This window comes from Medicago sativa, chromosome 1 (genome assembly GCF_051527215.1).
Source record: "Medicago sativa cultivar Bolivia chromosome 1, Bolivia_mono, whole genome shotgun sequence".
Lineage (NCBI taxonomy): Eukaryota > Viridiplantae > Streptophyta > Magnoliopsida > Fabales > Fabaceae > Medicago > Medicago sativa.
In genome coordinates this window covers 93,028,553-93,265,416 of record NC_140749.1, presented here as the reverse complement: position 1 = coordinate 93,265,416, position 236,864 = coordinate 93,028,553, and the positions used below count along the sequence as shown (strand labels likewise).

The 236,864-nt window shown below is 34.0% G+C and overlaps 25 protein-coding genes, 4 long non-coding RNA genes and 2 pseudogenes across 87 annotated transcripts; 11 read left to right on the top strand and 20 right to left on the bottom strand.

Annotated features, from left to right (window-relative positions):
* Positions 1-4,139: 4,139 nt before the first annotated feature.
* Positions 4,140-8,582, top strand: LOC146959291 (uncharacterized). 5 transcript variants are annotated; one of them, XR_015024893.1, is made up of 6 exons: positions 4,140-4,431; positions 4,860-4,958; positions 5,640-5,671; positions 6,784-6,937; positions 8,056-8,158; positions 8,273-8,582. It is a non-coding gene; the product is annotated as an uncharacterized LOC146959291 (long non-coding RNA). The 5 variants fall into 5 exon arrangements; XR_015024890.1 differs by lacking the exon at positions 4,860-4,958; XR_015024892.1 differs by having other exon boundaries at positions 4,860-5,671.
* A 5,188-nt stretch (positions 8,583-13,770) lies between these two features.
* LOC146959290 (putative xyloglucan endotransglucosylase/hydrolase protein 30) lies at positions 13,771-15,919 on the bottom strand. Its single transcript, XM_085753390.1, has 4 exons — positions 15,736-15,919; positions 15,533-15,633; positions 14,567-14,775; positions 13,771-14,474 (listed from the first exon to the last, which is right to left on the bottom strand). Exons 1-4 carry the CDS (start codon positions 15,917-15,919, stop codon positions 13,964-13,966), a joined length of 1,005 nt encoding a protein of 334 aa, XP_085609516.1. The 3' UTR covers positions 13,771-13,963.
* A 3,602-nt stretch (positions 15,920-19,521) lies between these two features.
* LOC146959289 (putative GEM-like protein 8) lies at positions 19,522-21,881 on the bottom strand. The gene is made up of 4 exons (XM_085740855.1): positions 20,867-21,881; positions 20,712-20,783; positions 20,276-20,550; positions 19,522-20,174 (listed from the first exon to the last, which is right to left on the bottom strand). Exons 1-4 carry the CDS (start codon positions 21,000-21,002, stop codon positions 20,001-20,003), a joined length of 657 nt encoding a protein of 218 aa, XP_085596981.1. The 5' UTR covers positions 21,003-21,881; the 3' UTR covers positions 19,522-20,000.
* Positions 21,882-22,823: 942 nt separating this feature from the next.
* LOC146959288 (putative GEM-like protein 8) lies at positions 22,824-24,125 on the top strand (annotated as a pseudogene). Its single transcript, XR_015024889.1, has 4 exons — positions 22,824-23,106; positions 23,203-23,283; positions 23,454-23,728; positions 23,816-24,125. The product of XR_015024889.1 is annotated as a putative GEM-like protein 8 (transcript).
* An 835-nt stretch (positions 24,126-24,960) lies between these two features.
* LOC146959287 (ribonuclease-like storage protein) lies at positions 24,961-25,899 on the bottom strand. The gene is made up of 3 exons (XM_085753376.1): positions 25,858-25,899; positions 25,604-25,750; positions 24,961-25,383 (listed from the first exon to the last, which is right to left on the bottom strand). The coding sequence occupies exons 1-3, from the start codon at positions 25,897-25,899 to the stop codon at positions 24,961-24,963; spliced, it is 612 nt and encodes a 203-aa protein (XP_085609502.1).
* Positions 25,900-34,068: 8,169 nt separating this feature from the next.
* LOC146959286 (putative GEM-like protein 8) lies at positions 34,069-35,179 on the top strand. Its single transcript, XM_085740854.1, has 3 exons — positions 34,069-34,272; positions 34,361-34,441; positions 34,593-35,179. Exons 1-3 carry the CDS (start codon positions 34,155-34,157, stop codon positions 35,054-35,056), a joined length of 663 nt encoding a protein of 220 aa, XP_085596980.1. The 5' UTR covers positions 34,069-34,154; the 3' UTR covers positions 35,057-35,179.
* Positions 35,180-43,897: 8,718 nt separating this feature from the next.
* On the top strand, positions 43,898-45,266 carry LOC146959285 (putative GEM-like protein 8). The gene is made up of 4 exons (XM_085740853.1): positions 43,898-44,138; positions 44,237-44,317; positions 44,547-44,821; positions 44,949-45,266. The coding sequence occupies exons 1-4, from the start codon at positions 44,003-44,005 to the stop codon at positions 45,126-45,128; spliced, it is 672 nt and encodes a 223-aa protein (XP_085596979.1). The 5' UTR covers positions 43,898-44,002; the 3' UTR covers positions 45,129-45,266.
* A 4,169-nt stretch (positions 45,267-49,435) lies between these two features.
* On the bottom strand, positions 49,436-50,751 carry LOC146959284 (E3 ubiquitin-protein ligase CIP8-like). The gene has a single exon (XM_085740852.1). The coding sequence runs from the start codon at positions 50,685-50,687 to the stop codon at positions 49,686-49,688; it is 1,002 nt and encodes a 333-aa protein (XP_085596978.1). The 5' UTR covers positions 50,688-50,751; the 3' UTR covers positions 49,436-49,685.
* Positions 50,752-52,519: 1,768 nt separating this feature from the next.
* Positions 52,520-54,832, bottom strand: LOC146959283 (RNI-like superfamily protein). Its single transcript, XM_085740851.1, has 2 exons — positions 54,413-54,832; positions 52,520-53,693 (listed from the first exon to the last, which is right to left on the bottom strand). The coding sequence occupies exons 1-2, from the start codon at positions 54,768-54,770 to the stop codon at positions 52,801-52,803; spliced, it is 1,251 nt and encodes a 416-aa protein (XP_085596977.1). The 5' UTR covers positions 54,771-54,832; the 3' UTR covers positions 52,520-52,800.
* Positions 54,833-56,332: 1,500 nt separating this feature from the next.
* LOC146959282 (alpha/beta-Hydrolases superfamily protein) lies at positions 56,333-59,128 on the bottom strand. Its single transcript, XM_085740848.1, has 4 exons — positions 58,283-59,128; positions 58,068-58,173; positions 57,197-57,402; positions 56,333-56,796 (listed from the first exon to the last, which is right to left on the bottom strand). Exons 1-4 carry the CDS (start codon positions 59,008-59,010, stop codon positions 56,529-56,531), a joined length of 1,308 nt encoding a protein of 435 aa, XP_085596974.1. The 5' UTR covers positions 59,011-59,128; the 3' UTR covers positions 56,333-56,528.
* Positions 59,129-62,603: 3,475 nt separating this feature from the next.
* LOC146959281 (cyclic pyranopterin monophosphate synthase-like) lies at positions 62,604-65,830 on the bottom strand. Of its 2 annotated transcripts, none has more exons than XM_085740850.1 (2): positions 65,152-65,830; positions 62,604-65,080 (listed from the first exon to the last, which is right to left on the bottom strand). In XM_085740850.1, exon 2 carries the CDS (start codon positions 63,369-63,371, stop codon positions 62,787-62,789), a length of 585 nt encoding a protein of 194 aa, XP_085596976.1. In that variant the 5' UTR covers positions 63,372-65,080; positions 65,152-65,830; the 3' UTR covers positions 62,604-62,786. The 2 variants fall into 2 exon arrangements, with proteins under 2 accessions (XP_085596976.1, XP_085596975.1); XM_085740849.1 differs by having other exon boundaries at positions 62,604-63,374; positions 65,561-65,827.
* A 1,628-nt stretch (positions 65,831-67,458) lies between these two features.
* Positions 67,459-70,415, bottom strand: LOC146959280 (FAD synthetase 1, chloroplastic-like). Its single transcript, XM_085740839.1, has 5 exons — positions 70,123-70,415; positions 69,997-70,049; positions 69,781-69,916; positions 68,289-68,464; positions 67,459-68,105 (listed from the first exon to the last, which is right to left on the bottom strand). The coding sequence occupies exons 1-5, from the start codon at positions 70,371-70,373 to the stop codon at positions 67,591-67,593; spliced, it is 1,131 nt and encodes a 376-aa protein (XP_085596965.1). The 5' UTR covers positions 70,374-70,415; the 3' UTR covers positions 67,459-67,590.
* Positions 70,416-72,543: 2,128 nt separating this feature from the next.
* ATM1 (myosin 1) lies at positions 72,544-84,282 on the bottom strand. Of its 3 annotated transcripts, none has more exons than XM_085740845.1 (25): positions 83,938-83,989; positions 83,646-83,710; positions 82,785-83,181; positions 81,967-82,068; positions 81,740-81,883; positions 81,503-81,653; positions 81,310-81,337; positions 80,405-80,570; positions 80,221-80,284; positions 80,075-80,088; positions 79,903-79,987; positions 79,594-79,697; positions 79,324-79,462; positions 78,720-78,838; positions 78,262-78,414; positions 78,071-78,160; positions 77,625-77,702; positions 76,947-77,105; positions 76,387-76,593; positions 75,098-75,303; positions 74,837-74,972; positions 74,033-74,162; positions 73,792-73,938; positions 73,522-73,589; positions 72,544-73,412 (listed from the first exon to the last, which is right to left on the bottom strand). In XM_085740845.1, exons 3-25 carry the CDS (start codon positions 83,163-83,165, stop codon positions 72,753-72,755), a joined length of 3,531 nt encoding a protein of 1,176 aa, XP_085596971.1. In that variant the 5' UTR covers positions 83,166-83,181; positions 83,646-83,710; positions 83,938-83,989; the 3' UTR covers positions 72,544-72,752. The 3 variants fall into 3 exon arrangements, with proteins under 3 accessions (XP_085596971.1, XP_085596972.1, XP_085596970.1); XM_085740846.1 differs by having other exon boundaries at positions 83,646-83,702; positions 83,938-83,955; XM_085740844.1 differs by lacking the exon at positions 83,646-83,710 and having other exon boundaries at positions 83,938-84,282.
* A 3,434-nt stretch (positions 84,283-87,716) lies between these two features.
* LOC146959278 (pyrimidine d) lies at positions 87,717-94,332 on the bottom strand. The gene is made up of 11 exons (XM_085740843.1): positions 93,916-94,332; positions 92,936-93,018; positions 92,323-92,646; positions 91,920-92,175; positions 89,432-89,512; positions 89,235-89,342; positions 89,130-89,159; positions 88,883-89,020; positions 88,491-88,528; positions 88,220-88,319; positions 87,717-88,117 (listed from the first exon to the last, which is right to left on the bottom strand). Exons 1-11 carry the CDS (start codon positions 94,048-94,050, stop codon positions 88,043-88,045), a joined length of 1,368 nt encoding a protein of 455 aa, XP_085596969.1. The 5' UTR covers positions 94,051-94,332; the 3' UTR covers positions 87,717-88,042.
* A 7,443-nt stretch (positions 94,333-101,775) lies between these two features.
* LOC146959277 (anthranilate synthase alpha subunit 2, chloroplastic-like) lies at positions 101,776-113,201 on the top strand. The gene is made up of 10 exons (XM_085740842.1): positions 101,776-102,244; positions 102,493-102,682; positions 103,722-103,873; positions 104,280-104,395; positions 104,512-104,758; positions 104,851-104,907; positions 110,251-110,403; positions 111,672-111,752; positions 112,015-112,101; positions 112,341-113,201. The coding sequence occupies exons 1-10, from the start codon at positions 101,945-101,947 to the stop codon at positions 112,662-112,664; spliced, it is 1,707 nt and encodes a 568-aa protein (XP_085596968.1). The 5' UTR covers positions 101,776-101,944; the 3' UTR covers positions 112,665-113,201.
* A 3,030-nt stretch (positions 113,202-116,231) lies between these two features.
* PFD5 (prefoldin 5) lies at positions 116,232-117,432 on the bottom strand. The gene is made up of 3 exons (XM_085740841.1): positions 117,005-117,432; positions 116,814-116,891; positions 116,232-116,500 (listed from the first exon to the last, which is right to left on the bottom strand). Exons 1-3 carry the CDS (start codon positions 117,299-117,301, stop codon positions 116,417-116,419), a joined length of 459 nt encoding a protein of 152 aa, XP_085596967.1. The 5' UTR covers positions 117,302-117,432; the 3' UTR covers positions 116,232-116,416.
* A 2,539-nt stretch (positions 117,433-119,971) lies between these two features.
* Positions 119,972-128,937, bottom strand: LOC146959275 (putative pre-mRNA-splicing factor ATP-dependent RNA helicase DEAH5). Of its 22 annotated transcripts, XR_015024883.1 has the most exons (6): positions 125,523-128,937; positions 122,273-122,732; positions 121,428-121,495; positions 121,266-121,284; positions 121,114-121,192; positions 120,827-120,867 (listed from the first exon to the last, which is right to left on the bottom strand). XR_015024883.1 is itself a non-coding variant. In XM_085740840.1 (2 exons), exons 1-2 carry the CDS (start codon positions 128,741-128,743, stop codon positions 122,339-122,341), a joined length of 3,615 nt encoding a protein of 1,204 aa, XP_085596966.1. In that variant the 5' UTR covers positions 128,744-128,937; the 3' UTR covers positions 122,125-122,338. The 22 variants fall into 22 exon arrangements, 1 of the variants encoding a protein (XP_085596966.1); XR_015024881.1 differs by lacking the exon at positions 120,827-120,867 and adding an exon at positions 119,972-120,486 and having other exon boundaries at positions 121,266-121,510; XR_015024876.1 differs by having other exon boundaries at positions 119,972-120,867; positions 121,114-121,284; positions 121,428-121,510.
* A 5,818-nt stretch (positions 128,938-134,755) lies between these two features.
* On the bottom strand, positions 134,756-137,641 carry LOC146959274 (uncharacterized). The gene is made up of 2 exons (XR_015022983.1): positions 136,241-137,641; positions 134,756-136,147 (listed from the first exon to the last, which is right to left on the bottom strand). It is a non-coding gene; the product is annotated as an uncharacterized LOC146959274 (long non-coding RNA).
* Positions 137,642-143,121: 5,480 nt separating this feature from the next.
* Positions 143,122-145,082, bottom strand: LOC146959273 (transcription factor TCP7-like). Its single transcript, XM_085740795.1, has one exon. It carries the CDS (start codon positions 144,953-144,955, stop codon positions 144,176-144,178), a length of 780 nt encoding a protein of 259 aa, XP_085596921.1. The 5' UTR covers positions 144,956-145,082; the 3' UTR covers positions 143,122-144,175.
* Positions 145,083-151,717: 6,635 nt separating this feature from the next.
* On the bottom strand, positions 151,718-156,629 carry LOC146959272 (E2F-associated phosphoprotein). The gene is made up of 4 exons (XM_085740838.1): positions 156,395-156,629; positions 154,326-156,055; positions 153,269-153,431; positions 151,718-152,197 (listed from the first exon to the last, which is right to left on the bottom strand). The coding sequence occupies exons 2-4, from the start codon at positions 154,369-154,371 to the stop codon at positions 151,933-151,935; spliced, it is 474 nt and encodes a 157-aa protein (XP_085596964.1). The 5' UTR covers positions 154,372-156,055; positions 156,395-156,629; the 3' UTR covers positions 151,718-151,932.
* Positions 156,630-158,756: 2,127 nt separating this feature from the next.
* On the bottom strand, positions 158,757-159,697 carry LOC146959271 (uncharacterized). Its single transcript, XR_015024867.1, has 2 exons — positions 159,570-159,697; positions 158,757-159,305 (listed from the first exon to the last, which is right to left on the bottom strand). It is a non-coding gene; the product is annotated as an uncharacterized LOC146959271 (long non-coding RNA).
* A 1,097-nt stretch (positions 159,698-160,794) lies between these two features.
* Positions 160,795-165,843, bottom strand: LOC146959270 (E3 ubiquitin-protein ligase RING1-like). Of its 5 annotated transcripts, XR_015024866.1 has the most exons (4): positions 164,799-165,843; positions 162,899-163,134; positions 162,569-162,703; positions 160,795-161,813 (listed from the first exon to the last, which is right to left on the bottom strand). XR_015024866.1 is itself a non-coding variant. In XM_085740835.1 (2 exons), the coding sequence occupies exon 1, from the start codon at positions 165,789-165,791 to the stop codon at positions 164,820-164,822; it is 972 nt and encodes a 323-aa protein (XP_085596961.1). In that variant the 5' UTR covers positions 165,792-165,843; the 3' UTR covers positions 162,569-162,703; positions 164,799-164,819. The 5 variants fall into 5 exon arrangements, 4 of the variants coding, with proteins under 4 accessions (XP_085596961.1, XP_085596962.1, XP_085596959.1 ...); XM_085740835.1 differs by lacking the exons at positions 160,795-161,813; positions 162,899-163,134; XM_085740836.1 differs by lacking the exons at positions 160,795-161,813; positions 162,569-162,703 and having other exon boundaries at positions 162,941-163,134; positions 164,815-165,843.
* A 157-nt stretch (positions 165,844-166,000) lies between these two features.
* LOC146959269 (Tetratricopeptide repeat (TPR)-like superfamily protein) lies at positions 166,001-175,785 on the top strand. The gene is made up of 7 exons (XM_085740831.1): positions 166,001-166,142; positions 166,239-166,539; positions 167,347-167,637; positions 168,138-168,386; positions 169,015-169,139; positions 174,668-174,766; positions 175,093-175,785. The coding sequence occupies exons 1-7, from the start codon at positions 166,069-166,071 to the stop codon at positions 175,622-175,624; spliced, it is 1,671 nt and encodes a 556-aa protein (XP_085596957.1). The 5' UTR covers positions 166,001-166,068; the 3' UTR covers positions 175,625-175,785.
* A 396-nt stretch (positions 175,786-176,181) lies between these two features.
* Positions 176,182-178,495, top strand: THX (thioredoxin X). Its single transcript, XM_085740837.1, has 2 exons — positions 176,182-176,541; positions 178,051-178,495. The coding sequence occupies exons 1-2, from the start codon at positions 176,203-176,205 to the stop codon at positions 178,255-178,257; spliced, it is 546 nt and encodes a 181-aa protein (XP_085596963.1). The 5' UTR covers positions 176,182-176,202; the 3' UTR covers positions 178,258-178,495.
* An 811-nt stretch (positions 178,496-179,306) lies between these two features.
* On the top strand, positions 179,307-181,061 carry LOC146959267 (pentatricopeptide repeat-containing protein At2g02980, chloroplastic-like; annotated as a pseudogene). The gene has a single exon (XR_015024865.1). The product of XR_015024865.1 is annotated as a pentatricopeptide repeat-containing protein At2g02980, chloroplastic-like (transcript).
* A 5,172-nt stretch (positions 181,062-186,233) lies between these two features.
* On the top strand, positions 186,234-190,884 carry LOC146959266 (protein unc-13 homolog). Of its 3 annotated transcripts, none has more exons than XM_085740827.1 (6): positions 186,234-186,301; positions 186,543-186,972; positions 187,703-188,566; positions 188,767-189,222; positions 189,444-189,633; positions 189,728-190,884. In XM_085740827.1, exons 2-6 carry the CDS (start codon positions 186,550-186,552, stop codon positions 190,654-190,656), a joined length of 2,862 nt encoding a protein of 953 aa, XP_085596953.1. In that variant the 5' UTR covers positions 186,234-186,301; positions 186,543-186,549; the 3' UTR covers positions 190,657-190,884. The 3 variants fall into 3 exon arrangements, with proteins under 3 accessions (XP_085596953.1, XP_085596954.1, XP_085596955.1); XM_085740828.1 differs by having other exon boundaries at positions 186,234-186,377; XM_085740829.1 differs by lacking the exon at positions 186,234-186,301 and having other exon boundaries at positions 186,541-186,972; positions 187,678-188,566.
* A 1,919-nt stretch (positions 190,885-192,803) lies between these two features.
* On the bottom strand, positions 192,804-206,486 carry STT3A (staurosporin and temperature sensitive 3-like A). Its single transcript, XM_085740830.1, has 23 exons — positions 206,277-206,486; positions 205,672-205,734; positions 205,439-205,494; positions 205,250-205,321; positions 205,018-205,123; positions 204,882-204,932; positions 204,484-204,579; positions 204,046-204,105; positions 203,852-203,965; positions 203,379-203,465; positions 202,551-202,654; positions 202,357-202,452; positions 201,674-201,794; positions 201,500-201,580; positions 201,279-201,410; positions 200,953-201,180; positions 200,425-200,568; positions 194,292-194,478; positions 194,120-194,217; positions 193,900-193,979; positions 193,726-193,813; positions 193,173-193,262; positions 192,804-193,071 (listed from the first exon to the last, which is right to left on the bottom strand). Exons 1-23 carry the CDS (start codon positions 206,385-206,387, stop codon positions 193,015-193,017), a joined length of 2,322 nt encoding a protein of 773 aa, XP_085596956.1. The 5' UTR covers positions 206,388-206,486; the 3' UTR covers positions 192,804-193,014.
* Positions 206,487-211,956: 5,470 nt separating this feature from the next.
* Positions 211,957-219,034, bottom strand: LOC146959264 (E3 ubiquitin ligase BIG BROTHER-related-like). Of its 2 annotated transcripts, none has more exons than XM_085740825.1 (7): positions 218,675-219,034; positions 217,761-218,115; positions 217,623-217,681; positions 214,378-214,419; positions 214,177-214,298; positions 213,986-214,094; positions 211,957-212,223 (listed from the first exon to the last, which is right to left on the bottom strand). In XM_085740825.1, the coding sequence occupies exons 1-7, from the start codon at positions 218,954-218,956 to the stop codon at positions 212,173-212,175; spliced, it is 1,020 nt and encodes a 339-aa protein (XP_085596951.1). In that variant the 5' UTR covers positions 218,957-219,034; the 3' UTR covers positions 211,957-212,172. The 2 variants fall into 2 exon arrangements, with proteins under 2 accessions (XP_085596951.1, XP_085596952.1); XM_085740826.1 differs by having other exon boundaries at positions 217,623-217,663.
* A 2,717-nt stretch (positions 219,035-221,751) lies between these two features.
* Positions 221,752-223,312, top strand: LOC146959263 (uncharacterized). The gene is made up of 2 exons (XR_015022965.1): positions 221,752-222,274; positions 223,098-223,312. It is a non-coding gene; the product is annotated as an uncharacterized LOC146959263 (long non-coding RNA).
* A 3,571-nt stretch (positions 223,313-226,883) lies between these two features.
* LOC146959262 (Pentatricopeptide repeat (PPR) superfamily protein) lies at positions 226,884-232,663 on the top strand. Of its 22 annotated transcripts, none has more exons than XR_015024859.1 (6): positions 226,884-227,226; positions 227,710-228,971; positions 229,086-229,502; positions 230,452-230,572; positions 231,908-232,154; positions 232,273-232,663. XR_015024859.1 is itself a non-coding variant. In XM_085740820.1 (3 exons), exons 2-3 carry the CDS (start codon positions 227,780-227,782, stop codon positions 229,427-229,429), a joined length of 1,536 nt encoding a protein of 511 aa, XP_085596946.1. In that variant the 5' UTR covers positions 226,884-227,226; positions 227,710-227,779; the 3' UTR covers positions 229,430-229,641. The 22 variants fall into 22 exon arrangements, 4 of the variants coding, with proteins under 4 accessions (XP_085596946.1, XP_085596948.1, XP_085596947.1 ...); XR_015024857.1 differs by having other exon boundaries at positions 231,827-232,154; XR_015024864.1 differs by lacking the exon at positions 232,273-232,663 and having other exon boundaries at positions 227,710-227,849; positions 227,986-228,971; positions 231,827-231,963.
* On the bottom strand, positions 230,614-233,300 carry LOC146959261 (WAT1-related protein At3g30340-like). The gene is made up of 6 exons (XM_085740824.1): positions 233,061-233,300; positions 232,449-232,505; positions 232,239-232,355; positions 231,729-232,131; positions 231,234-231,385; positions 230,614-231,136 (listed from the first exon to the last, which is right to left on the bottom strand). Exons 1-6 carry the CDS (start codon positions 233,249-233,251, stop codon positions 231,016-231,018), a joined length of 1,041 nt encoding a protein of 346 aa, XP_085596950.1. The 5' UTR covers positions 233,252-233,300; the 3' UTR covers positions 230,614-231,015.
* Positions 233,301-236,864: the final 3,564 nt, after the last annotated feature.

The following is a 236,864-nucleotide window of genomic DNA, read 5'->3' as shown; positions in this document are numbered from 1 at the left end:
CTTAAACAATCATGGATGTTCAATCAATCTCTATAGAAGATTGAAGAGTGAATCAAAACATCTTTCATTCATACGATCGATTGCATATAAGTAAGTGATCTGATGGAAGGTTCATACTTGATATGTTATGCATTGTACAACGGCGGTTATTTGATGGTGGCATTAAATGTTAATTTATATTGTTGAGGTTAACTTAAATTCAGTTTAAGTAGGTTCGTGTAAACTTAGTTTAAATAACCTATTTAAACTGAGTTTACATGTACATACTTAAAATAATATACAAAGAATCATTAAACAAGGTTGAAGAGGTTAAAGCAAAATTTAACTTTTAGTATGTACACTTAAACTCAGTTTACATAACCTACTTAAACTAAGTTTACATGACCTACTTAAAATGAGTTTAAGCATGTACACTCAAACTCAGATTACATGACCTATTTAAAGTAAGTTTACATGACCTACTTAAACTGAGTTTAAGTATGTATACTTAAACTCAGTTTACATGACCTATTTAAATTGAGTTTTGGAAAAGGAAAGAAGGAAGATGCGTAGTTTTTTAGATGAATGGGTGAATTTGAAAATTAAATTTTATTTAAGGATAATTTTGTCATTTTAAGGTGTGACCAGAAATATATAAGGTGTAATTAGAAAAATTCCGATAAATATTGAATGAGATAAAGAAGAAGAACAGTATATGACAAAACAAAACTATAAGAGAGATAAAGCAATGATCGATATTTTTTATGTCGGTTAATAAAAATGGTATTTTGTTGTTTTGTATACTTTGTATTATGGAAAAAAGTCGTATCTTGGTTTAGTGAGGCAAAAAGTTATTCAATCTCCATTTTTTTTTAGCAAATCGTATACACCTAGAATGGAGATCAAAATAAAAATTGCCTTACTGCATTTTTTTTTTTTTTACAAAATCTATATTGCATGGATAAAAACATAATTTAGTGTTTTTATAATTAAAAACTCATTTGATCCCACAATTTTTATCTCACAATAAAAATACCTGATTTAGTCACGTGGCAAGTTAAATTGATGACAAGTTAGTTAATTAACCCCTACTAATTTGTAGTTTTATTATTGGGTGTGAATTTGAAAAGAAAAGAATACTCGCGCAAAAATCGAATTGAAATTTAGCAAATCTAAGAGTATAACAGATAAGAGAGAGAAATTGTTATATATGTTATTACAACAAACTCATAATTCGGAGGTTATTGATTTTTTAACGATGGCATAACATCGCTACGATACCGTGCCGATTATTATGCAGAGATACCTGAATATTCATGGTTACATTTTAGTCAACCAGCCACACGCTTGGGATTCTGTTGTTCTCACTGATGAGCAAATCACGACGGCAACCGCCAGTCCTTTCGTTGTTTCTGTTATCACTGAAAATGTGATTCGGGTAACAATCAATTTATTGTTTTTTGTTATGTTTCTCGTTTTCTGTGTGCATTTTCTTTTTAATGTTTTTTTTGTTGTTGTGTTTTTTAACCTCCAAAATAGAAACTTTACCATGTACACATCTACTTCCACAACTACAAACATTTAAAATACCAATTTTACCCTTTTCACTCTTTCTAAAATTTCCAAATTTAATATAGTTCGCCACTACATTACTTTTCCCAATGTGATGAATATGTGTGTTTTAAAATTTCCAGATTTCAAAACAAATTGGTGAAAGTTGATGGGTTTGCTTAAATTTTTATTGGGTCCATTAAGAAATGTTCCCTTGATTTCCTTCTAACCCATACACCACCCCGCATGGCTAGGATCGAATAACTAATTTGGAATTTAATTTGTTTATTATTTTTTAAAAAGATAATAACTTATATAATATTTGCCATATTGTTAGTGTGATTGAAAAAGATAAGTATAGTTTGTCACTTTAGTAAAAAAGAAAATAGTTTATTACAATATAAAAATGCAAGATATCTATTTCTATAATTTTAATCAAATTGAAAATAATTTTAATCAAAACCAAAATTTCATAAAACTATGTTCGTAATGTGTACGTATTAGCACAATAAATAGATATGACAATCAAGCACATATTTCTCGTCTACACGTTAGTATTATATAAATGTAATAGAGTTAGAATTTACAATTATTTTGTATTTCAAACTTCTTTTGGAGGAATATTTTAAACATATATAATAGTCATGATCATATGACATATATGACTCTAAGAGTCATATTTAATACATGACAACTTAGGGAAAATAGATTCAACTAGAGTCATGTAGATGGTTGGCGGTGTTATTGGTGATTGGTTGTTGGGGTTCCTTGGTGATTGATATACATTGTTTCAAAAGACATATTTAATATGTGAAAATGAAGGGAAAATGCATTGCGTATGATTTTTCTAATCATAAAAATTTTATTTTTTAATGATATTTGGTTTCTATTATTTAATTATTAAATTTGGCTTGTTCAAAAAATATATATTTAATTATTAAAATTTGTAATATTAAATTCATATCGTAAAAGTAAAATTCTCAATTTTAGATTAAGTTTAAATTTAAATTTTAGACAAAAGTATCAAAATTTGATATCTAAAATACCGTATGATTAATTTGATATCTTATTATGTAAAAGAATTAAAAAAAAGTGTTGTTCAGGGAACAAAATTAAACAAAGGTGTAATAACAAAAAATTAAAACCATTCAAACATAATAACAAAAAGGCTTACATGTACGTTTGACCCCCTAACTTTTTTAATCTTGCGATTTTGGCCCCTATGAAAAAAATGACCAATTTAGTCCCTATGAATTAGCCGTTTTGCAATATTCATCCCTTTCACCAATTTTGACCTTTTCAACGCCTATATGTCACTTCATTAAACAAGCTGGCACGCCACGTGTGTAAATAACCATTTAAAGAAAAACAAAAAGGCCACGCATATAAAGACACAAATTAAAAAAATGAAAAAAGAAAATGGAATGGAACGTGAGGGATCTCCAACGGTAAGAAATTAGGGTTTAAAAATCCCCAATTCTTCCCCAATCTCTACCTTCTTCCTTATTTTCTTCATCGATTCATAATCAATTCTTCATTCAAAAATCGATTCTCCATGAACCTCTTATATTCTTCCCCGATTCTTCTTCTACTTATTCTTCTTCTCACTCAATTTTGAGCTTTTTCCTCCATTGTTCTTATTGGATTCCTCGTCATCTTCTTACTGGGTTTGCAGGAAAAAAAATGGGTGATAAAAGCACACAACACTCCCTCACTAATTCTTTCTCACAAATCGACAACCTCCTTTGCCACCTCCAAGCACTACCTCCCTCTCCCAACCTAACAAAAACATATCTGACCTAGTTGCCATTTTGCTAAAAGAAAGGTAAAAAAGACGACTGTATCTACTACCGTCCCCCACCTCCCTTCGTAAGTGATCATTTAACCAACTATCATTCCCCCTCATAACGCTAAGAAAATTTCTCCACCACAATGATGATATTATCCCCTCATCGCCAATGGTCCCACCGTCTTCACCATACCTTGCCGCTAAAACTCTATACCACAAACAACTTTTTTGATCCCTCGACCTCCAACACCATTTTCCAATTTAAGACAAATTAAATTCCCAAGCTTTTCTCATCCCTAAACCTTCGTCCTCTTGTTTACGTCAAAAAATAATGTCCCAGTTTATCCAAGATACCCCCCCCCCCCCAAAAAAAAAAAAAAGATCCAAAGGAAGTAATGATATATGTAGGAGCCTTGAAGAAGGAAATGAAGTGGACCGGGAGAGAGGAAAAACATGTTATTAGAAGAACCAACTGGACACCCAAATATAAATTACGACTTTTCCACCCAGATAGTCTAGAGGTAACTCGTTCTATCAAAGGTTTCCACATAACGTCCTCCGTTTCATTTACCAATTTCAAGTGCCATGGCCTTTTCGTCTTTTTCATAATCCCTTACCATCCTTTATATCTAATCCTAGCAAACATGCTAACCCTAAGTGCCAAACCCTAATCCTAACATTTTGGCTCCAAATTATTTCAACCGTTAGATGAATCTATTTTGATTAATGTCGATTTTAAATTTAGTGGCGCCAGGCATTTCAAATTGTAAATATTGGGCTTCTCACTGACAATTAATGTTGGTATATTTTCCATGTAAACACAACACACGCGTTCCTCTTCCCAAAACAAGCTCACGCGTTTTCTTCTTCCTCTTATCATCATCACCACCGCCAACCATCTCTCCCCATCCATCGGTGGCGACCACCAAAACCTCTCCCTCAATCCACCGATGTTCTCCCCCTTCTGTTCCATGTCTTTCCCACTTTCACCGTCGTAATTCTCCTCTCATACCTCGCCGTCGTCGACTCCACCGCCACTTTCTCTCCATCGCCACGGGAATAATGAGATTAAGCGCGAAAGTGATCGACCTAAACTTATTCCCTTTCTCCAGGTACTCAATCTGTTAACTTTTTTAGGTTAATTAAGTGTAATTTCTTTGTTTTATTTTTAATTTGTATGCTTTTTTTTTAATTTTACAATAAAAAAAAATCTGGGTTTGGATCAGTTTCATTGACATTTATGTTTAAATAGTTATTTATATCTCCAAAAGATGATTTTATTGAAGAAATTGGGGTTTGTTCAGGACATTAACAAGTCTGAGTTTGGCTATGTTTCATTTACATCAACGGAAATTACTATTTTTTATGGGTAAAAGATGATGATGATGTTAAAAGGTCTTGGTTTTGTTTCAGTTTTTTTTATTTTTTTTGTAATTATAAATTGTTGTGTGGTAAATATATTGAGGGCTTTGCAAGGATTGTGAATGATAAATGGTAGTATAGAATTAGCTTGATGTAGTAAACTTGCTGGTTGGAACAGGGTGATGCTCATGGATGATGGCTAACTGTAACCTTTGGATGTGTACACTCAGGCACCAAAGTTGTTTTCAGTCTGCTAACACCCAACCCCTCTTTCTCTGTAGTGTTTTTATTTCCTTTTAAGTTTTATTTTAAGTTCTTGCTCTTATAATAGATTATTTTGTGAATAATTCCACTAAGTTTTTTCATGTGCTGAATGCTAATTGCCCAATCTTTCTATATGGCAGTTGCAAGGATGATTGTGTAACCTTTTGTCTTTACATCAACTCCATTTTTCACATGTTAATTACATAATTTTTCTCAATTTCATCTAAATGAATGATTTGTTTCAACGTTTATCTTTGTTTTGAACTTTAAAAGCAATACAAGCACCTAATGTATTTCAGAATTGTGAATTTCCTAAAAGAACAATGGATATATACCTTTTTATGAACAATAAGGTTGTTTTTAAGATTGGGATAAAATATCTTATACTCAACGAAAAACAAGATGCACTCGAAATATTTCCAAATGGTTCTAACTTGAAAAGGATTTACGTGCTCTAATTGTTGTGATACAGTGTAAGTCATTTTACTTTATCTCTCAGGACCAGTTTTAACTCATTCACTGTGTAAATCTTTTTACTTTTTACTTTCCAATTGCAAATGATAGCTTCATATAAAAAAGAAGTTTGGTTCCACATTGTTTTAAGTTTTGTAGTTTTTGTTTTAACATTGTTCTTTTTAAAATGAATCTTTTTATTGGTAAGAAGAACATTCTAATTGTTTTTTGATCAATCTAGGGATTTTCATATTGGTGATTTCACAAATGAAGGTATTTTGTTTTTCATTTAACGCTGCCCAATTTCATGACATCGTCTGTCTAATTTATTTTAAGAAAAGGATAATATTTTACTCTAATTTATTTTAACCATTAATGTTTTAATTGTTGAACACTAATGCATCGACCACTTTGCTCTTTTTATAGATTAGATAAGCTCTTATAGTAAGCATCATGAATTCTTAATACATTCCCTTAAAAAAAATGAATTCTTCATATAAAGTGATGTGACCATATATTCCCAGAGATTTTAATTTTGTTTGTTCCTTTTCTCTGTTTGTTAGCATGTTGACCCTACATACTTGCACTTTTCATGTTTTTTTAGCACCATTGACACCTTTGGCATGAACATAATGGTACCATGACATTTACCTCTTTTGTTACTATACAAGCTTCACACTTCCTTGGTGATGCAAGCTTTCTTTTTATTTTAATTTTCTAACATTCTGTATTTTATCTTTACTCTCAGCACATGTTTCTCAAGCATTCAGCAGTATGTGCTTAATATGTCCTGTTACTGCATATGTTCTATCATCACCTTTTTTTTTTTGAGGAAATGTTCTATCATTACTATTGCTTAACATCAGAGGTTTGGTGACAGCCTGTAAATAAAATCGAGGAACTTCTTTTGCAAACAAGCCGTTAAAAAAATATAGAAAATAAACATAGGTATTGGATGTAATCTTCTAGCCATTTGTCATAACTATGTGAACATATTTGAAGGTAGTAATTGTTGAATCTGTGTTATTAAGGGTGTTCTTGAATCAATTATTAATGCAGGTAAACTCTTCTTACTTGGCTTTATTTTATATTTAACTCTAATGATTATTGTCTATGATGAAGTCTTAAGACAGAGTCTTAGTTTCCAATTAATCATGTATCAATGGAGAATTTCCTTAAAGCAAGGCAATAAAGAAAAATCATTTAAGATTTTACTTTTATCCATCAAAATAAGCATTGCAAGAAGCTTAGGCCATTTCTTATTTAAGAGTTATACTGCCTGCTACAAGTTTGAGAACTGTACTGCCTGATGTCCGTTTCTTATTTTATCCATTTTAATATAAGTCATTCCTGGTGGACTCATTTTCTGTTCTGATTCAAAACAGGTAAGCTTAGGCCAACTCTAGGAGCAGAAATGTTGGCCTTCAATTCTTTTTTAGCAATATCAACCGGTTTCTTAAGGCCAACAAATAAGTTAAGGCCGTCAGTGATGGTGCTCCTATTTACCTTTTAATCGTCTTTAAGTATCTTGCCGCTAAGGTAATCGTCGGTCTCCGTTCACATTCATCTGCAATTCATTTGCCTACCATTCACATATTTGACATGTATGTGTACCATTCTTTGATTATTTAGCTTCACTTCATAGTCAATTTTTCACATGCTAATTAAAAAGATCGAGGTCTGTACATTATTATTTTTTTGTTTATAGTTGCATTAACATGATATATGTAATGGGCTCTATACTGAGTTCATTTTCGTTAATGCATTTGTAGCAGAAGATAGATCTAAACTTATGTGGATTGTAAAAGTACAATTATTTAACTTAGTCCAATAAATGTTCTTCGTATATGATTGAATGGTAGTAGTTAATAATTTGTGCAAGGACAAACCATTGCATACCACTGCTATGACATCATAGTTTCAGTTTCAGTTAGGTTCTTTATCTTATTTTTCATTTCAATTTGGTCATAATGTGGTCTCTCTTTACATTCAGTATAGAAGTGATTGTTACACAAATTATAGCTAACAAACAGGTACGTAGAGTTCTTCAATTTGGCTAGGTGCATGCTTATTTCTACCTCTAATTCTTTTATTATTTTAAAGCTATTTTACTATTATATATCATATGATCATTTTCAAGTAACAATATATTGCAATATTTAATTAATCCCTTTTTCACGCAGGTTTGATTTGTAGTTTCTAGAATACATCAATATAAGTGTTATTGCAATTTTTGTATTAGGTTTTGTTAGGATGGTACTATGGCAAGAATAATCCTAAGTTTTTAAAGTTTCATTTGAAGTTTTAATTCTGCTTGAATATTGCATGTCTTAACACTTGAAAAATAGGCATAGGTGTACCTTGATTGCTTAAACTTTTGTAAACAAATTCTTTGGAAAAGTCGATTGAATGGAAAGTTAAGATTCGAAAAGATTTGCACATCCTATCAATGATGTGAACTCTGTCGTTACAATTGGCAGGGATGAAACTCTTCGGCAGGCCATCGATTTAATACATGACAATTCCCGTTCTTAAAGTGAAATTGGATTCTACTCATATCTGAGTTTTATGTGCATGTAGTCTTGGTTTTAACATTGATGTCTTGACTTTTACAATTTAGAAATTTATGCAATCTTTTGGATTATGTTATGGTACAGGCCATGTACGCTTCATAGAAAAACCAGGTGGCATTGCAGAAACGTTGATGATGTTTTAATCCTGCTAGATTGTTAGGTAACTTGAAAGGAATAATGTTTATAGGTATGTTCTTATTATGCATATTTCATCAACCTGCCATTTGACATCTTTATTTATACAAGTTAACAGAAACAACATTGATACTAAAACTGTCTGTTATTTTGAATATGAAAACAGGTTAACAGGGAACTAAGTCAGCAGTTTTGATAAGTTGTTTCAGCGCCCATCCTTGAGTTAATTTGAAATTCCAAGTCTATTGACTCAACATTGTTAATGCAAAGTATTCTACATAATGCAATAGGGCACATGTTTAGCGTTTTGAATTGCGTATTGAGTTATTATATTTTCTAAAGATATTTTATTTAAATATATTTTCTAAAGATACTTTATTTAAAAGTTGTGTATCCAATACCGTTGTGTCGTGAGTGTACTTTTATTAAACTCATATTAACTTAATCGTGTTCGGTTATCAAATAACTTTTACGGTGCCTTATATTTCGTCAAGTTATGTGTTTTACTATATATGACCCGTGCGGCAGCACGGGTAGACGATCTAGTTGCACATTATATGTTCCTGCCTAGAAAACAAATCTAGGATGTAACACCTTATTAGAAACTAATAACCTAGTATTTTGAGAAATGTGTGACAAGTCTACCGTTGTCTCTAACACAATAACCTTTTTACAGCGCCGCCTTCCTGGGGTATTGGAGGTGTTGGCCCCCTTCCTCCCTGTTAGGCAATCTCGGGTGTAGCCCCCACTTAATATTTCTTCATTTGTTGACAATGATTAGATGACATACAAAATGATAACATTTGGTGGCTACATATAGGAGAACTCTACTGTTGTAGGGACTCCTCAGATGCTCTTGGTCAGTAACCTCCAGCTTTTTGGCTACTCCAAGTCCTGATCGGCCATATCCACCCCTCCGGCTGCTGAGACTTTTTTAATGTTGCTAATAAGTCGCATCTTGCTCCTTTGATTGAGTCCCTCGGGTACTTAGCACAAAGTACCGAACAAAATTCCCAAGCATCAAGCCTAAAAGGAGAAGACACTCTAACAGACCACATGTTCCAAATATATTGTTAGACTTCAGATCGGGAACCAAAATTGAATGTGGCAGTTTCTATTTTGTCAAGTAGTTATTTTAGGACAGTTATGTTTTATCTTTATGTCAGTTATGTTTTATTAATTAATTATTAATAGAGTCTGTTATATGTTTTAAGGATAAATAAGAGAAGGGTCAGACATAATTAAGGGGATTGTCTGGAAGTTATTGAGTGGTTATTGAGAGAGACTCAACTCTGGAACATTTGGGAAGGGGAGAGGTCAAGCTCTTGAATCTTGGTGTCTCTATGTTATGTTATTTCATATAAGTATTGTACTGTGTGTCTATAATATTCTGGTAGTGAATCATTTACTAGAATTTCTATCAATAAATTGTTAGTATTGTGTAATTTGTTTCTGTTCAGAACCGGTTTCTATCACGAAGGTGCTATAACTACCGAAGCCCCCGAGCGTGGACCACAACACAATCCACTTTACAGCTTTGTCTAGTACCAACTAACAAACTAACCTTCGCATAACACAACCTTGGTGGAACAGTCTGAGGTGATTCTCGAGGTCCATGATGGAGGCCTGGTGGTAATCTCACACACTCTTGTTTATAAAATGTATTTTAAAAAATAAATTATGGACTTGAGGATTTGAACCCATGACCAATAAGTTATGCAAATTCTAAAATCTGTTTGCCAAATTATATATTTATAACCAAATTAATTTTTTTAAGATGTTATTTCAATCTAGAATTTTGAGGACTAAAGCCCTTGCCTGGGAAGCTTGACCCCTGGGCCAGCCCTGACCGTTGTACCATCATGAAGCCTTCACGTCACCACTCTGTCATCATCACCATTGTGAGTTTTCCTCCTTTATTTCACTTTTGTATCTTATGATTAGTTTAAGGATTAGGGATTTATGTTTCTTTTAACTAGGCTAGTAACTTCAACAGAGAAAACCATAGAAAGGTAGAAAGATGGTGTTTGAATTGTTAAATTAACAAAGTTAAGAGACTAATTCCCAATTATTTTACCTAAGGTATTCATATATGGATCCTCCATGTTAAGTTATTTAAACTAAATAATTGAAAAAGATTCACATTTGAAAAATTATAGACAAATTTCATTGAAGATTTGGATGGTCTGAATACAATTTGAAAGTTCCTTAAAACTTGCACTTAATAAATCCACCAAGTAATTGAACTTAAACTTAAACTTGCACCTAATAGTTTTATTCATTCTTCCTATCTACATTTCCCTCCATCTTGGTTTCTACCATAAAAAAAATCTCCCTTCATCCACAACTTTATCAACAATATGTTGACAGCCATGTCTGCATCCAAGATGATATGAATGAAATGAATCATGTGGTATCTTAATGTTTCAAGCCTCAACTATCTACGTTATTATTCTCTAATCGTGAACTTGTGAAATTGCCTGCTCGAGATATTTGAAAGTTTTTTGATATTTTAAGACACCCATAAGCCAAAAATCGATGTTATCCACTGTAACTATATTTATGTACTAGGTGAAGAGGAATGCTCTGAGCTTCTAGAGGAAGTTATGTTTGCTTGGTTTGATCAATCCTTTTGTGGTTTAAGGAGGTAGTATTTAAAAGGATGAAAAGTAGGAAGTGAATCTTGAGCCTTTTGTGGGATGACTCAACCATGATCTTGGTTTATGTAATAAAGACACTACCCACATGGCAACTTGAAGGGCTTTTAATTGAAGATAATATTTTGACATCATGGATTGTTTGGTTGCTTTTAGAAAAAAGATGGTACAGAAAGATATAAGTTAATTCCGTCAGTTGGAGCTTTCTTGAGTATATGATGAGGAGATTAGGTTTTAGTGCCAGGTGGTGTAGGTGGATTCGTGCCTGTGTTTGTTGTGGAAACCTGTTGGTGTTGGTGAATGGGAGTCCGACAGAGGAGGTTAACATCCAAAGGGGTCTGAAGCAAGGGGATCCGTTGGCTCCGTTCCTTTTCTTGTTGGTGGTTGAGGGCCTGAGTGGCTTGGTCCGGTCGGCCGAATCTCGTGGCTTGTATCAGGGGTTTAAAGTAGGAAACTCAGGTCTATCTATCTCTCATCTCCAGTATGTGCATGATACCTTATTCCTGTGGGAAGCTTCTATGGCTAACCTGTGGTCCCTAAAAACCATTCTTCGTTGTTTTGAGCTTGCTTCGAGGCTTAAGGTTAATTTCTCTAAAAGCTCTGTCATGGCGGTGAATGTAGGGAACGAGTTCCTTGGTTTGGCTGAGAGTTTCCTTTATTGTAGAGTTGGTTCTGTTCCCTTCACCTACCTCGGGCTTCCGGTTGGTGCTAACCTCTACCTCCAAAAGACTTGGCAATCGCTCCTTCAATTGCTTGCCAGCAGGCTAGGCTTCTGGGGGAATAAGTACGTGAGTCTGGGGGTAGAGTTGTCCTCCTGAACTCCATCCTGAACACCATCCCTATCTTCTACATGTCAGTCATGAAGATGCCTCTCTCGGTGTGGAAGAAGGTTGTTCGTCTTCAAAGGGAGTTCCTTTGGGGAGGGGTGAAGAGGAGTAGGAGTATCCCTTGGGTCTAGTGGGAGGTTGTTTTTAAGCCTAAGCGGGAGCGGGGTCTGGGTGTGAGGGATCTCTGTCATGTTAATCTGGCCCTTTTAGCCAAGTGGCGGTGGCGCTATCTGTTAGGGGATGATGGTCTGTGGTGCGATATTCTTACCTCCCGGTATGGGATTTGTTATCCATCCCCTCATCTTGGTGGTAGGCCTTCGGGCCTCCGAGGTGTGTCCTCTTGGTGGTCCAACATTTCCCTTTTGGGTAGTGATAGGGATGCAACTGGGGATTGGTTCTCCAATGGGGTTACTAGGGTGGTTGGGGATGGTCTATCGACTCAGCTTTGGCATGATCCGTGGTGTGGGCCAACTATCCTTAGAGTTAGGTTTAGGAGGCTTTATAACCTCTCCCTTCAGGTGGACATGAAAGTTAGGGAGGTAGGTCACAAGGATAGGGGGTCTGGGTCTGGGACTTCAGTTGGAGGAGAGCTTTGTTCGTCTGGGAAGTAGATCTGTTTTTCGATCTTCTTTCGGTCTTCACTGAGCCTAAGGCGGTTGTGAAGGATGATGTGTGGTCTTGGACCAATAGCTCTGATGGTAGGTACTCGGTGAAGTCTGCGTACTTGACCCATATTAAGGGTCTGCCGGCTCAGGTTCCCCTGAGGGGGAGGTGTTGCAGGTCGTTGCTAAAGTTTGGAAATCATGGGCTCCGTCTAAGGTTATTGTTTTTTCGTGGCAGCTCCTTCTTGATAGGATCCCTACGCGGAGTAATCTAGTTAGGCGTGGTGTTCCGCTTCCGGTGGGTGGGGTGGGTTGTGCCTTCTGCGATTCCCGTCTGAGTCGTCGGTGCACCTGTTCCTTTCCTGTACCCATTTCTTTCCGGTGTGGTATCAGGTGTCTAGGTGGTTAGGTTGGGAGTTTGTCATGCCTCAGGGGCTAGCTAGGCAGTTTCAGGTCTTTACAGGTTTAGGAGTGGGGAAGAGAGTTAGGTTAGGGTTACTTTTGGTTTGACATGCTGTTGTTTGGACCATTTGGGCATCCCGGAACGACCTTATCTTTGCTGGTGGCTTACCCCAGGAGGAGTCTGTGGTGGACAGAGTGAAACTCTTAGCTTGGAAGTGGTTTTGGGCTAAGTGTCCTGCCAGTTCCTGTTCTCTCTTTGAGTGGGAGATGCAGCCCGTCCTGTGTTGGAATCAGTAGGGCTTTGTGGTGGTTTGTTTTCCTGGGGTTGCTTGCGGGGCTGGGTGGGGTGTATCTCCTCCCATCCCGGGGTGGCTTTTTGGCTTTCCTGTTGTTTTCTTTTTGCCTGCAGGTGTTTGTTGTGCTTGCGGTCGCTTGTGACCCCAGCTTTTGGTGTTGTTTTCTTTTTTCTGCTGTTTGTATTCCTTTTGGGTAGGTGTGGGTGTTCCCTTGGCCTCGTGTGTGGGGCCTCGGGTGATCCTATTGTGGTGGTTTCCTTGGGCGTTGCTTGACGGCTCTACTGGTGTATTTGTACCTCTATTTTTTTTCCTATTTGTTAAGATATATATATTTTGCCAATCAAAAAAAAATAATATAAGCTAACTTTTTCAAAAGTTTTAAAAATAAATCCTTGAATAGGTTTTGTTTTTAGAGGCTTAGAGAAAGGTTAATTTATTTATCTTGAGGGGCAAGATTCCATGGTGTCTATGAGTCATGACATGTTGTTGGCCAACCCTTTGTAGAATTGCACTGTTTTTGAAATTTGGTTTAAGGAAATTAATCCAAAAAAGGTAAAGGATGAAATAATTGTGTGAAGATGCATCAACAGAGCTTTATGAGTTGGCATTTTAACTTTATGATGATGCTACACTTGGCTTTAAGTATGGTACAGTCTAACTCTATGAATCAAATCAATCTATATAGAATTTAACAAAATTTGAGTAACTTTCAATTACGAATAGAAATATTATGAATAAAATTTTAAATTCGCTTGACTATCCATATTTACACGTTGTATTAATGAGATTAATTGGTCAATGATAGGACCCTGTTTTGTGACCTAGTACAATACAATGCCTGAACTTAACCATCATCAATTTTTTTTCTCTTAGGGTTGATTTGGTTGAGACACTTGATTCATGATATAATGTGAGATCTTTGTTCACTTTCATGCACAATGACTGTAGCAGTATGAGATGGAGTAATTGAGAAGAGTTCTAGATTCCGCCAAAGAAATAATTTACATAATAATTTATATTGTTTCAAGGTAAATAAAAAAAATCGACATTAATCTATTATTCTAATCAAATAATCATATACCACCAATCGGAGTTGAAGTACGACCTCTCCGCCTAGAATTTCGACGGTGGCTCTCAACAAATTTTAACTCTCCATGTTTGTTAAACATTTGTTTCTCGTCCGAAGTAATATTACACTCAGGTAGTGGAATGTTGTACTTATTTGTATTATAGCAATATGAGTAGTGCATATAACGTCTACGAAACCTTCTCATTTCGAGGCGTCCCATGGGGGTCAAGGCAGCGTAGTCTTGCGCTTCCAGATCATAAGAGCAAGAATCGTCGTTTGAGACGTCTTGAATCGAATCAACAGAGCAACCCTTGACGACTAGGTCCTTATATTGAGCTACAAAGGGAGCATATTCATATTTCACCGGGTAATGACCACCACCTTTGGCACCACCTGTGGCCCAAGGTGATGCATCCCATATAGTAGCATACACTGACATTGGCTTTGATGGATACTCACTTCCCATTTCCTCATTCCGCAACACCTCTCGAATCGGAATTTCATCAATGTAAAATCTACAATAATTCATCAAAGCATGTGATAAGTATTATAACTATTAATTAGTTATATAGCATGAATGTAGTAAGAAATATGGATACACACTTACATGACATTTTGCCGGGTCCAGAGAATACTGTATCTGTGGTATTCTTGAGTTGGGTCGAACCAAAGACCGTAGCGCTCTTCACGGCCACGGTCAGTACTTCCATTTCCATACAAGTTGGTTTGAAGTTTCCATTGTTTTCCGGCTATGTTACCCAAGAACTCAAAATCAAGTTCATCGTGCGTTTTCCCGAACACTTGCTGGTTTGTTGTCTGTAACACCAACGAAAATTTCAAAAATAAATGAATGCTAAGATTGCTAACGCATGCAATTAATTCATTTCGTTTTTTTTTCCGTAGACTTATTCCCTTTAGAAAAATTTGATATATAAATTGGAGTTTCAATCACGATACTGAATCTATCGATTATTGACTTTGCAACTAGTTTCGAAAATCATTCACCAAACTAAAAGAAAGTTTAAATGGTATTATGTGTTTTTTTACTGATCACATGAAATAAAATAAAAGTAAGAAAAGCAACGTGTGAAATATGTATATTAATAAGTAGAGAATCCCTTAATAACTAAAGCTGAAAATAAGCACCAAACACAATTTTGAAGAAGTTAAATTAGCCCACCCAAATTAAACTCGGGGAGAATCCAACCTGAGACCTTGAAGAGGAGCACACTCCCAAGACTCAAGTCAATACCACCAGACTAACTCAAGTGGGTTCCAAACACAATTTTTTTATTTCATTGCATCTCCAATACAATGTTGTTGGATTAAGCCATAAATTGAAAAGTGGATACGAAAGGGAAAATCAAAGAGCAAAAACCAAGATAATTATACTAATCATTCAAAATCGTATTCTCTTTCTATCACATTATCAACATATCACATGCATATACAATACTACTCTCTTTTACCTCAATCTGTCTTACACGTTTGGGATGTCTAAGAAACATTTTTCATAAAATTATACGTGTAGATTGTGTGTGCCTTTAGAATCAAGTAGGATTTGTGTACTTACATAAAACGTCACGCAAACACCAGCAGTATAATTCGATGGTAACTTGATCTTTGCGCTAAAAAGTCCGTATTTGTACCTATTAGAGGTATTGAAACCAGACCCTATAATATATTCATCATAAAAAAATCCGTCAATTCAAAAACAATACCAGAAAATATAAAAAATTTATGTTATGAAAAATAAAATAAAAGCTTATAATTTACCAGTGTTTTTATTGAGGGAGATTTGGACAGAGTTACCATCGAATGATGGAACAACGTTGCCAAAGACATGAGAAAAACCATCATTGTATGGTATAGTGGCTAACTCATCGAAAGCAGCATTGACATTGTAACGGAAGAGAATAAGAAACACAGAAAAAGAGAGCACAAAATTATTATTATCCATACTTGTTTTCTTTTCTTCTTTCTTCCTGGGAGTAGTATATATTTTTTTTGATCAAATAGGATATATAGAGCAAGGATTATTATATTAAAAAAAAAAAACTGGTTCATTTCTTTTCATAGAAAAAAAGGTGTACACGTTCATTTAAAAAGGTATAGTATTTAATTGCCCATAAAAATATTCCATATCTTATTCAATATCTTAATTTGGCGATCAATGTATTCTTTTTTTTTTTTTATCAAAGCAATGAAAATAAATTGCAAACAATGTATTCATTGCATTGTTAAAACTAATAATCATGATTGCTTCAAAACCGACTTCATATTAATTTTGTTCACAATCTTTGCTTTATTGTTCGTTTCTACAATTTTTTCTTCAAAACACTTCTGCAAACCTGAAAAAGTAAAATTCCTTGATTTTTAAATGGTTATTATCAATAATTTTAAGATATATATCAAACAATATATGACAATACATCCTCTCAAAACAATACACCTTTCAGTCAATATTATAAACAAAAATTTACATTTTATATTCATTTAATTAATGATGTATATGATCTTTATTATAGACCATACACATCATTTAATAAATGAATCTAAAATATTATATTAATTTTTGCTTATATTAGGGACCGGATGTGCATATGGCAATATGTCCTTAAAAAAACAATATGACAGTATTTCGAAAATAAATCATATTAAATATGACATCATATTTGTACACTTATACCTATTTTGGCATTTTTTAAAATCAAACCTCATACATATCTCTTGTTAAAAAGGGTGGAAAAGCTATGTCTTTTTTTGGTAGAATGACAATGAAAAAGTATAAAAAGTAAAGAAATAAAAAAACATAAAAAAAAACTTAGGTTTAGTGTAGAGCGTAGACCATCAGACCTTAACACTGTCTCTAACTCCGACGTAAAACTTCTCAAAAGGTCATATGGTTAGAAGACCTACGTAATATGAAAGAAATTTTTTATAGTTTTTTTTTACAGTATTTTTTTTTAGGTTGTCCTCAAAATTTTATTTGTTTCTTTCTTCTTAAGTAAATTTTGATTATATATTTTTCTTTTAAAGTGAGATTTGATTCTATTTATATATGGATGTTTTGTCTTGAGGCAATTATATATGGAAATTACTATTTATTTTTTCTTTTAAGAAAGGAAATTATTAATTATTAAACGTGTATTTTTTTTTACAGAATTCAAAACGTGTATTAAAATTGGCAATAAATCACTCGTGCAACTTTTTTTTATTGCAAATTTGTCCCTGAACTTACTAATTTTTTTTTACTATAATAACAATTTATTATGGAAATTAATTAAGTGTGTATTAAATTTTTTATAATTGGCATTCAATAATAAAAAATTGAAGAAAAAAAGTGACCCTGTAATTTTATTTTTTTAGGTTTTTGACAAAAAAAGCCTAAAAAAAATAAATTAAATTGACCATGTAATATACGCAATGTTTGAAAAATGTCTCTCTAAATTAAAAGACATGTATTCTAATTCGATTCTTCTTATTTTAGATCTTATAATATACACGTAGTCCGAAAAACTAACCTAGATGTTGAATTTGTTCATGATTTTTTTTAAGCATGTTTAGAATTTTTTTTTTTTAAGAGGCATGTTTAGAACGTTAAATTATGAATTTCTTAAGCAATTCATAATTGATTCGTGTACCGTTTAAAATTTTCAATTACATGTTCAATTTTCAATATTTAGAGATTAGATTTTGCACTTTGCGCGTCGTGGATACTATGACTAAGAGGAATCTATGGTTGTTTTTCTTCCTTTTAGATACATGAAGTATAAAGGGAAATGATATCATCCTCACTAAAAACATATCGGTTCTGATCATGTGTCCCATCCAAAGACTGCTCATCATCAGGTGCTAAATGATCACCCCGTAAAATTTTCAGAATTTCAACACTTTTTAAAGCATTGTTGGTTGGAGTTGACAAGATTGCAGGAGAAAAGCTAACTGGCGGCTTGCCAGGACCCAGTGCTACTAGAGTGGTTGTGATCGGCACAACTAGAGACAAATCAGAAGAGTCTTGAGAAGCAATCACATTCATATATGAGTCCCTAGCCATGCTTGAAGATGAAGAGTTGCAATTGGGGGAGTAACAACCTCCCAACATCAACAACCTGCTCCTAAGTGGGAGAATTAATTTTATATGCCTACAAGAAACCAAGTGGATTTAAGTTGGAGGGTGAGAAGGTGAAATACTTAGATAGTTCAGGATTTAAGTTTTGGTACACTTATAAGTTAGATTGATAAACGGGATAGGTATTATTGTTGATAAGGAGTGGAAGAAATATATTGTTGATGTAAAAAGAATAAAAGATCGAATCATAACCCTAAAACAAGTCACCATTAATGTTATTAGTGTTTGCACATCTCAAGTAGGGTTAGAAGACCTTAAAGTAACGTTTTGGGAGGATTTCGAATGTTTAATTCAGGATATACCATTAGGAGAAAAAATCTTTCTATGAGGGAATCTAAGTAGGCATATAGGGAGTCGTTCAAGTATTTTTGTAGGCTTCTATGAGGGGTATGGCTTTAGGGAGATAAATATAGAGAGTAAATCCAACCTAGATTTTTCATTTGCTTTTGATCATACTACAACTAATACGTGATTTAGGAGAAAAAAAGAGCATCTTATGACATATTCTCAAATATAATTCTTTCTTAGTAAAAACCAAACATAAAAATTTGTTTGGAATGTATAGTTATATCTAAAGAGCACTTGACAACCCAACATAAAGTATTGGTTATAGATGTAAGAGTTGAGAGGAGAGAGAAGAGAATAAGCGCGGCTCCGAGGATCAAGTGATGGCAAGGGGAAACAAAGGTCTTTATCAACACAAGATTTTAGAGGGAGGTTTCGAGAAGCTACAAGGAAGTGCAAATGATATGTGGGACAAGATTACATGTGAGATCAGACAAGTAGCAAAAAAGACAATAAGAGAATCAATAGGTTTTGGATATATAGGGGTAAAGAATCTTAATTAGTGGTGCAAAATTTTATCGGACATTGGTAAGACTGGCAATGTTGTATGGAACAGAGTGTTGGAGGGTGAAGAACCAACGCGTGAATAAAATAAAAGTAGCGAAGATGAGGATGTGACATTGAATTTGTGATAAGACTAGATGAGATAAGATTAGAAATGATCATATTAGAATGAGAGTTGGGGAAGCTTTCACATGACCAATCTGTATCACCACCATTGTTTCTCTTTGTATTGTATCTTATGATTAATGATTAATTTAAGGAGGCAAATATTTTTGGTTGGGTTTAAAACCAGAAAGGAAAAAAAAAGTACAAATATGGTGTTAGAATTGTTAGATTGACTCAGCCACAATTTCAAAAGAGCTATGTTATATCTCTAGAAAAATAACATCAAAGAATTAAGAATAAAGAGCTGTGTCTTGAAAAAATTCTTGATGCTATTTTTCTAGAGAAATAGCATTTTCCATTTCAAAATTACTTTACCTATTGTATGCCCCGTTTTATTGCAACACATAATGAGAGTATACAATCCAATTATTTATGTAATCTATGTTAATTATTTAAACCAACTAATTGAAAAAAAATTGAATGAATAATTATAAACAGATTATATTGAAGATTTGAATGGTCTGAATACAATTCAAAAGTTCCTGAACACTTGCACATAGTAAATCCGTTAAGTAATTGAACTTGAAACTTAACTTCTAATAGTTTTCTTCATACTTTCTATTTACTTCTCCTTCCATCTTGTTTTCTACCATAAAAATAAACTCCTTTCATGTAACAAAGCATGCGTCAAATGATCTCGTTATCCACAATTTAATCAACAATATGTTGATAGGCATATGTCTGCATCCGAGCTGAAATGAAACATGTGCTCCAATGATCAAGACTGTCCATGAAGTCCTTCTTATCAAAGACAGTGCCCAATATCTGCAACTATAACTATAATGTTTATCATCTCATTTAAGTTCTGTATTATAATGTTTGCCCTCGCAACGTCAAGCTTCATTCCAGCCTCAACTATTTATATTATGCACATGTGGCGGACTTTGATATTCATCTAAGCTTGAGAAATTGCCTGCTCAAGATATTTGAAAGTTTTATGATATTTGAAGACACCCATAAGCCAGAAATCAAAGTTGTCCACTGTAACTATATTTATGTACTTCTGCGTTGGCTTCGCAACATTTTGACTTTCATTCACACACTTGATATTCTTTAGTGGAATGGCAACCTGTGCATGAGAGATATACATACCATTAAGAATTTTAAAAATCTTGATTTAGAAAAACCGCGAGATATGAATAGGTTTGTGTATATTAATCTGGGACTTACCTTATAGCGGATCCTACGCATTTGACCTTTCTGATTAAAGACTTTTATTGATCTGTCACTGCAAAAGGCAACCTTCTCGTTCGAGATGAAGAGGAAACCAGCTAGAGGGCCAGATGTGGTGGATAGATAACACTGTGAAATTTTCAACAGGTTCTCGTCCTCACTCACACTAAAATACCGCATAAACATTTTCTCCACTCCACCCACTTGAAGAATTTGAGCCCCTAAGCTCAATTTTCTCTTTATTGTTTCAGAAATGTTTGCTCTCAGTCTTACTGAAATTTAAAAATTATATATAATAGGATTAGACACGATCAAGTAAATGACTATACGAGGAGTTCATAAACTGATAAAGATACTGCAAACAAAAGGCATGGAATTCACAAACGATGCAATAACAATTGGAAACACATCTGAGTCTTACAAGGTTACTCACCATGTTCTTGAACTTTTTGTGAGAGACTATCAGCCTTCCTAGCAAGCCTTTTCTTGTTCGAATTTGTTAAACCTGAAACGATAAAGCACTCAATATTGGTAAAACCATCAATACAGATGTTCATGATTCGTCTGTAAAGGAAATGGAAGTCTTACTTTTGCTTTGATGTTTGGATGGATATTGACATTGATGAGAGTTAGAATCAAGTAAGTATTTGTTAACCGAATTTTGAATCTGATGGTATATGATTGGAGTTCCAACAACTAGCTCATGAAGAAGTGAGGTCTGCATGTTGAATGATTACTAAGATTTGTGCTTTGTTGAAAAGACTAGCAGTAGAAGTTGAAGAGGAATGTTCTGAGCTACAAGAGGAAGTTATGCTTTCTTGGTTTGATCAGTCCCTTTGTATTCTAAGGAGGTAGTATTTATAGGAATGAAAAGTAGGAAGTGAATCTTGATACTGTTGTGGGGTGACTCAACCATGATCTTGGTTGATGTAATAAAGATATTACTGTCATGGCAACTTGAAGAACTTTTATTGAAGATAATATTTTGACATCATGGATTGTTTGGTTGCTTTTAGAAAAAGATGGTAAAGAAAGATATAAGGTGACTTTTTCAAAAGTTTCAAAAAGAAAGAAATCCTTGAATAGGTTTGTTTTAGAGGCTTAGACTAGAGAAAGGTTAATTTATATTTCTTCATAAGCAAGATTCCAAGGTGTATGTGACATGTCGGCCAACCCTTTGGAGAACTGTCCTGTTTTGGAAAATTGCTTTAAGGAAATTAAACCAAAAAAGTAAATGTATACCAAACCAAAATATGTAATTGTGTGAGGATGCATCAGCAGAGCTTTATGAGTTGGCATATTAACTTTATGATGCTACACTTGGTCTAAATTCTCTTGCAGTAAGGTAGGTATATTATATACAAGTAATATGATGGCTAAGTTTGTTCTCTGTGACCACTTACACAAAGTTTCATGTTTGATTCTCTACGGTGTTAATTTGGGTGCGTTAATTTAACTTCTTCAAAAAAAAAGTTGTCAACAACACTATAGAACTATGTTCTTTGATTTTCAGAAAAGGGTAGATGATATGTACCTTAGAGTATCATTGTTAACTTCTTATACCTGTAAGTAACCCATCTGTTGTTATATTATTCCATTTTCTAACTTAGCAAAATTCCATGTTCCATGGTCATATATTATTCTTTTGAATATTAAGTTTACCATTCCTTCCTTATCCTTTAACCATATCATAGCCCTGTCAGCAAACTCACTTTATATAGCTTGACCTTAACCCAACTAACAGTTCAGCTGGTGGTTTTTTTCTTTTGTTGAGAGATAAAATACAATTGATGCACATCTTAACTTGAATAAAAAATAAATAAATTTGGTCAATGTTAGGATTAGAGATGCAAGACTCATCTTTGAATGACGTGGATCCACATGGAAATGATGTGGTGATTCCCTTTTTCAGAAACATGTGCACCATCTCTTAATTTTTTGCTATATATTTCCTTTTCCACAAACCATTGATTGATATATGTCTTCCCCCCCCCCCCCCCCCCCCCCCCATCATCCTCAAATATTGATTGTTTCCTTTTTCATTTACCAATTTCAGGTGCCATGGCATGGCCCTGTCTGTATTCTTTTTCTTTAGCCCTTAACAACTACTTTACTTAATTATACAACACATGTTTTGTCATCATACACGTGACATTGTCCAATGAAACCAAACCATCAGTTGCTAGTTCCCATTTTCAAAAGGATGACTTTTTCTAATGATCAAAAAATTGTCCTGATAAATGCATCAACATATATTCTATATAAATAAATCAATTGAAGTCCAACCACCCATGTGCCAAGTTTATAACATACCATGGAAGACTTTAAACATAAAAAGTTGCCTTACTTAAACAAATACTCATATCTTGTAGGATCAAAGACTATATATTTCATTTTTTTTTCTTCTTCTTTAGACATCTAAACATGCAATCTTCAACTTTTGAATTACTTAATCCATTAAGCCTTCATGATGATCCCTTGCTGACTCATCCCACAAAAAGTCAACAGTGACATTGTTTCCTCTTAAGTCATTTATATATACACACACACCCATTTAGATTACAAGGACTCATCAACCAAAATTACAAGAGCTCCTCAATACTTTTCACAAGCTAGTCCTTTGCACAACAACATCCTCAAAGATTTTAACACCAGTTACACAAGGAAGCCTTCTTGAAGATAACAAACAGAAATGAAGACGTCATTCCTTCATGAGCTACTTAATGGAATTTCTATCACCTCAACTCATTCAGTTGGGAAGTCATCAAAGAGATACTTGGCTGATTCTTCTGGCATATACAACAAATCCATTACAAAATCAAAGCAAGGTATGCACAAACCTACATTAACAAAACTGTATTTCATAAATACTTCATTCCAATTTAATATAATTTAATTCATCATGGTCATTTTTATATTTTCAGGTAAATTTAATTCAGTTCTGACTAAGATGAACATGTTTGGGAGAAAGGGTGATGGTTTTGTGCATGCAGTCCGAGAGCATGGTATGTAATCAGTAATCTTTAAACACCAACCTTCAATTTTTCATTGATTCCAAGAGCATTGTATAGTAGTTTCCAAACTGCTATGATGTATAATTTGAACTTTGGCGTGATTGGAAAATCGAATGAAGTTTTAACTGATAATGGCTTAAAACTGTTACTGTAACCTGCAGTGAGACTTGGACCAAAGATAACAGATACAGTAAAAGGGAAATTAAGGTTGGGAGCCAGAATTATTCAAGTTGGAGGAATAGAGAAAGTGTTTATGCAACTTTTCAGCGTACAAGACGGGGAGAAGCTGTTGAAAGCGTCACAATGTTACTTATCAACCACATTAGGTCCTATAGCTGGCCTCCTCTTCATATCCACTCACAAAGTTGCTTTCTGGAGTGACAAATCCATCAAGATCTCGTCACCAAAAGGAGAATTGATTAGAGTTCTCTATAAGGTGATTTTCTTACTTTTTTATAATGTCCATGTAAATGCTCTCATTCCTTTTATCTTTTCTTCACACTTAATTTGTTTACTATTTCAGGTCTCTATTCCACATGAAAAGATACAGCATGTCAACCAAAGTCAAAATGTGAAGAAGCCTTCAGAAAAGTACATAGAAATAGTCAGCGTAGATGGTTTCGACTTCTGGTTTTTGGGTTTCTTTAATTATAAGAAAACTTATATCTTCAGCAGGCTATTACCCTAGCTCATAGGGGAAAATTCTAGAAATAGAAATGAAATTGTCCATCTTCTCTGCTTCATCAATTATTCTTTGAAGTTGCAGAGGTTTTTCTAAAAGTGTACAAATATGATACATAGTTATTTTCTAAAAAAACTAGTTGTTTCTTGAACTTTTGTTTCCGTGAGTTGTTCCTTGAAGTGTGAAAGTCAAACTTGACAAAATTAAACACGGGGCACATTTCAGTTACAATCTGATTACTATTCATTTATGAAACATTTCTCCACACATTTCTTGTTTTTTCCAGCAGCCAAAATTAGAGTATAGTAATGTCACGAATGATAAGAAAGCTTCAGAAAAGTACATAGAAATGGTTACTGTGGATGGTTTCGACTTCTGGTTTATGGGTTTCTTGAATTATAAGAAATTTTTAAGATCACGCACGCACGCAGACACACGCACGCAGACTACATCAAAACAATGCATTAAATAACTGAGACAAGCACACTCGCACGCAGTCATGCACGCGTGGGCAAACATAATCATTCACACAAAATAGGGCACCAAATCTATTATTATCTTCTATTAAGAAAATATACTCTCTGTGTCACGTTGACAACTAAAAATATACTCTATGTGCCACCTAAAATTATAGCTATGTGCTAAGTATATTTTATTTTAGGTGGCAAAAATTAAGTGAGATGTCAATTAAGTGAACATTTTGATTGACAACATACTTAGTTTTTGCCACCTAAAAGAAATTCTGATGTGTCATGTTTGTGAGCATTGTTGCTATTTTTGAGTGACGTTCCACCACATCCCCATTTGAAATCGTTACTTTTGAATTAGTTTTAAGATATTTTATTGATTTTTAATTAATTTAAGATATTTATTGATTATCTTTTCTTCACACCGAATTTGTTTACTATTTCAGGTCTGATAAAGGAGTATTACAACTTGCTTAGCTGCATAATTATTTTATTTAGAGGCATAAATTGTCTCCGTAATTATTTAAATATCACTTTGGCATCTGGACAAACTGAGAAAAGAGTATTGCAACTTTTGTATTTAGGATCTTTGCTCACAGTCAAGCAAAACCTTATTTCAAGTAAATAATAATCATTCTCAATCCGAAGATATTGAATTTGTGGCTTGAAAAGAATATGCTTCTCTATGGCATTGACAATAGCCTGTTTATCTACAGCCTTGTCACTGGGTACAATCCCCTTAGCTTGAAGGTAATTCATTACCTTGCCATAGATTTTCAAAGCCACAGCAAAGTATTCGCCTGCATCGAATGTCTCTGACGAGTATTTTCCATGCCTGGCCCATTGTTCATTCCAGAAGAGCGAATTGTCAGAACTTTCACCATACTTCTTTTTTAACGATGGCCAGTTTTGAGCCAATTTTTTTCCGGAATTTTTCAAAATCTGAATAAATACACAAACAAAAATGAATAATAATAATAATAATAATAATAATAATAATAATAATAATAATAATAATATTATTATTATTAATAAATAAATAAGAGTCAAATTAAAATATTTCTTACAACTTTCCATTGTTCTGTTGTGATTCCTTCGCAATTTTTTACCTCCGAGTTTTTCTTGTTAGGTCACATCGCATGATTTTGAACACCTTTGGCACCTGATCAATACATATATTATTATCAACCTTGCAAAACGTTGGAGGCCATGATAGAGCGAGCATAAATAAATCAAAGGATGGCACATAAGGAGGAAATGGTGGTAGTGGTGATGGTGGTGGACGCCTTTTTCTATTTCTTCCAAGAGGCTGTTTTGAATAAACAGGGTCAGGTAGCTAGCTTATTGGCATCGAATTTGTGGCTTGAAAAGAATATGTTTCTCTATGGCATTGACAATAGCTTGTTTATCTCAAACCTTGTCACTGGGTACAATCCCCTCACCTTTAAGGTAATTCATTACCTTAAATTTATCTTAGATGTCCAATGCCACAGAAAAGCATTCATTTGGATCAAACAGCTCTAATGAGCATGTTCCATGCTTTGCCCATTCATTATTCCAGAAGAGCCATTTTTCAGTAGATGCACCATAATTTTTTTTAGCAAAGCAGATGCACCATACTTGTTTTTTAATGATGACCAGTTTTGATTAAGTCTTTTTCCTGAATGTTTCATAATCTGAATAAATACACCAAAACAAAATGTAAATTACAATTTCAATGTCATGTTAAAATAATAATAAAATAAATAAATAAAAGTTAGATCAAAATATTACTTTCATGTTACCATTGTTCTGGTGTGATCGCTTCCCCTTTGCAATCTTTTAGCTCAGTGTATTTCTGATACTTAGTAATCATTACCATGTGTAAGTTTACTATCATGAAAAACAAGAGAAACAAACAAATTAGATTTGCAAACTCAACTTCCAATTTTTTTAATTCTTAAGAGCGTGCCAATGTTCATTTGCACTTTCTCTATTTTAATTGTCTCTTCAACTAAATACAAATTTCTGATACTTAGTCATCATTACCGCTAGTAAGTTCACTGTCATGAAAAACAAGAGCAACAATTTAAAGAGAGAAAACCAATAGACATCAAATTGCCACTTGTGGTAGTGATGCTTTGAACTATTATTGTAATTTGAGTTACAAGTTAGAATTTAGGTAGATGATTGCCCAATATAGACACGCACACTCGCATGCACGCACTCACGCACGCATGCGCAAACATAATCATTCACACAAAATAGGGCACCAAATTCATAATTAGCACATGGCACCCAAAAAGATAATTCTTTCTTTCCTTGTAGTTTCTACTAGCCCATAACAACACAAAAAATATAAGCAGAGAGAAGAAGAAAACATGGTAGAAGAAGGGAAAAAGAAGCGAGTAGCACTGATGGAGCTCTTCCAAAACTCTCTCAGCATAGAAGAATGAGAGATTACAAACCGGAATGAGACAACGGAAGAGAAAAAGACATCATCACCTAAAGTAAGTTATGAAACAATGTAAGAGAAAAATACATCATTGTCTAAAGTAAGTTGTGTTAGGCCCTATTTACTTCAGACATTTTCTGTTTTCTTTTTTACCAAAGACACAAAAACTTAAGAAAATATGTTTGGTTGATTTTATGAAAATATTTTTAAAATCAGATTGCAAATGGAAATGACAATGTGAATAGCCAAAATTAATTTTAACAACTAGTATGTTATAAAAAAAAATTATAATAGAGTCAAGGTGCAGGGTGCGATTGATCATTCCAACAGTTATAGCTGCACATCCACAAAAACCTAACCAGTTTGCTGTAGGGTTCACAGATGGTAGTGTTTATGTGTTTGAGCCTAATCTATTCTATCTATCTATTATATTATATATATGAGAAAACAAATGCCTACCAAAATTATTTAGCTGTCCTTTTCTCTAACTTTTTTTACTTCACATTTTTACAACTTACTAAGGTTAAAATTGGTAATTCAAGTTTCAAGAATGCCTCACAATTCTTTTGTCAATTTGGACTAACAATACCCCTATCACAAACACTAACATTACTAAATCAAAATCAACTTTCTAAGGCTATTTTGGGTATTTCGCAACTAAAATCAACTTTCCCTCTTTTACCTAATTCAACTTTATAGCTTTTGAAGGTTTGAATTTGAATTTCAAATTCAAACTTCACTTACTAAAAATTTCCCTCTCTTCTTTTTCTTTATAATTTCATCTTTCTATAACATTTTATCATTAACTCATTTTCAAAAGTCTCAACTATGCTCTTTCTCATTCATTTCTTTCCTGCATATTTCTTTACCAAAACATCATTCATTTTTATTGTTCAAAACTCATATATGCTAACATCTCTTTTCATGCATATTTCTTTTTGTAGATTTAACAGGTTACAAAAGATCTACAAATATGGTGACATTCTATCTTCAAATAATGGTAGTGTTACTAACTTTATTTCTTTCTTCAATTATGAATAATTTTCAGATTTTGTTTATTTTCCGTAGGAATACATGAGTAAAATTATGAGATAACTCTCCAAGAAAAAATATATTGGTAAGCGTATAAAATTCATCTCATTCTCAGCTATCAACTATGTTACTTTCTTTTTACTTACACAACTCTATTTTGATCAAAAGTGTTTTCTAACATTTCATTGAATTATTTTGCAGAAAACTTGAAAGTTGTTCATTCTTCAATTAAACAAGTAGCTAACATGTACCTCTTCTTTGTTTTTCTTATCTTCATTATTTGAATTTATCTTCAACTACAATTTTTTGCAGAAAAGTATGTTGCTAATATAATTGAAAAATATTATATTTTGCGGGAAAAGATGAATGATGTTCTTATCACTTCAACAATCTACCAAAAAGACATGCTTCAATACAAGATGAAGAAAAGCCAGGAGAGTTTGATTAGTATATTCTTTTGTGTGATTATATATTGTTAAGAAGAAAATAAATACATAAGAAAGAAGTTTAGTTGTGATCTATATACAATTTTTTTTAAGAAAGTGAAATGTATATAAGTGTAATTATCTACTAATTGTATTCAGTGCACAAAGGACACTTAGTTTTTTAGAACACTTCCTAAAAAAATAAAATAAAAATTTAGTAGATGAGGAACACTATATTTAGTTAGCATTATATATTAAATGTCTGGTTCATATGTTTACTATAACAAAATGGCAAATTTTTTGCTTGAAAATAAAATTCTTATATATTCATTGTTTTTAGAATGAAAAAATATTACCTTTTTTTTTGGTGAAAAAAAAATTACTTTGTTATTTAAAGAAATTAATTTTTTGCTTGAAAATAAAAATATTATATATTCATTGTTTTTAGAATAAAAAAATATTACTTTGATACTTAAAGAAATTAATACTTTTCAGAACTAAATAAACAAATGATTTTTCAAACCATACAACATCTCATACAACTTAAAATAAATTCAGAAAGATGCATCGATAAAAATACAAAACTATGCGGCTTAATGGAAAAAAATGGCTTAAATTATAAACAATGTAATTTTACTATATACGTAAGAACACAAAAGAATAAACTGATGAGAGAAGAATCCATCAAACATATCTGAAATTGTAGATTAACTAAATATTGGGAGAAATTTAAACATTTCAAAAAATAAATGATAGATCTACAGTTTCAGATATTTGTGCAACATATTTATTAAGAAAAAAATCTCAAATTCAAACCAGATTTAATATCTATAGTCATTTGTATAGGTGTTTTTGTTGTTGCATGTATAAAGTTGAGAAGAAATTGCACAGATCTGATACTTATCTTTTAATGTCTCTTATGTTGTTTTTGTTGTTCTTGCATGTATAAAATTTGAGAAAAAATTGCACCACATTGAAGTAATAGATGCAGAAGAAGTATTGTGTATATATTTCGAACACTAAAACATCTTCAAACAATTGGGGTTTGTACTCAGTGATGGTGTCAGATGTGGTAAAAATTAACAAGGAAGCAATGAAAGTGGTAGAAAAACAGATATCTCAAAAGTACTAATTTTTCAAGATTACTCCTTTTGTAAATATAAATGGATAGATAGAAAGATAGAGGAGGAAGAGAGCTTCAATAATATGCATTTCGTTTGGAAAAAGGAGACTGATCGAAGCGGTTAGCTGCCGGAAATAGGGTGGTGGCGGCGGCAATGGTTTTTGATGGGGTGGAGAACACTTGAGAGAGAAATAGAAGCTAAAATGAATATTTGGTTTATGATTTTCATTATTTTACTGATTATAATTTGGGTTATTGGCTATTAATGGGCCGAAATTTTAAGAGGCCCATCCTCTTTTCTTTTAACTCATTTAAAATAAAACTTTTTTATATCAATATTTTATTTTAAAATTTCATTTTAAAATTTTGACCAAAAAAAAAGTTCCCTTTCAAATTTATGGTATACGGGAGAAGCCATTAGCTTCTCTTTAAAAATTAATACTACTCAATTAATTTTTTATTGCATATATAATTATTTTTTGGTACAAGTATATATAATTATTTTAAAATATTAAAATTAAACTCTTCATTGTAAAAAATTATGTAAAAATATATTAAAAATAAGCCCTCCAATATATAAAATTATCAAAACTGATATTATTAAAATATCATTTACTAAAATACCCTTATAATTGAAGCCTCATGAACTAAAATGCGCGGGATAAGTGAGCATTGACTAAAATCTTATAAATAAATCAAATACACGAGATATGTTTTCTTTAACTAAACTAACATTGATTTACAAAACAAGTTGTCATTTATAAAAAATTGTTCCTCCTAAAACATTTAAACTATTTAGAATATCTCCACTTCAATTCAATTCTAAAATTATATTCAACACTTATCAACTAAAATGTATGAAATGTATGAAACTATTTTAATTTCTTCAAAAAAAAAAACTAAAATGTATGAAATAAGTGGACATTTACTAAAAAAAAAAATTGTAGATAACTGAAATGCATGGGAGAAGTTGTCGCTGACTAAATTAACTTTAATGCAGCAAATCAGTTGTTATTTATAATAAATTGTTCCTGCTAAAACGTTCCTACTATTTATGATATCACCTCACTTCAATTCTATAATGATATTGAACCCTCATAAACTAAAATGCAGGGGATAAGTGAGCATTAACTAGAATTTTAGAAATAAATCAGACACACGGATAAGTTGTCATTGACTAAACTAACGTTTAGAATATAACATCACTTCAATTCTACAATGATATTGAACCCTTATCAACTAAAATGCATGGGATAAGTGGGAATTAATTGAAATTTTGTAGATAACTAAAATGCATGGGAGAAGTGAGATTGACTAAAATTTTAGAAATTAACTCAAATGTACGGGATAAGTTGTCACTGACTAAACTAACTTTTGACCCTCTAAAATTGAAACCAAACACATGCTTATAAATATATATAAAAAAAAAAAAAAGACATGGGATCAAGATTTATCGATATGGTAAATATAAAAAACACCAGACAAAAGTAATCATTAATAAAATACACAAGAGAAGTTGACATTGATTGAATTAAACTATCATGCACTTGACAAGGTTTCACTAATCAAATTTCATAACTAACTCAAATGTATGTGATAAGTTGTCACTTACAAAACTAAGTTTGATACACGAAACAAGTTATCATTGATAAAAAAAAATTGAACACTAATCTAATGTATACTTAAGAAACTTAGACCGTCAAAGTTATTGTGTTGTCCTAACCTAATACTTTGGTTTGCTTTAATAACTCAGTTTTGAGGATTAATTATGATATTTGCTAATAAGTTGAACTAAGAGTTTATAAAAATACTATATAAAAAAAACTCCATATAAAATTTCCACTACCAAAATCATCCGAAGCGTGTATAATTGATACATGGGACCGAATTTGAACAATAATATATAATGTATACATAAGAAACTTAGACCGTCAGAGTTATTGTGTTGTCCTAACCTAATACTTTGGTTTGCTTTAATAACTAAATTTTTAGGATTAATTATGCTATTTGCTAATAAAATGAACTGAGAGTTTATAAAAATACTTTATAAAAAAAAACTCCATATAAAATTCCCACTACCAAAATCATCCGAAGAGTGTATAATTGATACAAGGGAGCGAATTTGAATACTAATCTAATGTATACATAAGAAACTTAGACCGTCAAAGTTATTGTGCAGTCCTAACCTAATACTTTGGTTTGCTTTAATAACTCGGTTTTGAGGATTAATTCTGATATTTGCTAATAAAATAAACTAAGAGTTTATAAAAATACTATATAAAAAAAAAACTCCATATAAAATTTCCACTACCAAAATTATCCAAAGAATGTATAACTCATACACGGGACCCAATTTGAACACTAATCTAATGTATACATATACATAAAAAACTTAAAGATTGCCAAAGTTACTGTGTTGTCCTAACCTAATACTTTGGTTTGCTTTAATAACTCAATTTTGAGGATTAATTTTGATATTTGCTAATAAGATGAACTAAGAGTTTATAAAAATACTATATAAAAAAAAACTCCGTATAAAATTTCAACTACCAAAATCATCCGAAGAGTGTATAATTGATACACGACACTGAATTTGAACACTAATCTAATGTATACATGTACATAAGAAACGTAACGACTGCAAAAATTATTGTATTGTCTTTGCCTAATATTTTGATTTGCTTTGATAACTCGGTTTTGAAAATTATTTTGATATTTGTAAATAAAATAAATTTAGATTTTATAGAAATACCATATCAAAGTTTTTTTTTTACTACATTTCCGCTACTAAAATTATCCAAAGAAAGTATAATTGATACATGGGACTCAAAATTACTCACCTATTAAATTATAAAAAAAAAAATTAGCATTATTTACTATTATATTTGTTCTCGCCGACACACGTTTCGCCGTGCGGCGCAGCAGCGCTACCCGTGTTCAACACGGGTATCTCGACTAGTGACCCATGTGGTAATTGGAAAGCGAGTCAAGATTGAGAATCAATAAATTGACGTGTCCTAACACTATTTTTTAAATCATATTTATAGATGTAATTGTAAAGACTAATCCTCATAGTTTGTGTTCTGGACCGTCCAAAGAGATTCTTGGCCCATTTACTTAGGCCCAATATCATTCAAAGCCCAAACTTCACGTTTGGCATTATTGCTCACAACGTACCCCCTCGCCTGAAGGGGGGTGCACGAAGCAAAGAGACCGGTTCAAACGAACCCCAACGTCTCTCTTGCACGTTGTGCACGTTCCCGCAATAAAATCTCTGGCGGTTACACTACCCACGATTTCGTAACCGCCAGAGCCAGGTGTGCCTCCTTAACGGTTCTGCAGCCCTCCACCTCTATAAATAGGGGACTCACCGCAGTCCCCAAGGGAGAACTCTATCTCCTTCTAAAATCCTCACTCTCTGATCTCTACTGACTTGAGCGTCGGAGTGCCTGTAGGTACACACCCCCCATCCGCTCCAAGAAGCATCCTGACGCATTCCACCACCGCATTCAAAGCACCGGCAGTCTCCTTCTGATCAGGTACGATCAGTTTGATAGGACCTTTATACTTGGCAAAGTTATTCCTTAACATATTTAACATTTTTGCACTAAATTCGATCCTTAACATATTTAACATTGTTGCACTAAATTCGATATTAGGCATAACCTTTAACTTAGGCTTAATATTTTTTATAAAGTTGTTTTTTTAGGATTTCTTTTGGAAAAATGAACCGTTTTGATATCTTGTTCTTTTGAAAAAACGTGTGTTAAAATGTTGTTACTATCATTTCTCTTGTTACCTTATCAAAAGATAAGTTATTAAGTAAGGGTGACATCACAATTTCACAAAGTTGAGGGGCAACTCAAGCAGCATTGATGACGGATGCCATCCGCACATAAGATAAGCAAGTGGCATTCTTATATAAGCATTACTGCCCAATTGTTGAAAAAAAAGTAATTAGGCTCAATCACTTGTTATGTAAAAGTTTAATTTTCTTCCACGTGGGGGCATGGGGATGACGTGGGAGTTTGCCTCTTTTGCCTAAACACTATTAATAAGTACTGAATTCACAAATTTGATGATAATGTTTATGATATTTTACATATATATGCATGCAGCTATGGAACAATAAATCAGAATCTTAGCACTGCATATTTATTCATTCATTAAGCTTGTAATTCTGGTTGATGTAAGCAAATCAACTTTTTATCTCCTCTCTACTTTATCTATATATGAAAAAGTTAAGAGATCAGGTGTAGCATCAGAAAGGCTTGATTCCAGCTCACAAAGCTTTCATGACTCCCTTTTATTAGCATTTGTTAACAATATAAAGTGTAAAAACCAGTAAAAAAACCGTGTTTTGTCATCAAGCACGTGGCATTGTCCAATCAAACCAAACTATTATTATTTGATTCCTCTCATTTACTAAAGCTAATCAGGTGCTTGTTATTACTAAAAAAATTGAAGTATCCTTTCATTTCAAAACATGCAATCTTCAACTTTTGAATTACTTTTTCTACTTTAATTTTTAAGATGATACCTAGCTGACTCATCCTGCAAGAAGTTACCAGCCACCTGACTTCCTTTAAACTATATATATACCCCTTTAGAATACAAGGATTCATCAACCAAAATTACAAGAGCTCTTCAATACTTTTCACAAGATATTCCTTTGCTCAACTAAGATCCTCAAACAAAAATGAAGACATCATTTCTTCATGAGTTACTTAATGGAATTTATGTTACCTCATCAAAGAGATATCTGCCAGCTGATTCTTCTGGCATATACAGCAAATCCATCACAAAGTCAAAGCAAGGTATGGACTCACCTAACAAAACTGTATTATTTCATGAATACTTTAAAATTTAATGTCATTGATGATCATGGTCATTTCATATTTTCAGGTAAATTAAATTCAGTTATGACTAAGATGAACATGTTTGGAAGAAAGGGTGACAGTTTTGCACATGGAGTCCGAGAGCATGGTATGTAATCTTGGAAGACTTATCTTCAATTTTTCACTTTTGATTTTATTTTTTTCCAAAATATGTATGATGCATCATTTGAAATTTGGAATGATTGGAAAATAGAATGAAGTAGTAATTGATGGCTTGAAACTGTTATTGTAACCTGCAGTGAGACTTGGACCAAAGATAACAGATACAGTAAAAGGGAAACTGAGGTTGGGAGCCAGAATTCTTCAGGTTGGCGGGGTAGAGAAAGTGTTTATGAAACTTTTTAATGTAAACGACAGAGAGAAGCTGTTGAAAGCATCGCAGTGTTACTTATCAACCACGTCAGGTCCTATAGCTGGCCTTCTCTTCATTTCCACTCACAAAGTTGCTTTCTGTAGTGACAAATCCATCAAAATTTCTTCCTCGAATGGAGAATTCATTAGAGTTCACTATAAGGTCTCTATTCCACATGAAAAAATACAACAAGTCAACCAAAGTCAAAATATGATGAAACCATCAGAAAAATACATAGAAATAGTCACTATGGATGGTTTCGACTTCTGGTTTATGGGTTTCTTCAATTACAAGAAAGCTTTAAGATATCTTCAGCAGGCTATCTCTAAATCTCAGAGGGAAAAGGTGTAGATGTTAAATGAAATTGTTAATCTATTTTGCTTCATCAATTATCCTTTGAAGTTGCAGAGGTTCCAAAAATGTACAAATATTTTACATCATTTTGTTAATATTAAAAGGTAGCCGTTTCTTAAACTTTTGGTTCGGTGATCTAACAAACAAATTTGTTCCCTGAAGTTTAAAACTCAACATACACATAATTAAACATGACTAAAATTTCTGTTAAAATCTGCAAGGAAAATCAATATCAGATGAAAGAAACTAATTTCACTATTATTCATTTAATAAAAAATACAGAGTTCCGTTGGTCTCATCTGTTACTTACTTTTCTATTAACCATGTTAAGTGTTGAATGATAAGGACAAAGGTGACTACTAATATGTAATGGTGCTTATTTTAGTTAGCATATGTGTCTGCTGTAAAAAGTTATCAAATTTACTTGTAATCTTGCTCTAACAACTACTGTATATAAGAACGCCTCTATAAATCTGGTGGATGCCGGAAATCTTATTAAGACCTCTTTCTCAAAATCAGCTTATCAAAATCAGCTTATCAAGACCTCGTTTTCAAAATCAGCTTATCAAAAACAGCTTATTAAGACCTCGTTTTCAAAATCAGCTTATCAAAAACAGCTTATATAAGACCTCGTTTTCAAAATCAGCTTATCAAAAACAGCTTATTAAGACCTCGTTTTCAAAATCAGCTTATCAAAAACAGCTTATATAAGACCTCGTTTTCAAAATCAGCTTATCAAAAACAGCTTATTAAGACCTCTTTCTCAAAAACGACTTATTGAAAACAGCTTATTCATCCAAAACAGCTTATTACAATCTCTTTTTCAAAAACAACTTATTCAAAACAGCTTATTTATCCAAAACAACTTATTACGACCTCTTTTCAAAAAACAGCTTATTCATCAAAAACAGCTTATTACAACCTCTTTTCAAAAAACAGCTTATTCAAAATAGCTTATTTATGCAAATCAGCTTTTAACGACCTCTTTTTCAAAATCAGCTTATTCATCAAAAACAGCTTATTACAATCTCTTTTTCAAAAACAACTTATTCAAAACAGCTTATTTATCCACAACAACTTATTACGACCTCTTTTCAAAAAAATAGCTTATTCAAAACAGCATATTTATGCAAAACAGCTTATTACCACGTCTTTTTCAAAAACAGCTTATTCAAAACATCTTATTTATGCAAATCAGCTTTTAACGACCTCTTTTTCAAAATCAGCTTATTCAAAACAACTTATTCATCAAAAACAGCTTATTACGACCTCTTTTTCAAAAACAACTTATTGAAAACAGCTTATTCATCCAAAACAGCTTATTACAATCTCTTTTTCAAAAACAAATTATTCAAAACAGCTTATTTATCCAAAACAACTTATTACGACCTCTTTTCAAAAAACAGCTTATTCATCAAAAACAGCTTATTACAACCTCTTTTCAAAAAATAGCTTATTCAAAACAGCTTATTTATGCAAATCAGCTTTTAACGACCTCTTTTTCAAAATCAGCTTATTCAAAACACCTTATTCATCAGAAACAACTTATTACGACCTCTTTTTCAAAAACAACTTATTGAAAACAACTTATTCATCCAAAACAGCTTATTACAATCTCTTTTTCAAAAACAACTTATTCAAAACAGCTTATTTATCCAAAACACCTTATTACGACCTCTTTTAAAAAAACAGCTTATTCAAAACAGCTTATTTATGCAAAATATCTTATTACCACGTCTTTTTCAAAAACAACTTATTCAAAACAGCTTATTTATGCAAATCAGCTTTTAACGACCTCTTTTTCAAAATCAGCTTATTCAAAACAGCTTATTCATCAAAAACAGCTTATTACAATCTCTTTTTCAAAAACAACTTATTCAAAACAGCTTATTTATCCAAAACACCTTATTACGACCTCTTTTAAAAAAACAGCTTATTCAAAACAGCTTATTTATGCAAAATATCTTATTACCACGTCTTTTTCAAAAACAACTTATTCAAAACAGCTTATTTATGCAAATCAGCTTTTAACGACCTCTTTTTCAAAATCAGCTTATTCAAAACAGCTTATTCATCAAAAACAGCTTATTACGACCTTTTTTTCAAAAACAACTTATTGAAAACAGCTTATTCATCCAAAACAGCTTATTATAATCTCTTTTTCAAAAACAACTTATTCAAAACAGCTTATTTAAACAAAACAGCTTAATACGATCTATTTTTCAAAAACAACTTATTCCAAAAAACTTATTTATGCAAATTAGCTTAATACGATCTCTTTTCAAAAAAATAGCTTATTCAAAACCGCTTATTTATGCAAATCAACTTTTAACGACCTCTTTCAAAATCAGCTTGTTCAAAACAGCTTATTCATCCAAAACAGCTTATGACGACCTCTTTTTCAAAAACAGCTTATTCATCCAAAACAGCTTATTACAATCTCTTTTTCAAAAACAACTTATTCAAAATAACTTATTTATGCAAAGCAGCTTATTAGATGAATAAGTTGTGTTTCAATAAGCTGTTTTTGAAAAAGAGGTCGTATTAAGATGTTTTGTATAAATAAGTTGTTTTGAAGAAATTGTTTTTGAAAAAGAGATCGTAATAAGCTGTTTTGTATAAATAAGTTGTTTTGAATAAGCTGTTTTTTGAAAAGAGGTTGTAATAAACTGATTTTGATAAATAAGCTGTTTTGAATAAGTTGTTTTTGAAAAAGACGTGGTAATAAGCTGTTTTGTATAAATAAGCTGTTTTGAATAAATTGTTTTTGAAAAAGGGATCGTAATAAGCTGTTTTGTATAAATAAGTTGTTTTGAATAAGCTGTTTTTTGAAAAGAGGTTGTAATAAACTGATTTTGATAAATAAGTTGTTTTGAATAAGTTGTTTTTGATAAAGACGTGGTAATAAGTTGTTTTGCATAAATAAGCTGTTTTTTTGAAAAGATGTTGTAATAAGCTGTTTTGTATAAATAAGCTGTTTTGAATAAATTGTTTTTGAAAAAGAGATCGTAATAAGCTGTTTTGCATAAATAAGCTATTTTGAATAAGTTGTTTTTTGATAAGAGGTTGTAATAAACTGTTTTGGATAAATAAGCTGTTTTTGATAAAGACGTGGTAATAAGCTGTTTTGCATAAATAAGCTGTTTTGAATAAGCTGTTTTTTGAAAAGAGGTTGTAGTAAGCTGTTTTGGATAAATAAGCTGTTTTGAATAAGTTGTTTTTGAAAAAGAGATCATACCAAGCATATTTGTATAAATAAGCTGTTTTGAATAAGTTGTTTTTGAAAAACAGATCGTATTAAGCTGATTTGTTTAAATAAGCTGTTTTAAATAAGTTGTTTTTAAAAAAAGAGATCGTAATAACATGTTTTGGATAAATAAGTTGTTTTGAATAATTTGTTTTTGAAAAAGAGGTCGTAATAAGTTGTTTTGCATAAATAAGTTGTTTTGAATAAGTTGTTTATTGAAAAGAGATCGTAATAAGTTGTTTTGGACAAATAAGTTGTTTTTTGAAAAAGATATCATAATAAGTTGTTTTGTATTAATAAGTTGTTTTGAATAAGCTGTTTTTTAAAAAAGAGATCGTAATAAGTTTTTTTTTTTTATAAATAAGCTGTTTTTTAAAAATATATCGTAATAATTTACTTTTTATGAGATAAGTTGCTTGAATAAATTTCAAGATAAATTACAAAGTATAACACAATCTATTGTTTTTTTAAGAGAAAAAAGGGTAAAATAGTAAAATTATAACATAAGCCATCCATTTCCTTTCCTTGTTGGTTTTTTAACTCCCAAACAAGGGGAAGGTTTTCCCTCCTTTCTCCCCTCCCTCCCTTTCCTTCCCTTCCCCTCCTTAGCCTTTCCTATCCTTCCCCTTAAAACTCGCAAACAAAGCCTTAATGTTTGTCATGGCAACATGGAGATTCCTGTTGAGAACTTGTGACAATATTCATCTAAACTTGAGAAATCGCCTGCTTGATATATTTGAAAGTTTTCTGATATTTGAAGACACCCAAAAACCAGAAATCAAAATTTCCACTGTTATTATATGGGTTAATACATTTTTACCCCCCTGTAATATAGGCGAGTTTCGGTTTTCCCCCCTGTAAAAAAGATTCTTTCGATTCCAACCCTGAAATATGAAGATTCCGTCGAAAACACCCCTGGTCAAATCTGGCACACGCCAGGTGCTGATGTGGCGCGCCACGTCACCTTTTTTGATGACGTGGCACGCTGACTGTATAATTTTTTTTATTTTTTTATTTTTTTAATAGGGACACGTGGCATTTCCTATTTTTTAATAAAAAAATATTTTTTTAATAAAAAAAAATATTTTTTTAATAAAAAAAAATATTTTTTTAATAATTAAAAAATTATTTTTTTTAAAATTTTTTTTAAAAAAAATAAAAAAACGAAAAAAATTCTTAACAAATAAAAAAAATGAAAAAAAATTCTGGAAAAAAATTAAAAAAATACCGAATTTTTTTTAAAAAAATTGGAAAAATTAATAAAAATGAAAACAAAAATCTGGAAAATTTTAAAAATAAAAAGTAAAATCTGGAAAAATTAAAAAAATGAAACCATTATGGAAAAAATTAATAAATTTTGAAAAATTCATATTTCCAAATTTTTTCAATACCGGAAAAATGAAAAAAAAATCATATTTTTTTTCGGAAAGTACTTGTCATTCAACCGTATAACATGATTTATATACCGGTGTGAATCAATATACATTGTATCTTGTTATTCGGACATGGTTTTTATAAATATGATTAATCTTCAAATTTTTGAAAATGATGAATCTTGAAATTTTTGAAAAAAGATTAATCATATTTACAAAAACTAAATTTTCGAAAAAAAAAGATAAAAAAATATGAATTTTCGAAAAAAATATTTAAATAGTAGAAGTTCAAATAGTAAAACAAATATAAATTATGTTTGACTCAAATACCATTGAAACTAGTAGACACTAACATAAAAAATGTTTTGAGCAGTTTGTATGTTTTTCGAAAAAAATATGAATTATGTTTGACTCAATTACCATATTTTTTTTTATCTTTTTTTTTCGAAAATTTAGTTTTTGTAAATATGATTAATCTTTTTTCAAAAACCATGTTTGACTCAATGTATATTGATTGACACCGGTATATAAATCATGTTATACGGTTGAATGACAAGTACTTTCCGAAAAAAAATATGATTTTTTTTCATTTTTCCGGTATTGAAAAAATCTGGAAATATGAATTTTTCAAAATTTATTAATTTTTTCCATAATGTTATCATTTTTTTAATTTTTCCAGATTTTACTTTTTATTTTTAAAATTTTCCAGATTTTTGTTTTCATTTTTATTAATTTTTCCAATGTTTTTAAAAAAAATTCGGTATTTTTTTTATTTTTTCCCAGAATTTTTTTTCATTTTTTTTATTTGTTAAGAATTTTTTTCGTTTTTTTTATTTTTTTTAAAAAAAACTTTAAAAAAATATTTTTTTTATTAAAAAATAGGAAATGCCACGTGTCCCTATTAAAAAAATAAAAAATAATTATACAGTCAGCGTGCCACGTCATCAAAAAAGGTGACGTGGCGCGCCACATCAGCACCTGGCGTGTGCCAGATTTGACCAGGGGTGTTTTCGACGGAATCTTCATATTTCAGGGTTGGAATCGAAAGAATCTTTTTTACAGGGGGGAAAACCGGAACTCGCCTATATTACAGGGGGGTAAAAATGTATTAACCCTTATTATATTTATGTACTTTTGTGTTGGCTTCTCAACATTTTGAATTTGATTCACACACTTGATATTCTTCGGTGGAAGGGCAACCTGTACATTGCATTGAACATATAACTTTCAGAATTTTAACGAATCTTGGATTAGGGGAAACAGAGAGATATCATATGAAGAGTTTCCTATGTAGATTACTTCATGACTTAACTTACAGAGGATCCTACACATTTGACCTTTCTGATTAAATACATTTATTGATCTCTCACTGCAAAATGAAACCTTTTCATTCAGGTGAAGATCAGACCAGCTAGAGGGCCAGATGTGGTGGAGAGATAACACTGCGAAACTTTCAACAGCCTCTCATCTTCTCTCACACTAAAATTCTGCATAAACATTATCTCTACTCAACCCACTTGAATAATTCGATCCCCTAAGCTAAACTTCCTATCTATTGTTTCAGATATATTTACCCCTGTTCTCACTGAAATTTCAGAATTATATAAAATAGAATTAGTTAAACTGTCAAAGTCTTTTGGTGAAAACTCAAATTGCTTCTTATATCATCCACCAAAGAAAAAGAATGGTTTACATTAGTACCATATCAGTTGGAAATATATTTATGCATTAAAAGGATACCCACCATGTTCTTGTGGTCCTTTTGATAGACTATTGACTTTCCTTCCGTGCTTGTTCGAATTATTGGTCGAATTCGCTCTACCTGCAACAGTGAAACATTCTATATTGGTAAAACAATCAATGCTTAATGAATTATATTTTTGTGTTTAGTTTTAAAATAAAAATGAAGTTTGACTTTTGCTTTGATATTTGGTCGGATATTGACATGGATGAGTGGCCGAATCAAGTAACTGTTAACTGACTTTTGAAACTGGTCATATAGAAATAATTAGGGTTCCAACAACTATCTCATGAAGAAAGAGACTAGGAGAAAGGTTGATTTATATATCTATTGGTGCAGAGTTTCATGGTGTATTGGCATGCTGTCCCACAAGTGTAAGGAAATTATACCAGCAACAGTAAAGAATGAAATATTGTTGAGCTACACATGCTTTTGTGACTGGAGATGAATCGCCAGAGCTTTATGATCTGGAATTCTAACTTTATGATATGATAAGTTCTCTAAATTATCTTGTGATAGGGTAAGAAAGAAAAAGATAAAATGGTTTCCATGTTTGACCAACTGATATCTGAGATTCCCTAACCTCTTATACCTGTAAAACTTTTTGTTGGCAACATACACCACTAACATGTGAATATGTAATATGCAATAAATAAAAGAAAATATGGTGTAGAAAATTTGACCATTCATTTAAAATTTCAAATTATCACAACATGTGGGGGCATGAGGATGATGTGGTAATGAGTCGGCATCAAAGAACTTACACAAACACCGGATACAATACCTAATAAGTTAAGAAAATAAAAATATTGGTGTCATGCTTGTGTCGAACAACAATATGTATCCAACTATGAACACGCCTTCAATCTAAAGTGTCGGTGCTACATAAGTCAGTTGTCAATGCATAAAGTCAATAGCTGGCCTCAGGCCAGATTTTAATTTCTGATCCATTTCTAGCTTCTGCCAAACACAATTTCACGTTCGATAACTGTATCCTAATTACCATAGCCCTGTCAGAAAGCTAACTTTATGATACATACTTTGTCTGATAGAACAAGAAATGCATGGCCTCCCTCTAAAAATAAGGTCCATTTGGAAAATACAATAGTCAATGTAGAATGATGTGGATGCACATGGAAATGATTTGGTGATTCCCTTTTCCAAGAACATGGGTGCTCCCAATTTCTTCAAATGAAGATCATTTCAAATTAGGGAACATAAAAGCGTTTATATCTAATCTAAACTAGTTTTTACTGTGAAGGTAAACGGCCTATTAATTACTATCAATAAAAATTCTGAAATCTCTCTTTGAACTTTCACACGCATCAGAATTACTGACTTGAGAAATCTCATGAAATTTCCATTGCAGTAAAAATTAAGTTGAGCTGTTTGTTGATTGCAAACAGTGACTGCCATATGGGAATTTAAGTGCTGTATGACTATGTTATGATATGTATGTATATAGTATAATTATACCTCACCATATCTCTTTGCTTTTTGTTACCTTATCAAAAGAGGTGTTAAAGTTTCGCCAAAAAAAGAAAAAGAGAAGTTAAAGAAGGGTGATATCACAAAGCTAAGAATGGCTCCAAGCTCAAATAACTTTGATAAGCAAGCAAGTGGCATTCTTTTATAAGCATTATTGCCCAATTGTTAAAAAAGGTTATAAGGCTCAATTGCTTATTATGTAAAAGTTTAATTTTCCACGTGGTGGCATGGGGATGATGTGGGAGTGATTTGGCTAATTCCTTTTACACAACATGATGTCCATAATCAGCCTCATATATTGAATATTTTCCATTTTTCATTTACCAATTCTTTTTCTCTCTTTGGTGTAATCTACCTCAATTTATATGATATAGTCTTATCTTCCCACCAACTATAGCACATAATATTAATGGATCTGATCAATAAAATTTTAATGGTTCTAAGAACTTTTTCTCTTATTGGAGTGTTGTTAATCTAATTTGCCTAAGCACTATGAAGTACTGAATTCACAAATTTGATGAAGGGGTTTCTTATCTCTTTTACATATGCAGCTATATATGGAACGTAAAATTAGAATATATTCATGTAAGCAAATGAACTTTTTCCCTCAATACTTTTTTATCTAGCTAATACATGAAAAAGTTAAGAGAGGTGTAGCATCAGAAAGGCTTAATTCCAGCTCACAAAGCTTTAATGACTCCCTTTTATTAGTGTCAACCAAAGTATGTTTTGTCATAAACATGTGGCATTGTCCAATCAAACCAACCTATTATTAATTGTTTCCTCCCATTTTCTAAAGCTAATCAGATGTTCATCATTAAAAAACTTATTTTCTGTAGACAACTAAACATGCAATATAATCTTCAACTTTTGAATTGCTTTTATTCATTTAGTCTTCATGATGATCCCAGGCTGACTCATCCTGCAAAAGGTCAACAGGCACCTTGTTTCCTTTTAAACATATATATATATATATATATATCCCTTTAGAGTACAAGGATTCATCAACCAAAATTACAAGAACTCTTCAATATTTTTCACAAGCTAGTAGTTTCACAACAAAATCCTCAGAGACAAGAAGATAGCAAACTGAAATGAATACCTCATTTCTTCAAGAGCTACTAAATGGAATCTCTATCAGCTCAAGTTATCTGGCTGGGAAATCCTCAAAGAGATACTTGCCTGATTCTACTGGCAAATACTGCAAGTCTATCACAAAATCAAAGAAGGGTAGGACACATCACACATCTACATTAATAAATCTATATTTCATCAAATATTCTTTTAAATTTAAATTAATTGATCATGGTCTTTTTTTCTATTTTCAGGTAAATTAAATTCAGTTCTGGCTAAGATGAACATGTTTGGAAGAAAAGACGGTGGTTTAGCACATGGCGTCCGAGAGCATGGTATATAATCTTGGAAGACTTATTTTCAATTTTTCACTTTTGCTTAGTTGCAAGGCATGAAACAAGCACTTAGTGATAGTACTTTATGAAAATCCAAATATTCTGTCATGCTTCCAAAACTACTAGGCTTAGGTCAATTTCCAAAATATGTATAATGCATATTTTGGCATGATAGGAAAATAGAGTGAAGTTGTAACTGATAGCTTGAAACTGTTATTTTAACCTGCAGTGAGACTTGGAACAAAGATAACAGATACAGTAAAAGGGAAATTGAGGCTGGGAGCCAGAATTCTTCAGGTTGGAGGAGTAGAAAAAGTGTTTATCGAACTTTTTAGTGTTAAAGAAGAAGAAAAGCTGTTGAAAGCATCACAGTGTTACTTATCAACCACATCAGGTCCTATAGCTGGCCTCCTCTTCATATCCACTCACAAAGTTGCTTTTTGTAGTGAGAAATCCATCAAGATCTCTTCCCCAAAAGGAGAATTGAGTAGAGTTCGATATAAGGTGATTTTTTTGCTTAAATGTGCATGTTAATGGTCTCTATCACTTTTATTTTCTCAACACTTAATTTGTTTACTATTTCAGCCAGCATGTAATCTTAAACTTAACCTTAATTTTTTTACTATTTCAGGTATCTATTCCACATGAAAAGATTCAGCATGTCAACCAAAGTCAAAATGTGAAGAAACCTTCAGAAAAATACATAGAAATAGTCACTGTGGATGGTTTTGACTTCTGGTTTATGGGTTTCTTTAATTATCGGAAAGCTTTAAGATATCTCCAGCAGGCTATCCTTCAGAAAAGCACATAGAAATAGTCATTCTAGAAGTGAAATACAATTGTTAAACCCCTTCTGCCTCATCAATTATTCTTTGAAGTTGCAGAGGTTACTATAGTGTACAAATATTTTATATCATTTTGTTAATATGAAAAGCTATATGTTTCTTAACTTTTGGTTCCAGTACTTCACAGACAAATTTGTTCCCTGAAGTTTAAACTCAATCTACACAAAATTAAACATGGGGAAAATTTAAGTTAAAATCCACAAAGACGTTTGATATCAAACAAAAGAAAATCAAACATATAGAGCTCCACTTGATCTCATCTGTTACGTTTCTAGGTACCATTTTAAGCTCTTCATCAATTATATGGCGTTAATTTGTTATGATCCAAACATGTGTCACTTGATCCAATAATTAAGGGAATAAAGCTAACAAGAAAATATTCTCTTAGCCTTCTATAAAAGGGGACCAATGATTGGAAGCAAAGGAGGAATGAAAAATGATGAAAGTCTCTCCTCTCTCCCTTTGGTACTCTCTTTGAGAGTAATGGCTTAAGTCTTTGGACTAAGTCTTCTTCTATCTTTTCTTTAATGTTTCTATGTAACTAGAACATCAATTTTAATTGAGTTCTAATCTATCAATTTTACCTTTCATTTAACAGTCAATTCCCAATTATCATTTTATTCCATTATCAATTTTAGAAACCATTACATAATTCTAGTTAACTTTTCTTTTTCTGCTTTATGAAGTTATCAGTTAATTGTAGTTTAGCTCTAAAAGTAAATATAGAAGAGTACCTTGGTATCTCTGTCAATCCATGGATGAAATATAATTCAGCTTATATAACAGTTAAGCTAGCCATGTAACCTGCATTGCAGTGAAAGACTGGAAAGGATTCACGCGCAACATCGTTGTTGTATGGTTACACACATCTTAGTCTTAAGATATTACAACTCCTTGAAAGTGGCTTTCCAACTTCATTTTTAAGCATATGATGTATCAAATAATTCAGATTAACCTTGTTTTATTTAATAAATATAGTGGATTCTTTGTGATGTATAAGGAGGATGATGTAGGAATGATTTGGTATTCAATTTTCCTCAAACTAAAAAGTTTGTCTTACCTATATGGTTCCTTAGCTAACAAGGTAATTGCATAGTAATCAGACAAGAAATTGTTTTTCTACTTGCTTACTTTATATAATTTATTTTGACCTAACTAGTGGCTTTCCCTAAATTTATTTTGTTCTTTTAAATAGATCATCAACATCAATCTTTCTCTCAAGAAAATAGCATATGGATCTTCACATGACAGATGCATTATTGCTTGCTATACTCAATTTTCACTACCTAATTATACCGACTACAAATCTTATCATGAAATAGAAGTCATTTTCTTATCTATTTAGGATTTGATAATGTATCTATATGTTTGTATTTAATTGCAATGGTCTTTATTTTCATTTCATTTCTTATTTTCATCAGAAATGTAAACGTGCCAACTTACAAAGATGGATAACAAACTAAAGAACGTTTAAGAAAAAGTTTGTCTGGATCAGAAAACTAAGCTACCCCCTGCCACTGCCAGCTATAATGCTGAACGACAATTTCTAAAAGTAATGTCATAAATTGTTAAAGAATAACAACCCAAAAGCTATTCCCTATAGCTTTCCCTTCTATTTTTTTTACTAGTTTTGGAAAAAAAATATTTTAAAAACAATCAGTGATGGTTTATTTTATTGAAAGATTGGCTTTTCAAAAACAAAACCAAAAAAAAAGTAATAATGTTAATTTTATATTCGAAGATGACAAGGACCTTTTACGAAATGACTTTTAAAAATAGAGCAACCAAACAAGCCATCTTAAAAATAAATAAATAACCATTGATAGGTTGATTAACATATCTTCCACAAAACCAAAGCAACTTACTGTATCTTCTATTTCAACCAACTTACTGAGGTAGGACACAATTATGGAAAACATGAAGACATTTTTTTTATTAGTTAAAATTATAAAATTGTTCCTTGTATATTTTGAAGATAGATAATTTATTTCCATTATCTTTTTTTAAGAATGACAAATGTTAGTAATTAGTTGTTAGATTAATATTTTTATTCATTCATCCAAGTTTGAACATGTATTTCTTTTAACCCTTTTCTTTTCGTTATTACAAAATCATTCACTTCCGTAAAAAAATGTACTATAGATTTCAATGCAATACACTTCATTGGACAGTCATTAAACATCAGACACATGTGAAGGTCTAAACAATTAGAGGAACTCAGAAGAACAAACATATTTATTTCAAACATTTAAACCTATCTTTAATCATCAAGAGATGTGTCAAAGTGCAGTTCGTAAGCTTGAAATGGAATCAAACGTTTTACTACGATGGAAGGTAAAATATATTGACGCATTGTTTAGAGAGGATGAAATCGTGTGATTGACGATGTCTTTGATTCCTTGCAAAGCATGGTTTGTCATTTGAATTTCGATTCAAGTAGCTCAACTTCTTCTCAGAGTTTGGTACCTTTCAACGTTCCTTTTATTAAGCTTGTAAGAATTTGTTCCTTTTATGCTGAGCTTACACCCCTGATTAAAACTTAAAGTTTGCGGAAAGTATACACGCCATTTAATTTGTACAAGAAATAGTATACACAACATTATATAAATTTCCCTGTTACATTTACAAAAAAGAAATAACAAATATATGAAGATAAATAAAAAATCTCAGACCAGGCTTCCTAAATCATCTCATTTCCATTCATCCCACATTTACTCCCGACAATTGAAGCTAATTGATACCGTGAGATTTAAGTTATTACTATTAGTCAATCAAAATAAATGCAACTTTCATTATTTTCACTTTTTTGCCATAAATATGGAAATGAGGTTGAAATTAATAGAGCTATTATTCACAGCCTTTAAGTTCAAACAGCTTTGAAAATGCAGTCCAAAGGGGAAATTCCCTTTACAATTCAATAAAACACGAACTGGTTTTGGCAAAAGTCAATAAGTGGAGTATAGGAGTGGGCCATCAATATTAGTACTTGTGTTTATATATTCAACGTTGCTTCACCCTCAATCAATCTGATAATTATAACCTGAATACACTTAACCAACCTAGGGGAAGAACTTTATTTCTATGGAACCCTACCTTTTCCACACTATCCGCCATAGATTGACACACAAAAGTGTGTTTAACATTGGAAAATGAACAATCCATGGCTTCCCAAACTCACTCCATGGGAACACCGATGAACCTTAACTATGACTATGGGATAATATGACAAGTATGATTATCCTCGGCTTATCATACATTATGGCACATACATCAGTGGAACTTGTTTAGGCAACAGAATATGAGATAATCTATCCTTGTGTGGCATGGTTACAAAATATACAAACTTGGAAAGGAGGGAAGAGAATGAGAGTTCCAAATGCCTGTCCCTTTCCAAAATGCAGAAGCATTAACTAGAATGTTTATTCAGTGCTCTGCGCGTCCGCAAGACCTCTATTCAGAAAAGATGAACATTAAAATGTTGCCATACCATATTCAAGCCATACTCCCTCATCTTAACACCTTAACTGACACCAGCCCACAATGATATTCTAAAACAAAATGGTACAATCGTTCACAATTTAAATGGTAATGATTCCAGTTTCTTATCATTTCCTCCTTTGGCAAAAAAGCGATGTTTTGTTGTTCTTTCACTTTCCATGCCACTCAAGCACAGAGTACTACAAAATTTCTGGACTGGTCATAAGCGTCCTTAGGTCAAAGGTCTCATCAGGAGGCTGACCTTGGCCTCAAGCTCATTTGAAGCCAAAACGGAGGTCTTACTGAACTACGGCAGTTATAGCTAACGGAAGGGCAGTTATTATGCAGTTACAAGTTGTTATCTGTCAACCGAAGCCTTAACAAGAATGGTTAATATGCTACTATAATGACTCAAGGTCCTAGATAAAGAATGCTACAGCTCTTCTCAAGGCATGTATTCATTCAAAGTTCAAACCGCTCCTTCTAAAGGCATGTAATCAGTCAAACCTCTCACTCACCTTTTTCATGCACACGCTGACTTAAACTTTGAGTGCCTGGTACACCACCATCACTAGCCACCACTGTGGCTACCGTGTATCTTCATTCACAGTTACTATCTTCCTCCAAAGTAATATTGAGGCCTCTCCTGATCACCAGTCTGCAGGATTATACCTGAACAAGATTCTAATTCTAGCTTCTTATTGCCGTGACCTTTATGAAATCAGATGCTTACAAAAATACAAGCATGTCCAGTAATTAAAACACAATGTGCACAACATAGAAAGTGCTAACATGGTGAAAAACAGCAAGTTCCATATAAATAATGTGATCACATTGAACCAAATTCTATATACAAGTATCTCAGCATCTAAGAGCCAAGAAGCGAACTAGTCAAAAGCCTCAAATAAACAACATTGATTGAGCAAGCTTTGATTAAATTACACTAACAACAAAAAAAGTTCAGAAAAAAAGATAGATAGAAAGCATGAAATATATTACAAGGGTTAAAGAGATAGCAGCGGCAGAAGAAGAAGCAGAGAACATACTCAAACGGTGGAAGCTCCACCACCACCGCCACGGCCCGAACCCGAAGCTCTCTCTTCTTCATACTCCTTATCATCAGTTGGAAGCTCAAACCTGCAAATAGGACAAGAGTTTCTAGTACTCAACCATGGAACAATGCAATCTCCATGATATTCATGCCCACACGGCAATCTCTTCGCCATTTCTCCAACACCAAGCATATCCTTACATACAGCACAAGTAACGACCTCACTCCCCGCCGCAATCTTCACTGTCGGCAATGCTTCCACAGCCGTCTTCGACGCCGGTGGAGCTCCTCTCCTCCCATTTCCATCATTCTCCGCCAGCGTCTGCAGCAACGCTTCATACTCCGCCGCGTCAACATAATCCTCTGGGTTTCCGACATACCGGTCCAATTCCGGTGCCTGAAGACGAAACTCAATCGAATTATCTTCAAGTCCCATTAGAATTTCAGCCCAATCCAAGATCCGATTCTGCATGCTTCGGGTTCGGGTCGCCAAATCCCTAATTCGATGACGTAACAGATCGCGTCTCCTTCGTCTCATATCTTCATCCTCTCCGTGTGGATCCTCGATTCCCAATCGATCCTCAAGCTCCTCAGCGACACCTTCGTGATCTTCACCGTCGTTATGAAACTCATCATCTTCGTTGTCTTCATCGTCATGGTCCCAACCACCAAGTTCAATTCTGAGAAAATCATTCTCCGGTGAACGACTTGGTGGAGGTGGAGGAGACGCGTCGTCATCACGCGACGATTGAGCGATTAGGCGAAGAACCTGAAGAAACTGTGAACCGAAATTGGGATCATCGGAGGAGGAAGAAGGTGAACGGGAGCGAGAAGGTGTGGGGATTGATTCAACGAAGCCGTTTTTGCAATCGCCGCAGATGAGGTCGGGGAGATTTGCGACGGTTTCGACGGAGACGCGTTTGTCGCAGTGGTAGCACCAGTATGGAGGTAGGGTTTCGGTGGTGGAAAGTGGTGGCTGCGACGGTGTTTCCGACATGGTGCGGCGGAGAGTGGTGGCTGCGATGATTTGTGGCTTTTGTTATATAAAAAAAAGATAGAACAATATTAGTTTCGATAGTGGTGCTTCATATAATAATATTATCGAATTAGTATTTCATACAAGGAATCTTTCTCATTTTTTTTATTTAATTAGTATTATTTTATTGGGTTTTATTTAATACTCCATCCGGTCACATTTATAAGCAAAAAACAACTTTTTAGGTACATTGAATAACTAATGTATCTAACCACGTTTATAAACTAGATACATTAGTTATTCAATGTACTTAAAAAGTTGTTTTTTGCTTATAAATGTGACCGGATGGAGTATTTCATTTTCATGGATAAATCAATCAATACTCACAATTAGAACAATCATGTCTTTTTTTTCTGTGCGAGAGATTTGTGACAATTACTGTTTGCTCGTTTGAAAAATCAATTTCCTGTAATCCATACTTCTCTTTGATTTATTTTTTCTACCATATTATGTGTTTTTGCTTTCATGCAAGCTACATGTTGTAATTACATAACATCTATCTTATCTTTCTTATTTTAGAATAATACAAGCTCTTTAATGATTTTCATAAAATTAAATTGAAATTGGCTCCTAACTTTACTTCAAAAAATTGTTAAACGGTTATCTTTTACATGCAACTAACAAGAATAATCTCTTGGGTTCAATAGAATCACATTAAACAAAATACATGATTAAAATGAAAGCGATCTGAACCATCTTATCCAAACGAATTGGATTTAAATTAAACTAATTGATTTATCTGCATAATAAAATGCCCAAAAATATGTTTCATAATGAAAATTTAAAATTGATTATAAGAAAAATATGATAATCTCAAGGTTTCTTTTGAAAACTACAAAATTGACATTTACCCTCAGCGAAGAGAGACCCGCTTTTTTTTCTTTCCTAATTCCTTAAAATGAAATAGAAATCAAATTTTTGTAGGGAAATGATAGTATTACCATTAGGGGTGGGAATAGGTCAGGCCGCCCGTCAGGGGCCTATGGCTTGGCCTACTAAAAGTCCGGCTCGGCCTTGCTCGTTTATTAAATGAGTCAAGTTTGAGCTTTTTAAAAAGCCTATTAATTTAATTAGGTCAGGCTTAGGCTTATAAAAAAGCCTATCAAGCCTATCAGGCCGGCCCGTATATGAGTATATTACATTTTTCGTCATTTATTATTAATATTTATATATGTCAAAAAGAATTACAGATCCTTCAAATTCTCATACCACAATTATTATTATTTCAGTTTTTTTTATTTATTATGTATTCGGGATACAACACAACTCTTGATGTTTCCTACTGTTTGGAAGCTTGTTAAGTTATCATTTAAGACTCACATGGTTATTTGATTTATATGAACTGTTAAGGCTTGCTACTGATATGTCTAAGGTCAAGTATGATTATTGGATTAAGTTTGAAATCATTGTTGTTATCAGACATGATTATTCTTGAGTTTCATTCATCTATAAATTTTACAATTGTGTTTTATTAGTTTAATTTGTATCTAATTAATGTTTATCTCTATATTAAGTACGTTGCACAAATTGAAAGAAAAAAAATTGATGAACAGACCCTGTTTGAAAATTGAAACACAAACCAGGCTTTTAAATAGGCTAATAGGTCAGACCAGACTTTTAAAAAGGCTAGGCCAGACTTAAAATAAAGCCTTTGACAGGTAAAAGGCTAAGGCTTAGGCCTTACTTTTTTCAACTAGACCTAGCCTATTTAAGCAAAGCCCGACTCAGCCCGGCTGATTCCCACCCCTAATTACCATGCTTTCCTTCTAAATTAAAGAAATAATCATGCTCACTTACAGGGCAAATCAAGTATCCAATACAAATTTGTGAAGTGACAATTGTACAAAATCCGAACACAAATGTGCTTGCAAAATTTACAACATATCATATTAACAAACAATGATACAATACATCCAACGCCAATCAGCACAGTGATAGACATGATACATGCTACACATGAATACTAACATTACATCACCAGGACTGATAAATTCTCCTCAAATTTATAAAGACATGCCATATCAAGAAAGTTCACTTATGCAGATCTTATCAATCTTACAAAATAATTACAGTATCAAAGAAGAACAGCGGGCTCATTGATGCTACCATTAAAATTAACCTTGCAAAAGTCAGGTAAATGGAAACCAGCCTCATCAAGGCTGGCCTTTGTAATATGTGGGCATGATCTCACATCCAAGTATTCCAGGTAACTGCATTTACCCACAAGAATGCCTATACCAACCACTGTGATCTTTGGACAATTACTAACTTTTAAAATCTTCAAACTCAAATCAGGCTCCTCATTGCTTAAAATGTGAAAAGCAGTATCTGTCACCTCTTCACAGCAACCAATGTCCAGCGCCTCAAGGTTTCTGCATTGACTTAAAATACAGCTCAATGAAGAGTCAGAAATGTTTAGACACCAATCCATCCTCAAGTTTTTAAGGTTGTTTCTACAAGCAATAGCCAGAAACTTTATTGCGTCGTCGGAGACATCCCGGCAACCACCAATGATCAAAGTCTCCAGATTATCACAGAATTTAGCCAACGATAATATGGCTTCATCCCCAACTTTGTTGCAATCTAACAATTTCAATGTCTTGAGAGAAGAAGAACAAGCCTTACAAATACTCGAAACCCCAACGTCAGTGACATTACTGCATTTATTGATGTCTAAATACTTGATCCGTTGGCAACCACTTGCAAGGCTTATCAGCCCATTGTCAGTGATACTTGTGCATCCTTGCGATAACAACTCTTCTAAATTACAACAGTTTTTAGACAGTGCTTCTAGTATACTGTCCGTAACAAATCTGCACCCAGTAAGATGCAATATCCGCAAGTCACAACAGCCTTTGGCAACAGCGGACAATCCCTTATCGGTCAACTTTCTGCAGTAGGACACATCCAAGGACTGTAATAAGGAAAGACCGTCACCAATAGCTTTCATTCCAACATCCGTAATTCCTGTAAATTATTATAAACACACAACAAAATGCCCCATTAAACTCAAATTTGAATTTGTTCCAAATTGAATATTTAAAGCAATAATAAGAGAAAACATTAAATGGTGACCAGACCAGCCTTCATCAGTAATCACACATATTTGATTTTTATTAGAGTTGTCACACATAACATGACAATAAAACGACACAATATCTACATAAGTTTGACAACATTCTTTGTTTTAGTCCTCTCTCCGTATCTAGAAATGCAAACCGAGAGTTATGGGGTGCACGAGCATAAGTCCAAAAGGAGAGTCTATCCCAAAATACTAATTCATTAGGTAGGAGAACCCTCTGGCTTATAAGCCTCACTTCTTAGATGAGACTATCAAATGTGGATCCATAATAATACACCACTACTTGAGAGTAGGAGTCCTCACCAACTTCCACTCACCATCCACCAATAATCTCAATGAAAACAACCAGAGCATAAACTTAACTTAAGGAGAGCTCGTTCCAAAACACTAGTAGTCATTAGTGGGAAAATCCCTGGCTAAGAAGTTTCTCTTCTTAGGTAAAATTAAAAGCCCGTCGGAAACAATTAAACAAAAAGATTTGCAATCTAAATGAACAAACATGAACAAAAAAATTAACACTTAAAAACTAAGTAACATGTACAATCAATCACAATCAGATTTCAGAAAATTGAAATTATAAAAAAAATTCAAACAAATGATATACCTTTACAGTTATGCAAATTGAGGATCCTCAAACATCTAAACCCATTAGCAATAACAGCGAGATCAGAATCAGTAACACCAGGATAGAACGAACGAGAAACAGACTGAGCAAGGTCTAATTCAACCAAGCATGTGAACCTATCCGCCATTTTACGAAGCATGTGAGGTCCGGCACGTGCGGAAAGCTTCTTCCTTTCGGTGCTCTGTAACCGAAGCCATCGCTTGCAAACCAAACCAAACGTTTCCTTGTCTTTTTCGCTATCAACTTTGGCCAGAATCGAACGAAGCTCGTCGTCCGTTAATGCTTCGTTTATGCATAACGCGGATATTGCATCTTCTGAAGTTGAATTGGAAGACATTGAAGGGATGCACAGTAAACCCTAACCCCAACGATTTGGGGCTAATTTTTGCGTTGGGAATTCAGAAATGTGAATTTACGGGTGAGTGAATCATTGTCTACGACCAAGGGTAAAGTACACGAATGTGAATTTACGACTAAATGACCTTTCTTCACAATACATATGACTATAATTTAAGGGGTAATTTCGGTAGAGAGAATGATATATCTATCTACTCCCTCCGTTTCAAAATGAGTGTCGTTTTAGCCAAAAAAATTTGTTTCAAAATGAGTGTCGCTTTCAGTTTCCAATGCAATAATAACTTTTTCTTTTCAATTGTATCCTTCAATTAATATTCTGCACACTACTTCCAAAGTATTGCTTTTAAAGCTAACCAATAGTTAATAAGGATAATTTGGTAAAATAACAATTCTTTTTCTCTTAATCATTGCATTTCTTAATATGTGTAACGACACTCATTTTGAAACGGAGGGAGTATATTTTATTTAATTTATCATGTCAGATATACACGTAAAGTAAACTAATAGAAAAGTGTCTCAAAAGCATAAAGATTATGTTTTAAACTCAAAATTAATCCGTTCAAAATTGACACCAGAGACAATTAAACTAAATTTGACGTTTTAAAGAGGAGCACACTTTCAATTCAAGTGGGTTACAAAATCTGGATTACTAAAATGTCTTTCTTCTAAAAATTGAAGGATTAATAAAAAAAAAAACAATTGAATTTGCTAAACATAGAAAATAACAGTGTGTCTATCTTTCTTTTATATTGCTCTTTTTTATTTTATCTATTATTATTTTTTATATTTTTCTTTCATAAACTATTGTGACTTTTCCAATCGTAAAGTCACTCGATTCAAATGCAAAGGATACATTTGATTATCTGTATTGATTGACAAATGAGATGATCAAATCAATTTTTAATGATCCATATCACTAACCAACGGTAGTTTAGTCTACAAACCAACTAATGGGACCAACATATGAGTTGTTTGAGTGATAAACATATCATGAACAGAATGACACACCTTGGAATCTTATTTCATTTGGTTTAACATGGATTATTTCCCAAAAAAATTGCGCACTTACAAAAATGAGGTGGAAATGGTAAGTATTTTATTTTAAGAATCTGATAATACGTTTTTTTAGAGGAAGTAACTTGAATACTTGATAACATATATTATTGTATTATATATTCTCAATAAACTAAATAATTATATATGACATTGTATACGCAAATAATCAAACTATTATTTTGCCAAAATCATATTTATTTTTGCTGAAATAAATCAAGTCATTTTCATATATTTATACCTCTAAGAATACAACCCTTTTGAGAATCAACTTCTTTGGCAATACTTAAACCTAGCATGCTACAATCGTGGAGGAACAGAAGAAGAATCAATTCATTCATAATACCACTAAGTTATCTTGGTCACATACCTTCAAGTGCTTGAACATAATCCTTATTGATCTTAATACAAAAAGATATCAATAGTCAAATTATTAGTATTTACCATCGACTAACAAAACAATGCACCATCCAATATGAAAGAAACAACTAAGAAAAATCTGCTATATCTTTCATTTGCACTGTATAAGTATCAATGAGTTGAAGATTAAGCTGTCCGTGAACAATTATATGATCCCTTAAAGGGGTTGACTTTTAAAATTTCTAACCACCATCAATTAATGGAATGGCTTCTCTCAAAAATCAAAAAGAATAAACTATATGTTGTATGTGAGCCAAGCAATGAATTAGTGAGATTTACATTGGTCAATAACACACTCCTCTAAAAATTGACTGAGCTGAGAAGTATACAATATCGGATCATTTCGAAAGTGGTCAACATGGGGTGAGGAGACAAAATTGCAAGCCCTCACATCATGTCCAGCCTTACGCTGTGCATTGACGAACGATTCCACTGAATCAGCGGGAATAACTCTGTCTGCAGAGCTATACATGTATAACTGTGGACAACCTGGTTGCTTTGTAGATAACATGCTCAAAACATCAGAGAGCCTCCTGCAGTTGAACAAGATTATTACGGTTAGGACCATATCTATTCATATGAGAAATTTCTACACAATGATTTATTTGTTTTTTATAATTATAATAAAGCAAACTATCCTAAGTCCTAACATATATCACATCATATATGTATTCCTGGTTGGGTTTTATGTACTAAAATTATCAATAATTGGTCATATCATGATTCAAGTAATAACAACACCAAAGAGATCAGTACTTCATAATTCAATAGCTAATGCCGTGGAATATTCTGCTATTCCTGAAAATCACATTACATGCATACATTACCAGATTTCACTAAAATATAACATAGTGTTACAAGTAAGGTTTGAGATGAAATATCATATATTCTTAAAACAGAAATCAGGTAGAAGAATGATTTAAAAGTCGTTACCTATTCACAGCAGGGAGATTCAGAACGACCTCAAAAAACTTCTTTAGTATTAACAACAAAGCAGCTTCGGTTGGTGCAGGTTTGAGTCCTGAGTCTTGATTGCTGCCAATTGATACTTTAATGCCAGACTCATCAGAGGATACACGTCCTTTTGTAGCAACACTATTCTTCTTGAGAAATGCTGCAGAGAAACCTGAGGCCCAGACCTGAATAGATGATAAAATAATGAACACATAATCGAGCATAAAAATTTAACATTTGTCATATAAAACCAGGTTAAGAGAAAAGAATAACAAAGATAATGTATTGGTTCAATCAAAGTTTATTCAAAACTCAACATATAAAAAGAGAAACTTAGGGGCTTCAAAATTAACTAAATTTTGCATAACCTTTTCCTTTTAACTTCACCCCATTCAAGTAAAAAAATGGCCAGAGATCTCAACCAAAGGTTTTGATTCATCAAACTATTGTAAGTCGACAAAGAGATTCATTTAAACGTTTTGATAAGGAGAATGATAGAACAGCCGCAAAATTGAAAAGGTAAGTCTCAAATTTTATACTGGGCCTGACTCATCCTTGCAAAAATTGGCTTGTAAGGTGGGCTGCCCGTGCTTTATACGTATGCCATATCTCTAGGCAATGTTGGACTAAATCCACGCTTTCATACCCAACACAATGAAGGTGTTGGAGGTTATAATGAAAGCAACCCTAATGCCACAATTAGGCGGCTAGGGGGTGGACCTCAATGAAGACACAATTTCCAAAAGTAAGCTAGCATTAACGTCATAAAAAATAGAGAATAAAATAAACAGCATAGGACAAAATATGGAAAACAAATGGCTGTGTTCACCAAGTTTTAAAAGCCCTTTACCTGAGGGTCGGGGTTTGCAACAGGTGCAGAATCTACAATGCAGCCCCTAATCTTTTCCATCAAAGACGGGTCTTGCCTTTGAAAATGCTCCAACATAACACCATACCTGAAACAATGCAATCCAAAACACTCAAGTAACAGAAAAATGACATCAACAAGAGACAAAAACACCAACAACAAAAAAATCATAATTTTGCATTACAAATTTCACTTACGTTAACCATCCAGTGTTGCTGAAAGTATGAAAGACAAGATTCTTTTCATGCTCCTCTTCTAACCAATCCGCCAAGTGGTCCACAAGCATGTGAACATTTTGTTCGGCTTTTCCTCCAGGCTGATAACTCAACACATCAGCCATTGGAAACGTAAATGTAATGACATGAAATCCTTTTGAAGTATACCATTCCGCATACTTCTTTAAATGATTCTGCTTTGCACCTAACCATCCAAGCAAAACCACCACCGTCTTCGAAGACTTCACCGATGAACCACAAAAAGCATTGGGTTCAGGCAAATGCCATTTATACATAACCTCAGATGTCGAATTAGAGACACCATTGGAACAAGTGGATGTCAATGATGATGACCTTGAAAAGCTAGTTAATTCAGCTGAATGATACAAATTCTGAACAAGTGTTGACGAAACAACCGAAGAATAGTACAGATTTGACCCCAAAACCGGCACACGGAATTTGACATTAGGCACAGGAACACGAATTTTGGTTACAAAAGATAGGTTAGCAAGCTTAGAATCAGAAATATGAGAAACTAAGAATGAATGTGATTCCTGCAATGAGTTAGAAGTTGGATAATGTTCGGAATTCGAAGTAGAACAATCACGGGATGATCCAATGAATGGAATTGTATCAGTTGAAAAAGACGCGGCGGCAACGGCGGCAGCAGCCATAAGGGGTCTCTGAATTGCTCCACAGAATGAACTCATTGCAGAAATTTTCTATACTACCAAAAAAAACGCGTTCCTTATCTACAGAATGAAATTGGCAAGACCCAGAATATGAAAAAACAAAATTGATTGAAAAGTTCAAAGCTTTGGGTGAATCAAAAAAAATGAAGGGTTGGTGAGGGTATTAATATCAAAATTAAATTGGAATTAATAAGGAAAAAAAACACGTAAAGAAAACGCGAAAGAAAGAATAATGAGATATAGAAAAAGGTATATTCTGTTTTATGCGAGGGATTATTCTATTGTGTTAGATTAGTACCTTGGATTTGGAATATGAATATGAATATTTGAAATTGAAGGAACTACTAGGCTGTCAACGTCAAGGACACGACAACGTCGTCGTTTTTGACAACGACAACGTCGTCGTATTGGAAAAGCGTTTGAACAAACAAACGAAGCCTGCTTAAAACCCACCCAGAAAAAAGGGTAATTGAAGTTTTTTTTTTTTTTAACGTAAAAAAAGCGAGAATTTAGAGATGATGAATTGATGATGACGATGATAATATTATTCGGTGCAATATATTTTTTTGTGCTAAATAATAATGGGCCACAAAAAAAAAAGATAGAAGGTCCAATTAGTATATGCCACGCGTTATTTGAACCGTCCAACGTGACAAAACTGAAGTCAGTTATTAGGGTCTACCGACCAGTGTGCGGTTCCTATAAATTGGGGGAGGAGGGAAAGAAAACAAACAAAAACCCGTTGGAAAGACGATTTTAACCCCTCAAGAAAACACAAACAAATTCAACCAAAGTCAATTTCCACCTAAAAAAATTACTCAAATTTAAAATTAGGTTAAAATTAAATTATTTAATTTAAGATTTGATCAAATTTGATTTCACTCAAATAATATTTGAACAGATGTCTTCTGCTCCTCAAGAACATTTCAGAGTATAGGTATCACCTTAGGTGTAAGAAACTAGACATAACTCATGTTTGCTTTGCTGATGACTTACTGTTGTTTTCTAAAGGTGACTTGGGATTTGTCACTCAGTTATTTGAAGCTTTTGAACAGTTCTCTATTGTGTCTGGACTCAAAGCTAACCAGGCTAAAAGTTCAATCTACTTTGGTGGAGTAGCACCGAGTGTTCAAGAGGCTATTCTCGCTAAATTTAATCTTGTCAAAGGAGAGCTCCCTTTTAAATATCTTGGGGTACCTTTATCCTCCAAAAAACTAACTGTTATTCAGTGGCAGCCTTTAGTGGAGAAAATAATTAGTAGGATTGAAAATTGGTCCTCAAAGTTGTTATCTTATGCTAGTAGAATGCAACTCATAAAGTCAGTGTTGTTTGGAGTACAAACTTATTGGAGCCAAGTATTTGCTCTTCCTCAAAAAGTACTCAAATTAATTCAAACTGCGTGTAGAGTGTTCCTCTGGACTGGTAGATCAGGTGTTTCCAAAAGAGCTCTTGTTGCTTGGGAGTATATTTGTTTGCCTAAGACAGCTGGTGGGTGGAATGTCATTGATTTGAAATGTTGGAACCAAGCTGCTATTAGTAAACAATTCTGGAACTTGGCTAACAAGAAGGATGTTTTATTGGTAAAATGGGTTCATGAATATTACATAAAAGGGAGGAATGCACTACTTATTGAAGTCCCTCGCCAAGCTTCATGGGTAGTGAAAAAAGTCTTCGAAGCGACAAAAAATTTTGTAAATGCTTGTGGGAATGTTCTTCAACAACCAAAATTTTCTATTAAGAAAATGTATCATGTCTTGAGAGGAGATTTTACAAAAGTTTGTTGGAGGAAAATGATTTGCAATAACCCTGCCCCTCCAAACTGTTTGTTTGGTACTTGGTTAGCTATTCATGCTAGATTGCCAACTTGTGCAGGTTAAACAAAGTTGGTATTCATTGTGACCAATTGTGTATTTTGTGTAAAAAGGAGAATGAAACTCATCCTCACCTTTTCTTCTAGTGTGAATATGCTGAAGCTGATTTGACTAGTATCTTGCAATGGAGTAAGGTAAGCATTAATTCTAGCAACTGGCAGTTAGTGATACAATGTATCCTAAGGCAATACAATGGGAATAGTGGTATGCATCAGTTAAGCAGAATGGTTGTGAGTGTGACTCAGAATTTGATTTGGAAAGAGAGAAATTGCAGAAGATTTCAGAACTTGTATCAGTCGGTGCATGAGCTCCTTTGCCGGATCAAAATGATTGTCTACATTAGAGGATTGCAATTTAAGAAACTAAAGAGTCTAGTGTTAAGTTTGTAAGGTTGTAGGCATTTCTTGCTCTCTTTTTTGTTTGTTCTGTTAGAGCTTAGAATAGAGTTTCTTTGTTTTGGGTTTCTAGTTTCCATGAAGTTTGTAATATCTGTTTTGGTTAATGAAATATATCTCTATTTACCAAAAAAAAAATTTAAGTTAAATTAAATTATTCAATTAGGTAAAGAATTATAAAATTACAAATAGAAGATAAAACTTAAAGGTATCGAAGAATGCCTCTCAAATTACTAGTCCCATAAACATAGCTCATTTATACAAGACCATGAGAATTTTTTTCTTATAAAATTGGAATAGTGACATTAAGACCATGAGAATTCACAACCAAGATGATAGTATCATTCATAGTATATACTCCCTCCGTTTTAAAATGAGTGTCGCTTTAGCCAATTGCACACAGATTAAGGAATGCAATAAAGTAGTCAAATGTCATAGCAATTTTACCAAATTATCCTAATCAACTATTGGTTTGTTTTTCATTAAAGAAAAAATAATACTTTGGAAGTAGTGTAACATAGTATTAATTGAAGGGTACAATTGAAAAGAAAAAGTTGTTATTGCATTGAAAACCGAAAGTGACATTCATTTTGAAACAAATTTTTTTGGCTAAAGCGACACTCATTTTGAAACGGAGGGAGTAGTATATTTAGTTAAGGGTAAAGTTGGAATAATAACATTAAATATAATAATTATTATAAACTTTTGCTTTATATTTAAGATTATAAGATCCTTCAAAAAAAATAATTTAAGATCATAAGAATATTTTTGTTGCTTACATTCAAGATCGGATGAATGAGTATTTTAAACTCAATGATACCATACAACAAAAGGTGATGTTTGCCTGGAATCTAAAATTAAATTATTCAACACTTTTTTTTTTTTACGGTAAAAATTATTCAAGACTTTTTCTATTCTTTTCAATATTGCCTATGTTGCCCTGTCTGACCTTGTAGTCAGGAAAATAAAAAGATATATCGGTCAAACTACAAAGCCAGCTCTCCAACGCGTTCAAAATTGAATTGCATCTCAAGTACAACAACTCCGACTGTGACATTATTTTCTCATTTTACACGAGTTCATATGTTCCTGCCTTCCTGGACCATTACTAAATTGAATTGAATGATGAAATATTTGGATTTGCAAGTTTATAGCTTTAACTTTCCATGTGTTATCATATCCTCTAGGAATTTTGGAGAGCTTTCAATTGGTCCATCCAAAAACATGCTCTCGTTTATTTAAGAACAGTTGATCTTACTTATTCTACTTTAGAAATTCTTCTGAAGGTAAAATGCTTTGTTAAAACTAGGTAGCAATGTAATATGACTATATGAGACAATCAAAATGCAACCATAATTTACCTAAAATTAATTTAAGAAAGTATTGTAGGACAAGTAAAATGTCAGCTATCAAAATATGCTTCATCAAAGCTAGCCCAAATATTGATGCACCCATATTCAAAGACTATATGAGGAGGAAAAGCATTCACAGTGTGTTCTTAGAAATTGGAAGGAATGATTCAAAACCATTATTGTTTCCAGGAGTAATCCCCACTTTTTCCACCAGATTTATGCTTAAGTCTAATATCTGTAATTGATATACCTTTTGAAGCAGCTTTGCACATATCATACACTGTTAAACCAGCAATAGACACTGCTGTCATTGCTTCCATCTCAACCCCGGTTTTTCCGGTTGAAGCAGCTTCCCCTTCTATTGTTACACTGAAGTCCTCATGATTCAATCTCAAATCCACTTGCACGTGTGTAAGGCCTATGTTATGGCACAATGGAATCAGGTTACTCGTTTGTTTTGCTGCAGTTATGCCGGCAATTTTCGCAACCGTAAGCACGTCTCCTTTTTCCATTTGATTGGCTAATACCAAATCAAACACCTTCTTTCCAAGATTTACTTTGCAAACAGCAGTGGCAGTTCTCTTGCTACTTTCTTTTGGAGACACATCTACCATTTGAGCTTCCCCTGAATTTCCAGTATGAGTCAATTCAAAAGAACTTTCACCTATGTTTCGAGATGACACATGAGGTTCATTCGCAGGACTATTGCTTACAGAGCTAAGTAGTCCGTCTGGCGGAAAGTCCCCAAATACAGATTCCATTTCCTGAGACGGAATAAGCAATTTAGCATGGATTATAGTTATTCTACTAAAATTTCTTGATGCAAAGTAGATAGCGAACAACAGAATAGAAATCACACATAAATTTGGCTAGATATTAATCACTTCACCCCCTGCTTAATGCAATATTACTAACATAGTAAGTTTATGTGTGAACCACCTAGGCATGTGAATGGATTTATGATAGATATGCTAGGGCAAGACGATCTAGTAAGTGGATTCAATCTATTTACATTGTGCTAGAGTAGTATTTATTCAGGGATTGTTGGGATTAAGTTATTTGAGTTTATGGTATAAGCACTAGTGAGACTGTTGTGGAGAGCTTATGGAAACACCTTATGACATTTTCATAAGTAGTTTTCAGCTTACTGTTATAAGCTCTCTGGAATAACTTATGAAAAAAACAAGTTTTATATATAAGAAGAACAAACAAGGTTTCGGTTGAGACTAGACATGGTCAAATGAAGATGACACCCAAAAAAAACCCGAAGAATATGGAATCACAGATCAACTAATAGCTTATACAAGAACAATATAACTTCATTTTATCTTTCCGCAAATTCCATTCTCCTCCCTCGAGGTTTGTTAAAATGTCATTCACACCCTCTCCAATTTTTAACCAAACACAACCATCCCCTACTTAATTTTCAACGTGATAAACATCACCCACTGTCTGCACTCTGTTAAAACACAAATTGTTTGATCCACACACAATAAATCGTGACATCCTTCATTTTTGAAACGCCTGGAAACAGCCTCTTGTGTAAAAACAGGGTAAGGCTGTGTACAATACACCGAATAGTGGGATCCCTTCCTGGACCCTGCATATGCGGGAGCTTTAGTGCATTGGGTTGCCCTTTTTTTTTTAATCCTTCATTTTTGAAACGGTTAGTGCTGATTCTTTGCTTTATTCCACCCACTAAGTTCCCTTTTTATTTCTTCTTTTTGCTTTTTTGTATTTAAAATTAATAGATGTACAATCTGAAATTAGTATTTGCACAGATGTCAAGATGCATATTAAATTAAGTTGTTGTCATGACAATGAAACACATGATGGCAAAGCTATTGGAGATGCTCAAAAAATGACAGCACATATACTAATGCTACTCAAAAGAAAATAGTATAATCTTACTCAAATTACCGTCAACTCGTCAAGTTACACAAACTAACAAGAAGAAGAAAATTGTTAACAAAGTGATCAAGAAGATTGTGTTGAAAGGTTTCATTTGGGCCATCTTAGAGGCAAAACAGCTCAAAGAACTTAAAGGCAAATATTAGGAAATCGTTCAAAGAATTTAGGAGAAAAACACAAAAATCTATCCACAGTTCTAAGAACTTTAGAGGCTAAGTGTAGAAGTTAATGTTGTCAAACAATGGCTATAGCATAGCAGAACTTGAACAACCCGCTAATGTTCCGCAATACCCAATTTAGTACACAATGGTGTCAAATAGAGGCTATAGCGGGACGCAATAGCATCTATAGCCTCTGTTAGCGGCACTATAGAACTGTAGCATAGTGGAATTTGAACAAACCACTATTTCTGGCGATCCACAGTTAACAATATTGGTGGACTAACAGCGTTAACAGGTTGATATTATTGTTCAAACGAGGTGACAATGGTCATATAGTCTTGAACATGGCTGCATCAATATTGGGGCTAGCTTGGATGAAGCGTATTTTGATAGCTGACCTTTTACTTGTCCTACAGTCTACACTCTACATTATACTTTGTCAAATTAATTTTAGGTAACTTATGGTTACATTTGATCGTCTCCTATTACATTGTCACCTCGTTTTAGCATAGCAGAACTTGAACAACCCGCTATTGTTCCGCAATACGCTATTTAGTACACAATGGTGTGAAATAGAAGCTATAGCGGCACTATAACACTATAGCATAGCGGAATTTGAAGAAACCATTATATCCCGCGGTCCACAGTTGACAACATTGGTGGAACTGGAAGTGTGTTATTCTCACTAACAGCGTTAACAGGTGTTTGTGTTGTGCTGTGAAACCTCGTGACAGGTTGATTGATGTAATTAATTTTCCGTTTATTTTTGCAGAAATAACTTATGGATAATTGTATATGAGTATTTTGCCCTAAACATAAAAGACGCATCATTTACCTAAGTAGCAGAACAAAGAAAAGATAAGAAGGAAGGAGTTTACCTTATTGAGTTCTTGGATTGAAGTTTCATAGTCATGAATAACAGAAGAAGAGGTGCAGAAGATCCTCTTTGATTGAGGAGATGCAGCAGCAGCAGCAGCAACAGCCACAATTCTTCGAACAAACATGATTTTGCCCTTTCTCTTGTCGTTGTCTATGATGCAATTTGAGTGGGTTTTTTTTTTTCCTTTCTGTTGAATTGAAAATTACTCAACTGGTTAATCAAGCACGCTAAATGATCAAATATGTAAAAACTTCGATTGATGGTCGATTGCATAATTTTTTTTTATAAATGATATTTATAGGACGATTTTCTGACAATTTTTTAAAAAAATTATATTTATAGAACCATTTTACTATTTATGATCTTTAGATAGTGTCCGAGAAACACACTCCTTAACATTTCCTTATTTCTTTATCACTTTTTCTTTGTAAATATACAATTATCTCGTTAGTTTTTTTTATAGGAATTATCTGGTTAGTTGTCAACCAAATGATTGTTTAAAATATCATACCTCTTGCAAATGTTAATAATTACTCCACGCTTACAAATTATAAACAAAAGGGATTCAAAAAAATTGATGTTGTTTTGATCAAATTTTGAATTATATACATAAATTTTGTTTAGCTTACTTACTTTTGTTTATATTTTGTAACTGAATGTTAAATTAATATTTATTACTTCGTTCTTAGTCTGAGATGCTTTGATTTGAATCAAGTATCATCAATTTTGTTAACCTTTAACTCAAAATAGTTTTTTTGATCAGGAACGACGCGTTGGGAACCTCTTTCCCTAGAGCTTAGTTTTTTTTTCTTTTCTTTTTTTTGTCTTTTTTCTTTCCCCTTTAGCTTTGTAACCAAAAAAAAAAACTCAAAATAGTTGAGATACCCAACCTATGTTGATGGTATAATATAACAATATATTGGTTGCATTTTTACTATTATTAATTTTTAAAAATTAATTTTGGGAAGGAAAAAAAACAAAAGTAAATGTGTGGCAAAAATCTCTCAAGATTTAACACTGTATATTTTAAACGAACCCTCATAGATGAATGGTGAAATTTGACCATTCAGATTAGTCTGTCATTAGTTCAGATATCAAGTTTTTTAAAATAAAATAAAAAAACCAAAAAATCAACAATGTTATTGTCAAAACTATATTCGAATTAGCGTCACGAGGTTATAAGACTAAACTCACTTACATCTCAAATGTTTTATCCAATGCATATACTTGTGAATAAAACTTAAAATATGAAAACTAAAAAATTATATAGTTTTAAGTAACACAAAATTTGATTAAATTATAGAATTTCAAATTTATGTTTTTATATATACGTAAAATAAATTAATGAATAAAAAGTCCGTTTATTAAAAAAATATAGTGTTTTTTTTGTGGTGTTCGGGGTTCGAACCTCAGCTTTGCATATATTATGCATTGTCCTTATCAACTGAACTAAGCTCACGGGGAAAAAAAATTAAAGTGTTTAAACAACCTAAATGATTGGTAAAAAAAAAATACAACCTAAATGTTTTTAAACAGTAACATAAATTGATATATTATCCTTCAAAAAAATATATATATTTGATCAATTTTTTAAAATAAAATAAATAGCATTATAAATAAGAAATATTCCTCTCAAGAAACAAATATTTACAAGATAAAAAGTAATACTATATTCCTCAAAAAAAGTAATACTCTTTTGAACGCATTAGTCCCATTTGACAAAATTATATTTGGCCAAGTATGAACTAATTTTTTTTGAAACAAGCCTTACTTTCAAGACCGTCTTGAATCCAATACAATAGAACACAAGTTAATAGATTCAAAAAATTATTGTGGAATAATGATTAGATTTTTCCAAATTTCATGACTTGGTTTGAACTTTGAAGGCATAATGCATTAAGGGGAAAAGGGTATAAACTATACTCACTTATATCAGCTTTAAGACTTAGAATTTTCACCCGGGACATATAAGAATCATCTGTAATTAAGTAGACTAAGAATTTAAATAGAAACATTATCTAAACTGAATCAAGTACTGGAATCACCAAATTCAATATGCAAGTACTGCAAATCGTGAGTACCAAAAATATCACTCAAACCGCCGTAATCTGTTTCTATATGGATAAACTTGCTGTCAATAATTACCCTACATAGCATAACATTTTCTTGACCAAGTAAAAGTGAACACTTCTCATATAAACCTTCTTTTGGTGCTAGATTCAATAAGCATGATTTAGGAGCAGACACCTTATACTGGCTAAAGCTGAATGTTTCTCGATCAGTGGCCATTAATACAAGACGATGTTGTCTACCCAAAAGCTCTGAGACATATTTCATATCTCCTACAGCAAGCGCTTCGCGGACACGTGTTGACGAGACCTGGCCCCTCTCTTTGGAGCCAGTACTGGAATTTTTATTTGTTGAGTATTGGTTCTTGTCCATAACAGATTTTATTATGTAAGCTTCCATTTCATACTCCTCACATAGCTTTTCTAACTCTGATGCATCACCAGCTGCTTTATATCCAAATCGGTAGTTCTCACCTGCAAGAAGTTCCAGTACAGATATCTATTTCCGTTTATATGAGGATAAAGATTGGTAAAAGAATATACCATGCTAATGTTCCTATTCCGGGAAAATGGAAAATATCCAATATATTATGATTATGTGAACGGACTTTGTGTAACTTGACAAAATTAGAATAAATTAAGGTGCTACTTATATACCTGCAACAACTCCACGCACTCTAAGTTCTTTTGATAACTTCTCAACAAATTGTCGCGGACTGAGATGCCGCACGCTTGAAAACTCAATCTCAAACTCTTCTGGGACCATGTTACCACAATAAGGAACCCAAGATGAAAGAACGCGCTTTCGATCACATTTAGCGACTATGGGAGCTCTGTTTGGAAAACATTTGACAAAATACATGTTATTTCCCCTCCAAGATGATAAGAAAATGATGGTGCCGCGATCTTCAGTAACTCAGAATCTAAAAAATGAGTTACGAGTTCATATATTTGCTAGAAGAATGCTAATTCCAAACGTTATTTTATCAACTATAACATAGGCAAATGGTGCATCTTTTATGTATAATCAATCACACAAAAGAACCCAGAAACGATGACTAAACTTCTGGAGAATATTCTCGATACTTGTAATCGTAATGGTCCTCCTTAAAGTGGATTTTAAATACAATATCGTTTGCAGAGTTACTCTGTGTGATGGAAAAATATATATTGCGATACAACAATAAATTCCCAATGACATTTAGGCTTTGTTTGCGAGTTTGGAGGGTAAGGGAGGGGAGGGTTTGGAAAAAAAAGAACGAGTAAGTGGAAGAAATAAATGACATTGGGAGGAGGGGCATTGGGGGGTTTATTTTTCTTTAAAATATAAAACCCTCCTCATTTGGGGGAACTAAAAAATTGTATTGGAGGAGGGTTTTGGGGGGTTTGGGAGGGTTTATATGAATTCTTCAAATTTAATATATGTTGTTATAATATTCTTAAAATTAAAAACATATTAATCATAAGTATTAATTTATCTTTCTAAAAAGTACTCTTCTCTTTCAAAAAATGTGAAAAATTTCTCAATTTTTCCCTATATTTCTCTCCCTCCTAAGACCTTCCTTCCGCTCCCCTCCAAACTCCCAAACAAAGCCTTGGTGACAAGGATCAAATGGTTGTCCAATACATGTTTCATTAACTACCATGAAGAGAAAAGTAAATCTTCTATGAGACACCAACCGCTATCTCATGGCATAAGGCTGGAGAGTTTGTTGTTGTTGCGATGGATCACAATAGCTGGTTCATCTGAGTTTATATTTTATCATTACTTTACTACCATAGATTATTCAAGTAGGGTATAAATGAAGGGTTACTAACGGTATTGTCAAATAGCGACGCTACAACATAGCGGATTTTGATGAATCCACTGTGAAAACCGCGACATTGTCCTAGTTTTGCTATTATTACAATAGCAGACGCTATTCCAGATTATGCTAATTTATGTAGCGACAATAGCTTTAAGCAGTTAGTGAGTATTGCTCCTATATATATATATATTCACCTTAATATGTACACCTTTCAATAATTCAATATATAAGCTATGTTCTGCCTCCATTCGCTTTTTTTATTTATATATAATTAACTTATTTCAATTGTTTTGCGGCTTTTGCAAATTCACTTGATAGAAGAAGTATATAATATGTCATACCTATGTTCCCAACCAAATACCTTAGCCATGCCAACAAATGATAAAAGAAATGGAGGACCAGCCCTTGATGCTTGAATTGCAAGTTCTCGATGACCTATGTGCAGAGCATCAAACTTTCCCAATGCTACAATTCCACCTGGCAATATCATCAGTAATAGTGTTATAACTTATTATAACATACAATGCCAACAACTTCCAAAGAGAAAACAAACAAACCTGTGACTGCAGATATTCCGTCGGAGATGATTTCACGTTCATCTTCTTGTTGACTGCAAAACATTGTATAATTTGTTTTTAATTAGATGAACCAATAAAAAAAATTAAGGACGAATTGATAGATACCTGAAAGAGGAATCAAAAAGGAGGGGAATATCTCCTGCTCCTCCTCCTCCTCCAGAAGAAGACTTAGAAGAATAGCATTTGTTTGATTGGAATCTGCTGTTAACGACGATACTACTATTAGCACCGAAAGAAGGTTTGAGGGGGCGTGGAAAGGAAAGATGAAAAGTGTGAAATCTGAAACCAACACCAAAGTGGAGAAGTTCACAATCTCGAAAATGATGCGAAATACGATTCACACAAAACAACACCATTGCCAATTCCTCCTCCGCATCCTCAAATCTTCTACCACTTTCCACTTCCTCGTTTAAGCTACTACAGGATAATTATGATAATCGGATCCGATGAATGGGTCGGGTCACCAAATAACCCGACTTCATTTCTCACTCACTGCTTCTCTACAGTTTACTCGCAGTTATTTTTTATTTCACCGTCGCCTAGGTAACCATTATTTTAAAATTTACTAGTTTTTTCATTGTTTTTTTTGGAGAAAGGGAAGTAAAATCTCTCTCCAGCCAATTTTAACTTTTTTTAGATGAAAATTTGATGCAAGTAAAATCATTTAGGTTTATATGATACAAATCATCGGAATTAGCCGTAAATGTTGTCGTCTTTGTTAAAGAATGAGCTACATCATTTGTTAATCGTCGAACAAAACTAACACCATAATTTATACAAGAATTAAGAGGGTCTTCTTGGAATTCAAGATAACACTCAATTAACAATTGTTTGACTATTTGTCAACAAAAAAAAACAATTGTTTGACTATCTAACTCAAAAAAGACATTTTGTAGGCCTACTTCTATCACCCACGGAAGAACTATAAAGAGATGTGTAGTTTCGCCTTCAAGAGTAGATAAACAATAAGGGAACCACATTGTTCTTGCTTGAACAATATTATCATAGTAAACACGAATATGCATACCAAAATTAGTTTTAATCAGCTGTTGAAAGAAGTATGCATCAATAGTACATTTATAAAACCACATGGAAGGAGAATGCCACCTGTCCAAATAGTCATTTTGATTTATACCTTCTATGACATCAACGAACTTCAGGCTAAGTAAATTCTAAGTTCTAGAGTTAATTTTCTTTTGTTGAAGCCAAACATAATTTTTATAGATAAGTCACTTCTTTTTTCGCTGCAGACGTGAGTAAGGGAGTTTTTAACGTGCAACCAAACGACCTATAAGAACATTAAAACTCTTAGGGAGAGCTTGCCGCGCCATTTGGGTCCCACAATGCTCGAGGGATTGTTCTCTGTTGTTACGCGCGAAGAATACCCGGTAAAAAAAAAAAAGGCTAAATTGCATTTTTGGTCCCTTAACTATTTAGGTAGTATCACTTTGGTCCCTTAATTAAAATTCGATTTATTTTGATCCCTTAATTTCTCTCTGTTACACATTTTGATCATTTCCGTTAGTTTTAATTCAAAAACGTTAGGTTTTCTTCATTTTCTTCTGAAATTTTTCAGGGATTCTTGTTGTTGAAGGTTGATGGAGATGATATGAAGATGAAGAAGAGGAGAAGAAGAGGAAGAAAACCTAACATTTTTGAATTAAAACTAACGGAAAGGACCAAAATGTGTAACGGAGAGAAGTTAAGGGACCAAAATAAATCGAATTTTAATTAAGGGACTAAAGCGATACTACCTAAATAGTTAAGGGACCAAAAATGCAATTTAGCCAAAAAAAAAACTTGTAAGAACATGTTCTACGGTAAATAGCGTGACTGCTTGAGAGTAACACACGTGTTTAATTAACAAAAGCTATATATCTAAGTAAAAACCATAATTGGAACATACATTAAAATTCTTTGAATTGCATTTAGAATTAAGTGAGGAACAAGCTCTCTAATGCTAAATATAAGATGTGCTTTGATTGGCCTGCTCTTTATTAATGAACCGTAAAATTGTGTTTGAAGTATATCCATTTTATGATAAATCAAGATATATAAAACACACAACTGCGCATACTAATCTCAAAAAAATATTGTTCCATGCAATTGAGACATCTTATGTTCACTCAAACCAACTCATGTTGGTTATGGTAGTGTACCATTATTATTCCCACACAATATATTTAAAGCAACAAAAGTTTACACCTACTTGAAGTATATCAATTGATAATGTAAATTTTTTGTATATAAATCCAATCAGATTTTAATGTAATGAATGACTGTAAAAAAAGTTACATTATTTGTATAGTCTTTAAACTCAAAAGTAACTTCATAAAAAAAAAATATTGTAAAAAGTTTGTTTCTGATCATTGTTTTTAAAATATAATCCTCTTTTATGCCATAAATTGTGAAATTAAATAGACATTTTAGACCAAAATTAGCATGCAATCCACCGAGCGTAAAATTCGAGGTGAAGGTGATAATATACACTAATCACAAGCCCTCTAGCCTCTAACTCCACAAATCTAGCAGAAATTTAAAATTTCTGATAAATAAACATGGCTAGCAGCAGCTAACCTAATTACAATAAATAATTCATTCATCCTTAGACACTTCCTACTGCTATCTCATTTTTCCTGTTGTATTTTCCTCACTTTCAGTATATAGTTGGCAATGCCCTTAATACAGTGCATGGACCAAGGCCAAACCCCAAAAGGAAAAAAAATAAAAATAAATTAACTCATCCTAGTACTGTTCCTTCTTCCCCACCACTTCTTCTTGGCTTTCTCTATGGAACCATCTTCACTTCCAAGTTTATTTAAAATAACCTTTGTTTCACGCAGTCTTGCGGCATAGTCCTTTTTCCAACCTTCAAACATTTGTTTTAACCTTCTAAGTTCTCGGTCTGGGTTCAAACTTGCTTCAATTTGACCAGATTTTACCTCAACCAAGAACTTGGCATCATCGCCAAATACTTGACTTCTTTGCTCAAATTCTTCAGCCAGCCGACTTATAACGCTCAAACCAGCACTCATAGATCTTGTTCCACTGCTTTCTTGGCGCCTGTGATTATTTCCCATATCCCAGCTGTATTCCTTGTCATCGCTTGCATTAACAGAAGCATCTGAATTCCTTTCAGAATCATCCATAGCAAGGCTCTTCTTTGCAATGGAGAGACTAGACTGTAAAGATCTCATTTGTTTCTGCCATACTTCTTCCATGGATTTCATTTTCAGTTCATATTCAGACCATCTGCTCTCATACTGTTGAAGACGTTGATGAAGGATGTCATTTTCCTCATCTTTCTCTCTCAGGCCAGCTTCAGCCTTAAGCACCCTGCGTTGTAATTCAGCTAGGAAAGACGCCTTCACCAGTACTTCATCTGACCCGTTAGTCTGTTTTAGAGTTCTATGTTGTAAGTATCACAAAGATGACATATTCTTACTAGCAATATGTGAAGATTATTGTTTTGAAATATAGTTTCTGAATTAGAAAAGAAAATACCTTCATGCCTCCGGATTTTAAAAATCCTATATCTCCTGAGCATCTTCTGACTAACCATCCACGAATAACTACAAAACGTAGCAAAGCAAATTATGAAAACTTGCGTATGAAAAACTTTTTGTGCAACACCTATGCTAACTCATGTCCAACTTTGATTTGCACATTTATAGGACTTTCATTACATATGTTAGAAAGAGGATGGACAATTTTGTGTGGACGGTATTTATGGAACTAACAGATCTTTGCATTTCGATAATTAAAAGTTCTTACATGACTGTATGACAACTGAAGCATCAATGGTGTCTTTCATTCTTTTACTTTGATATACTGTTTTCACGTGCTTCTGTATAATAACAGCAGCTCTATGTCTCTGAAGCAAAGTTGCAAACTCCTTTCTGCTTTTCTCTCCTCTAATAACTGCATGAATGGGTAAAAAAATAAAGGTTCCAGTCTGTTACTCTTCCCAAGGAATATGACATGTCGAAAGAATTAGGTGGAGTAAAGGAAATACATGACTGAAGAGTAGTGACTCCTCTCCAAAGCTCCTTGCAATGACAACGAGCTTGATAACCCCTAAAGCAACTTTGTACACGTAAAATGCCATGGAGGGTACGATTCCTAGTATCTTCAAGCACTCCAATCTGCAGTCATAATCAACACAGCTTAGTAAAGACACACTGCAAACAAGAGGAGTAAATAAAGTTCAAGGTTGAGCTTGGTGATTGAATTACTTGGACAGTTAAAACACACATTGTGAAAGCATGTTCAACTTCGAAATGACAAGTAAATCCTAGACGGCAATAAGAGGGAAAAGAGAAAATATTGCAAAATATGAATAGTTTCAGTAAACCTAACCAAGTAACCATGACCAGGCTGATGGTTAAAAAAATATACTTAATAGTTCATTACGTTATCTTCATAATGGAATCATGGGATCAAAACAAAACTAGAAAGACTAATTCATTCGAAGTCTAATTCACTCAATCCAGAAATTCCATAACTTTTTAAGTAAAACTAATTCCCAACTATAACCCTAACCACAAATAATTTCAATTTTATCATTCTACTTTAAGCTTCCATTACCATATACTAAGTTTCTTCACTGCACCATATCTATGTAAGCTGAATACAGTGCCTAAAATAAAACTACTAGGAGATAACCAGAGTTTAGATCTAAATAAATTAATTTCATTCACTTTTAAGTTGAAAACTACAGGTACATGAAATCAATACAATCCCATTTATCACCACCACAGCAATTTGAATTAAACGAAATAAATAACTAGTTCAAAACATCGTATAGATTTATTCTTACCTGCCCTGTTCGGAAGAACAATTTTGTGTAGCCAACTTGATACATTTCAGGCAAAATGTTAAACTGATGAAGAATAGCAACAGAAACACTAAGTGGATCCTGAGATGCAACATTTTCAAGGAGAAGAAAACCATATCTGAATTACCATTCCCAAGACAATAAGAGAAAGGTCAGAAACGTGGAAATAAAAATAAAAATGGGACAGGTTTGGGGAAGGGGGGTTGAAAATATGTTAATAACTGTGTTCTTGCTCTGCTATACCTTTTCGCAAACTTTTGGTGAGACATTCTAGTTGGAAATCCTGATCGGGATATTCGAACCACTTCTAGGACCCCACAACATCTCAACTGCTGCAGTACAAGTCCTTGTTCATATGATCCAGGCGACTGGAGGTTATTGGGCTTAATGCAGCGAATAAAATGAGGTGTGGTACTCTCTAAACGTTGCATCAGTTGAAACAATTGTCCCTGGATGCCAACAGAAAGATCAAATCATATGAATTTATTATCGATGTAAAAAAATTCCCTAACTTTAAATTTGGAGTTCATTGGTTTAAATTTAGCCACATTATATCAAATAATATTAATGAACATAATCCACCAAAGGACGGATCGTTCGGGGGAACCCGAGTTCAATTATTGGCCAGGCTTTACTTATCTCCCGGCCGAACTCCGCATTACTAGGTCCCCTTTCCCCTAGGAACCGGAGGGTTAACACCAAAAAAAAAATATATATATCAATGAACAGAAGAGTCTTGACACAATGGTTGGAGTTACTGCTCATCAGTCTCTTGCAAATGCAAGGTAAGACTGTCTGTGATAACCGCACAAACAGGTTCTACTCTTTTCTGGATTCCATCATGGCGTTGAACTTTATATCAAAAGCGCTAAATTAATTTATTCAAATGATTTTCTTCAAAGCTTAAAGAGCTACATTTGAACAATTTATACCTCCTTTAAGATTTTAAATATTGTATTTCATTAATATTTTTCATTTTAAAATACCTTGCAATGCATTGGATACCTTCTAGTTTGTAACAACTAAGTTAAAAGAACTAATAGCTGAAAGGCCATGTCAATTATCATAAGTGTCATTGATATTCAGACGAGGCCATCTTTCTTTCTCGAGCAGAAGTTGCAAAATTTGCATGGCTTGATGTGAGAGAATAATCTACTTAACCCTAATTCATGGATGTATTTCCAGTTAGTGGTAGCTAGTATTTTAACTATTTTTCAGTTAGAACTGAATAGCTAACTCTTAGCTGTCACTTCAGCATATGTAGTGAGGTCATTCATCTACAATGAGTGTTCTCTGACTCTGTAAAGTCACTAACCAGAAAATATATTTTCTCAGAATCAGAGGTTTTCCTTTTTCATTTTCTCTCAGTTTCTCTTTTCAAATACATGATCAAAGATGAATACTGTCAATAGCATACACTATAAAACAAAAACAAACATACATATTGAATGGGAGGACCAAAACATCAGTTATCCAACTACCAGACCATTTCATGATAAATTTTGGAGAAAACCAAAGCTGCGGGTTTGTACCTTGAATTTTGTGGCAACACTTAGCTTTTGGGAATCTGCCCCACCTAATTTGTGTAAGGGACCAACTACAGGTTTCTCAGACTGACTAAGCATATAGGATGCAAATATCTGAGGAAGATGACATTTGCTTGAGGATAGAAGTTGGATGGAATCCACGTGCATTAGGTCTCTGTTTTTTTCTAGGAATGCAGTTGTATCATAGGTCACCTGATCGGAAAAAAATAAATATGAAACTGTCAGGTAAATAGCAGATATAAATCAACAAGAAATAAGTAAACCTTAGATTTTAAGAAAAACAATAGTATCTAGAGTTCAAAAATACCAAGTATTGAAGCACAATCAAAATCACAGTTATTAGCTTATAGTAAAAAACAAAACAAAAAAGGCATGGTTAGTGTGTTAACTAATATGGATCAAATATGAAATAATTTAGGGTTTTATGACCCTTAAAAGTTAGTTCTACCACATTATAAACTGTCCATGTCTTAAGGTAATTTACAAGCATTGTGAATAAACAGAAAGAAAATTACAACATTATATGACCTTGACCAGATTCATACCTCTCCCGCATAATGACGCACAGTAAAGGCTTTTTCTCGTTCTCCTTTGAAGCATGAATTAGAATTCAAATGCTGCTTAAGCTTGTTGGCAAATGTTAAATCCGTACCGTTCGGAAAAGTGGACTCTTCGTCTAACAAGGATAGTAGCCCCAGTGGTTTCTGCACAATTTTCAAAAGTAAAGTCTCTAAGAAAAGAATTTCAAATTTCTTATAGTATGTGGCATTTTCCCACAGCAAAGAAATAGATAGTTCAAAAACAAATCACACAATAATAGGATTGAGGATACAACAATAACAACAACAGCCAAGTCTTATCCTAATATGTGAGGTCGAAAAAAGGAAAGAAATGGCTACAAGGGAAATTTAAACAGGACATCCACAAATATGTAGTTCAATAGCAGAAAGAAACAACTAATGAAAGTATAGTGAGTTATGCGGAAAATTTAGAATACAGATAAATTAAACTTAGTAGAGGTAGCATCCTTATATCTTGGCCATATGAAAGCAAGTGATTGTGTTGCGCATAGTATGACAAGCCATTACAGTGATGTATGTATCAACTCCAAATTCCAAATATTCAATCAAGCATCAGAGTGTGTAGGCTTTCTATTGGGAAAAACTAAAAATCCCACATTGGCTATAGATGAGGACTAGATAAGGGACAGAGGAGCTCTATACCTTTTCAAAAAGATTAAGGCAGTCTTGGTTGTCTTCAAATTCAACTTTAGCCCAATCAATGCCGTCTTGGATGTATTCCTGAAACAAATTTGTAAGCATGAAATGTTTTAAATTTTATATGTAGTGTTAAGCTTTCAGTGGTAATCAAACCCTTTTTATTTAACTTTATATGAAGGCGCTCAATATACTCTCAGTTTTAGTTCTAATACATGGAACAAGCTTTATAAGCCAGAGCACAGAGAAATTTTAGGAGCAGAAAAAAAGTTGTTGAAACAAGATGAGGGGATAATCATGATTCAAGAAAAGTTATGAATTCATAACAAAGAAGTTGTTGGTTTTTTATCCAAATTTTTAACAAAAACTCATTCAAATGAAAAAATATCGTAAGTCTATTAGCATCATCTGTTGTGATTTGTTTAAGCAGTCTGTTTCTATATGGTGCATACCTCCTGTTCCAACTTGAATAAATGACGATTGAAGTGTTGCTGTAATCTTTCATTTGCATAATTTATGCAGAACTGCTCAAAACTGTTCCTCTGTATAAAATGCACAGAATTCAAGGAGAAAATATTTCAAAATTTAAATAGCATAAAAGACGTATATGAATAAAAATGATTTCTGGATTAATATAACGTACATTGAATGACTCAAAGCCATAAATATCTAGAATACTGATAGATCTTCCAGTTTGTCTTTTGCCAACAGCTAGTGATTTGTTTATTTGTTCAACCAGCCAATCAAACAGACATGAGTAAATAGACTTCGCCAAAGCATCTCTTGCATCACTAGCCTGCGTAGTTAAAAAAATTAACATTTAAGACAAACCTAATGCATCACTAGGGTGCATGCAGGTATGATCAATGTTTAGATACTAAATTGGATTTCTTAGAAGGAAAACTTAATGAGGCAATGTTCATCACCAATCAAGTTTTCTTTCTAAATTCCATTATTTTATATAAAAAAAATTAACAGACTGGCATATGGTGATTGAGATTCAATACATATTTATAGTTATATTGCAAAGATCTTCCCTCCTAGGAAGTTGCACTTAGTCCATACATGGTCATGAACAAAGGTAGTTGTGAGTCAATTTACCTGAGATAGCGTCAACTTCTGGACAATAGTATCTTTACCAACTTTCATTTTTCGAGTTGATAAAGTCAACTTCAGATCTTCAATGTCACAGCCAATCAACTTGGCAGTGCTGAACAGCCCTTTAAGAAGTCAGGGAACAAAATTCCTTTTTAATTGAGGTATAAGTTAAATTTTGAAGCATATAAAATACTTATGCAGCGGTAATTCTGTATCATGTGCAACATATGTAAGCAATAGTTATGGTCATCATAAAATGCAAACATGCTCAAGTTATTACATGATTCTTACATCATAACTTTACAAGGGCGGTAAATCAATGATTATCAATCAATAACCATATGAACGAAAAATAAAGAGGAAACCTTAAAAAACTGCAACTTTTTCTCAAAATGTAAAACTCGTTACATTTCCTCTTCACTAATTTACAAGGAAATTTTTTGAAAAATTATAAAATGCTAAAAACTATTCCATCATAGTATGCTAAATGAAGCCAAAATATTAAAAGACATACCAAGCCCAAAGCACTAGACAGAGCTTTTGCATAACAAGTAGTGGAAAAAACTATGCTTTAGATTCCATCAGTAGAGATTCTGGAAATTCTTACCCTCATCCTCAACAGCTTGAACATGATTTTCATTATCGATCACAGTAAACGATATGTTTCCCAACCATAATACTGCAGCAAGCATTGCAAATACATTCTCTTGGTCTCCTTTGCTAATGTGGACAACATCCAGAGCATCCTGGTATTAAAAAGTTCATGTGTATGCCGAGCCATTACACAGAGCAGAAATAATTAAAAAAAAATCATACAATATAAACTATATTGATTCAGATCATCAATAAGCAACAAGTGATGAAAAATAGAGTATACCGTGACTATGCGAAATTCTTCTGCATCATCAACATCATTAATTGAATAACAATTGCTCTGCCTCAGATATTTATAGTCCTCCACACTTCGCAGATTTAGCTTCTCTGAGGGATAAAGAAGCCAGATAGACAAATATAAGGAACTTAAATGTTCCATAAAAAGGGATACTCAGTATGAAAAACTTATATCATTAACATAGAATCACCACTTATTCAAGGAGATCCACAAACAAAATGTTCAATAAAAATACACAATCCATTGTATGTAACAAATACATTAGCAGAGTAGAAAGTAAAAATATCCAATTACCCCTGAGAGATGATGGCGCTCCAGCACATAGCTGATAAAATATATGATATGACCTTTCCCCTTCATTGCATTGGACTACTCTAGACTGTTCATATACCAAGTAAAATTAATATCAATTGATATTGCATGAACATAAATTGGAATGTAACGTTAGCACAGAAGATTAAATTACCTTTTCCAACAAAACTGTTCAAGGTTTGGTCATAAGGAGCATCACATAGATTCCACGCATAGATGCAAACATTTGACATGATTAGTTGGAAAGTTTTAGTGGAAGGAAGTCACGCTGTATGAACTTTAATTAAGTAGTAAACTTACATGTTTGAATATTAGCACCAGATATTTTTCCAGTTTCACTGAAGTGAATCTCAATGAGCTTTCCCTGTAACGTTCAATCAAATTAAGAGAGATTTCAGCATCAAAGATTCAAAAGAGAGTATAATAAAGACCCTCAAGAACAGGCCAAGTAAGAATCAATACATATAGGATTAGGAAATCTTACAAAACGACTTGAGTTGTCATTTCTCAATGTTTTTCCATTACCAAAGGCTTCTAGTATTGGATTAGTCTTTAATATTTCATGCTCTATTCCACTTCCGCCACCAAGGGCAGCCAGGTATTGCATTGCTATTTTTGCTGTCTCGGTCTTCCCTGCTCCACTCTCACCACTATATATGTAGATTATAAGAATAAGAATTATTATAGGTCCCAGTTCAAATACAGCCATGCGGAAAGTACAAAAGTCTAAGGAAAATCAATTTGAGCTTGATATTAATGAGAAGCAACAGGCAGCGTAAAGAAGCTTTATGTCCATCAAGGTTAATCCAAGAGTGCAAAATAAGAACCTCTGCCGTGAATGTTTAGGAAACCAACAGAAAATGAGTATGTGGTAAGAAAACAAATTTAGTTTAGGGGATAAGAACGTTTAAACACTCAAGCGGTAACTTATTCTTTGACCGCTGTTAACCAATCATTCATTCCTGAACTTAAAATACTTTTTCATATTGATTGGTTAACAAATAATTCCCTTTTCATATTTCCCTGCATATTTTATCCTAATCCATCACTTCATTCAAGAAAATTGCAAGAAAGAATCTCAGATTTTGTTAGTATCTCTCATACAATGAGAATGCTTACTAAGGTCTAAAGAAACAAATTATAGTCAAGGATAAAAACAATAAGCACGCCACATTTCAGTTCAAAATCTCAAGTAAGACTTAAATGGACCCTACATGGGAGCCTTGCACACTGGACCTCTTATTAAACAAGGAGTAAGAAAATAAGACCAGTCTTCCGGTAATAATTGCAGAAGTCACAACTGGAACGAAACTTACATGAAAACATCTTATAAAAAGGAAATAGCAGAATAATCAGTAAAACAAAAAGGACTCAACACAAAATACTGACCTTATAATTATTGATTGGTTTACTTCATCTGCAAATGAAGTGCAAGAGTTAGAGTAAGAAGGTATAGCTTAAAACAAATGGAAGTGGCCATAACTTATAAAAATTCATCCGTATATCTAAATAAAAGAAAGGAATAAGTTACCCCGTATTATCTCTGATCCATATATGTAAATATTAGAAAGAAAAAAGTTACCTCGTATCATCTCTCTGATTGCTGAGTCTGTAATTGCATAAACATGAGGGCTTTCAATAGCTTTACGCTTGTAGGCTTCAATATAGTTAGTACCATACAGGGGAACTTTCTTAAAGGGATTTACGGCCACCAAAACTGGCCCTGCTTTTGTCTGAATTACACACAGTTATGTTCATAAATGTTTTGTGATTGGCAAATAAAATTGAAGAAAAAATCTTCAGAGATGAAAAGACTTACATAGATCATATTTTGATTGTATCTATGTTGCAGGTTGTATAAAACTGACGGTTCATTTAAATAACTAAGTTGCATGAGGTCATCCACTCCATCAAGAATATCAGGATTTGCTGGTACCAAATCTTCATCTTTCACCTTTAAAACCTATTATTAAGGGGGGATAAGTACAGTTATCAGACCAAAGGATGCAATCCAATATAGAAAATATAATGTGAAACTTCTCTTACTTTCCCGTCAGGCAGTGAAATAACAGACTCTGTTCCAGAAGTTGATATTATCTTCACCAGTTCCCAATCCCCATTAGAAAGTTGAAGCCAAGACTGAAGCTTCTGAAACAGTAAATAATGAATTTAAAACAGCCTATTATCTATAAACAATGAGAATTTAAACAAACTTACGAAATTAATTTTAAAAAACACATCAGCTTTGAAACTCATCATATCAAAGAAATTGAGAAGGAAATAAATATTTCATTCACTTACTTAAACTCTATTTTTTAAGACCAGTGCCACAGCCAAGTGGAACTTTGAGAATGGCAAGACAAAAAATAATGATGTGAGTTCAGCTAGTTGACCAACACACATATGAAGAGATGGCCAAAGGATACATTGATCAGATGAAAATACTGGAAATTAACTAATAAAAATTTCTTTGGTCTAACTTCTCTATAGCATTTTTAACTAATAACTGCTGCTAATGCTAGTAGTAATGCATCAAATAATACATATTAGTTTCCCACCAGTTCCTTCCAATCCTCAACATTCTACAAATCATCAATCCAGTTTACTATTTAGGAGGCAAAAAACCATATAATAAACATTAGGATAAGGACACTTCAAAATTGCAGATAGTTAGAGAACAATTGCCGTATTGCGGTATTGCCTAAGAAACATGTTGATGCAAGACAAAGAGAAACAGATGAATCATACTCCAATTTTAGTTTGTTGTGATTTTCCTAGCAAGTCATACTAGTCCTAGTAAATTCCAGTTTGTATACTACAACAAGCCCTAGAAAATTAGAATTGCAGTCTGAAGCCTAAATTACCTTCTTTGAAGCATAAGGAGTTGTATCACTCCATCTGCTTTCCCTAGAGGATGTAGAAATAGATGGTTGAGGCAACGAAGCAGATACCGAATCTTCATTAGCATACGACGGCCTGTCTTCAAATGATTCACCATTTCCACCATATGGAGATTCTTCATCAGACACATCCATGCCGCCAGCACGATTGTTAACTTCCTTAGAAACCTCCCTTACTATTGCACCATTTTCACGACCATTTGATCCAATCAGATCAGTGCTTCTCACCTTAGCATTTCCGTGCTTTTCCACAAGACCAGTGTTTCGATTAGTATCAAACTTGAACTCGGGTGGCAACGATTTAATGGACTGGAAAGCAGGCGGGACACCGGTTGTCTTCGACATCTTTCCTTAAATAATTCTGCCACAAGCAAAACTGGTTACAGTTACAAAATAGCAATCGCTAGTTGCAATGGCAAAAAAGTGATACAGATTTTCCTTTTCAAAAAAGTTAACTTTTTAAAACAAATGGGGCTTTCAAACTTTACAACAAGACCCTCAATGAAACATGATAACATAATGGAGGGGAGGGGACCATATATCAAGATACAGATTCAACTGTCTAGTCTAGTGCTCCAATCTTAATGTGGTCATTGAGACGTTGAACATCATCCTAAGCTGTAAAATTAAAAATTCATGAACCTAATAAAGCAACAACCCCACAAAAGCCTTATCTAAGGACCCATATGTAACATAAACCTTTTTAGTTACTCCAATTGGAAAGTTTAAAACTAAAGAAAACTTCCGGATCTAATACATGAATTCCCTTAAATGTTAAAAAAATAAAAAACTTCCATAGTATAGTACTTCCACCTTTCAACTTACACTTAGGTGTTAGCTCGGCTTAGTCTCGTAACCTCAAGGTACAGAGTTCAAATCCTTCTCGGACACTATCGTAAAATGGTCATTAATGTCACTTAATTAATAAAATATTTCTCGTTTTCCCAAAAAAGAAATAAAAAATATATATATGGTTGAACTTTGAAATTTTGAATTTTGAATTTGAATTCGTCTAACACGTTATGAAAACAGGTTAAAAAAAAAAAAGTAGAAATGGGTGATTAAGAAACAGAAAATGAAGATATGAATATGTGTTGAAGCAAATGGATTGACTAACCTGAGAAAAAGAAAGTTAAGCAGAAGAAAGATTAAGCTAAGATCTGGTTGAGAAATGAGTTGGAACACAGAAGAGATGAGAAGAATAATCAGAGTTGAGTAATGATGTGATGGAAATCTTAAATGTGTTTGCGGAACAGCCTAAGCCACGGAGAAGTCTTCTTGTTTGGTTCTTCACCCACGTATGTATGTATGTATGTATGGTTTGAATTGAATTGAATTGAATTGAAGCAGATGCAATTCAAGAACCACCTTTTTTTCCTTTTCTTTTTCAATTTCAAATTTTAATTTTACCTCTTTCCTTCTTAAACTCTTCTTTAACACACAATAATAAAGATTCAAATACAAATCAGAGTGAGGGATAAAAAAAAAAACATAATGGATAAGTCGGTACAGTAAAAGACTATCGAGACATTTGATACGTTGTAATGCAACCTTTAACTTGTCTAAAGTGCATGAGTTTGGCCAATAAATTTGTATCTGACGTCAATTTGATTGATTTTTTACACAGTTAAAAATAATCAGACCATATATTAATTTAAAAGTTATTAGTATAATTTAATTTAAAATAAATGTAAAATGCTTAGGCCTGACCATTTCAATTTTTGTGCGGTTTTCAAACAGATAATCTTAAATTTAAATATAAAAGTGCGCGTTTTTCTTTGCCAACCGATTTTGAAGAGAAAATTCAGCCACAGCAATAAATTTTGTATTGTTCATTTACCAAACTACCCCTCTGTGGTTGGTCGCTTGCTGCCGGCTCAAGCTAGTGGATATCATTAGATGACAATTTGTGAATATTATTTTCACAGGACGAATATTATGTATGATTTGGTCTTTTTCTAATTAAGTTATCAATAATAATCTATTTTGTTTTTGTTACAAGAGCCAATAATTCGTTTGTTGTTCAGTCTCAAATCATTAATCAATATTTTAACTTTAAGGTAGGATTGCAGTCACTACACTACGGTGTTGCTTGGTATCAAAACAACTTTTTCCATGTACCCATCAATTGCAATTACTATCAATTAGATCACCTATGAATCGTGCGATAAATAAAATTATTTAATGATATTAATATTGAATCTACATTTCAAACTTATATATTCATCGGCGTCAAATTGAGGTCTTCATTTCTTTAGCTAAATGGAGATAATCTTAGTTCTAACTTATCAAAAATTAATCAGTATCATCCTGAAAGTATAAATTTGTTTCACATGTGTCTGAGTTTTATTTGGCTGTAGCATGCATCCAATTATATCTTCTTTCTTTTTTTTCATGTTATTACTTATTATAATCATATCATTATTCCTAGAGTTTTTTTTTTTAGGGAAAACATGCTTATAGCATTTCATTGATAATAAGAGTTTCAATACAATTGGGTATGTCAAAATAAATGGCGGGACTAGCTAAAGACATGGCCTCTCTTGCAAGAGCATGAGCAACCACGTTGGCTTGTCGCCTAACAAACTCCACCCTAGAGTTAGAAAAGAAAGTACTGAACAAAGAACGACAAGAGAAAATAATGTAGCCTAATTTAGGCAAGTCGTTCCTGGTAGAAATGAAAGCATCCGCTGTCAATTTAGAGTCTGTTTCAAAATCCACATTGTTAAACTGCATATCGCTCAACCATTGCAAAGCGGAGTGCAGCCCTAAAGCTTCACCCACATCCATCGGAACATTACAAGGGTATGTCATAGTCTTAGCCATAACAAACGTACCTTCTGCGTCGCGAACACAAATGCCAATACCTGTTCGGTTGACTTGCGAAGAGAAGGCGACAGTATGCATGTCTAAAATAAATTACATTAACAAGGCATATTGGTTAACAAACATTTTATGTGTGTTAAAAAAAATATTAAACTCACTTTATTATGTTTGGTGCTTATATCAATTAAATTAAATTAAATTAAATTAAATACAAATAAATCGATTATATTGTTCTATTTATATATTTAATCTTGTTAATAAATATATCAAATTTCAAAGACTTCCTATATAATGCAAATAGAAGAAGAAAAAAATGTGAACTTCCATTTTTTTTTTTAAGGAAAATGTGAACTTTCATAAATTCTAAATCAAATAGTAAATGTCAAAATTGTTAGGTTAAACGTCATGACCTATATTCAAACCCAGCATTTCCCAATTATGTGGATGAATTTTTAAATTGTTATTATCATTTCGTATGTCTGTCAAATGAGAAAGAGGAAAAAAAAATGTATAACGAACATGGGTTATGTGGGTGGTAACTGCTTTTTGCATTAAAAAAACAAAGTAGATAAAAACTATTCGTTAAATTTCATGAAACGCACATATGCACTATTTAGCTTTTTCCTAAATTCCATTACAATTTTTATCTTTTTACTGAATTTAACTAGTTCATATCTAGTGTAATTTTTATTTGACCTAAACCCTTGAATTTATTTATTTTATCAAAATATACAAGGATATGTTCCCGTAAGCTTAGTTCAGTTGGTAAAGACAATGCATAATATATGCAAGATCCATGATTCGAACTCCGACCACCAAAAAAAAATATACGAGGATATATGACGATTGATATACGAAATTTTCACATTTTACAAGTTTAGAGAAAACATGGTTTTTATTTTTATGAGTTAGTCGAGACGAGTTAGTATGGGGCCCGAATATCTATTTTAGGGGTGTGAAAAATGAACATGAGAAGAAGACAATACAAGTGCACTGCACCTTAATACTTGTCTGCCTTTTTTTCTTTTAATAGATAGATTATAACGTTGTGGGGACACAATAGGAAGCAATTAGTCCCACATTTACATCAACTTTTGAAGCTTAGATCTAAATTAGACCGTAAAAACTCACTCTATTACTCCTTTTAAAATTCATACAAATCATACACTTTAAAATGGGCCAACACAATATAATAAGACTGCATTAATTTTCCTAAATAAAAGAGTGAGGTCTTGAGAAATGACAATTAGAGTGAGTTATTAATAGCAGGATTCAAATTCAAAATATCCTTACCCTGATTTGACTCCCTCCACAACCTCAAATATCTTTTTTATTTGTCAAGTCAAATCATTAAACTATTATTGTATGAATACTTTATGCATGTGGGGCATATGATAATACAATAGTAATGATATTTTGACATCCATTTGATGACAACTTTGTTGACAACCTTGTTTTTCTCACTTCTTATTGGTCAAAAACAATGGAGAGAGAAAAAGGAAGAGAGAGGATATCAACATCATGTGAGTATGAGAGAGAAAGTTGTACAAAAGTTGTCAAAAAGTGGTGGTCAAAATATCATTTCTCATACTTATTACCCTTCCATTAACCTTTATCACCACCACCATTATTCTACACATTGCCTTTTCTCCGCATCCCCTTCTTCATCTTTCTCTTCCTATAAAATTGAAACTAATTCATTTCCAGAAAGAAGAAAAAAAATTGAAACTGATTAATCAATCTTTATAGTTTCATTGGAACTTACGATTTAGTTTCTTATAAGTTCCAGGATATTTTTTTAAATAAAAAATCTACCTTGATCTATATCTTTAGTGTCACTAGTCCTGAGAATGCAACACTACTATTGAGAGAATGTTGGCACTCTTGATCCCATCCAACTCAAGGAACAAGTCTCCACAATTACACGGAGGACACCCGGTTTATACCAAAAATACACTCCAATTCATACCAATGACAATAAGAATCATGGTAAATTTAATATTTCAATACACAACCAACATAACATGGTTTCATATTTGAGTATTCACATAAATAAAATTAGAGTACCACTTGACGGCATATTGATGGGTTTATTCTAACTTTATGCCCCATAACTTCGTTTATGGGTTTGTGCTACACAACACAAGTATTTCTCAATGATTTGGCAGTTTATTGCCAAACAATCATCATCACTCTAAAACAAAAATTGACTGAATTGCCTAAAAATAAACCTTCGCTTTTACAATTCAGAACACGTGGCCAAACCCATTTAAATTAAATAACAATATATAACAGAAAAGCAAGCAAAAACTAAAACAAAATAAATGCAAACTTGGCAAAGCCAAAAAAGGAACACTGCTACACCTATAATGATAGTATGCTTCCCGGATAAAAACTCATCTGCAATCTGCACCAACTGCATCAAGGATGGATTTGAAACCATCTCTTTCTAAGCATGCAGCTAATTCAGCCTATAAACCAATTGAATGAAAATGAGAACTATGGTGCATGCATATACACTATTGAAATGTGGAGAAAACTCGCGTGTAACAGTGAAAAGAATGGTAGGATACCTTTATTTGAGGAATGAGTGCAGGTCCCCCATAAGCAAATGCTGTATAGAGCTGAACAAGAGTTGCTCCAGCTCGTACTTTCTGGTATGCCTCCTCCCCACTGAATTTTTACACAAGGCTCGGAATTATTGCATATTTTATTTGCAGTTTTAGATGATAAGAGGGATACTCATATACAGCAACGAATAAGTGAAGGAAATGTAGTTTTTTAGATGATGAGAGGAATACTCATATACAGTAACGAATAAGTGAAGGAAAATGTAGTTTTTACCTGCTAATGCCCCCACAGCCAATCAAAGGAATCCTACCCTGATAGACATGAATTGACAGAGTCATGTTGTTAGGCGTGAATAACATGTATAAGCAAATCAAGACAAAGAAAAACATTATGTGCTGGAATGTGCATACTAAATCTGTAATTAAAAATACTGAAAATAATATACAGTGAAAGGACTCCGCTAAAAGACACTATCAGGTGCTGAGTATTTACTCTAATGGAAATTACAAATCAGTGCTTATGAGTGTATGCATTAGCACCCATGGATACTATACTACTTGCACCATCCAGAGTAGTGGCATGCATTGGAGCGAGAAATTATTAGATGCATTAAACTCTTATTTCAGTAAAGTTTGCAAATTACAATATAATAATAACAAATGTACCCTTGTCAAGATATACATCTCCTTCAAGATATTGGTAGAGAGATTGAAGAGAGGCTTCCCACTCAAGCCACCAGTTTCTGCGGCCAATGGATTGTTTTTGACAGGATCTGGTCTTGAAATAGTTGTATTTGATATAATCTAGAAATAATAAATGAATATATTAAGAGTAAATGAAGTGAAGATTTGCACAATTTGAAGCTTTTTCTTCATGCCACAATTTTAAATTAGTGCTAAAGTGGAGAGATACCAGTCCATCCAAGTGAAGAGCCAATGCAACCTACAAACAGATATAAACTGTTATATGGCATATGTGATGATGAAGATAGCAGAAAAAATACAAGAACATACTTACTGCAGCAATGTCTTCAAGATCTTCTTTTGACAAATCTGGTGCGATTTTTACCAGCAATGGAGGGGGGCCCTCCTCACCCCATTGCATTTCATCACGTGCAGCCTGAACCTTCATAAGAAAAGCATTTTTTTTCTAGAGTCAATACCTTGTATCAACGTGAGATACAAATGATGAAAGTTTCACATCCTAGTTCCTACCTTCTTTACAAGATCCTTCAATTGCTTTCTTCCTTGAAGCATGCGCAAGCCAGGGGTATTGGGTGATGAAACATTAATCACCTAGAAAGCGATAAAAATATTTAGCTGAACAGAATATCAAGCATTCATTTGAAAAATTTGCATTTACCCCCAAGATACTTGACTTTTTCTATAGAAAAAATAGAATCAGTATATATCAGTTGTTTTTAACCAGCTATTTCTATCCAGACAAATAACTCCTTCTCGTTGACTATGGTCCACTTTTGAATAGCACCTAGCTTATTCAAGTTTTTCAATTAAAATATGTAGTTTTTCAATTACAAAATATATATATATATATATATATATATAGAGAGAGAGAGAGAGAGAGAGAGAGAGAGAGAGAGAGATGATATTTGAACAATCATTTTTTGACAACTTTTCTGACAACTTTCTCTCTCATACTCACATTCTCCTTCTACTTTCTCTCTCTATTACTTTGATTTTTGTGCCACTATCTAAATTTCTTTGTATAATTTGGTTGTCCAACAAGTTGTCACAAGAAAGGGTTGTTCAAATAACATTGCTCATATATATATATATATATATATATATATATATATATATATATATATATATATATATATATATAAGCCAGCTTATACATATTAATGGTGAAGTAAAATAAGAGGAATTCTGGAAAGATAACTAAGGAATATTATTTTTTCTGTAGTGCTTCTTGAGAAGTTTATCCAAACTGACTGCCACAAATTCTTCTTAACCTCTCTCATACTTTTGGCATATCATACAACATAATTCTCAGCTTCCTAAACCAGAGAGCATGAGCAATAGAGATGACAACATTCATGAAAGAGCCATCTATTGAAAATCAAAGAGACCCTAAAATGCATATATCAGTTTGGCTGATCATATCACCGACGTCACGTTTTGGATCATGTTAAATAAAATAATTCTCATGGCCAACTTTCCATCCTCAATCTATAATGAACTTTCTTTTTTCAATTGAAAGAAATTGGCTGAACCACTTCTTTTGACTTTTGAGTGGTGCTAGTTTTTAAACAAATAAAAAATGGAGCAATGCCAAAATAGACTTTAGACTTTGACATTTTTAGCATTTTTATTTTTGACCAGCTCTCTCCGATCAAAGTTTCCTATGATTGATTTCTTGTTCCCAAGTCAAATCAGGCCACCATTGGCAGAAAACTAGTATACCACTTCACCAAAATAATGTTATTTGCTTGTGAATTAAAAAATGTTGGAGATATTAACAATAGTCTTCACTAAATTTTCTCATGCAGGACTGAGCTTTTAAGATAGTTTGTCATGTGGCTGGAGTGAGTCTTTGAGTATGCAGCCGTGAGTTAAATAAATGAGTGTTGGGCTGTTGGCACCAATCTTTAACTTTTAAAAAGTATTATTTTAGCTCGCATAATGGGAGCAATGCACTTCATCCACACTACATCTGGGATTTTTATGAGAGGGGGAGTTTCAGAGATATTAATAAAAATTAAAAACTATCAACCAAAGGACAAGGATATTAATGAGATAAGGCAAAGATATTTGACATTTTAGATCATTTTATACTGTTAGACCTCTTTTACTCATTGAACTTTTTTTTTTTTTGCATAGAATCCAGTTTTTATTCCAAATTGTCAATCAAGCTAGTAGTAAGACAGTGAGGTCATTGTTGCGGATATGAGAAAGTTATGATGGTTGAGTGCTCAAAGTCAAACAAAACAAGATAGACCTATAAATGAAACAATTAGAGAGGAGTGTGGGATAATTTCCACTATAGAACAGATGATAGAGTCTTGTCAAAGGTGATATGGGATGTGTTCGAAAGGCTTGTAGAAAAGAGGAAGAATATCACAATAGATAGAGAAGACCAAGGAAAATTGCATGTCGAATTGAGTTTAGGGTTAAGAAATTGGAGGTCATGGGTTCAAACAAATGAGTAAATATTAATCTAACAACAAATTACTAACATTCGCCGTTCAAAAAATAATAATTCAATAGTCTATCATTGGACATGATTCCTGAAAGGAATTATTGTATCTTTTTTACCATTGTAGTCAACTCACCTGATAGAAAAAGGCTTTGGTTGTTGTTATTATTGTTGTAAATGTGTTAAAAGTTCATACTATACATTGTTAAAGTACAATGTTAACTGTAGAGTATATACATGCTTTAGTGACAAAGCATGATTTGCTGTGTAATAAAATGCAAATATTTTTTTATTAAAAATTTATATGAATGCAATTGAAACGCATGCATTTTAAACGCAACAAACAAGGAATGTTTACCAGCTATATTGACCACATATCTAATTTAACTGCATGAAGAAAGTTGCCACACATAAATGTTAGACATGAAAAGGTGTATAATTATCTTTATAGCATGCACTCCATCATACTAGGATAAGTTGTGGCATATTATCATTCCTTTGTTTTTTATAACCGGTATATATATATAATCAAAGAATATTTACCAAATAATCAGCAAATTGGGACAATGTATGTACTCCTTGAACATAGTCTGCTGCAGCATCTTCACTTGTCTTGTTCTTGCCGAGATTGACACCAAGAATGCCAGGGCCAGCTTTTCCACCATGTTTGACTTCATTATTTGAATTTGTTGAAGTGCTTGAAGTTTCATCTAGTTTTCTCTTACCATGCTGAGCACCCAACCGCTTTGCAACAGCAACAATCCCCTCGCTATTAAAGCCACATCTATTTATAACAGCACTGCAAATTTGATTGAATGAGCTTAGGAAGAAGTAGATTAACATAGAAGAACGTTTAAAAAGAACAGCCTATCAAAAGTAACAACCACATTCATTTCATCTCAAAAGCTGTTTCTCTAGTAAAAAGAAACTTAAGACAAATACTTACCCTTCGTTTCGCAACCTGAACATTCGAGGCTTTGGATTTCCATCCTGGGGGACAGGAGTAACAGAGCCAACCTCCACAAAGCCAAAGCCTAAACCAAGTAAGCCATCCACAGCCTCAGCATTTTTATCAAAGCCTGCAGCAAGACCTACTGGGTTGGAGAACTTTCTTCCCCAAACCTCTAAACCTAAAATTGGTGGGTCGGGCCTCTTCTCCCTAGGAACCCAACAACGAGCAGCAGCTGAGACCGCTAGTTTGTGTGCAAACTCGGCGTCCAACAAAGCGAAAAAAGGATTGACGAGTTTTGTTGCTGAGAATAACCATCCGCTGTAAAGAAAGAATATAGCTCAAAATTGGATCATTCATTTTGAAGGTATCGATTTCATCTTCAAAACAAGCATTATAATATTTTTCTAATGTAATCACGAAAAAATTGTAGAGGACTACATAATACACACACACACACACACAACTGACATATAGTGAAAACATCTGAGTACACAATTTTTTTCCCTTGAGATGAAAAAAGAAATCAAATAATATTTAAAAAAAAAAAAAAAACAATTAAAGAAGCAAATCAAAATGCATACAACACTCAAACTCCCAAATGAAGTACCAGAAAGTAGCTTCATCCACGGTACTCACATAAGCTCCACCAGCTATAACTAGGCCTAATGTGGCACCTGTCAACAGTCTTCCCTGGCAATTCAAAGTAAACAGAACAAGAGAAAGTTTAGATGAACTTCTACACAAACATTTGAGGAAAAAAGGAATATCAAAAGAATCTTATAACAGCCTTGAGGTTTTAAACAATATTTTCTTGTATTAGTCAAACTTTAAATAAGCTTTGCACCTCAATTTTTTCAAAAGTTATTTTGTCAAACCCCTTAATGAACACCTATGGGCCACTTGTAAGAATTTTTCCATAATTGAAAAACCATTAATTTATTTTCATTAAAAACTCCTTTGAGCAATAAGCTAGACCAAAGTGGACTCGACCCTGTTTGGATAAACAGCTTAATTGCAGCTTACAGCAGAAGCGCTTATTATGATAAGTGTATGCGTATATGTTATTGACTTATCTCTATAGTAAAAGATAAAATAACGTAAATTGTTTTCGTGTGAGTATCAGATGTTTTCATAAGCTATCTTGGAGAATTTATGAAAATAAGCTGAAAAAAGCTTATGAACAATGTGATAAGTTATTTTTATAAGTTCTTCCAAACAGTCTCAAACACTTATGGTAGCAGTCAATCCAGACAGACCCCCCTCAGAAGTCAAAAACAAGTTCAAATGTACATGTAAGCAACAAACTAGATCACAGAGTACAAACGCTGCATATTATTCTTAAATATGCTTACATTACATATAAGTAAGTTATCTCTAAAATATCTTCGAATTCATTAAGACATAAAATTAATCTCAGCAACATGTACAATGCAGTTGTTAATACCGTAACGCGAAATGAATTGGCATCTTCCAACATCCAGATTAACCTTAAAAATCATTTTTTGATTGAAAATCCCAAAAATAAGTAAAGAAAAGCACATGAACAATACAATGCATGATGTGAGAAAAGAGAATAAAAAAACATACTTTCTTGGAATAATAACCAATCTTAGGAGCATTTTGAGGTGAAGAAGAAAAAGCTCTGACGGTTGGAATCCGATTGAAAGCAGCCCTTTTGAGAAAAACATCTCTAAGCAACTTTCTACTAGACCAAGCGGCCATTCTCCGAACGTAACTTCAACGCAACAAAAGGAATCCGCAAAACACTGAAAAGAGTAATGGATGCTAAGAAATTCGAAAACTTTACAGAAAAAAGTGAAAGGGTTTTAGTGGCAGCGGCGGCAATAGAGGAGAAGTAAGAAGAAGCTTCAAATGGGTTTATGGAGGGTAATCGGAATGCGGTGGTGCCGGCGGGGACAGTCGAAAAAGCCGCCGTAGGTGGAGGCAGGGGTTTAGTAGCAAGCACGAAAAAGGTGTTTTGCTTTGGGTTTATAGAATCGAATCAATCCCCTTTTGTTGTAAGCCAGTGTATTCTAAAGCCTAATTGAAAAAATTAAAAAAAAAATTAAAAAATATATATAAAAAAACATTATTTTTTTAAAGATAAAAAAATAAAAATCAACATTATTACTAGCACAATTGTTTTTCATCGAATCAACCCCTTTTGTTGTAAGCCAGTGTATTCTAAAGCCTAATTGAAAAAATTAAAAAAAAAATAAAAAATATATATAAAAAAACATTATTTTTTTAAAGATAAAAAAATAAAACTCAACATTATTACTAGCATAAACTGAACCAAACTAAACTATATTTATGGTTTGGTTCGGTTTCTAATATCATTTTCAAAAAAAGATACTCCCTCCGGTCACTATTATAAGCAAAAGTTAACTTTTTAGGTTCATTCATTTAATGACGTATTTGGTCAATAATATAGACCAAATACATCATTTAATGAATGAATCTAAAAAGTTGATTTTTGCTTATAATTGTGACCGGAGGGAGTATAGTTCAGTTTGAAACAGGTTTGGAAACTGTTTGAATGATAGCACTTGGGTGACATTGGATTGTCAATGTCTTGTGACAATGGTAAACCATAATATCATAAGTGTACAAAATACAAAAGAAATTTGTGTGATGTAGATAAGAAAGTCGCTTGTGACATTGTGGTTGGCCAATGTCACATGACACTAGTACCCCAATGTCACTCAAGTGTTACATGCTTCAAACCGCTCCTTAGAGCCTCCATGATCACAAACTAATTTTAAAATACAAAAAATGGTCGAACCCCAACCAACAACAAAATGTATGTATGTAAGAGAAATGATATTTTAACATTCATTTAGTGACAACTTTTGCAACAACTTTCTCTCTCATACTCACATTACTTTTTACTTTATCTCTCTATTGTTATGGTTTCCGTGTCAATACCACTTTTATCTTCGTAAAATATGGTTGTTGTAACGCCCTCCTTTTTATTTAATTATTTTTATTAAGTTAGGGTTTATTTATGTTATTTATTTTAAATATGCGATGTGTTGGTATTATATTAGGTGGCTTTATTCTACTATTTATTAGAATATGAGAATTATTAGTGTAAGTAGAATTGGAGGTTAGAATAGAAAAAAAAAAGAATAAGTTATTGGGCCTAAATAGATTTAGGAAGAATGATTAGTATTATAAATAAGGAAGCTTAGGTTAGAAAGAGTTTTTTTACGTTAAACCGCTTTTTGGAGAAAGAGGAGAAAGAGGAGAACTCAGAGAGAGAGCTAGGAATGAAGAACGCTGCTTTTGATTTCAGAAAAACAATCTAAGGTAAGGGTGAGACTATCTTTCACTAATATTAAGTCTGTAGATCATTAGATTGCATCTAACGTGTTTTAGGATGAGTTTTGTAAGATTATGAGAATTAGGGTTGAGTGAGAATTGATGATTAGGTGATGAAAAACCGTGAATTGATTTAAAGGGGGGAGTTTTATTCATCATAAGGGATGTGTATTCATGTGGCTAGTGAAGGATTGTTAATTTTCGTTGTTTTTTTTATATTTCTTTGATGAATCTATGATTAAATTTGTGTTCTTTTATGATGTTGTGATTATATGTTTAATTGTCGTTTTTGAATTGTGATGTTTCATGTTGAATCAGTGGTTGATATTTGGTTAATTCTCTAATTCGTATATGAACCCCGTATTAGAATCGATGCCATTATCTAGGAACCAATGTGAATATGTTTTACGATAATTGCTACTAGAATATATTCTGAGTTAGTTTTTGTTTTGTTCATAAGTTGCGATTCCTTATTCCTTATAGGTTCATGAACTGAAGTTTATATGTACTATTTTTTCTAATTGTTGACATGGCACGTGTTTAATCTCGTCTTATTTGAATTGGAAATGACAAGATCATGTCTAAAGAAATCTATGTATCCAGAATATGTTAAGAGATTGGGATTAATGAAGTAAGGACAATTGATTTTAAAACAATATTCAAATAGAATATGGTACCATGATATTAGCTTCTAGTAAATGTTCACCTTTTGATTTTGTTTTCATATATACCACTTGTACTTATTCTGGTACGCTAGTGGAATTTACAAGAAGTAGTTTTATTTATTTATTTTGAAGTTAGGCATGACACGGTCCAAACACCTATATCCTAATTTATCTATTATCTTTGAACTAGTGTGAATTAATGTATTGTAGTCCCATACATGTCTCTACCGTATGGCCTCTAATGTGAAACAAAGAGATAATAACTTACATGCTTGAAATAATGTGTATTACAAGATGAATTAATTGAAGATGTGTTATATAAAGAAGTGCTATTTGGAAGATGTGTGATTTAAATATGTGTTATTTATGATGCTTATGTTGATGCGATGTTTAAGATGTTGATGTTTATCATTTGATACTGTTAAGTTATGATGCTGATATGATGTGACTTTATAAGTGTTGCATATGTTGTTGTTGATCTTATTTAAGATGTAAATGTCGGTCTAAGTCAAAGAGTTTGTTAAGTCGTCGAGTCGTTATGAAGTCATCAAGTTGTTAAGATGTTATGTTGTCAAGATGTTAAGATGTCATAGATGTTCATGAAGTTTCTAAGACGTAAGATGTTGAGTCCATGCATACTCATTTAAAGACGAGGGCTCATGCCCTGGAGCTTTTGCTCAACCACGACGATGGAGCTTTTGCTCAACCAGAGACGAGGGCTCATGCCCTAGGAGCTTTTGCTCAATAGCGACGAGGGCTTATGCCCTAGGAGTATATTTATGCTCATAAGCGACGAGGGCTTATGCCCTAGATTGGTACCACATGCATTTGCATTTTCATGATGATTGAAGATGGTTTAAGACGTCAAGAGTTGCATAGTCGAGTCTAGATGCATTGTCAAGTCAAGTTGTTAAGTTGTGATGTTTTAACGAATTACTTTGTGATGCCTTTTAGTAAGATGATATGTGACGATGATTGTGACTGCTATATGATGATATATTGCTAAGATGAAATGATGATGTCTATGTATTTGATTATAATTGTTAAATTATAAGATGTTTATGTTGTTAAATGTAATTTATGATTTATGAGCTTAATATTATTGTTTGAGAAATCTCACCCCTTCTGCTTGAAATTGTTGCTCTTCGTATGGGTAACTTACAGGTAATCAAGATTAGCTGCGGCCGTGGGTGACTATCTCTCACTGTGTCCTTAGGTGCTCTGATACGTAACGGGGTGAGAGTTTTGACATTGTTTCTATTCCTTACGTATTGTTTTATGAGATTTTATAATAAAGATGTTGGACTGAACTAGTTATTATGTTTTAGACTATTTATGAGATTTTTATGATGAGGCTTTAGTGCCAAAGACTATTTTTAGATGTTGAATAATTCCGCTGTAAGATATTACGTACTTTGTTGATTGAATTTTGAAGAATAAATTATTATTTATTCTTTTATGATTTTTTTTAAGAAATGTGACATTCCGTTTTGTGAAGAAAAATCTCTGATTTTATTAAGAAATATTTACGTTGGGAAAACGGGGTGTTACAGATGTCAAATAAATTGTCACCAAATTAGTTGTTCAAATAACACTTCTCTGTATGTAAATAACATGCATTTTCAACATGCAATGAGATGACAATGTGTCATGTGAATGGACAACAACCATGAGAATGGAGTATACATAATTTCAACACATATAACACATAGCCAACTCAACAAATGCACGACCCCAACAATATTGACCTATATGCCACTACAAATGATATGAATATCACCTCCCTTTCAAGAAACACACAAAGTTTTTCATATATATTTGTGGGCCTTGACCAATTACGAACGCTGCATTTTTAAAGAACCAATTATGAACACTATTACCATGTCAAAAAAACATAAACAATATAATTCGTTTTTCTTTAATCAAAAAGTGAAGAAGGCGATGTATGTGCTTTGCATGGTATTAGTAGCACACCATAAAACATGCCCTACATGTGGGCTTTTGCCCTCTCTTGTACCAAAATAAATTAAAAAAAATAAAATTATGCATGTTATCAACGCTAAACAAAATATCGTAAATTTGGTTTAGGTTTTACGAGAATTGAACAAAGTACATCCATGATGAAAGCTCGGCTAAAAATTCTTAATGCTCTAGATGAATGACACCCAAGCATTTGTATGTGAGGTAGAACGAGACACCTCTAATTTGACCTTGCTTGTATTGTTAAATAAATATATGGCATGTTAAAAACAGATGAATATTCCTATTAAATGTGTTGAGCAAAACAATAGAAAGGCATGCAGATCTAGATTTTTGTTTTGTCGTGGTCAAAGTTTGAAACCCGAACATTGCATATAATATGCATTGACCATACCAACTGAGCTAAAAAAAGGTGCAGATAGGTCATTTAATTTGTTTAATTGGTACCATATTAGACGTTTCCATCCTTCAGAGGCTAACACATTAACTGTAATGTACGTGACATGTAAGTTAACATCTCATTCTCCTCATTGTATCGATTCCCCTATAAATCAAAATCAAGGTTCATTATAGCATACACATTGGTAGGGTCTTTACCATTTAAGACTCGGTACCTAATAGGTACCCCCAATGTGAAGAAAAAAAATTGGGGGTCTCTTAAGACCCAGGGTCTAACTTAAGACCCCCAATCTTAAGTGGACCCCACACAACTTTTAAATAAAATAATCATTATTTAAATTGCTTTTGTTGTTTTTCATTAATAAACAGTTACTGGTGGGACCCATTTAGACATTTTGATAGAGGATTTCCATTGGAGTGGTTGAGTACCTATGTGTTCATGTGAGATCAGTTTAAGACCTCAAATGTGAGGGTCTCTACTGTGGATGCTCTTAGAACCCATATATCCCCAAATTCATCACCCCATATTAGAAATTTAGCCATATTCTAAGTGAAGTCAAATTTAGAGGTTCCTCACCATCTTCCTTTTTAAAATAGTTGAACAACGATACAGAGGGTGGATCCAACATAAATACACATGGATCCTATACTTAAAAACCATGAACTCACATGAAAAGGTCCAGTGTGATACCAATTAAACAAATTAAAGGAAATATTTGCACATTTTTTTAATAAGGGACCAATAAGAACCTCAAAATAAAGATAAGGGACCAAAAAGGTGTTTAAACCAAATATAAATTAACGAAGGATAGTTTTGTAAAATCGCTCATAATTTCTCTTTTCCAAACAACATTAATAACATTTTTTAATTTTGTGAAATGACAAAAACAACTTATATAATTTGTGATGAACAAAGTATATTTTTCACCTTAATAACAACATCTAGATTACGTTAACAAGTGTCCACTTATCAAGTGACCAAATAAATGAAATTTTGTATTGAAAACAACATTTTATATTTAGAAAAATTGCTTGCACAATTTCTAAAACATTGTTATATTTAGAGTAAATTACACTTCTTTCCTTTCAAAGATGCTTGAATTACACTTCCCCTCCCCTCTTATGTTAAAATATTCACTCCCCTCTTACTCAAAACATATTAGAAATTTTTTCACTCCTCTCCCCTAAAAGAAGCTTGAATTACATTCCCCTCTCCTCTTTTGTTCAAATTTACACTTTACTTCCTCAATTTTTTTTTTATTTCTAATAATTTAGCAAAAAATAATAATCTAACACACTTCGAAAAAAATAGTATTGCGGGTTTATTTGAATATAATCAAAATTTGAATACATATTTTTAGCTATTTTTATTCACAATTTCATTGACATGTAATTTTAACCCTATTATAAAATACGAAACAACCCAAAATAAAATTAAAATATGTGAAAAATTACTAAATATAATAAAGCATGGTTATTTCAAAGTTAATTTTATACTCTAAATTATAAAATCAATAGCAAAATATTTAAATTTAATTATCATTGACATTTAAATTCTAAAGAAATGAATTTATTTTTCTTAAGCGGTGGTTCAAAATTAGTTTTATCATAAAAATATTTATTTATGTTAAAATAGATTAAAGTGTAGTGCATATTTAATTATCAAGGGAATGAGTTGTAATTCAAGCATCTTATAAGGGACGAGAGTATAAATTTTACTTTTCAAGGGAGGGGAGTGTATTAAATTCTAAAGAAATTAATTTATTTTTCTTAAATGGTGGTTTAAAATTAGAATATATCATAAAAATATTTATTTATGTTAAAATAGATTAAAGTGTAGTGAATATTTAATTATCAAAGAAGAGAGTTGTAGTTCAAGCATCTTATAAGGGATGAAAGTATAAATTTTAATTTTCAAGGGGGTGTATATTTTAACATAAGAGGAGATAAGAGTGTAATTCAAGCATCTTTGAGGGGAGAAGAGGGTAATTTGCTCTTTTATTTATGATGAGTTTCATCTACTAAAAAGTAAACGACAAGATATGACAACTTTTGCTGTACAATGTTTGATTGTAAAACTGTTCACTTATGTGTCAGAGACAAGACAAAAACTATAACACTCTTGTCTCTTACACAACTTTTATCTAAAGTACAAATTATCTAAAATACCAAAATAACATTTTATTCATCAAACATTGTTTAAAATAAAAAAATTTGTTTAATATCGTATAAGTTTGTCTTACATTGTTCTTAATTGTCCTATTTTGTCTTGTGTTGTTAGAGCATCCACAACGGTAGTTCCTTAATAGGTACTCCTTAAATGGACCCAACGTTACACATCACTTATTTATAATATTTTAATAAAAGTACTTATTAAGGACTCAATGACTCCAATGGGAGTACACTAATAAGGACTCAAATGAAAAATACTTAAACAGATCACACTAACTTTATATCATCAAACAAAAATAATTTGTTTATTAAATTATAAATTACTTCATAATATTTAATTACAATCCTTAAAAAAAATTAAATTATAAAAAAATTATTCATTCGTATGAACTTAAATTTCTGTCACATTTGCTAATAATTTGAAAATGGAAAAATTAACATTACAAATTGTAACTCCCTTCGTTAAAAAAAAAAAATAATTTGCATGAATTACATTTTATTTAAAATGATGACAAATAGATAAAATAATATTTAAAACAACTATTAATTATTAAAATATACTTCTTTTTGTAAGTGGGACCACATACTAAATATTTTATTACATTTTTTAAACGTGAGACCCGTTAGTTTCCCAGGAGAGAGAGAGTGTTTATATAGCTACTTATACCTTAATGTGGACTCATTTTTTCTTCTTTAAATGAGGTCCTTAACGAGCAGTGGTCCTTGTTAAGTAAAGACCTCCTATTAAAATGCTCTTATGTTCACTAGTTGCTTGTATCAAATCCAACGTGGAATAAGGTCACGTCAACTCTACACATTTTCCTTAAATAAAAGGAAAAAAAATGTGGCGGCTAAATAGCAGCCAGTGGGGGGTTCAAATAACATTACCCAAAAACAAATGGATAGCAACACACACGTGCAGAAGTCCGCGGGTCACCACTCACCATCGTCACTCGTCAACGACTTGCTCTATTGCTTCCACTCCACCATTTTTCTTTTTCAAGAGAAAGATTCAGTTTTCAAATTCGAAGATTCAGTGTGACACCGTAACCGTACTCCTGTGGCGCTGAACGGTGATGATGGAAGCTTTATCAATGGCAAGTGTATCGTTCCCAACCATCTCTGTTTCCAGATCCAGATGGAACTCCAACTACCGTCCGATCAAATGCGCCTCTCAATCTCTTCCTCTAGTTGATAATGCAGATAAATTTCTAGAAGCTTCGAAGAAAGGGAACGTGATTCCTCTGTACCGTTGCATATTTTCCGATCACCTTACTCCGGTTCTTGCTTATCGGTGTCTAGTTAAAGAAGATGAAAGAGATGCTCCTAGCTTTCTCTTTGAATCTGCTGAACCTGGTCTTCACGTTTCTAGCACCGTAAGTTACTTCAATTCTATGAAGCACAAACACCAGACACCACACTGACACATTGACACCGGCAGTAACTTAAGAAAATGAAACAATTGAATGTAATCACGTGTGTTCGTATGGACACGTGTGAGAAGCTTCAATCAGAAGTTTTGGTGCTAACGTCATTGTTTATCCTCTCTGAGGTTTTTTCTGTTCTTTGGTTTTTTTTGATTTGTTGTGAAAATTTGATGTGTTTGGTTGTTGGATTGCGTTAGGGAAGGTATAGTGTGGTGGGAGCGCAACCGTGTATGGAGATTGTGGCAAAAGAGAATATGGTTACTATAATGGACCATGAGGAAGGGCGTAAGACTGAGGAAATTGTGCTGGATCCTTTGGTCATTCCTCGTAGGATTATGGAGAAGTGGACGCCTCAACTCATTGATGATCTTCCTGAAGCTTTTTGTGGTATTTGAATTCTACTTATAATTTATATTTATCTATTGTATTGTATAAGTTTACTATGCTTTGATGTTTCTGTTTGTTGTATATGTGTGATATTTATGTCTTAAATTAAAGTTGGGGGTTTTATGTTGTACCAGTACTTAAAAAGCACCCAAAACTCTAATGATGATCAATGACGCCACTCAAAAGTAGAAGCTCGCAGTCCTTTTGTTTCTTACTGTAGAGGTGCACATAGGGCATGTTTGGATTGACTTATTTGAGCTTATCTATTGGTATAAGTTTTGTTAAACTGTTTGGCAGAACTTATGAAAGCAGCTTATGACACTTTTCAGAAGTTTTTTTCAGCTTAATTTCATAAGTCTCCACGATAGCTTACGAAAACAACTTATAGCATGTACAAAAACAATTTATCTTTATTTTATCTTTTCCCACATTAATAGCTGATGTGAGCTTATATATAAACACTTATCATGATAAGCGCTTGTACTATAAGCTGCAAATAAGTTGTTTATCCAAACAAGGCTTTTCCCTTGCTATTGGCAAACCACGACTTATCAAGTCACCGTCTCAGCCTTGAGAACGGAAAGGACGGTTACCTTCTAATTTTGGAAGGCGACTTCTGTTGTCATTGGAGTTTCGAACGATTTGCAAGTATAGTCCACGGTCAACTACCTATCAAAGTGGTCCTAAGTAGAATTTGCGCTTAAAGTTTTGTTGTGTATGAAAAGCTGAATTCACTGGTCATGTCATCTTCACCTATTCTCTTTCCTTTTTGTGATTTAATGTTGACTGTAATGAGTTGACTGTTCCTTCACAAAGTGAATACTGGTTATTCTTGATTTATTTTTCAACTTACAAGTCTACCTTCATATGCCAAATTAAAAATGAAATGGTCTATATTACTTACTTCCCTCACACGCTAGAGAAGATTTTTTTGTTCACTTCAACTTGTTAGGAGAAAAATGAATATTGCATTGATGGACCTGGACAATTTTGTTATAAATTTCCTGCTGTGTTTTACCGTGTCGTGTTCTTTTCGCAGGTGGTTGGGTGGGTTATTTTTCGTATGATACAATGCGCTATGTAGAAAAGAAGAAACTTCCCTTTGCTAATGCCCCTATAGATGACAGAGGCCTTCCTGATGTTCATCTGGGCCTTTATGATAACGTGATTGTGTTTGATCATGTTGAAAAGGTACATTTATATTTATCCCGCCCAATCCAAATCTAACGAGTTGATTATTTGATTCATATTTAAGCAAACTCTGCTAAAATCTATGACTTGAATGATTCACATTTTTCAAAATATGAATATTTGATGGTAGGTAGACAGTTGAGGCCATGATTCATTCTCCCCCACTGTGTGTGTGTGTGAAATCACCTCAGCTGAAAACAAGACAATTAATTGAAACTTGTTAATTGGTTTAAATTAACGCACGTCAAATGTTGATTATTACGACTTCACTCCTTCTTTGCCATCTACACGTTTAATATGAAATTCACGACTGAACCTAATAAATTGAGAGATATGATCCTGGGCATTTACCATTTTGGTCCTGAAAAATATTTCAATTATTCTTATTTGATTTTGTTCCACCCAGAAAGCATATGTGATTCATTGGGTTCGGTTAGACCGATATTCTTCTGCTGAGAAAGCCCTCAACGATGGATTGGACAAGCTGGAAACTCTTGTATCTAGGGTACATGATATAATTACGTGAGTAAACTGTTTTTTTCTTCTTGGATTAATATGTCAAGTCAAGGGTAAGGATGACTTTAGTTTTGGTTTTTCAGTTTCATTTCTGTATCTTCAATTAAAATTTTCGATTTCAGCCCAAGGCTGCCTGCAGGTTCAATAAAGTTACTCACTCGTCTCTTTGGTCCTAAACTGGAGTTGTCAAACATGACAAAGGAAGAATACAAGAAGGCAGTATTGCAGGCTAAAGAGCACATACTGGCTGGTGATATTTTTCAAATTGTCCTAAGTCAACGGTTTGAGCGCCGAACTTTTGCAGACCCTTTTGAAGTCTACAGAGCTCTGAGAATTGTTAATCCTAGTCCATATATGACTTATTTGCAGGTTTGCCAATTTCACCAATCTCACCTGATAATTTTTTTTAACAAATAATATGCATTCAAAGGTTAACTTGTTAAAATACATACTCGTATCAGGCCAGAGGGAGTATTTTGGTTGCTTCAAGTCCAGAAATTCTTACACGGGTGAAGAAGGTAACCTTGTGCAACAGTTGGCCTTGTTCTCATACGATTATTCTTCTTATGACGCAGTACGGAAGCGTAGGGTTAGCAAACGCTAAACCTAGATAGATGTTGCAAGCGACAAACCTATCAAAATAAGGGTTCCGGAATCCACCAGAATTGAGAGAAAATCTCTAATAATTTTATTGAATCAAAAGTATGCCTCTTAGGCTGCATAAGTTCTGCTTATATAGGGAAAGAAATAACAAACCCGTGGGCCAAAATAAAACAAAACGAAATAATAATAGAAAGTTCTAGAAAATTACTAAGATTTGGTTAAAATAAAATACTACGAAATTACTAAGAAAGCCCTCCTACATCAGTCTCCTCCACCTCTGAAGAACTCGACCCCGAGTTCTCATCTTGATAAAGGACTTCATCTGCATGGTATTCATGAATGTCTGCCACATTGAAAGTGTTGGAAATGTTCATAGAATCTGGAAGTGCTACCACATATGCATTATCATTGATCTTGCGAGTCACTTCGAGTCACTTTGAACGGACCATACTTGCGGGGCTGTAGCTTGCTGTAGGTACCAACGGGAAATCTCTCTTTTCGCAGAAACACCATCACATCATCCCCCACATTGAAAACCTTGACTCTTCGCCGTTTATCTGCAGCAGCTTTATTTTTCAACCCGGTAGCTTCTAACCTGGCCTTGACAGAATCTTTCACAGTCATAATCCCTTCAGCCATCTTTTCAGCAGCTACGCTAACTCCAGGAGCTTTAGGCAACTTAATCAAATCAACCACATGTCTAGGGACAGAAGTGTAAACAAGTGCAAAAGGTGTTTTTCCGGTAGCAGAATGCACGGTGCTGTTATAAGCAAATTCAACCTGAGGTAAAGCCAAGTCCCACTGTTTCGGTTTGTCACCACAAACACAGCGAATCATATTTCCCAAAGTCCTGTTCGTGACCTCAGTTTGTCCATCAGTCTGGGGGTGAGCGGTAGAACTCCTGTTCAGTGATGTTCCAAATAATTTCCACAGAGTAATCCAAAAATGACTGAGGAATTTGGTGTCTCTGTCGGAGGTAATAGATGTAGGAACCCCATGAAGGCGCACAACCTCTCTGAAAAACAATTTGGCTATGTTGGATGCATCCGCAGTCTTCTTGCATGCAATGAAATGGGACATCTTGGAGAATCGGTCCACAACCACAAACACAGAATCCACACCTCGCTGGGTACGAGGCAAACCCAACACGAAATCCATAGATAAATCCTGCCAAATGTCATCAGGAATGGGTAAAGGCATGTAAAGACCAGTGTTTTGCGACAGACCTTTAGAAACTTGGCAAGTGTAGCATTTCCTGACAATGGTTCCAACATCTTTTCTCAAGTGCGGCCAATAAAACCTTTCTTCTAGACTAGCAATGGTCTTATCTCGCCCCATGTGTCCACTAAGACCGCCACTATGTAGGTCCCTAATTAATTTCTCCCTCAAGGATGAGCAAGGAATGCACAGTTGGTCTCCTTTAAAAAGGTATCCTTCTCGAATATGAAAATCTGCACAAGGATGCTCCTTGCAATTGGCCCATAATTCGTTGAACTCAACATCACTCTCATATAATTCTTTTAGGCATTCAAAACCCACAACCTCTTGTGCTAAAGTGACAAGCAAAGAAGCTCTCCTACTTAAAGCATCAGCTACCTTGTTGAGAGCACCAGATTTATGCTGAATAATAAATGGGAATTTTTGCAGAAAACTCACCCACCGAGCGTGCATCTTGTTGATTACTTTCTGACTATGGAGAAATTTCAGAGCTTGATGATCAGTAAACAGAATGAACTCTCTATGAATCAAATAATGCTCCCATTGGCGAAGGGCTCTGAAAACGGCGTAAAATTCTTGGTCAGAAGTACTCCATTTTTGGCGAGCTTCACTCAACTTCTCACTAAAGAAAGCAATTGGCTTCTTCTCTTGAGACAAAACAGCTCCTATTCCAATTCCACTAGCATCACATTCAACTTGGAACACCTTTTCAAAATCAGGAAGAGCTAAGACTGGGGCGGTGCACAACTTCTTTTTTATTAAGGCAAAACTCTGATCTTGCTCGGAACCCCACTTGAATTTTCCTTTCTTCAAACATTCTGTGATTGGTGCAGTGATAGTGCTGAAATCTTTGATAAATCTTCTATAAAAAGTGGCCAGTCCGTGAAAACTACGTATTTCAGTAACTGATGTGGGTGCAGGCCAATCTCTGATAGCCCTCACCTTTTCCTCATCAACCTGGATTCCTTCTTCACCAACTATAAACCCCAAGAAAAGTAACTTGTTGGTACTGAATGTGCACTTTTTCAAATTAATGTACAACTGATTATCTTGTAAAACTTGCAAAACCAGCCTCACATGTTCCAAGTGCTCTTTCTTGGACTTACTATAAATCAAAATATCATCAAAATAAACTACCACAAAGGATCCAATAAAGGGGCGTAGAACCTGATTCATTAATCGCATGAAGGTGCTAGGGGCGTTTGACAATCCGAAAGGCATCACTAGCCATTCATAAAGTCCATCCTTACTCTTGAAAGCTGTCTTCCACTCATCTCCTGGTCTAATTCTGATTTGATGATATCCACTACGCAGATCTATTTTTGAAAACACCTTAGACCCTGACAACTCATCAAGCATGTCTTCTAAACGGGGAATTGGAAACCGATACTTGATAGTTATCTTGTTGATGGCTCTACTGTCGACACACATCCTCCACTGATTTCCTTTCTTTGGTACTAAAAGGACTGGGACAGCACAAGGACTCATGCTCTCACGGATGAATCCCTTTCTTAGTAAATCCTCAATCTGCTCCCTTAAAATCTCGTTCTCTTTAGGACTCATGCGGTAATGAGGAAGGTTTGGTAGGCTAGATCCTGGAATCAAGTCTATCTGATGTTGAATATCTCTCATAGGAGGTAAATCATTTGGAAGCTCATCTGCAATCAGCTCATTGAAATCTTTTAGAATTTCTAAGACTTCACTTGGTATCGGAATCTCTTCTTTCACCACATTCATCAGCCCTTTGATCACAACCGGACAAAAACACTCAGTTTCCTTAACAGCATCATCAAGTTCCTTTTCATTCTGAGTCATCACTAGGAAACTCGTTTTCTTCTCTTTCGGGTTCTTATCAAATTGTAAAACAGGTGTCATAGCAATCTTATGGGCTCCCCAAGTAAACAACATCACATTATCCCGTCCCCGATAAGTAATATCATTATCAAACTGCCAAGGTCTACCAAGTAAAATATGACAAACATCCATATCAAGAACATCACAAAGTACCTCTTCTCTATAATGTTTGCCGATGGATATAGGAACTTTGCAGGACAGCGTCACTCGTACCTGGGATCCCTTGCTGACCCAGCCAAGAGAGTATGGCTTCTCATGAGGCTCCGTGGGTAGCTTGAAATAATCCACCAATTTTTTTGACACCAAGTTCTCCGTGCTTCCATTATCAATTATCAGGTCACATACTTTGTTATTACCGGAACAACGAGTCTTAAATAAATTTTTGCGTTGGCCTTCCTCTTTGGATGCCAGCAACGTTCGCTGAAGCACAAAGTTCACTCTCTCTTCAGAATCTTCCTCAGCAAACTCAACTCCTACATATTCATCTTCCTCGTCAAGTTGCTCATCACCATCATCCAAACCTTCTGCTACTCCAGCAACCCTCTTTGATGGACAAACATTGGACTTGTGACCCTTCCCACCGCAGCGGTAACAATTATCACCACTAGGATACGCATAAGGGTTGTTCTGCTTTTGAACGGGGGCCTTGACTGGAGGTGCACTGCCAGAACTGCTTGCTTTGCTAACACGGTTTGAATCTTTGACTGCTGCACTTTTCTCTTTGTCATCAGCTTGGTTCTGTGGAGAATATCTTCTGAAATTTGAGAAATTTCTAGGGGATTTCTCTATTAATTCCGCCTTTAAAGCTAGGTTGGACGCTTCAGCAACGGTCCAAACAGTCTGTAATCCCATTTTTTCTTGCAATGAACTTTTCAAACCGCTAATATACCGAGCCACCTTCTGATTCTCGGACTCGCCTAATTCATTACGTTCAGAAAAACGCAAAAATTCAGCCGTGTACTCAGTCACTGATCGCTTGCCCTGAACACATTCAATATACATCTTATATAGAATCTGTTCATAATCTTCAGGTAAAAATCTGTCAAGCATCAACTGTTTCATCTTTCTCCAAGTTCGAATAGGGGGTTTATTTTGTCTACGCCTCTGAACAACGAGCTTATCCCACCAAACAGCTGCGGTGCTTTTCAGCCTGATCGCAACCATCTTAACCTGCTTGTCTGTCGGGATGCCCATGACTTCGAAAAATCTATCAACATCGATCTGCCAGTCCAAGAATTCTTCTACTCCCATCGTTCCGTGAAATAGGGGAATATCAGCCTTAACGCGGTAATCTTGGTGATTCCCACGTTCACTCCCATCATCGATCACGACTTCATCCTCATCAAAACTCAAATCATCATCAGAAGGGTTGTTGACATAACGAACCCTAATATCCGGAGTTGGTCCTCCTCCCCTGTTGTTGCGGTTGTTGTTGTTATTTCGGTTGTTGTTGTTGTTTCGGTTGTTGTTTTTGTTGGCGAGGTCGTCCACCCTAGCCGTCAACGTCGTTATTTGAGCCGTCGTTGCCGTTGTTGTTGTGGATATCACTGCAATCTGATCTGCAAGAGCTTTGATGGTTGCAGCTAAACCGTCAAAATCTGCCCTGGTAACTGGTTGATCTCCCATGGCTGATCACGTTAGAAAAAAGAACAGGAGAAACCTGCTCTGATGCCAACTGACGCAGTACGGAAGCGTAGGGTTAGCAAACGCTAAACCTAGATAGAAAAGAACAAGTTTGCAAGCGACAAACTTGTGAAAATAGGGTTGCAAGCGACAAACCTATCAAAATAAGGGTTCCGGAATCCACCAGAATTGAGAGAAAATCTCTAATAATTTTATTGAATCAAAAGTGTGCCTCTTAGGCTGCATAAGTTCTGCTTATATAGGGAAAGAAATAACAAACCCGTGGGCCAAAATAAAACAAAACGAAATAATAATAGAAAGTTCTAGAAAATTACTAAGATTTGGTTAAAATAAAATACTACGAAATTACTAAGAAAGCCCTCCTACATCATCTTACCAGCAATATCAATAATTTTCATATATGATTACAGTTGGCCTTGTTCTTGTTCATTACCCCTTATATTTCTTCCATTTTACTAGACTAGACATCCCTTTAACATTATGAACTTCACTCATTTTAGATCCAACAAATACTAATAGGCATTTCATATCCTCTTTTGCAGAGAAAAATCACCAATCGGCCCCTTGCTGGGACTGTTAGAAGAGGGAAAACACCAAAAGAAGATATCATGTTAGAGAAAGACCTTTTGAATGATGAAAAACAATGTGCAGAACATGTAATGCTGGTCGATTTGGGGAGAAATGATGTTGGAAAGGTAGATTGTTTTCAATTCTAGGCTTACTATCCTTTATTTCATAGAAAATTCTTGCATTATTAAGGTTCACTGCAAACACTTGATCTAAATGCAAAGCAAAATGTTTTGAACAGAGATTAAAAAGAAAGATAGCTTAGCCTCACAGAAATAATAATGGATATTTCTTCTAGAGTCTTAAACCATTCGTAACTGTGATCCGTTGCTGCTCATAAACACTACCCGAAAAAAAGTGCACATGCATTGGAAGCATATTAGGTCAGTGGAGTGTTTTACTGTTTGAGGTGCGAATAGCATTCCTTAACCTGTGGTTCTTACATTACATGGATGGTAAATAAAATTCTTAAATGGTCAGTGGTCACTTGTCCGTGTTCTTATCCTGAGCACGCGTGCAGGATTTAATGATCAAGAGTGATTCTTCTCACTCAAATTATATCACACGTCTCATTTGATTTTTGATATTACCCTATATAAAGTCACCTTTACTGTTTCATATCCATCTTTTCGGCCATCCCATTTTGGCTGCTTAAATTTTTTTATTTTCTTGTCTCGAGTGAGAAGTATGGCCCCTTAAAGCTCCTTAGGGTGGTTATTCTGACATGTTTTTAGTAGCTCTAAGATATATTCACCGTTGATTTTATTGTGGACCCTTTAGGATAATGTTTTTCATCATATTTACACCATTGTTGTGCCACCAAAACTTCATCAACCTCCATGAAATGCCGATGTGAATCATATTGCTTTATAAGATTAATTGATTGACAATAATTTCCTTCTTTTCATTTTCATAAAATGCATCTATCTCTTTTTTTTTTTGAGGGGATAAAATGCATCTCTTATGGAATACATAAATTAAAAATAAATTTTCATAAAATGCATCTATCTCTCTCTCTCTCTTTTTTTTTTTTTGAGGGGATAAAATGCATCTCTTATGTAATACATAAATTAAAAATTATTATATACTTTCAGAATATTTATCTTCAACACTAGATCCTGATTTTACAAATAAATGAATTTCGTCAATAGGCTTTGGGCGAATGTCATTGTTTAATATGTACACAGCCAAATTACAATAGAATCCACCTTTTTGAAGTAGTCAAAATTTCATAATGGTAACTAACATATAATTGTATATATGTTGTGTTGATATGGATTCCATAGCTGCTTCACTGTTTGGTTCCGTATGATCCTAATTGTTTTACACTTTGAGCAGATTGTGTGAAGCTGTATAATGCTATTTTTATGTCAACCATTGTTGTGTTGATATGCAGGTCTCCAAACCCGGTTCTGTTCAAGTTGAAAAACTTATGAATATTGAGCGATATTCCCATGTTATGCACATCAGCTCTACTGTAAGTTCTTTAACGCAAATTATTTTAATAATTTAGACTAAATATATACGTGTATATATACTCTTTCCTTAAAATTCTATATTGCCAACTTTATAATTTTCCTTCACCCATTGGTTTTTTTTCCTTTACCTTGCAATATCCTATTGCATCCAGAAACTAGAATATGTGCAAGCTAGTTAGCTAGAGTGCCTTCTGGTTTTACTAGACTCCATTTAGTTCAAAACCTTATCTTTGGATGATAAAATTGTGCCCATCTTTGCAGGTAACCGGGGAGTTATTAGATGGCTTAACAAGCTGGGATGCATTGCGGGCTGCATTACCTGTTGGTACAGTTAGCGGAGCGCCGAAGGTAAATTATACTCTAGGTTTTTATAGGTTCTTCATGGTATAGTTTCTGGTATGGTCAGCAGCACTTTCCTTCAGTTTTGACATCCATTGGGTTGGATAAATTGGGGATTGTTTAGAAAAAAGTGGTGGGTGGGGATTAACATTTACACTTGTCCCTAAACATTCTGAGAACTGCTAGGTTGAGTCTTTGTTTGGCTTCTTTGTTCCGAAATAGTTCTCATTAGCTGTGCTGTAAAACAGGTAAAAGCCATGGAGTTGATTGATCAGTTAGAAGTGGCAAGACGTGGTCCATATAGTGGCGGATTTGGAGGCATATCTTTTTCCGGTGATATGGACATTGCTCTTGCTCTGAGGACAATGGTTTTCCCTACTAATACTCGCTTTGATACGATGTACTCGTACAAGGATGTCAACAAACGCAGAGAATGGATTGCCCATCTCCAGGCTGGAGCAGGAATTGTGGCTGACAGTGATCCAGCTGATGAGCAAAGAGAATGCGAGAACAAAGCTGCAGCCCTTGCACGTGCCATTGATCTTGCAGAATCTTCATTTGTAGACAAATGAATTTGGGTTTATCCATCATCTGTGATGCACCTTGTAAATTGATGATAATAATTTGCGAGAGGAAATTGGGAGGCAGATTATGGGATTTTTATCAACCTGTCTTGGAAACCATTTTGCGCTATAAAAAAATGAAATGTAATCTTGTCTTGTTACTTTAGGTGCGGCTCAATAATATCATTTAGGGAAGAGGATGTAGTTGAATGAGTCATGGAGAAAAATGAACCAAAGGTTTTGAATTTTTTGAGGGCTAAAGGTTTTTAAATGTCAACATGAATATCGACATATGTTGCTGCACCTGTTGATACATTTGTATGCATAAAGATATACTCCCTCCGGTCCTATTTACAAGAGACAATTAATTTTTTAGATACATTAAATAATTTATGTATTTAGTTTAGATTCTTGACTAGATACATAAATTATTCAATATATCTAAAAAGTCAACTTTCTCTTGTAAATAGGACCGGAGGGAGTATTCTACAATCATGGGTGCTATTGTACACATTAATAGTACAATTCCATTATCATTGGTGCTGATTCTACTGAACTATAGTAATAGTACCATATATCTTTTTTTTTTTGGTCAAGTAGCTGGAGCTCACACATTTTAAATGTGGAGAAGTGGGGTGTCCGGGGGTCGAACCCCAGCCCCTGCATATGTTATGCATTTGTCCCTACCAACTGAGCTAAGCTCACGGGGACAATAGTACTATTTATCTTTTCTTTGTTTATGTGTGAATCATGCGTTCTCTAAGTGTGTAATTATGTTTCTGTCATATACATTGTCTACCGTGAAGTTAGCTTTTACAATTAAATTGTATTTTGGTACCAGCTTTAACACTGGTATCAGAGTGGTAAGATCCTAGGGATTAGATGATTTCAAAGCAAAGCATGGAGGTGCAAAGCAAAGCATGGAGGTGCACATGGGGATTATGTAACGTAGATTTTAGGGGCTGTTATCCAGGAGGGAAAATCTGTAAAAGGGACCTGAACAAGAGAGGTTGAAAGCTAGAAGAAAATTGAATGAGCTAATGGAGACTGTTGCGACAAACTACACTTCGACCTATTCAAAATGACAATTTTGGTGAATAAAACAAGCGTAAAATGGTGTCCAAGGTTCTGCTAATCCACGAAACTTGATGGATATTGGAGGGAAAAAGTGGTTTGCGAAACAACTTGGGAATTGGTTGTAACTATCATGAAACGATTTTCTAATTTAACCTTGAAGGGAAGTGATTTTTTTAGGCAGAGTATTGTTAGTTTTCCTATTAGAGAACAATCTAAGAGAAGAGGGCACAACTTAATTGGGAGTTATGGGCAATTATGTTTTTATTAGGTCTCTTATGTTGTATATTTTTAGGAATAAATAAATAGAGAAAGAAAATGAGAAAACTATTATGAGATAGTTATTGATTGGTTATTGGAGGGAGACCAAAACAATTGAATTTCTTAGATACGAATTGCACTGCAACAATAGATATCCCTTAACTAAGGTTTTATGTGTGAATCACGTTTTCTATAAGTGGGTGTGATTATGTTTGTTTTAAACATATTCTACCATAAATAGAAGTCAATTTCTACAATTAAATTGTACAATTTTGGCACCGGTTTTTAATATAACCATGGTATTATTCCCCATAAATAATGACACTAGTGAAAGCAATAAGATGGTTATTATTATTCAGTAAAAAAAGGGGAAGTTATGGGGAATAATACAAACGCCTTATAATCCACCACTTTCTTTCATTGGTTGACCAAAATTAAAGTTCACAGTGAAGGGATTTCCTATTGTCATGGCGGAAACCCACTAGTAAATATGAAGAGTTTGCTAATATATTACACCCTCCGTTTCAAAATGAGTGTCGCTTTAGCCAAAAAAATTTGTTTCAAAATGAATGTCACTTTACATTTCCAATACAACTTTAATTTTTTCCAACTTTACCCTCAATAAATACTCCCAACTTTTTTCTCACACAATTTTCAATGCAACTTTAATTTTGTCTTTTTCATATAAAACAAGGGCAGTTTAGTAAAAGTGTTATGTCTAATGATTATTTCATTTCATTCTTTAATCTGTGTGCAATTGGCTAAAGCGACACTCATTTTGAAACAGAGGGAGTAATACTTATTTACAATAACACCTGAACGATTGCAGTAGTTCAGTCATCGCATATGAAACCTTTATCAAGTTATCACCACAATGCCGCATAAAAATAATCATCATCATGCAGGGTAGTGGAAAAAAGATGCACACTACTAAATTGCTACCGTGAAAACTGGAACTTTTGTGAAGCAGAAAGGAAAAACTATCGTGAACTACTGCTCAAGCACATCTCATTATACATGCAAAAAGGATGATCTCATGACCTGCTTTCCATTGTTGTAAATTAAAAAAACATGGATCTAAGGTTTAACCAAAAACGCAGTGAATCATGCCTAATGTTCTTGACATTAGGTTTGTCTGAGATCAAACAATGCCCATTACTTGTATTACAATATTACACAACTAATTCTGCCATATATCATTAATATCTTGCTCCATGATTTTTCTCCACAACCCTCTTACCAAATGAGTTATGTGCTTTCTTTGATTCAAATATGTTGTTTTTCGCTCTGTACTTCTAGCCAGCATATAGAAACATATGTCCACTTGTTATCCATGTCGTTCTAAACCACATTATATTTATTTCAATTTTCCTTATTTTACACATGAAACATGTATAATAACACTCTTGGTTCGTAACATTATATATTTAACACTATCATCCTACCACTAATAATCTTCATCTTTGGCTATATGCTTCATTTCTGCCCGTGACCCTTTAGATTTTACATGGCATTAGCACTCCTTGTATCTCTTAACACCCAACCTTAAAACCTCTCTCAAAGAGTCTTCTCTATTCACCCTTCAATAGTCATCATTTTATACTACAATTCCTAAACATGGTTTTAATCCATTTACATTTTTCTCAAACTCACATTTGTAATCAATTTTCTCTATTGGCATGACTTCATAATTAATGCAAGTTTTCTATGCAGTTTTCATATCACAAAAAAACAATTTAGGAGCATGTCACCCTGTTCTCGTGTATTATAAGATGCTCCTCTCCTTTTCAAAAATAACTATAAGCTACAGTAAAATTAAAACAAACAGTTACTATAACAAAATCTAAGACATTTAAACCCTAGGCACTAGCATCCCTTATAACATAACCCCCGTGGACACACTCATACCCTCTTACACTATTCTAATGGATAGATAAAGGAGAGGGGCGATTAAATATCAGGAGTCAGGACACCCCTATCTTCGACTGAGCCTAACATCAAATGAGGAAATGAGAACATGCCTACAATATTATATAGTAAAGGCCAATAAAGAGCACTTTGAGTGTGTAAAAGAGAGAAAATGGTGAGTAAAATTGGTGGTACCCAACAATCACAAGATCCCTCCTAATAAAGAGCATGGAGTGCTCAACAGCCTGCTCTGATTAAGACTTGTGTAATTGAAAGACCAATGCTTATTTCCACATTAACCTTTTAAATCTCGAATGCCATTGGTCAACTAGATTTTCTAAATACAGTTCCAATAGTCCAAACTAATGTTCTGAGGCATCACAACAAAAAAACGAATTCTTTCAATAAAAGGTTTCAACAACATATAGCATAACCAACTCTAACACCAGTGTTATGATTTTCTATGGTACAAATACAACGCCTTGGAAAAAAGTAATTGAATTCTATACCAGCTAACTTTAGGATGAAGATGCTAATTGCTTCAATTTTGCCTGTAAAATAAGCCCAGCTTCATCCGCAACGTTTTTCTTCTTGGACGCAACCTGCATTTGTAATTACATCAAGATTTTTTCTTGAACACGATTTCATTATAGTTGAGCCAAAAATATCAAAGAGAAAATTGGTAAGCTCATTTCCTAGACAAAATATCAAATTAGGGTTTAAACTAAAATAAGTGTTATTTGAATAATCACTCTCCACAACAGAATAACCACATTAGTATAAAACTAACACAATGATCGAGTACAAATGACAATTATTCTAGTATAATCTATATATATCGTGAATAAACAAATTCAGTAGAAATACATATATCAAAATCAAATAGAGTACTTAATTAATAAGAAAATTAATTACCTCAACAAGTTGATCGAAGTTAGATTTGAGTAAGTTGATTTTGCGCTCGCAGTAATCCTTTCCTTCAGGCATGGTTTTCTGTTTTCAACATCAACACAACATTCAAATTAAAATTAATATTCCATAACCCTAAAAAGAAGCATATACGATACAGATCTAAATAAATTAATCGGGGAAAGAGTTGAGCTCACCTCGACGAAATAACCAGTTCCGATATCGACGAGAACGTGATGAGGATCTTGAAGAGTAGCAGGAACATAGAGAGAAGCGGTGAGAGGAACAAGGATTTTACTGCCGAGAGAACGGAGAGAGAGATCGTTGAGAGCGGTGGTGGCGAGTTCAAGACGAGTGGTGGCGGTGCCGATATTGTTGAGACTGTCTTGAAGAAGGTTAACTTCCATATCTGCTTGTTCCTTAACTGCTTTCAACTGTTCAACGCTCATCCTCTCCAGAGTCATCGCTCCGCTTCCGCTCTTCGACGAAGCCATTTTTTGAAGGTTCTCGATTCTCGCTGTTCACTCCCTAAACCCTCCTCCAGCTCCGATTTGATTACAATTACAATAAACAACACTCAAATACACTTCATTTCTTTTTCCACTTTATTATTTTAGTACCTCACCAAAATAAATTATTTTACTTATTAAACTTAGAGCCCGTTTGTTATAGCTTTTTTAAGAAAAAAATCACTTTTTTTAAACAAATAATCACTTTTAAGAGTTTTGCATCCGTTTGTTACAGATTTTTAAAAAAATCAGAATCTAAAAATAATCTAAAAACAGCTTCAAATGAGAAGCTGTTAGGAGCAGCTTAAAATAAAATAGATTTTTTTTAGAGGAGAGAGAAAATATAATTTAAAAGATTGAACTAATTTTGTAACAAAAAAATCCCTTTTATATAGTTGTATCCAAACAAACTAGATTATTTGTTTAAAAAAAGTGATTTTTATTACAGTAAACAAACGCAAAATAGATTCTGATTTTTCATATAATCTCTAAAATATAATCTCTAAATTATTTTATATCAAAATCACTTTTATTTTAATCCGTAACAAACGGGCCCTTAATTGCAATTTTCGTTACTCAATATTTATCATTTTGCAAAATTGATTTTCCTGTTTTAAAATTTGATATGTTTTAAAAGTTTAATTGCATATTTGATCCATTATATTTATTTTAGGTTTTAATAGTTTTAAGTTGATCTCAAACGTGTTGATGTTAATAACGAAAAGGACTAACTCACTATGGAATTGGTAACGATCGAGAACAACTTCAAACTATTAAAATATAGTGGACTAACTTGATCATAAAATAAAAATAAGGAACTTAACATGCAATTAAAATTAAATTTGTTTTAAATAAAGTTTTTGGATTTTTCTTACGATTTCGTCAACGTTGATGTTTTTCCATCATATATCACGTCATTTAAAACGTAACTTATTACTATCTTTTTAGGAACCAACACTACGATATTTTAATTTTAAAATGGGGGGAGCAAATACGCACTCTACTTAAATTTGTTAACAACAACACATGTTAGTGAGGGGAGTATTATGCTACTTAAAAAAATAAATATGATTGTTAGACCATTTACAATGGTTAACCCCATTCAACACCCTTCAACATCCACTTTTTCAATTCCCAACACTCCACATCATTTTCTCTCTCTTAATTCAACACTCATTCAACTTTAACCTCTCCAATGGTTTTTTTCATTCAACACTCTACCCCACCACATTTTATTTCTTATTCTTATTTAATTTTATATTTTTGTTTTTATAATTACATAAAATTACAATTATCGATTATAATTAAATTAAAATAAAGAAACACTTAACAATTTTTTTTTTGTAAAAACAAAACTTATTTAAATAATTTATTTTTATTTTCTTAACTTAAAATGCAATACAACAAACTAAGCACGCAACACACAAATTACCTAAAATGCAAGAAATTTGGTGAAAAACCAAAATTAGGTACGTTTTGATGTATGTTTTGAGGACGTTGGTTGAAAAATTGATTTGGATTTGGATAATTGTTGGGATTTTCGTAGTTAAATGGGTAATTAGAATAATTTTGGGTGTTGAAATGATTATTATTGGGATTCATTTCACTAAAAATAAGATTAAAACTTCACTTAGTTTGCTAATAGAAAGATAATACTCCCTCCGGTCCTATATATAAGAAAAGATTCATTTTTTAGATACATTTAATAATCAATGAATCTAGTCTTCATTGTAAACGAGATACATTAATTATTCGATGTATCTAAAAAATGAATCTTTTCTTATATATAGGACCGGAGGGAGTAATAAGATGAAGATAATGAAAAACTTGATTTTTTTTCTTTGTCCAAATCAAATGAACCAAGTCTCTATTTATAGAGAAAAAAAATCATGAATTTTAGTATTTTTTATTTTTTTAAAAAATTAATTTACAACTAAATAATTGAGGTCCAATTATTAAAAAAAAAAGAATCCGAACAGCCAATCATATCTCGCCACGTGTCCCTATCTATTCATAACCCATTCTCTCTCACCGTCCTTTGCAGCGCCCACGCGCCTTGTCCCCGCGTGTATTGCACGCTCCCTGTTTCAGCCAATAATCGAGTGACGCGTGGCACGGTGCAAGTTTCAATTGTGTTGAATCCTTTCATCATCTCTCTCATCCATCTCACCATTCAAGAGCCTCTAAACACACCATTTGACTGCCTTTGCTTGTTTAATGTCAGGTTCAACACAATCATTGCACATAGTCTTATGCGTAGACTGAGATTTGATTTTAAGTTAATGATTCAATTTATATACAAGTCCTTTTTTCTTTTGGGTACGCTACAATTCCTTTTAGAACATGAGTCAAACGAAGTGAAGTGCAGTTCAGTTTTATATGCAAAAGTCCTTTTAGTGCATAAATAAAAAATGAGGGAGACTCGTGTACAAAATAATATTTTGTAAAGTTATTGTGCCATTTTACTCTTATGGGAAAAAAATAAAAGTATAAATTAGTCTTTTGTAACGGATACTTCAAAGGAAATGTTAACGAGTGCCTCCGAGACACTCTTTAAGCACTTTAAATGGTAAATTTTTAATGAAAAATTGTGTCTGGAATACATTGAAAATTGTAATAGTTGACTTTTTAAAAGAATAATTACTAAATTTGGGATGCTTAAAAAGTGCCTCCAACAGACCCTTACTTCAAAAGGATTTTGCGGACTACGGAAGACATTACAATCATGAATGTCTACGTACTACAGTTGTACAAATCAATTGCTCAATCTTGGAAAGATGAACACAGTATCGACTAATCTTAAAATAATCCAGCTTCAGAACTGCAAGTGACTGCAGTTACTGAATAAAATGGAACCAAGAAAAATAATAATACAACAGAACAGGTACCCTTCATATACACACAGAAACTGGTAGTAAGATGTTCAAGGACACATCCAAACAAAATGTTCATGACACTTACCATGTAGATCATTATATAAACTGTGTCCCACTAATCTGGTTCCATTAGACAACAACTTCAATGATTTCTGCTTCATAATGCATTAGAAATGATGATACATGAAAACCACAAAATTACTTGTATATCAGCTAAGGACCAAGTCACTGTCATTAGATCTTGAGAAGAGACACTAATCAATTATGTAGTATATGATTGTTGTGTAGTTTGACCTGAAAAGTTCTGAAATTGTGATTCACCCCAAAAATAAGTCATGTTATGCAATTTTATAGAAGCTCAATCATTGGGCACTTGGAGACTAACGAGAGTCACAAAGTACAAGGACTGACGGAAGAACCAGCATAAATTATTCCTTTAAATTGTGATCTACAACACACTATCACTAAAGCTTCAGTTCCATCTTCACAAAGAACCATTTCACAATTAACAACAACCATTGGAGTAGATTTTATCCCCTATGACTTCTTTTTAAAGGGTTATCATTAACCATCGCTTCATTTTCCACAGCAAAGATGCAACATAGATAATGGATAAGTGCCTTGTTTGACTAAATTCACAGAACCCATATGTTTATAAACTGTAGCAGACCATCCCTAAATAAATTAACTTAAGAAAATCAAATAGCAAAAAGATGTAAGGATAATATAAAAAAATAAAAAAACTCAATTCTAAACATATCAATTGAAAAATCAAGGACAATGACAGTAGCATATTGCAAAATGAAATCAAGCTCATGCCCAACAACACACACAGACTATAATAAATCACTCCCACTGCAAATATGAGCAGTGAAACAACAATCATTGCCATAAATTTCATTAAAGAAAATAAAACCATACTTTTTTAAGAACAATTTTCTTCTGTGTAATTTTCTGAAGCATCAAAATTCTCCAGGCACTTCTTTAATGGCATCTTCACCTGGCACAGAATAGAAAGGCTAGTTTTCTGAAGCATCAAAATTCTCCAGGCACTTCTTTAATGGCATCTTCACCCGGCACAGAATAGAAAGGCTAGTGCACATATTTGTGAGTATTTCACAAGTCAGAGTAGTTCACGTTTAGGCAGTATGTGTATAAGTTCGACAAAGACTGGTTAGGATTTTGAATGCACAAAGGTTGACCAGAAAATTCGAGAACAGATAATCATAACAAACCTCATCGATAGATGGCAATGAATAATCCAATGGATACAAAGGTGCTAGAGAGTTACTTGGACTAGCCTCTGTGCTGCCAACATCTTACGGTTAGAAAAGTAAGATCATCAACAAAATCAGAAGATTAATGAAGATCTTTTAAATAATTGACTTTGAAAATCATGTAAACCCCATCATCAGTCACAAAACACACTAGTAAGTATAAAGAAAGTTGACAGCAGAAAGTAATATTAGAACATGTCTTGGCTAAACCTAAGCAATTATGCATCAGGAAATGATCAGTTGTGGTCTCTTGAATTTTAGGTTCTACGCTACATTCGAATTTGGTTGCAGCAACAAAGCATACTCACCTTGTACGTCAACTTTTATATGGCAGGAAAGCAACAACTAGTAAAAATTATAACAGTGGAACTGGTAATTTTAAAGATATGCAAGGTACAGGTAAATAGAAATGAAAAAGTAACGGCCATTATAAAATTTAATAAAAAAAAGTTGAATCGCTTAAGGAGACAATATCAAAGGAAGAAAGCCAAAGAAACATGCAGGTGGTATGGCTTTAACTTTAAGGGGAGAGAAAATAAGTCCTCAAAAACAGAGAAAACAAAATGCATATCATTATTTGAGTCAGAGTTGGCAAAATGTAGAAAACTTGTTAACTACTGCTGATACTATAATTGGTAAAATCTAGAAAAGAAGATTTAACTGCTAAAACGATCCTGATCTCCAGCAGAACAGTCATTATGATTCAACTTTATGTATCATAATCTAAGTTTTACAAGCAAAACCAGCAAAAATATGTACAAGATTCCATTGACGTTAACTAATAATGATAGGAGAAAACTTACATTTAAAACTAAATCCAACATAAAATGTATCCAGGACCTTGCTTCAAGAGAAACTGAGAAAGCACATCACGCACGACGTTTACTCAAACGCCATGAATTTGGCTCGTGGTATCTATCATAGAGTGGTTCAACACGTTCTTGACGCTTCCGTTTGCTCATCTTTGTAGGATCTGCCACTTTGAAGAATCTTGGAGCCAATTCAACAAGCCATTTGGGGTCTATGACTGTTACCTCGCGCATATATTCCTTAGTTGTCATTACAAGCTCGTGGTATATGACCCAGTCTGGCTGCCTCTGGAACAAAGCTGAACTTGGATGAATATATACAGGCTGATTCTCAACAAGGGTTCTGTAACCTTCCTGGGGGTCCTTTCTAGCTGCATGAAAAAAGAACCCTGCAGTGATAGCCTTCCTGATCTTGGAGAAGTTTTTTCCAGCACTCACGATATCCAATTTGTACCTGAATATCAATGTTGATGATTTAGAGTACAATTTAATATAAATGATACTTTACATGACTAATGTCATCATAATAACTATAAACCACACAATCACAGTAAAATGTTGGTTGCAATAATTGCAACGGGAAGCCCAAAGTAAAAAATACTACTTGGGTATCGCTTATATAATGGAGAAGAAATATCCCATTTCATTATATATATATATATATATATATGAGCAACTCACTTTAGAGTGTAAAGTGGACAATATCAACCGTTAATTAACAAATTAAAGTAGATATTTGCAGATACATCATAACAAATCATGAGTTTGATACAATAACAACCTTTGATTTTCTCACGTTACACTTAACTCACTTTAGAGGATCCCCATTAAAAATCTAGTGCATCACTAAAATCGTCGAGAGTCTAAAAAAGATTGTGCAAACTAAAATATATAGAACTGAAGTGGAGACTCGACATAGGGCTGAAGTCATTGCTGTGACAAAAAGATCATGGGCTCGAGTTATAAAATTAGAATGTTGGAAATGCTATGCAAATACAAGGCTAATTTTATAACTCGAGCCCATGATCTTTTTGTCACAGCAATAGATTCTAAAAAAATAGATTTTCCTTTGTATTTTTAAAAATAGATTTTTTGGAAATTTATTCAAAATTAGTATAAGTTATTTCAAATTCATTTGTTATAAGTTAAAAAAGATATTTTGACATTCACTAACCTAAATATTTATTGTTCGAGATTTTACATAGTAAAAATCGCATATTTTTTCAAAATGATTCAAAAATGATTTTTATGAAAAGCTATTTGAAATAGCTTTTTTTTTTTTAGAGATTTTTTCAAAATTTTAGTATCCAAAAAAAATTATAACAAAATGATGAAATATCTAGAATCACATTTTAAGATAAACTATTCAAACCGATTTTTTATTTGAAGCTTTCCTGAAAAATTTCTTTGTTAAAAAAACTTTAACAAAAACATGTTACACTACGAAAATCTATTTTAAAAAAAGCTATAACAAACGGGCCCATAATCTCTAAAGCATCGAACACCAGTACCCAAAAAATGGCAGAGTGCGGGTACATACCAAGTGCGGCACGGATACGTGCAGGGTGCAACTTATGGTCGCGCTGATTTTCTTTTTTTTATTCTAGTTGTTGGACAGCAGAAACGGCTAGTTTGGGGCGGGTACGCAAGGGTGAAAACATGTGGGTTAAATTGCAAAAAACAGGTTGGGTCCACAATCTTGAAACAATACTGGGTTCTCTCCTCCGGTAGATCAAAACTGGTGCGAGTCTGTGACCATACGACTATCTCTCAAGTTTCAAATTTTTCAATTCCTTCGGTACGAACACACACACTCTATTTCAGTGTTGGACCTGGTACAGCTGAGCGTAAAACCCCAGGTATAATTACCGTTGAAGTTAGGTTTTAGTTTATTCAGGTACGAGAGAGGAAAAGGGATGCTCAAAATAATAAAATTATATTGATATTGATGTCGAGTGATACGCTGTATGTTATTACAGAAGACAAAGCATTATTTTCAATATACTTTGTATGCTGCTGAATTAGACAAAAAAATGCATAGTTGATTGACTATATCACCTTTGTATCTCTTGCACTACCCCTAGTCTTATACATGTACAGGCACAAATCTAACTATTAAATAGTTACTCTCATCTTATTTAGACACAAAGAAACTAGAGTTACAAACAAGTGTATCAGCATATATCATAAGGTCCCCTTTGGAGGAGCTTATTTGAGTTTATCTACAATAAGACACCCTTGTTAGTTGTAATTTTGACCATGTTTCAATTAACTTATTACAACAAATTTTGAACATGCATTACAATACTTTGGGATTAAGACTCAAGGTGTGTGCTAAATTTAATGATCAAATAAAAACCAAAAGAAAAGGAGCGAGCACGGGAAAATTATGATGTAACATTTGAGATAAATTGGATAATCTACAAATGAATATGTAATTATATTCTAAATTATGTGGAGAACTTAATATGTTATAATGCATGTATGCAGTGAGACCGTAATTCTAAAGGTTCCAACTACACCTAAACTTTAGAGACCTAAAAAAACACAAGGGGAGACATGTGCTCTTCAGACTAGCTACTCTAACAGAAAATATAAATGCATAAATACGTTAAATTATTCCTGAATAACCCCTCTGCCCGGGAAAAAAGGACCAACATTCTCTGTCTTTCAGTTTCAGGTTGAGGCTGGGCACAATTTGAAACGATTGACAATCTAAAAAAATTATCATGCCCACATATCATAGTAGAACTCTAATATTTATTTTATACATTTTAACACAATCCATTCCACCACAGTATAGTACTGAGGTGGTGGCACATCACCTTTACCATCATAAGCTTTTCCTTTCACGAGGCAAATTTCACATGTTTTTATTTTATTATCATGTTATAAAAATTACCTAGGACTATAACTCCTTCACACGGGAATGGATTCTCTCAATTTATTTTCTCTATTCCATCTCACCATTAAATTATTTTACTCTCAATTTTTATATTAATAACCCATCTCGCCTTTTTCCATTCAATGGTGAGATTGAATACACATTAGAGACATGAGTTTTTTTTTTTTTTTTTGAGAGGATCCATTCCCCCTTGCCACATATTTTCCATACTTCGGAATTCTGTTGGACAAGGTTTCCCATTAATTTATTGAACTAAAAAACAAATGAAGAGTACAAAACAAAGAAACCAAAGCAAGCAAATTTTCAGAGGATATATAAATAGATAGATAGAAATCTTACTTATCCATGATGGAGAGAAGTTGTTTCCTAACATCCTGGGCTCTTCTCAACGATCGAGATTGAACAAAGTTCTCAAAACACCAGGGTCCAGAAAAGTTTTTACTTTTCCAGGATTCATAAACAGCAAGTAGTGTAAGATGGTCACCCTCTGCCTGGAAAAACCTAGCCTTCTTCTGATCTGCTTGGGCTTGTTTCTCCCTGGGCCTGTAAAAAATATTGCCAGTCTGGATCATGGCAATTATGGTCAAAATCTCATCACTGCATCCAAGGTCTACACTGGCAAGCAGCATCTTGGACAGTGGTGGATCCATCGGAAATTCAGCCATTTTCCTACCCAATTTGGTTAGAAGACCCTCGTCATCCAATGCTCCAAGACTGTAAAGCTGCTCCATGGCGGAAATTAGTGCTTGGGGTGATGGTGGATCCAAAAAATCAAATGACAGAAGATCATTTATGCCCATAGCTTTCATGCTAAGAGTAGTCATGCCCAGATTTATCCTTTGAATCTCTGGAATTGCAGTAGGGGACATCTCATTCCTATATGCACTCTCAGTATAGAGACGATAACACTTTCCAGGTCCAGTACGCCCTGCACGCCCAGCTCTTTGTTTGGCAGACGCTTGTGATATCGGAGTAATAACCAAGGAATCAAGACCTTGCTTCGGGTTATAAACATTTTGCTTAGCAAACCCCGGATCAATAACATAAAATATCCCATCGATAGTCAAAGAAGCCTCAGCAATGTTTGTAGCCACAACCACTTTCCTTTTCCCAGGAGGAGCAGGATCAAATATCCTAGATTGCATTTCACTAGGAAGGGCACTATAAACAGGTAAAATGATCAGCTCAGGGACATTCTTACCTAATCCCTTCATTCTCTCATGGAGAGACTGGCAAGCAAAATCAATCTCCTCTTGACCAGTTAAGAAGAGAAGAATGTCTCCTTCAGGTTCTGTCAAGTGGATCTGTAGGACAGTGATCAAAGATGCATCCAAGTAATCGCTTTCTGGCTGTTTAGCATAAAGTATCTCCACAGGAAAAGTTCTCCCAGGAATGGTGAAGATGTTACAGTTAAAGAAATATCCTGAAAATTTTTCAGCATCGAGGGTAGCAGACGTGACAATCAATCGCAACTCAGGTCTACGCTTCACCAGCTGCTTCAGCAGTCCGAAAAGAACATCCGTATAAATTGTTCTCTCATGGGCTTCATCAAGCATTATAACAGAATACTGTGACAGATTCTCATCAACCAATATTTCCCTAAGAAGCATACCATCAGTCATGTACTTGATTACGGTATCAGGTCCAGTGCAATCCTCAAACCGAATGGCATAACCAACTTCCTCTCCTAATCTACACCCAAACTCTTCTGCAACTCTCTTTGCAACTGACATTGCAGCCACCCGACGGGGTTGAGTACATCCAATTTTACCTCTGGTGGTGTAACCCACTTCAGCAAGATACTGTGTGACCTGAGTAGTCTTACCCGAACCGGTTTCACCAATCACAACCAATACCTGATTATCATGGACAGCCTGAACCAATTCTTTTTTTAGCTTGTAAATTGGCAAACTCTGCCTCTGTTCCTGAAGAGAAAGCTTTGACCTTTGCCCAAAAGTAATGGTTTTCCCATAGGCCTCCTTCTTCCATTCTGGCATATCATAGGCTGATAAGCCAACACCCCTCAACTCCTGGGCAAGATGCCTTTCACCTGACTCTGGCATAGGGTCTTCCCAAGGACGATTGAGATCCTTTGGAATTGAATCAAGCATGGTACGTTGCTGCTGTTCTCTTACTTCTCTTCGCTCCTTTATAAGCGCAGACTGGAGCGCAGCAGCACGACCCAGAGAACCTTCTGGATTCTTGAAGATCTTAACAGGAGACATATCCATTGAGTATCTGCTCTGCCCTTGCAAGAAGGCGGGTTCATCCTCATTCATCTCAATCTCAAGCTCTTCCTCAGCACCTTCTTCTTGGTACATCACTCCATCTTCCTCGTCATCGTAAGTCGGATACTCCGAAACACTCAAAACCCCCGAAGCAATCAATTGTTGTGCTTCCCATCTCTCAGGAGAACTCATTCTCTTCAACGGCCTGCGCGAAGAAACAGTGTCATCCTCCTCCACAATCCTGATCCCAGAAAGCCCTGTCCTAACCACTGGCCCATCCTTCGAGTCCTGCGGATTCGTCCGAAACGAATCCTCCTCCTCCGAGCTCTTCTTCAAGGGAAGAAGATCCTTCCCGGTATGTTGATCAACATCCCTCATGGAAAGACTCAACTTGGAACCAGAAACAGAAATCACCTTCACATAAACCTGTTGATCCCTTTTAACAACCTCTTTAGCATTAGCAATCTTCCTAGTAGCCATCTGAGAAACATGAACCAAACCCTCCTTTCCTCTAAAATCATCCAACTGAACAAAACACCCAGTATCCATCACCCTAGAAATTCTTCCTTTATAAACCATATACAATTCAGGCTCACCTGAACCACCACCGCGCCTTGAATCTCTTTCTCTACGACCTTTCTCATCACCACCATTCTCTTCCCTTTCATCTTCATACTCATCTCTCCTCCGTCTCTCGTATCGATCCCTATCTCTGTCTCTGCCTCTATCATCTCCCCTTTTATCGTGCCTATCTCTGTCTCTGCCTCTATCATCCCCCCTTTTATCGCGTCTATCTCTGTCTCTATCATTTCCTCTTCTATAATCTCTTTTATCATCTTCTTCATACCTATCTCTGCGTCTATCTCTTCTATCCCTATCTCTATCTCTGTAACCACCATCATCATCTTCATACCTGTCCATTGGTGGTTCCATCTGTTTTTGTTTTTCTCTAGCTTCGATTTCGATCTCTTCACGAAGTTCCTTAGCGCGATCTCTATCATCTGAAATTGCCAAAGCCTTGAACTTAGTATTGGAGGTGGAACTCTTCACGTTCTGATTCTCTTTCTCTTTTTTAGGTTTAGGAGGAAGAATGGCGTGGATAATAGTGAGAAGAGTTCGAACAAAGTAATCCGGCATCTCAGCACCGTTTTCTTTGAGTATAGCGTCGAATTCCTCGACCGAGTCAGAGGAATGACCTAACTCGGTGATGAACTCAGCGAGAACCTTGTCGCCGGTGCCGGTGTGAGATTCTAATTCAGTGCATACCTTAGATACAAGTGAAAGATACTCCAGTTTCTTCAATCCATCTTGTGGAATTTCAGCGGTAGCCATTGAACAAAGCAACAACAAAAAATTTGGGGAAAAATAGAGTAAAACCTCGGTGGTATATATGAATGAATTAAAGGCGGTGCCGGTGAGAGAATGGATTGAGAAGCCCTCTGTACCGCCGCGCTTTCTTAGTAATTCTTTATCCGTGTGGGAATTGCAAAGTGGATCAAACCTATTTAGATTTTTAGATTTTGTATGAGTTTCGGTTTGTAGACACAAGAATTAAGGCTCTGTTTGGATTGATGGAACATAATGGAGCGGAATGGAATGGAACGGAGCGGAATGGAACAGAGAGTTCATTCCATTGTTTGAGTATTTCACGACGGAGCGGAATAAAATTATCATTCCATTGTTTGGAAAGTGAACGGAATGGAATAAATTATAACTTTTTATTCCATTTTTACCCCTATTAATAAAAAATATACTTTACAAGAAAGAAATGTATTTCAAAAATATATTTATTTCATAAAAATGATTTGTTCATATAAATATATATTTATATTGTTTGTTCTTTTATATGTATATGAAACTTTATTTAAAATATTTATTTGCATTTCAAAAAATGCATTATTGTTCAACATGTTTTATATAAAAATAAAATAAACAATTGAAACAAGCATCCGTAAAATTGGAGTAAGAAAAAAGAGCAGCTTTAGAAGACGGTCAATGCATTAGTTTTCAAAGATTAAACAATATTAGTCAAAACAAATTAAAACGAGAAAAAAGATCAAAATGAAAATTGAGGCTGTGGTACTGTGCAAAATTGAAAGCAGAGAGACAAGTTAAAAATATAAATACGAAACAAACTTCACCAAAAAAAAATACATTCGGCTGGGATTTTTCTTTTTTTAAGGAGCTGGGAATCATACAGGCCAAATAAATAGCACGAAGAAGAAAATAGCATGTGGATAAAAAATAAAATGAGGATAAAATAGTAAATAATTTATTATTTAATTAGGTTAATATATCATTCCATCCCATACCCTCCAAATTGGAGGGGAAGCAAAATGAGAGTAAGTGATGGAATAGGGTGGAATGGATACCATCAAGTTCCATCCCATTCCATTCTTTTTTTAAATATCCAAACAATGGAACATAATGCCATTCCATCACATACCACTCCATTCCATCCAATACCACCAATCCAAACAAAGCCTAAATAACAATAATAATGTGTAATAGTATCTGGGTCGACTCTATTAAGAAAATGGAAATGTTAACTTGTGCCCTTGAGGCACGGTGCCGTCTGCGGTGGGAGACCTGAATAGATCACCTACCGTAGGAGACATGATGTTTTTTGTTTTTTTTTTGCAAAATGAATATGAACCATTAGATGAAGGTTAACTAACCATTGGATCAAAACGTTTACTATGCACCTCCAACATCCAATTGCTTTTTTTTTTTATTCTAAATTACTCTTCTCTTTCCTCTCTCACCCATGGGAATTCACATCTCGTCCATCATCTTTTATTCATACCCAAATCCATCTTTCCACATATGTTTTACTAGGTTTTATCAATCGGTTACAATATCCTTCCCTATGAAAATTTTTGGTTCCCAAACTACCATTCTTCAAACCGTCTTCCTTATTGGAAGTAGTTCTTTGTCACCCATAATTTTCAGAGAGCTCACATGCATTGAAAACAAATGAAAAGAGAAAGCCGTGAAGGAAAAACCCCATTGAAGAGTTTGAGTGGAAGTGAAAAAGGAAGAAGAAGTGGTTTGGCAGCCATGATGATGTTTGAAGCTTCTGGACTTAATTTTATGGGGATTTTTTTTCTTCATTAAAATGTATTAATATTATTAATTCTCACTTTAAATTTGAAATTAAATTCTGGAAAAATCGTTATTTTATGATGTTGAATTTAATCTTTAAATGCTCACCCAAAAATGTAGTGATGAGCTTGAATCATGCTGTCTTATTTTTAATTCAATCAAAATAATCAAAGGTTGCTGCAAAATTGGGTGAAAGGTTACTGCAAATCTCAATTGTTTGTGAGAAATAAGGCTCCGTACCAAGAATAAGAGGAGAGGACGGAAAAAGGAATGAAATAAAAAAAATATCAGGTGTTTGTTGGTTTATACTAACTATCATAGAGGTTCATAATCCAACGGCTGACTTCTATTTATTTTGCAAAAAAAAAAAAAAAATTCAAGTCTCCTACGGTAGGAGACCTAAAGAGGTCTCCCACCGTAGCCTTTACCTTGAGGCACACCACAAGTTTAGAAACTTATGTTTTATTTCTTTTTATAGATCCTTAACTTGTAGTTAACATGACCCTTAAGAAAAATATGGGATAAAAGTTATTTTAGTATTGAATGTTTAACCGGCCGTCAAAACTCACATAATTTTTTTATGTATCAAAATTTCTTTTTTTGACAAAATAAAAGATATTCATTCATTCAAATTGAAAGAGTACATCGATATAATGCAAATTCGCTAAAAACAAAAAGGATGAATCTGTGAACTGACTCACAACATCCATGTTAATAACATAAAACGGCAAAGTACAAATGCCTACACATATGACTATATTTAAATCTTCGGAATAACCATGTTTCCGGGTCTGCAACGTAGATGACGCCAAAGTCATCGATTGGATCTGCACTGGATCGAAGCTGATCTGACAATCTGAAACGATCAAATACCTGAGAGAAACAAGAAAAACAAACAATGTCGCACAAAGACGACGAACAACCAATGTCGCACGAAGAAGACGAAATCACAAAATAAAACGAAATAGATGTGAAAATCACTTATTTCAATAAAAGGGAAATATAAAAACGAGTTAGAGGGGTGATTTTGGGTCAAAAATTGACCCTAAATCACCCCTCTTTGATGGATGAAGGAGAAGAAAATAGGGTTTCTGTGACGGCTCAAAGGAGAGAAAGGAAAAAGAGAGAGAGTAATGTATCAAATTTCAAATAGTATTTGATTATGCATTTTATTAATTAATGAGACTTATATCAATAACGAAGTGTCGCTTCTTCCGCACAAGATGTGCTAAAAGATAACAACCATCATTATAATAAATGTTCAATCAACAAGTGGAAAAACAACACAGGGGTAGCTAACCTATACCTAAACAAAGAATAGGACAAGTTAACCAATTATGGACCCCTAACACAAAAACTGCATTAGCTGCCTTCATCCACCAGTACGAATGTATTTGAACCTTTTCGAAGCACCGATGAATGAAAATTTCGGTGTTATTAAACTGTTTATTATTATGTTCAGTCCATAACACCCACACACATAGAAGCCAAATAACTGCAAAAAAAGAACGTCTTGTCGATGCACCACCTAACAAATTAGTGAACTGGAAGAAATGAGTAGACACGTCAATCGGATCAACTCCGGACACCCCAATCCAAGCACGAACCAAATGCAATAACCCACCGAATATAGGACAGGAAAAAATTAATGTTGTGTTGTTTCCACCGACCCACATCCAGCGACGCACAAACGGACATCAGGACCGATCATACCTCGAATCAGTAAATTATCCTTGGTTGGCAACCTATTACGGAGAAGACGCCAAGCAAGGATTGACACCTTCAACGGAACATGTCTGCGCCAAATTAAATCTGAAACCTCAGCTACCATATTACCACCATCTGAAGTGAGCACATCATAAGCCGACTTAACAGAATAGCTTCCTGAAGGGTCGCGTAACCAATCTTCAATGATCTGGTGTGTTATCCTGCAAAACAACATTAGCCAAAAACAACCTACACTCCCCCACTAACACCTCCTCCCAATCCCACAATCTCCTACGCCACTCCCACGCCTCACCACCCTCGCCCCACCCCTTCACAAAAATTTCCTCCACTGTTCGATTTTTGTTGACACTTAAATCAAACAAGCGTCTAAATCGAACCGACAACGCGATACCACCCAACAGCGGATCAGTCCAAAAGAATGTTTTTCGTCCGTTCCCCACCACTTTTGAAACATTATCGCAAAACCAACCATCTCCGACACCCCCACCATTACTGTTGCGCAAATGCACAACCTCTCTCCACCAAAAAGAGGCTCGCCCTCCCCCATCCAACATTTTCCCATGTTCTTCACCATACCTGGCAGCCAAGACTCTATGCCACAAGCCCTCTCTATCTACTAACAACATCCAACACCATTTACCTAAAAGGGCCAGATTAAATTTTCGCATTCTCCTCACCCCAAATTAAAATAGTCTATAGTATTAAAATAATATATGAGGGTTCGCAATAACTCTTTTTATATAAGGATTTAAACGACGATAGGTAAATATTTATAAGGACTGATATGACAATAAGTATATATATTGAAAGACTAACATGACAATATTAATGAAACATTTTTACATTATGAACTATTTTGACTAACAAATTTCATAATCATGGACTATTTTGAAATTTTTATACACTAGGAGACTATTGTCATTACTCACACATTTGAGTTCAGGTATGTTCCATTTACCCAATGCTTAATTTAGTCCAATTAGGGTCTTAGAAGGAAGACATGTGGCAAAAAATTATTTAAGGGCTGAGATTTAAATGAAGTTAAAAATTAATATTTGTTTTTAATAAATCAAAACTTAATATGTTTCCTCTTTCCTCTTACGTACACTCAGTCTCTAATCTTCTGTCATCACTGTCAACCTCCGCCCACCGTCGTCAATCGCCTCCCACTGTTTCGTCCCCCTCCCCCTTCTTCTCACCGTTGTCTTGCTATTGCCGTCACAATCGTTGTTATCCCCTCTTATGTTATCGGGAATCTCCTGGTTTTTTGTCCGATGAAAGCAGCGGTGTTGGGCTATGAAAACTAGATTTGATTTGTATGATTTCGCTGGAATTAGTGATTTGATTTCCAATTTGTATTATTGAAAATCTCATGTTAACTCTCATAATGGATCAGTTCCGAATTCAATATCAAATGTTGATGCTCTTGATCCAATCATTGATGGACTAATTAAATCGAATGGGAATGATTGGAATCACAAAGATGTGCCATAGTTGGAGGTTCACGGCGGCGGACTACGGTAGGAGAGAAAACCTGATTATAAGTGAGAAGATGAACATATTGTTTTTATTTTTCTATTATTAAGACGTTAATTTATCAACTTAAAATCTCAGCCCTCAAAATTGTTTTTGCCAGATGCCTTCCATCTAAGACCCTAAATGGACTAAATTGAGCATTGGATAAATGGAGCATACATGAACTCTACACATTCGAGGACCAAAGTGACTATTATCACGAAAATAAAAGCAAATATATATCTTTTAGTCTTGTAAGTTTCACAAAAATACTGAGTTGGTCCTCTAAGTTTTTTAAACTTTAAATAGATCTTTAAGTTTTAAATAATTTATTTAAGTCTCTCAAAAAATTTTTTTTTATTTAAGTTGTTAATTTAATGCACTTAAAAAACTTAAAGGACAAACCCGATACTTCTGTCAAACTTAAAAGACTGAAAAAGGTATTTGGCAAAAAATATGAGAATTAAGAAAGTTGATTGTTGTATTAATTTTGTTGACAATCATTATTGTTTTATAAGTCCATAATTTACAAGTCTATTATTTTCATATAGTATTTATTACAACATTGCAGAAAAATATGTAACTTAACTAGATGAATAGTTTTTGTCAAAAAAAAAAAAACTAGATGTATAGTTGTAAAAAAATAATTAATACATTTCAAAATTTGAAAGAGGTTTTATAAAATTTAACAAAGAAAAACTCAAAAACGTCTTATAATTAAACGAGTTCAGGTATGCTCCATTTAGCAAATGCTCCATTTAGTCCATTTAGGTCATGGATGAGAGACACTAGATCGACTACCCGTGCTACCGCACGGGTCATATACATTGAAAAAATTACTTAAATGCAATATTATATATTACTCCCTCCGTTTCAAAATACATGTCCAATTTTTGCAATATGTACTATTCACTTGACTTACTTTGACCATACTTTTTAACTAATATATAAATACAAATATTAGCATGTAAGATGTTTGATTTGTCTCGACAAATATTTTCAAAATATTAAATTTTTATAATTTTTGACTTTAGATAATTAAAGATATTAATGGTCAAAATTGTGCATTGACATATGTGAAGTGATTGACTTGGACATGTATTTTGAAACAGAGGGAGGACATGCTATTCTAAAAACTGGAATGTCATAGTAACAAACAAAGATGACTTGATATCATATTTCATATTTAGACATTTCAAACAAAAAATATGATACACTACATTTAAAGTCGTATCAATACAATCACCGATTTCATCAATTAACAAAATTTTCATACCATTTTTTGATGTAATGTAACTCTTGATATTGGAACATATTTCTACCACTTATTAGCTGATGTGACTTGAGATAAAACTTATACACCATATTTAATTTCGACCACTTATTAGCTGATGTCAATACCCTAAGATTAACCTCTCAACTGCTAATGCATGGAAACTGGCAGAACTGATGGTAAATCGAAACATGTGCACAATCTAGTTTACCTACACATAGAAAACAAACAGTCACAATTAATGCTCAACAAATCATCAATTGCACAGAGCAATGATTGAAACTTGTGCATGCACAAACCATTTCAATGACCAAAGTTTAACATCTCATTTGAACTCTGCATTCAGAAGAAAATGAAAAGTCCCTGTTCATGAGATATATAGAGGACTCGTTTAGAGCTTGGCAACTATTAGGTTTTCAAGGTTATAATCATAACAATAGAACAACTGACAACTATTTTCAAGGATAAAGTCATTTAATTAGCACGATTGGTACTCTTTCTTATGGCTAAAGTCACTTGTTCAAATCACAATTATTATGTGGATCTGTTGAAAGAATTAGAAATGAAAGGAGGTTTTATAGGCACAAATAAATAGCTTGGAATGGCTGGATACTATTTTCAAGGTTAATGATAGTTTAGTTTGGAATTAGAACTACTGATACCTTTTTTCATTGCATTTGTTCATGTGTAGAATACACAATCTTGTTTGGCACCAAAGCTTCAAATATCCTTCATGTGTCTTTTAATTGGATCTTTTTCGCATTCATAAATGAACAAAAAAAACATTGAACTTTACTAAAACATAACACATACTTCTCGTTTGAAAGAAAAAAAAAAGATCAATCTATGACCATCTTTGAACGCTAAGGGACTTTCAAGATTCAAATCAAATTAGCATACCACGACACCAACTAATCCAACAAACCCAACAACCAATAGATAGCTTTTACAATGAACAATATAACTTATTTACAAATTAGATGGTCTATCCCTTCAAGTTCTATTTATACGTGACTAATTATGGAGCAATGGGATGATGGTACACATGTGTGGATATGTATTTCCTCCGGTCTCAATTATAGTAGGTAGATAGACATGTCAAGATAAGTTAGCGTCTGCGATGGAGGAAATACAAAAATATTAAATGGTTAGAACATGCACGATAATATTTGTCTGATAAAGATGATAATTTTCAAAATAATGAATACCAGAAAACCTGATTGTACATCATTCTAACTTAACCACTTGATTGAACCGTGTCTGAAGTTCAAGAGATATGTGCATAAGGAACAGAACGAATCCCCATTACAAAGTCTGAAACAACGGAGGAGAATGTTTTGGATACACGATCTCCTCACCATAACGATTCTTCACTTGGATGACGAATCAAGTTGGTTGAACGTTGATCAAAGTTATAGAACCACCATCTCGTAGGTTGTAAACATTATGGAGTTCAAGCCATCCATCACTGAAGCATAATCTTCCGTTTATCTTCTCAATTAGGACATCAAATTGATTGTAGGCAAGATCATTCAAAACATCTCAAGTTCATCCCCAAAGTCTCATCAACAATGTTTGAAGAATTAAATAATTCTGTTACATATGAGAAAGGGATAGAAAATATGAGAATTTATGTATATATGAGAAAGGGATATAAAATATGAAAATTAATGTATGACATCAGTTACAATCAAAATCAATCAGATATATAAAGATACCTCATTTGGATTAATTCAAGAACGAAAGTACGACACTTTAATTGAGCAACTTGAGAAAACTGTCGTTGCTAAGAGTTGATAACTTATCGAAGGCAGCTGCTTACGCTCAAACAAATGACAAACTGAAATTCATAATCCATATATATGTCAAATGGAAACGACTGTCTTCACCACAATATCATATGCCATGGCTGCCTTGTGGAAATGTAAGGATTCCTAACATACGTATAGGGAGACTTATAACAGATAGTTATCAGATGTGGAGAAGATGCAAGGTCATTAGGAGTGGAAATAGTCATAGATATATTCAAACTAAAATTAAAAATAAAGCTAACACTAAACTTATAAAATTAAGATAAAGGAAAAACATGATCTTAGCAAAAACTCGAAATCAAAATTGGCCACTTTAATTTAAAAACAAAAAATTATAAACCCAGTTTTAGGAAATTACATGAAATAGTTTAACAAAAGACGATGCATGAAGTCATGACGTATTATATTGGAAAAATCTGACATATTAAAAATTAAAAGGACTGGAGGAATGAGTGAAAATTACTTCTGATTCAATATGAGAGCAAACTATATCCAATTTATCACACACAAAGTTTAGGAGATTACAATAGCCAGTAGTAATTATTATGAGAATGGGTCTTGAGAATTGGATGGAAGGCAATTAGTTAATGAAATTAATTAAATGCAATTGAACATGTGAGGAAGCACTACGAAAAAAAATTTCATTACCAAAAAAAGAACATGTGAGCAAGGCAGCATTTAAACGTACATATAGATAGCATTAGGAAGCCATATGGTTGTGTGATTGGTTGTATGGGAAACATACCATAATTTAATGAGGTTGGGAAGATAATGGTTAGTGAATACCGATGCACTTTAAAGGAGTAGATATAGGAGAGAAATGTGGAATTTCAATTTCAAAGTGAGGGCGCCATTTTATTAGAATTAGGGTTAAGGAATTAGGGTTAGCATGTTAGCTAGGATTAGATATAAAGATATGGCAAAAAAATATCCAAAGACTGTAATTTAACATTAAAAAAGAATAATATTTTATTTAATAAAAAAACAAAAATCATCATCTTCCTCACGTTCCCTCTTTCCAACTTCTCAAAGACTCAAACCATGGCTGCCCCTCTTTACTCTCATCACGATTTTGCACCTGTCACTAACCATTCATGGTGGCTGCTACTCTTATGTATTAATATCCCAATATCCCAATTTCAATTTCATTTTCTTATTCTGTATGCAATCAGCCATATCAAAAACCTAGAATTTAATATAATAAAATCTCAATTGGAATCATAGTTATTCTTATAACCAATCCCATATTCAATTTTTTGTGCGGATTTGCAAAAACATTACGATGCTTAAGAAAGAAAAATCATTAGTGGGGAGGTCATGAGTCGGAACAGATGAGGAAGAGGCAAACTCGAGGATGATGGTTATTATTATTTTTTAGGTCAAATGCATCTAAAGGTCCTTTAAGTTTGTCGTTTTTTCCAAAGTGATCCTTTAAGTTTCAAAAGTCCCAAACAAGTCCTTTAAGTTTCAAAAGTCCCAAACAAGTCCTTTTAGTTTTTGAATCATTTCAAACAAGTCATTTTAGAGGATGATGGTGATGATTCAGATGATACCAACAAAGAGCATTATCCACCATTTGTCATACCTAAAAAGATGATTAATTTTAAGTGGGTGTTATGAGCCAGATTTGGTACCAAAGATGAGTTCAAGGAAGAAATTATCAACTATGCTATCTACAATATGACTTGTTTTAAACGATTCAAAAACTAAAAGGACTTGTTTGAGACTTTTGAAACTTAAAGGACCACTTTGGGAAAAACGAAAAACTTAAAGGACCTTTAGATGCATTTGACCTATTTTTTATTAAATAAAATATTTGTTTTTAATCTCTACCCTTAGATGTTTTTTTGCCACATGTCTCCTATCCATGACCTAAATGGACTAAATGGAGCATTGACTAAATGAAGCATACCTGAACTCTAATTAAACATAATCATGTCAATAAAGGTAACCAACACAAAATCTCATAATACTCCCTCCGGTCTCATTTATAAGTAAATTTTGACTTTTTAGATTCATTGGATAAATGATGTATGTGGTCTATGATAATGACCATATACATCATGTATTCAATGAACTGAAAAAGTCAAAATTTACTTATAAATGAGACAAGAGAAAGTATGTAGTAGTTTTATTAGATGTGGGTCATCGTGAGTTTAACTCAGTTGATATGAACAATACATAATATATGCAAGGTTCGAGGTTCGAACCCTGACCACAAAAAAAAAGGTGTCCGAAAATGATGTGTTGGAGTCGTGATTCTCCAAGAGTTTTTGGTATCGAATCAAAATGGATGACTAATATACAATTTTGACACCTAATAACTAGATCATAAGCCATAAAATTTTCGAAATGTATTTTAATGTTTGGAAAAAGTTTCAATAGTGATCTACAAGCAACCATAATGTTGCCAAATATAGCAACAAAAAAAAATTGAAAGGTTGTCGAATTTAGTATTGAAGATAGAACCGTCAACATGGTCATCTCCAACTACCTTACAGCCTAGTTCAAATGACATTCTTGATATTTCCATCTTACCAAACCAAATGATTGTTTATCTTAAATCCCAATTCTTCCACTTCCGTTGCTAGGAGGAACACCATCATACCAACTTGTCATTGCTTTAACAAAATGACCATGGGAGTTACAAAGATACATGCAAACTGTGAACATTTGTTGCTCGTTAAAGATTGTCACACATTGTATTTTACCTCTCCATCTAATGATGGTAGCCATCAATTTTTGCTATCAACAACACTTGAGTCTGAACCTGATGTGTTGTGCACACTTTGCCACTGCAATAGTTATAGCACATCCCTTGTTAGTTGCACCGAGACATGTGGTTGGTTCTCGTCATCCTCGCATACCTTTCAATTTCGCCTTTTCCACAGACACCACAACATCATCACAAAGTCGTGCAAAACAAGTTATGGGAGGGTGACGAGAACTATTTAATAACTATTTATGCTAATTAAAACTATTTAATTTTCCCCTAAATTTCAGTATAAAAGTAATATAGCCTCCACATGGAGGATGAACGTGTTATCGTGTCATCTAAAGACTCACCACATCATCAAAATTTTGGATGGCGGATTTAATTTCATAAATTTATAATTTAGGAAGACTAAAATTACGAAATTTAAAATTTGGAGGGAAAAAATTCTATAAAAGATATAGCCTGTGTTTGGGAACACGTTTGCAATTGGAAAAAACGTGGTTTCACGCTTCCCAATGTGAAAAAACGTGAAAAAGCAGAAGCTTGCTTTCCTAGCTTTTGCGGTACCGTGATTTTCCACCGGCGTTTTGGAAAAATAAAGCCATACCAAACACACACATAATAAGTGACCAAAAATGTAATTACATTTGCACCTTTTGTGTCTCAATTTTTCTTTTATGGCATATAGCCTATATTATTTTTATGTTCTACGTATGCCTCTACTTTTCTGGTCCGTAAAAACCCTTGTATTTTTTTTTTGAAGAAGCTAAATTAGCCCACCTAAATTGGAGAACTATTTTTCTTTGGTTTTAAAATGTAAAATGAATAAGAAATATAACAACACTGATATCAAGTGGGTTTAGAACATAAATCAAAATGTGTTTATTAAGTGTTTAAACCCACTTGAGTTCGTCTGATGGTGTTGATTTGAGATCTTGGAGGACTACGTAAGACATTACAGTCATGAAAGTCTTATACCCACTGATTCTAAAGCTGTACAAATCAATTGCTTGGTCTTGCAAAGAGATGGAGCAAAAATGCCATGTCACCCAAGTATATCCGAGCAAAAACTACAACTAAAAGCGGTCAAGGTTGGAACGAACTATGTGCTAGCAATAATTTCAAGGCTTAAGATAGGATGGAGTTCACTTTTAACGGTATTAGATCAAGCAACTTGGTTTCAGTTACTAAATTGTCTTCGAAGACAATATATCATGCTTGATGTACCAATGTTGTGGTGTTTTCATTGTTTTCAATTTCAATCAACTTATTAATGTTTTTCTTTCAAGTAAACTTATATCGTTATTTATTTTCTTAAATTCTATGTTTGGTTTCTACTAATAAGAAAGAAAAAAAAAAGACATGTTTGCTTATTATAATTCCGAATTTATATATTTATTACAAACCAGTTAATCGGAGCGAGTGTACGAGTATTTTGCTAGTTGTTATGATGGTAACTACTTTTAGTGCTTGATAAAAAAAACCTACTTTAAAATGTCTAGGAACAGATTAGTTACAGGAGATTCAAGCAGCCTACGAAAGTTTTAACATGATTATTATAATTGTAAAGCAAAAAAGTTCAAGTAGCTTACTAAAGTTTTAACCTGATTATCATAATTGCACACAAAAAAGAATGGCATCAAACTCACATAAATCCGACGGTAGGACAAACCGATCAAGAGAATTGCTCTTCTCCCTTTAGTTTTAGTTCATTTCTGTCCAACATGAGTTAACTCACGCTTCACATTGAAAATACACCAGCGTGAGTTAACCCACGTTCGACTTTTTTACGGGAACGAGCAATTCTAAATGGGAGAAGTGCAATTCTCACTGATCAAATGCAGATTGGATTGGATGCGGCCCACAATATATTGTTGCAAATTTATGTGGGGAATTGCTCTATGGACAGGTTGCTCAACCACTGAAAAATTACCGATCAGATGATAGCTTTCAATGGGAAAAATCAGATTGGAAAAAAATTAGATTGGAACGTGTATCTTCCAATAGATTTCTGTCATCGGAAAATTAAATACGTTCCGATAAATTAAGGGGATTTTGAACAAACAACGGGGCTAAGAGCAATTTCCAATTACGTAGCTATATCACCCAAATGCAAGGGCCTTGTGAAAAAGTAACGTAGGTCCAGAAACAGTTCCCAAGTAAGTTCAAAACGTCCATCATACGATGATTTAAATACGTTCCTTACATGGAATTTAACACAACTTGTTTCACCACGACATGTAACTCCATGAGGGGACCCAACAATTATTGGTAGCTGACTCTTCTGTTTAGCAATAATTAAGAAAACATGTTGGCATCACTTAATTTGAAAACCCCACAACGATCCTTACACAGAAAAATACAAAAATAAACAAAAATGATGAGTTGGTATACTCAACCTCCTCCAGTTTCCATATCTCAGGCTATCCAGAAATTCTTATCTACTCAGATAGCAACACCAATCCAATTTCAACATATACACATTGCCAGAGCGATGTAACAACCAAATATCAACACACCAATAATTCGTTTTCTCAATAGCTCCCCTACCCAAAAAATTGATTATACTTGCAACTACTTAGCCATGTAGAGTTGAATGCAACAGCAGTAATTTAGGGCAAATAAGTGCATGTTTGAAATTGCCGTGAATTTCACAAAATCACAGTGATACCGTAATTTTTTAAGCTTCAAAGTGTAGCTTTTACAAAATCACATTGGCTCACAATGAATTTAACAAACTGAACGCGTATTCAAACTTTCACTAAAATGTCTAGTTAACAGGATGCCATCAACCTAATCAACCTACCTTCAAGTATGTTGTTTGAATTACTACTATATGCCTCTAATATGCCAGGTGTTTAACAAATGAATTTTAATTTATGGCTTAAAGATACCATCCATTCAATGGACCAATCCCTTTCTCACACCAACTCAGTAGTCACAATAGTGTCTTTGTATGTTTTTTTTTTTTTGTGAGGAAAATGATGAAATGCATGGCATTGGTAAAGCCAGGGAGAAGGTGCACATGGTAGTTCTCAAAGGGTATATGTGTGGCCTTAAAAGTCAAAGCCATAACAACCCGTTTAAATGTGCCATTATTGAGTTGCAATAAACCAGTCAAAATTGAATTTTTGTATCAGTATCAACCACAGACTTACTGCTGAATCAAATGCACCAACATAATATTTGTTTGAAGTTTTAACCCAAGGTGAAAACATCAAAAATAGTAACTATACCATGTACTATGTGTAAGATCTTTATTGTTTTAGTATATTTAAGACTTGAATACAACATGCACCTAACCTTATCTTACCTTAAATACTGAAATAGCTAACCAGAGGACAAGTTCCCAGAGGGAATACCATGGAAATGACAAACTGCCAGAAAACTCAAGATACTCCTCCAACCAAATCAAACACGGTAGTGTGAACGTGGAGGTTGAAAATCAACCAAATGAACCATACTATAGCCAGGTCACAATCACAAAAGATCAATAACTCCCAATAAAAAAAAATACTAGTGGTATTAAAGATAAAGCAAAATGATATAACATGAGATAAAATAAAGAAAGAAACAGATGGGTTTTTATTCACATCACTGGCATCCCAAAACAATCCACTTGCATGCAATGCAAGAAAACATTATTCTCACGCTGATCAATCTATGAAATGACCAAGAATTGAAGATAAATAAAATTCTAAAAACAAAGGTCATAACTTGAACATTTATCTTTGACACACCAATTACCTCCAAAACAACATCTAATAATAAGCCAACAAGGAGCATGAAAGTTGAAAATGGAGAAAGAAAAGAAACAGATCATGACTCACCAGTAGTCACCACTCACCAACAGCAGCTGTGTCAAAATCAAAACATGCATTTGCCAGTTTAAATGGACCCCAATTTCTCTTAATCTCAAACAATGCAGCCAAGACCAAGATATAAGTCTAATGTTTGAAAAATAGGGTACTCCAATCCAATCCAACAAATTGGGAATGACAATTGAACTTGAGATACACAACATTTGAATTGACTTTCTTAGCTCAGAAACAACAAGCTTTCAAGCAGTTAATTACTTCTTCAACTGCAACAATAACTTATCAGTATAACTGAAAACCCCACTAAGAAAGTGAAACAGAAGCCATTAATTCATCATTCCATCACCATCCAAACTTGGAGAGCTTTCAACTCAACAACAATCAAAACAAATTCCCACTGCACTTGTTGCACAATGATCAAGGTTCTGAAAACCTATTCCAGCCTCAATCCAATTTATCACCACTATCACATAAATAAATATCATACTTTTTTCCTCTCCTTCTGCAAAACCCCATAATCTAATTAAAACAAATTTGAACATCTAAAATAAAAAGAACCCTAATGAATCAATCTTCCAGCCCAGAAGGAAGTAAAATCCCTAATTGAATTCCTTTGATCAATGGACTTCTCCATTCAAAATCAAAGGAACAAAAAAACCTAAACCCTAAAATGTTCTACTTTTCACACACATGAAAACAACATCCATAACAACATCAATAATTATACTATATACCAAGAACACACCATCTTCACTGCGACCCAACCACAAAAAAAAACTAACTCACAAACAAACATAATCAATGATGTTCATCATCTCTCCGACCAGAATTTCCATGTCCACCAGACAACGAAGCAAGCAAATTGAGATGACCAGGAAGATAATTCCCAACTCTAGCAGCTGAAGCTTCACCCATAACTTGTTGATGCTGTTGTTGCTGTTGCTGCTGATGATGATGAGCGAAGAAATTAGCTTGAACCTGATGTTGCTGCTGAGACAAAGACTGAACCATCATTTCCGGCGGAGGAGCACCGGCGGCAGCAGCAGCAAAGCTCCAAATTTGACCAAAATCAGGCCGTGCAGGTAAAGCCCAAAGAGCCGCCGGTGTTGAAAGAGAACCAACAGAAAGAGCATCATCTTTAGCAGAAGAAGAAGAAGAATCATCATCAGTGCGAATACGTTTACCGAGAATGAACGGCGTAGGAGAGAGAAGCGGTTTGTGGTCGAGTGAAGTGGAGGAAGGAGAAGGGAGAGAGTTATTGGAGCCACGAAGTGAAACGGAGAGAGAAGAGAAACTCGCCGGAGTTGTGCCGGTACCGGTGGCGGCGATGATGGAGGGTTCAGCTTGACGGAGGAGCCATTCGATGGTTTGACCGTCGGATTTGTGACCTAATTCGCGTGTGAGCTGGAAGACACGTGCGGCGCATATGATTGGCATACGAATACGGCGTCCACGGCCGTCGACTTTACTGTGACGGTCTTTTGCCGGCGGTTTTTTGACGGCTAGTTGTTGTCGGTTTGGGTCAATGATTGAACCGTTCGTGGTGGTTGTTGTTGTGTTTCCGTCGGGGTTAGACATGGTTTTGCTACTAATTTTGATGGAATAGAGAAGAGGGGTGGTTTATTTAGTAGTTTTGAGGGTATGAAGGAATTAAAGTTTGTTCGTTCGGAAGGGTTGGGTTTGAGAGTTGAGTGAGTGAGTGAGTGATAGAGAAAGAGGGAACAGAAGTCTAATGATTGAGCGGCAGGAGCTGGTGGAGACAGGAAGAGGGCACATGGGTGATGGGCTCCACTTTTCTCTACTGTTGTTGTTCTTGTACTAGTACTACTATCTCATTCTCACGCGCTTTCTCATTCTCCTTACTTACTCCTTTACTATTCCATATCCATTTTTTCTTACTCAAAACAAACTACTAAGTGGAGAAGATAAGATAAATTTAGTCTCTTAAATTTATAAAAGTAGTAATTGTTTATGTAAAAAATAATTCTTCAAATCATGTATTAGTTATTTGATTGAAATTGAAGTAAATTTTTTGTCAATTGAATCATAATAATTTGATGCAGAAACAACGATCAACTATCAACTAACATGTGAAAAACGAACATAACTATCAAAGATAGATTTGAAGGTTGTTATCATGGTTAGTTGGTTCAAAGTATTGTTGAATAAGAAACAAATAAAGTATGATATAGAGTTGACCAAGTCAAAATACTTTATAACTACTTTCTGGATATTTGGTATGAAGTGAGAAGTGTTATAGAGGGAGAAATGAAGATAATACCAATATCAATGTTGGTTTATGAAAGAAAAATGTAGATAAACATTCACTTTTTAAAATTAGCGATGTAGATAAACATTCGCAACAATGCAATTTTGGACAATCACTATATCACGAGGTAGTTATATATATATATATATATATATATATATATATATATATATATATATATATATATATATATATATATATATATATATATAGGAGGGATATATTGACTCCGAGAGTAAGCGTGTATAGTTACTTCTAATCTTAACCTTCCATCTTAATATCAATAAATGGTCATAATTAATTATTAATAATTGTTATGGTGTGGTTTATGTACTCCATCATTCTAAACTCTCGGGCATCATCATCTTCTCAATTCTTCTCCTGTCTCGGCAATCTCTCTCTCAACACTTTTGATTGTCAAATTTTGAAATTCAATTATCAATAGCGTTGTCTTCTTCTTTGAATCCAATTGCATTAGTTTTAGGTTTTTTATGAACAAAATTGATCTATTTTTTATTAGGTTTTACAACCGTCTATTTTGCCTTGTTGGATCTTGGTGCCTAATTATCAATCTTCCTTATCCCATCTGTTCTTGATAAATACTATAATAAAAGATAGGAATTTATGATCAAACTACGGTGACTAATTTCTCAAAGCCAATTTCCAAATTGTTCTGCGCTTTGCCTTTCACGTGGATTACTGTGTTTTGCTACAAGTGATTTGATGCAGAGGAAAGAAAGACCTCACCATAACAGCTATTAATAATTAATCATAATCATTCATAAACATTGAAATGGAAGGACAAGATTTGGAGTAACTATAAACACTTACTCTTGGAATCAATATATCCCTCCTTATATATATATTATTAATGTTAGTCATGATCTTGCGCATAAGTTTTTTAGTTAGTATAAATTTATAAATATCATTGTAAAGTTTATTATAAAAATGTTCATTCAAATATATAAAGGGAAATGTTAACAGTGCCCCGGGGCACTGGTTAAGGACCTTAAATAGTAACTTTTTATAAAAGTTTGTGTAATTAGTGCATTGGAAATTGAAAACTTTTAAATTTTGAAAGAATAACTACTTTATTTAGCATGCTTAAATAGTGTCCCCGTGTTGGTATTGAAACTTGCGTGTTTTCTATTAAATATATAATTTTTTAATAAATAATTGTTGTTTTCAATAAATAGTTGTATTTTCTAGTTAGTTTAACATGTGCAATATTGCAGTTGTTATTTTTTTTTTTTAAGTTGTACACAATAGATATAGCTGCAACAAGATTTATGATTAAAATTCCTTAAAAATATTATTTTTGATTAATATAGGCACTTATTGAATCTCACATTGAATAAATAAAAAGTTTGAGATGGATTTTGAGCCGCAAGACTTATGTCTAATGGACTAGTTTTTTTTTTGTTAAGTTCGCTCTTGTCCCGTGAGCATAGCTCAGTTGGTAGAACAATGCATTATTATATGCAGGGTCCGGGGTTTGAACCCCGGACACCCCACTTATTCACCTTATAAGGTGAATTCTAGCCACTAGGCTACCTGACAAAAAAAGAAAAGAAAAGAAAAGGCTATATATAACAAGCTTGACCAAGAGGAAATGACTATATTGCATGACAATGTTGATAAAGTAAATGTTGGAGTGGATGTTGGCTATTAAAGGTTAACTGCGTGTCATGAGTTTCATATTGAGCATTTAGAAAAAACAATGTAATACCTAAGTCATGAGACATTCCCATTAATGTAATACTCGTTCAAACTTGTTTTTTGTTTGATTGGATTATCTTTTACCACGTTTATATTATCTTATTCTAGATTTTAGTTTGATTGGATTATCTTTTCTTTTACCATATTTACATTATCTTATTCTATATTAATTAGTTTGATTCATGTTAACATACAGCATGCAGTAGCACCAACCAGGTTTGAAGTTAGTTGTTTTTGTTTAAGCATGCGAATATTGACGGCATATTTTACTCATGTCATGTGTAAGAAAATCGCTGTTTGAGAACGCTAATCCAAATGTGATGTGGATCTTTGAAGGAGTTAGTTATGCAATTGCACATGAAAAACTCAAAAATATAGCATGCACCAACTGAAAGTGGTACACCAGGTTGTAATAGATGTTGTTGGATGCTTATATTTTTTAAAATCTAATTACTAAGTTTAGGTGCTAGTCAAAACACTAAACAGTTAATCAAATGAAACAACTACTTATTTTTTTTTATTTGAGAGGATTCTACTTAAATATGATGATTAGACTAAAAAAATTCAACAAATAGAAAAGGATATGTTTTCCTTAAAAAAGGATATGTTAAAAAGAATATGCTAGACTTTTTTTGTTTGATTGTACATACCATGAAGACAATAGTTTATTATGCATTGTCATCCTTATTTGTTGTTGTGTGAGAGACAGGAAGTTTCTTGTAATCTCCTGTAAGCTTTGTTATCTCTCACTATCCACTATTATCTTGCCACGTTCGGTTTCTACACTTATCAAAACTATTTTCTGTATTAATTACTAATTCTATAATTAGTAATTAATACAAACTGACTAACGTTGTATTAGTAATTAATACAACGTGGATCATGCATTGTAAAAGGTAGATTACATACATTATGTTTATGCTAGGATCGGCTAATGTGTTGTACAAACAGACTAACAACATAGAGATTAAATGTGTAAAAATAGTGTTTTTGCACGTTTGGATTTTAAACTTTGAGGAAACATGAGGGTTTTGAGAAATGTAGGGTGGGGAGAAACAAATAACTTTCAAGGGCTTGGTGCAGTTGTAGAAATATAGGTCTCAAATATTAGGGAAATGTTAACGAGTGCCCCCGGGCACTCTTTAAGCACTTTAAATGGTAAGTTTTTAATGATAAGTTATGTATTTAATGCATTGGAAATCGTAATAATTGACTTTTTAAAAGAATTATTACTAAATTTAGGTTGCTTAAAAAGTGCCCCGAGGGCACTCGTTAACAAGACCCCAAATATTAAAGTTAGGGGTAATAGTTACTTTGATCCCTGAATATGTAGCAAGTAGTCACAATAGTCCTTCAATGTATCAAAATTTGAAAATAGTCTCTGAATGTCCACTTTGTTAGTCAAAATAGTCTCTAAGCTTAAATAATCTCTTAATACTCACAATAACTCTTTTGATATAGGGACTAAAATGACAATAAGTAAGTACGTATAAGGACTAATATGACAATAAGTAAGTCTATTGAAGAACTAATATGACAATATTAACAAAATATTTTAATATCAATGACTATTTTGACTAACAAAGTGCACAATCAGGAACTATTTTGCAATTTCGATACATTGAGGGACTATTGTGACTACTCGTCACTCATTCAGGGACCAAAGTGACTATTTCCCCATTAAAGTTATAAATTTGAGTCTCACTAGTCGTCTCTTTAGAAAAATGTGAATTCTTTTATAAATTATAAATAATTTTGTGTTAGAAGGTCTTTTTTTATCTTTAGACCGAGCTAACTTTCTAACACTCTAAATTTTGTTCATATGAAAAAGAAAAAAACTTAACATAGGTTTTACAAAACCATACGAGAGTTGTTTATCTTTTTAAACATGTCTTTTATCTTTCTCTTTTTTTCAATTCAAGTTAGCCATTTATATTTAAAAGTCTTGAGCTCCTTATCATTCAAAGAGATAAATTATTCTTCAATTCATCAAGATATATAAATTACATCATAATGATTGTTATAATATTTAATTTATTAAAAATAATATAATTTTTATTTAGCATTTTTTTATCTAAAACTTTTATTAGGACTAAAAGTCGAAGGAAAATTTTAGAAGGACTAAAACGAAAAATTGATGTATTATATAGACCAAAAACATATTTAATTTTTTTATTAAATATAGTATTTTTTAACATTGATTCTTGACTTGTCCAGCTGCCTAGCATTTCTGTTTCCGTGTTTTTAGTACTCTAATTTCCATAAAAGATTTTTGTATGTAAATATTATTTTTTTTATAGACGAATTGACAATCTAAGATTGCCCATACTTCCATCATCCGTTATAGATGTATTATTTTTTACCATATAGATATTTGTTATTCTTTTTCTTTTATTATTAAATAAATACCCAATACATTATTTATACTTAAAAGCTAATTTATTGATTTTAACATATGCATTATGTGTTTCCCAACCACTACGAATTTGTTTATTAGTGAAAGCGAACAAAAGGAGCGATTGATAATTATGCCAAGGATTTGATGCAACTTTTAATGATATGCATACTCTATCTCTATGCTTGAAATGATGCAACATTCCACGTTTGCCCATAAAAATAATATGGATCATGATCCCATTTCTTTTCTTTTCTTTTTCTCTTCTTTTCTTCTTCTTTCAATTTAATAAAAGTAGTTTATTTGCTCAACATATCATACCCCCAACTAAAAAAATGCAAAAATTGTTAGGTCGAACACTGGGACTAAGATTCAAATCCCAACTCCTCCACTTATATATGTAAATTTTCAATTACAATTGTCATTTCTTCTATTTATATATAAAAAATCACTTTCCTTGTTCCCCAAATAAAAGATACACTTTCTGTTAAATTATACTCCCTCCGGTCACTAATATAAGCAAAAATAACTTTTTAGGTTCATTCATTAAATGATGTATTTGATCAATATTATTGACTAGATACATCATTTAATGAAGAGGAATGCTATCAACACTCTCCTTTGAGCACTCTCTCTAGCACTCACTTTTTTATTGGGTGAAATCAATGTATGTCTCACAACTTTATGTGGGTTCCATTTCCAAAGTGTAGGTCCTACTTTGATTTCACCCAATAAAAGAGTGACTGCAAGAGAGTGTTCAAAAGAGAGTGTTGCTAGCACTCCTCTTTAATGGATGAACCTAAAAAGTTGATTTTTGCTTATACTCCCTCCGATCTTAAATGTAAGAAACTTTTCACTTTTTAGATTCATTCAATAAATGATGTATGTGATCTTTATTATAGACCACATACATTATTTATTGAATGAACCAAAAAAGTGAAAAATTTCTTACATTTGAGACCGGAGACCGGAGGGAGTAGTCTGCAGTCACTTATATTCAAAACGGATAAACAAACAATTTATATTTATTAAAAAACTCGACGTAATAAAACTTCAACAACAAAAAATATAAAACACGGTTCAGTAAAAAACATACTAAAAAAACTAAAAAATATTTTTAGAAGTATTTGTGCTGCCTTTAAAAAAGAAGTAACTTTTGTCTGTTTAATTTTTAAGATCCATAGCCGTGTGACCAGCAAAAGCTAATTATAGTCAAAATGAACCACCACTCCCAACTCAAGAGTTATACCTACAAAATGTCCAAAATAATAATTTTATTCCAGTTTGAACTGATTTTCGAATTATGAAATTTACTCAATTAGAATTAATTTATTATCCTTCACTTATGAAAAACATATTATAAGTTTATAGATATCCTATGAAAAAAATAATAATTGAATGAGAAATTTACTGAGATTGAGATACAAAATCTAACCTTAAGCAACAACAAATTATTGTAATAATTCATTACCGCTATAAAATAATTATAATTTTCCTCTATCAATGTTCAGAAGTTTAGCAGTGCTGTAGAGTTATGGGCGTGGTTGATCTACAATGATGCACAAAGACCCTTCTTTTCATGGTGGCCAGATAAAAAAAGCTATCAGTGAGGACCTGGATTCTCTGTAGCTTTGCACACGATGCATAGAGATGGATCATCTCCCTTAACGAAAGAGAGAAATGGAAAATGAGAAAGAGATGGTGATTGAGTGTAAATGGAGAGGATCCTTGTGCCAAACGAAGTAGATTCTCTCCATTTCTCAAAAGAAGCAGAGTTCCATTGCTATAGTTTTTAGTGTAAGTGATATGAAATCACATTTCTAAAAGCAATAATATTTATTGATCCTTCGTTTGTGAAAAACTATAGCAATAGAACTTTATATTTTGAAAAATGAACACTATCCTTACTCGATCGAACCTTTTTAACATTGGCAGGAGAGATATATTGAAGGGTATATGAGTATGACAACCAATATTATGCTTGGATTGGCTTTTTAAGGGAGAAAAAAAAAATTCTAAATGTGGGGGATTGTGTATTCTTTGATCTAAACAAAGAGATACTGGCACCAACTATTTCTGAATTTAAATTTTACAAGGCAGTGAAAATCACATTCCAACAGAATGATTGAGCTACAAAATTTAACCACTGCTTGGCAGATACATTTGAATAAGTCAGGATTCACTAGGGAGAACATTGAAGAAATGATAAACCTCATCTTCATCAATGACACCTACCTCTGTTGAACAAACAGAGCAGCAGACTTGCTTTATTGCATCATTACTAGTTGAAATTGCATCGCTCCCATCAAATCCTTCGGTCCTTCTATTTCTTTTTCTTGATCTTGATTTTGAGCTTCTTTGTATCGGAACTTGTTTATCCTCAATCTTGCAGTTTGAAACAAATATTGCTCTGTACTGGGTCAAATATTTCTCATGCCTGCAAGACAGACATTAATGACGTCACAACTCGGAACCCACAACATAGTTATACCAGTACTAATTCCCATGACCAAAATCAGCATTTATGTGTTTTATTTGAATTTTTGTTTTCTGAGGGGGATAAAAATAAATAACACAGCAAAAAACCCATCATAGACTTCTAAAGTCCTCGTGGAATAAAAATCAACAGAATTTGTTTTTAGGTTTCAACTTTGAACCTCAGATCTATACTTTGGTTAAGAAAACTTAGTATTTTACAAAAAAGGTATAAACACAAGCTTGCTTCCTGAATAATGTTCACGTCTCACATATCTTATGGAGTCAAAGACTAAAACCTAAAGTAATAACCTAGGAATACACTTAAATCTGGAGTATCTCCTTAAATGCACACTATCATGAAGTTTACAACAGAATATGAAGGCTGATGAAGTCGAAATACAATTTTCCGAGAAGACAGCAACCAAAATCTTTTCGGGAGGAGTTTTCGTTGTTTCGAAGATGAAAATGTTTTGTTTCATTAACAATGATCAGACAAAACAAATGGATATATTAAATCAGGAAACTTGAATAACAAGCAGTATTTTACTTTGGTACTCTTTTTTTCATTTGAAACAATAAAAAAATGGAAACGAACAATCTGCTTTGTTTTGTTCTCTTTTTTTCAGTTTGGGTTCTTAAGAGACAAGCTAAGGTACTGTAAGATAACATATCGAGACACTATAAGATATTTTCATACAATCCGATAGCAATCACAAGCAACCTAGGACTGTTCTGATCGAATATAAAATAACTGGATCATGCAGTTTACCAATTTAAATGTGTAATAGGCAATAGACATAACCATGTTTAGTACAATAGTTCTCATAACTCATGAGAACAATTAAATGTGACCGTAAAACCATATATGGATTGTCAAGATTAATTGTCCTTCTGTTTCCAAGTTTGTGATTAATACGACCCACACCCCCCCACGCAAAGTGGCACGGGTAACCAATAATATGTGTACGTATGAATGCACGCGAAAGAGCATAAAATACAGAAGTTTGCATATATAAATATCAGCGTATACCTTTGACATTCTAGGCAGAGTGTGGTGAAGCAAGCAGGGCAGGAAAGCACTGCATCAGATCGTCCATGTTTTTTTTTATGAATCCACTTTTCATCCTTATCATCAAGTTCAGGATCATAAAATTCTGGTTTGGTTGAGTAGTCAATCTCATCGTCATCAGACACTGATATTTATAACAAATAAACAAAAATGAGATGGTTAACACAACACAATACAAGATCAAACATTGCATATGCTGCTAGAATGTAGCAATCTACCAGTTAATCAAAGGATAGCAATCTACCAGTTAAATGACTTTAGAATTCTTTTTTTTTTTTTTTTTTTTTTGTACATTGGGATTATGGAGCTTATAAATGAAGGGATGGACAACACATGCAAATGAAACATCTAGAAAGACCAGGAAATTTAAAGGGGCAAAAGAGAATTAAATTACATCAGTGTATCAATTTGCAAAAATATCTATATGGAGTTCATAGACATTGCATTGCAAATATGTGAATAAAACCTTTATATGGGGAAAAACATACTTTTCTAAACCAAGTCCCTTGAACACAATAGCACCGACATACGACACCAACACTCACACGTCATCGACACACATAATAATTATTAGAAAATGAATTAATTGAATGTAATCACATCTACGGGTAACACACCTTCGATCAGATGTGTCGGTGCTACAAAGGGGTTTGCCGACAAATCAATAGAGCATTTAGCTAAACTACAGGGTAAAGAGTTTCAAACAATTAAGAATTTGTTACCACATAAACTGTTAATTTGACATTTATTAAACTACTACTAAACCCAAACTATTAAGATAAATAAACAGAAACATTATTAAATTAAAAAATAAAAATAAAAAATCTCAACTATCAAGTACAACATTTACATTTTGATTGGCAGATAACTTCAAATTGTGAGAAGCATCGTATTAATAACTATTTTCAAAGTATTTTTCTTCTCTTCAAATTTCAAAACAAAAAAAGTGATTATTGAAGAACTTAAAAAGTGAAGTTTGCAAGTAGCCAAGTAGTATGATGATGATGAAGTTGATTACCTATTTGTTCTGAATTGGCGGGTGATTTGGCATCTCCTTCTTCCATCTTTGACTCTCGTAATTTTCTACGACACAGAGAAACGATTTGAATCTTCACCGAATTTCTGGGTCGGATATGTATACAACTTTTGAAGCCCACCGCGATATGTATAGGAATAGGCAATTACTGTTTACACCTTAAACAAGGTAAAAAAACACCATGAAATGGCAAAATTAACCTCAATTTTCATCGGCAGTTAACTATCTGCCGTCGGTCAATTTTGGTATTTTTGTGGTGTTTCCTAGACTCTTTTGATGTGGAAACATCAATTTTCTATATACAGGTAGGTGTGTTGTCAATACCATCCAAGTTTCATAGATGATTCAAACAAGATTTGATTTTTTTCTAGTCCTTTTTTTAAAGGATTCTTATTTTTATTTGTGGAATATTCACTAATAAGTTTTCATTGTCACTAATTAATGAAGACAAAGTGTTTATCCGAAATGGTTAATAAATTTCAATAAAGAACAAAATATCGAGGAGAGTCAGAATTTAAACAATCTTAACAGAAACGGTTTCAATCAAGACTTTACTTATGTTCCCACCAAAGTGTGAAAGTTAAGACGCAAAAAATAATTGTCGCATACTTGAGAGAGAACCATGTTAATAAAGCTAATTAATACAAAATCTCTAAATGTATGCTCTCTTTGAATATTTTTTTGTGGTTTCAAATAGTTTAGCGAAAAAACCCACATGTACAATATAGAAAAGCTGAAAATTACAAGTTAGATAGAATATATATCCCAACACATCAATTGTGTTTGCCGACTTTCACCATTCAATACTCTATCTATTCAAAGTCAAATAATCCTACGACGATATAAAGTTGATTTGGTGGCTGAATGAGAGTTAAAAAGTCGAGTAATAAGTAGATGATTCTCATTCTTAACACAATATTTTAAAAGTGTTTTACTTTTTGAGAGTTTTATTTAAATCAGAAATTGACTAGTGGCCGACTTTAGGATAAATCACAAATATTATTGGTACTTGGTCTTAGCCTCGACTTTAAACCAACTACTTTAATTTCTTATTGGTAAGTCAACACTTTAATTTCCTACAACTTCCAATTGGATCCAGGTTTGTTTGACATCCAATTTTAGGCAGTATTTTCCCAAAAAAAATACTGTTTGGAATTCAAGAAAGTTCAATAAATGGAACACATCACATTTTCACTTACACATTGCTTGGATATTTGCAGAATTGAGATACATTTTGGGCGATATTAATGCTGATAAAAACATTGAAGAGTATTTAGTGTTTACAAACACTCCTTTCTTCATTATGCTTTCTGTAGATTCATCCTTTTTTAGATGTTTCTTCATTCTCTATGGCATGACTTTGAAAAAGGGCAATTCATGCTGTAAAGTTCCCAACATGATTTTGACCTTTGTTTGCCTTCTATTAGGCTGGAAAATACATGTCACTTTGAATATAACTCATTTGGAAAAGGAATTTGTACTTGTTATGAATGGTGTTATCAATCTTCAATCTGTTTTACTCTCAATCTCAGCTCAATGATAACTCTGACATATATAGGTAACTGAGAGTGTAAAAGCCACCCAAAATGGTACAATCACCGTATAAGGTGTAGCTGATTTGGAACACCTCGAGAATAGGCAGTGCAGAAACTTGATTGCCAGAATGAGGAAGCCATTGAGAATTGTCTGTGGCATTGTGTTGAATGATTTTTCTACATAATCAAACAGAAAGATATAAGCATGCTTGTATTTTGAGTGGGAGATGAAATATATACTCACTCTGTCGCTTTATAAATCCACTTACCAAGTTCATATGTATTAAAAAAAGAAGTTATAACATTAAATTTGTCAAAAAAATAAGTACTCTTACAATTATTGATATCATCATAAAAGAGTAAGAAAAACGTTTTCCAAGTATAAGGTAAATTGATTTTTTTTTGTAAAGAAAAATATTAATTCACGTGAAATTTTGAAAAATGAAGGGATAAAGAAATCTCAAAAGAGGGTTTTTTAACAAGGGAAGGGAGCAGTATTGTACAATGTTTACTCACCAATATTGTCAAAGAGATTGCAATCATTCTCTGCTTTATAATTCCTTGGAGTTTCACAAATGCATGAGCTGAAAATGGCACCTGCAAAAAGCCCTGAAAGGGCATAAAGGCAAACAACTTTGTTCATGTTTAGTTTAATTTTAAGGTCTTTTCCTGTTGACTTTTTTTTTTTTGGGGGGTAGGGGAGGAGGTGACTTTTTACCTTCAACTCACTAAGAAATGCACTCAAGGATTTGTGAAAGCTTCATTGAATTAGTTCATTATATAAGATAAGATTCTCAAAGTCACCAACCTTGTAGAGCACTCTTCTTAAGATTAAGAATGGTTCCTTGATTATTTTACAAGTTTAAAATAAGAGAAAGCCATGTTTAATTATTGTATTTCGGTTGTTTGGCTGTTCTTGCGGGCCACGGTATAATGGACAAGAATAGATTATGCAACACTATGGTATAATGGTCAAGATTATGCAACACTATGGTATAATGGTCAAGAATAGATTATGCAACACTAAGTCAAACAAACCATAGCAATTAGCAAACACGGTTTCGATATTGGCACTGAAGTAAGATGTTCTGTGTTTTGGTATGTCATTTTCTCTCTTGAACTTTTAGGGTATGTTTCATGTTTGAATGGAGGAGAACAAAGACGAAGACATGGTTTTTTTTTTTTTTTTAAAAGAAAAATTAAGGAAGTTATTAAAAATAAATTGAAGGGGGAACTTACTATTAATTGAAGTGACAATAACAGGCAGGTTGTGTAGAAAAATGTCCATGAGAGGATTTGAATTTTGTCATTTGAGATTATATCTTTTCATTGAACCGACATCTCATGAATATGAATAATATTTCTAAAATAAATTAAGTGTGAATGAAAATTTATATAACCGTCTTTCGTGTTATTCTTTTAATTTTCTTAAAATCTTATATATATATATATATATATATATATATATATATATATAGTAAATTTGTATCTCTCCAGAGTTCTTTAAAATCCTCCATCCAAACATGGAAGCCTTATATGGCAATTAAACTCGATTAAAACACATTGATCTTGATCTTCATGAAATGATGAAATTATGTTGGGATTGATGGGGTATTTATTCATATTTTGTATCATTAGGAGTTGAACACGATACTCCATAATTTACAACACTCGCAGGTAATGTTAGTGAAAACAAGAAAACCAAATAGGCTAACCCGTCTTCGTCTTCGCTCCATTTTTAGCCGGGGGTTAGGCAGGTCTGACTAACTAGTAGGGACAGATTCAAAAGCTCAACCCATCATACCAAAAAGGACCGACTAAGCAGGCTAACCCCAAAGATCCAACTTGCCTCACAATCCCCATGTCATGTCATGTGAACCAGCTACTTGTGTTAAACATGATGGTAATGGATACTCAACTAATCATGTCAATAAAGGTAACCAACACAAAATCTCTTATAATATGTTTCGATGAAGATTTTTTTTTTTTTTTGGAGATAATGTTATTTTATAGGATAATTCAAATTCTTCTGTGCAAACTTCATTGTTTGAATGGTAAATTTGGTGAATTTTTAAAACAGAGGAATTTTATGAACTATTTTTTCAAAAATAAACTTAAAGAATTTCAAATACCGCTATAAAAACTAAGAATTTAAAATTCGTTATTTACTCAATGCAACGTGATTCTCAAATTCATCCGTATGATTCTTTCAAATTTTGCAAATTGTTTCATATATTTCAAAAAAATTACACACCGATCTCTATTTATTTTTTAAAATTTTGCAAATCGATCCCTAATAAATTTTGAAAAAAATTTATTTTTTCAAAAAAATTACAAATTATTCTCTAAAGTTATAAATTTTGTGAATTTGTCCTTATTTTTCATACTCTAAAATTGGTCCTGAACTTTTTGAGATTTTAAATTTGACAATTCAAAGTCATTTTAGTCACATAATCCTAGATTATACGCAAATTTCATTTTATCAAACTAATCTATGGTACACAACTGTGCAATTTATACATCGAATCTGGAGCTTATAAAGTTGGGGTACTTTAATTAACTATCTCATTCTGTCCTAAATTGTATCGTTTTGAAAAGAAAAAAATCTCAAATTATAAGTCGTTTTCAATAATGATGAAACATTAATATTTTTTTGTTTATTATATCATTTATTATTTATTACTCTATCTTATTCTAATTCTATTAATTTTTCTTTTCATATCATTAATAAAGGGTATTTTATAGATAACTCATAATTTATCATTTTTATACAATACTAGCTATATTTTATAATTTGTTTGACAACAAATTTTGGGCAGTTCTTTCCAAAAATATTATGCTTGGAACAGCGATCGTGATTCTTAACTAAGCTTTTAAATTCAAGAAAGTTCAATAAATGGGACTCATCTTATTTTCATTTACACATTGCTTGGAATTTGCAGAACTATGACACATTTTTGGAGACACTAGTATTGTTTACAGAATAAAAAAAGAGTGGTATTTACTATTTGTTGTTTACTATCATCTTAACTGGCTGACTGTAAACTCTTCTTCTTCGGATGATTTTTCCATTCTCTATGGCATGATTTTGGAAAAGGCTATGTAAAGTTCCCAACATGATTTTGACCTTCCTTTAATTTCTATTAGGCTGAAAACGAATGCCTCTTTGAAGATAAGTCATTTGGAAAAGGAATTACTTATGTTGAATGCTGTTATCAGGTCTTCAATCTGTTTTACTCTCAATCTCAGCCCAATGATAACTCTGACATATAGGTAACTGAGAGTGTAAAAGCTACCCAAAATGGCACAATCATTGTGTAAGGTGTAGCTGATTTGTAACACCTTGAGAATAGGTAGTGCAGGAACTTGATTGCCAGAATGAGGAGGCCATTGAGAATTGTTTGTGGCACTGTGTTGAATGATTTTTCTACACAATCAAACAGAAAGATATAAGCATGTTTGTACTCTCTAATCTATTAAATATTGTGTCGGTGTATGACTCGAGGTGTCCGACACCGACATATATGATTTACATTCAATTAATTCATTTTTTTAAAATTATTATTGGTTCAACTTATCACTATTGCGTCCGGTGTTTGTGTCTATGTCAATACTTGTTATATTGTAATTAAGTTGTATATATATGTTGAGTAAAAGATGAAATTTGGATATAATACAAGAGTAAACTCACCAATATTGTCAAAGAGATTGCAATCATTCTCTGCATTATAACTCCGTGGAGTTTCACAAATGCATGAGCTGAAAATGGCACCAAGGTTCTAAATAACGGTCGCGGTCGCGATCGCGGTCGCGTTAAGGTTGTCACGATTTCGGCTGTAACGGACGCTGCGATACAAATAACGGTCGTTGCGGTGTGAATTAATCAAAACGTGTCACAAAACTTATTAAAACTATTTATATTATCATATAATATGTATAATAACTTAGATTAATACTTTTTCCCATAATTATAACATGTTTAAAGTAAATATAATAATAAAAACAGACTACATTTAGTAAAGATAGAATGTTTGACAGATTGAAAAGAAATTAACTAATAAATAACTACTTTCATAGCATATAAAAATAGACTACAATTTGAAAAGATAGAATGTTAAGAGTGTCAATTTAAAATTACCTAAAACTTAATAAATAAGAGATGAATGTACACTTTTTTTTTTGAGTTTAATAAATAAATATATGAAAAAACAAATAAACAAAATCAATGGTTTAAAATAACTCTCTTTGAATCTACACAAAATCAACCATCTAAAAGTAATTATTATTAATTTATTATTATTATTATTGAATGAAGAGTGAAGCATACGTGTGTGTATTGGTAACCAAGTAATCACAAACCTTATCCACTGAAACAAAACAAAAACACAACCAACCTGGACACGTATGGAGAAAAAACGGCAAGCAGGAACTAAAGAAATTGCAAACGCACACACGTATGGAGAAGCAAGAAACGACAACACCAGAAGAGTAACAACAAGAGAATGAACAAAGAATCGCCAATAGCAAATCGCAAGCAGGAAGGATCAAAGAATCACACAACACCAGAAGTATTCTTGTGCTTTTTTTTTTAATCTGAGATTCGATTCCTTCTTCTCCTGTTCAAATTTCTGTATGTTCAAGTCTGTAACGGAGTTTCGCGGCCGTAACGGCGTCCGTAACGTCCGCAACGGCGTCCGTAACGTCCGTAACGGCGATTTTGCTGTGATTTTCATTCTCAACGTAAAAACGTCCAAAAACGGTCACGGTGGCTGCCGATACCGATTTGTAACGGCCGCAATCCCGGTACCGGTCCGTTTTTTGAAACCTTGAATGGCACCAGCAAAAAGCCCTGAAATGGCGTAAAGGCAAACAACTTTGTTCATGTCTAGTTTTAAGGCCTTGCCCTTTTCCTGCTGTTTGTTTGTTTTTCTTTTTTCTTGAGGGGGAGGGGAAAATATGTAATTAAAAGAGCAAAACTCACTCACTTCTGCACTCAAGGTTTTGATAGAATTTCATTTAATTAGTTCATTATATATAAGATCCTCAAAGTTACAAACCTTGTACAACACTCTTTTTTGTTTGACTCAGCCTTGAACAGCACTCTTTAAGATTAAGAATGGTTCGTTGATTATTCCAACCAAGTTAAAAAAAAAAAAATGAGAAGGCCCACCTGTCCAATTTTTGTGCAACGAGTCAACTTTGGGTATTGTGGTTTTTGCTTTCTTGCGGAGCACGGTATAACTGACCAGAGTGCTACAATAATAAATACTAATGTTATGCAAAATTTAGTTTACCAAAGGACAGCAAACACAGTTTAAATATTGGCCAAGAAATTCTCAACAACCAAAAAAGTTGGCACAAGAGAAAGATGTTTTGTGTATCGGTTTGTCTTTTTCTCATACCAACATTTTGTATGTTTAGATGAAGGAATTCGAAAGTGATAGTAGGAGGGCATGACCTTTTTTTTCCTTCTAAATTGATGAAAACTATAAATTGTTTCTAAAAATAAATCGTGATTATGTTATATAATCATTTCTCATGTCACTTTCAATTTTTATAATTTTTTTTAGGTATAAAATCTTAAACATATATCAAAATATAGACTTAGTTATTTAAAATCTCCTAAAGCCTTTTTTAGGTGTCATTTTTCTTCACTAGGAGTTTGCTCTCTCCTCTAGAAACCTTTCTCACATCCATATTTGCTCTTGTGCTCATTTGTTTCAACAAATTCACATACACATGTTTAGGATATGGCTCTATTATGACATGTCACTCCTGTTATTTGCAACCATTATGTTGCACAGTCCACAAGCCTTTTTGAATCAATGTGAAAACGCCCTAAGCGTTGCAATATTTCCTCTAATTGTATGCCTTCACATTGCATGTTGTTGCACCTCTTTTAGACATTCACCCGATCTGTCGTCCACCTAAGTCACTGGATAACAAAATTTTACTAATTTGCCATTTGTGTGGTGCTTATCAACATTTGACGACTTTAGAATTAGTACCGAGATTGTTTCAAGTAAACATGAGAAAATAATTCTTCAAAACTTATAAAAATCCTATTGGTATGAAAGGAAAGTATACGCTATGCATAGGATGATTGAACTCGACTAAAGCACGATGATCTTCAAGGTGAATTCAAAATATAACCTGACAACATTAACATATTCAGAGGACCAAATTGCATAAGATGCATTTACTTTTGGCAAAATTACACAATTAGTCCCTTAACTTAATTTTAGGTAACACTTTCGTCCTTTATCTTTTTTTATAAAATATTGTCATTTTATAACAAAAAGGACTAAATCGTTACAAAAAAAAGATAAAGGACGAAAGTGTTACCTAAAATTAAATTAAGGGACTAATTATGTAATTTTGCCTTTTACTTTTCAACTTGTATAAGCCTATTCTTCTTTTTCCAACTCTTTTCAAATTGCCGTGTACACTATTTAAGCTTAAATATTTTTCCAACTTCTATAAAATTTAAATTTTTTATTTAATTCCTAAAAACAAACAATATACAGTTTCGTGATTTGTAATGTGGGTAGGTAGACTAAAAACAAAATTTGAAATGATTACTTGACTAAATATATTTAGCCAGTCATTTGTTTGCTACCATGTTGAGTCTGTCCTTTTAACAAAATTAAAATTGATAAAATCTAGAAAGAATTTTGTCACGACAATTACCAGGGAGAGAAAAATGTCACATGTAGTTCATGGTGGACCGATGTTCAAAGATTGCTCAAAACTTCAACGAAATCAGCATTGCCACCTTAGAGTAAAAAATTAAAGTTCTCCAAGTTTTTGCAGCCAAGGCTGTACCTAATGAAAAATATAAATTGTAAGGACAAGTAATAATACTACGACCTTCAACTAACCACCACTCTAGTTATTGTTTTAATTTTAAATGATTTTTTAATATTAATCTAACGCAGATCACATGAAACACTTCATCACCCAATAAGCCACTTTTTGTCATACCCCCTTGTTAATTTTTATCCAATATAAGTCACCTACCCATAGTCCTGCTATGAAAATGGATGGAGCAATTGGGAGAGGTGGGCTATTCACATTCATGCATTAAAGATGAGAATGGAGCAGCAAATCAGAGACCATAAAACAGCATAGGAACCTAAAACAAAGAAGCATCCTCGTGACCTATGGCTCTTCGGTCTCGTACATAATCGTCCCCATCCTCCATCTACTACAATTCCCATTCTCGTGATTCTTGCTAATTCTCTCTTGATGCAAGCCTGTGGCATACCAATTCATGCCAAACAGAAACCAACAAAGGAGATAAGAAATAATTAGATGAGAAAGAGAGGAGACAAAACATCCACTCATCAGATATCCTACTTAGCATAGCATCTACAACCATCAACAACAATAGTTCTGGCGAGATACCTCTTGAAATTGACCAAGTTTGAAGACACTAATCCAGATCACTTACTTTTCAATTACTAATAAATCCACTGTTAAAATAATCACCCACAATGGACAACCCGATCCATCTTAAACGCAGAAACTAATTACTACTTTTTGTCTAACTACCATTTTCACCACGAAAAAACTCACCATTTGTGTTTCCTAATCAATTAAACTAAATTTACTGGATCACTCATTTATCATCACGGTTGATCGATTTTCAGCAATCATCGATACTACCAATGATTCCAAATTGCAACCTAATACAATGACTAGTTCAACGTTGCAAAAAATAAGAGCAGATAAAGGATGACAATCAACATTGAATGATTGGGGAAGATGATCTGTACACAACAGTGAAAATCTGCTATCAACACCGGACAGCAATACCTAAAATCTCAAAAACTGTACTGTCACAAAATACCATATTCCATCTATCACTAGATTGGAAAAACGACCTTTAATTGGACAAAGTTACTAGCCGAGGATGACAATATATCCTTACAAGAACATCTATAAACATAACAATGCAAGTAAAATATTCACGGACTCCCATGAGCTGCAAAAGATGGTTCCCAGTTTCAAACACCAAATAAGACCTGCAGAAACAATTATTTGAATCTTCAATTAAATTCCTTTTAATTCACTAACTCATGTTTTATTTCTCTTCATTTGCCCTTCATTTGCCTTAAATAAAACAAAGAAAGGAAAACAATTTTACACAAAAGTTCAAGACTCCAGAAATAAAGCAAATACCCAGAACTTGATAACTAAGCATAGAAAGACCGATTCAAATCTCAGATGCACTTCAGCTTATTAACACTTAATATAAAGATAACTACAAAACGAGAATATACATGATAATCTTGAAGACGTATAACAATAATCAACTCAATAATCATGGGAGTAATAGAATGCAAAGTATTGACGCTTCAAAAGAATGCAAAAAATTCAATTTACACTGGGGAGGCGAGTAATAGAACAACCAACAAAAATGATCAAAGAAAACACACCAAGAGAGTCTATAAACGATAAAACAGACTAAACATACATCTGATGTGGTTTACTGAATGTATAAGACTGAATCCAAAGACTTTTTAACAGCACTAAAAAATACGATCAAAACAAATCAAAGTAAACAGACAAATGAATCCGCATAATATTAACAGCACTCAGAAAGAGTAACAAAGCACATCATTGGCAAAAATGAATATAGTTGATTATTTCGTACTTATTACAAAATGCTAAGTTTGCACACCAAACAAACAAAAGATTCAATCCTAATCATTGTTGTGTCGAATTGAAACCATGGTGGATTCAGTGCCATATTATATCAGTCATTTTCCACCATTGCTCAAACACAATATTTATGCCGGCCCCCCATAACCCTACCTACTCCTAAATCCTAATCAAAACATAATGTATCTGAACTGATTATTATAAAATAACAACTAAAATCATCACATAAAACCAACTTAAGAAGGATTAATACCTATCTAGATACTTACAACTTTCAATCCAAATCTTCTTGCCTATTTCCAAATCCCCTTTCACCAGAGTCCTGAGCAGAGTCATCTGAACCAAAAGGATACCGCAGAGATATTCTGAAAGTTCTGTGGACAGGTCTATTTCCTCCTCCACCACCACTGCTACCACCACCACCACCACCACCAACGGTACTGTTACCACCAACAACAGACCTCAACCCATCGCCACCGTTACCATCCCTACCCCGGTTCTCATAATCAGCATCATCAGTAGGCAATTCATGTCGACAAACAGGGCAAGAGTTATGCAATTCAAGCCATGGAAGCAAGCAATCATCATGATAAACATGCTTACAAGGCATTTGCTTCACCTGTGTACCTTTCTCAAACTCATCCTGACAAACAGCACATTGATTCAACTCCGAGTTCAACAACGCATCATCAACGGTCACCGTCGGAAGATTCTTAACAGCCTCTTTCGACGCCGGCGGTGTGCCGTAACGATTCGGATCATTCTCCGCAAGCTGCTGAATCAATTGCTCGAAGCCAGCACCGAGGAAGTAATCGCCAAGGTTAGAGGGAACCCGAAACCCTGGTTCAGATTCAGAAGGATGATTGATCTCGAATTGAATGTTTGCACCGTCGGCGTGAAGGCCGTTGAGATGATTCTGAAGGAAAGCGAAGGGGTCGAAACTATCGGAATCGGGTCGGGTCCTGGAAACGGAAGCAGAATTAAGGAGTAATGGGAGAAGAGCGAAGGGATGGAATGGAAATTCGGAATCTGAATCGGAGGAATGATCGTGATGATGGTTGAAGCGGAAAATCACGTTAGGGTTAGGGTTAGGTTCGGGTTGTTCACATTCTTCGAGAAAACCTTGGAAGCAAATTGGGCAGAAAGGTTCAGAATCATCGTCGGTGCAGGTAACTCTCCGACTGCACACGTGGCAGAAGAAAAGCTTACCTCCACCGCCACCACCGCCATCGCCGCCAGAAGACATGACTCGTAACTCAAATCAACAATTTCACAGTAACGCGGCTAATGCCAGGTTTTTTGGTTTCCAACAGAGCTTCGGTTTTTTAAATATAAATGGGCCCGTTTTATTGGGCCTGTTCCGAAAAGATCGGTCCAGCCCAACATAATTTTTTTAATTTATTTTTTTAAAAAATGGAATAGATAGATATTTTTATAACCAACTAATATTAACATAATCTTCTTCTTCTTCAATTTTGGGACACAACGCAAAAGCAGAAGAACTCAACGCAATATTCTTCGTTATGTGTAGTCTCATTTCAAAGTCACACTGTCACTTAGGGTTGGGGCAGCTCTCTTTGCAACCTCTTCAAACACGGTAAAGTGTAATTGAATTTTGAAGTGTTTTTGTGTGTTAGTTACTTTACTCGTTGGGTGTAGATAGTTATGTGAATTCTTCACTTTGTGTTTGCAGGAAGTTGGAGTATGGAATTGTGAATGTGAAGATGAGTGGGATATTGAAGGTGATGTGTAAGGGTATGTTGACACCAAGAAAGTTCATGCAGAGGAAGAGGAAAATGGTGGTTTTCAAAGATGCTGCTGATGAAGCTGAACAGAAAAATTGGTGGAGACTTATGAAGTTAATAGATGAGACTGGTTCTGCTGTTTCAGTGCTCAATTCGGAGAAGATGAAAAATCAAACTATTCCTAAAGACCTTGTTGTTGGTACTTTGATGAGATTTAAACAACTCAAAAAGTGGAACCTTGTTGCTGAGGTATATTCCAATGCTGTTTTCTTTGTATTTTTTTCTTTTTTATGAATTTGACTCATAATGTTGTGCGTGTGTGATCGTTTGGAGGATAATTTGGTTTTAATTTTAGCTTTTCTAAATGATTCTAGTCTAACATATGAAGAGTGGACACATGTGGAATTAGGCATGTCTCGGTGTCTGAAGCACCTAATTTTTTTTTTTTTTTGAATGCCAAATGTTAACATGTTATGTTAGTTTTTTCTCCTTTCTAGGACTTAAATCCTGAACCTCCAACTCCTTAACCCTTGTCAATGTTCATAGTTTTTGACATTACGTGTCAATATCCGTATGTGTTCATGCCATAGTCTGTGCTTCATAGATTCTAACTGACTAGGATGGCGTGTGATTGTTTCAAGGATAATTTAGTTTTTAATTATGAGTTTAATTAGTATGCTTTGTCAGTGTACAATTATTTTATACATACATCCAACAACGTGTTTCCGCATCAATTAATATATGACAACTCATGTGTTTCATTTTCATTAATTGACGTAGCAACACATTGTTGGATGCATGTGTAAAATAACTATACACTGACAGAACATACTAACTAATTTCTTTAATTATTAGCTCTTTTGAATGACTCTAACCTCTGAAGCATGTACACCTATTGTATTAGGCGTGTCTTGGTGTCCGTCCAACCCACCTTATAATAAATAAACAAATAAATAATTATGTATGGGTGTCATTGTCCTGTGTTTTTTACATCAGCAGTGCTTCATAGATATTTTAACTGCCGGTCGGTTGTTATGTGGTTGTTGTTCTGTTTAGATTCTTGAATGGCTTAGGGCTCAAAACTGGTGGGATTTTGGCAAGATGGATTTCTTTATGCTTATTACGGCTTATGGAAAGCTTGGAGATTTCAATGGTGCTGAGAAGGTGTTGGGCTTGATGAATAAGAATGGTTATGCACCAAATGTAGTGTCTCAAACTGCACTTATGGAAGCATATGGAAAAGGAGGCAGATACAACAATGCTGAAGCAATTTTTCGTAGGATGCAGACATTCGGCCCTGAACCTTCGGCTTTCACTTATCAGATAATACTTAAAACATTTGTTCAGGTAACATACATATCTACCTTTTGCGATTTTGGTTCCCATTTACATTGCACTGATGGGATTACCCTTGGTGCTAGTGGTTATTGTTGTTGTTCTTATAATTCTGTTTACCCATAAGAAACTTTCAGTCGAAGTAAAATGGATAATATTGATCACTTGCATTCTTAACTTTAATTTCTACACTTGGTTAGTGTTGAAACAAACACCTTAAACATATATTCTCATGTGAATTTGAAATTAGAGATATTATGTGCTATATTGAAAGAAGGAAAATGAGAGACCTATGGTGAAACCGTATATTTTCAACAGGCTACAAGATAAAATCATCATGAGTTAACACTAGTCGTGACTGTCCCAAGATAAAATTAACTCCTACTCATCTCCTAATGTTCCTTTGATAATTACGTTGAACTCAGGATATATTTCTGTGAATTTTGATTGCATAGACTGCTATTGAGTGTTGGAATTTCAATTTTGCATTCATATAATTAATTCAACTGCAGGGGAACAAGTTTAAGGAAGCTGAAGAAGTATTTGACAAGCTACTGAATGATGAAAAGTCACCTTTGAGACCAGATCAGAAGATGTTCAATATGATGATTTATATGTATAAGAAGTCTGGAAGTCATGAAAAAGCTCGCCAGACATTTGCACTTATGGCGGAACGGGGAATTGAAAAAACTACAGTAACATATAATAGCTTGATGTCATTCGAAACAAATTACAAGGAAGTTTCAAACATATATGATCAGGTAAAATTTAAATATCGATCTATTTACTTTCACAGAATCCGTGATAGAGTTGGGATTTTTTCATTTCGTCTGTGTTGTAACTTGTATCCTATGCATGCTTACTACAGTAATCATTTTTCCAAAAATTGAATATACAACTTTTAAACATCATATTATTTATTTAATTAGATATGATAAATCAAAATTGTTGTACCGTACATCAATAGCAACAGTTTTTGAGCTCTGGAGTACTTATGTGAAATTTTAATCTGCCTCTTCATGTAGGATATCTTGTAGTTCATAAGTAAAGACTAAATTTTCAACTATTTTGACATTGTCTTTGTATCGTAGAGGTAAAGAACAGTCTTATCAAATTGCCAATTCCCACAAATAAGCAATTTAGGCTTAGAAACCTTTCAACATGCTAATCTGGTCAGCATTTTATTAAAATATCAAATCTCTGAGTTATGAAACTTGGTCCTTATACACAAGAAACAGTGATACTGTCTAGAATTTTCCTGACAGATTATTTATTTAATCTGTGGTATTTTCAAGAGTTTCCATTGGTTTTTGTCCTGTATATATGTTCTCCTTTAATTTATTGTCTATAGTTAATTGATCAGATTTTGAAGTAAATGCCTAATTTTAGATGCAAAGAGCTGATCTCAGACCTGACGTGGTTAGCTATGCCTTACTCATCAATGCTTATGGGAAAGCCAGGAGGGAGGAAGAAGCATTGGCTGTATTTGAGGAAATGCTTGATGCTGGTGTCAGGTATGCCAGAGAATGAGAGAATAAAATTATTAATGCCAAGAGTTATAGAAAACTGAATAGTTTAGCACTGTAAAATTAAGTTTACCATTATTTGTTATTGCATCATCCTTGAAAACTAGTAATTTCAATTACATATTGCAACTCTTATAAGTTTTAGTAGTCATGTATTCAATTTAATGATTTACTATCTTTGGAGGCACAAATTTCAATTGAAATATCGATCCACTGTATTAGAATTATTAGAATATCATTGTCATTATTAGAATATTATTGTTATTATTAGAATATAATTGTCATTAAATAGTCATGATTGTATAGCAAATATACAGAGAAACTGACATTGTATATGTATCATTGAAAATCAATAGAAAGGCAAGGCCTATCATTCCAATATGGTATCAGTAAGCATAGGTACTGATCCTAAACCCTAATTGTGCCGCCGTTCTCCTCACATAACCGGCTGCACAACCTTCTTCTTTCTCTCATCTCACCCACGCTGTTCTGATCAGCTTTCTTTCTCTCATCATGTCTGCTGCACAGTCATCTCCCTCCTCCTCTCCCAAATCTTCCTCCTCCTCTCCCAAAAACTCTGCAACCACGCAGAATACCAATCCTCCCATTCATCCCGCATTCACCATCTCTAACATCACCAATTTTATCAAAATTACCCTAAGTATTGAAAAGGGTCAATACAACACTTGGTCTGAACTCTTCAAAATCCATGCCCGTGTTCATCAAGTCATTGATCATATCATCCCATCTGAAACCACATCATCTCCTAATCTCAAAGACACCGATCCAAATCTTTGGGCACGTCTTGATGCTGTTGTCCTTCAATGGATTTATGGCACCATTTCTGATGACCTTCTTCACACCATCATTGAGCGGGATTCAACCGCGGAAAATGCGTGGAACAGATTGTTCAACATTTTCTATGACAATAAAAATTCGCGGGCTCTCTACCTAGAGCAAGAATTTTCTAATGTCCATATGGAACAATTTCCTGATGCATCCACCTATTGTCAACATCTCAAATCTCTGTCTGATCAACTCTCTAATGTTGGTGCTCCCGTGTCTAACGAAAGGCTTGTTCTTCAACTTATTTCTGGCCTAACAGATGCGTATGCTACGGTGGGTTCACAAATCCGTCATGGAGACACTCTTCCACCTTTTTACAAAGCTCGTTCTATGATTATCCTAGAAGAAACGGCCAAAGCAAAGAAAGCAGCAAATTCCATCAGCAACTCTGCTTTCGTATCATCTCTTGATGATAACGTAGCCTCAGCAACTCCCTCTCAGCAGCGCAACCACCGTAACAACAACAACAGTGGTGCTGGTCGCGGTGGCCGAAACAATGGTCGTGGTGGACGTGGCAGGGGTAGAAACAATGGTCGTGGTGGAGGTCGTTCCCAGCCTCAGCAACATCAGTGGCCTCAGTTTCCCTCTCAGCAGCCTCAGTGGACCACTCCCACATATCCCAGACAGCAGCAGCAGTGGGCATATCCATGGCAGCCATGGGCCACTCCACCGTGTCCATATCCGACAACTGGTGCTCCCCATCAACAAACAGGCATACTAGGTCCTAAACCTCAGCAAGCTCACATGGCAACTGCTCCACCTCATATGAACAGTCAGCAAGGCTCATCTTATTATGCTCCGACTGACATCCAAGCTGCTATGCATACTCTCTCCATCTCTCCTCCTGATGATCAATGGTATATGGACAGCGGGGCGACTTCTCATATGACGGGCAATGGAGGTAATCTCACATCTTATTTTAATATGAGTAATAATATTACTGTTGGAAGTGGTCATCATATTCCTGTAATTGGTTGTGGTAATGCATCTTTACCCAATTCCCTAACCTTAAACAATGTTTTGCATGCACCAAAACTTATCAAAAATCTTGTTTCTGTCAGAAAATTTACAATCGATAATGACGTTTCTGTTGAATTTGATTATCTTGGTTTTTCTGTGAAGGATTTCCAGACAGGAACGCTTTTAATGAGATGTAATAGTTCTGGCGACCTTTACCCTATTCCCACAAGACCAAACACAACAGCACTACCACCATCCGCCTTTGCTGCTTCATCTAATGAGTTATGGCATAGTCGTTTAGGACATCCAGGAGCTCCTATCTTAAATTCTCTTCATCGAAACAAACTTTTGCTATGTAATAAGTTTCGAAATGATTTCTTTTGTCACTCTTGTCCACTTGGGAAACAAATAAAATTACCTTTTTATAATTCATTGTCAGTTACTTGTATGCCTTTTGACATTGTTCATAGCGATCTTTGGACTTCTCCGGTATTAAGCTCCGGAGGGCATCGTTACTATGTCTTATTTCTTGATGATTTTACTAATTTTTTGTGGACTTTTCCAATCTCAAACAAATCACAAGTACATTCCATTTTTTTACAATTCCGTGCTCACGTTAAAACACAATTTGAACGTGAAATAAAATGTTTTCAATGTGACAATGGCAAGGAATACGATAATGCTCTTTTTCATAAGTTTTGTGAAAAAAATGGAATGTCTTTTCGATTCTCTTGTCCTCATACCTCCCCTCAAAATGGAAAAGCCGAAAGAAAAATTCGTACAATCAATAATATAATCCGAACCCTCCTTGCCCATGCTTCTATTCCACCAGTTTTCTGGCACCATGCTCTTCAAATGGCCACTTACCTACACAACATACTTCCAAACAAGAAACTCACTCTCCAGTCACCCACCAAAATTCTCTACCAAAAAGACCCGTCTTATTCACACCTCAGAGTATTTGGATGTCTTTGTTATCCATTAATTCCGTCCACCACTAGGAATAAACTCCAACCTCGGTCAACACCATGTGTCTTTCTAGGATATCCGTCTAACCATAGAGGTTATAAGTGCTATGAATTGTCAAGTCGTAAAATCATTATTTCTCGGCATGTCATTTTTGAGGAAAATATGTTTCCCTTTTCCACCATGAATGCTCCTACAACGACTGACTATAACTTTTTAGATGATGGCATAATCCCCCTACTTCCCTCACACTTGTACACCACATATCCACCAGCCCCCTCTCCCAACATAACCGCCACCCAATCACCATCACCAGCAGCCCAACAAACTCCTACCCCTCAAACCACGAACCACACAAATGTTCCCCTCTCACCAACCTCCTCGGCCCAACAACCTACACCCACGGTTCAAACACCTTCTCCCTCCCAGACAACGACTCCACAAACAACACCTACCATCTCTTCTCCACCGATTCCAACACCCATTTCCCCTCCTGCACCTCATTCACCTCAAATGAGAACCCGTTCACAACACGGTATTGTCAAACCTCGTACACTTTTCAACCTACACACATCAACCAACCAAATTATCTCTCCTTTACCTACAAATCCCATTGATGCATTAAGAGATCCTAATTGGAAAATGGCCATGAAAGACGAATATTATGCTCTTATTGAAAATAAGACGTGGGAATTAGTTCCTCGTCCCTCTAATGCTAATGTTATTCGAAGTTTGTGGATTTTCAGGCACAAGAAGAAATTTGATGGTTCTTTTGAGCGATACAAAGCTCGTCTTGTAGGTAATGGTGCTAATCAACAATCAGGTGTCGATTGTGGAGAAACTTTCAGCCCTGTCGTCAAACCAGCCACTATTCGCATGGTACTTAGCATTGCAATATCCAAATCATGGTGTCTCCATCAACTAGATGTCAAAAATGCATTTTTGCATGGAAATCTTGACGAAACCGTGTATATGCACCAGCCTCCAGGATTCCGTGATCCACAATATCCTGAGCATGTTTGTCTCCTCAAGAAATCTCTTTATGGTTTAAAACAAGCACCGCGTGCCTGGTACCAAAGATTCACTGACTATGTTGCCACATTGGGTTTCTCTCACAGCATCTCTGATCACTCTTTATTCGTTTTTCATCGTGGCCTTGATACTGCTTATATCCTTCTATATGTGGATGACATAATTCTCACTGCCTCATCTGATATTATGTCTAAACTTAGTTCTGAATTCGCCATGAAGGACTTGGGTCCTCTGAGTTATTTTCTGGGAATATCTGTCACTAAACACACAGGTGGTCTTTTCTTGTCTCAAAGAAAATATGCAGAGGAAATTATAGAACGAGCAGGCATGTCCTCTTGCAAACCATCACCGACTCCAGTCGACACCAAGGCAAAACTCAGTGGCTCTTCTGGGAATCCATATCATGACCCAACTGAATATCGGAGTCTTGCAGGAGCACTGCAATATTTAACTTTCACAAGACCCGATATCTCTTATGCAGTACAACAGGTATGCCTATTCATGCATGACCCTAAAACGCAACATATGTCAGCACTGAAGCGTATCATTCGGTATATTCATGGCACTATTGATTTCGGCCTTCACTTACATCCCTCCTCTGTCAGCAAATTGGTTTCTTACACTGATGCAGATTGGGCTGGTTGCCCGGACACCAGGCGATCCACCTCTGGTTACTGTGTTTATCTTGGTGACAATTTAATCTCATGGTCTGCCAAACGCCAACACACCCTCTCTCGGTCCAGTGCCGAAGCCGAGTACCGCGGAGTCGCCAATGTAGTATCTGAATCTTGTTGGATTAGAAACTTATTGTTGGAACTACATTGCCCAGTCACAACAGCCACTCTCGTTTATTGTGACAATGTGAGTGCTGTCTATTTATCTGGCAACCCAGTCCAACATCAACGCACCAAACACATTGAAATGGATATACATTTTGTGCGTGAGAAAGTCGCCCGTGGCCAAGTACGAGTCTTACATGTCCCTTCACGTTACCAAATCGCTGACATCTTCACCAAAGGACTTCCGTTGCAACTCTTTGATGATTTTCGTGATAGTCTCAACATTCGTCAGCCTCCCGTTTCGACTACGGGGGTGTATTAGAATTATTAGAATATCATTGTCATTATTAGAATATTATTGTTATTATTAGAATATAATTGTCATTAAATAGTCATGATTGTATAGCAAATATACAGAGAAACTGACATTGTATATGTATCATTGAAAATCAATAGAAAGGCAAGGCCTATCATTCCAATACACTGTAACATCACTATGCCTTGGTGCTATGTGAGTAAATCATAGAAATATTCATAATCCTAGCTATATACCAAGCTCTGGTGTCTATTGTGCATAAACAACAACAACAACAACCAAGCCTTATCCCACTAAGTGGGGTCGGCTACATGAATCAAACAATGTCATAGTGTTCTATCAAAAACAATGTCTTTCTCCAGCTCATTAATGTCTAGATCCCTCTTAATAGTTTCTCTTATAGTTTTTCTAGGTCTTCCCCTACCTCTAGTGATTTGACTTCCCTCTATTGTGCATAAACAATTAGTTTTCTTCTTTGATAATTTTTTATTATGTGGAACATTTTAGTGAAAATGGCTGTCTGTTTTGACAACCGTTATTTTCTGATTCTATTGCTAAATAAATTTTAATTCATCCACACGTTTCAATAAAATCACAGTATTCTCTTCCTTTTGCAGACCAACTCGGAAGGCTTACAATATTTTACTGGATGCATTTTCTATATCGGGAATGGTAGAACAAGCTCGGACTGTGTTTAAGAGCATGAGAAGGGATAAGTAAGTTGTGTTTCTTTCTATCATTCATTAGTTTATATTTTGTTTTAATGTTAAACGAATCTGTCACTAAGCTATTCCAATTCAAACAACCCTACATATATCCCTTACACTGTTGTCCATTAATGTTTAAGAGGCATCCAAACTTTCCAAAGCAAAGTTAAAAACAAGAAATCCTGCTTTGGAGAATGATCTGTGTTCGGTCACAAGAAACGAACAGCAAGCATTTTTCATAATCATTTTAAATTCATGTACTGGTTCAAGCATGAATTTACAGAATATGTATTGCTGTAGAATTTTACCATATCGTTTTACTTTTCTTCGCGCAGGTACATGCCAGATCTTTGCTCATATACTACCATGTTATCAGCATATGTCAATGCTCCTGACATGGAGGGTGCAGAGAAGTTCTTTAAAAGATTGATACAAGATGGTTTTGAACCTAATGTTGTCACTTATGGAACCTTAATAAAAGGGTATGCTAAGGCAAATGATATTGAGAAGGTAATGGAAAAGTATGAGGAAATGCTTGGGCGGGGTATCAAGGCCAATCAAACAATTTTGACCACTATCATGGATGCACATGGGAAAAATGGAGATTTTGACAGTGCTGTTCACTGGTTTAAAGAAATGGCATTGAATGGACTTCTTCCTGATCAGAAAGCTAAAAATATCCTTCTATCTTTAGCAAAAACAGAGGAAGATATAAAAGAGGCTAATGAGCTGGTACTACATTCCATTGAAATTAACAATTTACCTAAAGCTAACGACCATGAAGAGGATGATGATGATGATGATGATGATGAAGAAGATAATTATGAATATTTTGACACCAAGGATGCAATAGCTTATGACGAATAATGAGGAAAGATGAGTTGATCAATTTCCTTTAAATAGCTTATGACACCATAAATTTTGTACACCTGCAAATTTAGGGTATTTGTATTTCGGGGTTGAAAGTTTTTGTTTATTTTTAAGTTGCCATTATAATACAAAAAAAGCTATAGGATTTTAGCCTTCAAGAGTTATGTTGGGAAAGTGGAAAAGTATTTTGTCTCATCATCCATAATGACAAATTTCTCCCCGACTAAAAAGACAATTTGTGTCATCTCATTTATGAAGAAAATATGTCATCTCTAGGTTGTCCTTTTGGAGTGATATATTTTTGTTTACAAGTAAAAAAAAAAAAAAACAGGTCTTAGCATATTAAAAAATTAAATTTAGTTTAGCGGGTTATACTTGTGAGTTTCCGTGGTCTTTATCAAATTGTCAACAGACTCAAATAAAATTAAAAAATGATTGTGATTTGTGACCACAAAATAATATTAGGGGGAGTTATTGGTGATCCATCCTCGTATATTCGAAAGTGATCATTATTCTTTCCGTTATCTATCTATCTATATTTCCTACTTCCATTGGCTCGGCTTCATTGAAATCCAATGGATACGGTGACCTCAACTTCAGCTTCGCTCACTCTAACTCTCCCAACCGTTCCGGTTCGTACAATTACCTCTTCAATCTCCGTATCCTCATCTCTTCCCTTACCACGTTCTCACCGGTCAACTCGGCAAAGACTCTACTCTCTAAAAAGAAGCTTCTCGAATTCTTCTTCTTATTCTGTTCCTAAGTTTACAGTGAGTTGCGGTATCACGGAAATCAATGAAAGCCAGTTCAAGGAAACCGTATTGAAATCTGAGCGTCCGGTTTTAGTTGAATTCGTTGCTACTTGGTGCGGTCCTTGCCGTTTGATCACTCCAGCTATGGAATCCATAGCTCAGGTACCTCTTTCTCTCTTTCTAACTTTTTATTTTGTTTTTGCCGGATACTGAGTTTAAAAAAAATGTATTTTTTTTCTTAATTGAAACTAAATTTAATTGCATTATGCATGCAATTCACTGTTTAATTGGAACACTTCTGTGCGTAGATTTAAATTGCGGTTGTGTCCGCTGCAAACCGCAAAATGCTGTTGAATTTGCAGTAGTGGATAGCTCTAAAATCATTTATATTGGGCTGCGGAACTTAATTGAAACTGAAAGCAATGTTTTTGTGTGCGTAGACTATAACACCTCTTTTTGGGGTGTTGCATAAGACAATAGGTGTTAACAATGTAAATTTTTGTGTGTGGGGGTCTTTTGTTTTGTGTATGTTTCTATCTTCGATTCATGGTACATGTGGATTTCACTCGACAGGAACAATGTTCTTTGTACTTGTTTGTGATAATAGATGTTTTGCGAAAATTATGTGATCTTTCAGGTGCTGCTTTGATCGGTCCTTGTAGTATGATTGTAGACTAAATCTCAATTTTGCAAATCACATTACAACAAAATGTCTTAAGCTTCTGGCTATGAAGCACGGACACTCCTCGTATTAGGGGTGTCCCGGTGTCGGACACTTATCGTGCCGACACGACACCGACACTTGTAATTAGACTGAATTATGTGATTTTTTCAAATTATTAGTTGTGTCGGCGTGTCAGTGTCCGTGTCGTGTCCCGCGTCCATGTCCGTATCCGTGTTTCATAGGCTTCTGGTGATTGTTGCAAGTGCAATAACCGCGACGTTAGAAGAATGACTTTGAGGAAACAACATTTCTCTTTGTAATCTGTCTTCATTCTGTGATAAAAATTAGCGTTTGCTTGCGAGTTGGGTTTTGAAGGGAGGACTTTGGAGGGTTAAGTTTATATCTTTATATTATTTGATATTTTTAAAAAATTGGATGAACATGATAAATGATCATGTAATACTTCAATCACACTTAATTTATTTTTAAAAATGTTTATAGTGTCTTCAATTTTATTAAGAAAAAGGTCTTTCCCTCCCTCTTGTCCAAAACCCAAATTGATGGTCTGATTTAAGGTGTGTTAGCATTCATGATAGGATGCCGGGTCACTGTGTGTTGATTTGAATCTATAATTTCGAGCGACGGAAGAAGTACAGTTAGTACTGATTGAAATGTGAGAAAAGCAATGCTACTGCCATACCAAACAGAGGCTTATTAGTACTGTGCTTTGTTAGTCGTTTATCTTTTTTAGGTTAATGCATTATCATTCATACGAATGCAGGACATGTAAGAGACATTAAGTGAAAAAAAATTAATAGATAGTTATTGAGGCCCTGAGATTCTACCCTTAAAGCCGACATCATTTGCAAATTAAAGTCAATAAAAAATAGAATGCTTTATAATTTGTAGAATGATTGATATGATATTACTAGCCTAGGAGCTATTCTTAAACGTTCTTTGGGATCTTAGTGTTTCTCAACTGAATACTCTCATACATTATATTGCAGGAATATGCAGACAGATTAACAGTTGTAAAGATTGATCATGATGCTAACCCGCAGCTAATTGAAGAGTATAAAGTTTATGGACTTCCAACCCTGATACTCTTCAAGAACGGGGAGGAATTTCCAGGAAGCAGGAAGGAAGGTGCAATTACAAAGGTGAAACTTAAACAACATTTGGATGCTTTATTGGAATCAATATCAGTTACATAGTTATTCGTATTTATGATTCCAAATTGTGACCATTTTTGGGAAACTAGTAATATGGGAGCAGACCTGTTTCATTTAGCATATCAATCAGATTTTATAATTCGCTGAGTATAAAATCTGTATAATGTTGTATTTAGTATTGCACTTAAAAACTTGTGCGAGAAAGAGTGCCTTTGAAGTGTATAATATATACACATGTGTACAATTTCAAATTAAAATCGGTCTGATCTGTTTATGGTGATGATGATCTCACTTGTTTTTTGTACTAAGGAATTAGTAATGATATAAATTTATTTGTAAAGAATGACACAGTTTTGTAGCAGGTATATTGCTTAACTTAAGTAAGCTAGTAAAGCACCATAATATTTTAAGTGTTTGAAATTTGATGGCAAAAAACAAGTCAACAACTTTTCAAGTCATTCCATAATCTAGTTTGTTCTTTCGCATCAACGTACATTGTAAATGGGAACATTTGTTCAACCTTGAACAGTGACCTTACGATCATTATCGGCGACTGTGTCAACATCAGGAACAAATTTTGTCCATAACCAATTTGATTTCCATACTTTACTAATTTCTTCAATTGGGAGATTCTTTGTCTCGGGGAGGAAGAAGGCAATAAAGACGGTCATGCTGAGCACAAAACCAGCAAAGAAAAGACCAAACTTCAAGTGACAAAGCATGCTGAGGAAAACTTGAGCAACAGCAAATGTGAATAACATATTCACGGCTACATTGATAGCTTGACCACAACTCCTAGCTCAACCATCCAAATTGTTAGGTCGGACATCATTGTTGGGTTTGATCCCCACTCCACTTATTTTACAACGCCCTTTTGACTTGTTATGTGAATGATGGGTCGATGAATGAAGCTTATCGCCTTATTCAAATGATGATGATTCAAAGCAAACCTAGTACTGATGATGAAGAAAACTTGGTGGATGCTTTCTTCAAGGTCCTCAAGAGATTGGTTTTCCCCAATATCACTTCCTTTAGCATTGTGATTGATGGCTTACTAAAAAATAATCAGTTGGACCTTGCCCTGAGCAGGGGCGGATCTGAGATTTTTTTTAGGTGTGGCAGAAATTTACTTCAATGGAAATAATAAATAGGTAATTAGTGCAAAATTGTCAACAAAAAAAAGGTAGTTACTGTTAAAAAAAAGTAAAAACCAGATCCATTTTGGTAAGTAGTAAATAAACCCATTAAAATCCCATAGGGTTAAAATCCTAGCTCTATTTTACTGTACTGACACCCATAGCCGCCGCACATGTCCATTCTTTTCTTCTTCATTGTTACTCACCCATGACCCATCTCTTGTTCACATAAAATAGAAAAGAGTCTCTAGCTCCATCTTGCTCCACAAAACAGAGAAATGAGATTGAAAAATTGTTCACATCTTTTTTGTGGATTCTCTTGCTTCATCTCTTGTTTACATCTCTTAGGTAGATTTTTACACACAAGCATAATTGATCAGAAATATTGACTCACTATGAAACACTAAAACAATGGGTGTTTCTGTCTTATGAACACCAGAGATTCTTTGCTGTGTGTTGTGTTGTACTCCATCTATAGTCATTACTCTACTCCATCTCTAGGCTCTACTACTCGGGGAAAAATCTGGTGTGGCAATAGCCACACCATGCTGTACACAGATCCGCCCCTGGCCCTGAGCCTCGTTAATGATATGCGACAAATTGTTGATAAACCTACTATTTTGATTTAGAACGATCTGATCGATAGTCTCTGTAAATCCAATACATTGGAGAACTATGAGCTCTTGAGAGAGATGATGGAAATGGGAATTAAACCAACTCATTTCACTTATAACTTCATTTATGGATGCCTTTCTACAAGAAAGGTTGTCTCGGGAGGGTGCGATATGTTGAAGAAGATGGGTGCATGGATAAAACATACCACCATTCTTATGAAAGAGCTATTGGATCACTGGAGGGTGATAGAAGCATGTGAGGTTCTTGATAACATGGTTTAGCAAGGTTTCCTTCCTGATATAGTTTCGTATTCTGCAGCAATCGCGGCTTGGTTAACATTCAAGAAGTGGATCATGCAATGAAAATATTCAAGGACTTGTGGTCTCGTGTCCACTGTCCGAATGTGGTTTGTTTTAACGTGTCGATAAGAGGGCTATGGAAAGCCAACAGATTCACTTAGGGTGAAGATTTGTTTCATGAGCTTATTGAGAGGGGTCTTTCTCCCTCGGTTGATAAGGATATGGCGCTTCTTTTCAGAATGTCCCAAGAAGACAAGTAGCCTGGTGTCATTACATACACAACTTTGGTGGATGGGTTTTGCAAAGAAGAAAGGCCTGATGATACTATTTTGCTCTTTAAGATGGGAAAAAAAAAAGGTTGCTCTCCTAATCGAAGCCCTATGCTATTTACGCGAGATGGAATAGAGAGAAATGAAACCTGACTACATTTCTGTTGCATTGCTAAATGCATATCTGTCTGATCTGAATTTGACAGCTGCGTCTGAAATTTTTAGAGAAATGGTTGATTTAGGATTTTTCCAAAACCCCTAGATAAAAATTACCCTATTGCAGTAGATGCAATACTCAAGTTCTGTAAGGATGACAGACAGGAAGTCATGAGACATCCAAGTTCTAATGGAAAAGGGAAAAAAATTCCAACACAGTGTGAACTGTTGGAAGTAAAAGGTTAATCAAAGGGAATCAAATTTCTTTTGACATTGCTAGAGTAAGTAAATGTCACATATCAAATTGATGGGTTTGGCATAGAAATAAATGTACAAAAAAAACACATCTGTTACACTCCACTGGTATTTTGGCTACAAAGAGAATGCGAGCACTATATCACTTGTCAAGTTAGTGGTTGGAAGTAGTCAATGGGAGGAGGAGGAACAAGTGCAAAGGATATAATGGTTTAGTTTCAGCACACTAAAAAGGATAAAAACAATGGATACACAATCAAAGCACGTTTCCGTTTTAATCAAAGGCACTTTACTGGGAAACTTTGGAAAGAAGAAACTAGTTCTAATTAAGTTCCTGCTTTACTTTATGCTAAAATGAGCATGTCATTCAAAGAATATTTGCATTGCATAATTGTACCTACAAGTTACATTATTATTTATGGTGCCATTTTTGTCCTATGGATTTAAGTATTGGTAAACCAATGAGGCTTTATATCTTTTAGGGTGATGATAAATTCTTTACATGCTACCATTGACCTTCAAACAGTTCATACTTGCTTTAATTTGCAAACTGGTTGTGCTTCTAACCATCTGTGTTTAACAACTTGGAAAGAAGTTTGTAAAATATTAATATCATACTCTCGGGGAGGCAAATCACGGAGCTAACACGGGTGCAAAGGAGGGTTAAAAAAATCGATGCACATGTATATTTTTTATTTATGTTCTTACTTTTTGCTATTTATTAGTGTTTGTTGTTGATAACTTTGAATTCCTGGTTGTAATTTCTTTATTTTATTTTGTGGGACATCCAAGTTTTGTTCATAGAAAATAATAGTAATACTGAAATAGGATTTCATGCAATCATCAAATCACATATTCACATATTCGGATCGTTAGTGACTATTTGATCAAAATTAAATTGTCTAAAAAAAACATATTTAGTAGTTTTTATAATTCAAAATACAGATCTTAAATTTGAACCGTTAGATTTTGAGTGGATGTTCCCTAATCTCTTGAACATGAATGTTTCCTTTTGAGTTTTTTTACATGAAAAAACTATTCAATAATTAATATATTTCTTCTCTAATATTTTTTAAGGAACTAATATACACCAAAAGTTTTAAAAAGAATGTATATTTGCTTCAATCATGACCCACATAGTTTGTAAATATATTATTTTGTAAAGCACAATATAGCAACACTTTCTTTTTCAATACTTGCACTTTTATTAAGTGAAATCAATGTATGATTCATATTGATTTTATCCAATAAGAAAGTACTCCCTCCGTCTCTATATATAAGCATCCATTTGATTTCATTTTTGTCCCTAATTGTAAACCTCTTTCCAATACAGACTCAATACAAATTGTCTTAATATATTAGTAGTTAAGCAATATCAAATACAGATCAGATATTTGAACACTTGATACTATTTAGTAGTCTAAAAAACATATTTAGTAGTTTTTATATTTGAACACTTGATATACAATCAGAGGTGCTCACAATACAAATCAGATACAGACTCAATAACTTAAGAATTTCTAAGATGAAACTTTGAGACACAGAAATTCTAAGTGAATGCAGAACAATTTCAGCAGAGGTTTGGCACTTGTAAGAATGTTGTGAGTCTTTCGTTCAGCATTACCAAATCTCTAAGTCTTCACTCCATTATATAGAGGTGTGAAAGAGACGTTGTGAAATTGTCAGCACATCAAAGAGTCGTTGTTGAAGCTTGATCTTTCACCAATGATCTTTTGCCTGATTTGGTTGTTGTCCTATGAAGAACCAATTTGAAATCCATTCCCATTGTGAAGGAACATCTTTGCAGGCAAGTTGTTATTCTAGAGCTGTTTTCTTGTCTTGTAGCGTGGACACAAAACAGAGTAGTGGAGAAGGTGGTTGTACAGTTCGTACAAAGTACAATGTCAACGCTTTTTGAAAATAAGGTTCCAAGGCCTTCAAATCTTCACCAAAATGACCGTTGCAACCATCCACTAATCTTCTACAGTGTTTTCGAATCCAATAGACAGCTTTTGAAGTGTTGATCTTTGAATCTTCAGCTTGTGGTGATAATCAGCTTCTGATGAGCTTCAGCTTCTGATGAAGTTGCTTCTGAACTATCTGCTTCTGATGGCTATACGCTTCTGAAGGCTATACACTTCTAAAGGCTATTTGCTTCTGTTGACCTTCAGCTTCTGATGACTTTCAGCTTCTGATGATCTTCAGCTTCTGATGACGTCATCATTCTTTAGTAGCACTTATGACTTCAGATGCACTTCTTTTCAGATGCTTTCAAGCTTCCTTTTCTTTAGTCCATAGCTCTCTATTTGTTCTTCAGAATCTTTATATGATGTAAATTTTTAACTATGGTCATGTACACTTGAACAAATATTAGCTAGTCCAATTTACAATTTTTAATACCTTGTTATCAACAAAACTCTTTAAGGTTCATTGTTAAACACATTTTGTTCCAACAAACACAACCCTAATTCTTACTCCCTCCGTTTCAAAATGAGTGTCGATTTAGCCAAAAAAAATTGTTTCAAAATGAATATCACTTTCAGTTTCCAATGCAATAATAACTTTTTCTTTTCAATTGTACCCTCCAATTAATACTCTGCACACTACTTCCAAAGTATTACTTTTAAAACTAACCAATAGTTAATAAGGATAATTTGGTAAAATAACCATTATCTTTCTTTTAATCATTGCATTTCTTAATATATGTGTAAACACCTAAAACGACACTAATTTTAAAACGGATGGAGTAATATGCTTTTTTATCACAACATATATCCTCTTCATACAGCAAGTATTCACGTTTTACAATTCATGGCTATTAGCTAATATCATCATGCTCGACATGCCTAATCATCTTAGACAACACTATTGGTCTATTGTTCTTCAAAAAAAAAAAAAAAAACACTATTGGTCTATTATATTAGGGGGAATTAGTCACTTTAGTCCCTGAATGGGGAACGATTCGTCAATTTAGTCCCTGAATGCAGATAATATGCAAAACAGTCCCTGCATGGTCAATTTCAGGGACTAAAGTGACTAACGAAGTCTACATTCAGGGACTAAATTGACTAACGGAGTCTGCATTCAGGGACTAAATTGACTAACAAAGTCTACATTCAGGGACTGTTTTGCAATTTATCTGCATTCAGGGACTAAATTGACGAATCGTTCCCCATTCAGGGACTAAAGTGACTAATTCCCCATTAGATTAGTTTTACATTGAGACCACAGACGTGTAACTGCACTTTTTGCTTTTCTTAATTTTTTTTTTCTCACATACACTTTTTGCATGGGGACCACAAAAGTTTTACTAAAGCATTTATTAAGGGTAAACATGGAAAAATCTGCTTAAAATTTTGAGAAGATCAAGTATTGTGGGACAATTTTTTTTTTCAAATAGGTCATGTATTGTGGGACAATTTTTTTTAAAATGGTTAAACTAAATTTATATTGCTTGAACTTGATTTCACTCCGACAATACCAATCAAACAACCTCATTTTCAAATGCATTTTAGAAATAATTTCTAAATAAAAAACTGACTTAAGTTGACATCTCAAGCAAAAGACAACCAAAATCATTTTCTTTTTAGAAAGACAACCAAAACCAGATCATTAAATTAGTAGTTGAATAATGAGAAATGATATTTTGACAACCACTTTTTGACAACTTTTGGACAACTTTCTCTCTCATACTCACATGATGTTGTTATCCTCTCTCTTCCTTTTTCTCTCTCCATTGTTTTTGACTAATAAGAAGTGAGAAAAACAAGGTTGTCAACAAAGTTGTCATCAAATGGATGTCAAAATATCATTACTCTTGAATAATATAACATGATTCCATCTATGTCCCTGTCAGAAAACCTAGTATGTACTGTAACCAGTGCATAATACAACAGAGAAAGTGAACAGAGAAATAAAATAGGAAACAAATCAATGTCAATAAATAAAAACAAATAATAACTCTTTAAATAATTAGTACTTGAGTTTGAGATCACGAGTTTTTTTTAATACGTACAATCTTGATGAATTAAGAATGTGCTTTGCCATCCTGCCGATTTCTTCAATGGTTGATTAATATCTTCATTGGTCTCTTGGATTGGATCATTTTAAAACCTTCCAAAACTCTAGATCAAGACAAACGTAAGGGATGAGAAACAATTTTTTTTTTCTTCTATCGATTTGAGTGATTAATATTTACATGTACGCGTAAAAAAGATGTCTGTTTACAAAAAATTAAATTGAGTTTACTACCTCCGTCCCAATTTAATTGACACAATTTTGTTTTTCACACATATTAAGAAAAATGTATAAATAAAGGGGAAAGTGGAATATATTATATTGGGAATGATAAAAGTAGTATTATTTAGTGTTATATTGTATTGGGAATGATGAAAGTTGTATTGAAAATTGAAATGAGTCAGTTATTTTGGGACATTTTTTTTTAGAAAATGGGTCAGTTATTCCGGGACGGAGGGAGTAATAGTTAATAGAATTTTGCTCTCCACCCAGCACATTTTGCTCGCACCCTGCAGCCATGCCAAAATTACCCTTGCGCAAGTTAACTCACGCAGCGCAAGTTAACTCACGCTAATTTCCAAATTTCAAACGTGAAAGATGAATCACATGCATACAACATACCTACATACACAGCCTGGATACGTTAAACTATTATTATCATTCCAACACTTTGCTTATGTTCAAGAATCACGTGCATAGATAGTTAACATGCTCTTGGAATCTTGCCACGTGCCAAATTGCAGAAGACATAAAGATATTATGCTTCTTGCTGCTTGCTACGTGTTGAAGCAATGACATAATTAGCTGCTTGCAATGACATAATATATGACGCAAATATTGCTTGCTGCACCTGCTTTTGATTGCACAGATACATGTAGAATTCAAGCAGAAAGCTTATTGTGCAGACAAAAACCAGCGTGAGTTAACTCACGTGGGTGCGTGAGTTAACTCACGCAAGTGTAAATATAGGTACGTGACTTAAGTCACGCTGCGCTAGTTAACTAGCGCAGGGGTATTTTCGGGATGACTGCAGGGTGCGAGCGAAAAGTGCAGGGCGGAGAGCAAAATTCTAGTTAATAATTTATTTTGTAACAAATAATAAGTATTTTTAAAAGTTTTTAACTAATTTTAATAGATCAATTTCGATTGTATTTGAGTTGTACTACAATGATAAGCAGAACCAAAATAATTCCTATAAATTTTCATCTATAAAAAAAAAAAAAAAAAAAAAAATTGTCCTTATCTTGATACCCACAACCACCAACTTCTTCATTCTTCAATTTCAAAACTCTCTCTCTCTCTCTGATCTGCCCTACCACGCAGCTATCTTGAAATTCAAGTAAGAATTTCTCACACTAAAGCCGTCAATCAATCTTCATCATCACAATTCACAACACTTTTTCGCTCACACCCAAGCAAGTAACCAAAACCCCACTTCACACGCACAGATAAACTTTCAAACTTTACCCCCACCCCACCCCACTTCTTAAAACTTCTTCCAATAATCTTCTTCCGTTTTAATTTATTATAATAATAATCATCAAATCAAATAAAAAAGGTTTTTTTTTTCTTCTTATTAGGAATGTTATGTCGATGAGTTTCAACAAGAAGAAACACCACCAACCGCTGCAAAACAACATGCCTATCCACCCAATCAACGACATTCCTTCACCGTTCGGAGATCCTCCGTCCAATTTACCCTCATCGGAGCTCCGTGAAACGGCTTACGAGATTCTCTTAGCGGCTTGCCGGAGCTCCGGTCCAAAGCCGTTGACATTCATATCGCAGTCGGAGAGGGGAAATAGGGATCCGGCACCGGCGGCTTCTTTGCACCGGTCGCGGACTTCGATGGCGGCTAGTAAGGTGAAGAAAGCTCTTGGACTCAAAACGTCGTCGTTGAAGAATAAGCGTGCAGTGACGACTGGCGAATTGGTGAGAACGCAGATGAGAATCTCTGAGCAGAGTGATACTAGAATTCGAAGAGCACTTCTCAGAATTGCTGCTGCACAGGTTTCAATTTTGTTCTTAATTTGAATAATTAACTTTTTAAATATGTTAAAAAAATACAATTGGTTTTCAACTGGTTGACTTGTGTTGACTGCATTTTAGTTGGAATTTTGTGGTTGCTCCCAACTAAACTAATATCATATATATATATTTTGTTTTCTTTTCATAGCTTTAATAGTACTAAACCGGGGGGTTGAGTAGCTCAACGTGTTTGAGTTAAGGGTTTAAGTTTAAGGTGTTGAAGGTCCTCCTAAGTTCAAACTCAGACGAATGAGAAAAATACTAACTGAACAACTAATTACTAACTTGCCTTTTAATAGAGAACTAGTGCTAAACCTGATTATAAGACTACAATGTAACTAGGCAAGTGTTAGTTTTGCTAGTTATTGAGTTAAGTTAATTCTCCAGGGTTTGAACCTTGGACCTCATGGGTAGTATTTATCCGGTGTTCCTCAGCTCATCTGTTACTGTAATATTGCTTAGTATAGACATTTTGTATTTCACCTTCTTTTATTGCTTGTTTGTGGATTATTAAGTTCGATATATTTCCCACCGCTTGAAAAGTGTACACTTCATTTCATCCTTTTATGATTAGGATTAAAAAATGTTTATGATTAGGATTAAAAAATGTGGACTAAAATCTAAAATTTCAACCCGTTTGTTTTTTTTCTCCTTACATATGATTAATCACTAATGATAGCTTACTAGGTTTTTGTTCATGATATTAAAATAGCTTGGAAGACGCATGGAGTTGGTGGTTCTTCCGTTAGAGCTTATACCACTGTTCAAGACTTCAGATTTTTCCAGTCAACAAGAGTATGAGGCTTGGTTGAGAAGAAATTTGAAGGTTCTTGAAGCAGGGCTCCTCTTACATCCGCACATTCCATTAAATAAGGCAGACCCCTCCGCACAGAAACTCCGGCGCATACTCTCTGGAGCCCTTGAGAAACCTATAGATATTGCAAATAGCAGTGAGTCGATGCAAACCCTCCGGAGTATTGTTATCTCTCTTTCTTGCAGATCATTTGACGGGTCAGTTCCTGAGACATGTCATTGGGCTGACGGGTTTCCAATGAACCTTTGGATCTACCAAACTCTTTTAGAAGCTTGTTTTGATACTCATGTTGAAACATGTGTGATTGAAGAGGTTGATGAGGTCTTAGAGCTCATTAAGAAGACCTGGCTTATGCTAGGAATCAATGAAACACTGCATAATATTTGTTTTACATGGGTCTTATTTCGTAGATATGTCGTCACTCGTGAAATTGAAAATGATCTGCTTTTTGCATCCTGTAATCTGCTGGAGGAAGTTGAGAAAGATACTGAGGCCATGAAAGATCCTATCTACTCGAAAGCTTTGAGCTCCACGTTGAGTCTGATGTTGGGTTGGGCAGAGAAAAGGCTCCTTGCTTACCATGATACTTTCCATGACGGTAATATTGAATCAATGGAAAGCGTTGTATCTCTTGCTGCACTATCAGCAAAGATACTGGCAGAAGATATATCTCATGAGTATAATCGGAAGAACAAAGCCGATGTAGCCTACGCCAGAGTTGAAAATTATATTAGATCATCACTGCAGTCTGTTTTCACTCAGGCAAGTTCTATCACTTGAGCTTCCTTTCAGATAGTAAAGATATATGATTATTTTTTACAATTGACATTTATATATGGTATACTTTTAATACCACTGACTGAAATAGTAATAAATTAGTTGTTTTGCTCTATTATGGCGTTAATTACCTGTTTTTGGTGCCATTCATATGGCTTAACTCTTTTTAATCTCTTTTAAGGCAGAAATTGGAGAAAATGGACCCTAGCAAACATCTATCTAGAAAACAGAATAAAGCTTTTCCCATTCTTTCTGTCCTCACACGAGACATTACTGAACTGGCTTTCAAGGAGAAAGCCATATTTAGTCCCAAACTAAAGAGATGGCATCCTCTAGCTGCCGGTGTTGCGGTTGCTACCCTTCACGTGTGTTATGGAAATGAGTTGAAGAAATATGTTAAAGGCATCAATGATTTGACACCTGATGCTATAGAAGTGCTGATGGCTGCGGACAAGTTGGAGAAAGAGCTGGTGCAGATAGCAGTGGAAGATTCTGCTGACAGCGAAGATGGTGGAAAATCTATTATAATGGAGATCCATCCTTACGAAGCTGAAGCTATAATTGCTAATCTTGTTAAGTCATGGATAAACATCAGAGTGGATAGACTGGCGGAATTGGTTGAAAGAGTTCTGCAACAAGAGGTATGTCAAATCTTGTTGATCATAATCTTATCACTTTATATTATTATTTTTTTAAAATTTAAACAAATCCTTTGTTTTTTATTTTTTTTGCCTTTCTGATGATTTAAGATATTGTCAGATACTACCATTACTTTGTTATTACCTGCACTGCACATAAACATGGTTGTTGGCAAGTTTATAAGTTTTAGTATATTTTTTAACTTCACCATCCTTTCCTACAGGCATGGAATCCACAGCCAAACAAAGAGGGCTTTGCTCCTTCTGCAGTTCAAGTTCTACGTTTCATAGATGACACTTTGGAAGCTTTTTTCTTATTGCCCATATCCATGCATGCAGTTTTACTTCCTGAATTGATATCGGGTCTTGACAAATCCATCCAACAATATATTTTGAAAGCAAAATCTGGCTGTGGTATATATTCACTGCATTAGTTAGCATTTGATTTACAAAATAAGTTATTCAATCCCTTTATGACTAGGTTTTTCCCTTCTTATGGTCTGTACAGGGAACCGTAATACATTCATCCCGACTATGCCTGCACTGACTAGGTGTTCAACAAAAGGAAAATATCACGGTGTATTCCGGAAAAAGGAAAAGCCACAAATGACTCAGAGGAGGAAAGCCCTTGTTAGTACCACAATCGGAGATAGCTCATTCGATGTACCCCACCTGTGTGTTCGCATCAATACTATGCAGCGTATTCGCATGGAATTAGGGGTTTTGGAAAAGAGGATAGTTGCCAATCTTAGCAATTCTAATTCCACTGGTGAGAATGATATAGCAAATGGGGTGAGCTTCAAGTTTTCCGCAGCTGCTGCGGTGGAAGGTATCCGACAACTATGTGAGTGTATAGCATACAAAGCAGTTTTCCAAGATCTATGTCACACTCTTTGGGACAGCCTATATGTTGGAGAAGTTTCATCCGCAAGGATTGAGCCTTTCCTTCATGAACTTGAGCATTATTTAGAGATCATATCATCAACAGTGCATGATAAAGTTAGAACACGGGTAATTATTGAAGTAATGCGGGCTTCTTTTGATGGGTTCCTGTTGGTATTGTTGGCGGGAGGTTCATCTCGTGCTTTTTCTTTGCAAGATTCTTTTGTATTAGAGGAAGATTTCAAGCTTCTGAGTGACTTGTTCTGGTCAAATGGAGATGGATTGCCAGCCGAGTTAATCAAAAAGCAGTCTGCAACCGTTCGAGATGTACTTCCCTTGTTTCAAACAGATACACAACAAATAATTCAGCAATTTAGTCAACTTACTAAGGAAATGTATGGTTCTTCAGCTAAATCGCGGCTTCCATTGCCTCCGAAAGCAGAGAAATGGAGCCCTAGAGAACCCGACACACTTCTGCGAGTTTTGTGTTACAGGAATGATGAAGCAGCAGCCAAGTTCCTTAAAAAGAATTACAACTTGCCTACAAAATTCTAACAAATTGATAACTAACCCCTTTGATATTTTCACGCCTTGCCTTGCTATATATAAATTTAGTGGCTTCATTTTTTCTGTTCTCAATTTCCACTGGTAAAGAATGATGCCCTTAATTAGTTGTTTGGTTAACTATAGGAAATATAGTTTTCTTTTTTCTTCCTTTCCTTCCGGAAACTAAATATATGGTGGTGCTTTATCTTCAATAATGGTTAAAACTATCTTTGTACAGTTGTGTGATTCTTTGCTTGCTAAGGTGTTCGCTTGTTAATGTTTTCAGATGTGTGAAAATGCAATTTCTGATCTCACCGTGGTGTGGTGATTTGGATGCCAGAGAATATTTTGTTATCTTTTCTAATTTTAAAATGAATTGTTGTCTATTTATTATTGGTGCTGCACTGTAATTTTGTTTCTTCTGCAAATGATTTAAGCTTGGCCATGTAAATCTAATTAAAAAATTTATTTTGCGCAAGTTACATACAACAGTAATAGAATTTAATTTTAATGCACTATTAGTTAAAACATTTTGCAATGTCAAATTATCCCAAATCATTAACTATTCTTTTTACTATAGAAGTCCCCACATTTTAAAATATATAAAATAAAAATAATTATTAGAGATCCGGTGATTTTTTGTTGACAGAAACAAAAGCAACTCATTACATTCATAACATCAATCACAATACAATAAGGCATATGATCATGTATATAGGAACTAGCATATAATAATGATGTCTTTGCTAATAAATGAGCAACATTATTTACTTGTCTTCTAATAAATTTTATCTTGAAGTTTTAACAAAGACGAAAAGAAACTCCAAGCATTTAAAATGACACCAAAATCCGAGTTGATGTTAAGTTTGTTGAAGATGTTGTCAAGCACTTGCTACTAAGTTATTTTATTGCCTCCTTTAAGCGCCAAGGTTTTGCCCCAACCTTTTTCTTCTCCTTCTTTCCCATGGAATACTTGAAATTACAAACGGAAGCATAAGCCAACGATTCACTCCTCTGCAAAAGCCATTGACCCACCTACGCCTCACTTGGCACACAATTCTAAAGGCGTCTCAAGTTACCATGTTCCATTCTGAGTTCCTTCGGAGCAAGACACGATGGCCACCCTCTAGAGCCGAAGTAGGCGAGTAACGGGGTGGAGAAACATAAGGGTGAAAGGGCAACCAGGAATCCATGGAGGACCTGCACCAGAACTAGGTGTACCCCCCACCAATAGAATCCTGAAATACCTCACTACTAGAAGACAAGGGTACAAAGGCAATTAAAATTTGTTCCTAAGAAATGGACGCAACAATCAACAAGAGGAGGAAAAACAAACACTAAGAAACTCTCAAAAAAGAAAGAAACAACAAAACAACCACAAATCATTGTTAAGAGAGTTGGAAGGGGAAAGATATAGTAATGGCACCCTTGAGCATCCAGCGATCCAAAATCGATGAGATTTAGATCATCGGTTAATATCTTCATTGAAATACACAATGAATTCTTTCAACTGCCCCGACATCATTTGATGCTCCACAAAAAGTGGTCACACAGGCTTTTTCATTTGTGTAAAAGATGAACGAAAAATATTGATTAACGCAGCTTTTTCATTTACTTAATAAAATCCTACCTTCAGTAATGTACCTCATAAAAATGTTTTCTTAATTGATTCAGGCATGCTTCTATATGGATGTGGAGCTCAAGGGTATAATGAGCAAAGCCTTGTAGCAAATTGTGCGAAATAAAATTATTGCGCAGCAACAACAGTTAGGCATTTTGGAAAATCAAAGGATGTGGAGATGAAGAGAAATGAGAACCTTGTGAACTTGAAGATTGAGAATCTCAAAAAACTGCTTGAAACAATGAAAGGCAGTTTTGCATTGGCAGTGAAAGGCGACTCTCATACATGTTGAAAATTAGATGTGAAGATGTAGGGGAAAGGGAAGCTTGAGAATTTGAAGATTGAGCGAGTCATATTGAAAAGATAGAGAAAAGTGATACAATTGCTCTAAACTTAGCAAGCAATAAGATTTAATAATCCGTTTCATGGACGTTAAAACTAATTCACTACTTTCTTATTTTCAATCCTATAATAGATAAATACCAAGTGTAGATGTCGAAAAAAATTATAAAAGAAATCAGTTTGCTCAAGAGCATTTTAATCCTAAGAATGAGATCTTCACCTGTTCACCATTCAGTCAGAAAGCATGTAATTCCAAAAATTGTTTAATCATTTGATACTCGAGAGAGTAACTAACAATGCCGGCAAAATCTCTCCATGACCTTTCTATTAGTTGTATACATGTGTACAATGAAGTGCGTGCTAATAAATATGCTTACCAACTAATAAAGCAACGGAAAACTAAACTAAAAAGGGTTCTTTTTTATTCCTTGCTTTTTCGACACAGTTTTTGAGCTCGCTTTCTGCCAAACATAAGACAAGAGACCAGTTATGGCTAGCTTATGTTATTTCCAATCAAATATTAACAACGGATCTAAGGAAATGAAAAGAATTATATACTTACAGATTTTGTTTTCTTAGTCTTTCCCCGAATCCTGTTCTTTGGAGGTTTCAACTTGTATATCCGCACCATCCAATGGTGAGTTGTGAACACCTGAATGCGTTAAAAACCATGACTTACATCAGAAAACCAAAGCAGATATCGAAAAGAATATTCAGAAGAGTGATTGCTGCTAATGATCTCTTATCTATTTGACTTTTTCACTAATCCAACAAATGTCAGCCAAAATATTTGCAAATAACAGGGAATGGCAACAAAATTCTAGGCTTATTATATATGGAACCTATAATAGACTCTTCAAGATTTCAAAAGGAAAACTTTGTAAAAGTAAAACGTTAAATATGTTATATTAGGAAAACACATGGTAACATATCAGATATGATATTGTAGAACAAATACCATGATTGGTTAAGAATGAGATTTCATCTTGCCACACACCAGAGTTTAAGTATCATCATATATGAAATACACAGCCAAACAAAATTCCTAACAGATTCATTTAATATCATCCTCCCTCCCCAAGTGCAACAAGCAGGCTAACAGAAAATAATCTGACCTCTTCAAAATGCGTAAGTTTGAAATATTTCTTCCCAATCTCCGTCCGCCTCACTCTGTCAAAAGCTTTACCGTCTGTCTCCACAAACCTGTAGCAAAGCAATGTAGAGGAGTTAAACAGCCTAAAAGTTGAAAACAAAGAATTTTTCAAAGCCAATTTGACAATGAAACTGACCTGTAATATGAAAGTTTATACATGAGGCAGTTAAGCATTGTTGGTGTGGCCATATTATCAATTCGATATTGGCCATCCCTCTTTTGAAGTTGGAAAAAAAAAAATAACACAACACGTAAGCTGAGTAATTATTTAAAGAAGCTAGGGTATCGTCTGATTTAAAAAGTAAATAATATATCAATGTCCAGATTAAACAACTCAAATTTCATGTATGACTTACCAAGTAATCGGGTTCCTTTATGTGAGGGAATACACCCCCTCCAATACGAACCATCCATAGGAACTTATTAATATCATCACTGGGATACCCCACCAATCCTAATAATAACCATAGAGCAACCAATCAGAAAAGAATAACTTTGATAATCTGAATATGGAAAAAAGAAGCTGACCTCCAAAGACGACAAGAACATATTTGACATCCAAGGAGTTGAAAATTTCCCAAGCAGCCTTTTCTGGAGAAGACATTGCAGTACCAACAGTAGCAATATGAGTGTTATTCCAGGTATTATTGTCAACAATAACAGTTCGGTTAGCCATTGCAGTTGTTTGGTATCCGTAATCCCACCAAGATGCCACCTACAAGAAATTTTATGAATGTTTAAATTTACATCTGAGTCTCTCTTAATTGGAGGTAGGGGAGTAGTCTTAGGAAGATAACAACTTAGAAACTTAAGCCATAAACATTTATAATTTCGGAACACTATCCACTCAACTTAAGTGATCGAATATATCATGGATTCAACATTGAACAATGTTGAATATTAATATTTAGGGGTTGTATTAGAACTGAAAATATGTTTATTATATCATATTATGTGATGAGAATGTACATTTATATAGGTAGTAGGAGTCTCCTAGTTAACCCCTAATTAATAAAGAAGATTAATCAACACAATCAATACAATGACTAGTGGAGTTAAAACTAAATAGTCACAATCTTTTCAATATCTCCACTAAGTACTTGATTAATTATTCTAACAGTCCCCCTTCAAACTGAGGGTGTCACAAACCCTCAGTTTGTCTCTAAGATAAAGGAATCTGGCAGTGGACAGAGGCTTAGTCAAGACATCTGCCCACTGGTCTTGAGCAGGCACATGCGAGACATTCAGTTCCTTCCTTATAACCTTTTCTCTCACAAAGAAAATATCCAATTCCATGTGCTTGGTTCTCGAGTGCAGGACTGGGTTGTGAGCAAGAGAAACTGCACTGAGATTGTCACAATAGATATGAGGAATTTTACTCTTAATTTGCAATTCCTTGAGAAGAGACTGGATCCAAATAATCTCCGCAGAAGCTTGTGCAAGGCTTCTATATTCAGCCTCTGCACTAGATCTAGCTACAAGGGTCTGTTTCCTTGCCCACCAGGAAACTAGATTGGGGCCCAAAAATATGCAGGCTCCAGATGTGCTTCTTCTGTCATCAGGATCTGAAGCCCAATCAGCATCACAAAAGCCATTGATTGCTATAGGTTCAGTAGAGCTGGCTGGTGTAAGCATTAACCCATGGTGTAAAGTACCCTGCAGATATCTAAGTATCCTCTTGATTGCCTTCCAGTGATCTTCAAGGGGATTTGATAAGAACTGGCAAACTTTGTTTACAGAGTAGGATATTTCAGGTCTTGTTATGGTTGCATATTGCAATGCACCAACAACTGACCTGAAAAATGTAGGATCTGAGACTGTACTTGAACCAAATTTAGACAGTTTTGTGCTAGATGCCATCGGTGAGGGCATGCTATTAGCATTAATCATGTTAGCTTTTTGAAGAAGGTCCTTGATATATTTGGTTTGAGAGAGAAGCAAAGAGCCAGATGGTGAGTGATGCACCTCTATGCCAAGAAAATAATCTAGTATGCCCAAATCTTTAAGCGAGAACTCAGAATTGAGCTGATGAACTAGATTCTTAATAGCCAGTTTTGAGTTTCCAGTGATGATAATATCATCAACATAAACCAATATAAAAATGCAGTGAGTTTGAGTGTGCAGAGTAAACAAAGAAGGATCACACCTGCTTGACTTGAACCCAAAGCTAAGTAAAGATGATTTCAATCTCTCAAACCATGCTCTTGGAGCCTGTTTTAACCCATAGAGAGCCTTGTGTAGTTTGCATACAAGGCTCTTGTCAGAAGATTCAAAGCCAGGAGGCTGCACCATGTAAACTTCTTCAGTTAGCATCCCATTTAGGAAGGCATTGTTCACATCCAACTGCTGAAGAGTCCAGTTATAAGTAACTGCAAGTGTCAGAACTGTCCTCACTGTAACAGTTTTGACTACAGGGGAAAATGTCTCATTGTAGTCAAAACCTGCTTGTTGATGAAAACCCTTAGCCACTAAACGTGCCTTGTACTTGTTTACAGTGCCATCTGGATTTTCTTTTACCCTGAATACCCATTTACATCCAATGGCCAGTCTGTTTGCAGGAAGAGGTACTAGAGACCATGTCTGATTATGAAGTAAAGCATTATATTCTTCTTGCATTGCTAAATGCCACTTAGGATCCTGAAGAGCAGTTTTGTAAGTAGTGGGCTCAACATGAGTCAAAAGGAGTGTAGGGTTAATTCTAGGTTGCACAATTCCATGTTTACCTCTGGTTCTCATTGAGTGACAGTTTTGAGGATGAATTTTGTGAGGAACAGGAGGAGGAGACTCAGAATTTGTAGACTGAGAGCTAGTAACACTAGCAGATGACTCAGGTGAGGAATTTTGAGATGGAGAGGGAGATAGAATGGTGATGGGTGTGGGATTTAGGACAACATTATTTCTGTGTGAGGACTCAGAGTGGTGAGAACTAATAGATGGAGTCTGGGGGTTGTTTGATATGGGAGTAGTAGGAACAGACTCATAATGAGAAGTTTGAGGAGTAGGTGAGTTAACAGTAAAGGTTGTTGACACAGGAGTGGGAAGAAAAGTGGATAAAGTGGGACCATCTGGTAAAACAGAACACACTTTCTGAGATGGAAACAAGTCAAGATAAGGGAATTTTACCTCATTGAACACAACATCTTTGGATATAAAAATTCTACCTGAAGCATCTAAACATCTATATCCTTTGTGACTGTTGGAATATCCCAAGAAAACACACTCCTTTGAATGAAAATCAAATTTATGAGAGTTATAGGGTCTCAAAAAGGGAAAACATGCACAACCAAAGCTTTTAAGGAATTTATAGTCTGGAAATTGAAGGTGAAGTAAGAAAAAGGGTGATTTATTTGCTAAAACTGGTGTAGGTAACCTGTTGATAAGGTAAGTTGCAGTTAAAAAGGCATGGTCCCAAAACTTTAATGGCATTTGTGCATGAGATAAAAGAGTGAGACCAGTTTCAACAATATGTCTATGTTTCCTTTCAACTGAGCCATTTTGATGGTGAGTGTGTGGACAAGTGAATCTGTGAGTGATGCCAAGGCTATTGAGATATTTTGTGAAAGGTAAAAACTCACCACCTCCATCAGTTTGGACCGAAATAATTGTGATTTAACTGCAATTCAATCATGGTTTTAAAATTCTGAAATGTAGAAAGTGTGTGAGATATGAGTTTCAAAGGATATATACATGTGTATCTAGAATAAGCATCCACACAAGTAAGAAAATAGGTATATCCACAAGAGGATTCAACTGGTGCAGGTCCCCAAAGATCACAGAAAATTAGTTCAAGAGGTTTAGTATATGTCATTTGAGATGCAAATGATGGCAGTCTATGAACCTTACCAAGACAACAAGCAGTACAAAAATCTGACAAGCTTTTATTTGGTAATTGTATGTTACAAAGTTTGATAATACTTTGGAGCACCTCATGATGAGGATGTCCAAGTCTGCTATGCCAGATACCATACATGGAAGGAAAAGACTGAGTAGAACTAGATGTTGAACTGCTAGGTAAATGTTCAACATTATTACATTGAAAATTATTGAAATTGAAACCAGCTGAGGGACCTAAATGAAAAGAGGCAGAGTTATCAGTTTGTGCTAAAACTTTATTGCAAACTGGAACTGTATTGCAAACAGTGTTGACACTAGAATTTTGAGAGACAGGAGCAGTGGTCTTGAATGAGTTGGTTAGAGACCATCTTGTCCTAGAATACCTCTTAAAAGCACCTTAGAAGAATCTTGAGATTTGACAAAACAGTGATTAGGATGAAACTCAAAGTAAACATTGTTATCTTTAGCAAACTGACTCACGCTAACAAGATTTTTGGTTATAGAGGGAACAAGAAGGAGATTATTCAGTTTTAAAGTAGTTTGAGGATGTAAAGGAGAAGTAAATTGTAAGGAACCAACAGAGGTAATAGCCAAACCTTGTCCATTTCCAATATGGACCTGATCAGAACCTGAAAGAGACATGGAATCCATGAGGTTGGATGCATCAGGGGTGACATGATGAGTAGCACCTGAGTCAGGGTACCAGACATTATTGAATGAATTGTGTGGATCTGAGCTAGTTAAGAAGGCCTGGGGAGCTTGACCTCTCTGATTCCCAGCCTGAGACTGTGTAGGAGGCCTAAGAAACTGTCCAGAATGCTGAGGACGTGACATGTTCTGCATCCATACATTTGGAGGTGCACCATAGCCTCCTGGTGAGCCATAGGGACTGTAGTAATCATACTGTGGGGCAGAGAAACGGTAGTGACAATAGCTTGCATCATGGCCAGTTTTTGAACATATTTGGCACTGAACATTGGATCTTCCACCAAAACGGCCACCTCGTCCTCTAAATCTACCACCAAAACGGCCACCACGTCCTCTGAACTGGCCATTTCTTCCTCCAAAAGTAGGGTTAGAGTTAGGAAACTGATTGTTTCCAGTGCCATCAGTATAATTGTGATTTTGAGAATTGGGACCATGAGATTGGGATTCTGAATTTGCAGTTTCAGTGAGATTAACTGAAACAGGTTCAGTGATGGCAGCTTTCTTGAACTTCTCATTTCTGGATTCTTGTGTGAGAAGCTGAGATTCAAGTTCATCTAAAGAAACAACCTCAGATTTCGCATTCACACTAGCAACAATAGGGTCAAACTCTTCAGGAAGTGCTTCAAGAACAACTTCAATTAGGTCCCTGTGAGAGACTGGATCTCCAATTGAAGCAAGAGACTCTGAAATTGCGCGAATTCGAGCAATGAATTCAGCGATAGTGCGTGAACCTTTCGTAATGGATCTAAGCTCAGATCGAAGTTGACGCGAACGCGTCTTCATCTGCGTGAAGCAGTAACTATGAATCTCATCCCAAACCTGCCACGAGTGGCGAAGGAGAACGAATCGCGAAAGCAGCGAAGGCGAAATCGTTGAAAGAATCCAGGTGCAGAGCAATGAATCTTGTTCTTCCCATTCAGTGTAAGCAGGATTCTCCGTTCCTGCTTCGCGTGCTGCATCTGTGAGATAAACCGGTGGAATCTCAGGTGAAATCACAAATTTCACCATCTTCGTTCCGCGAAGAACACCTTCGACTTGTTGCTTCCATTGAAGGTAGTTTGTATCATCAAGCTTAACAGAAACTAATTGTTTGAAGGTTTTGGATGCTGCAGCAGTTACGCGTTGCGCATCAGAGGGAGTAGGAGAAGGCGTAGCAGAAGACATGGCTCTGGATCAAGAAGCTCTAGATACCATATTAGAACTGAAAATATGTTTATTATATCATATTATGTGATGAGAATGTACATTTATATAGGTAGTAGGAGTCTCCTAGTTAACCCCTAATTAATAAGGAAGATTGATCAACACAATCAATACAATGACTAGTGGAGTTAAAACTAAATAGTCACAATCTTTTCAATATCTCCACTAAGTACTTGATTAATTATTCTAACAGACATGCCTACCTATGAAACAATGTTAAACAATTTTATGGATTCAACATTAGACAATGTTAAATATTAATATTTAGGGGTTGATATGCCTACCTATGAAGTATCTTCATATTGCGTAAAAAAAAAAAATGAAGTATCTTCCTATGAGTTTATAAATTATAATCTTCTCATAACTATAACGCATCAAAGGATGTAGTACTAGTGATACAAATATAGCGACCAATAACTTATAATCACCAACCATCCACTGAAAAAATTCAAAACGAATCAAAATGTCTGTCGGACCAAGTATTTTTTACAAGCTTTGGATTATGTGCCATGTTAATAAAAAAAAAACACCAGGTAAACCATCTCTAGTCTCAATTGCATTTCAAAATCCATGATATCAAACTACTGAAAATACAAAATAGTGAAATTTCATCATCAGTAGTCTCAGCGGCAACTAACTCAACCATTGGTGGCATCCATTATCACAATCACATTTTGTGCATTGCAGAAAAAAATGTTTAATTATAGAAGATGAAATTCAAGATTAGTACAGAATATACAAAGTCATGCAAGCTAACCATCAAAGCTTATTTCACACAATCTTTTTCAGATAGAAGATCATTAGTCAGTATGTTGAACTTCTCAGAAAGAAGACACTAATAATCCATATTAAAAAGTTTGTATAGAAGAAAATTCAAATGTTTCAGCAAAAAATATGGAAATGTCATGAAACTTACTTTATCATCTACTTCTGTGTTATGACTCAACCAAGCATAAGCCTCTCTAAAATCATCAAAAACATGAAGGCCATCATGTGAATGTGATGTTAGAACGATAGAAGGAGCTGAATAAGCTTCTGCTGCAGCCCATACACTGTGAACCTATAGGAGAGATGAAAATAATGAGGTCACGATAAACATCAAGAAAGATCTTTTTATTGACATATGCAGCATGAAGATGCCTCGTTGAATGCTGTTCAGATTCTCATAAAAACAATAGCAAAAGATCAATAAAAGACAACATCATATTCCTAACCGTTTCTAACCAGTACAGTTTTAACAAGCAACCAGGAGTTTATCTTAAAATGAAAGTAAATTGCCAAGTAATAATGATGAAATGCATAACATTAAATTAAAAAGGAATATCTAAATATTGAATTCCTAGTGGTGAAAAACAAATAAAAAAATAATAGATAATCTGAAAATATAATGGTTCATATAAATATAGGTAACTTTAAATGAATGATGGGATGTTTTGGAAATTACCACATAGAAAGCACCCAGCAACACAAGTAAGACAATAGCAATGATGGATGTTTCCAGAGGTAAAACCAAAAGCCTTTTCTTAATTTGTGCCTTGCTAGGAGGCTTTTCCACAGGTTCCTTTTCCTTCTTCTTGCTTTTCTTTGAGGTTCGTTCCTTATGTGTGTCCTCAGTTTTATCAGTCTTCACCGTATCATCCGGCACAACACTTTCAGAACTGGCATCTCCAGCCTTGATAATCAAAAGCACAATTTGAACAAGAAATTACCATGGACTGGCTACAAGAAAACAATGCCAAATCTAATGACAATTAAAGAACAAATGCTTACATTAACAGGAGAATCAACTGATAGACTGGGTAGCTGAAGCTTAATTGATCTAGTGAAAACATCAAAAGCTTGAGAAAGAGCAATCCCAGACAAGATGCAAGCCGCTGGAGCAAGTACAAGCATCAGGCGAACCTGATATTTGATAAGACTAGGTATTTCAATAAAATAATTTTTAAAAAAATATTATAAGTTGAAAACCTACAGTCCCAATAATTTCTTACCATGACACCAGAAAAATACACCGATGTAACAATATAAAGTATCACAAAAGAGCTTGCATCAGATAGAGGTGAAAAACATGCCTGCAGCAGTAAGAATCAATGTGACTTAGTTAAGAACTTAACAGAATAATATGAGAAAATCAAACAAAAGATTTGTGAACAAAGAGAACTCACGATAATGCCAGCTGGAACCAAAAACGCCAAGACATTGATATCCATAAAGTAAGAAGGCCAAGTTGGGGGCTGATGCTCACTAACGCTAGCAATGATTGGTATGTACTTGCTTGCATAAGTACTGAAACACCATAAACAAGTATTTAGGATTGGAGCCAACTCACACTGAGAAAATATTTTGCAAAATGATATATAAAGCTAGCTATCAAGACACTTCTCTGAACTATCTTTAGTAATTTCCGCAACCCGCATATACATATTTATATAATATGATAAATAATTTATTTATTTTTGATGTATAATTAATTTATTTATTTAGCTATTTAAGCCTAAGCCTAAACCTAAAACTACTTAATACAATAACCGATCCCTCCTGCTGGTATACAATTTTTGTAGGATGTTTTTTAATTTGTTAAATACTACGATTCATACTATTTTGAGTTGATTTGAAAATTTTGGAACCATAGTTTTATTTCAATTGTAATATTTTTATTGTCTTTTCATAGTTAAAGTGCGGGTATGAGCACTAAAGTACCCATATGGTATGAAGAAGGCTATGACATTGAAGGACAAATAAGCACCTCAAACAGAAAATGACATTTTAGGTGAAAAGCGTGACTAATATAGCATAAATTGTTTCTTTTGATAGTTTGAATAATAAAAAGGTCAAGCACTGCACTGACGGATCTAATAGACTCAAACTTCTTCCACTCCATCCCATTGTTGGGCTTGCAGCTACCATTGCAACAAGTACTGCTATCATTGCAAAACCTACTGCCCTGCAAAATGAACAAGAAAATGACAAGGATTAGTTTCATTTCCCACCGTGATGTTTTGAATAGTTAATAGTTAATAAGTCAATCAAAGGGACACCCACAGGCCACCAGACACAACTAGTGTCACAGCTACTTTGAACATTTTTGGTGACAGTATTCCTTTAATATAGTATACAAGAGCCACCACATGGATGAGAATGAAAACCTGCAAAAGAATAATTAAAAAAAAGGACTAAGGTTTCAACGAAATTGATTGAATGGATATCAAGAGAAGGAGAAAAACAAAGAAATAATTGATAAATACTTCATAGTTTAGATCACACGCATAATAATTAGATAATTAGATTTAAAAGCTTGCATGAGATTTGTATAAGCTATGTGTGTGACCTAAAGTATGAAGTATTTATCAATCATTTGAAGTATAAGTTATGTGTGTTCCATTTTGTCAACCTGGCATTTCAGCATTAGGAGACGTAAATCATTGGATTCAAGATAGGTTGACAAAATGGAGGCATTATTTCTCATCAAAAGGTAGTTGTTGATAATGTTAGAATAAGAAACACTTAAGGTTCAGAAGGATGACCAAGAGAGTCATTTGTTGTTGTAAGAGAAGTTTTAAATGTTAACCATTTCATATAAGTGATTTTCATGGTTATGTCGAAAAAGCTATCAACTCTTTCAAGTTTATAAGTCGATTTTAGGAATTTGGACTCGAAACAGAATTGCTTCAACTCTCAAGTATGAAAAATTAGCAGAAAAATTTCTCCCTCCATATAAAAAGAGAAAAAAAAAAAAAAAAAACAAAGAATATTCATGTACTTAAGCATTCACAAAAAAAGTGGTTGTCAATAATGTTGGAATAAAACACACTCATGGTTTTTTTGAGCCGAGGCAAGTTCAACTTCATCCAAAGACTAGGAGAAACTCACCAGAAATGATGCAAAGTGCTCAGACGTCATTACAGCATTAAATCCAACAACAGGTACCAATGCAGCCAACAGTGTGCCCAATACAACCTGAATTGGTAAAATCATAATGTGAACCAGCAACAAGGTAAGATGAACCAGAGATAATTTTAATAAAATCCATATCAGTCAAAGAACAACTCTGGGTTCTAATTGTATATAAAAATGCAATAAAGTCAAATTAAGCAGTCAATATGTGACCAAAAATGAATGACACATTCTCTAATTTAGTAAAACGCAGACTTCCAACTAAATTCTGCATCAGCCTATTAGTTTTATACCTTACGCTAGAACAATTTACTAATTTGTTAGACTTCGCCAAAACTCTCAAGTACAGTTTACATTATCAAGCACAAGTAAAAGTAACATGCATTTCTACTCTCTACTTAAATAAGGGGAAAAAAAAAATTAACCGTATTACTGAAACAAATACTTACAAGAGGAGCATATGCAATATAAAGTCGAGAAGAATAGCGGCCAGTTACTATGCACAGTAGTACATGCATTGGAATAAGGTTAATGATAAAAGTGTATCCTCCCCACGAGCAAACCTGCATGAGAAGAAGCAGATAACATAAATAAGAAGAGGCAAGGTCAGCATAACAAGATAAGCAATGTCATAAAAACTCACCATGTAGAAGTATGCTATTGAGTTCAAAGTGGCATAAAAGAGGGACCCTGTATTCAGCGTCTACATGACATGTATATATGAAGTCAGAAGCTTAGTGGAGAGAGAATATAGAAAAGCTTAAGTGATTTCTATCTATAGAGACATAAAAAACATTCATACAGAATATTCAAATCCCATTATTGGCCAATGTTGTTTTGTGCGAAAACTATAACATAAAAATTGCATGAATAAATATGATTGTTGATGAATGTCCGTCGGGTGTGTACTGTACAGTTATTTTCAAAACTATTTTATTTGTTTCATGCTCAACTTTTCAATAATTTTTCCGTACTACATAACATTTTTGTTAGATTAATTTTCTAGAAATTTACAAGAAACCAGTGTCATTAAGTTAGGGCATTCATTAGGAAGTTAAAGTTGTTTGCTTTCAAAAAGCACCTTAATATAGAGATAGAAAGTGAAGATCAAAGCAAATATAGCAACAGCTTCATTGTCATAGCTTCCTGCCACTGATCGAGATATATATGACGGGACCTGCATAAGGTTTAGGACCAATTATAAGTGAGGGAAGTAAGGAAACATCAACCAAAACATTACAGAAGAGAGTAACAACTGCCAAAAGTTGTCATAGACTTACAAATCTATACATCAACATACATAGTTGTTCATCAATCAGATACTTATACTAAATATTGATTTGTTAACAATTCAAATAAAGAATGCTTAATTGTTCAACCAATGATTCTGATCAATGGTTCATTACAACCGTCAATGCAATGTTTATAATCAGTCGGAAAATTGGACAAATGAATCACATAGATTTTTTAGAAATTCACCATAGCCAGAAGAACTGCTGCTGTCAAGCCAGCTCCAGCACCCTTAACCTCCTACAAAAAGGAAGTAGCTGCGTCAAATTATAAAACACATAAAATAGCAAAAAAAATACTGTACGTGATTTTGGGATGGACAAACCTTTGTCAATAGATAAGTTGCCCATGAAGCAAAGGCTGAGAATATAGGTGCAGTAAATACACAAACAGTTTCCACCGAGAGAGGTATGTTCAAGGAATTCAATGCCCTGAAACCAAGAGGGAGTGGTCCCAAAATATAAATTTGTGTAAGTAAACTTTAACAGAACAGCTAGAATGAACATTTAATATCAGCATTTAATCAACAACGACTGTGATTTTCAAATACCACCTACCACCACAAGGTGCCTGCTGTCAAGGTCAAACCTGGATAGACAGTCCCACCGATTACACGACCAAGGGGATACCTTGAAACAGAAAGGTAACACAGATTACATCCAGAAACATTTACCAACACCCTGATTCAGTAAACTCGTATAATATTTAGAAGAAAACATCTTTCAATCCAAAGACTGGTTACTTACCAAGTTCGGTCATCGAACCAGTTCCAAAAGTCATATATCCCATTCTTTGTCAAAAACTGAAACAAGCAAATATGTCAGTCATTTTATTGTATTGAGAACAACAAAGTACAATTGAACAAATATTGCATAGAGTGACGAAAAAACTTTCAGCTATATTAACCATCATGTGAACCTTAGTCCTGAAGAAAATGTAATAACAGGTGCCGAACAGTTTCATTCTAAATAATGCTAACCTGAGTGACTCTGTAGTTGAAGTAAGGATCGAATTCATGAATAACGCTCTCGTACTTTATAACCTGTATATAATGCATAAAAAATGTGATGGACTGCTAGAAGTGCATAATTTCGAAACAAATACACAACATTTTGAATCATCATATAGTCAATTCACGGAAACATCTACACTATGTCGCCATTTTTTAACTAATGATTCAAAACATAAGTGGCATAGATGCAATCATGCTTTCGGAATCATAACCCGAGAAAAAGAAGTTCTTCGAAAATATAATTAAACAAATTAGAATTTCAACCAATAGTAACGCTTCAATTTATCATCTAATTATAATACTACTAATTAACCAGAATATTTTAATTTGAAGTGCATGTAAATTTGAAATGATAACGCATATGATGAAGTTCATCTTATCATACATCGCATTTCACGCCACTAGAGTCAACATTTTCAAATCAAACGTGCTTTTCAAAACTATATATAAACTGTGAGTTGTTCATTGATGTATAAACGACGAAACTGTTGAATTGATCGATTGAATTGAGAAGCAGACAATCGTAAAAGGTAAACAGATCTGAAAAGTATGGGAAATGGAGAAATGCTTACGGAGAAAAGACGGATCGAGAAGGCGAGAACACCGATCAAGATCAGAATGAAGAACGCGAGAACGTTACCGAATGCGTGGCGGAGAGAGGTTTGAGCATCGGTGGCCGCCATGAACGGCCAGATTGAGCTCGGAAGAGAGATTGAAAATGTGTGAGAGAGTGTCTTTCTCTCGGAGTGTGACTGTGGGTTTATGGTAGAAAAGTCGTTGGTGAAGAAACAAGAAATGGGTTGTGTTAGATTGAGAACGAAAGAAGATAGATTTGAGATGACGACAATGGGTCTGTATTTTGTACTTGATGACTAAAATGTCCTTTCTCTATTTCTTACGTGGCAAAACTAGTATATTGCAATTTCGTGGTAATATTGATGTAAACTGAGTGATGTGATTGGCTGTTGAGTGTGATGACTTTCTTAGTCTTCGGACAAGGTTTACATTTTTCTCGGAGCAAAAACAAGAATTTTTGAGTTATGCTGTCGTGCTCGTGCAAATACTATGCACTCCCGATGCCGATATAATTTGCAGGAGTTAACAAAATTGTGTGCAATTCTGGGTTATTGTGTGCAAAATATTAAGACATTTATTTTAGTTTTGCTGATGAGTGCTCTGCATTCCCTTTTTTAACAAGAATAAAAAATAATTCGGTCTCATAAATGTATAAATGTATCTCAGTTAGTAGGGACAACGTTTGCAGGGCTCCACACTTTAAAAAAAGTGTGTGATCTTGCCACTAGCCTATTGAACCAAATAAAAATAATAATAATTCGTATTATTAATTTTTAGGATAAGTTTATGTTTTTTCAACATTTTTTTAAGGTCGTGTCCTAAGGGCACATGTAAAGCAACCCAAAAAGGGTAATTTTTCATTGGAAAACATAATATATTACTCCCTTCGATCCTATATATAAGAAAATTTTCAAAAAAAAATTTGCTCCTAATTATAAGAAAATTTCACAACTTTTAAGGTATAGTTATTGCTTAACAGACTTTTCTATCCCTTATTTAATGTGTTTGTTTTTAGGCAAATGTTAACATGTGCCCCAAGGGCATATGCTAAGGAATTTAAAATAGAAATAATTGTCTTAAAAGTTGTGCATTCAACTTTATTCAACTTTTTAAAGTCAAAATTTTGTTCTTTTCTATGATAAACTTCTAATTTTGGATTCCTTAACTTGTGCCCTAACAAGACCTTTGTTTTTAATATTAGTAAGAGTATTTAATGCTTTACAACTTTCTATGAGGGTATATTTGTAAAAGTATGCAAAAAGTTACACTAATTAATGATTGCATTGGTTTTGACGTTTTTTTGTTTTTCTTCTTATACTACATCTGTCCTTAATTATAGGACCCTTTTGAGAATTTTTTTTGTCCCTTTTTATAAAACTCTTTTGTTATTTTCAACTACATTAATTATTTCTTTACATACATGCCCCTATTTATTATACATCTTTTTCTCCAATCAACAATAAATAACATGTTGAAAACATAAACTATCTCTCTCTTAAAGGATAAAATTGATAAAACAATAGTGATTACAAACAAATTTAATACAAATATCCACTATCTTAATTCCCGTAATTTTGGCAAAAGGGTCTTATATATAGGGACGGAGGTTGTAATAAGGACGGGAGGGGGTAACTTTAAAGAAGTTGAATGCACGACTTTTTATGCGTATATTTCTTTAATAAGTTCCTTAACATGTGTCCTTGAGGACACAAGTTAACATTTGTCTTTTTTTTTATACGTTCCAACATGTTATTCGTTGATTTTGTCAACAAAAAAAAACATTTTGTTCTACAATGAAGAGTTTTTAAGTTGGTAGTTGTAAATGTAGAGTTTTTAAGTTCGAATCCAAGATCCCGCTTTATATTGCGTCAAAAAATTATGAAGTCGTTCGAGGGGGAAAAATGGGTCTTCAAATTTAAGAGATGTTTTTATCTTTTCAGCATTTGCATAAGGGGATTTTTTTCGACCCTCCACACATGGTTCAATCATCAAATGAAGGCTATGTTATGTTTACACATAATCAAAAAGAAAAGGCTAAAATGCATTTTTGGCCCCTTATGTTTGGCTCCGTAGCAATTTTGACCCCTTATTAAAAAAAGGAAACCACTTTCCAACCCCCTAACTTCACCCCCTTTTGCAACTCATAGGTCCCCTCTAATTTTGACTGGGTCAAAGTTCAAGTGGCCACTCAATGGACGCCACGTGGCTAATTTTTGAATTAAAAATAAAAAAAATGCCACATATTTTTGAATGAAATTAAATAATTAAAATAAATTAAAAAAACACCCAAAAATTAAAAGAAAAAAAGCAAAAAACTCAAATTAAACACAGCAAACCCAGTCTCTCCCTAACCTTCGATCTACACTCTTCTCTCTGCCACCGCGACGAACCTTGGCATGTCGATGAAGAGGGGTAGCAGCCATTAAGCAAATAATAGTTGAATCGTGGAACAATTAGGATTAGCAATGAGAGCACATATTCCCATTCCAACCTTAATCTTCTCAATTGCTTTTGGATTGACTTCAGGTATCACCAACGGAACATCCTCATCCATTCGAAACGCAGAGCTATTATCAACAACTATGGTTCCACTATTCACCGCAATCGGACCAAACTCTTTACTGATTGACCCACCTGCGCTGAAGAGAGCAATGTCGACGCCGTCGAAGCTCTCTGCCGTCAGCTCCTCCACTACGTACTCTTTATCTTCGAAGGTCATGCGGCGGACGGAGGAGTGCTTTGATGCGAGCATTTTGATGGAGTTGTATGCGAAGTAGCGGTCGGAGAGGACAGAGAGAAACTCTTGGCCGACGACGCCGGTGACTCCAACGACTGCGATGGTGGGTGCGTTTTCTTGGAGGGACTATCAATAAAGAGAAAGGTGTTTTGGCGGAGAGATCAGATTAGCAAATAGGGTATTTTAGGAGGAATTATTCTACAGTTCAGCTGGGTTGAAGAGAAGCGTAATCGAAGATTTCTTTTGCGAGAAGAGGATCAGATTGGGAAGCAATGAGTTTCTGGACTCTGGTTGGAGAACCAATTGGAGAAGAAGAAAGGAATCTCATTTTTTAATTTTTGAGTTTTTTTTATTTTTTTCTTTTAATTTGTGGGTGTTTTTTTAATTTATTTTAATTATTTAATTTCATTCAAAAATATGTGGCGTTTTTTTTATTTTTAATTCAGAAATTAGCCACGTGGCGTCCATTGAGTAGCCACTTGAACTTTGACCCGGTCAAAATCAGAGAGGGCCTATGAGTTGCAAAAGAGGGTGAAGTTAGGGGGTTGGAAAATGGTTTTTTTTAATAAGGGGTCAAAATTGTTACAGAGCCAAACATAGGGGGTCAAAAATGCATTTTAGCCAAAAGAAAATGTCAAAGACAATTTCATTCAATAAAAATGTAAGTATTAGAGTGACGGTTCAAAAGAAAGTGTTTCAAACACTCCTCTTTTACACACTATTATCACTTCAATCTCCCAATTAAACACAAGCAAACTATCTTTACACATAATCAAAAATCACATCATCTAATTAGATATAACTCATAATTTTTTTTAAAAACTTATTATCATTTAGGTTGGCTCGTCATGTGATGATTATATCCCTTAATTCTCGCATATATGGTGTTGAAGTATTAAAATATCTTTTTTTTTTTAGGGAGGGGGAATTAAAATATCTTGTTGGTGAAGGTGAACTTTTGTCTAACCCAATGGGTTGTACAACTCCCCAAATGAAGGCAGCGTGATACTCAAAGAAGTACATTTTTTTTTTTTTTAACTTTAGAGTTGCCGGTTATGAGATTTATGCACCATGTACCAAACAGGTGTAAATTATTTTTTCCAACGCTTTATGCAAGAAATAGTTGATGATTGGCGTGTTGTTGGTACTTGTTAAGTTCATAGGATGAGGTGAATGTGAGTGAAAGGAGGTGTGATTCAAAGTCTTCCACAAAATCTAATGAAATTTGTAGGTTTGTGGTGGTGTTGGTGTAAATATATATATCCATACAAATGACAAAATCGTTTCTTAGGCAAAATGACAAGATCATTGAAAGTCTTAATTTAATCAAGACTATATATTTGGATTGATAGAATGTGGTAAAATGGGATGGAATAAGTTAAAATCTCATTGTTTGCATATTCATTAAAATAATGGAATGGAACACAATGGAATACATTCTATCATTTACTTCCATTTTACTTACCCCTCAATTTGGATGGAGTGGGCTGGAATATTCGATAAGTTAGTTGTTCATTTGCTAAAATCCTCGTCTTCTTTACATTTTTTCCTCGAATTTATTCCATGTTTAGTCGATCTACAGTGTCATTGTCTCACAATATACATGTTCACTCTTGCTTTCGGTAGTTCATGATTATGAAAATTGTCAAGTGAAATAACAACACGGTGACACCAACTTACGATAAATCTATGATGATGACAACGACAGAGGCCTTCGTTAAGAAGTCCATCCTATTTCGACAGCATGTAAGTCACCACTGACGTGATTAAATTGAACGTATAGTATGTGGATCCTTTTGTTGATTTTGATCACATGTAGACAATTTATTTGCAACACTTCAATTTACAAAGAAATCATAATTCTAAGCAAACTATCTAATCCAATTTGATTGTACTACGCACATTGACGATCCAACACATATTGGGGCTTAAAACAAACTTTGACTTGTGATCTTTTTTTAAGCTATGAATATTATTTTATTTAAATATTTACATTATTATATTTTTGCTAATGAGTTTTTTTTCCCTGACCAATGAGTTAAATGCAAAGAGTTCGGTTTTTTTATTTTTGTCTAAAATAGTCTAGTTATTTTGGTTGATCCACGTTGTTCTGAAATGGAAAGAGTTTATACTTTTTTTGTTTTTTTTTTTGTTGAAATATTGTAAATTTTTGTTGGTTCCTAATATAACTAGGTCGTATTTTTTTTAACGACTATTGTTTCTCAATTTCAATCAATTTAACTTTTAAATATGTGTTGCAACAAGTTCCTACGTTCCCATCCTCCTAATGAAGCATGTCCCCTTCATCCCACCCAAATGAAGAGAATTAATATTCACTAAACTATGTTACGAACACCCCTTAAAAGGGTCGAACATCATACATTGCATTAATAAGAAGTGTTCAGAACTCTCCTTATAACATTCACTTAATTATTAAATGAAATCTATATAGGTTCCACCATTTAAGAACTCTCTCGCTAAACTATAACACATTGATTTCACTCAATAAATGAGTGAGTTGTTATAGTGTACCTAGCACTCCTCTTGTGTTGATACATGAAACTCCCTCATAACACATGCATATTAACTCATGCAAATTATGAGAATATATGATCCCCTATGTACCTCTCAATAAGAGAATGTCACCAACCTCGTTTAGCTTCTCCAAAGGAAGTCTTCCTCGATCAATAATAAATCCAAGACGATCAAATGACGAAAAGGGCTGCCTAAATCTTTTTTTTGTTTTGTTTTAATGACTCTTTTTTCTGCTCAATGTCCATAATTTCATTTTTAAATTCGTGCCCATGTCACATTCCCAATAATCATTTCCATAAATGAAATAAAGGTTTACTTCTTTTAAAAGAAAAAAGAAAATGGAGACGATGATAGTTATGATTATTCTGAACAACCATAATTAGTCTGATTCCTCCCGCCATACCTGACCACTATAATGCCAGTCATTCCATTAAAATAAGACAATCAAGAGAACTGATTCCCAAAGTTACATGTTGCAATTAAAACGAAGGATCTAGATATACAACAAAGCAAGCAGAGACTATCTCCTCATACTGGTAATGCTATTAAAATAAGGAACAATAGTGCTCTCAACTTGTACAAATTTTCTTCAATTTGGAAGGAATAATTGTTCATTCTCCCTACAAGTTGCTCCCAGAAGCAGATACCTCTGTACTGCAAACAGGGCAAACCTGCAGACAAAGAACCGAGTGTTATATCACAACTTTCCAGTGCAAATAACTCAACAATCTCTTCAAGACAGGATAATTTACGAATTTTTGACGCATGTTACTATTAGATTTTGTAAATGAGACAATCTAAACTAGTAGGGAACCAGAGATTTATATCATAATATATAGCAAGTAAAAAGAGAAGTTCAATAGAATGGCAGAGTATTAAAAACGTCTTCTGAACGATGTGGTACAATCATCGATACTTCAGTAGAAGTGGTCCTGCACCTGACTTGTTTTTTCTGTTGGTTGAGATGGGGTAGCCTGGGCTTATAATTTTATTTACATTTAAGGCCAAAAGGGATTCTACAAAGGAGGCAGCCAAGTGATAAAACCTTATTGACCCCTTATAATTTTCTGTTGGTTGAGTTGGTTTCTTAACAGCCAAAAAACCTTCATTTTTTATAAATGGCATCCTTGAATTCTGTCATTGTTCAATTATTCTAATGCCCATTTTCTGGACTAGTGATCCTTCAAGATCTTTCACTTGTTAGACTTTTTTATTCAATTTCTTATGTCATATCCTTAATATTCAACTTTTGATCAAGGCTAAAGTTCCCTCCAAAGTTAAAGCTACTCTACAACAACAACAACAACAACAACCAAGCCTTATCCCACTAAGTGGGGTTGGCTACGCCATAGTGTTCTATCAAAAACCATATTTGGTCCAACTCACTGACCTCTAAATCTTTTCTAATGGTTTCTCGAATGGTTTTCTTAGGTCTTCCTCTACCTCTTTTAACCTGACTCTCCTCCATTTGATCTACTCTTCTTACATTTAGTGAAGCATGTAGTACCATCTAGCCCTTAAGTGCTCAGCGCATAAATAATATGTAATGGATGAAATCAATATCTACCATACATGTGAAATGTTTCAAAATCCACACTAATTTCTTAAATATCTCGAAAGAATATCAAATGCACAGCTTTAAAAGTTAAGAAAATAAGTAGATTTGAAACATGGCAATTGGTTCCGAGAGAACTGTTAGTGTATGTTACGATATTGTAAAAGAAATAATGAATAGAAAAATCAAGACTAGCAAATAGTGAAGATATTTAACATTGGGTCTAAAGAAGCTAACATAATATGCAAAACTATGCAAATTAAATGAATAGCAAGATGATATTGTTTGGGCAGAAAGGGTCTACAAAACAGACTAAATCAAAAGTATTAGGAACTGAGGAGTGATAAAGGTTTGAGTGACAAGGATTTCACGGGCGCAACTCCCCCCACTAACAAAATAATAGTAACTAACAACTAATATCACTTTCCATTTTTTAAAAATGGTATTAGGAACTGGATAACAACACCTACAAAAATTCTTGAACTTGATGCATTACCTAGCAAACTAAAGCCTTGAGAAGCATCAGATTGATACTACGATATGTTCCAAATTATATCTATGTAGCACGAATTTAGAATGAAAGCGAAAGGTATTAAGTAGGACAGAAAATGATATACAGTGGAATCCAAGTTCTACTCAAGGCATTTTAAGAACTTTACTAGCAGAACAACACTAACAACGCAAAAGAACATTTATGCATCATTTAACTGATTAAGGCATAGAAGCATTATTCAACCAGATGCCGATAAGCTCGTTTAGAAAGGACCCAACGGACCGACTCAAAACTTACACTAGGAACTTGCACTAAGACACACGAATACAGCTAAATGTAAATGATTGGGAGGGGCAGAGGAACACATTGTCATGAATGAACATACCTTGTTTATTTTCAACCAGTTGTTAATGCACTCGGGATGGTACAGATGCTTGCATGAAAGAACTGTCAAGGACTCATCATCCTCATAGTCTACCCGGCAAATGACACACCTAACATGGACACAAAAATCAGGCACCACAGTATATATTGTTGTGATCACAGCTGAATATAGAAGGAGCAGTTTTCACATACGAATCATTGCTCCCAAGTTGATCACTCCCCGTCTTATAGTTGACTGAAGGTAAACAGGCAATAGTATCAGTTGAAAGACCTCTGCTCTCAGTTCCAACTACCTCACCCAGTGCCAATAGTTCCTAAAATAATTAAAACATGAGACAGAAACCGACAGAGAGTAGGACGCACAACACAAACTTTGATATTGTTCAAATTTACCTCATACGAAAGTTCATCTGGATCAACATCCTCCCAAGCATCCTGCAGAATTAGGTCACAATAAGTACTTATAGATTTGAGTTAACTTAAGAGTAGTAAATGCGTAGTATGAGTTAATTCTACAATCCAAAAAAAGTGTATATCAATCCAGCTAGATGATTCTGTTATTACAACATATTACCATAAAAATTATGAAGAGAATCTGCAAGAGAAATTTTGACTTTAAATGGAAGAAATTAAGATAATTAGTTGGTCCAAAGATTTTGTTATTACTATTAATACGGGCTCAAACTTCATTTTACAATATTTTCTAATAACCTGTTTTCAAACATCAAATTGAGGTCATAGTAATATTTTATCTTCAGGTGTTTGACACGTGTCTGTAGGGAACCAGATTAATCAACAGAACAGATTAGTGCTTCTGTTGCAGCATGGGTGGCACCCACTACGAGATACAATTATTTACAGTCTCGCACAACTTCACACATAATCTTATACATTCTCAATCATCTATTTTTTTGTCAGGGTCGACATCGACAAGGTATATGACCAAAATACTCTATAATGCATACATAAATCCTCACCACCTGAGCTTGTTTTTGGGGTTGCATTAAGCCTAAATTCTAATATAGTACTTAAGTGAATCATATATCTGCTATTGGGCTGCCCGCACATGTATGTTACTAGAGCCTATCCTAGTATCCTACATCTGCTATAAGGTTGGAAACATTGCTCAAATCTTTACTCACACAACACCACTACTCTGGTATGTTGATTGTTCACGTGTCCCTTCCCTACTCCTTTTTCAATTTCCAAGAAAGTCGTCTTAGTGGGAAAAGGGTCCGCGCGGCTCTCTATCTCTATTTTGTAGCACACCCTTCTAGTTTCTTTGTTTTTTTGGGTCTGAGTCCTCATTTTTTTTCAACCTGGCAAGCCTCTATTCTCTTGGTATTTTGATCTGACTATGCCTCTATTCTCTTGGCATTTTGATCTGACTGTTTTTCTTTTTTACTTCATTAGTCAGCCTCCCCTCACATCCTCTGCAGGCTCGGCCTACAGGGGCCTACGGCCTGGCCTGTTTTGGCCTGGCCTGTTTAGTAGATAGGCCTAGGCTTAGGCTTTTTAGAAAGCCTGTTTAGTTAAATAGGCCAGGCTTAGGCTTCTAGAAAAGCCTATTAAGCCTAATAGGCCGGCCTATTAATACTTATTTGTTAAAAAAAAAATTATATTAAAATAATTGCATACATTAAAAATATAAACATCTTTTTCTCTATCTATTAGTCCGTTAATAGGCTTTGTTGTTATAGGCTTTTAAGTAGGCTTTAATCTAGTTAAAATTTACTTGTAGTGAAATAGGCTTTTAAGTAGGCTTTAAGGCCTGTTTAGCCTATTTAGTAGGCCAAATGAACTATTTGATGGCCTCAATGTGAAGTAGGCCTGTAAGTAGGCTTTCAGGCCAGTCCAGGCTTTTAAACAGGCCAGGTCAGGCCAAAAAAAACGGCCTATGATAGGCCATAGGCCAGGCTCAGGCTTGTAATTTTTTTCGTAGGCCAGGCTAAGGCATATCAAAGTCTGGCCTGGACTGGCCTATTCCCACCCCGCCTCCAGCTATGACATCATCCACTCAGAGGCTTAAACGTAATTGACTCCTTGACACTTGTTATTGATGTTTGTGTTAAGGTTAGGACTATGTTTCTTATAATTAATTATGAAATGTATTTATAGAAATTATTTAACTCATATCTAGTCTTCAGTATAGTGATTATTCCACTATCTGCTATCCTGCCATAATAATTTTGAGGTCGTCTACTTTGTGCTGTTATCCAGGATGGATCACTATGAAAGAACACATGCTTGTGCAACCCTAGTGACTCATGCTCAGCAATACATAACTTTTGCACGAACATTAAATATCTTCTTGACCTTCATAAGGGGAACAATAAAAACGAAATACACTAGAATCTCGAATAAACCATTAGATTTTTCCAATCACGGTATTTGCAATAAAGATGCCTAATAAAACATCCTCAAATACAACACAGGAATCATTCGATAAAAGAGTAATGGCACACACGTTCTGTCAAACACTATTGAACACTTGCTTAAACATTGGTCCACGTCATCTTTATTAAAACATATTGTAACTGGCAACCGGCTGTCTTTTTATTACATATTGTAACTGGCAACCGGCTGTCTTTTTATTAAAAAAATAAATGAAAATCTTCTAATCAACTTTGTCTTCACTGAGCATTCTCTCAACGCCCCAAATGACCGAATCAATGTTTACAGGCATGGCGGCAACCGCCATCACCTTCAAGCTTGCCTAAATATTGGAAAGCGAAGAAGAGGAGGTTTGATCCTTTGCACTGTTCATAGATTGTAGATCACAAATCTTCTAAAATTCATTAGGGTGTTGAAGCACAGAACACACGGAGAGAAATTGATGTTTGAGCGCATTTAATCAGGTTGGGTGTGTCTTTGTTGCAGAAATAAAGAGAGAGTCAAATAACCATTTTTTTAAGAAAATCAAAGAACTCATTTTTAATACTTAAGATGAAATAACTTGTTTTTAATATGTAATAAAGAACCAGCATTGTGTGCTTGGTTTGTTCATGTGGTAGTTGTGTTTGAGTAGGAGATTTAACAGCGAAGGAGATCTTTTTATTTGCTTCAATGAAATTTGCTTCAGAAAAAGAATAGTTTAGATCTGCAACTAATCTGTTTTTCTAAGAGGTTTTAATAAAAAGTAAAAGCTGCGTATCTAAACAGGCATAGCCGGTTGGCAAGTAAAAGGCTTTTAAAAAGTGATGACATGGACCCGTGTTTACCCAAGTGTTCAAAAGCGTTTAACAGAACGTGTGTGCATAGCATTGCTCTTCGATAAAATCTTACGTAGATTTCATCTTGTATTTATCAAGTGCAGTGGATATAAACGAAATAAGCTAAATGATACTAATAAAGTTTCAAAGAGAATGTTAATATTACGATAATATTTTAATAGGACCACATTATGTCTACAGCCAAAGAAAATATCTACTTTAAACTATTATTTTCCTAATAACCATGAAATATACCCGTTACTCAAAAAAAAAAATATTCCCCTAATTATATGGTATTGACATTGAGATTTCACGTCTTTCAAATGTTTCGTTTTCCAAATTGCATGGGAGTGTAAATGTACGAAGATTAGTCCATGAGTGTGCGTGCGTGAATGCACAATAACGCAAAAAAATAAAGACATTTACCTGAGAGTTAGCAGCATGCTCCTCCATGTCCTCAGCGTCCTCTGTAATTGAAAACGAAACTAGAGATTCTAACTATATAATTTGAAAAAAGTACGACAAAATTCCACCGAATTTACACTCACAGCAAAGAAAACTTACGATCATGTATCCCAGCAAGAGCAAGCAGTCTAGCTGCCATTTCCCTCTCTTCAGCCTCCTGCAATGCTCTTGCATAGGCTTCATCACTTGAAAACAACTCCGGGTCATATTCAATGATGGGATTATTCTCACGGTCTCCAACACTAGCATGATCATGGACGTCAAATGCGTCTTCGTCTTCATCTTCATAATCCTCCTCATTGTCATCGTCTTCATCATCATCCTCGTCATCTACATCAGTGCCGTCATGTAGATCATCAAAATCATCTCCATCGTCATGCAAATAGCTCCCACCCTCCCAACTTCCATAATCGCTTCCATCATTATTCATTCTCAGCATCATGTACGCCCTTTCCTATTCAATTACAAAATGAAACAAAAGCTTCAATTATTTGTGAACCATAACTTTCATTCTCAGCATCAAACTTACATAGTTCCCTTGGTTTTTCAGTATAAATACACACCCAAAATGCTACGAAAATAAGTTAATGCACAATAACTTCCATTCCTTATCTTATATAATTCAGTCCCTCAATTATCACTTGCTCTCCTTCTTATAGTGTAGATATGCATTCAAATTGAAGTGCTACTTTGTTATAAATAAAATTCAAATTCAATAAATAAAAAGGAAGCACATAACCATGTTTAGTATTTGCTTAACAGATATATAACTTGAAGCTAGGAAAGCTATTACCCTAACTCATGACTAATATAGGGTTTAAGCAATTTAAAGCATAATTAGGGTACAGATAATTGTTATTTATAATAATCTGGTGTCAGTTTTGAAGTTATTCAAAATTGAATGAATCCTAAAACTTGCAATTCACTTCATTATCGTAATTTTCTCAACAAACACAAAGTTATTAAAATAAAATAAAAATAATTGAGTGATAGAATAAGAAGAAGATGGGAACCTGCTCTTGAAGGGTTCGAGCGAGGGCGAGGTCAGCATCGACTTGGCTGAGATTAGTGAAAGGAGTTCTGGAAGGTTGTTGAGCATTGGTTTCAGATCCAGTTTGTTGTTGTTCCGCTTCGTGTTCATCGTTTTCTTCTAGTTTTTCTGGTAGGTTTTCGACGCTATTCAAATTGGAATGTTCTTCTTCTTCTTCGCGGATGTGATTGTTGGATTTGACTCCTCCTCCGCCTGAACCTACTTTGGCCGTGCCGTTGTTGGTGGCGGTGGTGTCGTTCTCCATTGGAATTAGGAATTGGGAAGAAGAAAAAGAGACTGAACGAATATGAATAGAGGGAAGAAAAAGTAGAATGATCGAATCGAGAATCAATTTCACGGAATATTATATATATTTATATTTATATTTATATTTATATTTATATTTATATTTATATTTATATTTATATTTATATTTATATTTATATTTATATTTATATTTATATTTATATTTATATTTATATTTATATATGATTTATGATTATTGTTTCTGTTTAAAAAAAAGATAATGGTGAACGGTGATGACCGTAAAAAAAAGGACAAAAAGGAGAAAACGGCAACGAAATCAAAATCAATTTCAAAGAGAAGAGGTCTGCTAAAACAGTCTGGGAGTGGGGTCCTCTAATTTAGACGCTCCGATTCGAAACGACCGTTCATTTCTGTGGGTCCCACGCAAGATGGACGGCCTCCTTTTACGCTTGCGGAGAAAAATGTAACTTATTGAGTTTATCAACTTAATTTCTAGAGACCCAATATAGAATTAGATAAGAATATTCTGTAAAAATACTGCTAGATACAATATGTCAGTATGATATCGTATTTTTAGTACACATCTCATAGTCATAAGATTTTGTCAAAAAAAATATCTCATAGTAATAAGATAAGATATAGTATATCATAATTAAATGACAAGATTATTCTTGTAAACAATTACGCATATTTTAAAAATTAATTTTGATCTTGTCAAAAAAATTAATTTTGATATTTTTTTAATTTATAGATTAAAAAATACTAAAAATGAAACAAATTACTCACTTAAAAAAATTGTTGATATATTTTTTAGTGGAAATGATAGTTTTATTGTATATCCTTTCAAAAAATTAATTCTATATCCTTTCAAAAAAAAAATCTATATAAGTTTTTTTTTGAAGGAATAATTCTATGTAAATGGAAGCTAAACAAATATGTGATATTCTCACAAAAAATAACAAAGATGTGATGTATATTTTTTTTAAATGATGTGATAAATATTACATTTAAATGACAAAACCACTCTTGTAAGAAAAATGTTTAGTTTATTTAAATATTTAAATTAATATTTGAAAAAATTATAGTTTTTCACGTTAGTTTTATTTTAAATTATTCTAATTTCAATAAATTAAATGTAAGTATTTTATTTTAATTTAACATGGAATAATTTTTTTTTTTAGGGAAACATGGAATACTTTTTTAAATTTGTTATATGTAATTTTTGTTAGGCTTCAATTTTTTATATTTTATATGGATAAAAGTCATTGTTCATACTTGACCAAAAAAAAAAAGGCCATTGTTCATAAGTCTCGAAACATATATCTATCTATAGAGGAAAAATTGAAAAGTGGGCAGACTCTTTCGTGTACGGTTTGCAAATGATCATCAATTATGTTGTAAATAGTTATAAGATATTAAACTATGCCCTTGTATAAAGAGATGTAATGGTTTCACCCATTATGAATCATTAAACTAAGCAATATGGATGTTGAAACTGAAGTTTATACCATATTATAAGGGAATTTACAAGTAATTGTCGATTTTCGTTGAATATTATTTTCTACAAATTTGCATTTAGCAACATAATTTTTTCTAAGTTTATATTTTAGTACTATCTATGTCTAAAAATATTTGAAGTTATTAGTGGAAAACAACCTACAATCTAATATTGGATAAATCAAATCAAAGGTTGTTGAGATTAATCACAAAGACGCTACTCTTAAAAACATTTGTAATCAAGCTTTAATGTGAAATGGGATAACATCAAAGCATATAGATTATTATGTGCGTAGACCAACGATCACGTCTCACGTATCATGGATAAAAAGTTGTTCAGTCTTCACATAGATATAAATAGTAGGAGTAATATTTATATAGGAATGACCTGTCATGAGAACGCTGAATAGAACATTATGTAAAAGTCACAAGTCATTGTCACAGTGATAAGTAGTGTAATCCACCATTCGACTTGAAACCATTGTGCACCCTAAACGTAGGAGTCGGGTGTTGGTCTATATTAAGGGCAACTTCATTGGGTACTTTGTTGTCGTACAAATGTCGTCCATAACACGATAACTGTAAAGTCTATTGATGGATTTTCGACAAATCATGTGGAGGGACACGAGTGACCTTGACAGAAGTTACCCCTCCTACATGACGGGAGAATTGTTTAAGGGACCAATATTGAATTGGACAAGGGTGACATATTATGCCTTGTGATCAATACAGGCACGAGGACAAATGGGTAATAATGCAAAAAATCTTTATAACGTGCCTTGTGATCAGTATAAACACGAGGACAAAGGGATAACAATGCACAATATCTTTATTGTAACATCCCAATATTTTCTACATGTTGTTTTTATAATTTTCTTGATTTTCTCTACTTAATTAATCATTTTGGTGTGACAATGATAAAATAATTGTAATTGTTTCCATTATTTATTAATTATTTTGATGAGTTATTTTTATTGATGAGTCTATTTTATATTTGTTTATTTGATGATTTATTATCATTTCAATTATTTAATTTAAGGAAGAAAAAAAAAAGAGTTTGTAGTAACTAAGTTTGATTTAATCATCTGAGATGAGCCAAATTAGGTTTTACCAAGTCATACACGTGGAACATGCATTCCTTTAGTTAACCTACATTCAAGCCACTCCAAAGTCAAAATCGGTGACCATAGATCATGACTCATGAGGATTTCTCTCAATTTATGCATGATCTGCACTTTTATAGCTAAGTTGTTATATGCTAGCCTATTAATTGTCTAACTAATGCCTGCTGATACTGATTACTTGCCCCACGTTCCATCTTTGATTTTCAGTTCTCTCACCACCAGTCATCTTCCACTAACTTAAATTACACAAGCATTATATTCTTCTCAAATTTCGTTGAATCGGTTCTGTTATTTAATCATACAAGTTATACCATATATCTCATATAATTCTTTGCATCAAGTTTCTTCCCTTATTTAAATACCCGACCACTATTACTTATCCTAATTGCTTCAATTGGAACCTCCATCCATAGCCTTATACATCCATAAATTTAACTATCTCCTAACCTAATTTTGCTGTATAGGTATTAGTCTCTCATGTGCAATACATCACGCTTTAGAAAAAGAATAACCAAACCCTCCCAATTATCTACAATAGTCACCTACCGATATCTACGTCCACCCTTTATAGCCTTCAACACATTCGAGAAACATGTTTTGTGTTGTTTTCCTGGTCGATTGAATTTGAGTTAGCGGAGCGAAGAATGATGCGTATAAATTTAGAGGTTATTCGGCTAGGAAGGAGAGCATCTAAGGTAAGGGCTCTAGTCTTGACCATGATCTAAATGAAAATGATAGGTTATGATGTTGAATTTGATATGCTTCTTGATTCGATGGTTGAGTGAAAGGATTTATTATGTTTTTATTAATTTCCTTGTAGTTGATAGTTATAAGAATTGATGAGTTGCAATTTTGTTAAAGTATGTGTTTTGATGAATGTGTAAATATTGATGATTGCTTATTTGTGAAATGAAAAATGTTGTTGAGTTAGAATGATTCTCTGTTGTGTATGTGATTTAGAAGTTGTGTGTAAGTTATTATTTTATGTGGTTTACGTGTCAAAAGAATAAAGAAAGAAAGAGTGCATAGCATGCATATCATTGCATTTGATGGATTCTTAAGTGTCAAATGGGGCGATTCGATTCAATGGAATATTAAGTGCCAAAAAGGGCGATTATCAAGTGCCAAATTGGGGCGATTCAATGGAATATTAAGTGCCAAGAAGGGCGATTATTATATTGTTTTATCAAGTGCCAAATGGGGCGATTCAATGGATTTTAAGTGCCAAATGGGGCGATTATTATTATATGCCAAATGGGGCGATTAAAACTATTATGCCAATTGGGGCGATATCCGGATCATGGTCTATTTGCATTTCATGCATTTGCATCAACATTGAGTATTGAGTCTTGTGTTTGTTCTTATAGTATATTTTAGAGTGATGAATATTTTAAATTAAAAAGAAATGTTTTAGCACGACTCTTAGATGATGGTTGTATATTCTTATTTGATGTCTTAATTTATTATTGATTTTATTTCATGGGTGTTGAAGACTAACCCTTACAACCAACATTTTAGGTACCAAAGAAGAGATGATGTGTGCTTGACGTTTTCTTGAAGCGTGTTCGCGGGGAAACAAATTTGGGTTTTTCTGAATTGTAATTTAAATTAGTCTAACTATTTTTGTAAAAGAAAGAAATATAAGTAATGTTTTGGATTAAAAATCCAAGACGTTACATTTATCGCATAAAGGTTTTGTCAAATCACTTGACATTCCTGTCATTTGGATAGCAGTGATGTGTTGCTGGATACTATTCACTATTTATAATATTAAATAGGATTTAATATTATTGACAACGTTACGAGAACCTACACAGTCACACACGAAAGGACAATTAAACGAGAGAAATATGTAAGACTTATTACAAGGGATACGTTTAGTAAGTGAAACTAAACAGTCAATTTGTCGACAAATAGGTATCGGTCTCGCACCAGCCCAATATCACATAACTTGCTGAGTACACGGAGAGTTATATAATATAAAACTCGTGTAGAAGCAGGTGACATCGAAAACCTGATACCACTTCAGAAACCCTAGATTTTTGAAATGGTAAAACTGCCCCTCTCTCTAAGCCTTCATCTCGTAGCAACCAACACTGTGAGTGGAGGAGACTGTTTATGTGGACTGAGTGGAGACATTGCCGATTGTTTTGGATAACAAGTTGATGGTTTCAAATCTGTGAACCCAATCCGTTCAAAAAAATGTTTTTTTTTTATCTTCTATAATATCGTCTAAGACTTTTATGTGTCAATCTTAAAATGTTTTACGTATATTTAAGTGTTAACATTTTAAATACTTATGTTTTTTTTTATTTTTTTAAAAAGAAAATACTAAAGTTTAATCTAAGAGTTTAATTAGAATACTCTGACAGTGTAAAGTTACTTTGCACTATCAATCAATTAAAATCATTCTTTAAGACACACCAGCTTAAGTTAAAAAAAGAAAGAATCAAGAAAAATCTAGAGTAATAATTACCACCACTACATGTTTAAGTTTTTATCTTCAAAATGCTACTTCTTCCTTTCACCTTTCACGGCAAAGTGTTTTTTTTTTCTTTCTTTTCTCTAATTTTGTTGGACCATTGTTAAAATAATAGATAGGGGATCATTATATATGGGTGTGAGAGCATGATAGAAATAATCTTGATCGAGAAGTTTCTGACTTGATGCTGTCATTTTGTGCTACAACCTTATGCTTTTTTCGGTTATTTCTTTATGGTGACCAAGCTCGATTTTTCAATGAAGAGATTCAAATTGATCTAAAGCATTCTAAGACCAGAAGTGTTACCATAATAACTGTGAAGAGAATATTGAAATGTATCAATTAACCATTATAAAATTAAGCATGAAAGGTGAAAGGAGCAAATGGTTATGAAAATCAAAAAGAGATTAAATAAAACTAGTAAAAAAATTGTACCAAAAAAAAAAAAACTAGTAAAAAAACTAAACGTGAATTGATGGCAATTATTACTCCAGATTTTTTTCTTGATTCTTTCTTTTTTGAACTTAGACTGATGTGTCTAAAATAATGATTTTAATTGGTCGACAGCGTAAAGTAACTTTACACTGTCACAATATTCTAATTAAACTCTTAATCTAAATGTTAGAATTTTCATCAAATTTAATATCATTTAATTATTACTCCCTCCGTTTCTTTTTATAAGTAAATTTTACTTTTTAGGTTCATTCAATTAATGATGCATGTGGTTCATAATATAGACCACATGCATCATTAATTGAATGAACCTAAAAAGTAAAATTTACTTATAAAAAGAAACGGAGGGAGTATATATTAATTTTTTAAAAGAAAAGTTATGTTTAACGACTCATAAACCCAAACCAACCCGCTCATCAGATTGATTCAAGGGTTAATATGTCTTTACCCCCCTGTAATATAGGCGAGTTCCGGTTTTCCCCCTGTAAAAAAGATTCTTTCGATTCCAACCCTGTAATATAAAGATTCCGTCGAAAACCCCCCTGAGCACATTTGAGACCCCCCAGCTGATGACGTGGCATGACGTGGCGCGCTGAGTCACCCTTGTCTGATGACGTGGCATGACGTGGCTTGCTGACTGTATAATTAATTTTATTTTTTATTTTTTTATAGGGTACACGTGGCATTTGTAATATTTTTATTTCTTTACCCCCCTGTAATTTAGGCGAGTTCCAGTTTTACCCCCTGTAAAAATTTTAAAAATAAAAAATAAAATCTGGAAAATTTAAAAAATATTTATTTTTTTAAAAAAAATGCTGGAAAATTAATAAAAATTGAAAATAATTAAAAAATACAAAAAAAATTTAAAAAAATTAAAAATCTGGAAAAAAAATGCTGGAACGATTTTTGGGTCCTCCAAATCTTTATCACTAAAGTTTGGATTTTTTTTGAAATTTAGAAGATATTTAAAAATACTGGAATTTAATTTTCAAAATAAAAAAGTTTAGATTTTTTTGCGAAGTTCAAAAGACAATGGAAGAGCAACTTGAGGTACTCACTTTTTAAATTTTAATGTCTCTTAAATAAGACACTTTTTAAATTTTTTTTAAGTAAAAAGAAAAATACATTAAAAAAAAAAGAGAGAGATACAGAGACTGGGGGGACATAAAACCTAACCCAATTAAAACCCAAAACGGGCATACATCATTATAAATCAGACCAAGCGAAACAGTCCTAAAATATCCTAACAAAAATTCACTAATCATGAGCATAACATAGCGAACCCGCGTACGGGGACGAAACCAGATTACAAAAAAAATATGAATAGTGAACATTTGCCAAAAACAATTAGGATTTATATTTAGCGAATGGATTGATTTCAGTATTTTAGCCAAAAACAATTAGGATTTATATTTAGCCAAAAACAATTAGGATTTATATTTCGCAAAAAATCTAAACTTTTTTATTTTGAAAATTAAATTTCAGTATTTTTAAATATCTTCTAAATTTAAAAAAAATCCAAACTTTTTTACAATTTTTTAAATTTCGAAAAAAATCTAAATGTCTTTTCTGCTTTTTTATTTTATTTTTCGAAAAAAATAATCTGATTTTTTGTTATTATTAAAATTTAAAATAAAATCAATCTTTTATTTTTTTTTAAAAAAAATCTGATTTTTTGTTATTTTTAAAAGATTTTCAGTTTTTAATTTTTATTATCAAAATGATTTAATGATGTGGTATGTATATACACACATGTCATGCGAAATTTTTTTTCCAGATTTTTTATTTTTTTAATTTTTTTTGTATTTTTTAATTATTTTCAATTTTTATTAATTTTCCAGAATTTTTTTAAAAAAATAATTTTTTTTTGAAAATTTTCCAGATTTTATTTTTTATTTTTAAAATTTTTACAGGGGGTAAAACTGTAACTCGCTTAAATTACAGGGGGTAAAGAAATAAAAATATTACAAATGCCACGTGTACCCTTTAAAAAAAATAAAAAATAAAATTAATTATACAGTCAGCAAGCCACGTCAGCAGACAAGGGTGACTCAGCGCGCCACGTCATGCCACGTCATCAGCTGGGGGGTCTCAAATGTGCTCAGGGGGGTTTTCGACGGAATCTTTATATTACAGGGTTGGAATCGAAAGAATCTTTTTTACAGGGGGGAAAACCGGAACTCGCCTATATTACAGGGGGTAAAGACATATTAACCCTTGATTCAATTTGGATTTGACATGAAAAAAAAAAAAAAAGGATTTTTTATCTCACTTCAGCCAATTAAGTTTGACCGGATCAAATAACAAGTTGAACCAAAACCGTCCCAACCTAATCCATGAAATCCCCTACAAGTGGGTATAGGTTTGATATTGACTCTTGTTCTTGTATGAGTTTCAAGGGGAAAAACAAATTTTATTAGTCCTATTTTGAAAAAAATTTATGAGTCTCCTTCACGGTCATGATCTCAAACTCTTGTTAAGTCTCACAAACTAACACCACCCAACTCGGTGCCATTTCCAGATTCATACAATCACCCCAGCCCGTGGCTTTGCCTCGTTCGTATTTCACACCTTCACCAGCGGCGAACAACAACTTACTCCAAGCACGTACTTATTCGTTGTGGTGTGGGCCCCATAGAGACACTATCGTCTCTACTTCTCTGCATTCCAAACGTTACAAATTGGCCATTTCTCCTTTACGCTCTCTACAAGGTTTCTCTCTTCGCAACTTCTATTCTAACAATCACAACGTTGTTGTTGTTCAGTGTTATTACTGTGTTGCTTTTTATTTTTTAAAATGGGCACGTATACATATATTTGAATCACTGGTTGAGCATCTGCTTGCCAACTGTTTGATGAAATGACTGAAACAAATTTGACAGCATTTGAATCAATTCAGATGCATTACTACATTGAACCTTTTAAGTTTTAACTACAGCTTTGCATGTAATTTTGTTGCTTAGAAAATTATAGATGATTGCATAAAACAAGTTAGAGAATGAAGCATATTACATGTTTGATTAAATGTCTCAACATTATTCCCGCTCAATTTAAATGAAAACTACACAAAGACGAACTGCCATTATATTGTAATTTGTTCTATTGATTTGTTTCACTTTATGTTTAGTCTGGCTTGGGCCATCACTATCGTTATTATATCATAATTTGACTTCCTGTTTATGTTGCATTTGCTAGGTGTTACTCGGATGATACATACACTAAAAGTGTTGGACTTGTGGGTGTGACAAGATAGATATACCTGTAAATGCTTGGTGTGTCACCGTTGTGTAAAACTGCAAATACAAATGGAACTCTGCTCAGCCTCCTTGATAAATGTAAATCAATGCTTGAACTGAAGAAACTTCATGCTATTGGGATTTCTTATGGTTTATCTCATGAAGACTCATTTATATTCAAAATTCTTTCTTTTTCTGCTCTATCCAATTCAGGCGACATTGATTATTCCTACAGGGTTTTCTCCCAGATTTCCTGTCCAACAATTTTTAGCTGGAATATAATCATCAGAGGCTATTCAAATAGCAAAAATCCAATCCATTCCCTGTCTATTTTTCTAAAGATGTTGCGGCATGGGGTTGCACCAGACTACTTAACATACCCATTTCTCGTGAAGGCCTCAGCACGCCTTTCAAAACAGGAAAGTGGTGTATCTGTGCATGCCCAAATTATAAAAACCGGGCATGAGTCTGATCGATTTATCCAGAATTCTTTGATTCACATGTATGCTTCTTGTGGGAATATCATGTGGGCTCATAAAGTATTTGAGAGTATGCAGGGGAAAAATTTGGTTTCATGGAATTCCATGTTGGACGGCTATGCTAAGTGTGGAGAAATGGCCATGGCTCAGAAAGTTTTTGAGTCTATGCAAGAGAGGGATGTTCGGTCATGGAGCTCTTTGATTGATGGTTATGTGAAGGCTGGGGAGTACAGGGAAGCTATGGCTGTCTTTGAAAAGATGCGGGCTGTTGGTCCCAAAGCCAATGAAGTGACTATGGTCAGTGTCTTGTCTGCCTGTGCACACCTTGGTGCTCTACAAAAGGGAAGGATGATGCACCAGTACATTATTGACAATGTTTTACCAATGACAATGGTCTTACAAACTTCTCTGGTGGACATGTATGCTAAATGCGGGGCAATAGAGGAGGCTTTGTTTGTTTTTCGCGGCGTCTCAAAGAGTCAAACCGACGTGTTCATTTGGAACGCAATGATTGGTGGTCTTGCTACACATGGGTTAGTGGAAGAATCTCTTAAATTGTTTAAGGAAATGCAAATGGCTGGTATCCGGTCTGATGAGATTACATACCTCTGCCTGTTGGCTGCCTGTGCCCATGGAGGACTAGTTAAAGAAGCATGGAACTTCTTTGAGAGCCTTGTAAAACATGGCATGACACCTACAAGTGAGCACTATGCTTGCATGGTAGATGTGCTGGCGCGTGCAGGTCAATTAACCACCGCATACCAATTTATATGTCAAATACCCATAGAACCAACGGTTTCCATGTTAGGTGCTATTTTTAGCGGGTGCATTAACCATAGAAATTTTGATCTTGCAGAAACTGTTGGCAGGAAGCTTATTGAGCTAGATCCAAACAATGATGGAAGATATATTGGCCTGTCAAATGTTTATGCAGTTGTCAAACGTTGGGATGATTCAAAAAGCATGAGAGAAGCCATGGAGAGAAGAGGGGTGAAAAAATCACCCGGGTTTAGTTTTGTTGAAATATCTGGGATCGATCATAGATTTATTGCTCATGATAAAACACACCCTGATTCAGATGAAACTTATTCTATGCTACATCTTGTTGTCTGTCAAATGAAACATGGTTGTCCCCAAGACAATAAGGAGGATAATTTGTTGAATGATACATCAATTGAAGATGATTTGATTCTCTTTTGAGTAGACTGCATCAATGTTTGTAGCAGTTAACATTTGTTGTGGAAGAGTTATTGCACAGGACCTGGATCTCAATGTAAGTTATCAAAATACTTGTGTTTTGCGTTCAAGTGAATGTCTTCATATTTTACTGCAGTTTAGAAATCCATGCAACACGTCGGTTACAGGCTTACAACTCACGGAATGTAACTACCGTTACATATTGTGAAAACAAATTTGTGCACTCTAATTAGTAATAAACTAATAACTAGATAAAAGCCTTGAAAACCCTGATGGTTCTGGAATTGTTGGCAGTTTGTTGACCATGTTTATTACATGTTTTTATGGACACAAAATTGAGTCAATAATTTCTATATGGGAAATGCTAACAAGTGCCCTTAAGGCATTTGTTAAGAAGCTTAAAGAAGAAATTTTGATGCATTCAACATATTGAAACTTGAAAAAGTAACTTTTTCTACATAAAACTTACCAATTATTTCTAATTTAGAATCCTTAACAAGTGCCCTTAGGGCACTTGTTAGCAAGACCCTTTCTATTATATTTAAGATTTACATAAAAGAAAATCAGCCTCTTTCCTACCAGAAACTGATGGTAATCAATGGAAATAGTGGTTCTTATTATTTCAGATTATTTCTAATGTGGTAGAAAATACTCCCTCCGTTTCAAAATGAATGTCGCTTTAGCCAAAAAAAATTGTTTCAAAATGAATGTCACTTTCAGTTTCCAATGCAATAATAACATTTTCTTTTCAATTGTACCCTCCAATTAATACTCTGCACACTACTTCCAAAGTATTACTTTTAAAACTAACCAATAGTTAATAAGGATAATTTGGTAAAATAATCATTCTCTTTCTTTTAATCATTGCATTTCTTAATATATGTGTAAACACCTAAAACGACACTCATTTTGAAACGGAGGGAGTATATTAGTTGAAACTGATAGGCATCCATTGCTTTGATTCTCGGCCTTTCACACCAGCATACTCAAAAAGGTATTGATAGGAGAATAACTATGACTTGCAGATATTGTTAGTCGCCTATATCCTAACATCACAAATCTGATGTCGATGTCTTTAGTTCTGTTGGAGATGTTTGTGTGATTTGATAGAATCTACGAAAGGATTGCAGCCAAAATAATCATAAGGTATTGATGAGGGCTGTCCATTATGCTTTTGAATGAATATATTCAAAATACCTTATACGGTCAGTGGTTATACCATTCCACAGGCTTTTGTGAAACAACTTTTGTATAGCACAGTTTTTCAAGATACATGAAAAGTAAATGAAGCATTTATCTTAGGGTCGTGCTAACTTGGGGCACAAGTTAAAGATCTAAAAATGGAATTAAAACATAAGTTTTGACTTAAAAAAATAAAATTATAAACTTTTCAAAATAATGAATACACAATTTCCAAGATTATGTTTCTATATTTGGCTTCTTAACTTGTGTTTGTGTCTTAAGGTCCCAAGTTAGCATTTCCCTTTATTTTATTATTACTTTTCTATATCTTAGAGGATAATTTTGACTACCCCTTGCATTACAGAGTATAGTATAACTATTTATTCATGTTGTGATTGGTGGATTTGTCATTGACATTCTACGTCTTGATTTGCTTGTGTATCCTTCATGACACATTGCTCTCCCTCCATGCTCTTTCCCCATAAAAGAATATACATGCCAACAATAACCAATGCAGATCCTGCAATACTGCTTATAGTAGATAGGGATACATTAGGTGCAATGGAATAAATAAAAGGTATGGGAATCTTAGAAAAGTGAAAACAAAATGGAAAAAGAAATCAACCTTCCTAAGTATATTTCCTCCTTTAGTATAGAGAAATCAAGGACAGCCACAAATAGCTGTAAAAGAGGGGTAAATGCTGCAGTAAAAACTGGACCCCTTTGTTTGACGCACCATGACATTGCCACATAGCACAAGCCTGACCCCACTATTCCCTGGGATCAAATAAATCAAAAATTTGAATTCTAAAGTTTCTATATTATGACATGAGCTTAACAGATAGTTTTGAAAAGGATTTGGATTTGCTGCAGTCACAAATTCACGCACTCAACACAGGGGTGGCTGTTGAATCAAGATCGGTCGATGCACAAAGCAAACAAATTTGATTTTTTTTAAAACTCTAAAATACCAAGCTTGAAATATGACTGGCCAATTTTGATCCAACAACCTCAATGTGTTGACTAACTGATTGCGTGAGAATTTTTATTGTAGCAAATTTGGATCCTTTTGAAAATATTCTACAAGATGTATCTATGTCATCGAAAAGAGCGTACTTACAGCATATATTAAACACATTATTTCTATCTTTCCTTTGATGATCCATGAGGCGTTGTTTCTCTTGATGACCAAAGTTAATATTGTTGATTGAATAGCAGCAAAAAGTGACAAAATAGCAGTGCCAGAGTATTGACATGGATACTTTTTGCTAATCTTTTCTTGCATAACAAACCATGAAGACCACAAGAGGCTACCTACAGTCAGAAGTATTGAACCTGTAATCCATTTCTCAAACTTTGCAGCTGGTGGTACACTTGTATATATATTTGCTACATGTTGAGACTGCGGGTTGTTAAAGGAAATTCCTTTATAAAGGGCTAATAACAAAACTCCACCAATGCACACAATAGTTCCCAAGATTTTGGCTTTACCACTCTTGCTTTTCATGTTCACCTTCTCTATCCTAGAAAATTTTTAAACCAAAAGGTAAATAAATAAAAGTTATTGTAGTTATATTCCACAATCAAGTAATTACGGACATGTATATATCTTTTTGTTTAACTAACTTACCCAAATGGAAGTGACATGATGAACGTAAATACAGGCACCATGTTGAGGAATGCACAAGAGAATGTGGCAGATGTATACTCAAGTCCTAGAAGAAACAAGTATTGGGGGAGTGTTACTCTGAAAAAGTTTAGTCAATAACTACAGTTATGACAGTTAAAAAAATATTAGTACAGAACTAGAATTTTGTTCTATGGTCCCAAGAATTCATACCCGATAAGAGCAGAGAGAAAAAGGAGACATATTATGTGAGCCTCCGGTTTGTGTTTCCTGTAAAAAGTGCAAAACTGTTTTATATTGTACTAGTATTTTGTATAGTTAGTTCTAGAATAAATTAACCTCAAGTTTATTACATGACTGTGGAATAAACACTTGTGTAAGTTATTTTTATATTTTATGATGAAATAAGGTTAATTGTTTTCATTTAATTAGGAAGTTGTTTTCATAAACTATTCTTAAAACTTGTTGAGATAAGTTTGAAAATAAATTTTAGACGAGTTGTAAACATTTTTTGGTGCTTATGCCAAACATAAATGATCTGTTTGGATTAAGCTTATTTATCTACTGTATAAGCACTTGTTAAACTGGTGGGAGAGTTTATGGAGACAACTTATGATATGTCCCTAAGCTCTCTAGAATAGCTTATGAGTTATATAAAAATTGTTTGACTTTAATTGATCATTTATTATTGAAATAGCTTATAAATAAGCAAGCACTTAATTAACTAACAACGTCCAAATAAGGGCAAATGTTATTAAAAAAAAAATAACAAGACCAAACAAATTATGAATAAGTCGTACAAAACGCTTAATTAGGGATTTGTACCTTTCATAGAACCATGCAATAGGTGCCATGAAGATAAATGAAATAGCCTGTCGATATGTTACAATGGACATGTAGTCAATTCCTTCATTGAGAACCATTTTAAGAAGTACATTGACAAAAGCAAGAGCTAAGTTCACTAGAATCAAGACTGCAACTGGCTTGCACAATTCATGACAGTTCATTGACATCATGAATCTTTCCTTTTCAATTTTGTGATTTGTTGTTAAGTTTTGAAAGGAATGGTGTGAAGACTGTGTGTGGTCTTCTTCAATATATAGAGGAAGTAACCTCATATGAGAGTGGAACAAACATGATGATATATTCCTTCATCACATGAGCACCTCCATTTAGCACTCCAGTGTTCAACATTTACTTGCTTTTTCTCTCATGGAGAAAACGCAAATATTAGAATTTGGATTTCGTCTAACTAATCTCATACAAAATCGGCTTATACAAAATCGGCTTATAAAGTGATAATTGCTACATTTATAAAAAGACCTTTAAGTCTTATCTCATCACCTCCATTTAGCACTCCAGTGTTCAACATTTACTTGCTTTTTCTCTCATGGAGAAAACGCAAATATTAGAATTTGGATTTCGTCTAACTAATCTCATACAAAATCGGCTTATGAAGTGAAAATTGCTACATTTATAAAAAGACCTTTATGTCTTATCTCATCACCTCCATTTAGCACTCCAGTGTTCAACATTTACTTGCTTTTTCTCTCACGGAGAAAACGCAAATATTAGAATTTGGATTTCGTCTAACTAATCTCATACAAAATCGGCTTATAAAGTGATAATTGCTACATTTATAAAAAGACCTTTAAGTCTTATCTCATCTATGTGAGTCTCTTAACACCCCTCACACACCTCAAACTTGACATTTGGAGTCTGGCCCGAGTGGTCTAATAGCAGGCAGGACACCTGATAGTGAGTAGTCCAATTTATCTTGATCCAGTCTCTGATAAAGGGCAACCCGGTGCATTGAAGCTCCTGCATATGCAGGGTTTGGGAAGGGGTCCCACCAATTGGTGTATTGTACACAACCTTACCCTGTTTTTACACAAGAGGCTGTTTCCAAGACTTCCAAGACTTGAACCCGTGACCTTACGGTCACATGACAACAACTTTACCAGTTGCGCCAAGGTTAACCCTCTGATCCAGTCTCTGATATCATCTTAAAATTTAAGTCGAGTCTAAATAAACTCTTTCAAAATCAAGTTGTAAACTGAGAATTGTCTCCACTTATAAAGTCATTTTAAGACCTTACCTTATTCAGCGTGAGACTATTAACCATTGGACGAAGCAATATTCATTCATTATCATCGATTGACACTAGCCTAATGATATTTGGCGACATTCTACAGTTCTTTTGCAATATTTTTTTCATTCCTTTCCCATTCCCTTACTTGAATTAAGATCAGTGAAATAAAGTGATGATAAAATCACGTTTTACATGTTGTCTTGCTAGATTGATTTCAGAATAATCGTTTCTTTAAATGGAATTGGTTTCTTTTGTGAATGAATATATCTAAATTAATAAAAAAATATGATACAATTCTTAGAACCATTAGCTTCTTATTCTTTTGATAAAATTTCTAAGTGGCTGTGACTTGTAAGCATCATTAGAAAGTAGAGACACATATGACATTGTCTCCAATTCCTTTTGATAGTTGGGAATCTGTTTTATATTATTTATTAGTTTTATATTACTGGCAAGAACAAGATATCAAATCTTGGCAAAAGATAGAAGCTAGTAGAAAGTTGAAAGGTGCTCTTTGAATGGAATGCAAATAACTGGCATGGAAAATATGGTTAAATGTACTAGTTTCATCATATATGGTCAAATATATAGCGAGAGTACTTTGAGTTTGATATTCTGGGAATCCGATTTGTGCTTGGATTTTCACAAGATTTTAAAAATAAAAATGGACACTCCTTCCATTATGGTAGGGACAATGCATAGTATATGCAAGGTCCGGGGTTTAAACCCCGGCCGCCGCCACCAAAAAAGACCTCTCATTTTCGTAAAACAAAAGGAGTAAGCATATCTCATTTTACTTTTTTTTGAAATGGATATCTCATTTTACTTTTAAAATTCAAATGTCTACTATTGAGAAAGGAATTCAAAGTAAATCCCTGAATCATCGAAAAGAAATTTGGAAAGATACCGAAAAATTTGGAGGAAAATCTCGAAAGATCGGGAGAAGTAAAGATTTATTTTTTAATATAACAGCAAATGATGAAGATTTTGGAAAGAGTAAATGGGAGGGATGTTTTCTCCCTTTTATAGGTTTCGGAAAATTCAAATCAAGAGCTAGGATCTAATGAAATTTGAAGGGCACAATCCAACATCTGGGAGCACCCCGAAAATTGAATACTTGAATAACACTAGGGCGTGTGGTTCTCAACTTCGAGATGCGTGCAAAGTACGCATGTGGCACATCGGGAGTAGAAATTGAAGAAACATCTCGTCGGACCCTTTCAAGTCACATCATCATAAATGTCAACTACCTCTACTCACGATACAAATGTCGTCAAGAAGTGCTGCTCGAATCCAGCGTTCACGACACAAACAGCAAGAAGGCGTGGAACTATTGTGCACTACACAAATCCAAACCATCTTCAACATCACAAGCTTACAAATGCGAGAGGCGACATCATCGAGAACGAACCCTGAAACAAGTCCATCACGTCTTAAAGATACATTTTTCATTCACCCAATTTTCGCACACAATCCACCTCTTTCACATATTGACTGAAATATTGAAGTGTTAACGTGCATGCAGACACAATTCTCCTCCACCGAAGCTTACTCTCCTCCACATCAGAGCACCCCGAACCACCGCGACAACAACCATAGTTCTTGGAGATCTACCACTCCATTTTTCTGATCTTCACCAGACACAACACACATAAATCTCCAAAGAAGATTTTCTTATAGATAAAATTTTGAATAAAAGAACGATTCTACAATTTAAGGAAAAAAAACTCTAGTATCGGTAAAAGTTACAAAAATTATATTCATGCCACGTCAACATTATGCACAATCATATGTCTGGAGGTTTCAAAATGTAAAAATCTTCATATCACAAGGAGAAGTTTTTTTTTTATTTTTTTACAGGGGGTAAACCAAAACTCACCTAAATGGTAGGGGGTAAACATTAACCAAAACTCGCTCGGTAGAGGGTAAATATTATTTAACCCTACTATAAATTAAGTAATCGATCAATTTTGTTTCAAATCAAGAGTGAATAATAGACTTATGAAATTCTGAGAGTGATGAATTTAGACATATCAACTTAACATTAAACGTCTACATAAATACTTTTAAATTGAGTTTGATTAAAGTAGGATCATGGTGAAGATATTTCATGACATAAAGGACCAATTTCTAAGAGAAAAATATTAGAACTTACTTAAAAACCACTAGTCATTTAAAATTATAAAAGAATTTGACAAAATTACATTTGTCGTCACTTAGCTTAATTTCATATAGCGATTTTGTCTTTTATCTTTTTTCACGTCATTTTTTTTTCCTTGCAATCCTTTTGCATATGAATTTTGAAGCATTAAATATAAAATTCATATGAAAACATGATAGAAAGACTAAAGATTTGAACAATAACACTTCATTCAGAATGCAATATAAACAAATAAGATAGTTGAAAAGATAATGTATGTAGTTAAAAATCTAGTTTGCATACATAATTTTTTTTTTTTTAAGGAACATACATCAACTTTTTAACTATCTTATTTGTTTATATTTCATTTTGGAAAGAATGGCTCATATTGAATTGA

Excerpts from the sequence above, each read along its gene's own strand:
- STT3A (XM_085740830.1), bottom strand. The coding sequence starts at position 206,387 with ATGGCGGCCACCGATGCTCAAACCTCTCTCCGCCACGCATTCGGTAAC. Across the intron at positions 202,453-202,550 it reads CTAGTTGTGTCTGGTGGCCT|GGCAGTAGGTTTTGCAATGA; the intron begins GTGGGTGTCCCT and ends TTCATTTTGCAG. Across the intron at positions 194,479-200,424 it reads ACACAGAAGTAGATGATAAA|GTGGCATCTTGGTGGGATTA; the intron begins GTAAGTTTCATG and ends AATTTCTTGTAG.
- LOC146959273 (XM_085740795.1), bottom strand. The coding sequence starts at position 144,955 with ATGTCTAACCCCGACGGAAACACAACAACAACCACCACGAACGGTTCA.
- LOC146959287 (XM_085753376.1), bottom strand. The coding sequence starts at position 25,899 with ATGAATTACCTTAAAGGTGAGGGGATTGTACCCAGTGACAAG. Across the intron at positions 25,751-25,857 it reads GGATTGTACCCAGTGACAAG|CCTCTTGGAAGAAATAGAAA; the intron begins GTTTGAGATAAA and ends TATTCAAAACAG. Across the intron at positions 25,384-25,603 it reads ATAATATATGTATTGATCAG|ATTTTGAAAAATTCCGGAAA; the intron begins GTGCCAAAGGTG and ends GTATTTATTCAG.
- LOC146959272 (XM_085740838.1), bottom strand. The coding sequence starts at position 154,371 with ATGGAAGAAGGAGATGCCAAATCACCCGCCAATTCAGAACAAATAG. Across the intron at positions 153,432-154,325 it reads CGCCAATTCAGAACAAATAG|TGTCTGATGACGATGAGATT; the intron begins GTAATCAACTTC and ends TATAAATATCAG. Across the intron at positions 152,198-153,268 it reads CTCTGCCTAGAATGTCAAAG|GCATGAGAAATATTTGACCC; the intron begins GTATACGCTGAT and ends TCTGTCTTGCAG.
- LOC146959283 (XM_085740851.1), bottom strand. The coding sequence starts at position 54,770 with ATGTCTTCCAATTCAACTTCAGAAGATGCAATATCCGCGTTATGCATA. Across the intron at positions 53,694-54,412 it reads CAATTTGCATAACTGTAAAG|GAATTACGGATGTTGGAATG; the intron begins GTATATCATTTG and ends AATAATTTACAG.
- LOC146959266 (XM_085740827.1), top strand. The coding sequence starts at position 186,550 with ATGTCGATGAGTTTCAACAAGAAGAAACACCACCAACCGCTGCAAAAC. Across the intron at positions 186,973-187,702 it reads TCAGAATTGCTGCTGCACAG|CTTGGAAGACGCATGGAGTT; the intron begins GTTTCAATTTTG and ends ATATTAAAATAG. Across the intron at positions 189,223-189,443 it reads AAAGAGTTCTGCAACAAGAG|GCATGGAATCCACAGCCAAA; the intron begins GTATGTCAAATC and ends CCTTTCCTACAG.
- ATM1 (XM_085740844.1), bottom strand. The coding sequence starts at position 83,165 with ATGTCGAAGACAACCGGTGTCCCGCCTGCTTTCCAGTCCATTAAATCG. Across the intron at positions 81,884-81,966 it reads TTTCACTGCCTGACGGGAAA|GTTTTAAAGGTGAAAGATGA; the intron begins GTAAGAGAAGTT and ends CCTTAATAATAG. Across the intron at positions 79,698-79,902 it reads AGCGCCATCATCTCTCAGGG|AGAAGCTAAATCTGCGAAGT; the intron begins GTAATTGGATAT and ends TTTATCCCTCAG.
- LOC146959264 (XM_085740825.1), bottom strand. The coding sequence starts at position 218,956 with ATGGAGAACGACACCACCGCCACCAACAACGGCACGGCCAAAGTAGGT. Across the intron at positions 218,116-218,674 it reads CTCGAACCCTTCAAGAGCAG|GAAAGGGCGTACATGATGCT; the intron begins GTTCCCATCTTC and ends GTAATTGAATAG. Across the intron at positions 214,299-214,377 it reads CAGATGAACTTTCGTATGAG|GAACTATTGGCACTGGGTGA; the intron begins GTAAATTTGAAC and ends TAATTATTTTAG.
- LOC146959289 (XM_085740855.1), bottom strand. The coding sequence starts at position 21,002 with ATGCAGACCTCACTTCTTCATGAGCTAGTTGTTGGAACTCCAATCATA. Across the intron at positions 20,551-20,711 it reads ACAAAAAGTTCAAGAACATG|TAAGACTGAGAGCAAACATT; the intron begins GTGAGTAACCTT and ends TTTAAATTTCAG. Across the intron at positions 20,175-20,275 it reads TGCGTAGGATCCGCTATAAG|GTTGCCATTCCACTAAAGAA; the intron begins GTAAGTCCCAGA and ends TCTCATGCACAG.
- LOC146959280 (XM_085740839.1), bottom strand. The coding sequence starts at position 70,373 with ATGGTGTTGTTTTGTGTGAATCGTATTTCGCATCATTTTCGAGATTGT. Across the intron at positions 69,917-69,996 it reads CGGAATATCTGCAGTCACAG|GTGGAATTGTAGCATTGGGA; the intron begins GTTTGTTTGTTT and ends TGATATTGCCAG. Across the intron at positions 68,106-68,288 it reads AGTGCGTGGAGTTGTTGCAG|GTGAGAACTACCGATTTGGA; the intron begins GTATATAAGTAG and ends AACTTCTTGCAG.
- PFD5 (XM_085740841.1), bottom strand. The coding sequence starts at position 117,301 with ATGGCTTCGTCGAAGAGCGGAAGCGGAGCGATGACTCTGGAGAGGATG. Across the intron at positions 116,892-117,004 it reads GAACTGGTTATTTCGTCGAG|AAAACCATGCCTGAAGGAAA; the intron begins GTGAGCTCAACT and ends TGTTGAAAACAG. Across the intron at positions 116,501-116,813 it reads ACTTCGATCAACTTGTTGAG|GTTGCGTCCAAGAAGAAAAA; the intron begins GTAATTAATTTT and ends TTACAAATGCAG.
- THX (XM_085740837.1), top strand. The coding sequence starts at position 176,203 with ATGGATACGGTGACCTCAACTTCAGCTTCGCTCACTCTAACTCTCCCA. Across the intron at positions 176,542-178,050 it reads CTATGGAATCCATAGCTCAG|GAATATGCAGACAGATTAAC; the intron begins GTACCTCTTTCT and ends ATTATATTGCAG.
- LOC146959261 (XM_085740824.1), bottom strand. The coding sequence starts at position 233,251 with ATGATGTCAATGAACTGTCATGAATTGTGCAAGCCAGTTGCAGTCTTG. Across the intron at positions 232,356-232,448 it reads TTTCTCTCTGCTCTTATCGG|AGTAACACTCCCCCAATACT; the intron begins GTATGAATTCTT and ends AAACTTTTTCAG. Across the intron at positions 231,386-231,728 it reads TAATGTGTTTAATATATGCT|GGAATAGTGGGGTCAGGCTT; the intron begins GTAAGTACGCTC and ends ATTTGATCCCAG.
- LOC146959290 (XM_085753390.1), bottom strand. The coding sequence starts at position 15,919 with ATGGATAATAATAATTTTGTGCTCTCTTTTTCTGTGTTTCTTATTCTC. Across the intron at positions 15,634-15,735 it reads CTCCCTCAATAAAAACACTG|GGTCTGGTTTCAATACCTCT; the intron begins GTAAATTATAAG and ends AATATATTATAG. Across the intron at positions 14,776-15,532 it reads GTGTTTGCGTGACGTTTTAT|ACAACAAACCAGCAAGTGTT; the intron begins GTAAGTACACAA and ends TTGGTGTTACAG.
- LOC146959269 (XM_085740831.1), top strand. The coding sequence starts at position 166,069 with ATGTGTAGTCTCATTTCAAAGTCACACTGTCACTTAGGGTTGGGGCAG. Across the intron at positions 167,638-168,137 it reads TACTTAAAACATTTGTTCAG|GGGAACAAGTTTAAGGAAGC; the intron begins GTAACATACATA and ends ATTCAACTGCAG. Across the intron at positions 168,387-169,014 it reads TTTCAAACATATATGATCAG|ATGCAAAGAGCTGATCTCAG; the intron begins GTAAAATTTAAA and ends GCCTAATTTTAG.
- LOC146959262 (XM_085740819.1), top strand. The coding sequence starts at position 227,780 with ATGCTTGGTGTGTCACCGTTGTGTAAAACTGCAAATACAAATGGAACT.
- LOC146959284 (XM_085740852.1), bottom strand. The coding sequence starts at position 50,687 with ATGTCGGAAACACCGTCGCAGCCACCACTTTCCACCACCGAAACCCTA.
- LOC146959270 (XM_085740835.1), bottom strand. The coding sequence starts at position 165,791 with ATGTCTTCTGGCGGCGATGGCGGTGGTGGCGGTGGAGGTAAGCTTTTC.
- LOC146959285 (XM_085740853.1), top strand. The coding sequence starts at position 44,003 with ATGAATACCTCATTTCTTCAAGAGCTACTAAATGGAATCTCTATCAGC. Across the intron at positions 44,139-44,236 it reads TATCACAAAATCAAAGAAGG|GTAAATTAAATTCAGTTCTG; the intron begins GTAGGACACATC and ends TTCTATTTTCAG. Across the intron at positions 44,318-44,546 it reads ACATGGCGTCCGAGAGCATG|TGAGACTTGGAACAAAGATA; the intron begins GTATATAATCTT and ends TTTAACCTGCAG.
- LOC146959275 (XM_085740840.1), bottom strand. The coding sequence starts at position 128,743 with ATGGCTACCGCTGAAATTCCACAAGATGGATTGAAGAAACTGGAGTAT. Across the intron at positions 122,733-125,522 it reads CTTCTCTCCATCATGGATAA|GTACAAATTGGATATCGTGA; the intron begins GTAAGATTTCTA and ends ATTGATATTCAG.
- LOC146959286 (XM_085740854.1), top strand. The coding sequence starts at position 34,155 with ATGAAGACATCATTTCTTCATGAGTTACTTAATGGAATTTATGTTACC. Across the intron at positions 34,273-34,360 it reads CATCACAAAGTCAAAGCAAG|GTAAATTAAATTCAGTTATG; the intron begins GTATGGACTCAC and ends TCATATTTTCAG. Across the intron at positions 34,442-34,592 it reads ACATGGAGTCCGAGAGCATG|TGAGACTTGGACCAAAGATA; the intron begins GTATGTAATCTT and ends TGTAACCTGCAG.
- LOC146959281 (XM_085740849.1), bottom strand. The coding sequence starts at position 65,686 with ATGTTTGTTCGAAGAATTGTGGCTGTTGCTGCTGCTGCTGCTGCATCT. Across the intron at positions 63,375-65,560 it reads CAATCCAAGAACTCAATAAG|GAAATGGAATCTGTATTTGG; the intron begins GTAAACTCCTTC and ends ATTCCGTCTCAG.
- LOC146959282 (XM_085740848.1), bottom strand. The coding sequence starts at position 59,010 with ATGAGTTCATTCTGTGGAGCAATTCAGAGACCCCTTATGGCTGCTGCC. Across the intron at positions 57,403-58,067 it reads TTGCAAACCCCGACCCTCAG|GTCTGGGCCTCAGGTTTCTC; the intron begins GTAAAGGGCTTT and ends TCATCTATTCAG. Across the intron at positions 56,797-57,196 it reads AATCTCCCTGCTGTGAATAG|GAGGCTCTCTGATGTTTTGA; the intron begins GTAACGACTTTT and ends GTTCAACTGCAG.
- LOC146959278 (XM_085740843.1), bottom strand. The coding sequence starts at position 94,050 with ATGGCCGCTTGGTCTAGTAGAAAGTTGCTTAGAGATGTTTTTCTCAAA. Across the intron at positions 92,176-92,322 it reads TTCAGGTTGCGAAACGAAGG|TGCTGTTATAAATAGATGTG; the intron begins GTAAGTATTTGT and ends TCAAATTTGCAG. Across the intron at positions 89,160-89,234 it reads ATCTTGAAGACATTGCTGCA|GTTGCATTGGCTCTTCACTT; the intron begins GTAAGTATGTTC and ends ATCTGTTTGTAG.
- LOC146959277 (XM_085740842.1), top strand. The coding sequence starts at position 101,945 with ATGATGGAAGCTTTATCAATGGCAAGTGTATCGTTCCCAACCATCTCT. Across the intron at positions 102,245-102,492 it reads GTCTTCACGTTTCTAGCACC|GGAAGGTATAGTGTGGTGGG; the intron begins GTAAGTTACTTC and ends GGATTGCGTTAG. Across the intron at positions 104,908-110,250 it reads TTCTTACACGGGTGAAGAAG|AGAAAAATCACCAATCGGCC; the intron begins GTAACCTTGTGC and ends CCTCTTTTGCAG.